Genomic DNA, 288,358 nt, shown 5'->3' with positions numbered 1-288,358 from the left:
GTTCACAATATAGCATTTTCACTTTTTGTTATTGTTTGCTTGCATTTCTCATTTCTTTCCTTTTTGATCTGATTTTTTTGTGCAGCAAGATTACTGTATAAATATGTATGTGAATTTAACATATATTTTAACATGTTTAATGCATGAACTATTATTAAAGAAAGTGACCTTGGCAGATATATAGATATATAGATATAGATATATAGATATAGATATATCACAGAGACTCTTCTCATACTGTTCTTTACTTGACAAAATTCAAGAAAACAGAAATTCCTAACAGAATATGAAATTAATTTGGAGTTATATATTACTACTTTGATATGCTTTCAGTGAAGCATTTTCCAAGGGCACTATTTCCCAGGGAGCTTTTCAGGTCCCTGTGGCTCATAACTCACAAAGTCAAAGAGAAAAAAAAAAGGTTATCATTTGAATAATGTTAATTTCATTCCAAGGCTTTTGGATTATTCATCCCTATGAATGATCCAGTCTCATTAGATTCAGGCATTCCTTCTAAATGCTTGGCTAGAGTCCAAACAGTTATTTGTTCAACTCAATAATCTAAGTTTATTGTCTTAAATAAATCACACCTGACAAATAACTCATGCTTCAAAATGATCTTTAAAAGTGGGTGTTAAAGTAATGCCATCAGTTCCAATAAACTCAGGAGATTTTAAGTCTTTCAACCAAACAACTAAAAAGCTTGACATGTTAATTTATTGCTGTACCACTTCTTACAATAGTACTTTGATTGGTCTCCATTACTTACCAAACAGTACTTCCTTTCAACAGAAATGTAATTTACATATGGAAAAGAGGGTTATCCAAAGATCAGCTACCAGCACAACATATAGAGAGGTATTCTTGGAGAGCCAATCCTTTTCTTCTTCTAGTTTTGACATTTAAAAAAATATTAATATCAATTACAACCAAATAATTACAGAGGTTGTATTTATTTTCCTATAAGTAATAAAGAACAAATCTTATAAAATAATGATATGTTTCACGTGTGTGCCTTGGGGATATCATTTCATCATGTTAAACAAGGAAGCATAATAGAAAAGGACACTTCCCAAAGTACATTATAAAAATGAAAAAATATGCTAATAATATAATCTAATATATTGTAAAGAATGGACCTTGCAAGCCATGTTGGGAAGAAATGAAATAATGCAATAATAACTAAGGATGTGATTTAATCTGTATGATGTATTAATAGTTTAAAATAGTGAATAACTCAAACATTTATATTTTAGAATGTTTTTGTACTTACATTTAAAGTTTATTCATTCATTCAACAACAAACATTTATCACTCAGTAACAAGTTTTGGTAACTTTGCATAACTCACAGGAATTATTTAAAACAAACTTCTGTGATAAGATGCCCATCACTAAACAACATACAATCTCAAAAGAACAGATACATAGGAGCAGAAATGACTTCATAGAATGTCATCACCACTGAGATATATACTAAAATATCATAAACACTGTGAATTCAATTCTATTCATCAAACATTTATTAAATGCTGATTGTATACAAGATACCATAACATGGTATCAGCTAACAGTTGATGGGAGCAGAAAGCTGTCCCTTGGTTTCAAGGAGCTTCCATTTTATGGATGGAAATATCACCTATACAGATATGAGTAAATACCAAAACATTTTATGCAGAAGAGAGTACTGTTCATTGACAGCATCAAACATCATTGACAAGCTTCATAGAGGAGGCTAAGTCAAAGGAGATGAAAGATTCTAAGAAACAGAGCTTAAGACAAAGCATAAGACAAGGAGGAGAAACTACATATTCAATGAGATCAGAAATGGAACACTGAATTTGAAGACGTGCTAGGAGGCTAGCCTGAGTAGAGCATTTTAAACTGTCATGAAATGTAAGTAGCAATCAAATTGTCAAGGATTTAAAATGCCAGACTAAGGAATTTGTATTTCATCCTAAAGGGAATAGGAAACCATCTTATATAACTTTAGCATGAGAATAATATGGTCAGGGCCATGTTTTAGAAATATTAATTTGGTTAGCATAGGGAGAACATATTAGAGAAAAAAAAATAAAAGATTGAAAATTAGATTGACCATGGACTATAAGCAGATACCTAGGGATAATTTATATAAAAGCACTTTACATAACATAAAGATCACATAAATACCAGCTATTATTATTGATATTATGGGGAACAAAGATCTAGTATATAAACCCCAAACTCTTTTCTCCAAAAGTTAAATAAGCAAAACAACACAAAACAATCGCAAAAGGAAAGAAACCTGAAAAGTTGGAAGCCTCCCAGAGTTTTGCCTGGCCTTTATTTAACATTCTTTAATTAACATATTCATTGCCCCAGGAACTTCACAAAAGATGGATTATTTTTCACCTGCATGAAATACAGCTTGAATTCTTCTTGGAAAAAGTGGGCTAGATAGGAGTGGCACCTCAGAATCTTATATCTAGTGCTTGAGCTCAGTTGAATTCTTAGACAGGACCCCATCTCTACTTGTTGCTAATAATATTAGCTGAAAGATTTTTCCAGATTCTAGCATACTATTATCCATATAATTTAATAATTAGAGTAATTGATTTTAAAAATATTTTTGTTGATATTATTTGGTTTTAAATTGCTTGAATTTCTCTCTAAATCACTTCCTTACAAAAATACTTTCCCAAAAAGTTCTTCTTCAGAATATTTTAAGGAAAGAAATAAAAGGTCAAATTAAACAAAACCAATAATTTAAAAAAAAAATCTATCATTATAGAGAATATTCTGCATTAATAGACCCTTACTTCTACAAAGAAGCAGGTAGTGGTGTCTTTTATCTCTTTTTGTAGTCAAGCTTAATTTTTACTATTGTGCTGGATATTCTTTCCATTTACTTTGTAGCAATCATTGTGTAAATGGGCATGATGTATTATATATTTCCTAGGTCTGCTCACTTCAATTTTTATCTGTTCTTATACTGTTTTTCCATTCCTCTCTATATTCATGTTCATCATTTTTTATAATAAAGTGATATTCTATTACATGTGGGTATTACAATTCTCAATCAGTGGGAATCTACTCTATTACAATAACTCAACCATCTTTGCCATAGATTCCCTAGGCTTTTGGTAGAGGAGAATTGCAAACAACATTACTACAATGAGGTTATCCAATTCAAACTGTTATGGAAATTTCATATCATATTGCATTAATGTATTAATTATTAATTAATATATAATTAATTAAAATACTAATAAGCTGACACTCAGACCCACATTTTGCAAGGGGATCAGAGTTGACCTTTTTTTCTTATATTCAATGAAACTCACTTTTAATTTATGTCCCTACTCAATTTGCTTGACATTTCACCAAAAAAGATAAATTCCTTGAGTACAAAGACTAGCTTATTTTGAATTCTGTTGTTTTCTTGGTAAGGGTTTGGAGGTTGTTTTGTTTGTTTGTTTATTTTAAGGTTTTTTTTTTTTTTTGTTGTTTTACTTGTACTTATTAATTCGTCCATTAAATGAATTCATTCATTTAACTTCATTCATTAAAATGAATCTGAAATAAGGAAACACTGATATTCCTATATTGGCTTTTGAAGCAAGAACTAAAGAGAAATTGTTTGGGATTATTTGTTTGTTTTTTTTTGGGGGGGGGGGTTGTTTAGGGGGTGGGGTTTGCAAGTCAATTGATGTTAAATGATTTGCCCAAAGTCACACACACACACAGCTAGGGTCAAGTGTCTAAGGCCAGATTTGAATTCAGGTCCTTTTAACTCCAAGGCCATGCTATATGCACTATAACACCCAGTTACCCTGAGAAATAATGTTTTTAAGCCTGAAAACAAAATGGACCAATTCTCACTATTTCTCCTTCCATTAGTCCCTAAATTTTTTCAGATGTGATCCTAGAATAGCCATCTACAATAAACCAACAAACTTCATCATTGACCACCTAATTTATTAATTTAACTAAAGCAAAATTTATTTATTCTAGGAGAGAGAGAGAGAGAGAGGTGGGGAGAGGGAGGGAAGGAGAGAAGGAGAAAAGAGAGTATGTGTATATATGTAAAAGAGAGCCCTTTTGCAAACTGGTGAAGCCTGTGGATCCTTTTTTAAAATAAATATTTTCAAATACATGGAATAAAGTAATTACAATGAAATAGACTTATATTAAAATTAAAATGTAATTATTCCAATTTGTTCTTCATGGACATGGTGAAATCTATCCATGGATTACTCTGGTGGTCTGTGGACTCCAGGTTAAGAGACCCTAAATGAAAGAGATAATGGAAATAGATATTATCATTTCCATAGGAGCAGAGAGAGATGGGAGGGAAGAATACAAATATCTCCATCACCTGAACCATTGATTAATAATCCTCCACTCTCTGGGAAACACAGAAGAGCTCTACCGTAGACAAGAGATTTGTAACCATCACACCTGAGCAAAATATCTCAATAAAAATGTATAATCAAATGCTAAACAATTGAAAATGACTGGGCTAAACAGTTGAAAATGACTGGGAAGGTGGGACTACACATTCACCACACGCATACTCAAGAACAACTCAGAACACTGTGTAGCAAACAGAAGAGACAAGAACTAGCTCAAAAAGCAAGAAAAAAATAATATTCTGATTGCTTATGAAACTTGCTGCTATATTTTAGTAGATTACTATTGCTTTTGATCTGCTCACGTCACTCTTGGTTGGCTACCGCCCTTCAAGCCAGCATCAGCAGATATATCTGTGATTTTCATGTAGTTAACAAGAAGGAAAATACATTGGCAACAGGGAGTTAAACATGGAGACTTACTGAACAAATTAGCTAGAGCAGTGCCAAAGGCAATTTGCTGTTATGATCCTTAGGGTATACTCAGAGCCTTAGATTTCCGTGAGCTTTGTTAAAAAAAAAAAATGACCTGTTGACTGGACACTAGCATGAAGGGGCATAAGTTAAAAGTAGTCAGCTCAGCAATCATTCTTCTCAAGTGCTTCTTGAGAGCAGAGAATGACAAGGAATATTTATTTGCCTGGTCTCTACTGGCTGATCAAAGTCTGAAGTAACAAGAAAAGACCATGTGAATCATTGAAGCTTCTCTGCACAGTGGTTTGGAGGACTTCTCAACTGTTCTTTAGTGCAAACCACAGCAATTTAAAAACAGCATGGGGGATAACCATTCAATGGACCTTCATTAAAAACTGTCAGCAGAAATGACTTTACAAAATTTAGAACTTGGGCCATTTTAAATTTAGAACAATTCTGACTTTGTTGTTAATAGCTCCATTTGGGCTAAAACCTGATTTTATAATTTAAAGAAAATGAGAATTACAAGGCTGCAAAGGGACTAAAATTTTATCTAGGAAATCAAATATTTCTAAATATAAATATAAGGTGACTTGGTAAATATAAGACAGCTGTCATAAATTATGCAGCTTGCATGAATTAAAGAGATTCTTCACAAATACAAAATGAGAATACGGTTGCTGCAACAAGAATACTGGGCTTTTCTCCCAATTTTAATATGTAAATTTTAAGTCCTAGTGTTTAATCATTTTTCTTCCATTATTTTTTCCTTGGCTTATAGAAAATGAATCAGTCTTTGGATCCACCCTTTGTCTTTTATCATTTTGCTATGGTATATTTACCTAGTTTCTGTTTTCCCATAAAATAATTTATACAAAACTATTTCAAGTAAGTGGAATATGATAGTTGTCTTAAAGTATTGGAAGACGTGTTTTGAAAGAGGAATTAAACTTTGTTCTGAAAAAAAGAATAAAAGAAAGAAAAAAGAAAACCAATGCCTCAGGAGATTGTTTTTCTATGCCTAGTTTTTACTGTATTTGTCTCCCTATTAGAATTTCTACCATTTGAGGGCCAGAAGTATTTCTGTAATTCACCAGACATTGTATACACCAGTAGATACTGTACCTACAATAGAAAGTCAGAATATATGCTAATGGATTCAATTTTATTAATTCAGGTCCTTTCTGCTACAATATAGATAGCTTAAATATGTCTTTCCAACTTATGACAGTCTTTGTCAGCTCTTTCTACAAATTTATTATAGGAGGAACCAGCCAACAATTTGAAGGCCTTCATTTAATTTCTTTGATATTGTATAGAGAGACACAAAACTATCACTGGCTTTGCTATCTACTTCTTATTTCTACTTAAATTTGCTTCCTCATTTTTCCAAATATTAATTTCTCTGATGATTACTTCTTCCTTATGACTACTTTTGTAAGATATAATAGCCTGCTCATGCCCATCATACACACTTGGAGTGGTTCTAAACTTATTCTTCAAAGACCATCTTATTCCACGGCTCATTTCCAAATAGCATCACTGGAAGAACATCAATGTTAAAAAGATGAGCCTCTATTTCACAGAAAAGCTTAGAGTCATAAAAATGCTTATGAAATTCTCCAAAAGCAATCAAGTCTACCATTCTCCCCCTCCAGTCCAATTCTGGATTCTGCCCATTGATCATTTGCACACCAAGATACAAGTACTGGTAGACAAGCCTTATGGGTGCACTGCATACAACATTGGGCACATTGTATATTGCAGGAGAAAAAAACAAATACCTATGTTTATATCAGCAACAATACCTTTTCTTTATCATTTCTGTAATATTTTACTTGAAGTTATCTTTCCAGTGGACTGCAATATCCTTCAGGGCAAGTTCCATTTTGTTTTGTCTTTAAATCTCCAACATCTAGCACAGCGTCTGGAACATCAGGAAATACTTAATAAATATTTGTTGAATTGAATTTGCTTTGTGGGTTGTATAATGGCTTAAGATTTGGTATCTAATTCATAGAAGTACAAAGATCAGTTCTAACTGAATAAAACTTCTCTGTGTGTTATCAACCTGACTAGTTCAATAAGCCTTTGGAATGAGAAAAGATAATGAGTTAACGTTTCTGTCTTCTGCCTCCAGATAGACAATTGCAATTGCTTTCCAAACGTCTTCATAGACCCAGCATCAGAAACTTTGACCCTCTGGTCACCTAAAGGTTTTATTCATTCCTTAAATGAAAAAGCACTTCTCTAAAATGTAGCTGTAATGTTTCCCCTATAATTCTCATTTTTGCTTTATGATCTCTAGTATATTTAATGAAGATATTATCAATTTAATCCATGCCTTCTCTTAGAATGCCTTACTTTATTTCTAAATGTAGGTGTTATATATGTGAATGTTATAATGCCAAAACAAATACATTTGAAAGAAACTAGGGAAATAGAGCACAGTATCTTCTTGTCTACCATTAGATTTATGTAATCAACAAACACCACTTTCTAAATTCAAATTTAACCCCATTATCCTTTTTGTTCTCTATAAAATATTAAATGCTTAACTCAGCGCATCAATACAAGTGAGTTTACATCCTATAACTCGAGAGACACAAATGGTTGCTGTTGATTTCAATATGAAGTTTCGAAGAAGAATCTCTTTGAGTTTCCTAAGTAGTAAGGTGAGCATATACAAGAATGGAATAGCCTGCTCCGTAAATTAAAATATATATATATATATATATATATATAGAGAGAGAGAGAGAGAGAGAGAGAGAGAGAGAGAGAGTGAGTTAGTTGAGTGTATTTGGGTTTTAACAGAATCTTAGCCATAGCCATAATATGTTAAATGGTCCCCTAGTGGCCTGTGTGAGTCAAATGTACTTCCCCAAACACCAAACTTATTAGCAGGAAGGGACCTGAGCACTGGGGAGGCTCTGCCACTGGTATTTATGTTACTCAGTAACACATTCATAACTTTGGGGCCTTACTATATGGTTATCCTATGTGAAAATAGCTCCACTTAAATTCCAGTTGGGTGGCACAGTTTATTTTGGAATCTTTATTTTCCTAATATACTCAGGCACTTTTTTCTGTTGGTTTGATCTGAGACTGATTGCACTATAATAACAATAAAAAGATAAGAAGGATGATTTTACCTTAATTAAAAAATTATCTTTAACAAAAAAAAAGGATAGGTTAGAATAGCATTCCAGTCCTTCTATATATCCTCAATCCCTTAATACAGTATCTAGCTCAAGTATGACTTAATTAATAAGTGCTTGTTGAATAACTGTTAGAAAGAACTTTCTGACAACTAAAAAGTTATCTAAGCATGGTAACTGTCCCAGGAATGAGTGGATTTTCATTACTAGAAATCAAATATATGCACACACACACATCTATACTTCCATATTTTATAACTTTGATCAAGATCCCAAAAAAAGAATCAAATCAATGTATTTTTGTTTAGCATTTATGCAATTATTTATTTTGCCAGTAATAAAGCACAAGAACAAGGACACAAGTAACATAAAAATACATGGCAAGGGTATATGAAATAAGCACATGATTTCATTAATAAAATAATAAAGAAATTCCCTCTACCAATATAGGTTTCCTTTGTAACTTATCATCTTAGAAGCTGGCTAGAGTTTGAGAAATTGAGTGACTTGCTCAGGATCACAGAGGATGACAGGATCTGAATCTAGGCCTCCCTGTCTCCAAGGCTGGTTCTCTATCCACTATACCACACTGTCTCTTACGAGGACACATGGTTCCAGAAAGTGAGGTAGATAGGTATTTTCACATAAATGAGGGATAACAGATGAACAGTCCACTTGTTACACTAATATACATGAAAATTTAAAAAAAAAAAAAAACTTAAAGCTTCTGGTGTATTGGTAAAAGTTTCTATAGAAGATTTATAAAAAAAAATATTGAAATGGACAATACAGCTAAAGGAATCATATTTAGGTAGAGAGGTAGTAAAATAGAGATAGTTCTGGGCTGGAGTCAGAAAGATCTGAACTTAAATTTGAATCAGACTCTTACTAGCTATACACTTAGCATAATGCCTTGCATATAGTATATGCTACATAAACGCTTATTCTTTCCCCCACTCTCCACCCATTCCCCAACCTGCTCTGGTAGAAAAGTACTTATTCAGGTGAGATTCTGTACCCACAAGTAATAAAGTTAAAGAAATCCAAATTTATCCCTAATAAGAAATCTCTTTACTATATTTTCTTCACACTGAAGTCAACACACACAAAAAAAAAGAATGGGTTTAAGTTACTAATAGATGCATTTAGCTTTAACAGTAGCAAAGACTTCCTGTCAATAAGAATGCTGATACTCTAGAGATAAATCCTAATTGGATAATTTAACAAAGTTATTACCAGTCATTAACACTTTATCACCTACCATTTTATTCTGTTGGGCAACAAAAAGTAGAACCTGGAAAAATAGAATATAGAAGGGGTTCAAAGTTTAAAGCAGAAGGAGATTTGTGAAAGATCAAATGCTTAGAAGCATTTCCTAAGGAGGGTAATTCTAGATATAATGCCATAATGGGTTTTGTAGAAAGTCAGGGTGCACCATAAGGAAAATGATCCATCATTCAATATACATTTATTAAGTACTTACTATGCACCAGGCATAGCTGAGTGCTCAACTTATAAAAATAGCTTATGTTCTAGCTGGTGAGAAAACACAGAAATGACTTATGTTGCTTTGAAGATGTAATGGTTAATGATTTTAAGTATCTTGATTTTCTTGAACTCCCTTACTATCCAGAGGAGACCAGATTGACCTGGCAATCAAAATCAACTAAAAAGGAAGTGGTCTGAGCATCCTTTAAGCTTGACATAGCAAAGATCCTTTGCAGTGTTCACCTGCTTAACCTGGAACTCCCTCTGCTCCTCCAGAGCTGGCTTAAATTAGCTCCTGTCAATTCCTAATGAACTAAAGAGCCCCTAGGGAGTTTCTGATATGGTCCAATTCCCTGTATCCAGAGGATGTTTTATACTCTCTCAGCCCAGTGGCTAAATCCCATTAAGATATGATGAGATCACCAATCATACACACACACACACACACACACACACACACACACACTCTTGCAGTTTCTGTCTTTATAACCCCTGCATGTCCAGTCACCTGAGAGAAAAAAAAAAGCACACATAGAACTTAATTCTTTGTCTTTTTTCTGAACTCTGAAACTGGCGTTGTTCAGTCGTGTCCAACTTTTCATGGTCCCATTAGGGTTGCCCATTAGGGCAAAAATACTGTAGTGATATGTAATTTTCTTCTTCAGCTCACATTAATCAAATAATTAAGTGACTTGCCCAGGATCACACAACTAATAGGTGTTGAATTCAAATTTTAACTCAGGTCTTTTTGACTATAGGCCTGGCACTCTATCTACTTTGTCATCTAGCTCCACATTGGATAGTGGATAAAAAATAGGTTTCAGAATCAGCAAGACTTAGATCCAAGCCCTACCTCTAACACCATACTGTTCCTAAGCAGGTCATTGAATCTCTCAGGTAATTTTTTCAAAACCAAAAACTGCAAAGCAAATAAAGGTTTCACTTGATAAAGTTTGCATGAATTTTGTCATCATGATTGAAAAATTTAACATCGGCCATCAATTCAACCAAATAAACTTACTTAGGAACTCTTTATCTTTTAATCAGAATTTCAATATGGAAATCATAATTGTAATCACTCAAGTCCTCTCAAGGAATTTGTTCAATCTCTTTCACTTTTCCTCTTATATGGATCATATTAGTATGTATTCTATTCTTTTGATTCTGCTTTTTTGTTTATATTATTTCATAAATTTCTTTTTTACTACTTAGTCAATTGCATTTATGGTTAAAATTTTGTAATTACAGTAATGTAATTTACTATTGTATTTATGTTATGTTTTATACATTTATGTATAAATGTTTTCCATTTCTCTAAAATCATTACGGCCCCCAAAACCAGTAAATGGATGTGATATGGTTAGAAAGCATTTATAAATTTACAATTTAACTATTGTATTACTATTGGAAATACATGTTTAAAACTTTTATTCTTTTTTTAAATTTTGTTATAATAACAAAAAATGCTACTATGAAAATTTTTCAACAACTCTACCATCAGGCCAAAGAGTATGATTATTTTTATAATATTATTTTATACTGTCAGCATGTTCCCTAAAGAGATATTCTATTTGTCATTCTATCAGCAATAAATGAGTATACTTGATCTTCCTTCTATAATTTCAACAGCAAAAGGTTTTATAACCTTTAATTATTTTCACCAATTTGATTCAGGTGAGTCAGTGACAAAGTAATTTTAATCTACATATTTGATTACTAGGGGTATTGAGCATTTTTTTCAAATGATTAACAATTTGCATTTCCTCTTTTGGAAAATTTTTATTGACAGTATGCCCATCATGGTAGACTTGGAACTACCAGTAACAGTTCTGCAAATATTGAAGATATCCCATTTTTATATAATACTTACCATAATATTTTCCCAAGATATTATTTTTTCTTAATTATATTTTTTCATTTTTATGGTTACTTTTTATCATCTACACATTTTTTAAAAATGTGTACTTTTCCCAATGACATGTCAAGACAATTTTTTAGCATTCATTTTTATAAGATTTTAAGATGAAATTTTTCTCCATCCTTCCCTTAAAATGTTAGGCAAAGGGAAAAACCATGGGAGAGGAAAAAAAAGAAAAAAGAAGTGAACAAAGCATGTATTGATTTACATTCATTCTCCATAATTCTTTTTCTGGATGTACATGGCAATTTCTGTCAATCTATTCCTCTATGAATCTACTTAGTCCTGTAATATCCCAAGTTCTATGACATTCAGACTAAAACATTTCTCCCTAGCTACTATATATTTAATTATCTTCCTCAATAAAAATTTAACTTCTTCCAGAATAGGTACCATCTTCATTTTGCTATTTGTAATGCAAATGCTTAGTATAGTTTGGCCCAATATAAACACAGAATAAATCCCTTTTTGTTCATTTATTCATGCACTTCACTAGGGTAATGGGTACATATCCTTCTCTTCAGCTTTTTTCTACTAATTTATTGTTTTCCATTTCTCTAAAATCATTACAGCCCCCAAAACCAGTAAATGGATGTGATATGGTTAGAAAGCATTTATAAACCTTTAAGTACTATATAAATGAATATTGTTTTGATTATTAATTCAATGCATGATCAGAAGTAGAGAAGGAGACAGTAGGGAGTCAATATAGTAAAATAGAAAAAAAATTTTTGATTTGGTTTCAGAGTATTCATATTTTGGTCAGTCATGTAACTAGGCCTAAGCCTGGTTCTAAGCCTAAGTCTCTCATTCATATGATAAAAATGGCAATATTTATACTATCCACCTCATGGGTGAATGGGACTGATTGGATGAAGTTTTCTCAGTTTATGAGATTAGGCCTAAGTCACATGATCCTCATACCCAGAGCAGGTAGATGAGTTCTTGGGCCTCAGGTTTCAGGAAGTCACATGATCTCTGGGCCAAGCAAGGTCAGACCCAAATCAGTGACTTGACCCATAGGAAACAGACAATATTGGTGACGATTGATCATGAATGGTTACTTCCTTTTAATTTATCCAATGAAAAGGCTTGAATTTTTTCCTATCTAACTAGGTGTTCTACTTCCTGCTGGTCAGGTTGAGCACATGGCAGGAGCTGGGATTCCTGCAGGGATTAAATAAATGCTTTCTCTTTGTACCTGAAGATGTCTCTGATTGGTTAATTCGGGAAAGGGTGCTGTAGGGATCACATGAGGCAACATGTGTAATTGCAAATCCTAGATAAATATATGACTGCTGGCTATAATTGATTATAATTGAGTTCCCTGGTACCTTGTGAGAAAGGAGGCCAGTTTACAATTGATTTTCATTTGTCTAAACTCTAAATTATCACTTAACTCTCAGAGGCTATTCATGCTTTTTTATCTTTCTTAATATTTTTGTCCATTGTATTGTCTTTTCAAAGATTTTTCAAAGATTCTCTACTACTATTCTTAGAAGAAATGTTTGAAAGGCCTATAATATGTGTAAAAGTGATTTCCTCCCATGAGACTATGATCACCTTTTCCCATAAGTCTATGAACACCTTTTGCTACATAAGTTTACCAGTTGTAAACTATTTTTACTCCTGACAGTGTGTAGGCTTGCACTATTTTGCCAGGAGTTCCTTAATGAAAGATGTATTTTCCTGGATACTTTAAATATTTTCTCTTTGACCTTGAAGCCTAAGCTTGGTCACCATATTTCTAGGTGAGTTAAAGCTAACCTTTCTCTATTATGGCATATTGTAGAGTCCATTAATTGACACTCTTTCATTTCATTCCTGTGATTCCTGCAAATTTATGTAATTTTCTCCTATAAAGTCAGAGGGATAATTTCATCTTTTAGGGAAAACTCAAAGATTCTCAAATTCTTTCTTTGTGCCATTTTTTCCAAATTAATTCTTTTTCTAAATATCTATAATTTTCTTCTGTAAAGGGCTGAAACTATGAAAAGGTGTACTTGAATCAGACAACCTAGCACTTAAGGCTAATTACCAATTCGTTATGAGAATGACTATTAGCATATGTTTGGAAAAATGGCTCTTCTTACTGTTTAGTGCTTACTCAATGTAATGTTTGTTCTTAAGATAATTGTAGGAGTAGGATTAGAGGGTTGGGTGAGACAAGCCAGAGTCACTTTGAGGCAGGACAAGGAGGAGAAAGGTAGAGATTCTGGACTCCAGAATTGAGAAGAGATTTTTGGCAAAACTCCTGGCAGTTTGCCTACTTCTCCCCCTAAAGACCAAGGACTTTTACTTACCCTGATTCTGGCTGATCCTGAGGCCTCCAAGGAACTAGCCTGGACTTTACATTCTTCCAGTTTCGGTATCATTTGAATTTAATAATCCATGTTGTTGTCATTCAATTTTGAACTACAATTACTTCACTATTTTTCCAAGGTTTCACTAATTTACTAAGATTATGCAGCTATTGTGCTAAGCCTTATATTCTGTTTATGAGGTTTTTTGTTGTTGTTGTTTTTTTGTTTTATTAAAAGCTTAAATTTCACTCTCAACCTTTTCCTTCACTTCTTTTATTTGGTTTTTCTAACCAAAGCTAGGTTAGTCAAATTTAGCCTAATCATTTAGGCTCTTCAGACCATTCCACGTTCTAACTAAAGTTACAATGGAATGCTTCTTTTTATCTAGCTTTACTTAACAATACCTTATTGTACAATATTTCTTTAGGAAATAAAAATAACTTGGATTACTTAGATTAGGATTTTTTATTGATTTTTTTTTTGTTTTGCTGTCTTTTTATATGAAAATTTCTTTACCCCCCCATCCCCTTATTTTAGTTATTCTTATTCACTTAGTTTATTTGGTAACTTGCTAATTGTTTTGAAATGATGAGTGTGAATTAGGTTTATGCAAAATTGCTTACTCAGATAACTTGCTAGAAGTCTCCAGAGCTACAGATAAAGCCTACCCTTATCTGTTGGCAAGGGAGGAGGAGGGAAAAGCAGCCAAGCAAATATTTAAATAGTATAGAAAGGCTTTGCCACTTGAAAATCTTTTTCCTCAGTTATGCTACAATGCTTCATTGTATTAACAGGAATGCCTTGTTAAAATTCAAAGAGAATAGCACCTTGCCCTTTAATGCTTTAGCACTGATTAGCTTATCAGTAATATTGCTAGTTAGCTAGCTATCATCATACTGAAATCAAAGAATGAGGCCCTGAGAGAAAAAGACATAGGGCAGATAAGTTCTGATGAAAATAATATTTTATATTGATATTGCATTAACAAAACAACTTAATTTGATTAAGGAAATACATGGTAATATTGTGAAACATTATGATAATTAACAGAAACTCTGCAATATTTTCAGAATAAGCATAACTTGTGATCACTCCCACATCAATCCTTAAAGTAGAGTTCAGTAAATAGCTTATAATAAACCTCCTGTTTCACATGTTTTAGGAAGGAAAAGATTATTATTGTCAGTTATATTTCATATGGCTTATTTCAAGACTAGAGTTCATTAAATAAATTTTAATGAATTTTTAAAGCCCAGGATCACATCTATTCAGACTACTTCTTACCATAAAATTATTCTTGCCCATGGAAATAGGGTGTTTGGTTTGATTTGGTTTAGTCAGATCAACATGAATATTTTGTGTTGGAATACACGGGAGTTGTTGGAATACATGGGAGCCCCCTGACAGGTTGGGGGTGAGGACCATAAATTCCAGATAAGTTGGGAGAAAGTTGGTAGTCAACCAAGGGATATGAAGTCTAGAATAAGAGATAAAATATGCCAGCTAGGTATCTGAGATGAGCCATCTGCTTTTATAGAATGCTAATGATCAGGGCTCCCAGCCTTAATTTATATCACTTCTAATGGTCAGGAAGGGTGGTTTCAACCAAGGGGACTGAAGCAGAACAATTCAAGGAACTGAGGCAGAACAATTTAAAGAAACTGAGGCAGAATAATTAAAGGAAACTGTGGCATAACATTTACAACTTATATCATCTCTTCCATCCAGCAACACCAGCTGCCTTGGTATTTCTCAACAGAAATGTCCATCTTCCCAATTCATTTGTTTTCTCTGGTTGACACCTGTTTCTAGAATGCTCTCTCATCTTTGTATCCCAATAATAATTCTACCTTAATATATGATCCTATAATATTATAATTCTAGCCTTTATCAATGATCTTTAGTTGTAACTTATCCCAAAGATATCAAAGAAAGAGTATATTTATCAGCTCCTTTTGTTAGTCAAGCTATAACATTTATTATTTATTATTATTATTAGTTATTAAGCAATAACATTTCAGACATTGTGTTCCATGTTGGTGATACAAGAAAAAAAAAGACAAAAGACAATTTTTCCCTATAGAGGGCCACAGATACTGGGGGAATTCTGGGTAAGGTATAAGACCCTTCAGCCCAGAGGAAATCTGATAATAATATCTGGTTTGGCTTCCCATTTCCCTTTGGTATTCTCACCTCCTTTCCTGAGAAGTCAGGGAGGTTATGACCACCTGTGTTCTACTTGCATGAAGCAACAGATACTTACAGCAGGGTGCTTATAATTAGGACTTACTCAGTGTGATTGATGAGATAATAGTTCCCTAGTTCACACATATTTAGTGTGCTGTAGTGATATAATCATACTGAGGTATTTAAAGGCTGAGAAGACTGACCATGCTGGTAGCTCTCTTGCCTCCTTCACTCCTCCACTAAAGACCAAGGCTGGTCCTGAGATCCTCTAGAGAGCTAGTCCAGACATTACATTTTGGCGTCCAAACAGGGACTTCCAGAAGGAAGGAAATGTGGAGCCAAAGCAGATATTGTTACCAAGTTTCCTCTGGCTGAAGGGTCTTATACCTTACCCAGAGTTCCCCCACTATCTGCGGCCCTCTACTTTTGCCCTTAAGGAACATTCTCAGATATAACATGTAAATGACTATAAAAACAAAATATTTAAAGAATAAATTGAAAAGCAATCAGAAGAGGAATAAATTCATGTCATCACAGAAAGTTAAAGTCAATAGCTTGGTCCAGCCATCTTGGAAAACAATTTGGAATTATATCTTAAAAGTCACCAAAATCTGCATATTCTTTGAGCTAGGAATATTATAACTAGACATATCTCAAATATATCAAAGAAGGAGGAAAAGGACTATATGAACAAAAATATTTTAGCAATTCTTTCTATTGTGACAAATAACTGGTTAACAATAGTGTAGAGGCAAAAATTTAAGAAATTTGATCAATGTAGGATCACTTATGATTCCACTGTAATAGTAATGAACTATGTTATTCACTTCCAAATGGAAATAAAATAAAGATACATTTTAGGATAAGGCCAGTCTGAGAGTTTGCTTTATTGAACTATACATATGTGTTACAAAGTTTTCTATTAAAAAAGAAATTCCCACTGGAAGGTAAGGAAGAAAGAAAGAAGAAAAGAGACAAAATAAAAAGTTATTAATTGGAACAAAGTAAAATATAAACTGCATTTTTTAAAAAAACTGAAGTTTTGTGGAAGCATTATGTAGGACATTCCATATTTAACCTCTACCCTTCTTCCCCAAAAGTATGATTGTCTCCCCTGCCAAGATTAGAATATTGCCCTAGGACTTCCATCTTTTGGTTCCTCCTCTCCTCTAAAAACATACAACATTCAGAGGATACCAAAATACTTTGACTTTACCATACTAACACTGAAGGAGAACAGGTATTGAAAGAAATTCTCTTGTATTAAACACTGCCTAAATCAATTGAGGTGATCAAATTTTTTCTAAATTATAATTTACTGTGATAAAAAAGAAACCAGCAAGAATTCTATGGGAAAGAGTATAAATCAAGTGATAGTCACATTGGAAAGTACACTAACTTTGATAAGATAATGACTTCACAGCCAAAGAGACAAGAAAAGATGAACTTTAATTACTATTAAATTTTGTAATTGTATTGATTTATAAGGTATAATGACCTCATTTTTTTTCTATAATTAAATATATCTAATTAAAATAAACTACTCTTAAAAAATAAAATAGAGAGTTGCTTTGATCTCAGGAAAAAAACCTTTTTTTTCCTTCTTCCTGGCTCATCTAAGAGGTCAAAGCTCTCTCAAATACTTCTTTCTAGAAAGAACCCTTCCAACCACATCATAATATAGTTGAAAGAGCCTGGGATTATGAGTCACAGCACTTGAATTCTAACATCAACTTTGCTATTTACTACTTGAATTTGCGCACTTACACACTAGAATTTGTGGCTCAGGAGAGCATGGAACCCTAGAACTGTTCCATAGTGGGAAAGATTACTTAGGAGCACTCACAGACCAAAGCACAGGCCAGGATAGTTATCACTATGCCTCTCCTTAGATCATACTACCTTGGAAAAGCAAAATTTACTGACTCTCAGAACTGGTATGACAGCAGTAGGGAAAAAAAAAAAAAAAAAAAAAAGCTTGAGAGTTGGGGCAGTGTGTCCTCCACCCCAGGAGCAAAGCCCTACTTTAACAAAGAGTTAGAAATCAAGAAATAGGCCGAGGAAATTAACAAGCAAAAACAAGCAAAAAAGGACTTGAGCACAGAAAATAACTGTTGTGTATCCTGTACCAAGATAAGGTCAAAATGGATTCATAATTTAGACACAAGGGGGACTGCAATAAGCAAATTAGGAGAACTCAAATCTATGGAAAAGGAAGGAATTTATGGCCAAAAAAAGAATGGAGAACATTATGAAATTCAAAATGGATAATTTTTATTACATTAAATTTAAAAAGTTTTGCACAAACAAAACCAATGCACCCAAGATTAAAAAAAAAAGGAAAGAAAAAAAAAGATAGTCAATGTTTTTGATAAAGACCTCATTTCTAAAATATATAGAGAACTGACTCAAATTTGTAAGAATACAAGCCATTATTTAATTGATAAGTGGTCAAAAATGTGAATAGACAATTTTCAGATAAAAAAATTAAAGCCATTTATAGTCATGAAAAAAATGCTCTAATCAGTATTGGTTAGAGACATGCAAATTAAGACAAGTCTGAGGTACCATTTCACACTTCTCAGATAGACTAAGATGACAGGGGAAAAAATGATACATATTTGAGGGGATGTGGGGAAACAGGGACACTAATGCATCGTTGGTGGAGTTGTGAAATGATACAATCATTCTGGAGAGCAATTTGGAACTATGCTCAAAGAGCTATAAAACTGTGCATACCCTTTGAACCAGCAATGTCTCTACTGGATCTACATCCCAAAAAGATAAAAGAGGAAAAAGGACCAACATGTGCAAAAATATTTGTAGCAGTTCTTTTTTTAGTGGCAATGAAGTAGAAGTTGAGTGGATGCCCATCAGTTGGAGAATGGCTGAATAAGTAATGGTATATGAATGTTATGGAAAATTAGTGTTCTGTAAGAAATGACATGCAGGCTGATTTTAGAAAAGCCTGGAAAGACTAACATGAACTGTTGCTAAACGATGTGAACTGAACCAAGAGAACATTGTACACAATATCAACAAGATTATGTGATGATCAGCTGTGATAGTCTTGGCTCTTTTCATCAATGAAGTGATTCAAGGCAATTCCAATAGACCAATGGAAAGCGCCATCCACATCTGGAGAGAGAACTACGGAGCCTCAATATGGATGAAAGCATAGTATTTTCACTTTTTTGTTGCTATTATTGTTGTTTGTTAGCTTTTTTCCCCCCTTGATCTGATTTTTCTTGTGCAGCATGACAAATATGTTTAAAAGACTTGCCCATACCTCTCTTGGATTGCTCAGTGTCTTGGAAATGAGACAGGGAAAACAGAAAAAGAAATTGGAACATAAAGTTTTGCAAAGGTGGATGTAGACAATTATCTTTGCATGTATTTGGGAAAATAAAATGCTAATATAAATTCTTGAAGTTGAGATTCTGATATCTTTGGCTCAAGTCCAAAAAGAATTCCTAGAAGAATTCAAAAAGGATCTTCAAAAATCAAATAAGCAAAGGAAAGGGAAAACTAAGAAAAGAAATGATACCCTAAAAAATCATGGGAAATTTCTCTAATGAATATAAATGCAAAAATTTTAAATAAAATACTAGCAAAGAGATTTCATCACTTTTCAGTAGGATAATATCAGGAAAGTAGGGCTAGTTCAATATCAGAATATTTGGTAAAGAACATGATGAGAGAACATGATGCAAGGGCAGAGAGCTGTCTTTCTAGTCAGAAAGCCACCAATTAAAATGCTTCTCTTGCTTCATATGTGACCATGGATAAGTCATTTAACCTCTCAATTTTCTTAGGCAACTTTTTCAGTACTATAAATTACAGAAGAGTTGCTGATCTACATTGGTGAATGATTTCCATATATTTCCAGACTGATCCAATTTCTCAAAAAACCTAATAATTTTGTTAGATTTTAAGATAGAAACCAAAATCTATCCAATAGATCAATTAATAAGCATTTATTAGAAACTGCTAGATAATAGAGATACAAAAGCATAAATGAAACAGTCCCTGCTATAAAAGAGCTTAGATTTGATAATGAGAGACAAGATGTACATATGTAAAATTTCTCAGGTTAGTTTGTAATTTATTCCAACAATTCATAAGTTTTTGGTTATTCTTTAAGCTTAAATATTAACATAAACATATATATGGATGTGTATACATATATACATCCATATATATAAATATATATGTATATATATATATATAAATATGTATATGCACACAGATGTGCATTTGTTACAGCTCATAGACTCTTATGGGGCTTTTAAAACTTATTAACTAATCAAGAGTTGTGCTAGATCTTGAAGTTGCCTAATAAAACAGACCTCCTCGAAGTTTGTTCACAAGCTGTTTTGGATCAATTGTCCTTTGTCGGTTTCAGCAATCTAGACTTTGTCCAAGACTCATTTATTATCTAAATCTATACATTAAAGTTTAATGTGTAAAAGGGTAGACATACCTATCACAAAATTCTCTTAAATTCTGTTTCTACAGGACGGTAGGCATTTAAAAATTAATCTCTGAAACTATAAAAAGAAACCCAGGAGCACATGAAGCTACCATTTAAATACAAGAGAACTATCCAACATTAAAGAACCCAATGTATTTTAAATTATGCCTTCTTACAATTTGATAATAATCTGTTTATTCTGAATGTTGAAAATCTCAAAGACATTTAACTTTTCTTTCATTATAAGAAGACTTTTACTTTCAGAAGGAATGCCATTTTATCTCTACTATTTGACAATCTGCACTTTAAAAACTTGGTAAAAGCTTAGGCCCAATGGAATAGCTCAACTTGAATAAACTAAATTTGATCGAACTTGACTTAAGCTGTCCTTAACTATCTTTCCAAATCTTGGGAAGATTCCCAGAGACATAAAATATTTTTATTGACCTGGAAAGAGTACAAATACACTTTTGCTAATCTAGAAAGACTCAGTAAGACCAAGACGAGATTCTCACTGACCTGGAAAGACTGCCTTTGCATCCTTGGCAGTCTAACTGAGAGACAATCCTTCCACAGCATTGACTTTCTGCAAATGTGTTGTTTCCACTTGGAAAGCTATATAGCTTTACCCACAAAGCTTTGCTCTTAAACTGCTTTTTTTAAGGGAAAGTTTCCTGGCAGATAATGAGTAAAATCCTATGTTATCATAACCATTAATGGATGATGTTCATGATAGCAGATTGCATTCATATATTGCCTTTAAGGTTTGGTAAGCATTTTATATATGTTGATATACTGAATCCTCTCAACAACTCTGTGAGGAGTGCTATTATTATCCCTATTTTCAAATTGGGAAATTGAGAAAAAAGAAAAATTAAATGACTTACCCAATATCATATCTTTAATACATGGATACAGACTTACATATAAATAGAGCTATATATATTAACACATAGGGAACTAGGTAGTTTAGTGGATAGAATGCTGGACCTGGAGTCAGGAAGACTGGGCCTTCAAGCTACTTAACCCTGTTTGCCTCAGTTTTCTCATCTGTAAAATGAGCTGGAAGAGGAAATGGCAAACTACTCTAGTATTTTTGCCAAGAAAACCCCAAATAGAGTCATGAAGAGTCATACACAATTGAAATGGCTGAATAGCAACAAAGTACATGTATATATGTTGATGTCAATATACAATGATTGTATGGTTTTATGCATATACACACAGATATGCATATGTAAATATGTATTTAAATACATATCCCTACATGGATATATATGTAGGGCATATATTCTAAAGACAAAGATTGTACTCTTTAAACTACATCGTGGAGTTTCTGTGTTCATGCCTTCTTGAAAAAATCCAACTAGATACAATCCAATTAGGGAGGATCATACAAATAATCAGAAAACAGGAAAATTAATTCAAAGATCCAACCAAATCCATAGGAAAGAATATTTTCTTTACTATTTATATTCCCAAAAATGTATAAATGTATATGCACTAATGTGTTTATATAATTTCAGTATATAATCAATAAATTTTTATCGAATGCCTTTTAATTAGAGTACACTGTGGTGAATAGAAAAGTCATTCTCCATAAGGAACTGACGATCTCATTCATGCCTAAACCAAGAGCATGCAGTGGTAAGAGTGCTGAACTGGGACTTGGGGGACTTTAGTTTAAAATTCAGTCATGCTACTTAATCACCTTTGTGACCTTGAACAAGTTATCTATTTACAGAATTAGAAGGCTGAATTTGCAGATTCTAAGGTCCTTTTCAGTTCTAAATCTGTCATTTAGTTTAGTTTTACCAGTCAACAAACATCAAGTGCTCACTCTGTGCTAGAGAATTCAAGTCAATTCATTATAATAAAAGTTTATTTATTGCCTAAGATGCATGCAAACTACGAGGTTAGGGTTTAAGAGAAAAAGAGAGAGAATACTACTAACTGGGGAATCAGTAGGCCTTCTTCAGACCCGAGATAAACCACAGACTTCAATTGTGAGGTTCCAAGGAGAAATTGAGGATAATATCAGAGTACTTGGAATGTCATTATCCTGAGTCCAAGAGCTTAGCATTCAACTTTTTCTCTAACCTAATTCCTGATTCCTGTTAATTTTTGGCCCAATTTACCCAGTTGACATCCAATTGTTCAGTAGGAGGCCTGACTGCAAAACTCAGGGACTGAGAGTTCAGATCCCAGAGACTTCCAGTCTTTCACCCTCCTGGCTCTATCATTAACCTCTGTTGCTTATCTCAATGGCCTTCTTTCTCTCTTACTTTTTTCCTTCTGTCCTTTCTTTCTGGCAACCCTTTTACTAATCAGGCTTCCATTCAATGTTCCTCCCAAGTATAAACCAAAAAAAAAAAAGTTTTGTAAAAAATAATACAATCAATAAAACAATCTATATTGGTCATGTCCAAAACTCTATGTCTCTTGGTATACTTGGAATCTATCACCTCTCTTTTAGAAGGTGAGTGACATACTCCATCAGAGTACTCCTAGACTCGAGGATATGAATTACTCTGATCAGAATTTTTAAGTCTTTTAGAGTTTTGTTTGTTTTAACACAATGTTATTGTCATTATATAAATTGTTCTTCTGATTCTAATCATTTTACTCTGCATCATTTCCTACTTCCCAGGAGTCTCTCAAATTGTCTTTTTCATCATTACTTTTAGCACAATGATACTCAATCATATTCAGATACCATGATTTATTCAGCCATTCTCCAACTGTTTTAATCTCCCCCACTCTCTTAAATCTCCCTCAGGATTAGAAAGTTTGTTTTAATTTTGATTATTGTTTCCTTGGTATGATCCTCACCTTAAGCCCAACCCTCCTATTCCCACTTATTTTCTTATGTGTATTCAACCTTGCTTTGTCTGGTTCAGACAAGAGTGACATTCATGTGATATCTACTTCACACATTTTTTTACTCAATGTTTGCTTATTCTTTTTGGTCCCAAGTCTTGAGAAATGGCACCATTCTACCCCCTATTTTTCCTTCTTGCACTCGAAAATTCCTTTTACCCAACATTCTTTTCCCCTCTTTCAAACACTTAAAACTGAATAAGTCCAGCTTTGAATTGCTTGCTGTATTCAGTACCTTTAACAATCTGAATCAAATCTTCATTTCTAACCTTGTTTTATTCTGCTCCTTTTGACTCGCTTTCCATTCCTTACAAATTGAACTGTTCTTGTTCAATCTCATCTTCTGTTCTTCTCTGTGCTTCCAAACAGAGGTAGATGGCACCATATTACATAGAGTGCTGAGCCTGTATTCTGGAAGATTTGAAATCAAATCAGATCTCAGATATTTGATTAGCTGTGTGATCTTGAGCAAAACACTTAATCTCTGTTCACCTCAGTTTCCTCACTCCAAATGGGGATAAAAAAAAAATAGCAACAATCTTCTAAAGTTGTTGTGAGAATCAAATGAGATAATATTTATAAAGTGCTTAGCACAATATAGCTTGGCATATAGTAGTCACTACATAAATGTTCATCCCATTCCCCCTCCATGTCTCAAAACACTCCATATTCAAATTTGGATAAGCAACAATATTTCTGTTTATGAATATTCTTTTCCTCCTCCATGGTGTGGCTCAGATATCACCTTTTCCATGACATTTTCCCATTCTGATGAACCAAAAATCATTCCTCTCTCCTTAGACTTTCAAATGAAAGTCTAAGCATTTAACAAAGAGCCCTGTGTATGGGAGATGCTGAGTATGTCTTTTGAATTAAGTAGAATAGTTCTATATCATCAAAATATGTCAATTGGATCCATTATAAATTTATGTTATTTAGAATTCCCTAACCTCAAATTGGTCCCTCCTGCCTCAAAGCAGACATTCTATATCTCCCTAATCAAGTCACAATACCAGTGGTTGCTCAAATCCTTCTCAGTTCTATTCATGTCTGCCTTTACCCTCTAAGCTATGGAACTGCCTTATACTTCCCTGCAAAAAAAAAAAAAAAAAAAGAGAGAGAGAGAGAGAGAGAGAGAGAGAGAGAGAGAGAGAGATTCACCAATAGCTCCTTTTCACCTCCTCATCTCATATCATTCAGACAATTTTTTCCTTAACTTTATTCTTCTTTACTCCAGTCCCACCTGAATAAATAATATCTCCTTTCCAAAGGCAATCTATCTAGATGTACATTTAATCCAGCAGACTAACTTCTCTTTCCCCCCTAACATCTAATCTCTTTCTTGTAATTCCTTATCTGCTAGCTACAAACAAGTTTGTTTCTCCTTTAAAAATCCTTATTAGATTTTTCTATCCAGACTAGCTATTGCCTTCCTTCTATAACTAAATCGCCTGAGAAAATTGCAATCTTTTTTCTGTTCTTTTACTCGATTCTAACTTTTCTATAATCTTGATTCCAACCTCATCAGTCAACTGAAATTGTGTTCTCCACAGTTGTCCAGATTCTCTTAATTGATCTACTCATTCAACCTGAAATTTCTGGACCCCTCTGCATCATTCCATACTATTCATCATCTTTTAATCCTGTGAATTCTCTTCTAACTGTGAACATTGTTTAGCCTAAATATTTCTTAGGTAAATTTTATTCTACAGAATCTGTTTTTCATATTTGCCTTAGAATGACAAGGAAAGGAGTTTGAAAAATATATTTTTTGCCCATTCAAAGAGCATATAAAACATTATTATCAGGGAAGATTTGGTTTTCACATTGCACCATTAATTATACATGATGCCCAAAGGACCATTATGAAAACGATTGCAATTTATGTAGCATCGGTTGTTCATGATGAAATGGTAGAGAAAGTCTATGAAAACATTATAAAAGACTCTAAGTCAAATCAGCATATACTCTGACATCTGGTGACTTCGATGCTACTTGGAAAAAGATAATGGCAGTGACAAATATTATAGGAAAACATCACTTAGGAAGAAGCAAGCAGGGCCAAAGATTTATAAATTAAAATCTCATTCATCTATATTTCAAATATCTTCTGTGAGAGAAGAATTCTTTTGCACAAAAATAGTGACCAAAAATAACATCAAAAAGAATGGAATATGTTATATATTAGAAGAAGAAAAACACTTGTTATTTATATAACAATTTAAATTTTTGATTCTGGAGGAATTTGAGGAATGGACTGAACCACACTGACTGTATCTTGTTACTCAGGTCCATGGCTGGCTCAGTTCACCTTCTATTCAATTATGGATCTATTCCAATTTCTGTCTTATAAGAAGACTGTATTCAATTATGGGGATTGTAAGAAAAATTTTATTGCATTATTTAAACCTAGTTCTGCATGGCTAAAATGGTGAACCACCTCTGCCTGTTGCTTGAAGAAACATAAAAGGATGTAGGTTTTACTGACCAGAAACTCAATCAGATAAAGACTGATATAAAACATTTTCTCATAATTATATATCCCAAGCAACTCACATGTCTTATCTGAAAATGGCCCCATACTGATAAATCAGTTATTATTTCCATGTTCCTTTGATCACATACAAACACTTGGGGGGGAGATAGAATGCCTCTTTTTTTTTTTTTTTTTTTTTTTTTGGATTTCAGGGAATTATACTTGTTTTCTTTGTCCTCAATTTGGAAAGTCTCTAATCTTTCCTCCAATTGGAAATCTTATACTTTTATATCCTGATTTGTACCCTGTTTATTGTTTTCTTTTAATCAATTGATCTTATTTGATTAATTGATATAAAAGCAAAAATAATGTCTCCTCCTGTATTCTATATTCATTGTCAAAGCAGAAGAGGTCTGGTCCCATTTGTTATTTAATTGGCATGTATCACTTAAGTTGATGTTCTCAGAAGCTCAAAGCTTTGTTTCTTCATTCATTTCATCTTTCACCTGTCACAGTTCACAAATATATCAACCACATTTTCAAACTGACCAGAATTAGTACATATAAAATAACAATTGTTATTGTCACATTATATTACATTAGAATCAACTTCATTCTGAACTATTTAAACAAGTAACAACACCAAAAATGGGAAATGGACAAAAGAAATGCCATTGATACTGCCTGTAATAATTATATTCAGCAATTAAACTATCATAAATTAATTACAATAAAAAGAACATAAAAATATTCTTATTCAGCAAACAACTAACTTGCTGTCAAATAAAAAGAAAGGGATAGTTGAATTTATCCAACATAATCTATACTAAGTTAGATCATAAATGATTAGTAAAATTTTATAAATAAGTAGTTTAATGTTCTTTTTCTTGGTTCGGGTTTTCTTGGGGTCCCTGGGAGCAACCTTCCTTTCAATTCAGAGTTATCACCACAAAAATAGCTAGATATTAAAGTCTAAATCCTTTATTATCTCTTTTGAAGTCTTGTCTCCTTTCCTGGGGGGTTAGCTTATTAATAGCTAATTAATTTAGCTTTCTTAGAGTCTGGATCCTTTATTGTGCCTGGTGCTGGGCAGCTTTCTGGAGAGCCCTTCAGTCTGGCCTTGGTTTTAGTGGGGAAAGTGTAGGAGTCCAAGCCAGCCACCAGGAACATTGAAGATCAAATTGAATTTCTCCCCTTGGTTCTGAGAGCTTAAGCTCCTGCCGCCAGTCCTTTGCCTTCTCTCTGAATGTCCATCCTGGCTAAGACTCTTAGCTCATATGTTTCACACTGAGTATACACCAATCATTATATCACTAGGAAACCATTATTTGTTGTATGATTAAATCAATGCTAAACTAAATTTAACCATTATCTCCTCAATTCCACTTAATACCTTGTAAGCATCCTTTGTTTCAAGTTCAGAGTTCTGGCCCATAGTCTCCTCAATTCCACTTAGTACCTTGTTTCAAGTTCTGACCCAAAAGAAAGGAGAATGGACAATTATGAACAGTATTATCTCATAAAGCAGAGAGAATCATGTCTACCCTCACAATGTTAGGAAAGTTCAAAAAGGGCTGAAATTCATTGAATGGAATCCTTGAAGTAAATTTTTAGGAGGATATGTTTATAGTCCTACAGGGTAAGTAAAGATAGATATGTTAAAATCTGCCTTGTTTGAGGGAGTTTCCAAATTAATAAGATCACTAATACATTTAAATATGATGATTTATGTCTAAGTTTGGAACTATACTGAAAAAAACTGAAAAAAAAAGTTATATTATCTTCCAACCATATTTTGGGTTTTACCTTTTTGTGCAATTAAATACATGGCCAGCTGCTCACTTTCCAAAAATAGTTTATGCTAAGGCATCTGTGAAAAACACATATTTTGACTTTTATTATTGTGATCAGTGTTTTCAAAAAGGCTAATTGAGATATAACATCCTATACTGGAGACCTCAGAGAGGCTAGTTCCCTTGTCTAGTCAACATTCTTCCCCAAATAAAAATATAAGGCAGTTGTACAAGGAGACACCTAAGATTTATCTCTTCTAAAACTAAAACATTATATAATTCTGTATGTGTTTTTGTTTTTCCTTGATGGACTGGAAGTTGGAATTTATTTTATGACTGTATTTATAGTATTGGAGATTTGAAGTCTGATTTTAGCTTCATTATCTGTAACTAGTCACCAGGCACAAAATACTACTTCATGAGGTTATGATGGAAATTTGCTAATAAATAAATAAATAAAAGAACCACAGTTAAAGCAGATTAGTAGCTTCTTATTCAATTTGCTGCAAAATTACTTTTCTATCAGTAATGTGGTTCTATCTACTAGGATTCAAATCCAAGGTTAAAAAATTTTCCTTCCCTTAAGCTTCCAGAGAATGGGACATCTATGAAATTGCATGTTTTTAGGTCCATATAATTCCTTAGACAGGTAATCTGTCATCAAATCATATAATGCATGTAAACTGATTTGCAAACTTTAAAATGCCATATTAGCATTACCAGTTACTGCTTTGTTCTGAAGGGATAGTGATGGCGATACTAGAAGGATGTAGAAGAGAAGAAAATGATAAAAGAAGATAGAGAAATACAAATGTGGCAGTGGTAAGAAGGTAGCAGTGAGAAAGAGGAAGAGAAATAAGAACACAGAGGAGTGAGGAAGGAGGTAATGAGAAAGAAGAGAGAAATGGTGGATACATTAAATGGTAAACTTGCAATCAGGAAGAACTGAATTCAGAGGAAGGGAGGGAAGGAAGGAAGAAGAAAAGGAAGGAGGAAGAGAGGAAGTAAAGGAGGAAGAGAGGGAGGAAGAAAAGAAAGGAAAGAGGAAGGAAGGAAGGAAGGAAGGAAGAAAGGAAGGAAAGGACAGAGAGAGGAAGGGAGGGAGGGAAAAGATAATAGCTAAAGCTTTTTTAAAGTCAAATCTGTTTAGTAAGGAGTTATATGTTTGTTCCATTTCACTAAAATATATTTTGTAAGGAGTTTTCTTCAGATAATTTCTGTGTTTCCTTTTCCAAACCCTCTTGCAAAGTTCTCATTTCCTTTCCCCATTTTTCTTCTAACTCTCTTCTAAGATCCTTTTTGAATTCTTCCAAGATAGCCTTGTTATATGGAAACCAATTTCATATCACCTTTGGAGACTTCATCTGGAAGCTTCATCTTCATCTGGAAATGATTTGCTTTTAGTGTCCTCAGGGTTTGAAATCTGTTCTCTTTCTCCATAAAAACTCTCTATGGTGAGAGTTCTTTTTGTTTTTTGCTCAATTTTTAAAAGGTTGAGGTCTGCTTATAGAGCTACAGGGAGATTTTCCAAGCTTCCTCTACAGGAGAGAGTGGCTGTGTAGGGTCAATGTTGACCAATTTCAGGTACTGGGTGGGCATGGCCATGTCACAATATTTTGGAGCTTAGGGGCTCACTATTTGCCCACATGTTTATTTATTTATTAAAATTTTTATGCCATTTAATTTTTTTGCCATTAAATATTTATGGCAGCCCTTTTTGTAGTAGCAAGAAATTGGAAACTAAGTGGATAACCATCAGTTGGAGAATGACTGAATAAGTTATGATATATGAATGTTATGGAATATTATTGTTCTATAAGAAATGGTCAGCAGGATGATTTTTTATATGCCTGGAGAGACTTACAGGAACTGATGCTAAGTGAAATGAGCAGAATTAGGTCATTCTGAACTGCAATAGCAAGATTATATAATGATCAATTCTGATGGACATGGCTGTTCTCAACAATGAGATGACAGGCTTGTTCCAATGATATTGTGATGATGAGAGCCATTTACACCCAGAGATTGTATGTAGGAACTGAGTGTGGATCACAATATAGCATTTTCACTTCTTTTGTTGTTGTTTCCTTGAATTTGATTTTTCTCTTCATTTTTTCCTTTTTGATCTAATTTTTCTTATGCAGCAAGATAATTGTATAAATTATATGCCTATGTTAGATTTACATATATATTACTATGTAAAAATGATGGTAATGCCTAAGATGATGTTTTGAGATGGCTGGAGAAGCTTACATGATCTGATGCTAAGTGGAGTAGAATGAAGAGAACATTATACACAGCAACAACAACATTATGCTATGATCATGTGATAGATTTGGCCCTTTTCAACAATGAGGTGATTCAGGCTAATTCCAATGGACTTGTGATAGAGAGAGCTATCTTTATCCGCAGAGAAGTCTATGAGGACTGAATGTGGATCACAGCATAGTGTTTTTACCTTTTTGTTGTTGTTTGCTTGCTTTGTTTTTTCCTCATTTTTTTTCCTTTTTGATTCGATTTTTCTTATGCTTCATGATAAATGTGTAAATATATTTAGAAGAATTGCACATGTTTAAACTATATTAGATTAATTGCTGTCTAGAAAAGGAAGAGGTGGGGAGGGAAGGAGAAAAATTTGGAACCCAAAGTTTTGCAAGGATGAATGTTGAAAACTATCTTTGCATGTTTTATTTTTTTAAAAAGGAAACTGTCCTGATATTCTAAAATCAGAGTGTAAAATAGAAATTAAAAGAATCCACTGATTATCTGAACAAAAAATGTCCCAAAAGCAAAATTCCCAGGAATATTACAGCCAAATTCTGAAACTCCCAAATATTGCAAGCATCCAAAAATAATTCAAGAATAGTGAAGCCACAGTTAGGATAACATAAGATTTAGAAGCTTCCACATTAAAGAACCAGGGAGAATGGAATATGATATTTCATAGAGCAATGGAACTAGTATTATAACCAAGAATCACATACCTAGGAAAACTGAGTATCATCCTTGAAAGGAAAAGGTGGTCATTCAATGAAATAGAAGATTTTCAAGCATTTGTATTGAAAAGAACAGAGGTGAATGGAAAATATGATTTTCAAATATAGGACTCTAGAGAAGTATAAAGAGGTAATCAGGAAAAGTGATATCACAAGGATCTTAATTGTTTTTATCTATTTACATCCCTACGTGGGAAGATGATACTTATAACTTCTAAAAACTTTCTCATTATTATGGCAGTTATAAAGGGTATATAGAGACAAAGGGCATAGGTGTGTGTGTGTTGAATATGAAGGAATAATATCTAGAAAATTAAATAAAATCAAGGGATGAGAAAGGAAAGTACTGGGAGAAAGAGAAACAAAGAGTCAAAATGATGTAAATTATTTGTCATAAGAGTCAAGAAAAATATTTTACAATGGAGAAGATAGGGACAGGAGAGGAGATGAATTAACTTTATTCTCTTCAAAATTAGCTCAAAAAGGAAATAACATACACATCCAATGTGAGTATATAAATCTACCTTATCCTACAGGAAAATTGGAGGGGAAGGGAATACAAGAATGGGGGAAGGGTAATAGAATAGAAAGCCCTCTCGGGGAGGGACTGGTCAGAAGCAAAATACTTTTGAGGAGGGACAGAGTGAAAGGAAAGAGAGAATAGAATAAACAGAGGGGAAATATAGTTAGCAATAGTAATTATGAAAATAATTTTGAAGCAAGTTTCTCTGATAAAGGCCTCATTTCTCAAATGTATAGGGAACTGAGTCAAATTTATTAAAAAAAAAAAAAAAAGAGCGAGACATTGCCCAATTGATAAATGAGCAAAAGATATGATCTATGGTACAAAGGTTTATACAATCACACATATCCTTTTAACAATACCACTAATGGGCATGAATCCCAAAAGAGATTTTTTTAAAACCTATATGTATAAAAATATTTATAGCAGCTCTTTTCTCAGGGCAAGAAAATTGAAAATTGAGGCATGCTCATCAATTAGGCAATAGCTAAATAAATTATGCTATAAGATTATGAAGGAATATTATTTTCTACAAAATAGGATGAACAGAATGCTCTCCAAAAACCTGGAAAGTCCTCTATAAACTCAAGCAAAATGAAATGTACTGTGTAATAGCAAAGTTGTGTGAATGACCTTGCTATTCTCAGCAATTCAATAATCCAAGACCATTCTGAAGGACTTATGAAATATGCTATCCATATCCAGAGAAAAAACTGATTGTGTTTGAATACAGACTGAAACATACTTTTTTTAAAACTTAATTTTACTTGAGGGATTTTTTGGGGGTAGGGGAGATCTTTGCTTTCTTTTCCAACATGATTTTTATTGAAATGTTTTGCACAACTTCTCAAACTGGGGCCTTCTCAAACTGGGATGGAGGAAGGAGGAGAATCTGTAACTCGGAATTTTAAAAACAAATATAAAAATTGCTTTATATGCAACTGGAGAAAATAAAAAATATTTTTATAAGTTACCAGCCTCAGTTTTTCTCAGTAACAGGGATAAGAGATGTGAACCACCACTCCTGGCCAGACTTCCAGTCAAAAAATACATTAATTCTTTGATTCTACCAAATAATATGTACATAATTATTCATCTCAGATTCGAGTCACTCCATTATTTTGCCCCAATTTGTCTTCACAGTCTTATTCCCCTTTGCTCCTAAATGTACCCTATCCTTCAGTCACACTAGACCTCTATTTCTCATTCCCCATACTTTTATATTTTCACATTCTTTATCCATGTCATTCTCTCTGATAATTCCAGTCTCTGCCTTCTGAAATTCTACACATATTTCAAATTCTAATTCAAATGCTACCTTTACCACAAAAATTTCTCTGATCCTTCCAAACATAAGTAACCATTACCTTTGCTGTAAATTTTCTAATCCTTGTTATATCTCTTGTGGTATTTATCATATTTTAAAAATTAAAAATGATTATTGTATATACATATCTAAACGACTAGATAATAATTTCCTTGAGGGGAAATACCCCTTTATTCATCATTTTTATCTTCCTTAGAGCCCACTAAAAGAAGAGGCACTCAATAGATGTTTGTCAAGTGAATGAATTAATTACATAGCACATTCCAGGATCTGAATAGAATTCTCATTTGGAGGCATTCAAGAGAGACCTGGCAGTCACTAGGCTGGCAAAAAAATGGTTGCTGTAAGCCAAACAAAGAGGCTATGACCATCATGACAGAACCTACTAGCATGGATGCTCCACAGGGGAGAAGATAGAGAGAATTATCATCTAGCTCAAACAAGCAGATGGCTCAGCTGCCATGCAACCTAAGAATGTCATTTGCATGTTGAGAGACAGAAAACTGAAGACAATCAGCTTCCTAACAAGCAATAACACAGCATTTCTTGACCATTGTAGACTAAAAAGCTTTCTTATTCCTAAAATTTCCCTTATAAAATTATAGGATTTGAGAGCCAAGGAATTTCCTGAGCCCCTATTCTGAAGCAAGCTAGGAAAAAAAAATCACACTATCCAGCTGGTCTCTCATGAGAACTGCATTAACAGTTTATTAATTACAACAAGTGGGAGAAGGCTCCAACCTGGGGTGATTCCTAATTATATCATGCATCAAATCTAAACTCCTCAGCATTTGTTCATAGGACTTCCATTAATTACCCCCTTCTCTCCATCTGACTACCCTCATCTCCTGTACCATCTCAGCTTGGACTTCCATGACCTGCCAAGCAAACCTGCTAGCTGTCATTCCCCTGCCTAGAGTTTACTTGTTCCTACCTCTGAGTCTTGGGGTTTGCCACTCTCTCTTCCCAACCAAATCTTTCTCTCACTAAGCTTCAGCACCTGGATGACAATATTTCACTTCTAGCAGGTGGATAGTTCTTCAATTTGATGGCTTAAAACAGAATCAACAAGTTTTTTTTTTCTTTTCATATCAAGGTCAATGATCAACTGAGTAAAATAAAATTTTAAAATATCAGTCAAAATGTACATGAAAGTAAGAAGTTGCTTTTTCTGAAACATGGGGATAGGAGAATGAATCACTAAGATAAGATGAAGACTGAGGGAAAAGGATAACACAGTAGCAAGACCCCTTTTGTAGAGGGCTCCTATCTTGAGATCCCATGTCTGACACCTACTACTTGTGTGAGTTTGGTTGCTTTGGTTCACTTATATTCAGTTTGATAATCTAGAAAAATGAAAAAACTAGCATAAATGGTCTCTGAGATTGACTTGCTCAGACTCATATAGCTAGTGAGTGTCTGAGGCCAAATTTGAATTCAGGTCTTCCTGACCTTAGGCCCTTAGGTTCTGTCCACTGAACCACCAAGCTGTCTCTCTTGTTCTTACCCTACCCCTTTTCATTTGCAAGGATAACTCAAGAAATCTTGTGGAATAATACAGGATTTTAGAAACAGATGGCATTTTGCAATTTTTTGGAAGCCAGATGCTAAAATGATTTTAAATGGGTTCAAACTGGATATCAGGAATTGAAGAAAGTTTTTTTTTAAAAGCTTTCTAACATTAAGTAGAATTTTAGTACGGAAATACTGCTCCTAGAAAGTCAGAAAAAAATTAAGTTCAAAGACAGATTGAATGCTTTCAAGTTTATTCCAAATAAGTTTGGTCCTTGAAGGCTTCAGAAAAGAGAAACTATTCATGAATAAAACTCTGGGAACTGGCAGCTTCTTCTTTTTCTAGAGAACACTTGTTTTTTGTCACTGTGGTTGTTTTGTTTTGTTTTCTATTTTGATGATCAGAAGTATGTTGGGCCTTTCTTTTTCACCAAAAGAAGTACATCTTAAGCCTCAGGGCTCTAAACTAAAAGAGAAATCAGACACCTTATTCTCCTTCTTATGGAGAAAAAGTAGTATCACAGATAAGAATCCAATTGAAACTAGGAAGCCAGAAACAGGAAGAAGTTTCACCAAAAAAAAAAAAAAAAATCCAATGGAGCTACATCCCCAAAGCAATTGGAGCATCATTTAGCAATGACCACATGAGACCAACAGTTTGCTGCACATGCAGCAGCAATATTATGTTATATCTAGTGTAGATAATTAAAAGATATTGACAACTCTGGCATCAGAGACATAAGTTGTCTCTCCAGCAATGTGCCCTGGACACACTCTATGTGTGCTCTTCCATATATGTGCTTTAGTCAAGGGAGTTTGCCATACTGGGATTCTCCATGCATATTTCCTGAGCATATTACTTCTTTGGCACAGATAATATTCTTGAGAGAATGTGTCCAGGTTCATAGGAGAAATGTACCATTGTTACTTTTCCTACTATATTATTTCATTCAATATCTTTGATGTGGACTAATTGTGTCTTCCAAATTGGCTACTAAAAATAAACACATTTGGGGGAGTTTATTAGCCATAGTTTTGAGTGAAACAGATTGCTTTGTATGTAAGATAATTTGTCGTGAGAGCCATATACAAGTGAGGGTACTTCCAGAACATTATTCATCAAGCCTAGAACTGGCAGATGATAATCCAAGAGCACTATTACCTCTCTCATAGAATGTCTGCTATGAGAACAGTGAAACTCACATGATCAGTTTAAGATTCCATCCCCAGAAGGATCCCATGCTTTTTTTGATCAACTTAGAGTTGAGAAGGCTATCTGGCTTGAGGACCTATATCACAATTGGCTACAGAGGATCAGAATGAGTTGGAGAATTGAAAGGATCAGGTCAGCAGGGGATGAGCAACAGAGAATACCAAACGCTACATCCCTTGAGTAATTATAAATATATTATATTAATATAAGTGTGATTTGTTATAGATGTCTTCAGCTAGTACAATTCTATTGAAAATTTAAGGAAAATCACAGGTAGAGAAGCTACAAAATGTTAGGGTTATTTGTAAAGGGCTGAGAAGGTGCACTGGAATCAGACAACTAAGGCTAATTATCAATTGGCTAATAATCTATTAGCATATGTTTGGGAAATGGTTCTTCCCACTATTCTGTGCTGGCTCAATCTTTTGATGTATACAGATAATTGTAAAAGGGATTGGGGGGGTGGAGTAAAACAAGCCAGAGTCTCTTTGGCAGTGGATGAGAAGGGAGGTCATGGAGAGCTTGTGCCCATTCCTTTCACTTCTCTCCTTAAAGACCAAGGATTTTTGCTTATCCTGACTCCAGCTGATTCTAAGGTATCCAGGGTGCTAACCCGGACTTCACAGTTATTAGAAAAGTTATTCAGTTTAATAAATGATAGTAAATCACCTATTTACTGATAGACCTCAGAGATCATCTGGCCTGAGACAGGCATTTGAGAGTTGAGGAAACTGGAACCTAGAAGGGTAACTAGCCAATATTGCCTAATCCATTGCCTAAATTGTTGAGCTTAGATTCAGGATTCTAGTCCTGGCTCTACTGCTTTTTATGATCCTAACTCTAAATCAATAATGTTATGAAGTACCCATCCCAAACTCTGTTCAGGTTTTTGTTTCCATCAACTTCCTGCCACTGAATTGAAAACAGGAGGAGAGTACTGCAAAGAATGGACTTCCACTAAATATTTACATGATGAATGAAATAGATATCAAATATTATGCAGAGATAGAGCTATTTACTGTATCATTTGTAAATATTCTAGAATAAAGAATAATATTGCACTATTCTCAAGAGACTGTGGCTGAAGTAACTTGTCTTAATTACCTATTGTGAGGGAATAAAGAATGTAATTCTTTAATGTATCTCTTGCACAAATTATCAGAAAACACAAAGTGCATTCTCCACCATGGTTTAGCATTGCTCAGATTTTCCTTTTGTCTATCTCAGTGTCGGCATTCTTTTTCATTATATCAGTCTGCTTTAAATATTGTTTATCACTAAGGCACTGAAGCATTTCATATATGTCAATAAATGAAAGGAAATAATAATGGGTTTATTAGATTTTTTACAGCTCTGATCCCTTATATCCCACTGTGATATAGGTTCTCAAGCCAGGTGGAATGTTTGATTATATGATTGTCACTCTTCTAATAGCAGACATTCAACAGAAGAGAAGTAACAGTGCCCTGGGATTATCCTCCATTAGTTCCAGGTTTGAAGAATAATGATCTGGGGGTACCCTTACTTGTACATGGATCTCAAGGTAAATTATCTTACATTTTAGGCACTCTGTCTCATTCAAAACCATGGTGAATAAACCCCTTCTAATGTGTTTACTTTTACTAGCCATCTGGAAGACATAATTTTACTTGTGTAGGTAACTCCCAATGAGGAAATGCTCTGGGTGTCTACTCTGCAACTTATTTCCTTAGTGAGTTTCTTGGCCATTGAAAGATTAAGGGACCTGCCCAAAGTCATATGTTTAATACATGTGCAAAGAAGGACTTGAATTGAGGTCTTCCTGTCTCCAAGGCCAACTATCTACCCCTCATAGTATGCTGTCTTCTGCATTCAAAAGAGCACTTACTTCATTTGTTCAAGAATATATGATTTTGTCAATGAGGATACTTCTACTGACTTGGCTTTCAATTTTTTTTTTTTTTTTACAGTCTACTAGATAGTGTTTTAGAATCATAGTGAACAAAAAAATCTATAATCCTGAATCTCTCAATCATAGATGGACTAGACCAAAGACCATAGATTATTAAATTACAGAATTTGAGATTTGAGGGGATCTCAATTACCATCTAGACTAAAATGAATCTGAAAGGAATGTTTACTCTAAGGTTCCTGACAAGTAATTATCCATCTACTGATTGAAGCCTTCCACTAAAGATGACTACTTCCTATTTCTACAGTTGTACAGCTCCAATTTGTCAGAAAAATAATTTGTTTTTTTTTTTACCGACATAAAAATCAAAATTTTCCTCTTTGCAATGTTCACTCATTACATTTGTTTCTATTCTCTAGAGCTAAACAGAACAAATCTAATCCCTGTTTATATGCCAGTCATTCAAAACTTGAAGAGTGAAAATATTTCCTATGAAAATAAACTAATCATCCCTAGTTCCTTGAATGAATTCATGTATGACATGGACTCAAGGTATATTAATATCATGTCCATCCCATGTCTAGACTTTTCATATTATTAATAAGGGTGAGAATTAAATTACCTTATTTTAGCTCTGATATTTTAACTAGATAAGAATGCTTCTATGATTCAATCAGCTAATCATAACTGATAATGAACAGTTTCCTTGAATGAATTCATGGATGACATGGACTCAAGGTATATTAATATCATGCTTACTGTCCATCCCATATCTAGACTGTCCATATTACTAATAAGGGTGAGAATTAAACTACTTCATTTTAGCTCTGATATTTTAACTAGATAAGAATACTTCTATGATTCAATCAGTCAATCATAACTGATAATGAACAGTTTTCTTGAACCAATCAAAATTTCTCTGAGAGAGACTTGGTCATAGATTTATATAAAAATAAGTTATCCCAGATCCAGAAGGAAAATCTGAGGGTCCCCAGAGTTTGGAGCAAGATAGCACTTCAGTTCACCTTTAAGCAACAAAGGGAGAATTGAGTTATGACAGAGAAGGGAAATATAAAGAAGGGAATCATTGGCTTCATAGATATCTCAGATTAAAAGATACAGGATGGGGAAAGTCTCAAGAAAAGATCAGTTATTTCTTCAATTACCCCTCTTGATGTTAAAAAGTCAACCACTTTCCCACTGGGCAACATAGTCCATATTTGCCCTTCAATATTGTAGTTCTGCCTTTTCCTTTTCTTTCAGTTTTAAGGCCATATGTTGTTGTTTTTTACTTCTCTCTATGAGGTATTTCTCACTAGCTCCTCTTTTTCTCTCTAAAAGGCTGAATCCAATCATTCTCACTACTCCTTCATAAGTCTTATTCCAGGGATACTTGCCACCTTACTTCCCCCCCACCTTGTCATCTTTGAAGTACAAAAAGATTTCATCATTTCCTCTCCATGGATACCATATAAAAGGAGAGAGATTCCCTAAAGAGGGCTATGTGGATTAGCTGAGTCCTCCTTGCCAAGGGACTCAAATTCATACTCAGATCTTTCTGTCCTTGCTTTAATTATGCTGATGTCTCTAAATTCTGGCAGCTGCATCTATTCTCTATTATAAGGCAAAGTTTTAAGGTCTAACTTATAACTAGAATAGTCCTGACCCAATAAATAATCCCTAAATATGAAGAGAAGATTAATCTTTTAAATAAAATTGATATGTATCAACAAGTACCGAGATAAAGAACAAAAACAAAAACAAAGAAAAAAACCTCCTCACTCCAAAGACAATCATGATAGTTTTGGGTTTGTTTCATATCATGCATTACTTGGAATTAGAGTTATTCATTTATAGTCTTTTACCTCTAACAGTTGGTGTGTTTTCTTAGGGCAGAGGTATTATTTTATCTAAACTGTGTATAAAGAAAGAGACACAAAGACATAGAGACAGATTAATTAATTAACTTGTGACAATAGACAATCACTTCATATTTCTATACTTTATTTCCCTCATTTTACAAAATGAGGGGATTGACAATACAACTAATTCACCCTAAACTCAGATCAAAGAAGAAGGGATTCTATGAGGACAAAATTTTTGGTCAATGGATATAAACAAGTAGTTTTCAGACAAAATCATCAAAAGCTATCTATAGTTATATGGGGAAAATGATTTAAATCACTATTAATGAGAAACAATCCAATAAACCACATACCCATCAGAATGGATAACATAACCAAAAAGGAAAATGGCAACTATTGGAAGGGATACTAGAAAATTAAAATACTAATGTACTGTTGGTGAAGTCGTATACTGAACCAGCCATTCTAGAGAGCATTTTGGAACTATGCCCAAAAGATTATAAAATTACATATATCCTATGGCCAAGCAATAAGTATTAAAAACTTGGTCTATATCCCAAAGAAATAAAAACAAAAAGGAAAATGACTTATGTGTACAAATATATTCATAGCAGGTCTTTTAGTGGCAGCAAAGATTGGAAATTGAGGGGACATCCAACAATTGGGGAATAGCTGGACAAGTTTTTGCATAAAATTGTGATGAAATACTATTGTGCTTTCAGAAATGATGAGCAGGATACTTTCAGAAATAAGTGGAATGGCTTACATGAACTGGTAAAAAGAGCAGAACCAGGTAAACATTGCACACAATAACAGCAATATTGTATAATGATTTACTATGAATAATTTAGCTATTTTCAGCAATACAAGGCTCTAAGGCAGTTCTGTAGGCCTTATAATGAAAGATGCTGTCCATTTTTGGAGAAATAACTAGTAGAGTATGAATACAGATCAAAAACATTTTTTTCTTTATTTTTCTTGGGGGGGGGGTTGTCTGTATTTTCTTTTGAATAAATTACACGAATGTGTTTTGCATGACTAAACATGTATAACCAAAGTCAATTCTCTTGCTTTCTCAATGGGGAAAGGGAAGGAGGAAAAGAATTTGGAACTCAAAATTGGGGGAAAATGTTAAAATTGTTTTTACATATAATTGGGAAAAACAAAATATGAAATAAAATTTTTAAAGTACTGGAGGCTTTCTTAAAAAAAAAAAAACAAAAAAAAAACCTCAACTACAAACTGGAAAATCAAAAATCTAAACATTCTTACATCTTAAGAAAGCTGGGGCATGGAAGGAGACAGAGACATTCACAGCAAATACACCTAAATTCCTTGAAATTTAATTTTACTTGTATCTTTTCTTGTAACAAGTTAGTTGTGAACTTTGAGCTAACTTTAACTAGAGTACAACTCAATACAGTAGCCAATCTATTAATCACCAGATAACAAAAAAATAATTATGCATTATGTGTGCATATGTACAGAAAGAGAAGTATTACATATATATTGAATGATATGCTTTTTTTCAAAAGATAAAAAAAGAAACCCAAAAGTAGTATGTTTTTATATTATATCAGCTGAATGGCTAAACCAATGCTTGAACAAACATTTGTGTTGTAATCCAACAGTACCTAATTCACTTAATAGTTTCCCAATCCCGCAACTAAGTAGCCCAATACTCAATGAACTTGTTTCTTGAACAAGTTCCTTGAAGTCAGGAAGACCACATTCAAATTTGGACTTGGATACTTACTAGCTTTGTGACCTTTCACAAGTCACAATATCTGTCCAGGTCAGTTTCATCTATTGTGAAAAAGGAATAATAATACCTTACCTCCAAAAGCTATTGTAATAATTGTATGAATAAAATGCTTAGCACAGTGCCTGGCACATAGTAGGCAGTTCATAAATAGTTTTCCTTCCATCCAGTCAAACAAATACAAAGGCAAGGATCATTTCTTTTTAAGTTGTAACATTCACTTCCCATGCATGTGTGACACACATACAAAAGACTATATCCTTTTTTTGTACTGGGAGCTATAAATTCTTTAAACCATGAATTAACAAAACAGTAGGTCTTTAAAAGGGTAAAAATTAGTCTAACATTGCCAGCACACACAATATTTGAAAATAGTGAGATATGTCCAAATATAAAAACCTTAAACAAAACAAAACACTTTCTCAGTTCTCCCCTAAAAAATATATCAGTGCTTGCCACAGCACTTTTAGGCATATGTAAAATATACTGCCTGCTTTTATTCACTGTAAGTGACTGGGATATAATTCACTATGAAGTTGTTATAACAGGAAGGAATGAGGATAGATTAACCTTTCAATGTTACCTGGTCTCAGGATTTCCCAATGTGTTAATGAATTTCAGAAGGTGGGAGCTTCAGACCCACTGACAGTATATTAATCTGAGGAAGTAGAATATAATACAGTCTTCTAAACTCAAAGGTGAGTGGATCAATTTAGAAAATGTTAAATCAAATCTAAGTCTGGAAGATAATCCAAACCTGCAAAATTCAAATGAGTTGGGGAAAGTGTCCCTCCCCTTTTGGAGCAAAACAAAGAAGAAAGATATGAGTAATTAGTTCCAAAGGCTATTCTCTCTCACCTCTTTCTCTGGAATCAGTAAACAAGAGTGTGTTACTTGTTTTACCTTGGACCTCCTCCAGAAATGAAGACATATGAAAATGGCCTTTTGGGAGTGACAAGATAATACCTCTTTAGTCTACTATGTCATCGACTACCATGTCCTCAATATACACATCAGTTTCTTTGAATTTAAAGGGCTGATAACAAAGAAGTATACAGGTCAAAAAATAAATAAATAAATTTGCTGTCATGCATAGAGACAGACAACCTGGAATAGTGGGTAAAAGGCTAGTCTCAGAGTTAAGAAAACTTGAGTTCAAGGCCTGTCTGATATATATTGGCAATAGAATTATGAACAAGTCATGCAAGTATTCACATGTACAGGTAATTCTCTTAAAAGTCAATAAATATTAAGTAAACATGCAACATGCCAGGCACTGTGCAAAGTACTGGAGACATAATAAAAAGATATTCTTCATTGCCTAGAATCTTGCAGTTTAATAGATGATAGTAAGACACAAAAAGAAACTAAAAAATAGGAGGGGACCATCAGAATACTTATTTGGTGAGAGAGTAAGAAGGGGAAATGATGTCCATAGAGTCAAAATCAAGAAAAACAGTTAATGGAAAATGACAAGTTTAAATAGAAAGTTCAGAGCCATCTATAAAAAACTTTAGAAAGAGTTTACTCTATCCTCCAGCCCTCCAGTCACAGGGATGCGGGAGAGTTGGGGATGAGGAAGAAATTGAAGGTGCTGAATTGTTGAATATCTAAATTAGATGAACCCAAGATACAGCTTAAATGCGAAACTGTGTTAATAGAGAGAGTTCCAACCCTAGAACTTCTTGACATGAATGAAATCATAGATCTGGATCAACTCTATACCAATATAAATGCTGTCTTTAATTTATTTTTTAATCCCTAGAGCCTAGCATAGGGCTTAGAACATAATTAATAAATATCTGTTGAGTGACCATTTTCTAGGAAATAACATCAAGCAACTAAGAAAGACGGGACTATAACTAGTAAATTCACAATATAACATTTCCACAAAAATAATCCTGGGTCACTAAAGCTAAAGCAATGAATAATAGCAGATAAGGGAAATACCAGGAGATCTTAATCCTCTTCTTCTTCTTCTTCACTCTCTCTCTTTCATCATATATATATACACACAGTTATATATGTATACACATATACATACATACAGAGATATATATGTATACATATACATATGTTTACTACCTTGAACATTTCCAACAAAGGAAAATAGAAAAAAATAATGCTAATGGAATGCCTTTCAATTTATGTCTGAATACACATATTCTTTTGATTTGATTCTATTTAAAAATTAAAAGCAAAAATAAAAATAGGATGGTAGTCAGCGCTAGTTCGTGTTCTTGATTATCAATCAGAGGAAGCAAGTTGATCACTTTCCATTTTCCTCCATCCCCATTGCATAGTATATCTCTAGTTTTGTCTGTGTTTGATTAAAGAACCATAGAAGCTGCAAAGCAATTGAAATCAAGGGATTTGTCCAGGGTCACACAGCTAGTAAGTATTAAATGTCTGAGGTCAAATTTGAATTCAGGTCCTCCTGACTACAGGGCTGTTACTCTATACCCATTGTACCATCTACTGCCTCCAGAAACATAGAATTTTAAAGCTAAAAAAGACTTGAAAAAAAAATCTAGTCTAATTAATCTTAACAATTTGCCATATATGTAAGAAAGTGTAGAAAGAAATTGTCCCACAACTAGCCATACTTAGGACCTATGGTATACTGATAACTGTTCAACAACATTTAGAATCATACAGTTAATTAGTGTCAGAATCTAGACTTGAACTGAGGTTTTCCTGACTTCTGGTTAAATGTTCTATACACTCTTCCACCTAGTATTATAACTTACTAACAACTTCAAAAATCTGTGGTAATTAAACCACATTGAGGATTCACCTAATACCATTCAAATTGCCAAAGAAGATAAAAGATGGTAATAATCAATGTTGGAAAGTTTATAGGAAAATTGGTAAAAAGATATACTATTCTTTGGTCCAGTGAAGTGAGCACACCATTCTGGATTCCAATATGAAATTATCACTCAATAAACAACTGTTTACTAAGTGACAAATACATGCTGATACTATGGTAAATACTAAAATATAAATAATGAAATAATTATGAAAAAATGGACAAGTTATACATATTATTTGACCCAGGAATCTTATTCTGTCACTTACCTGGTCCCCTCCATTAGGATTCACATCTAAGATTTTTTCCTCCATACAGTTCAAATGTTCTAATAGCTATGTTTCTATTTTACCTACCATTTTTCATTATTAAATGCTTTTCTTACTTAAATTTTGAGAACACAAAGACATGCAACTGTCTAGTAATTACATTTGGAAAACAAATTATATGTAATTTCCATGACAATCACCTTTTAGCAAACCAATAAAAGAGAGAGCTTATGGAGCAGAATAATAATTAATACTTATGATAATAATCATTACATTTTACATTTGGTTATGTCATCAATTCACATGAACTCAGTCTTACTTATTCTTCATAATTTCTCTAAGACAACAGAGTAAGTTATTTCACCAACAGACATTAATTAATTTTATTTTTTCTTAATGATTTAATTTTCTAAAACATTTTAAATTTCTCAAATGTAAAAATAATTTTTCTTCTTTAATAAAATTTTAGAATAATATACTTGTAAATCAATCAGATAGGCCAGAAAAAAATGGCTTTCCTAAAATAATTTATAGCCTATAGGGTCTTAGGTTTAGAGCTGCAAAAGACAACGGAGAAGAGAATAAGGGATTTTAATTTTCTCTTTTACTTTTTCTCTGATATTTAATTTGTTTTATGGGTGAGAAAAATGATGCAGAAATGATCTGTAGCAGGTTCAGAATTATATGGGTTAGAAGCATCTGAGTGATACAATGGATAGAACACTAGGCCTAAAGTCAGAAGGATCTGAATTCAAATGTGGCACTTGCAAGTAAAGGCATTATTGTCTTTAAAGATGTCATTGGTCCCCTTTGAGAATGAAGGGCCAACAACAACAACATCACACATAAACAATTCTGTAGTTTTGAGGATTTCTTGCTCAAATAATGAAATTAAAGCCATACTTCATAATTTCCATAAACATTTGCCCTAGATAAATTAGATTTCTATTGGGAAAACATGTGTTAGTAACTCTGATACTCAGAGACAAGCACCATAATATGTACTCAGAGAACTGGGGGTGAGGAGTTAGAATTCATTTGAAACAAGGTAAGAGGAAAGATCTCCGATGTTAGGACATAAGGCCCAAAGTGGGTGCGATGAGAGCAAGGAGAACAGCTAGAGACACCCAGATATTATAAAGTCATTGTTGGAGAACAGGGAAAGGTGGGGCAGACTGGGAAGGAGTTCCTTGGGTCTACAGTTATCCCTTTCACATCACAGCTTTCCCAATCATGATCTGTATACGAAATTAATGGAAATTTGGGTGGAGCTTTGTAGAAGCTGCAGATGGCCAGCAGATGACACCGAAAACATTCAGAAATACATAAAATATATGTATATTATTGTTTGATATCAGCATATTTTATCTTTGAATATCATTATAATTAAGATTTCTTCTCTGGTATGAAGCAAGGGTCAAAAAATTTTTAAGAATTTTCCAGATTGTGGGGGCACCATCCCCCTAATCCCCATAACATTGATTCAATTTGATGTAAAAGTGCTATTGATGTAAATTGTGACTCCTTTAATCTTTTATTTTGGGGGGGAGGGGTGATGTAAAAATGTGTCTCCTTTAATCTAGGGGGAAGGGTCCAAAAGGAACCTTTAGGGGAAGGGTATTCCTGGGTCTCAAACCTTCTGGCCTCTGGGAGGGGCCATACTCATTCTTAAGGGAAACTCCCAAGATAAGTAATCTCATTCACTTGAAAATCTCTGTTTGAGGTATAACCAAGGCCCTCTACTGAGTTGAAGATTAGTCCCTGGAACTGCTCCCGGCTCAGGGCCAGGGCAAACCCCATATAACCATAAACTTGTCAATCTATTGCAGCTAATTCCTAATTAAGAGTTTACCTGCTAAGAAAGCTGTCTTCTTAATGTAAATAAATCCATTCTTGCCACAAACCTCTAACCTCTATTTATTGGGGTTTGTCAATTATTTCACAAAGCCTGCCCCAAGGCTAGGGGGATCCTGTTGCTGTCAGGAGATCTTTTGGCCCTCAGCTCTCACACCTCATCACTATCAGAATCCTCTACATTTAAGCACCTTGAAAAATTTGATTCTTGATCATAATTAAGACTGACTCTGGACCTCAGTTTCCAATTCAGTGAAATGAAGATGTAAAACAAGATGATTTTGAAAGTTTCCTCCAGCAGTAAATTTTTCTGATTCCATATTTTTTATGTCAATAAACTAGAAGTTTAGAATAATTTTAAGAGTCATACTGATGAGGTTTAGATATGGGGTACCTAAATGAAATTAGGACTTAATTAAGGTCTAATGGAAGGTTTGGGGTAACAACTCAAGAGTCCCATGTAAAGGAATTTACAGGCCCGAAAAGCTAGATTGATAAAAGAGGTTTATTATGGGGTTTGGAAAGTGAAAGTATAGTTAAGGAAATAGGTGAAGGTAGAGATAAGAGGACACTGGAAACAGAGTTCCAATGGACCGAGGGTCCTTGGGGTGCCAAGCATGGTGATGACATGTTTTAACCCTCTGCAAAGAGGAGGTTCCAAGCTTGACTTTTTTATAAGGAGAGATTTAGCGAAAGGGGCCTCTGGGTAGAATCTCAAGTTGGAACCCTTTTGGCTTTCAGTGGGGGCTTGAGTTTGCTTGGTGGGAGTTGGGAAACCTGAGCAGATCATTAGAATGGGGGCTGGAACAGCCCAAGTTGGCTCAGATCTGATGCGGGCTGGGAGAGCCCAGATCTCCTATTGGAATTCAAAGGGGTGCTTTTGGCCAGGATTTGTGAATCAAAGGTCCTAGCTTCCTGGATTGACAATGCGTCAGCTAGGAGGGGTTGGACATCAGAAAGGAATAAATCAATCTAGTTTCTTAAAGGGACCACAACCCACATCAATACCAAAATTTAAAAATAGTTGATTGCCCTGAAGAAAGGTCATATTTGAATTCATATCATGAAAAGAGTCCTATAATTATGAAAACATCACAGTAACATTATCTTATTTATTAGTAGGCCAATATTCTTTACTAGTTCCTGTTCATAACCTTTTCATTAAGATTCAATTAGTCAATGCTGGATTAACACATTTTTTAACATCATAATTTATTTTTGAGTGTATGAAATCATATCTTATCTTATAACACAAGGAAAACCAAGAGTGAGAAATTGAGATAATTGTCTAAATCACAAAATATTTTCAAATGATAAAATAGAAACATGTATGGTTTCAATTCTTGAAATATTAAGATATATAGATATATAGATACACACAAATTTTTATATGTATGTGTTCAGTGTCTTCATTTTATTTTGTTGTTTAATTGTTACAGGCATATCTGATTCTTTGTGACCCTATTTGGAGTTTTCCTGGAAAAAATATTCGAGCGCTTCACCATTTCCTTCTCCAGATCATTTTATAGACAAGGAAACTGAGAAAACAGAGTTAAGTGACTTGCCCAGGATTACATAGCTATTAAGTGTCTGAGGTCACATTTGAACCCATAAAGATGAGTCTTCCTAACTGCAAGCCCAGAGCTCTATCTATTGTGTTATTTCCCCAACTACTAAGTAGGACCTAGCTAAAATGTGACCTGTCTTACTTGCCACATTCCCCTGCCCATCTATATATACTGCACATATGCCTAACTAAGAGATGTATTTCCTTTCTGTCTCATTATCTTCATTCTGACACGATGCTGTATGGCCCAAAAATAACTTATTTTTATGATTTAGGAACTATAGTCCCTTTTTTGCCTAATTCCTACATTTAAATTATAGAATATCAAAGCTGAGAGAAATGTGAGAGATATCCAGTCCAAACTGTACCTCAACAGAAACTCTTTCCTCCAATCTCAAGCTTGTTCCTAACTAGTGACCGTCCAGTTTTGCTTGAAGACTTCCAGTTTAGTGGGGAGATAATTGTTTTCCTAAAGCAACTCATTTCACATTGGAGTAGCTGTAGAAGTTAGGAGATTATTACTTAGATTGAGGCTAAATTTACTTCACTCCGACTTCCAACCATTCTTCCTCACACAAAATTGCCCCTGAGTAAAATATTTAAAGAAATAGAAATTACAAAAATCAATTTGCTATGGGCAGTTAAGTGGCACAGTTGAGAGAGTACCAGGTCTGGAGTCAAGAAAATTCATATTTCTGAATTCATATCTGACTTTAGATACTTACTAACTTCCTGTGTGACCCCAGGCAAGTCACTTAACCTTGTTTGCCTCAGTTTCTCATTTCTAAAATGAGCTAGAGAAGGAAAGGGCAAAACTCTCTAGTATCTTTGCCAAAAAAAAAAAAAAAACACAATTAAGGTCACAAGGAGTTGACAATGAATGAAACAACTGAATAACAGCAAATTGCCATAAAGAAGTTGGGACAGTATGAGGAGAAAGTCATAGAAGGTTGCTTACTCTACTTACTTCTCAGAAAATTCACAGAATCTCTGGGATAAAACAGTCTATAGTAAAGAAAAGACGATAAGGGAAGATGTAATAACTTTAAGTTGAAGGAATGAAGGCTTGAAAGAGAATGCCAGTGTAAGAATAATGGAAGTCTCCTGCCATTGACCATCAAATATGATTCACAGCCCTTTCTTCTTGAAGGTCTTGAGGGTTTGACTGTTTGGTTGCAGACACAAACTTGCAATGCTTTTATTCATATAAAACAGACAGACAGGCAGACAGAGATAGATAGATGGATGGATGGATGGATGGGTGCTTCTCTAGTGGATTTTTCCTTTTATTTATTTCCTTTCATCCTCACTTTCACACACTTCTCACAAGCCCAAAATCTCTACTTCTAAAATCTACAAGTAACACTTTTTTGGACTCTGTGGGTTTTCTTTTTATCCTTACTCCAGATAATATCCCCTGATCCTCATATTTTTGCCATGAGCAAAGGACTGTTGAATTTACTGCCTTAAATAAAAGTAGAGATTGCTTTCTTCTAGAAATGGATTCATCAACTTAATACATTATGTAAATTGTATGTCATTTCATTAGATAAATCTGATACCACGGGCCTTTCTATGGAAATATATACCTGGGGCAATATATATACATACATACATACATATATATATATATATATATATATATATACATACATATATATATATATATATATACATATCTCTATATATCACCTTGTAGCAATCAAAATTTTAGCTCTTCTATCTAAAAAAATCAAAGAAACCAAGATCTTTCCCCATCATTCTCTTCTCATTTTTCATGAATTCAAATTTCATCCTCACTAAACTATATCTATCTTATTTTTCTGTATTCTTACTAAAAGGAGATAGCAAAGGTTGAAAAGTAAGAATGGTAAATTTCTACCTAAGAGTCTGTGTCTGATTTTTTACAAAGTATTAGGCTACAAGTGAAAGGTAAGAATGTCTTGTCATTTGACCATAGAACTAAAGGGCCTTTGATTCCAATTTTGGCTTTTGATTCCCCATCTAACTGGTCTAAATACATTCAACTTTCCAGTATTTCTGTTCAACAAAACTTGACAATTTGTAAACTTGTAAAATTTGCAAACATGTAAAAATAACATCTCTGTCACACTTAAAACAAAATGTTCTCCTAATGAAGTAGCAGGGAACTATGCCCCTTCTGGATCAGGAATCCACAGAAATCAAGGGAGACAGAGTTTCCTTAAAAATAATTACTGGGTGTCTCTTCCTTGCTTCTATCAAGAGTATAAAATCAAAAGTTTTCAGAGCCTTTTTCTGCATCATTCCCTCAAATTCCCAAATAAAAGAATCTATTTTACGTTCAGTGCTCATATGATATGAACCTATATTTCAACAAACATTTCATCTTTAAAGCCTTTCTAACAATACTAGCCCATAGCTCTTTTTTCTCTAAGACTATAAAGCAACTTCCTACAGCATAGTGGCTTGTGTGGTCCTGTCCATTATTGGACAAGAGAGCCTTGTAAGGATCCAGTGCAGCTACTGAATGACTGCCCAATACAGCAGAAAACTGGCCCAGTCAGTCAATACATTGTACCCTAGGTTGGAGAAGACAAGCTGAACCAACTGTTCTGTAGATATCATTCCCTATGAGTTAGGGAATCACACACAGTTGAAGTGTCAAGTGACTGAAAGATCCTCTAGAGATAGCAACATTGAGACCTGAAATTCCAGAATTGTATTGTCCCTTGGCCATGTTTCCTCTAATACCTCACTACAATTGTTCCTGAATTTTGTGTCCTCTTTTCCTCCATCCTGGATTCTGGACATATGTGTGTATATACACGCATATGTATATATACACATATATGTATGTGTTTACATATGGATACATATATACATACATAGATATAGATATAGATATAGATGGATGGATTTAGAGAAACTGTACCCTAGTGTTAAGGGAAATTATTTATATTCTTCTTGTTATATCATAAATAAATGCCTTTGCTAAAGAACTTAGTCTACTGGATAGTTAAAGGAAAACTCATCTGTGGGGGCTCAAAAACTAATATTTTATAGGATAACCATCAATATGGTTGTCCCTAAAACTCTGGAAATAGTAGTAGTCATTCCTCTGGGGATCTCACTGGTGAAATAAACTGAATAACCCTTAAAGGGGATATTGCAACCTATTATTTTTTGGTTCAGACCTGTGATTTTTTTTCAGTGTAAAGAACTTTGTGAGAAAAATCTCTCTAGTAATATAGATTGTTATCTGCTCTGTTCTGTAATTGAGAGTCTTATATAGTTGCCTGGGGTACTAAAAAGTGAAGTGATTCACCAAGGATCACACAATCAGTATATAACAGAGACTTGAACATAGGCCATACAGACTCTGAGGTCTATTTTCTATCCATTAAGCCACAGGTGTCACTCAGTGCTCACCATATGATTCTCTATTATCTTTTGGATGGCCCAGACCTTCAATTTTTTTCAAAATTACCTTCTTTTTATTAAAGTTTTTTTATTTATAAAACATATGCATGGGTAATTTTTCAACATTGATCTTTGCAAAGCTTTCAGTTCCAAATTATCCCCTCCTCCCCACCACCCTCCCCAAGATGGCAGGTAGTCCAATACATGTTAAATATGTTAAAATATATGTTGAAACCTACATGTATATATATATATATATATATATATATATATGTATATATATATATACACATATTTATACAGTTATCTTGCTACGCAAGAAAAATCAGATCAAGAAGAAAACAAAACTGAGAAAGAAAACACAATGTAAGCAAACAACAATAGAAAGAATGAGAATGCTATGTTGTGGTCCATACTCAGTTCCCATGGTCCTCTCTCTGGATGTAGATGGCTCTCTTCATCACTGAACAATTGGGATTGGTTTGAATCATCTCATTGTTGAAGAGAGCCATGTCCATCAGAGTTTATCATCATATAGTCTTGTTGTTGCCATATATAATGATCTCCAGGTTCTGCTCATTTCACAGCATCAGTTCATGTAAGTTTCTCCAGGCCTCTCTGAAATCATCCTGTTGGTCATTTCTTAGAGTACAATAATATTCCATAACATTCATATACCATAATTTATTCTACCATTCTCTAATTGTTGGGCATCCATTTAGTTTCCAGTTTCTTGCCACTACAAGGAGGCCGGCCACAAACATTTTTTGCACGTGTGGTTCCCCTTCCCTTCTTTAAGATATCTTTGGTATATAAAAACACTGCTGGATCAAAGAGAATGGACAGTTTTATAACTTTTGATCATAGTTCCAAATTGCTCTTAGAATGGTTGAATCTGTTCACAACTCCACCAACAATGTGTTAGTGTCCCAGTTTTCCCACATCCCTTCCAACATTTGTCATTATCTTTTCCTATCATCTTAGACAATCTGAGAGGTGTGTAGTGGTATTTCATAGTTGTTTTAATTTGCATTTCTTTGATCAACAGTGATTTGGAGCATCTTTTTATATGATTACAAATAGTTTCAATGTCTTCATCTTAAAACTGTCTGTTCATAACATTTGACCATTTATCAATTGGAGAATGGCTTGAATTCTTATGAGTTAATTCTCTATATATTTTAGAAATGAGGCCTTAATCAAAACCTTTGAATGTAAAAATGTTTTCCCAGTTTATTGCTTCCCTTATAATCTTGTCTGCATTAGTTTTGTTTGTACAAAACCTTTTTAACTTAATATAATCAGAATTATCTATTTTGTGATCAATAATGATCTCTAGTTATTCTTTGGTCACAAATTCCTACCTCCTCCATAGATCTGAGAAGTAAGCTATCCTATGTTCTTCTAATTTGTTTATAATATCATTTTTTATGTCTAACTCATGAACCCATTTCAACCTTATCTTGGTATTTGGTGTTAGGTGTGAGTCTATGCCTGGTTTCTGCCATACTAATTTCCAATTATCCCAGCAATTTTTGTCAAATAGTGAATTCTTATCCCAAAAGCTGGAGTCTTTGGATTTGTCAAACACTAGATTGCTATAGTCATTGACTATTTTGTTCTGTGAACCTAATGTATTTTACTGATCAACTGCTCTATTAGCCAGTACCAAATGGTTTTGATGACTGCTATTTTATAATATAGTTTTAGATCTGGTACAGCTAGGCCACCTTCATTTGCTTTTTTTTAAAAAATTAATTCCCTTGAAATTCTTAACCTTTTGTTCTTCCAGATAAATTTTGTTGTTATTATTTCTAGGTCAGTAAAATAGTTTCTTGGTAGTTTGATTGGCATAGCACTAAATAAAAAGATTAGGGAATATTGTCATCTTTATTCTATTTGTTCAACCTAAGAGCACTTGATATTTTTCCAGTTGGTTAGATCTGACTTTATTTATGTGGAAAGTGTTTTGTAGTTTTGGTAATATAGTTCCTGACTTTCCCTTGACAGATAGATTCCCAAACATTTTATACTATCAACAGTTATTTTAAATGGAATTTCTCTTTGTATCTCTTGCTGTTGGATTTTGTTAATAATGCATAAAAATGCTGATGATTTATGTGGATTTATTTTGTACCCTGCAGACCTTCAATCCTTTAAAGATTTTTGGATTCCATGATTCACAACCACAGCATCGTTCAAAGAATATTCTTTTTTTTTAATAATAGCTTTTTATTTACAAGTTATATGCATGGGTAATTTTACAACATTGACAATTGCCAAACCTCTTGTTCCAATTTTTCCTCTCCTTCCCCCCACCCCCTCCCCCAGATGGCAGGATGATCAGTAGATGTTAAATATATTAAAATATAAATTAGATACACAATAAGTATACATGACCAAACCGTTATTTTGCTGTACAAAAAGAATCAGACTCTGAAATATTGTACAATTAGCTTGTGAAGGAAATCAAAAATGCAGGTGTGCATAAATATAGGGATTGGGAATTCAATGTAATGGTTTTTAGTCATCTCCCAGAATTCTTTCGCTGGGCATAGCTAGTTCAGTTCATTACTGCTCCATTGGAACTGATTTGGTTCATCTCATTGCTGAGGATGGCCAGGTCCATCAGAATTGGTCATCATATAGTATTGTTGTTGAAGTATATTATGATCTCTTGGCCCTGCTCATTTCATTCAGCATCAGTTCGTGTAAGTCTCTCCAGGCCTTTCTGAAATCATCCTGTTGGTCATTTCTTACAGAACAATAATATTCCATAATATTCATATACCACAATTTATTCATCCATTCTCCAACTGATGGGCATCTACTCAGCTTCCAGTTTCCGGCCACTACAAAGAAGGCTGCCAAAGAACATTCTTAATAAAAAAAAGATACTTAAAAAAAAAGCTTAATGTCATTAAAAACAGTACACATTTTCTCCAGTACAATTCATCCCTCAATTTGAATAATTCAATTAAACAGATGCCTTTATAAAACAAAACCTACATGCCATATTTGACACTGGATATTCAAAGACAAATAAATAATCTCTGCCTTCTAAGATCTGACATTCTACTAAAGGTAATAACACATATGCAGATATTAAAATACAAAGAATTTTTGGGTGGAATATCTACCTGATATAGTGACAAATTTTTGAATCCCATATTATTGGTACAAATAAATACATGAGAGGGAAAGATCCCCTTGGAAGGAAACTAAGGAATGTTTCATGGAAGTGGTAGCATCCAGCTTAACCTAATCTCTTAGGTACTATTTTTATAGGCAAGGATTAGGATAAGTATTCCAGATAGAGGAGAAGGGTTAGTAGGTGTCACAGTAGACAGAGTACTAGTCCTGAAGTCAGGAGAACTAGAGTCCAAAACCAACCTCAGAGGCTTAATACTCCCTAGTTCTGTGACCTTGAACAAGTCACTTAACTCCAGATTGCCTTGGGGAAAAGAAAGACAGAGGAGAAAAAAAATACACAAATGGGAAGCATAAAATAGGTTTGAGAGAGGTCAAATAGACCACTTTGGCCAAAGTAAAGAATATAACTATGTTACTATAATGATTAATAATAGCTCAGATTCATATAGTCCTTAAAAGTTTACCAAGAAAAAATATTTACATTTACAATGTTTTCTCATTTGAGCCTCACTTAAATAAGGTAGATGCCATTATTATCCTTTACACATGAGGAAACTGATCTAAGAATTGTTGTTATTTGTCCAGAGTCATATAGATTGTCTGAAGTAAACTACAAACTCCTAACCAGTCCAGCACTATATCCATTTTTCCAGCCAACTACCTTCATATAAAGACAATAATAACATGTATATGTGGAGGGATGTATATATAAATATTCAGAATAAGCATTTTGTAGCAGTACTAAGCTCTTTAAAATTATTACTCATTTGATCCTCACAGCAATCCTGGGTAGGGTGCAGCTAGATGGTGCAGTAGATAGAGTACCTGCCCTGGAGTCAGGAGAACCTGAGTTCAGATTCTTACTATCCGTGTGACTTTCTATAAATCTCTTTACCCCGATTATCTAAAAAGAAATCTGTGGAAGATAGATCTTACAAGATCTTCATTTCACAAATGAGGAAAACCAGGCAAATAGAGATTATATGCCCAGAATCACACAGCTACTCTGTGTCTGAGACTAGATTTGAACTCAAGGTCTTCCTGACTACAGACTCAGGGGTCTATCTATTAATCCAGCTAGTTGCCCCATATATAAGGAAATAGTAGAAAATATATCAATAAAATTAAATTGGGTTCAGATTATAAAGGACCTTTAGTGCAAGACTTAAGAGTTTGCACCTTACTCTATATGCAATGGGGAGTCAATTTGGAGTAGATGAGCTTCATGATCATCAATTAGGAAGCCATCAGCTGAGTCTGCAAGGATCTTGTATCTGGATTTTCTTCCACAAAACAGGAACCTGCTATATGAGTCTACTAGCTACTTTCCCTGCTCTTAGGGAGTGTAGAAGGAGATGATCTTTTAAAACAAGAAGGAAAAACTATTATCTAGCACAAGGTGAAGAGCCCTGTGACACCACTTGAGGTGAATTGTAGTAGCATTCAGCAGGAACATGATCGAACTCTCTCCAGAGAAGAGCACTGTGCCCTAGGGAATAGAGACAACTGTACAGCTGTGTAGATGAACTTGTTCCTTTTATTTAGTGGCAAAACGTCAGATGCTCCTTCTCTGAAGATACAAGCATAATCCTTGGCTCAGAATTATACAGCTACTGAGGAGACGAATGCCATGTTTTGTAGTTATTCCTGGCAGGAAGAACAGGTGTTGGTTTTCCGCAATTTTGGGGTAATGTCTTATTAACTATGTATACATCCCTATGTAGTCTCATATAGAAGCTTCCTCAAGATAGGGCTAGATTTCTATTTGCCTTATATCAGACATGGTCACATATAAGATCAAATAAACATTAATTGGTAAAAAATAATGTTACCTGAGATCATGTAGAAAAAAATCAAAGCAAAATAAAAGAATATGGAATGTAAAATCTACCTGGTTTCAAAAACTATTTTTTCAAAAAAGAAGAAAAAAAAGAAAGGCGGGGTGAGAGTATCCTATACATATAATTATTGGTCAAAAGTAAATAGAAGATTCTCAACAAATGGTCAATCCCAAACACCAAGTCAAAGTTTCCTCTATTGTATATTCATTTCATTTTGATAAACTTTTTAAAAAATTATATTGATGTTTTTTATTTTTACATGCTTGTATACAGATATATCTCTTTTCCTTTCCTATACATGGAGACCGATCATTTGTAACAAATGATATTTGTTAGAGGGAAAAATTAACAACACACAGTTCAGCAAAACTTATCAATATTATCCAATTTCAATATCAAATTTAATATATCATATCCATTGCCTCCTGCTACCACCAAACTCAGTAAAGAAGAAAGGAAGGTATATCAATCATATATCGTCCTTGGAGCCAAACTTGGTAATTATAATTTTAGAGCATTCAATTTCATTGGCTTTGTTGTTTTTTATTCTTTCCAATTACATTATTTGAATTATTGTGCATGTTTTCATTTTTCTTTTTAAATCATGCTACATCAGTTCATAATGATCTCATAATTCTGTATTCAGCACATTCATTATTTCTTATTGCTCAGTAATATTCTTTTACATTCATGTACCACAATTTGTTTAGTCATTCCCCAATGACCTTCCACTGTATTTTCAGGTTTTTGCTATTACAAAAAATGCTGTTAAAAATATTTTGGAGACTGTTTTTTATATTTTTGTCTGTATCTTTTTATCATTGACCTCCTTATCATATAGGACTATATAATAGACCTCTGGGTCATAGTATATGAATGTTTAGAATAGTTGAAGAAGTTTCAAGTTCTATCAATAGTTCATTAGTATGTTTGTCTTTCTTTTTTGTCTTTCCTTAAACCTTCCATCATGGACTATTTCAATCTTTGCAGATCTGTTGGTTTTAAAAGGAAAGCGCAATGTTCTTTATAGTTACATCACTTCTTATTTGTGTTTTGGAGAATTCTTTTATATAATTTAATAGTTTGATGCTCTCTTGAGAAGCATTTGTTCATATCTTTTGACCACTTATCTATTATTGATCTTCTTTATTTATGTGTACTTCCTGGGTTTTTTTTTTTATTTCAATCATCATTAAAGTTATTTGATGTAGTTGATTCAATCAACTATTTCCCTTACCAAATGTGGCAAGCATGTTAGTATCACATGGGGAAAAGAAAACATTACATTAAAAATAAATAGGAAATGACTTTGTACTAATGTGACAATTATTCCTGAGTCAGCTATCTGTGGCTTGTCAACTATCCACTTAGAATAAAGATGAAAATGAATGCCAAGCTAGAAGAATAAATATAAGGAAAAGATATGGCATACAATGAAAGTAATTTCAGCGTGACCAGTTTAAACAAGTTGGTTCTGCCAAAATTTTTAAATGGGAAAAGGAAAGATGTAAAACATCACTACTGATTACAATAATTTTATAATGCAGTTTAAACAATGAAAACTAATTGTTATAATGAGATCAAAGGAATCTAAAGATTATTTTACTTGACTAAAATGTGATTTAATTGTAAAACAAAAAGACTTGGCTTCCAAGGGCAACACTGGTTTAGAATATAAACTTGCTTTTAAAATTTTTAGTAAATGATGGTGGAAGATTATAAACAATATTGCCAAATAAAACTGAGAAGTGGAAGACAAAAATAGTTTAAAGAAAGTTTGGCCCAAGACCAAGTTGAACAAAGTCATACCAAGGATATTTAAGAATGAAGCTGGAAAAGCAGCAAAAAAGGGACAAATGTTGGGGAAAAATCTCTGCAAAAATGTTTATAATAAACTCTTTTAACCATAAAAGGCAGTGGCATCAATGCACTCAGTGTACAACATGAGAGTGCCAAATGTTCTTAGGAAGGAGATATAAATGACATTAAAGGGAACAAAGATGTAAAAAGAAAATGGACTAGATCAAATATATACAAATTAGGACCATGCTAGAGATAATATGATTGCTGGAAAAATTGTCAAGGAATTTGAAGGAAAGGGAGAGGGGGTATGGGGATTTCATATTGTTATATAGAAAGTAGGCTAAAGAATTTTAATTATGTATATATTCTTATATCTATCTTATATCTTATATCTATCCCCCTCCACATACTCTGAGATCAACACTCCGCCTGACTCCATGCCCCTAATCGACCCTTATGCTCTCTTCCTCCTCATCTCTACTCCTTGCATTTCATGACTTTCCTGAAGTCTCAGCTAAAGTCTTACCCTCTGGAAAAAGCCATCTCTAGTCTTCCCTCTTTAATTTTAACACTGGCCCCCTAAGTTTATTTTCAATTTATCTTTAGATATCTTGTTTGTAAATAATTGTTGATATGTTATCTCTCTCATTACACCAGGACTTCTTAAACATTTTCCACTTATGACAACTTCTCACCTGACACATTTTTATATGACCACAATATATAGGTATATAAAATGGTTGTACAAATAAGACATTTACTGATAATAAAGAATAATTTCATAATCCCCCCATTCAGTTATGTGAGGACCTTATATGGAATCATGAGTAAGAAACTAGGCATTAAACTAGGAGACCCTTGAAAATTGAGATTTTTTTTTTACCATCCCTTATATCCTCAGAGCTTAGCATATTTGGCACATAGAAGGCCTTAACAAATATTCTTTGAATGACAGATGGGGATTGAATATCTTCATCTATATAAAAAATTTATGTAAATAATCGACACATTATTATTAATGTTTGATGAGCATACTAGAAAGAAGCAAGTAGGATACTCATAAGCAGTATTTTACAGTCATAGGTCATACCATTATAGACTTGACTGAAAAATAAAATGAGTAAGAGACACAATTTTGCCAAATGTTTATTGACTATAAAATAAATTTGATTTGATAGAGGAAAATAGTGTCAAATTTTCTCCTCCAATATGGTTAGTATATAAATATCAGAATTTCATAAGAGTCCATAAAAACACAACAGAAATAACATTATTCACTAACAAATTGACCATCCATATCAGATAAGAAATTACATGACATTTATTCATTAAAAGAGTTTATCATTTTCAAGGAGGAGATCTAGAATAAAGTTAAAATTAATAAAGTTCTTCTAAGTGGGAAGGTCTTCCAAATGCTCTTCTTTATAAAGGATATAGCAGATTGGATTAAACACTGTACATTATTGAGTCTCCTCTTTAATGAGATCCATAAGCTCTGGGTTTGTATTAACTATAAATTCAGAAAAAAAACAAGTAGATGGAAAATGTCTAATATCTGGACTACAATATACAGTTTGGATAAACAACTACTGCTCATCCATTGATATGTATAAATTGTGTAGATAGACAAAATAGAAAAAAAAAGACTATAAGCTGAGCCCAAAACAGAGTAAAATAAGGGAGATGATGATGGACTACCCTGCATTAGAGAAAAGCAAAGCTTTTTTAATGATCTCAAACTTCTTTTTAAAATCAATGTTGATAATCTTTTAGGATTTAGTGATTTTGTCAGATATAGTTCTAGACTATGAGTAGACAAATGAAAATTTTTTCAAGTTTGTGCCCATGCTTATATTTTACGAGATGAGATAAGATGTTCAAAATATCTACCAGATAAATACAAGTTATATCTTCAGAGGACAAGCACAGGTGGAGCAATGAGGGAAATTTCATGTAAAGTTTCATGTAGAAGGTGTCTAATCTTAAGAGGATCTTAAGAGGCAATGGCAAGGTGGCAGTCTTCCAGGTGAGTAGCGCAGAAACTACAAAAGAACAGAGATAAGACATTCAGAGTCATGTCCTCAGAGACATGAGGAATATCAAGAAAACTAGATTAGCCTTAGCATAAAGTATTGGATGAGAAGTAATGTACAAAGAGTTTGGAAAGAAACCTGAAAATTAAGTTGTGTGGGCTATTAAAATTAGAAAGGAGTTTATATTTGACCCTATAGACAATATAAATAGGAAGCCATTGGAATATATTTGCCAAGAAAATAAAAACTTAAACTTACACTTTAGGAAAATCACCTTAATAGCTATTATCAAAAGATGAATCAGAATGGGAATCTACTTGTGGCAGTGAGAGCAATTAAGAAGCCCATGTATTTAGAGAGAAAGGAGAAGTATAGAACTATGAGAATTCTGTCCTTTAATACCAATATTCTGAATGCTGGATGGTGTCAGCGCATAAAACACTAAAGTTTCTGAAGAACTGAAAGTGAGGATTATCAGGACTGCTGAGGGTAGAGCCAAGATAGCAGAATGAAGCCAGGAAGCTGTTCATACTCTCCCATTTCCTGCTGAAAATTACACGAACTAAGCCTCTGAAAATGAGGAATGAAACTACTTTTCAGTTCAAGATAGATTGGAAAAATTTCTAGAAAGGTCAGTCTCACTGGGATGAAAGGGATGTTCATCCCAGCTGAAACAGTCTGGGAAAGCCAGTGAGAGGGTCTCAGTCACAGCAGATCAGCAACTGAAACTCTTGGTCCCAGCTCAATAGCAGAGCAAACCAATAGGGCAGCCCCCAATTCCACCTCAGAAGGCAAATTCTGAGAAACCATGGTGCTTCCTGGAACTAGTATATAAAGCTAGCCCCTGCAAACAAAAGAGGCCCCTGTGCTCAAAGCCAAAGCACAGAGCTGCACAGGAACTTGGAACAATGGCCAGTTTACCCTAGGAGCAGAGCTCAAACATAAAAGTTAAAAAAAAAAAAAGGTGGGGGGAAGAAAATGAGCAATAAATGGATAAAAACCTTGACTGCAAAAGCTACTGTGGTGACAGAGCAGACCAAAATACCAACTGAGACAAGGACAAAATATCCATGGAGAAAGATTGAGATGAATTGGTCTCAAGACCAAAGAGGGGCTTCTTGCAAATGCTCATTAAAGATTTTACAAAGCAAATAAAAGAGGTAGAAAAAAATGGGAAAAAATGAGAGTTGTGTAAAAGAAAGTCAACAGAAAAGGAATACAATTCCTTAAAAATACATTTGGCCAAATGCAAAAAAAAAAAAAAAAAAAAAAAAAAAAAAAAAAGTCCACTGAAGAAAATACCATCAAAAGTAGAATTAATCAAATTGAAAAAGAGATACAAATACTAACTAAAGAAAATCACACAATAAAAACTAGACTGGAACTAATGGAAGCTAGTGACTCCATGAGACATCAAGAATCAAACTAAAAAGTGAAAAAAAATGGAAGAAAATGTAAAATACCTCATTGGAAAAAAGCCAAACTGAAAAACAGATCCAGAAGAAACATTTTAAAAATTATTGGCCTACCTAAAATCCATGGCCAAAAAAGAGCCTGGATAGCATTCTTCAAGAGATCATCAAGGAAAACCAGCCTGATGTTCTAGAAACAGAAGAGGAAATAGTCATTGAAAGAATCTGTCTATCACCTTCAGAATGAAATCTCACATAAAAACCTCAGAATCAAATGCAGACTATAAACTGTCTCAAAGGAAAAGTAGAAAGTACTATGTAAGGTCCAAGGAAGAAAGGAATAGTGTAGATATATGGAAATGTGTTACAATTCCTTATTTTACAATGTCGTAGTGGAATGAACACTACAATCACTTTAAAAGAACTGAGTTTTAGCCATGGTCCTATCAGCTAAGTTGATGGGAGATTTTAGGCCACTTATAACCTCACTCTTGGTTGTGCTTTATTTATTTGTGAAATGAGTGGATTGGACTGAATGATGTTAAAGATATCTTATAAAATACAGTGAAGAAGACATTTCCAGTAGAAAAAAATTGTTAACATTAACTAATTAGCTAATTGTTAAATCATTCAATCTGTGTCAAGGTGAGAATGGAAAGGTAAATGGCATGGACATTTGCTAGATGTATGGCCCTGGTCATGATACTTAATCTTTTCTATTTCAATTGCCTATGTGTAAGATGGGGGTGAGACTAATCCTACCTCCACGTTTGTTGTGAGAGGTAGTTGAAATAGTGCATGTAAATTGCTTTGCAAACCTTAAAGCCTTATCTAAATGTTATAATTAGAAATTAGAAAAGCCAGTTTTCATAGAAAAATGAACACCTACAAAAGTGAGGTCCTAGGATCATGGAATTTCTGAGTTGAAAGGGACTTTATTTGCTCTCTAGTTGAATTCACAATGTACTTAACAAAGGACAGCACATCTATCTATAATGAAGGTGGGATGGGGAACCTACCACAAGTGAGAGAACCCATTGACTTTTGGGTAGATTTAATAGTTGGTTTTGTTTTTTGTTTTGTTTTCCTGAAGGCAAGCCAAAATTTGCCTTCTTGCAACTTCTATTTATTGCTTCAGGTTTTCCCCTTTAGGGGTAAACCATGCTCCAAATAATATCCTTTCAAATACTTTGTCAAAAAAAAAAAAAAAAAGAATCAAATGCAGAAAGCCAGAAATAGTAAATGCTTCGTTTTTGAACCATGAAGCAATAAAAAAATTATATTCAATAAAGGGCCTGGAAAAGATAGACTAAAAAAAATCAATTGGAAATTAAATAATCTAACTAAAGAATGTGTGGATCAAACAACAAATCACAGAAACAATCCATAATTTCATCCAAGAGAATGACAATAATGAGACAACATATCAAAACCTATAACATGCCGCCAAAGCAATTCGAAGGGGAAATTTTATATCTCTGAATAGCTACATTAATAAAATAGAGAAAGAGGAGATCAATGAATTGGACATACAATTTTAAAAACTAGAAAAAGAACAAATTCAAAACCCCCAACTAAATACTAAATTAGAAATTCTGAAACTCAAAGGATAGATTAATAAAATTGAAATTAAGAAGCTATTTAACTAATTAGTAGAACTAAGAGTTGGTTTTCATGAAAAAAATCAATAAAATAAATAAACCTTTGTTAATTTTATTAGAAAAAGGAAAGAAAAAAGCCAAATCACTAGCATCAAAAGAAAAAGGGATGAATGTACCACTAATGAAAAAGAAATTACAGCAATAATTAGAAACAATTTTAATCAACTCTATGGCAGTAAGTCTGACAATCTAACTGAAACAGATGAATATTTATAAAAATACAAATTGCCCAGGTTAACAGAAGAAGAAATAAAATACTTAAATAGTTCCATTTTAGAAAAAGGAATTGAACAAGGCATTAATGAACTCCCAAAGAAAAAATCTCCAGGGCCAGATGGATTCACAAGTGAATTCTACCAAACATTTAAAGAATAATTAATTCTAATACTATGCAAACTATTTAGAAAAAGAGATAAAGAAGAAATCCTGCCAAATTCTTTCTATGATACAAATATGGCACTGATACCTAAACTAAGAAGGACCAAAACAAAGAAAATTACAGACTAATCTCCTTAATGAATATTGATGACAAAATTTTAAATAAAATATTGCCAAAGAGATTACACCAACTTATCAAAAGGATCATACATTATTACCAAATGGGATTTATACCAGTAATTCAGGGCTTGTCCAATATCAGGAAAACTATTACCATAATCAACAATATCAATAACAAAATCAACAGAAATCATATGATAATCTGAACGGATGCAGAAAAAGCTTTTGATAAAATACAACACCCTTTCCTATTAAAAATACTAGAGAGCATAAGGATAAAAGGAACTTTCCTTAAAATAATAAGCAGTATTTATCTAAAACCAAGAGCAAGCATTATTTGTAATGGAGAGAAGCTGGACACATTCCCAATAAGATCAGGAATGAAACAAGGATGTCAATTATCAGCACTATTATTCAACATTGTATTAGAAATGTTGACTTTAGCAATAAGAAAAGGAGAAATTAAAGAAATTAGAATAGGTAGTAAGGAAATAAAACTATCCACTTTTTGCACAGTATACTTAAAGAATCCTATAAAATCATCCAAAAACCTAGTGGAAACAATTCACAACTTTAGCAAAGTTGCAGGATATAAAATAAACCCACACAAATCACCAGTATTTCTATATTACTGACAAAGCCCATGAGCAAGAGATTGAAAGTGAAATTCCATTTAAAATAATTGTAGACAAATAAAATACCTGCCAAGAGAAACCCAAGAACTATATGAACATAATTAAAAACAGTTCTCACACAAATAGTCAGATCTAAAGAAGTGAAAAAAATATAAACTTCTCATGAGTAAGCTAAGCTAATATACTAAAAATGACAATTCTGCTTAAGTTGGTCTACTTGTTCAGAGCCATACCAAACAAACTGCCAAAAATTATTTTGTAGACCTAGAAAAAAATAATAACAAAATGCAGCTGGAAGAATAAAAGGTCAAGAATATTATGGGAATTAATGAAAAAATGCAAAGTAGGATGTCCTGGTCATACCAGACCTAAAACTATTATAAATCAGCAATCATCAAAATCATTTGGTACTGGCTAAGAAACTGAGTGGTAGATCAGTGGAATAGAATAGATGCACATGTCACAATAATCAAGGCTTAGAGTAATCTATTATTTGATAAACCCCCGAACTCCATTTTCTGAGATAAGAACTCACTATCTGACAAATATTGCTAGGAAAATGGAAAATAATATGTCAGAAACTCGGCATAGACCTATATCTCATACCTCATACCAAAATAAAGTCAAAATGAGATTTGGGCATAAATGGTGATACCATAAGCAAATTAGAAGAGCAAGGTTTCATTTACCTATCAGATCTTTGGAGAAGGGAGGAATTTATGACGAAAGAACTAGAGAACATTATAAATGGCAATATGGACAACTTTGATTACATTAAATTAAAAAGGTTTTGCACAAATAAAACTAACAGAAATAAGAATAAACTGCAAGTACAAAGCTGGGGGGGAGGGAAATTTACAGCCAGTTTTTCTGATAAAGGTCTCATTTCTAAAATATATAAAGAAGGTGTCAAACTTAATAAGAATACAAATTATTCTTTAATTGACAGATGGTCAAAAATATGAATAGACAATTTTCAAGTGATGAAATTAAAGCCATCTATAGTCATATAAAAAAGTCCTCAAAATCACTATTGATTACAGAAATACAAATTAAAACTACTGAGTTATCATCTCACACTTCCCAGATTGGCTAAAATGACAGGCAAAGATAATAATAAATGTTGGAGAGGATGAGGGAAAGACTGGGACACTAAGCATTGTTGGTGAAGTTGTGAAATGATCCAATCATTCTGGAGAGCAATGTGGAACTATGACCAAAGAGCAATCAAATTGCACATACTCTTTGACCTAGCAATGCCATTACTGGGTCTATAACCTAATGAAATCATAAAGGAGGTAAATGGACCCACATTTGCAAAAATGTTTGTAGCAGCTCTTTTTTGTGTAGCAGCAAAGTACTGGAAATAAGTAGATGCCCATCAATTGAGGAATGGCTGAACAACTTGTGTGGTACATGAAGTAATGGAATATTATTGTTCTATTTAAAAAATGACAAACAAGCTGACTTTAGAAAAGCCTGGAAAGATTTACATGAATTGAACTGATGCTGAGTGAAACAAGCAGAACCAGGAGATCATTATACACAATAACAGCAAGAATGCATTATGATTAATTAATGGAAGATTTTTTTTTCTTTTCAGTGATTGAGCAATTCGAGGTAATCCCAATAGAATTTGGATAGAAAATGTCATTTGCATTCAGAAAAAAGAACTATAGAGATTGAAAGTATAACAACACTTCACTTCTTTTTTCTGTTTTTTTTTTTTCCTCTCATGGTTTTTCCCTTTTGTTCTGATTTTTCTCTCCTATTGTGATTCAGAAAGCAATGTGCATCAAAAAAATAAATAATTAAAAAAAGAATATGAGGATCATCAAGAAGACAATGGAAAGTTGAATTGTAGGTGTAAGCTGCAGTGTATTATAAAGAGAACAAGGAAACTAAAAGAAACAGCTAGATGGTACAGTGTATATAGAGAGCAGCAGGCTTGAAGGAGTATGGCCCTGGGGAAGTCACTTAAGCTATCTGCTTCACTTTTCTCAACTGCAAAATGGAGACCATAACCGAATTTAACAACCAGAATTGTTGAGAGGATCAAATGAGACATATTTGTAAAGTGTATAGCACAATGGTTGGAACATAATAGATTTTTGATTACAATTGTGTTCCTTCTAATTATAGTACCAAAGAGACATATGAGCAAAATTAAGATGGGCTAGTCATATGGTAGAAGCATGGGATAACTTATGGAAAATCCATGGACTCTGAGATCTCAAAAAGAAATGAGGAAAGGCCAAGTAAATGGTGAAATTATGAATGGACATGGAACAAAGGAGAAATCAGAGAAGAAAATGTTGGGCAAGCATAAAGAGCCTGCAACATAATTTTAGAACATTCCTACATGGAAGAAATCACAGATCCATATGCATATCATTTATACAAACACACATTTATATATTTATGTATATATATATATATATATATATATATATATATATATGTATAGAGAGGCAGTATTGTATGTGGATAGAAAGCCAGTCTTAGACCTTAGAAGATTTACATTCAAATCCTATATTCAACACAAATTTATGTTATGATGCTGGGCACATCATCTCACACATCATCTCACCCTTTTCTGCCACAATTTCTTCATTCTTAACATAAAGATAATAATACCATCTATCTTCAAAGGATTCTTATGAAGAAACCTAAAAAGTGGTTCACAACTCCCATACATATGTATATGAATGCTAGTTGTTAATAATAATAATAATAAACAAAAGTGTGGGAGAAAAGAGAAAATACAACTTAAGTGTTACTTTTCTTCAAAAGACCTCAGTAGCTGCCTATTAAATAAAAAGTTCAACCTTCTGCTTGGCATTCAAAGTCCTCCACAACTTGATACCTCCCTATCTTTTCAGCTTTTATCTCATGTTATTCCCCTATATTAACTCCATTCTCCAGTCTATGCTGTCTACTTACTACCTCCATTTTTTATCCCTCCCAAAAAGACCTGTGTTATTCTCCCTTTGCTTGTCTTATTCTCTATATCTAAATTTATGATAATAGCAATAATCATAAAAATCAGTATAGTGATATCTGAGATATCAAAAAAAATATTATTATTTTTAGAGAGCTGGCCTCTGAGGCAGGAAGATTTGGTTTTACATCCTAGTTGCATGACTCTGAGCACATGGTTTAATTTCTCACTGTTACACAGAGCAGCTAGATGACACAGTATATAGAGTACCAGACCTGGAGTTAGGAAAACTATGTTTTATGAACTCAAATTTGGCCTCAGACATTACTGGCTTTGTGACTGTAAGTCATATAACCCTGTTGCCTCAATTTCCTTATCTGTAAAATAAGATGGAAAAGGAAATGACAAAACAATCCAGTATTTTTGCCCAAAAAACAAAACAAAACAAAACAAAAAAAACCTCTAAATGGGGTCACAAAGAGTCAGGCATAATTGAACTAGGAAATTCTCTGAAACTTTAAGTTTCAAAACAGGTGTTAACCTACATTGGAAGAAGGTATTTAATATCCAAAAGTTCCCTACACCAGTGAAATTATAGGACTGAGCCTTATCCTTTTCTAATAGTATATATAATATGTATATATATATATATATATATATATATACACACACACACACACACACACACACACACACATATATATATATATATATATATATATATCCCATCCCATCCTATTTACCTGTTCAGTTCCAAATGCTACCTGCTCCATGAAGTCTCCAGTCACCCCTTCTCCCAAGAGGTCACATAGCACACTATTTTATAATTTCCTAATGCACTGACTTTGCCCTACAGTATATTATAGTTATCTATTCACACAACCCTCCCCCCCATCCCCACCAAGGCAGAAAGTATGCCTTATATCAATCTTGTGTCTGTCCCCAACACCTTGCATAGTATTCTTCCCATAGTAGGTTTTTAATAAATAACAAAAAGATAAATTATAATCCTCATTTTACAGACCAAAAACAAACAAATAAATAAACTGAGTCAACCCAACGAAGTGCTAAAAGCCCTTGTCCAATCCAACGAACAAGGAAGTGACAGAGTGGAAGCTCTGATAAAACCTGATAGTTTTAGACACTGCCTCAGAAACCTCAGCACCCCCTCAGCCAGTTGTGGGGTACGTGAGGAGGTGCCAGCTTCTAAGGCCAAACCTCTATTATGTGTGCCTCATTACACAAGCACACAAAGGAGAAATCATCATGAGGAGAAGCTGCTCTCTAATGAAGTGAAAAGCTGTTGGGAGGAAGGGAGCCTCTAGAAGGGCAGCTGCAATAGCTCTGGGTTTCCCTAAAGAGATAGGCTTTATGTGCTCTTGGACTGCCTCTAGCCCTGCTGGAAAAAAGGACAAATCAACAGTCTCAAAGAGGTGCCTCCCATTTACCAGTAAATCAAATTCCTCTTCCATCCTTTGAGCTCTGAAAAAAGCTGCACCAGGACTGGGTTTATGTCTGTCTCCTGCATTTCCCAAATATTTGGCTAGATGCTGATAGAAGTAAGTGCTGTGTATTGACCACTTAACTGCTTTAATTCCTACTCTGTTAAAATAACAGCGCTCTAGGGGACAGCTCACAAAGGCACTCCCTTCCTCCATTAGCCTCACCAGTCAGACAAGGATGTTCTCAGGTAGCCAGCCTTTAAACCTTTACCTCAGAATAATATAACTGACTTTTCTGCACTGTGCACCTCCCAAATTCTCTTAATTTTCTTTCTTTTTCCCCCGATTAATTCACATTATAAAAACATTGTTCGAGTTTAGTCAGATTTTTCCCTCTCTGCTTCATTAGGCAGCAGTTTGTGCTTTTTTTTTTTACCCTCCCCCACTCCTGCAATGAGCACACACCGCCTCCCTTCCAGTCTCTCTCTGCTTTTAGCAATAATTTGCACATAATGGAACAGCCAGAGGGGGGTTTGATCAATGACCTCTGTCTCAGAGATGCTGTTCCAAGGGAAACACATCTGCCAACATAAAGTATTGGAGCAATCATAGCTCAGTGAGCGCCGTAATAAGCAACTGTTACACTGGAACCATCAGTCATGTTCAGTTACAGACCTGAAAGGATACGGCACCTCAGGGAGCAATGTCCTTCCATAAATTTGGGCAGCAATGAAGAATGATTTGCAATCAAGTAATAAAAGGCCTAAAAAAGGTCCACCATGCATACTAACATCCAGTACAGCTGACAAAGGAAATAAAAAACCTTGGCATTGTTTGCTCGTTATGTAAACTACACAGCTGTCCAAGCAATTAAGATATGATTTTGGGAATTCTCTCGTAAAAATTTGCTAACAGTGCTTCCACTTGTGAAAGTGACATTCTTCTTTATCAGTAAAGTGCATTTCATTAAGGTAATGCAATTTCATCTAGCTTAATAGTAGGAATTGCTTAACCTTATGGCAAGAGTACGTAAACAACATAAAATTAATGTCACTCCCTGCACTGTGGGAATAGATTTGCATTAGTGACAGGGTTGATCAAGGAATAAAGAAAGCCCAACACCTTCAATTCTGGGTGCTATGGAAGAGCTGTCTACTCTTTAAAACAAATGTTATTGGTTTCATTCCAAAAATATAACAGTTAAATGTTAACATCCATGGAAAACATTGCAAACACCAAATCCTAAGGAAATAACAAATCTAGCCAAAAAGACAATAGCTGTGAAAATGACGAGATCTTATCCTTTCTGGGGGGAAAAAAAGGTAGAAGGTATTTTCATAAAAAAATAAAATGACCCAATCTTATCATAGATTGACCTGACCCATAAATAAAAATGGAATTTGGACAAAAGGGTCAAACCCCACCCCCAATCTTCCTAAAATAGTCAAGGAAAATCCTCCTTTCTGGAGGAAACAATTATACATGCATGTAGTCTATACAAGGAAAAATCTTGTAGTCATATTTCTTCCAGAAGCCTATTCCCACATTAAAACAAGCTAGGTTATCCTGCAAAAACTTAGTCTATCCCTAAACTTGGAAACCACAAAATTAGGACATTTATTCTTGGATTATTTAAACCATAGGATCTTTTGATAAAATGAATTTTTAAATGATTCGCAGATTATGTCATCAATGAAAGCTTCACACTCTCCTCAACTTCTAGGGTCAATTTTCTCTTCTTCTAATCCTCTTCTTTTGGAGAAAGGGCAACTCTGTATTCAACGCTGACAAGCATTTCTTAAGCACTGATCATAAGCAAGGAAAATGCTTAAACACTTAAACTTTAAAAAATAGGATTCCAAATCTTTCTGAAACTATTTTGAGAATAAGGAATGACTTGTTTAGTAGATGCCATCATACACAAAACTACTGCTGATCTTCTGGGCCAAACTTCTACCCCCAAACCACCAAATGTTCTGTTTATAATGGTAAAAATCTGGCACATGACACTCCTTTGAACCCACTGCTTTGGGGAGCATGCTCACAAATGATATGCATGAAGAAAAGTCCACTCAAACCTCACATCTGCCCTGAAACCCAAGTCCTACTTGTCTCCTTTCAGGTTCCTCCAATAGTCTTAAGTTTCTGCCCAAGCAGTGTCACAAGAGATAATCTCACATACACCATAAGTGTTTAAAATGGTGCTTCTCCCTATTTTTTTATATGCTGGCTACAAGCAGTTCCAGTGAAAGAAACAAGTAGATGAACTCCTCAGGGCTATTAACTACAGCTGTCACCTTGCTGCCCACATGGTTCAGCTGACCCATCTTCCTGGCTATGCTGTTGTTGAAGCAGATAAAATCAGTTCCCTCATTTCAAGACCAAGAATTTAGAAAAAAACAGAACAATTTAAGTCCAACTAGCATTTTCCCCACAGTCAGCCTCTCTCTTCTATAGATAGATAGACAGACAACTAGATAATAGACAGATATATATTCAAAGAGATAGATAGACAAATATATGTACATAGACAAATAGATATAAAAACAGAGAGAGAGAAAGAGAGAGAGAGAGAGAGAGAGAGAGAGAGAGAGAGAGAGAGAGAGAGAGAGAGAGAGAAATGGGTGTCCAGACACATTTCATCAATATGGTGAACTCTTAGTCTAGATGGAGATTAGATTAGAGGATAGAGCATGAAGATTGATAGCTTGCATATAACTTATAGCCTTAGAGAGTTGCTGAAGATATGTAAGGTATTTTGTAGCAAAAGCAGTATCTGTACAAATGTACAAAATCAATTATTAAAGTTCCATGGTCTCTATGCCCAGTAGGTTGTACTGAATGTACTATTTTCTTCAAATGGTACCCAGGCCAGATTGGTTTCCTTTATATTGACCATGACTTAAAACGAGTATACCCTTCTCAGGTTCACTCTTTCAGACCATTCCTTCAAGTCCACAAAGAGGATGTATGTAGAAGTTTTTATTCCAATTCTCAGCATTCAGTTGTCTCACATAACTCATACATGTTAAATTCTCTTGGCAAAGGGTCTTCCTTCTAAAGGGAAATAAATAACTTCTAGTTGATTATTTCATAAGTTAATATCTATCTACATTCATTCTTCATGAATTTCAGAAGTAATACAGGGATTTGAATTTCCTCTGTCAGAATATCCGTCAGTTGCTATGTTATACATTTTTCCTTCTCTTTAATTTGGGTGAAGATTTCAGCTTTGTTTAAAAAAATTAAACTAGAACATGAAGTAACTGGACCATCCATTTCTATTTAGAGGTATATGTAGGGCATCAGCAGATAATTTATTATAAACAAGGGATAATATAAACAAGGATAAACAAAGATAAACAAGGATAATAAACAAGGGAAGTGTTAAAAGAATTGTGTAAAATGAGAGGAAGATGAATAAGAAGGGGGAAAGGCAGGAGATGTAGTGAGAATGAGTAGTCACCAAGTACATTCCACTGGTGTCCTCACAATAACATACCCAGAGGAAGTCCCCTCCCTCATACATTGGATTACCTCTTTCCCTGTGGTTAATGTATGAAAGCATATATAGACAAAGGTCACATAAGATGGGTAACCATGAATGGGAAACCATCAGTATTAAGAAAACCCACAACCATTAAAACACAGATGTACTTAATATATCATAAATTCCTCACTCTCACCATTCAATTCCATCTATAACCAAAATCTGTCAATTTTACCATCATAATATTTCTCACATCTGCCCCCTTCTCTCCTCTGAAACTAAAATCACCCTGGTGCAGGCTCTCATCACCTCAAGCCTAGAGCACTGCAATAACTTCATGGCTGTCCTCCCTGCCTCAAATCTCTCCCTACTACAATCCATCCTCCACTTAGTTGCCAAATTAATCTTCCTAAAGTGCAAGTCTGACTATGACTCAATAAACTTCAGTACCTCCCTTTTCCCTCTAAGATCAAATATAAATTCTCTGTTTGGCTTTTAAAGTATTTCACAACCATCCTTCTCATCCTGCTTCCCTCTTTGTATTTCTCAATTCTATACATATTCACTGTTATTCATCCTTTGAATGCTTTCTATCTATATCTTCATTTCCTTGCTTCCTTCAAGTTTTATGTAAATTCCCCACTTTCTACCGGAAGCCTTTCCAGATCTCTTATTGGTAGTGACTTCTCTCTGAGTAATCTCAGATTTAAATAAATCTCCAATTTATCCTGTAAATACATCTTGTTTGTATATAACTATTGACATGTGGTCTTATTTAATAGACTGTGTTGGAAAAGAAATTGTTCTTGTCTTTCTTTCTTTGTATCCCCAGTGTTTAGCAAAGTTTTTGATACACTAATAGACACTTAATAAATGTTTGGTGACTTGCTTGGTGACTTCACCTTTCCAACCTGGGAATGTTGATTAAGACTCTGAGAATATTCTCGACTCAATAAATGATCAGTCACAACAACAAATAAGTGTTAAACAAAATGCTTTCTTAACCTAAACTCAATTGCCAGGTTCCTTAGACTATGGCCACCTGCAACAAGCCTTAATAAGGAACCATATATATATTGCTATTTTCAAAGAGTTCATAGACTTTCATGGTCTCTCTCCCACTATCTCATCACCACCACAACTTTTTGCAGGAATGAGAAAAAATTAAAATCCTGAATATAAATCAAAATATAACTGAATCAAGTGGACTTTCTTAAAATCACTTAGCATTGCTATGATTTACAATTCATATGCAGATAAATATATATATACAAATAAATGTGTATACATAGACACATACATATATATTACATGCACATATACATACATTCACATGTGAATGTATATGTGTGTATGAATAAATTGCCTATGCATCTTTCTGTATCTCTCCCTCTCTTTGTGTCCCTGCATCTTTCTCTCTCTCTCTCTCTCTCTCTCTCTCTCTCTCTTGCTCTGTGTGTGTGTGTGTGTGTGTGTGTATATATATATATGTATACATATATATATATATATATATATATATACACATCTTTCCTTGGTTTTCCTGGATTTATTAAGCTTCCTGACACCATCCTTGATAAGTCACTCTCCCACGATTTCTGAAAGAGTGAAGAATTAAGAGTTGAAAATGTCTTTTTCTTTCCATATCCTTGGCTTAAACCACTGTTTTCAAGTTAGAAATTTTCAAATCTTCTCATGGGTTTTAAGAACAATTGTGGAAAACTCTTTCACTTAATCCAACAGAAAAAAACAGTCAGAAGAGCTGAATTAGAGTCCCAGCTGTGTTATTAAATGGTTTGGTGGACAATTTACTTCACCTCCCTATGCTAAAAATTTTCACCTGGAAAATTCAATAAAACCCATTCCTCCCACTATAGACAGATCACAAAAACAGATCTTCCAGGACTTGTGGAACGATGAATGATTTTGATTCTCGGTAGTAAATGGGGGAATTCTCTCAGTACCATCACCAGATGAAGGAGATCAATACTGTGTAACATCAGATTGTTCATATATTTCCTGAAGCTATGATTTCTGGGAAAGGAAAGAACCATATGATTACAAATTTAGACAATGAAGAGTCCTTAGAGATCATTCAGTTCAACTTCTACATTTTCAAAAGAAGTAACTAAAGCACACAGAGGTTAAGTTACTCATAAAAGGTCACAGTAGTAGTAAGAGCTGGAGATTGAGCTGTTATCTGAAAGCAGGTCTTTTTTTTTTCCCAAATCGAGCATTCTCTCTCCTATACCAATGTTATCAAATTCAAATAGAAATGGGGGTCATTAAACCATACATAAGGATTCCTTATGCCTGCATATTGACTTAGAAAAGCACAGATTGTGTGTGTTGTGTGTGTGTGTGTGTAGATAATATATAGTGATATCTCAGCACTTGTCAATCTGTCATACATATACATATATATATATATATATATACATTTGTGTTTGAATATGTTATACATATATATATTATACACACACACACACATACACACACAAACACACACGCATTTTGGAAATTTTACAGTGAGGCCTTCTGTCTCTTTTTCACTCTACAGCTATGCAATTTGGGCTCTTAGAACTAGATTTAAGTTGAAACTTCACCTGAGATATGCTTTCTATGAAGAAGGCAACATATACAGAAAACCATAGCTGCATTATTGATAAGAAACAGGGTAGCTGAAATTAGAAGGAGAAAAAGTAAGACATATTGTAATGCCTTGCCCAGAGGAAATATGTGATGATGGACACTTTTTAACAAAATTTTAAATAAATGCACATATCTTTAATACTAGAAAATTGCACTCACCATGGCACACATTTATTATGTGATAAATTGTTACATGTTTTACAGGAAAGACCCAGACACTCTGATTGACAGCAAAGCATCAGAAAAGCAATTTTCAGACCTTATTTAGGGTATTTAAAATGCCTTCTCCTGGCTCTCTAAGCAGATAAAAGCAAAATCCATCAGAACATGGGTAAGCACAAGAGTCCAAGTTATTCTATTCAATCTGGAGGGTAGGAAACAAAAAAATTTCTATCTTGCTCAGAGGAAATCTCAGGTCTCATGGTCATCCTTGGCCTTGCTATATCATCCAGATATTTTTTAGGATCCTACCTCATTTCCTTCTAATCTGTGGGTACAAGTCTCTTAAGGAATATTTTTAAAGAGGTCCAAGAATCCATAAATAATGTATTATTATTTTTCAAACATATGATGCTTTGTGATTAATAAAATCCTAATTCATTTCAAAACCATACTGAATTCCTCATTTGAAATCAGTTAAATATAGCATGGTATAATGTATAGAATCCTGGATATGAATTCAAATTCTAACTTAGATGCTTACTAACTGAGATTCTGAGCAAACTTAGCAGCTTTCATGCTCTGAAAACAGTCTCCCAAAACCTCCCATTCACACAGGAATTTTCAGAGTATGTTGCTCTCCTGAGGATATCTTTCTAATGCTGTAGCTTATGAGCCTGACTCATGTGTTTCCTCATGATTACTGGTTGCTGTCAATTAGCCAACCAGAGTTAATTAGCTCTTACCTTATTGCTGTTCTACTTATGACAAAACTAGATAAAGTAAGAATGTCACCAATGAAATTGCTTTAAATTGTGGCTCTAATGTGTTGGTTCATTTGGTATAACAATGTTCCCCTAATTAAAATAAAAATTTAAAAAGAAATCCCAAATGATATGCAATTAGGTAGCATAATAGATAAAGCACCACACCTAGAATCAGGAAGACCTGAATTCAAATCTAATCTCATTTATTTACTAGCTGTGTGATCCTGAACCAGTCACTTAATCCTGTTTGCCTCAATTTCCTTTTCTGTAAAATGAGCCAGAAAAAGAAATGGCAAATCACTCTAATATCTTTACCAAGAAAACCCCAATGAAGTCTTGAAGAAGTAGACAGAACCAAAGAACAAAATGTATTTTACACATTTTAAACCAAGCATATTCAAAATATAATTCATTTCTCCCAAAAATTTTATCCTCTTCCAGTTTTCTCTAATACTGTTAAGAGCTGAGGTCACATTTGAACTCAGGTCCTCCTGACTTCAGGGCTAGTGCTCTATCCACAGAGCCACCTAGCTACCCCTGAAAAATGACTTTTTCAAAAAGCATCTTTCTTAAGATGTTATATTTTGTTGGTTTTAAAAGTATTAATCTTTCTGATATTACCCCAAAAGCTTTTTTACTATAATCTTATGTTTAGGATCTATCATTGTAGTAAAGACTACACAACTTCTTAAAAGTAAATTCTGAATCATTGTATAATTTAACTTTTCAGCACTTCACACTACATCAGAGAATCAAATTTGTGTGTGAGCATGCATATATATGCACGCATGCTTAAGAAACTAAAGCTAAATGTATATCTGTACTAGCTTTCATGAGTTCTACCAAAAATTGATTAAACAAATTATTAGATTCCCCCCATTTATAGTATTATAATTTTTTTCTCTCAAAAACCTTATTTTGCTACAGAACAGAATTGAAACCAGCTTCTAAGTCACTTGACCTGTTCATAATGTACATTTGGATCATTAGTAATAATTCTCCAGAGGCTTTTCCATTGTGCTTCTGCTTGTGGGTTTTTTAAAACGAATTTGGCAATAACAGAAATTGTAGCAGGGTTCCAGAACTATTTTACCTAAAACAAAACAACCGCAGCTTAAATAGGAAAACTCTTTTGTTATAACCACAACATACATTTCAAGTTTGCTGGAACTCTGAATATATCCTATGATCTGCTATTAGTTGCTCTTCCTGAGTGCAGACAGACCTCCAAGGAAGCATAAACACTCTTGAAATTCAATACTTTTAAACCATTCAGCCGCTGCCACAAAATATGAACACCACCAATGTCCATAAACAAGAGAATTCGACCTATGATGAAGGGAAGCTAAAGAAAATGAATGGAAAAGTTTGGGAGAAAGGGCTTTGGGGACTCTCAAATTGTGTGGTTAAGAAAAAAAAAAAAAACACAATTAATACATCAGAGATTTCTGTCGAGCTTTTATAGCATTACAGGATTTCTCAGCTATAAAGAAACATATTGAAGCTTTAGAGTACAGCCCATTCTTCACTGCTTCAGTTGTCTCCTTTTGTTTACAAGTCTCTGCCATCCTTCTTTGTGAATTGAATGCTAAACTATCTCTGGAGAGATGTTATATTGCTTACAGAATGCTTCAGCAGATGGTGTTTCCTGTTGCAACAGAAGGCTGTGATTATACCTGAATTCTTCAAGAACTCGAAAACACAGAAAACAAGATAAATGAAAGTCTTAAAAAGTTTTTCTCTCCTTTCTTTCCCAGGCATTCCTTCTCCCAACTACCTCTTTCTGCCTTCTCCCCACTCCCAAATCTTATTTGATCTCATCCCCTCCCCCTTTTTTTTCCACAACAGATGGAACAATAAAAACAACCAAGGGGTGCAAATCATCTTCCACCAAACTAAAGAAACTCTTTTTGGAAATGACTAAGATATACCATCAGTGGGGTTTACTTAAGAATTACTGTAAACTCTGCTGTTTCTGATACCTGGTCACTGCACAGTCTTCCTATTCCCACTACCCACTGTAAACAATAAAGATAAGAGAATAGGTCTTCATCAGGACGTGTCTATAAAAATTGAACTGTGGAGAAGGCACCTGGTGCCCAAAGTTCAAAGCTATAAAAAACTTCACTTCTAAAGAACTTTCAGAAAAATTGTGCTTTTCAAAAGACTCTTATATGCAACCTTAGCAGGATTTGGTTCATCTTTAACACTGAATAGCCCTTATCCCTAAATCTAGAGGATCTCATTCTTATCTCTGAAGTTCTTTTCCACTTTTATCTCCCTAAATGTCTGTCATGAATGTCTTGCCACAATTCCATTTAGTTTCCTGCCCTATTCACCTCCTCTATGGACAGAAATAAAGTATAAACACACACACACACACACACACACACACACACACACACACATCCCCAAGCTGAATGTTACCATAGGAGATAAAGTTTTAAAATTGGATTTTTGTTTTCTGGACTCTTCAATCCACACCCGTCCCCTTGAATCTTCCCACTTCTATTAAGTGTCCTGGAAGCTAAGAGTCTGAATTTAGGAACATTATCCCATACTACTAACTTTAATGTCTTCATTCAAAACTAACCCAATCTCTCTTCTATTCCCACAGTTTTCCTACTACATTAATCAGATAAATTATTTCTATTACTCTGTAAATTTGCCAGTATTTTATAAGATTGTACTAGAGAGTCTCTACTATTATTTTCATTTGCAGACTAAATAAAGGAAATCATTATTTTTTAAAATATATAGCTATTGTTTTTGAATTACCTTCATTTTCATACTTTTCTTCACCCTTCCAAATGAAGAACGATCTCTTGTAACAGAGAAAGAGAGAGACAGGAAAACAGGGAGAAAGAGACAGAGACAGGAAAAGGGAGACAGAAACAGAGACAGAGGGAGACAGAAAAAAAGGCAGAAACAGACAAAGATAGAGGCAGAGAGATAGAGACAGGAAGAAGGAGCAAGGGAGGAGAGGAAAAGGGAGACAGAGACAGAGAGAAAGATGGAGAGAAGGAAAGGGATAAGAAGGAGAGAGAGACAGACAAAAACAAAAAAGAGAGAGAGACAAGAGAAGATAGGGACAGAGATACAGAGGAGCTATTGAGCAAACCTGACACATCAATCAAGTCCAAAATTGTATGTAAACTCTACACCTGCAGTCTACCCCGAACACGCATACCTCAGCAATTCTACAAAAGGAGGGAGGTGTATATTCTCTCTTCGTCAGAGCCAGGCTTGATCACATCAGAATTCAGTCTTCCTAAAATTTCCTGTCTACATTTGTCCCTTCATAAAACCAGAGTATGTTGATTCATGAAAAGGGACTCAGTGGTCATCTAGTTCAGCCCTCTCCCATTTTATAATGAGCATTGATTTAGAAATTGATTGATGGATCAATATATTTGTTGCTACAGATATAAGATTTCACAAGTAGAAAGGACTAGCTTACAAGGACAGTGAGAGGCAAGTTGTTTAACACACTATTGTCATCACTTTACAGAGGAAAAAAAATTGACACTGGACATTTTCATGCAATTAGAAGAAGGTAGCAGATTTTCCCCATTTTACAGATGATTGAAATCAGACTGAGAGAGGTCAAGTGATTTGACCATAGAAAACTAGTAGTTAGCAAATAAACAAGGGAAGCAGAACTTAGTCTGGACTTCCTGAGTTCCAGGTCTAGTGTATTATCCACTGCACCATGCTACCTCTTTTGATGATTAGTGGAAGATGTGGGTCACCTCCTTCTATTATACAATGAAGCTTTGGTTTCATCTTATTTCAAAATTTCCCCAGCCCTTTTGGGATTGGGAAAGCATAAGTGGTTTGGACAAATGAGGCTTGAACAGCATTTTCCAAATTGTGTTCCAAGAAACCATGATGTCATTCCAATTGGCAGGAAGAAATTTTTCATAATAAAATGTCAGTGTTTATGATATTTCCACTTTAAAATATTAAATATGAAATAGAATATCAAAATTATTTATTTCATGCAATTTTTCACTGTAAAAATACTTGATTTCTCCTTTTCTCTAAATTTTCCCTGCCCTATTCCATATTTAGGAGTATCCCATTTCCCTAGCTCTCAGATGCCTACTACCATCAACAAAATGTTTGAATTCCTTCAAAATATTTTAAGTTCAGGCACTCTCTGTGGTCAACTTAGTTTAATAATAAAACACTAAGATAAACTATTTTAAAGGACCTATCAACAGCATGAATAGAAGAAACACTATATCATAGGTAGAGAAAAATAATAACTGTTATTTAAGAATTTTTATTCTGATAGGACCATAGATTTACAGATAACATAAATCTTAGTTGTCAATGAGTCTAATTCTTCCATTTTACATATGAGGAAACTGAGCTCCAGAAAGGTTAATATGTATACCATAACTAGTAAATAGGATTGCAGGTGTGATTTGAACCCTCCAATCTAATACTATCAATTACTATACACTACTTTTAAAGATATAAAGGAGTCTCTCTACCTATCAGCCATAGATTCTGTGGGTTGATATATCAATGTTTTCACTTTTCAGTTTCAAAAACAGTGTCTTTCAAGGATCTAGAAGTCTTAAAAAAAAATCTGGCTTTGGGTCTTTTATACCATCATAGTTCTAAGTGCAATAGGAGACAGGAAAAGCAGGAACCACCCAGGGTGATGGCCAATATAAACCATTAAAGCTGCAAAAGAGTCATCTTTCACAGTTAACACAAAGAAAAGCAATGTGTGACTTTTTGAAACCCCAATTGGTCACTCCCCCCCCCCCCCCCCCCCCCCGCCCCTTTCAAGCCCACAAAAGCCTGAGGGTAGGGCCATGCCCCTTCCCACATATACAACTCTAAGGGAATTCAAATTAGGGACAAAAGGATTGTGGGTGGTGGTTTGTGGGGAGGGAGGTATCCCTGGGACAAACAGTTCTGCTTTACTTTCCAGGTTACCTACATAAAATAAAATAGAGAACGGGGATAGGGAGGGTTGGAAGTAAGTAGAAAGAGGAGGAAGATGTATGAAAAATAGAAATGACTTGCAAAGAGATTTGGAAATGGAAAATGTTAAGATCACCTTAGGTGATAATAAATCACAATTCCAGTGACACAAACTAGATGATCTAAAGGATAGATTGGAGTGAAGAAGGACAATTTCAAAGAATTTTTGGTTAATCTACTACATGGGCACAAAAATCAAAGAAAGCACCTCCTAAAATTCAATCCAACAGCAGAGATATCAACCCATAGTAAAAGTTGATAGTTGATAATAACTCTTTTTAATGTACCTTTATTAATAATAATTTTATTATTGCTTATTATTCCACAGATTTTAGTAATATTTTTTTCAAAACAGATTAATACCTAAAGGTAATATACTGCCTGGTATATAGTGTTGTATTATAATAAAATAATATGTTACATGATTATAATATTGAATGGTATTAATATAACATATACTATACTAAATGCATTCAGGAATTCAATCATTTATCAGTATACAAAAAAGGAATCCCCCATCATTTCTATTGTTTCAATAGACTAAAAAGTCTTTTTACATTTTCACTGTTATTGCCATAATTATGCCTAACTTTTCATGATCCCATGGACCATAACATTTCAGTGCATTCTGTCCTTCACTATCTTTTGAAGTCTGTCCAAGTTCATGTTGTTTCCATGACACTATCTGTTCTTCCCATCCTGCCATTCTCTTTTCTTTTTCCCTTCAATCTTTCCCAACATCAGGATCTTTTCTAATGAATCCTATCTTCCCATTACATAGCCAAAGGATTTAAGCTTCAGCTTCAGTTTTTGACCTTCCAGGGAATAGTCTGAATTAATTTCTTTAAGTATTAAGTAATTTAACCTCCTTGTTGTCCAAGAGACTTGCAAAAGTCTTCTCCAGCACTATTATCAGAAAACAATGAATTTGTAGCACTCAGATTTTCTTATAGTTCAGTTCTCACAGATATACATCACTACTGAAAAAAACAAAAAACAAACAAACATACTTTGACTACATGATTCTTTGTTGGCATTCCAGAAAAAAAAAATGCATAGTTTTGATTATATGGACCTTTGTTAACAAGGCAATGTCTCTGCTTTTTAGTACATTGTCTGGATTTGCCATAGCTTTCCTTCTAATGAACAAAAGTAAATGGATCACAATATCAATTAATTCACAGGATTAGAGATCTAGAATGGACAGCAGCTTTGGAGGATCACAGCTGAAACTCAAATCTATTTTTTTGCTTCAACATCCTATATACTCTCCACTGAACCATATGGACTCTTAAAATTTCTAACATTTAGGCTTTTCCTCCCTGTAAACTTTTAAAAGTGCTTTCAAGTATATTCTGATACACCAGGTGAAAGTGAATTTTATTCATCGCAAAAGGTACCATGTCAGATTAGAGACCTAAAATGAGTATAAGATGTAGAAACCAGGCAACATCTTTGTGGATCATTTGGAAGAATGCCTCCATGTGTCTACAAGTTTGTCATTTTCAGTTGGGAAGAAAGTTAACCATTTCTACCTGTTATTCACACATTAAAAATGAGGGAAGGAATCAGAAACAAAATCATCTGGATTCACCAAACCTGTTGTACTCTAGTTGTTAATGTGGACAGTGGGGAAAGATTAAAGCTAAAGGGCAATAAGTTTTAAAACAAAAATCAGAATGATATAAAGAAACAGGAGAGACAGCAAAATCCCTGACTCTGGAATAAAAAGGATAAGTTTAGAAAGATAACCATATCTGTCTCTCATTGAGCTATTCAATCCAATTTGTTGGTGATTTTTAATAAGTAATCAAAGCAGCTGAAAACTTGGTAGTTTTCAGTAGGGAGTTTCTTTACCTTCCCCTTCTCATTCCCCTATTGTTTTTTTTTTTTTAAATTTTTATTCATTTATTTATATTCAGTTATATTTTATACATATATTTAAATTGATAGAGGTATGTATAGAATAATTTTATACACATACATGTATTACATAAGTAGCCATCTTGGGGGCAAAGGGAAGAAAAAGAAGAAATTTATACATTAACTTTATTGTATATTTAAAATGAACAGCAAGTTGTGCATGGTGGATTTGTGTTTCCATATGCAATCATCTTTTTTGTTCTGTAATGTTCCAAAAGTGTTCGTTTTTTTTTCCACGAATTAAGAAAAAAATAATTTTTTAAAAGAAAGAAAATTTTTTTTGCCGGGCTTTAGGTTCATCACCATAAATCTCAATTATCATTTTATTTGGGAATTACCAGTTGAGATTTCCAGTTGATATAATACAGGAAAAACTCATTTGTCTTTTTAAAAACTGAATTTACAAATAAAAAGGGAGAACTTTCCCCAAAAAGAGTTACATTCCACCATTTAAAAATATGACAATTAATCAGTGGGGAGCTTTATCTATTTTATCTTCAGTGAACAACATAGGCAGTGGTTATCATTAGATCTAGAAATAAAATACTGGAGCAGTCATCTTACAAATGAAGCCATTTTATTGATGAAGAATGGAGGCCCAAGGAAATAAGGGACTGGCTAAAGACCACACAGGGTGGTGTATTAAATGTGGGAGTATAAACCCTGGTCATCTGCTCCTGAAGCTAGCAAGGGTTCCTTCTGCTTTACCGTAGCAGAGAATATATTTTACTATTCTATGTCTGGACCAGACACCATTACTACAGCATATGCAAAAACACCTAGTAAAGATTATAAGCATTAGCTGTTGAGTGAGCTCACATTTGTGAGCCTGAAATCAGAATAATCACAGAGCCCATGAAAGCCAGACATGTACAATCACAGTCACCAATATAACTCCAAGGTTCCTTTCCAGACAAGAAGGGGAAAGAGGCAGGTTAGAAGTCTAGAAAGCAGGCCTGTGGCAGCTACTTAAGAGGCTCAGAAAGAAAAAGCTACACAAATCACACCAGGGAACTTTTAAAGTACTTTCTTTTTCTTGGTGTGTCATTTTGGACTTTGGGACACAGAGCTAATCAAAAAGAAACCAGAAAGATTTTGTGATTTGAGCACATCGAGTCCAAAGCCTTTTTCTTTCTTTCTTTCTCTTTTTTTTTTTTTTAACATTTTTGAAAAATTTATCCAAGCAATTGCTTTCTTGATGGAGACATGAATTATGCCCCTTGAATAATGATGAGAATATGTGAAAGGGTTTTGGGTTGAATGGATGAATACTTAGAAGTTCAGTTTCTTTTCCCTATCTGTTCCACATAATTCTATCCTCCTAAACCATTAAAATCAGGCTGGGGAGCCTGCAAAAAAAAAAAAAAGACTTGCATAAAATATATTCATTTCTCCAGTACAATTCTGGTTAGACTAGAGATATTACAAAAGCAGTATCCTCCACTGGATAATATAGTCTCATTCATTCAGACAATAAAAGATCAAAGAGGTAAAGATAAAGGAAAACAATTCAAATGAGCCAAATTTAGATAATCCATTTTTGTTCATTTTTAATGATATATTTAGTCTGCTAAGAAATAACAATACTCTGACTTGACATATAATAGCATTGAGAATAAAATAACAATACTGTTTTGCTTGATACAACTTACAATTTACTATATGTGCACTTTTTTTAAAAATTCAGATACAATCAAGAGATGGAGAGAACAAAGAAAATGAAAAAAGAAAATAATGTTTTAACATCAGTTGAATCATTCAGCCCAATGGACATGCACTTCTAACTTTCCATGCCTATGACATACAAGGACTTGACTGTTGCCTCCAGCCAGCCTCAGGAGGAAAAAAAAAAAAAAAAACATACTTTGATCTCCTTTGACATGAGTCTTTTTTTTCTGCCAATGTGCATCTATATCTATTTTGCATCTATCCTATGCCCAGTTATGCTACAGTCTATAAAAAGGCAGGGTCCTAATTTACTAGAGTGAGAATACTATACAAATTCAACTTCTTTTCCTTACATATATTATCATATCATTTCCTTTTATCTCATCCTTCCAGAACTCTAACATGCTTTAGGTTCCATTTAAATTAAAAGGCTGATTATGAAAAGGTGAATGCTATTTTGTACATTACAGGCTGGACTCTACTCAGAAAAAAAAAAAAAAGAAAAAAACATGATTTAGAGAATAGGGACCAAATTAAGTAGGCATTACACACTTCATGGGGTTTATTTGGTTTCATTATGTAGTATCTACAGTTAGTCACACTGAGAAAAAGGAATAAAGAGAGAGTTTGCAAGTATGAGTTAGGTGTTCACATTTGTTCAAGTATTGCAGTAACGACTTCCTCAATCAGAAAAAAAAAAGTACAGTAAAACACTGTACTGATAGCCCAGCATGCCCCATTAGTCACTGTGGGAATAGTAGAGTGCTTTAATTCCTTCTAGACATCAAGAAAGCAAATAGGAAGGAAGCTGCAAAAATCTTTGTCAAAGATAAGATTTAATGATAAGATAAGTTAATCTTTTCTTTTACATTTATTGAATGCTTCCTGCATACCTTGCTATGTGAGAGAGAAATTTTAGAAAGTCTTCAGATAGATGTAATTAATCTAAGAGGAGGGAAAGTAGAGGTGGGGCAACATGACACTAATGCAATGTACATATACTCATGTACTGTGAGTGGCTGTAAAACAAATAATATTATGAGGAGGAAAACTTATTTACTCACTAGAAAGAACTGGGAAGGCTTTATGGATGCAGAGGTACCTGATTTGGGCTGCCTAACAGATGGAGAAGGAGAGGGATATTACAAGCATTGTCATACCAATAGGGACGCAAAGGTTAAAAATTTTATCCTTCTCTAGTTATCAATTAATCTCCCTTTCCTTTCACTACTTGGTTCCTCAGATAATTTGTCAGTAGACATTCTCTTTACTTCTTTACCATCCATCTATCCCTAACTCCCTGTAATTTGAAAAGCCACCCATATTCTCTCAGATGATTAATGATCTCAATCAAAGTTTCTAAATCCAATGGTCTCTTCTTGGTTCTTGTTCCCTAAAGCTAGGTGATGCAACTAGCATGGTTGGCAAATTCTCTGTCTTTGAAACACTCTTATAGAGCCAGATGGAGACAAAGTGGATAGAAAGTTGACTGTTGAGTTGAGAAGAAATGATTTCACGTATGATCTCAGATACTTACTAGCTGTATAACTCTGGGGAAGTCATTTCAATTCTGTTTGTCTCAGTTTTTTGAACTATAAAATGAAGAAATAATAGTAAAGCTCTCTCTTGTGAGAATCAGATGGAATTATATTTATATAAGCAATCAGCACAATGCTTGGCACATAGTAAGTTCTATAGAAATATTGATTCCCTTCCTCCATACACTGGTCTCAATGACATTGTACCTTTCTCACAATTCCTTCTGATTTCCTTTTGCTGTCTCCCTTTCGTTCTATCATTGCCTAAGTGTGGTCAGACTTTTGTCCTTTCCTCTGCTTTTTGTACACTCTCCCTCTGAGACGTCATCTCTCCCATGGATTTAATGATCACTCTTACAACTATTCACCTTCCACTAGATTCCTCCTTCCCTGCCTCATCATAGAATCATGTTGAGGTTCTTAAGCTGTGCCACAAATGATAAAGTCAGGTTTGACCAAGCTAGAAAACTTTTGCATCTAGGCACAGTGTGACAAAATGTTGACACTTATTACCAGAAAGTGACAATTGAGTGATAAAATTTGTTGGCCACAGCAACCTATGAAAAAGAAAAAAAAGTTCTAAAATGCCCTCAGATTCTTATGACAACTTTTCTCTTTCCAGAGATGGTAGCAAAATGTCACAAAAGATAACAGAATGCTAGGAAGCATCCTTCTTAGTGCATCTATAAACATTTAATAGCTGGCCCTTTCAATTATATAGGCTTTATTCATCAAGCAAATAAGTGATGAAGGGGATAGAGATCCTGACATGGAATCAGGAGTTTAGACACAAGTTTAAATCCTACCTCAGACACTTCATATGTGATTCTGGAAAAATCAATTAATTATTTTCAGCCTCCATTTCTTCATTTGTAAAATGGGAAATAAATAATAGTACTAAATTTCTAAGATTATTGAGAGGGTCAAATGAAGAAACATGTAAAGCACTTTGTAAACCTTATAGTGTTGTATAAGTGTGAGTTGTTTTCATTATTATTACCAGTCAACAAAACCATATGGTAAAAGGTAAATATAAAAAGGTAAAATAAACCACAGACATATTACTGCACAAAACCAGGATACATAAAAAGATAGAGCTAAGTTGAAACAAATAAAGGAGTTGGCAGAGTTACCTTTTTCATGTACCCAAAGGCAAGAAGAAAAAATTTCATGGGATGCTTGCTCATCTTACCTTACAGTACACACAATGAGTATAAGTGAACATTTTTCCAAAAAGGTGACAATAATTTATAGGCTAACCCCTCTATACAAGATAAAAAACAAAAGGGATTTTAAGAGGAACCTGCCAAAATATACCAAAATCAGGGATCATAATATAAAATGGGGCACAGAGGAGGAAAGTGAAAAATATGTTAGAAAAACATGACTTAAGATTAAGAAATGAGAGAAGCTAAAACCTGAGAGGCTCCTCAGAAGTCTTATGCCTAACCAAGGCAGGTACCACTGATGGACACTACTGAATCCATAATTGAATAGGATCGTGGAGTTAAAGCTGAAAAGTAATTGACATGTTACCAAGTTTCTCCTTTTGCAGAGACAGAAAAGAGAATGAGAGAGAATATAAATGACTTACCTGCCTTTATCTCAACACTTCTCACATGGAAGAACATCCCCTGGATTTGACCTCCAAAAGTCATGCCCCCAGAGCCTGGGGATTTTAATTCACTCAGTTTAAGGACTCCTATCATGTCTTGATTGCTAAGTAATTGGATGCAAATTTGTCTAGCTCATTACATACATCATTCCTAGACAAGAATATGCTACACAATCCATTTGATCATCCCCAGGGGCTATCTAGCTATATTACTATCAACTCTGGAACCTCCCTCTCCTTCTTGCTTTCCACCTTTTGTTCCAGAAACAGTAATTAAATCAATAATACCATAGATTCTGAATAGAACATGTCAATTAATTGTTCTATAGATCAACTTAGCATCCCTAAAATTCCCCAGATCAAAAGTCTCTTCCCTGTTTACTACTCTACTCTATGTGCTACCTCTTCCTATTAGAATCTAAATTCTTTGAGTGTAGGGACTATTTCATTTTTGTATTTGTATACCCTGTCCTTATCACAATACCTGATATACAGAAAGTACTTTACTGTTTTTGCTCCATCCATTGATTCAATCTTTCATTCATTTATGGTCCAAGGTGACATAGCCATTAAATGACACAATTATTACTTAAACATGTCTTCTGACTCTAAAATAAATGTTCTTTCCACTGTGCCCAATATGATGAGTTGAAATTATATGGTATTTGGAAAATTAGTGTTAAGTGCATGGTACTCTCAATAATCCCAAACTGAACTTTATTTTAATATGGTGAGAACTAAAACTTGCAATTACTTAAAACAATAATAATAAATTATTATGTTAATAAGAAGAATCATAGAACAATAATTTTATAAGTATTGTCTATAAATGGTCAGGTGGCTACAATAAAAGCCAAAGTTAACACCAAATTAGAAAAAAAGATAAAGAAAAAATTTGCTGTTTGTGAATATAGCAGTGCAAGACCAACTAGCTTAAAGAAATGGCTAAATAAAAATTAAAGGGGAAAAGGGAATATAAAGAAGAATGATTTTGAAGTATTCAAAAATTAAGAAAATATTTGTATGAAGGAGATAGAACAAAGACCCAAAGAACAATATACCTACTGGCTAAAACCATATAAAAAACATTAAATTCAGAACAAAATTCAGTTTAAATACAATGAATGACATTGGTATTGCTGGTTCAAGACAAAGCCTACCTCCACCCCTCTGCCATTTTCTATAACAGAATGGCCTGCTCTCACTCTAAAATACTCTCTTTTGTATATGTTGTCTGTGTTGTTTTTGTTAATACATTTCAGAGAGTGTACTTTAGTTGTGTTTTTTAGACTAAGCAATGTCTGACCATGTCACTCCCTGTTTTAAGAAGTTTCACGAGCAGGGTCAAGAGATCATTATATACTTCAACAACAATACTATATGATGATCAATTCCGATGGACCTGGCCATCCTCAGCAACGAGATCAACCAAATCAGTTCCAATGGAGCAGTAATGAACTGAACCAGCTACACCCAGTGAAAGAATTCTGGGAGATGACTGAAAACCATTACATTGAATTCCCAATCCCTATATTTATGCCCACCTGCATTTTTGATTTCCTTCACAGGTGAATTGTACAATATTTCAGAGTCCGATTCTTTTTGTACAGAAAAATAATGGTTTGATCATGTATACTTATTGTGTATCTAATTTATATTTTAATATATTTAACATCTACTGGTCATCCTGACACCTGGGGGAGGGGGTGGAAGGAAGGAGGGGAAAAATTGGAACAAGAGGTTTGGCAATTGTCAATGCTGTAAAATTACCGATATATACAACCTGTAAATAAAAGGCTATTAAATTTAAAAAAAAAAAGAAGAAGAAGTTTCATGGTCCTGTTTGTCGTTTAATCTGACTCCAGCCTATTCCTCTAGGCTGGTTATACATTCTTCCTACCACCCTATCCCAGGCCAAACTAGCCTACACTCTATTTCCTGCACACAATATTTTATCTCCCACTTCTGGTTTTTTAATTATACTGCCTCTCATGCCTAAAATGCTCTTTCTCCTCCTCTCTACCACTAAAAATATCCAGCTCCCTTCTAGGCTCAGTTGTAGGAATCTTTCCTTGATTTCTCCAGTTATTAATGTTGCCCCCAAATTTTGTATTTATTTTACATATCTATGCATGTGTAAATAAAAAAGAAAGAAGGAAGGAGAGGGAAGAAGGCAGAATATGAGATGAAGAGATAGAAAGAATTAAAGAGAGCGAGAGATAGAGAGATTGAGAGGCAAATAAAGAGAAGTAAAGGAAGGGGAAGAAGCTGAAGAAGAGGGAAGGAGAGAAAGATAGAAAGAAAGAGGGAACAAGACTACCTGTGATATTCTCAACTGTTAGATGAAATATTTTGTGTGCTCTAACATAAGGAACTTTGTTCATGTATCCCTAGTCCTGTCACAGAATGCATAAGTACTCATTGATTGACTTTCTTAAAGCACAATTTATCAATATTTTACAATGGGAAATGAACAAAAATAAAGATATGCTTCTCAATATTCATATAAAGTTAACATCTACAAGAACATGGCATAAAAAGGCTCAGAAAACACTGCAGTCAGAAAAGTTAATCAGCATTCTCTTAAAGGGATGCAGTGTATGGATGCTGGGCTGAGTCCATCTTCCTGGGTTCAAATCCAATCTCAGACACTAACTGTATGATCCTGGGCAAGTCACATAAGCCTGTTTACCTCAGTTTCCTCATTAGTAAATTGAACTGGAGAAGAAAATGGCAAACCATTCCAGTATCTTTGCCAAGAAAACCATAAAGTCAGTCAGATACAACTGAACAAGAACAATCATCTTAATGATACTTTATAATGACAAATCATTGGATAAAGATAGAAAGAGTAGTTAAATAAAAATAATAATAACAATAAAGTCTGCATCCTTAGTCCTGACTTTTCTCATAGCAGAGCAAAAAGAGACCTGACACCTTGCCAAATAATTGAGAAATTTTGGGAAATGAATTAAGTAAACTCACATAATTACCAGCTAAATCAGGACTTAAAATGGGTTTTAAGAGATTTCACTATATTGTGTTGCCTCTAATTCCAGTTCTATTTTCCCAGATGTTTGTTGAATATTTCCATTTGAATGTGGCCCCATCATTTCAAATTAGGCCACAAACTAAACACTTCACCACCCTCCATCCCCTGTCTACACATATATAGATATCGACCCCTATGTCTAACTCCTCTCTTTCTTCCAATTGCACCATCATTTCTCAACCACACAACTCTAAAATCTTATAGTAATCTGTTCTGCCTTCCTCTTCTTTAATTTCTTCCTGCAATTGGTCATATTTTTTGATAATTCCCTATTCTCTTATAAATTCTTTCGTCTCTTCTTTTCTATACTCCCTTTATCCCTTATTCCAATTATATAGATTATTGTAAGAAAATGCTATTGTCTCTACTTCCTCTCTATTCCTTTTTCTCATCCATCTAACATATTGTTTCATTTTGTTTTTTACCAAACCTATGAAATCATCTGTGTATAACGGTCTGTGATCAAAGGCTGATAAAACAGGCACTTAAGGTTTTCTTCTGGGCACTTCTAATACGATTCTTTGTAGCCTTCCCAATACCTATCACAGAACTGTCCATATGGTGGTGTTCAGCAGATGTCCTGATTGATTAAATCAATGAGAAAATAAGTATAAAGAGCCCATAAATTTCAATGTGTTCCAAGAGAAACTTGAACTCAATTCTTCACAATACTGAAGCAAGTTCTTCTATTCACTTTACCATGATGTCTCTAATACTAGAATAATATTACTTTAAAACTATTTTAATATGCTCTCCCCTTCTGCATCTAAAATTTTAAAAATCTGGCATTCAAGGCTTTCTTTAAGCTGAGCCCAATTCTGCCCCAAATGAACTTCTAGCCTAGAAATAATTATAAAGTCACTGTCCTACAAATATTCTTTGCTTATTCAAATGTGTTTTGACTACTGGACTTCTTCCAAACAAATAGCCTCTCCATATTCCCAACTATCCAAACCCTACCCACTTTGCAAATGTCAATTCAATTTCCACTTCTTTTAGGTGGCAAGTCAGTCAACAATTTAGTTTCCATTACACTTATTATCTGCCTCTCTCATTTGGCACTTATCAAATACTGTCTTGTGTTATTTTAAATTTTAATGTAGGTATATCTTTTCTCCAACTAGATTGCATCTCCTCTAGAGTATAAAGCATATGTTTTACAAAGTGCTTTCCTCACCACAATCCTCTGAGGTGGGTAGTGAAAATATCATTACCTCCATTTTATGGATGAGGAAACAGGCTTAGAGTAATTGACTTTCCTTAGATCACACAACTTGTCAAAGATACAACTCAAGCCCAATCTTCTGACTCCAAATCATTTTAATTTTATTTTCAACTAATGAAGTTCATTTTTTAAATAGCCATCCAAGGTTTCCAATACAAGATCAAAAGAAGTGTGGGTTTTCTTCTAGGCACTTCTAATGTGATTCTCTTTAGCCTGCCCAGTATCTAGCACAGTACTGTCCATATGGTGGTTTTTGGTAGATGTCCTGATTGATTGAATCAGTGAGAAAATGAGCCCAAAGGCCTATAAATGCTCTTCACTAAATATTTCTAGGCAAAGAAAGAAATTCTTCATTCAAAGAAAGAAAAGTTGTTTAATTTTTAAAGGTACAAAGATTTGTAGCATAATCACTTGTAGGTGGAATCACTCAACTCTATCTATGTAGAAATATATATATATATATAATAAATTTGTAATATAATAAAGCACACAATTATATATATGGATATATCTTTATCTCTCTATATATGTAGAATATATATACATATGTATAAGGTTGAATCATTCAACTCTATCTATGTATATTTATATAGATAGAGTTGAGTGATTCAATCAAGTTATCCTACTCCATTTAAAGTAAATATTAACATTTCCTGATACCTCAGCAATTCTCAATCAACCAATCCCATTCTTCAGATTGTGCAAAATGCTTTTGGATAAAAGAATGCCATTGGGAGGAAGAATGTTCAGATTTTAAAACTTAGTCATATGAATATGGAAATATGTTTAAAAGAATTGCACATGTTTAACCTATATCAGATTACTTGCTGTACAGATGGAGGAAGAGGAAGAAAAGAGAGGAAGAAAAATTTGGAACACAAGGTTTTATAAAGGAGAATGTTAAACAATCTTTGCATGCATTTGGAAAAATGAAATACTGTTTTTAAAAATTTAGTCATGTCCTATGGATCATCAGTAAAGCAGATCATTTTAGAACCCAAGTGATTTAAACATCTAGAAGAAAGTCAGATTCTGTCAAGAAAAAAGCATTCCAATTCAACTCCCTGAGAATTTGTTTGGAGAGACAGGAGTACTTCTAGATTCAATTTTGTTCTCCTCTTCCTCATATTCATGTGGTGAAAGAGCTTGCATCTTCAAAGAGCAGAAGGATTTTGGACTTCTTATTTTACCACCTGCCTCCTAACATCATTCGCTGGGACAATCACAGGTACTGGCAATGTCTATATCAAGAACCCAGGATAGACTAGAGTCACACTTACAACTCTATAAAGAACAATGCAAAGAACCTACAAAATACTAAAAAGAGACAGCCAGCAACCAGGAGCTTTGCTATTTGTGATTTTTAAGCATGAATCCACTTTCCCTTGAATTGTAAATTTGTACTGTGTTCAGTGTTTTGGGGGGCATTCTTTTATATCAACTTTTGTCACTGTAAAACCTTAGTAAATAATCCCTTTCTAAAAGCTATTTAGGACTATGTCACTAAATTGATAATCTGACAATTATGGCAGGAAGCATACCAATGGGAGCTCATTGAACTTGAAACATATCTCCAAGCCAGAATTATGACTTGTTCCTAGGAGAAGTATGAAAATAATTACCAGGCTTTATAGTCTTCTCTAAATAGTTAAACTCTTGTGATTTGCATAAAATAGCAAACATAATGGGAGGTTGGTTGAAAGCAATATCTTAATCTGTTTCACCCAGATCTTCTGTTTAAACAAGCAAAGCCTTAATATTACTTGCTCCAGAAAAATGGTAAGAAAAAATCCTAAAATTGATTTCTTTAAGTCAGAAAACAGATAATGGATCCATAAGAGGGCTAAAGAATGCAAATAAAAGGCATGATCATAGTTCATTCATCTGCTATTTTCTATGGCTAGCACATTGTTGTTATTCATTTGTGTCCAATTCTTTGACCTATTTGGAGTTTTCTTACCAAAAGTACTGGGGTGGTTTGTCATTTCCTTCTCCAGCTCCTTTTACAGATGAGGAAACTGAGGCAAACAGAATTAAATGACTTGGCCAAGGTCACATAGCTAGTAAGTGTCTGAGGTCATATTTGAACTAAGGAAGATTGAGTCTTCCTGACTCCAAGCCCAGAACTCTATTAACTATACCACCTAACTGCCCATGACCAGCACAGGTGAGGAGAAATAATTATGTTTCTGGATGTTACTGGATGAAGAATTTATAATCCTTCCAACCTAGGAGGGAAAACAATAAGCACAGCACCGTTCAATGGATCATAAACAGAATCTAAATTAACCCTAAAATTATCATTCAGCAGAAGTGAGGCTTAGCCAGCAGATAAAAGGGCTGAATGAAAATAATAGCTGACTTTCCTTCCACAAGGAAGAGGCTTACTAACTTTAACATCTCCCTGTAGGTAACAGAATATTAGGTGGCTTTGAAAATAGTCAAATACTTCAAGAACAAATGAAAAAAATGTGACTAGCAGCATATGATGAACAGGAGGGTATCAGAAGATAATTGGTACCTAGGGGAAAGCAACAGAATTGTGAAACCCATCATGCAGCACGCCCAGCAGAATGCAACATAATGATATAACCAGAAAATGTCAATAGTTCTACATGAAATAGGAGTTTACCCTTTTCACATAAGCATCCTGGTCAAATCTTTTCTGGTGTGCATTCCTCTATCTGGGTGTCCTGACCACACATATTCCTCTCATTCCATATGGATAGAAGTTATGTTGTTTCTTTTATTATATTGTGCTATTTTTTTAAATTGTCCTTATTTTTGAACTGTCCCCTGTGGGTTGACTAGTCTTAGGGGCTGGGTGTTGAAAAGAACCCTTTATATATATATATATATATATATATATATATATATATATATATATATATATAAACTGGGATATCTTTTGGAAACCTACAGTTTAGATGATATAACTACAACATATGGGGTTTATCCACATTATACCAAATACTCAGATAAAACCAAAAAGATCACTCAAAGAAAACTAGGTATTTGGTGTACATGAATGATATGGAAGACAATTGAGTTTAGCAGATAGATAAAAACTCTTTGAAAAAAAAATAAAGATCACACAGGATAGCTACAGTGAGCAGAAAATAAAGTTATATTTCTTGTTTTACCTGATAAAAGAATACATTATCTATGAAATGGTACAGTATATAAGAAGCACATAACTATTATCATAAAATATTTATTAAGCACTACAATATGCTGTAGGTATTATATAGAACCTAGAGGAACAAAGAAACATATTTTTAAGAGAAGGTGCTTCAGTGGCTCATGGGATAAAATCTCCAGTTGTTAGGTGAAGAAATAATGTTATGGTTTGATTCTAAAAAGAGCTTTTCTTTGGGGTGGTTCTTGGTTTTGCCAGGGCATTTCTTGATATTTCCATTAAGCCAGAGTCTCTATATCAAGACAGTAGAGAACTGATTTAAACACATAGACCTAAGCGTGTTTAGCAGGTATTACGTTCCTGTTAGAAATCACACATGGAGGTAATCAATTGCATTATAAGTTATGTATCCCAAGCTGTGACCAAGGGGAATAGTGATAGCAGCAAGGTCAACTGCCTTAGCATGGGATTTGGAGGTAGGGACTGGTTTGGGGAGAAGGGAGAAAAAATGCATCTGAAATTATAACACAATAACTGAAAATTAACTAGGCATTTTTGATATTTTAAAAATAGGAATCATTTTAAAATTGTATCTGATAACAGTACTGTAAGCACCATCTTCTCTAAAAGCTGGGAATCCTCAGGAAAGGAATTTAACAAGGTAATATAATGTCTCAGTACAGAAAGCTATTCAAGCTTTACATTTTAAAAAGACTATTCCATGTTATTTGGTATCAGGTCCATATGTATAAAAGTGCAACTGTAAGCTCTTTTTTTAAGCTATCTGAAACAAAAATTCCAAACCCCTAAAAAGAGAAGTTAACAAAAGAAAAGAATTTTAGGTCTGGACGTCTTGTTTATTAGACGTTAAGCATATAAATATGTTCAATGACAATACAATTGAATGAAACCAAACAGGAAATAAATGGAAGAAAGGAGGGAGAGAATAAGAAATATGTAAACACAGTATCAAAGGTTTGAAACACTCTTTTCTTTCCATTCCCTTGTTATTCAGACTTTCATTCAGTAGAAATTCACACAGTGACACCTAGTGCAATTGAAATGGTTATGACATCCTGGCAAACTAAGACAACCTTCCCTGAAAATGCCATTTTAATTTCAGCTAAAATAAGCTAATTCAATCATGGTGAAAGGCTCCCATTTCATTTCAGACCCCAATCTGCATGCATATTCTAATTATCATTTGAATCTATTTAAAAATGTATCATGCTTGTGGATCATAATTTTAATACAGTTCATCTCCTAACAGTCAGAATTGTTGGATCATTAATATCCATAATGAGGTAGAACTGCAATTAAAAGTCTCAATGAAATATTCCTTTTCTTTTCAGTGGCTTGCTAGGATGGGCCAACACATTTTATTTTCCCATCTTCCTCTTGGCTCCCAAGTCTGGTGTAAGAACTCTAGGGCCTAAAATGAATTCTATTTAAAATAAGTTTTAAGACAGCTTTAAAACCTGTAAGCAGAAAAAATATTCCTAGTCTCATTAATTTATTCTTCTCTTTATTTTCCACAATGAACTCCTCTAATTAAATAACAATTTTATAGAGTCTGTGAGTTATATTCTACATATAGTAACAGCTTTGCCTTCCATCTTTCATAGAGCAAAGTTAGCTATATATCCCACCCCCTTCAGGGGAACTTTGAGAGATATAAATGCTTTATTATACTGCTACTGGCCCAAGCCCCCATTCAGCTATGGTCCCCTTACTGTTAATGATCCCTATCATGATTAGCATCTCATATCCATTTTACCAATTAAAATCTACTAATCCTGACATGGGGATACTTACTATGAAACATTAGCAAAAACTTAAATACAAATAATCATTTCCTAACGTTTGGGAGTCTCACTCTTTCTCATACTATAGTGGTCCTTGTGGAGAGTGGGTTTAGACTTAATATAGTTTGAACATAAAATTTACCCTACCAGGTTCACTTCCAAATGTGATATGATTAAAAGATCAATGAACATCATCACTGCTACTGCTGGGATCAGGATGCTGGACTGAGCAATACCTAGATTTTCCTCAACATCTAGATTTTAAATCCAGGCATAAATTCCACTTCCACACTGTTCACCTGACTTTCAAAACTTCTAAGTTCATATTAGCCTCTAATCTCCTGTACAATAAATTCAAAGAAGCAAATTTTAGAGATCTGTACTACCAGTTCATATTAGCCTTAGATAAAAGAATCTGATGATAAAATCCTAGATAGCTGGTACAGTTGGCAGAGAGGAATTGGAGCACTGATGGAATTACTCCCTAAATCAGGCAGGGAAAAGGTTCTGATAGAGTTTCAGTTTAGCTCAGTGGTTCCACTTTCTGAGAGGTTCCCCACCCCAACTTCATGGGTGGCCCTAAAAAAAATCTAGTTTAGTCAAGAAATCCATATTATCCTAAGGCTCAGTCTGTGGGCATCATGGAAAGCATCCCCTTACTGTGGTCCTGTAAGAAATCCTAGTCATGTCCCTGAGGTTAAATCTTCTCTATAAATCTGCTTATGACCCATACCACCTTTGCTGAACTTTTTGGGGTCAGTCTTCCTTACCTTTCCTCCATGTCATGGTATCTCTTTTTTGATCCTTCCATCATGCTTCATGGTGTCTTTACTTTTATACACCCACTATGCCCTGTGGTGTTTTTCTCCTTCCCATAGTAAAACTCTTTTAGGGTACTAAATCCTTTTTAGGATTTAGCCTGCCAGCTAAGGGCACACTCCAATCAAATGGGTTATTTCCTTTCTCTTGGTTAATGGCAAGTTCCACTAGGGAATGAGGGATTTTTAAGCTTGAGTCCACTTTCCCCTGAACTGTAAATTTGTACTGGTTGGAAAATGTGTCACATCATTAATTATTAAAACCCCTTTCCTTGCTATGTGTTCTCCTACTCTATTTCATAGTTACCATTTCTGGTATCTATTGTACCTCTTTATTTTTCTGCAGCCTCTTCTCCTAAATAAACTTATATTTTGCCAAAGAGAATAGTCATTGTAAATTCTTTTTCATGACTGAACCCCGACATTGGGTGCTTTTCCTACAGCATATCATCTGGTGCCTACAAACTACATCATCTGGTGCTATATCAGCCCCATCAGTGAGATAGGAAAAACTCTCCCCTTTCAATATTATTTTTCAACTACAAAAATACTTCACTCATGTTTCATACAAAAGAGGTAGCTCTTCTCTTTGTCAAAACAAACCTATCTGTATGCACAAATGACCCCAATACATCATTTCTCCAGCAATTGCCCTCTCTATCATCCCCACTCCATCACTAATCTTCAATCTCTCCCTATCTACTGTCTACAAATGTCCCTATGACTCCCCTATCAAAAGACCCTCACTTATTCCATCCATCCCTGCTTGTTGTCCTCTCTCTCTCTCCTCCCTGTTCTGGCTAAACTCCTTGAAAAGTCTACAAGTACCTCCATTTCTTTTCCTCTCACTTTCTTCTTAACTTTTTGTGATTTGACATATAACCTAATCATTTAACTGAAAATACCCTCTAGACTCACAAAATATCTCTTAATTGCCAAATATCATGGCTTTTATTCAAATCTTATTCTTCTAGATCTCTTTAAAGTTTTTCATACTGTAAATCACTCTCTTCTTACTATTACCCTCTCTCAAGACTTTTGTGAAACTACTCCTTCTGACCATTCCTATCTGACCACTCTGTTTTTGTCTCCTTTTCTGTCCATATTATGCCTGCTAATAGAGCATTTCATGGCATACATATCTATCTATCTATCTATTTATCTATATATCTATCTAATCTGTTCCTCCCAGTATCAACTCCCTCCTAGCTGATCAAATAAAACTAAAATAAAAAATTAAATTGCTGGGTCTTTTCCTGAAATAGCATTCTGAAACAGTCATGAATTAGAAGAATAGTAATCCAGGCAGAAGTATTTTTAGGGCAGATTAGGAATCAGGAATCAATAGGTTTGATATCATTGTGGATATTTGCTTATAGTTCCTGCTAGTCCTTGAGTCAATTAAAAACTAAACATTTGAGAACTCCTTTTTTTTAACCACTTATCTCGAAGAGTTTCATTTACATTCTTTTACACTCTAGCTTTCCTTTCTGCTAAAGACAATTGCAAAATGTTATTTAGCATTAGCTAGGTGAAGCCAGAGAGGACATGGCACTAGAAATCACAAAGATGAGTTCTCCTGGGGACTCATACACTTATTAACTATGTGACCTTGGACAAGCCATTTAACCTCCATCTGCCTCAGTTTATACAATTGTAAAATGAGTGTAAGGTGCTATTATTATCCTCATTCTACAGTTGTGTAAATTGTAATAGCACCTAATTCCCAGGGTTGTTGTGAGACTCAAAAAAGATATTTGAAAAGCAATTAATATAGTGTCTGATTCATAGTAGGGGATTAATAAGTAAAAAATAAATATTACAGTTTTGTGAAACTTGAAAAAGGAAATAGAAATAAGTTTTGCTTTCTCAATTCTCCCCTTGAAATAATTCTTTGCTGAAAAGCTTTTTCTATTCTATCAAGAAACTTTAAGGGTCTTTCCTTCCCAGATTGATATTTTGTGATGGCAAATTAAGCCATCTGTTCTTCACCTACTGAATGGATGTTGCCTCAGACAAACTGTGGCAGACTTTTTTTTATATATATATAATGGTCATTATCTGCATCCTAGACCATTGCTAGTTGTCTTAACTAGCTTTCAATGACTGGTGGAGACAGTAGAACTGAAGCTGTCTCTCACTTAAATACAATTCATGCACATTTTAAGATATCACCCTCATGATGTTATTGCCCTCTTTGAGAATGAAGGACAGACAACAATAATAGGGCTGAAAAAACCTATTTATCAAGTTTGAAACAAGACAGTATGTTTCTTCTGTGTCTTCAAATATTTTCAGCGCTTGGTCTTTGTATATTTGTAAAAAGAAACAATCACTTGTGCCCAAATTTATCTCAAGCTATACATAAACTAGACTTTTATTGTATTTCATTTGGCCTCAAACTTGCCAGAACCAGGTTCTATGTAAGTCACATTGCCTGTTGAATAAAACAAATATTTTTATTTTATGTATTCAAACTAGAGACTAGTCATGCACTAAGACACAGAAATTTTCTCCCCGATTGTCCCCTAGAATAAAGAAAGTGCGTATATGTAATTCATATAGAAATTTCCCTTCCCATTTAATATGGATGTATGCTTACTGGATATTTTGACAATAGCTAGGACAGAAGTCTACAGTGGATAAAAAGATTCAAATCTTTCTGGTTCAAATCCTGAAATGCATTATTCTTTTTTTTTTCATTTTGTTTTCCAAATCTTAATAAATAAATATTTGTTTTATGTATATATGTATATATCTTACATATATATTATATATAGTATATGCTGTGTATGTTACCATTATTCATATATTAATATAATTCATGTAGAATATACTGCATATATATTATACTTATAATGTGTGTGTGTATAACATACATATCATTTCTCCTGTTAGAATGCAAAATCCTTGACAAAAGAGATTGTCTCCTTTTTTGTAATTGTAACCTCAGAATCTAACAGAATATTTAACATTAATATTGGTTGGCAGATATTTGGAAAATGAAGTAAAAAAATAGTATACTTAAGTATTTGAATCAAAGTCTGTATGAATCCATATCTAATACTCTATGTAATATACCAGGCTACCTTCCATCCTATCTGTTGTTAGAGTGTCTAGTGAGCATACATTCTTATTAGGAAGGAAGGGAAATATCTATATGAATTAAATGAGTACTTTCTTCATACTAGGGAGTCATGGAGAGAAAATGTCTGCATCTGTGTTCTCTGTCTTTCCACATATACATTCATTATATGCATATATGTATATATGTATATGCAAATATACATATATGCAAGAATAATAGACATATGTACATACACACATCTGTGTATACTGATGTAAATCCAGTTTTTTTTCTGTTCTTTCCAGTTTGATACATTTTACATTTTGTTTTTTTATGTATATATAAGTATGTGTGTAGATTGCATATATTTTATATATGGGAGCATGTTCATCTATATGTGTTATATATAATCTGACAAATGGTACTAAAATACATACATGACATATAAAAGCACGAATTCATGATATATATAGAAACTCCTTTTGGTGAGCAGTCCATTATAAACAAATGAGATAATACATCATCATCATCTTTTTGCTACTTTTTCAATATTCAGTCATAGAATGTGCAGCTATCGTGGCACAGGGCAGCTTATTCCTAAAATCATTTCTGTTGAGAATTATGAGATAGCAGGAATGAGTTTAGGAAGGAGTCTACCTAAGGCATAGCCCTCCTTCGAAAATGAAATCTTCAAGTCTATGATATTGATCCTTAATTTAAGGCACCACTTTGAATTTGAGTGTAACCTCTCCTCTCCCTCCATTTTCATAACATGGTCAAAAGAGTTTTTCTGTCATCTGTAATTAACTTCACTGTCATGTCAATGAGTTTCAGTACTGGCTGACAGAAATTCCACAGTAAGGTGCCTAGGTCGGGGGGGGGGGGGATCCCTTTTCAATCAAAAGGAATATCATAACATTCATTTATCAGATTTACTCAGGCCTAATTTTTTGCTTGTTTATAATTAATGCCATTCCTGCTCTTTAATTTCCTGATGTTTGCCACAAGTCATCTAAGTCAAAAAGGTCAATGGTGCTGAGAATCATTCTGTCACCAAGGGAGAGCTTGGACTCCAAAGCTTCCTTTCTGCCAGTTTTTGCTCTCCCACCAACATTATATAGCAGCAAAAATTACTGTCAATGTCAGAGAATATAGTATCAGCAATTAGAAAGAAACAAGCTTAAAACAGCCTCTCAGGTTTGGTTTAGGAAGAGTTTCCAAATTCTTGGGTTCTTTATTCATTTTTCAACCAAAATCCAATATGTATCTTTACTAAGTAATAATAATAATAGAGGCAGCAACTATCACTTACATAGAGCTTCAAGGTTTCCAACATGCTTTCCATATATTTACATGTGGATTGTCACAAAAACCCTGGGGGGTATGTGCTGTTATATTCCCTGTTTTACCACTGAGGAAACAGGCAGAGATTAAATGACTTGCCCAGGGTCATACAGGTAGTGAGTGTCTAAGGCATAATTAGAACTCCAAATTAAGTATCCATTGTGACACCTTGTTGTAAAAATTCAGTGATCTGCTCCATAATTATAATCAAACCAATGTTGGAATCCTAGTGTCAACTCCTTGTTGTTCAGATTTAATTGTATTTATATGTGATATATAAAAATCATCTCAAACTATTAGTTTACAACTATAGGGAACATGACTTTTGCATTTCTAATATAGAAATTGATTCTTAATAATAAATGATGAGAAGTTTTCACTTCAAATGCAATTCTTTTTTATCTTATTTATATCCTGCTGTTTACATCTCATTTACTCCCAGATATAGTAATCCTACTCGTCACCAAATGAGCCATCCCTTGTAGACAAGGAAAAAAAGAAACGGACAAAATCAAAATTAAAATCTCACAACAGACCTAATAATGGTATGTATAGGGTTTCCTTATCTCTTATCTGGAACTAAGGATGGCATTTAAATCATGAGTATTTGCTTTATTTATTGTTCTTTTATTTACATTATTTTAGTCTTCTATATTGTTCTCCTAGTTCTGTTTATTTTTACACACCCAGCTCATACAATCCTCATAATTTCAGAGACATTTCAAAGTGTTCTCAAGGACTAAAGATTGTAGCCAATTCTGAAAAGAACATAAAGAGAACTAGATAAGGTTTTTCAAAAGAAAAACCTTATCTAGTTCTCTTTATGTTCTTCCCTTCTGCTGTTTTTGTCATCACTGTCAACAATGTTGAAAATTAAGTATGACAATTCTTCATGCCAAAATTTCCCTTTAGTGTCTCAGTTATTTGATTTTTTTTAGAGAGTGTACTATTCCATGACATACTCAATTCATCTCTCAAAAAAAAAAAAAAAAAAAAAAAAAAAGCAGTGATGTAGACAGACTGGATCTGTAATTTTCTTGCCTTAAATTCTCAGAAAGGAAATTTCCTCTACTAAATTTAGGTCACCATCTTTTCTGCAATGTATAGTCTTAGAAGACAGCCTGCAGCATTTAGAAATTGAGTGAATTTTCCAGGATCACACAACCACTATATATTTAGAAGTAGGAGTTGAACCCAGATTTTTATTCACCATGCCATGGTATTCCAGAAGGATCCTGGTCTTAAAACAACATTTGGGAAGTAGACAGTGATCATAGAAAGCATTGTTCAAATCTCCAAATATGGTTTAATCCTATCCTTTCCACTCCTAGGTCCAACTCATTCTTCAAATGAGATCATATATATATATATATATATATCACCTTGCTAATCTTAGACCACTATATAAATATGAATATTACTACATAAATATAAATATTACTGTCTACGTGAGATAAATATACCAGCTCTATAAGTTCCCATCCAACTTGATATTAAAATTTGGATAATAGGAATTTTTCATCATTTTTCATCCATTTTTATTTCCTCAAATGGATAGAATGTTCTCTTTAAATCTTCAGGAATCTCATTGATAAGAATCTACATAGTCTCTAAATGAAAATCTAGAGACATTAATGGTAGATTTAAATAGGTTGCTACATATTCCCAAAGAATAACATGCAAATATCATAAAAAGATATAATTAAGGAACTATGTTTAAAAGAAGATCATATAATCACATAATGATCAGAGTAGGGAGGTCATACAAAAGGAGAACCAGAAATTCTGTCACCCTGAATGTTTCTAGTTGACAAGGACTTGGGCCAGTAATAGTCTACTGGAATTCAAACCAAGGATAAGACTATACCTGCATCACAGAGACCCAAACTAGAATGAAGAACTTTCAAATATCAGATCAAGAGGACAACAACCTGGTTTCCCCTGAGATCAAAATGCTTGGATTAAGTGAAAGGTTGCAGGTTCCCTGTCCTAAGTTGCCCTTGAGATCTTTGAAGAGTACAGCCCTCAGTCTCCAATAAAAGAAGCAGCAGGACCCAAAGAACACAAAGCTGGACAAAACAAGTGCCAGACATTTTCTCCAGAAGAAAACCCTCGTTCAGAAAGTAAAGCAGGAAATATAAGTAAATTAAACAAGGATTCCCACCAAGAAGAGCAATTATGACAGTGATGATCCCAAACAGAAATCCAGAAAATGAGGTTTCTAAAACATTCTAACAAAGAAAAGCCTCAGTAAAAAACCCAGTTTAGATGCAAAGTCAAGGAGTATTCCTAAAAGAAATGAAGCAAGAGATTTTAATAATTTTAAAATCACTGTATAAATGAAATGAGAGTGCTAGAGGAAAAAAAAAAGAAAAATATTTGAGAACTTTAGAAGAAAGATTTGCATAAAATACAAAACTTTACTCAAGCAACAGACTCCTTGAAAATTAGAATTGGGCCAAACTTTATGTTAATGACTCCATGAGATAACAATAAAAATTAAAATGTAGTCAAAAGATTAATATGATAGAAAAATATAAGCTATATCTGTTTTTAAGTGACCTGGAAAACAAATGAGATTTAGGATTGTTTCAAGCATTTTGCTTTAAAGAAGGCAGTTGGTAGTACTATGGGTAAGCAGAAAACTAAGTCTAGAGTCAAAAGACCAGAATTCAAATCCAGAAACCGGAGACAAGTCACTTAACTAGCTTGCCTCAGTTTTCTTTACTGTAAAATGGAGAATAACAGCACCTACCTCAAAAGATTGATACTATGATCAAAAGAGATATTTGTTAAATTGTCTAATAGAGTCCCTGACACATAATAGGTGCTATATAAAAATACTTATCATTTTCTCTCTTTTTCAAACCTTAAAGCACTAGATACATGTTACTATTTTTATTAAAGAATTCCCTAACTCACAGGGTTGTTAGAATCCAAGGAGGTGATGGAGACTTATCTGTTTTCTAACAAGAACTACATAAATGTAATTAAGATTATCCCTTTTATATCTCAACCATGGTTTCCCTTGGTTCTTTTTTCTTCCTGAGAGACACCTTGCAGCTATTTGACTGAACTTTAATCTCTTCTGTAAAGATAAAGAGCCCAAATTTAACCAGCCAAATCCAGTTTCCTTTAACTACTTTGGTAAGAGATTTGGGGTTGAAGAAAAGAAGAAAAAAAAAAACTGGAGGAACTGCCAGTATTCAGGATTTCAATTATCCATGCCCTTCATTAACTCAGATAATTGAGTATTTGTGGTATAGATAGCTGCACTAATTTCCACTGATGCTGTATTTAAAATCCCATCAAAAAGCAGACCGGGGAATCCAAAGGTGACATATTTACACTTCAGAAAGTGGCTTCTTGCTTTAGAAAACTTTAGCTATCACTTCAAAGTCAATGTAACCTCTCCTAACAGGCAGGTCTTCACTTCTTTGTCACAGCTACTGTACAGCTCAGACTAAGACTTTCTTCCGAGCATCCTTCCTCCTCCCTTTCTGTTGAAGGAAGTGGGGGTGGGGGTGGAGAGGGGGTTGTGTTTGTTTCTTGGTCTTTTCTGCAACTCAGCCCATGTTCAAACAAAAAAGATTTCCTTCCGATTTTTTTCCCCTTTCCTCTGAAATCCCTGTACCCATCATTTGACCCGCAGGCAAATGAAGCCATTCAAATATTTGCTTATCATGTCATCTGTTCTCATCAGACCTTGCAATTCCTGTCATGCCCCACATGTCAGTTTAAAACATAACGTCATTAATACCTCCAGTGCACTAATGGATGCTTCACACATGAACGCATTAATGAAATGTGTTATTGTTTTCCCTCACAGGACATTAACAATCTCGCTCACGCTGAGCCCCCGCAGCCCTGCGGTGCTGCCGAAAACCACTAGCTATCAAACGAACCCTCAGTTCCGCCTCAGTGACTTTTAAGTTCAAGTTTATCACTGAAGCGTCACTCATGTGAGAAGAAGATACAAGCCTCTGAGGTCTTTTGGGCCCAGCTTCAATTACCATAAAGAGTAACAGGAAGCAATAGCTGCTAGTTGGAGAGAGAGTGAGGGGGATAGAAGGGGGGGGGGGGCGCAGAGAGTGCGAAAAGGAAGCGCGGAAGCTGGAAACTAAACCTTGTCAAGATGAAATAGGAAAGATCTGGGTGTCACCAGAGTGATTTGCTTCCTCCTTCTCCCCTTTGTCTATGGGCTGCTGGTTTGAATAATGAAGACAGGATTGGTTTTCTCCTCCAGTATACAAGCCCGGGTGGTCTAGTTTTCTGATAGAGCAGCTGACATATTAAGAGGGATTAAAGTTTCTGTACACAAGCAATGTTTAAATTAGCTTCCTTGAGCCTAAGAGAAATCTTTCCAGCTGATATGCAAAATGAACCACTGCTGAGTTTTGCAGCCATCCTGCCCAGGTTGCCTAAACAGAGCTGAATTGTCTTATTTGGGCAGCTGCTTTTTAATTTTTTGTTTTGTTTTTAAAGAAGGTTTTGGCGAAAGGGAAGGAAAGGTTATTCCCTTTCACCGCAGACTCCGGCCAACATTTCTTCTGTAATTAAATCTGAAAGCTTTCCCCAACAGGTTCTCAGAGGGTCTCCTGGAGAAACATATTTATCTTTCCCTGCATAATTAAGCACAAATTGCAAGGTGTACAGCTTTACCATACAAGAGTGATGAATGATGAAAAGGTGTTCTCTGTCCCAGGCTGAGGAGAGCTTTATTCTGTTTTCTTATGTTCTTTTCTCTGCTAGGAAATACTAATTGTTATTCTCTTTCCACTGGGCTCTAATCCCCACAGTGCTGGAAATTTGTAGGGATGGGGTCTAAAAGGTTAAAAGAGAAATACAACAGAAAGCAGCAAACAGAACTATTCTCATCATCAACTTCAGAATGACAAGGAGAAAGCTATTTCCACAGTGCAAGCAGAACATTGCTTCAACAAATGACTGAAATGCTTTTATTCTCATCCTTGAAATGTCAAATATCTTAAAAGTAATCACCAAATAAATGTCTCATATGCAGAACAAAATTTTCCAATCTCAATTAAGCATCTAATTTTTAAAATCCTTAGGAACATATATAATAGCTTGATTTTTTTTTCTGGGTACTCTACAATATGCATATCTTTTTTATTCCCTAGCACCCTCAAACCTATGCCCACATAGAGACAAAATTAGGAATTTTTATGCATGAATCAAGTACCAAACATTTATCTAGAAGTGTTAACAATGCATGCCCTTAATTGTGGAAACAAGCAGGATATTTATCTATTAAAGAAGAAGAGACTGAGAAATCTTGGAATGTTGATATAAGGCTTTAAAGAAAAGGGAAAGAGAAAGGAGAAAAATCCGTGCCAGCTTCCTAGTTTAGCTGATTATCCTTGCTAACTGGGTGCTAAGCTTTGTTCTTCCTACTTTCCTAAAGGGAGACAACATACTATAGGGTCAATAATACTTGATTTTGAGACTAAGGACCCAAGTTCAAACTTCAGATCTACTATTTACTGACCTGTGACATTAGGCACAAGATCACTTTCCTGGGTCTGGATTTAATTAGAAGTAAAAAGGGAAAAATGAATGAACTCTAAAGTGTCTTCTAGCATTAGATCTTTAATTTTACTTTCACTTTAATTACCTGCAGGTCTTCTGTTCTCAGTATTATGGGTCATGCCCTAGTTTTAGCTTTGTTTACATGCTTCTAAAGTAGCTCTGTGTTTGAAATGACAGATTTTGTAATGGCAATATCTCATAGCTATTAGAGTAACAATGGACAAAAATAATAAAAACAAAAAAAATCTAGCAACAAATTCACCATCTTTGCACTAAAACCTATATGAAAGCCTTTTTTTTTAAAAGACTGCCATGAAAATGCTATGCTATCAAAAGAGCATTTTAAACAAAGAAATAGTGTTTTAGGGGAACTTTTAAAACTACCACATCCTATGCAACACTCTATTTTGGGAATTCTGATTCCTAGAAGGGAGTGTTCTCTACTTTTGAATTTCTTCATCTTGAGACAGAGAGCTGGGTTGAAATCATAGTGGTTGGTAAGAATTTTTTTGGGGCTTTTTTCCCATCACTATACATTAGATCTTCTTCTTTCCAGTCTTTGATGGATCACAGCTCCTGTTTCATCTATTGCCCTCATCAGTAACATCTTCCTTTTATTATTAGCTAATCAATATGCCCCATAAACCCATCACCCCCACTGCCTACAGTGCATATTATTGGATTCAACTGGCTAACATTTTCAGTCAATCATTTTCATTATCTCTTCAAATTCTCTTGTTTATCACAGGATCAGCATGCGTGACAAAGAAATGCTGTGAAGTGGCTAGAGACTGCATTCCACAACATCATATGCATACTGTGTCCAGCACAAGTACCTTGGTGTTTTAAATCTATTCTTCCTTATTCAGCAGAGTTTTCTATGGAATACACTATGCTACTGAAAAACACTTGCACAAATAAAGGAATGAAAGAACATTTTATCCCAATTTGTGTTGTGTTTCCTTCTCAGCCAACTTCAAGCCCATAAACTTCTCAGACATTTGGAGTGCTGAACAAATAGATTTTGCAGTTCATTTCTTCTTCTTTAGAAATAAGCTCCAAGGTTATAGAAAGAAGAAAATTTCTTTGATTGAATGAGAAAAAATATGAGGAAGAAATGAGAGGGGGAAATGAAAGCTTAAGCCTTGGTATTTGAAATTGGAATATGAGAAACTTGGATAGATAGGTTCATATTCCATCCAATAAAACTGTAATATTAACACTGATCAATACTATTTTTGACATTGATAATGTTTTCAAAGTTACACAACCCATGTTATTTTTAAAGTGTTTTCTAATCACTCATTCATTATGTTAAAATATCTTAGGAGTTTCCCTTCATTCCCCAGAGTCAACATGGTCAGCATTTGGACCAAGACTTAGAAGAAAGAAGCATAAATCATCATTGACGAGTACTGCAACCACCTGGACAATGACTTCCATACCAATATGTATGGAAAGAGCATGTCATCATTCTCAGCAAAAAAGGTCCACAACAAGATTGCAGGGTATGGTACCCAACTGATGAAGTGACTCTAGAGAAGTCTTGTGGGAGGTATCCCCATAAAATAGCAGAAAGAAGAAAGAGAAAGGAGAGATAATTGTGTTTCTGAGGTCTCTGCTTTGAATCAGGAGATCATGGAAGTGGCCCCTGATACCAAAAAATGTTGAAACCTCCTATTGAAACTCCTTGCAGTTTGTCCAACCTGCAAGTTACCCAGCCAACAGTTGGAGTGAATTTCAAAACACCAGGAGAAGCTGTTTAATATTTACTTTTGCCTTCTTTCCAATAAACTTGGAAAGTTTTGGGGGTTTTCCAACCACCCCCAAAAATACTATAGGAGTTATATGAATAAACTGCATCAATTTCCAAGGGGTAAAAATTGTACAAAGGAAGTCATAAGGGACGATGTCAGAAACATCAATGGTTTTGTAGTAAGAGAAAGATGTAAATGATGGCTGGACCTTACTCTATGGGTATATAAGTGACATCAAGGGATCTAGAGGAAAAGTATGGCAGATTTCATATATAGAATTTGGGAGAGAACAGAGACAAAAGGATAAGAAGAGATGACATGTTAGGGTTGCAAGATGGATCATTGGAGGGAATGACCACTTCAATGAAACTTTGCTATCAAAATTTCAAAGAGATATTAGAATAAAATTGGGGGGAAGACTAAGATTTAGGAATATGTCAATTCTGCTAAGGAATTCCCTAACTCCTGATAATATTTGGGTTTTTTTCATTTTTTAAGAAAGAGGTAGGTAATTCCTGACTTAACATTGAAACAAATCATAATATTAAAAACAAAAAGCATTTATTTTCTAAACAAATGTAGAATTTTTTATCCAATTTACATGAAAATAATATTTTATCAGGCTCTAAAGCCAAAACTCCTGCTACTCCATTTTCATTGTATTGTATCTCAAGAAAAAGATAAGAGAAAGTAAAATCTAGTCCTGCTATGTAGCCATGATTCCTTTTTGTCTGCACTTTCTATTAAAGTTGGTGATAGTTTGTCTACATGCCCCAAGTATTGCTGAATGGAACAGAGTCAGTCAGTCAGTTCATAAACATTTAAGTCCCTGCTATCTGCTAGGCACTGTACTAAGCACTGAGAGATATAAAGAAAGGTAAAAGACAATCTCTTCTTTCAGGGAGCTCTGTCTTTCACAGTAAAGGCAACCTTGCTGAATCAAAAATTTCATTATTCATTCCCTTGATCAATGCCTGTTCCCACTCTAACCTCATCACTTTGCTGCTGCTGCTGCTGCTGCCTCTATGCTTGTCTTAACACTTTTCAGAGAACTGTGTTACTCCCAAAGTGCCACTTTGCTGGTTCTGCCTCCTCCATTTTTATTTTAATACTTCTCAGAGCACTGTTACTCCCAAAGTGTCTAGCATAGTCCTATGCACAGTAAATATTTATAAAATGTTTAGATTTGGAGAGAATCTCAAGAATTTATCTAGTTGAGATAATATGGTTGCCTTGCTTAATTAACAGGTTTCTTGAGGGGATGAGATGAACTCTATGAAAGACCTACTGTTGGGACAGAATGGGCAGAAAGAAGATGCCTATCTGGTTCCTTGGCTATATGGACACTCTAATAACTCATTTACAACTCTAATATAAAGAGTATCCAAAAAGATGCAAATAAGTGATGAGACTTCAGTACTGGATTAGATTATAGATTATAAAACTAGAAGGAAAGAACAAATTAAAAATCCCCAATTAAATACTAATAGAAATACTGAAAATGGAAGGAGAGATCAATAAAATTATGAGCTAGTTTTATGAAAAAAATGAAATAAATTAGTTAATTTGATTTCACAAAAAAGAAAAAGATAAATTAGAAGTATCAAAAATGAAAAGGGTAAATATACTATCAATGAAGATGAAATTAAATTAATTATTAAGAGTTATTTTGCCCAAATATATGCCAATAAAACTGACTGTCTAGAAGAAATGGATGAATATTTGCAAAAATATACACTGCCCAGATTAACAGAAGAGGAAAAAAGAAAGCTTTATCTTAGAAAAATAAATTGAACATGTCAAAAATGAGCTCCCTAAGAAAAAAAAAACAGAACTAAGAGATTTACAAGTATATGCTGTCAAACATTTAAAGAACAATTAATCACAATATTATATAAGTTGTTTGAAAAATAGTAGGTAAATTCCTTTTATGACAGAAATGTGGTTTTAATGCCTAAATCAGGGAGAATAAAATCAGAAAGAAAACTATAAATTTCTTTAATGAATATTGCTATAAATTTTTAAATATAATTAAAGGAGAATACATCAATATATTACAACGTTCATACACTATGACCAAGACGGATTTATAGTGGGGGGGAAGCATTAAAGCCCTCTATATTTATATGAAAAGATGCTCTAAATCACTATTGATTAGAGAAATACAAATTAAAATAACTCTGACATACTACTTCAAATCTCTCAGATTGGCTCAGATGACAGAAAAAGATAGTAATAAATGTTAGAGAGGATGTGGGGAAATTGGGACACTAATGCATTGTTGGTAAAGTTGTGAAATGATCCAACCATTCTGGAGAGCAATCTGGAACTCTGCCCTGTTATAAAACTGTGTATACTCTTTGACCGTGCACTGCCATTACTGAGTCTATATCCCAAGGGAATCATAAAGGAGGGAAAAGAATCCAAATGTGCAAAAATGTAGCAGCTCTTTTTATGGTAGCAAAGAAGTGGAAAATTTGTACATGCCCATCAATTGGGGAATGGCTGAATGAGTTGTGATATATGAAGGTATATGATTGTTCTATAAAAAATGATGAACAAGCTGACTTTAGAAAGACCTGGAAAGATTTACATGAACTGATACATAGTGAAACAAGCAGAATCAGGAATATATTGTATATAATAACAAGAATGTGTGAAAGACTTAGTTCTTCTCAGTGGTTCAGTGACCCAAGCAATCCCAATAGACTTTGAACAAAAAATATCATCTGGACCCAGAAAAAGAACAAAGGAGACTGAATATAAATCAACACATGCTATGTTCACTTCTTTTTTTTTTATCTCTCCCATGCTTTTTCACTTTTGCTCTGATTTTTCTCTCCCAACATGATTCATAAAGCAATTTGTTTAAAAAAAATTTTAAGGCAAAAAAAGAAGAAATAAAAGCAGGGCTCATTCAATAACAGGTTGAACCTATGAGCATAATTGGCTATATCAATAACAAAAACAACAGAAATCATAGGATTTTATGAATAGATGCAAAAAGGCCTCTAATACAATATAATACCCATTTCTACTTTAAAAGAAAACAGAAAACATAGGAATAAATCTATTTTTCTTAAAATAAGTAGTATCTATCTAAAACAAAGGGTAAACATTGTAATGGAGAAGTCTTCTCAATAAGATCAAGGGTGAAGCAAGAATATCTGTTATTGCCACTATTATTCAGTATTGTAATAGAAATGCTAGCTATGGAAATGAAACAAAAAAAACACAAAATTAAAGGAATACAAATAAGCAACGAAGAAACAAAACTATCATTCTTTGCAAATAATATGATAGCATCTTCAGAGGACCCTAAAGGGAAAAAAAAAACTCAGAATCTAGTTGAAACAATTAACAACTCCATCAAAGTTAAAGTATATAAAATAAACCCACAGAAATCATCAACATTTCTATATAGTACCAACAAAACCCATTAGGAAAACACAGGAAGAGAAATTCCATTTAAAATAACTGCACAAAATATAAAATGCTTGGGAGACTAAGTGTGGATACAAATACCAGGAACTATATGAATATAATTACAAAACATTTTTCATGCAAATGACGACACATCTAAACAATTAGAAAAATATTAATTGCTTGTGAGTAGGTTGAGCTAATATAATAAAAATTACAGTTCTACCTAAGTCAATTTATTTATTCAATGCCATGCCAATCAAATTACCAAAACTTTTTTCAACAAGCTAGGAAAGAAAAACAGAATTCATTTGGAAAAACAGGCAAGAATATCAAGGGAATCAATGAAAAAATGTGAAAGAAAATAGCCTACTATTTCCAGATTTCAAACTATATTACAAAATAGTAATCATAGAAAATAATCTGGTATTAGCTAAGAAATAAAGTGCTAGATTAGTGGAACAGATTAGGTTCACAACACACAGTAGTAAATTACCATAGTAATCCAGTGTTTGATAAGCTCAAAGATCCAAGTTTTTAGTGTAAGAACTCAAAACTGGACAAAAATTGATAGGAAATTTGGAAAACAATTTGCAGAAAAAAGATATAGAACAACATTTCACAATGTATACCAAGACAAGGTGAAAATGGATAAATAATTTAGACATAAAGGATGGATAAGTAAATAAATTAGGTGAATATGGAACAAATGTGCCTAATCTGTGAATAAGGGAAAAGTTTATCCCCAAACAAAGAATAGAATCACAAGAAATAATTTAATTGCAAGAAATTAAAAAGTTTTTTTCACAAACAAAACTAATATAGCCAACATTAGCAGCAAAAGAGAAAACTAGAAAAGATTGTTATAGAAAATTTTCCTGATAAAGGCCTCATTTCTCAAATACATAGACAAATGATTCAAATATATAAAAAATAAGAGCCATTCCCCTAGTTTATAAATGGGCAAAGGTCATAAATAGGCAGTTTTCAGAACAAAAAATCAAAAGAATCAATAGTTACATGAAAAAATACTCTAAAACACCGTTTAGAGAAATGCAAATTAAAACAACTCTGAGATACTATCTCACATCAATGAAATTGATTAACATGACAGAAAATAAAAGACAGATGCTAGAAAGGATGTAGAAAAATTAGAAAATTAATACCCAATTAATTGGAATGGAGTTGTGAATTAATCCAACCATTTAAGAAAACAATTTGGAACTAGATCCAAAGAGTTATAAAATTGTACATACCTTTTGATTCAACATACCACTACAAGGTCTGTATTCCAAATGGGGGGAAGGGAGAAGCAGACGGATAAACTTATTTGAACAAAAATTTTTTTAGTGTCTCTTTTTGTGGCAGCAAGGAATGAGAAATTGAAGGAATGCCCATCAATTGAAGATTGGTTGAACAAGTTGTAATAAATAATTATGATAGAATACTATTTTGCTATAAGAAATGAGCAAGGTAATTTCAGAAAAATGTAGGAAGATTTATATGAATTCACACAAAGTGAAATGAGCAGAGCCAGGAGAAGTTTGTACACATTAGCAACAATACTATAAAGTTGATCAACTATGAAAGACAGTTACTCTGATCAAGACAATGATTCAAGAAAATTCCAAAATTTTCATCATCCTATGATGAAAAATGTTATCCACCTCCACAGAGAAAAATGGTAAATTTTGAATGCAGATAGAAGCATACTTTTTTGAAATTTACTTTATTTTTATTGTTTTACCTTTTTCCCTGGGTTTTCTTTTGCACCATGACTATTACAGAAGTATGTTTTGCATAACTTCACATGTATAATTTATATCAAATTGCTTGCCTTCTTGGGAGAGGATTTTAAACAAAATGTTTAAAAATGATTATTAAAATATACACACACACAATACATTTACATATATATATAATATATGTATGTATGTAAAAGTAGAACAAAAAATCCTCTATGGTAGGAGTCTTTAATGTTTTTACTGTGTATCATTGGTCACTATGTAAGTCCAATAAAATTTTTGGACCCTTCCCAAAATAACATTTAACATGCACAAATTATTACCAAAAAATACAAATAAAGTAATTATACTGAAATTGTTACTAAAATATTTTTAAAACAACTTCAAGTAACCCAGATAAGAATTGTTCTTTTGGATCATAAAAAAGGGAAAAGGATTCACGCATACAAAAAACATTATGGAAGCTCTCTGTGCTGACAAAGAATTGGAAATTGAAGGGATACTTATCAGCTGGGGAATGACTAAAACTAATGAATAGTATTATTGTTCTATAAGAAAAGATGAACAGGCAGAATTCAGAAAAATTTGGGAAGACTTACACAAACTGATGCTGAGTGAAGCAAGCAGAATCAGTAGAACACTATACATAGCAACAATACGTGAATGATCAACTTTGATAAACTTTGCTCATCTCAGCAATATAATAATCTAAGACAATTCCAAAAGATTCATGATGAAAAATGCCATTTACATCCAGAGAAAGAATTATAGAGTTTGGATGAATATCAAAGCACACCATTTTTACATTTTTTTTGTTTTTTTCTTTCTCTTGGTTTTTCCCTTCTCTTCAAATTTTTCTTTTGCAACATCACTAATGTGAAAATGTTTAATACAATTGTACATGCATAACATATCAGATTGCTTGCCCTCTTGGGAAGAGGGAGGGGAAGGAGGGAGGGGGAAAATGGAAATCAAAATGTTGGAAACTCTATATGTAATTGAAAAAAATACTAGTAAGTGGGGGGGGGGCTGAGAATTATTCTCTTATTCTCCCAATTTAGTACTTAAACTATCCATGTGGTAAATCTATTCCTTCAGTAGGATTAGAGGCTGTATCCTGTGTATTTCATTACTTTAAGCCTTGGTTTTCCCATCAAAGAAATGGAAAAAATACCAACCATATGTTAAGTCACCCATATATTTTACTGGAATGTGAATAGGTAAGTTTATTTAAGCAGTATTGGTAATGTGTGTTGGACTCTTTGGGGTAAAAAACTATTTAAATGAAGGCCATCCATATTTCAAGTTAAAGCATTATTATAAGGGACTTTTTTTTTAACATACACAATTGTACAAATGTTGATCAATAGTCTGAGTCCTCACTTGGAAAATGGCTGCCTGCATTTGTATTTCTTTTTTTTTTCTCTCAAGTTCATGTGAATTAACACCTCCAACCTATATTTTCCTTTCCCAAGGACACACAGCTGGTCTAGCAGGCAAGCAATTGGAAAAGTGAATGGGAGTGGTTCATTTTATCCAGTACTGACTGATTACAGTTAAACAGTTTCCAATATTATTTTCCAAGGAAGCATCCAGCCAACATTTTTATTGGACCTATGCCCAGATGTGCTCCATTAATTCAGGAAACTACCTTTGTTGGAGAGCTTCAGGCATTATTACCCATGAACCCTGCAGAGCACTAATCTATATCTAGAAACTAAGATTTCTTTTTTACTAGATATGACTTTAAAGAACCATAATATGTAATTTCTTCAAAAGAAAGTAGACAACATGAGATATCTATATCTTTTTTAGTCCTCTAAATTTGATTGAGTATATTATTTTCTTCCACATATAATAATCTGTATATATTGTATATATAACATCTTCCACATAAAATTCTTCTACATATATTATTCAAAAATATTTGGTTCATTGGTCACATTAACACCATAATAAAGAATTGAAAATTACACATGCTGTTCAAATCTATAATGAATATCTAATAATGTAATTGAAATTAGTTCATTTTTCCTTCTACTTTTATCTTACTCTGCTACAACAGTTTATGCTCAAATTTATAAACCATTTTTGTCTGTGTACATTGTGTGAAGTTACATAACAAGGACAACCTATTTCAGAAATTCAGAACCTGTCCATTATGATAAGTATCATCATTGTAAATAAAGTTATCATAGTCATATTCATTTGTCTTTTTTCCAAGAAATCATCAAGAACTTCAAATGTCTGTTACACATTATACCATATTTTGGTTTTGATATATTTGCTGTCAAACAAAATCATTTACTTTGTAGATAATATTTTTCATATTCAACGGATTATTTTGAATTTACACAATGTTTGCTGAAAATCTTTTAGAAATTATCTTCATTGTAGAATAAGATATTTCACGTAGACATATTCCAAAGCACAAATGTCTTAAATGCTATTTTAAACTGAGACAGATGAACTCAACATATCTTCAATGTATCTTCAAAGATCTGTTTAAATCTATTCTTAGTTATTCCCTAAACCTAAGCTTCTAACTTCATTGCCTCAGTTGCAGGGTACATGCCCATAACTATCTCCTTCTACACTTTCATTCCTATACTAATTAATCCTACCCCTCCCAGGACCCATTCTCTTAAATTCATCTGTCTCCTACATTTTGCTATACTCTTTATAATCACCAACCTATGAAACTATAAAAATGATAAGAGTAATAACAATGTCTTTTCAAAATGTGTCTTTTCCATAATTTATCAATGTTCTATATAGAGTCAGCATTTAAAAACTGTTTGTTGAATATATATTATATGAGCCTGAATTAATAAATAAGATTGATAAAAGGGAAATAAGTCTTTTTTATGAAGGAAGAGAGAGGAGCCACAATGTAGCATGAGACCTAGTAGAGAATAAGAGCTTGGGATTCTGCAGGCTAGGGATCTGTAGTATTTTTGTGCTGGGGAAAATATAGATGTGAAAAATATTAGGTTAGCACATAGGCTGGAAGAGGATTACCTGGACTACATGACAAGATGCAAGAAGAATGGTTATCACCAGGAGGGACAGTCATATCAACTCTCTAGGTCAAAGCCTACATTGTCCTGTATTAATCAAGGCTTTTCTAGAGAATCTTGTTTTTATTTCAATTCTGCTTCTAAGTGAAAAATCTGAATAAGCCTCCTTATCTTGTGTTTATTCTCTCTCTCCCTCTCTCCTTCTCTCTCTCTCTCTCTCTCTCTCTCTCTCTCTTTCTCTCTCTCTCTCTCTGTCTCTCTCTCTCTCTCAGAAAAGTTGGTGATTTGCCTATATCACCAATATCCTGAAAGAATTAGATGAAGCACCTAGTTTTTAAAGAAAATAAAATTAATGATCATAATCATAATATCTAGCATTTATACTTTTTAAGGTTTGCAAAGTACTTCATATATACATTCTCATTTTGTATTCACAACAATCCTATAATGTGGACATATAGCTATCTCCATTTTACCGATGAAGAAATTTCAGTTTGAGATGTTGAAAGATGAAGTTATTTGCTCAGGATCACGCAGGTAGTAAGCATCAAGATAGGATTTGAATTCAGGTCTTTTTAATTCCAGGTGAAACTTTTAATGCATTCACTGCCTAACTGCAATAAGAATACAAAAAAAGAAATCACTAGATTCATTAATCTCTATGCATAACAGTAACAGTTGAGCTAGAAGGAAGTAGAGTAAGAAGCCATTTATGACTTGCAGAAAAATCTGTCTCGGGAGGTTCAAGGCTGGTGATTTTCTATAAATGGTTTGCCCCCATGAACTAGCAAACATCTCCAACTAGTAGGATGGATAATTTTGCTCAAAAAGAAGTATTCATAAGAAGCCGAGAATTCTAGGGCTCAATAATGCATCTAGTCCATTTTCCTTCATTCAGGCAAGCTGTTACACCACCTTAGAGAAAGCAGAAAGTAACATTCAGCAAAAAGGCATTTTTAACCCCTTTAAGAAATGCATTCTGCCATTTAACAACACTCCTTTTATATAACTTTTTTTCCACCTTAAATCTCTCATGCTGCAATTTAAATACATTTCCCACTCTTCTAGCTTGAGCAATGATGGAGAGCTACTCTGTATATGAAAATGCCCCCTACTTCTTCTCCACTGCACAGGAAAAGCAGTAGACAAGCTTTTTGCTGGCATGGTTTTCATATGTGACTTTATTAGTTTTTTGTATAATGATCACAGAGAATTCCACCAAATAAAAATATCCACCTTTAAGGTCACAGTATCACAGACATAGAATTGAAAGTCACCTGTAAGGTCTTCTATACTAGCTCAGTATTTTACAGCTGAGGAAATTGAGACCCAGAGAGAATCAATGACTTAGTGACTAAGTTAAAAAATGGCAGAGGAAAAATTCAAGCCCAGTCCTCTAATCTAATCTGGGAGAGAAAAACCTTTGGTTTCTGGTCAGAACAGAAACAGTTGCTATTTCCCACTAAATCTGTCAAAAGACAGACCCTGACCTCAAGTAGCTCACAACCTAATGAGAGACAATAGAATAATTGAATATAATAAATTATAAAAGTTTAAATACAGAATATATAATGGGCAAACTGTTTCTGAAAAACCATGTTAAACTATGGCTGAGCTGAGACGATTTCTTCTTCTGTAAAAATAGCATAATCCAAGATTTACTAAAACGAAAAAGCTATAAATTAACTTAAAAATTTGCTGATGGAAACTTGCATGTACAGATCCTGAAAAGATCTTCTGTTTGTGATTTTAAAATAAATCTTATTGATATCTTTTATGGGATTTTTTAATATCTCCAAAATTCAATATCTATTTCTAACGGTACAAAAACAGACTTGGATAGGTACATTCAAGATGGTTTGGAGTCATAATCACTACCCCTGTTTTTTATATATTTAAAAGGAATAGCAAATTGTACATAAAAGATTTATAGTTTCATGGGCAATCATCTTTTTATTATACTACATTAGAGAAATGTTTGTTTTAGCCCATAAATTAAAAATAAAATAATGTTTTTAAAAGATGATTTGCAGGAGACATTGTACACAATAAAAAAAACATTGTGTGATGATCACCTATGATAGACTTAGCTCTTCTGAGAATACAGTGATCAAAAACAATTGCAAAATACTCATCCTGGAAAATGCTATCCACATCCAGAGAAAGAACTATATAGAGTCTGAATGAAGCATGTTTTTGTTGTTTTTTCTTTTTCTTTCTCATTTTTTTCTTTTTTGTTCTGAATCTTCTTTCACAACATAATTAATATGGAAATATATTTACCGCGACTGTGTATGCATAACCTCTATCAGATTGCTTGCTGTCTTAAGGAAAGAAGGCAGAAGACAAAGAAAAATTTGAACCTCAAAATCTTATAAAAATTAATGTTGCTGGAAAAAATAAAATAGTAATACCAGGGATAAAGAGGTTTAAAGGAAAAAAGACTATCTTACTCTAGATTGACTTTTGTGGGTCACTGACAGGATGATTTAATTATAAATTAAAAGTACTTTAGCCTCTCCTCACTAGGGAAAGGTTTATAAGAAACTGTAAGAAAATGCTGGCAAATAGTGACCCCAAACTGTATGTGATTCTGAAGATTAGTTTGTGGTAATAGAAGGAATCTTAGTGAACAGAAAACAGTGGAGATATTATACTCAGCTGAGATTTCATGGCACCTATTAGAAAGCAGCAGAATACTTGGATAACATGGCCAGATGTTGGTGTATGTACAAAGTCAGAAGTGCTCTATGAATTAGTCCAGTTACATATTTACACTAGCCATACTATGCATGTATCTGGCCATGTATGGGACTTTGCTTTTGTGGTGTGAAAACCTATGAGAGAACGTATCCCAAGGGTATACATGAGATCAGTTTCATTTTCAGAGGGTTTTTTGGTCAGAATTTGTATTGTTGAATTAAATGTGCACTCTGGACTTGCAAAAATAGTTATTCAATGGGTACCCAAAAGTTATAGTTCCAATGGGTATTGCTCCTTAAAGTAGTTTGCCCTTGGGGAAATTTCCTACATCCCATGTGTGAGGGAGGCTACAGATCTTCCTGCCTATGTTTGTATACAGGAAGGAAAAAAAACATACAAAATATATAAAATACTGATTTGACTGTTGTGTTTGAAAAGAACTAATTTTGTGTTTAATAAACACAGCTAGAGACTTATTTGGCTCTCTCTTTTATGAGCTTGAAATGATGCCTTGTGTGTCAGGAGGGGCAGATGAAGAATAGTTTGCTTTTTGAGTCTGTGTTCATACAACAGTGTGGGGGACCTAGAAGGGGAACAGGGGAAAGAGATAAAAGAAGGAATATGAAAGTACTGGTAAGCAAAGATTTTTTTAAAGGCATTTTTTGGAATACAACCATCAAAATGATAAGAATGATAATAGATTCTAATCAAATGTTTATGTACTATATAAAAAGTGCTAGCATGCTGTCAAAATATGGTCACACAGCTAGTACGTATCAGAGGCCAGATCTGAATTTGGATTTCCCTGATTCCAGGCCTGGGGCTATAGTCACTGTACTACCAGCTGCCTTATTAACTTTGAATAGTTTCTTATTTCACAGAAGCAAAGGACTGGATTAAATCTCAAAAAAAAAAAAATTCTAACTTCCTGCTACTGGGAAAGATCATGTTCAAATCATCATAGAAAACTATCTGCCTATTCCAGGATTAATAATTGCTCCAAAAGAGAATTTTCCAGTCTTCCTTAGAAATGTATTCTATCATCTAATAATGCACAATCAGGAAAGTGTTCTTGATATTTATCCTTATTCTTAAAAAAACACACACCTTTATGATTCATAAATGAAATCTATAATTATTAGTCAGATTTACATATATATACACATACATGTATGTCTTATTCACACACACAAACACATATACCGTTAGCCCTGACCAAACTGGATGAATCAACTTTACTGTATAATATTTTCCCAATTGCTTACTATTCAACTTTATGTCTCAATATAACCTAATTATGGGACAAATATTGTGCTACTACGGTGATTTCCATTTAGTTGTTAAGGAATTCCTTGGGGGTTCTCAATGATGGTTCAAGAAGTCTGAAATAAAAATTATTTACTAGCACCTTAAGCAGTAAATGATTACAGAATATTATGAGTAGTATATTAAATTTCCCTAGGGGTTCACAATACTTTTTGTTCTTCTTGAAAAAGTTCATGGAACATTTTTTAAAATTTTGAACCACTATGCTTTTGAACTTCAACACATTGTTATCATCATACTCATATCATATACATCATAATCAATTGTTAGATTATATTTTAGTACAGAATTATATAATTTTTCATTCTTTTGGATGATAGCTTATGCCCAATACCTCTGATGCTTTAGGAGGAATCATGATAGCTGATTTTAATCCTATTATGAACAAAAAAATCAAAGAACCTACAAAAATCATAAGAAAAACATCAAAACACCTTTGGCACTTCCATTGTGTTTGTGTTAATTAAGATGATTGTGATCTGTTCAGAGATTTCAGATCCTCAGTGACTCTGACTGGTCTTCAACCCCATATTGTATTGCATAAGGAAATAAGTTGCAGATAATTAATTGATCACAAGCCATTTTGGTGTGGATGGCAATTATTTTAAATAACATATATTGAAAATAATATATATATATACATGCATATATGTATTCCTTTGAGGACCTAGTGTATTTTTAGATTGCAGATGCCAATGAATCAACAGATATTTATTGAGTAAGAAGGAAAAGTAGCAAATTCTCTAGAGAAGTAAAAGAAAATATTGGAGAAAAGATAGTAAATTGTTTTTTGATAGAAGCAAGAAGATCTTAGTTCAAGTCTTGCTTCTGGCACAAAAAAACAACTGTGGGATTTCAGGAACAAGTTTTTTAAACCATAGTTCCTGGCACATATTGTATTAGGAACTTAAGAAATGTTTGCTGAATTGAAGTCTCTTTATAACTCAGGCTTCAAATAACTCTGACTATAAATTCATATGACTTGATCTGAATCCCTAGAGGGAAATTACCCACATTGGTGAAATAATAAGTAGACAATAAATATATGGAGTGTGTATTGCCCATACATGTAATATTTATGTCCATATGTGATTCATAGGAAGGCTTTAATAGATATCCTAAAAATCTTTTCTAACTCTTATAACTTTATAACTTCTCTTCAAGGAAGACTTTGCTTTGATTTGTTTTCTTAAGGGAAACTTTGATAATTGCCTAGAGAGGAAAAGAGGGGGCCACAGGTTAGTCATTCTACTCTCTTTAGAGAAATAGTACTGGACTAGATTACAACAAATAGAGAAAGTGAACTCACACAGAGGTCACAAGAGCCATTTCAAGGATATTCTCAAGGTCTATCTGAAGAACTAAAGAAATTAATTGTGAGACATGGAAAAAACTGGCTCAGAACCACCCATCATGGTATTACCTAATCAAAGAAAGCATGTGCTCCATAAGCAAAGCAAACCTGCAATATCTCAAAAGAAACATGAGATGCACAAATTTAAAGACTCTCCAAATGTTCATATGAACTATTTGTGCTCAATTTATGGTGGAGTCTCCTCAATTGTATTGGTCTGATCGGCCAAGGTCTGACAGACTGTATCTTATCCCCAACACAGAGGTCATTTTAGTCCTCTTCAAGCATGAAGGACAGCAAACTGAACTAGAATTATAATTCATCCCTTCCCCATCAAATATTGTTTGCCTACAGGGATTTTCAAAAATTTTTGCTTTGTTGGTTCAAGATACTTTCTTGGGAACTTTTCCTTCAATCCAATCCAAATCAATCCAATAAACAAGTAATAGGATTCTACCTTTTGCTAGGCACTGTGCTAAATGCTGGAAAAACAATTAATAAAAAGAAAGAGATTCTGCCCTCAAGAAGCTCAGAATCTGATGAGAATGGGGAAGACAATGCACAAAATAAGTCAGGAAAGAAAACCCAAAAATAGGAGTAAGAGGGAATGAGAGGCAACCCAGTATGGCAATATTTTATTCTATGGAGTTGAAACTAAGTATGACAGAAGATACAGACAAGAGCTGAAAAGCTCTTTATAAAGGAAGGCATTGAGAGGAGTTTCCTACTCCATCTTCCAGGCCTCTACTGAGAAGGGAGAGAAAGCTGAAGGAAGTGTCATCAGTCAAAGCTTGAGTTAGCAGATGGTATTGAGATTAGAAGTGGTGAGTTTAAACTGAGAGAGGCATCTTGTTCCTGCAGAGTTGAGACCAGTAGGAAGCAGAGGCGGAGGGGAGTAAGTATTCCTTCTTTAAAGAGGAAGGGGGTGCTCCAAGTTTATATCCAGAAGTTTAACCTCTTTCAACAAAATTATAGTTATACAAAAGACCATCACAAATAAAGAATAGAGAATAAATCCATTTATTCAGATAGATAGTGAGCAGAAATCAGATAAATTCTATGGATTCGAAATCAGATAAATTCTATAGATTAGTATATTCCTCATTAAACTCAAAGTTGAATGAGCTCTTCCACTGGAAATAAGATATCTCAGCCCAGAGAAAGAAGCCTTGATCATACCAACTGGGAAATTTCCTGAAGCTTCTAAAAAGGCCACCTAGAAATTGTTCCCTATAGCTCTGTCATCCAAAACATAAAGACAAGAGGGCAAAAAGAAAGAAAAGGGAAACAAAGAAAGAGAGAAAGGAGAGACAGAGAGAAGGGAAAGAGACAAAGGAGATATATTCAGAGATAAAGATATGGAAATAGAAAGACACAAAGAGACAGAGTGTAAGAGACAAGGAGAGCTCTCCAGAAACAAGGAAAAAGAGCATCTCTCTACTCCAAAGGTCTCTCACTGTTCCTCACAATCTCACAGAGTTTAGTTATCATCTTATCCATCAATGAGAAGAGACTTCTACAAATATTCTAGGTTTGAAGTCAGGGAGGGGTAGATTTTGTGTGTGTGTGTGTGAGTGTGTGTGTGTATGTGTGTGTGTGTGTATCTCACACACAGAGAGAGATAAAAATTAGAGATCCCATAAAAGAACAAGGATTAATTTTTTCTCATGCTACATTCTTACTAATCATCATTTTTAAGTACATGACACAATCTCTTAATACAGGAAGATTAATTTCCCATACCCACAAATTCTGATGGCAATTTATAGTTTAACCTAACTAATCCACAATTTAAAAAAAAAAAAATCTAATTTAATTATGGTCATTGGGTTACTGGGAAAGATAGTAAAAAGAGGAAGACAATCAGAAAATAATAAGCTCCCCATGGTTATTATAGGCAATAATCTGTATATTCATCAGATAATATTCACACAATCATATTTTATTACTCTATTGACCACAGAAATTAGAAAATAAGAATCTTGCTTTGCTTCTACCTCCTTTCTTTATTGGATCTCATGTTACACATAGAAAGTTAGAGAGTAAAGTCTCTTACTTGCCTTGTTTGAATATTCTTGATGGAATGAGATTATCTAGGAGCAAGACAATGTGGAATTTGCATGTTTTATAAATTTAGAATACTAAGTAATTTTAGGAGAGCACTACTTAACTTTTAATTGTGTTTCTTCTGAGGCTCTTGCTGACTCATTGAAATATTGAAATTTCTACTACTACTGATGATGTGATACAACAAGAAAGCCTTTTAGTTCTATGAAATTTCTACTTGCAAAAAAAAATACACTTGTATTTGGGTACAAGTTTGGACTAAAGATTGGCAAACAGAACACAAAAGATGGACTGACTCTCAAAGGCACACTTCCTACAGATATATATCACAGCACACTTCTGATCTTTTCACCTTTTCTTTCCCAAGAGTGGGATTCTAGAATGACCATGTAATAAAAGGAAATCAGACACTTATCCTACTGAGAAAGAAAAATGTTTCCTTATAACCTAAGATATCTTGTGATTATGATTTCTTTTACTATTAGCAATGGGTTTCCCCAGTTTTCTTAAGACTCTGGTAATATGTGGAAAACTAAGCCAATTCTCTTCTCAATTAATATGTCTTTTCCGGTTCTATGCTTTTTAAGCAAGTCATTTAGATATACAATAAGAGGATCATAGGTTCATAAATTTATAACCAAAAGGGTCTAAAAAGGTCATAGAAATTAACCACTTCATTTTACAGACAAGGAACTGAGACCTAGAGACACTTATCCAAAACATTGTCCAACACAGGTGTTGTCATAGCAAAAATTTGAATCCAAATCTGTAGATTCCATATTTATCACTTTTTCTACTACATTTTCTACTACTTTAAGGACTTACTTCAGAATAAGGAAAATATGGGTTCAAGTCTTGTCTTTGACATGTATTAATCATATAACCTACAAGCAATTATTTATTTACCCTCCCAATACAAGTTTTGCTGCTGTTTCTCATTTTCAGTTGTGCCCAAATCTATTTGATTCCATTTGGGGTTTTCTTATCAAAGATATTAGAAGGATTTTCCATTTCCTTTTCCAACTCACTTTTACAGAGAAAGAAACTGAGGCATACAGAGTTAAGCAACTTGCCCAGGGACACACAACTAGCAAGTGTCAGGCCAGATTTGAACTTAAGAAAATGAGTCTTCCTTATTCTAGGCTCAACAATTGATCATCTGAGCCATCTAGTTGTCTTACTAGTAACTAAAATTATAAATTACAGAGAAGTTTGCTTTGGATTTGACAGGAAGAGTTCCCATTTAAAGATTTCTCTAGATTACAGATTTAGAACAATGAATAACTAGATAAGTTGGGACAAGGAATACCCACACAATAAAATTCAGACTTTTAAAAATTTGTACCTTTCTTTCTCTACTTTGCTAAAAAAAAAAATTGGAGTTGTTTAAAGTCCAAGTAATTGTTAGATATCACTCATATGTACCTATGACATATATATATATATATATATACATATATATATATATACTAAATATACATGCATACACAATGTGGTATTCCAAAAAACTTAATGCAATTAAAAGCTATTCTAAGGTTAAAATGCTAATTTAGCCTTTAAATTTTTTATTGGTTTTTAAAAATATTTTAATTTTGATTTTAATCTAAACGTTGCTTAAAACTGCACAGAGATTCTTGGAACATTCTATGTAGTTAATTGAAAAGAATGCCAGATCTAAAGTCAAAAGATTTCCTTTGTTCATATCTCAGTTCCACCACCCAAGTCACCTTAGGGAAATCATTTAACTCCACCATTTTAGTTTCCTCTCCTTTAAAATGAAGGCAGTATACTCCGTGACCTCAATAGTACCTTTCAGCTTAAGACTATATTATAAAAGCACAGATTGGAGTAGATGGCCACTCATATCCCTTCCACCTCTGAAACACCATCAATCATGGATATGCTCTGGATGGAGGTAGTGTCCCAATCCTTCTGCCTCAGTAAAAGAATGCTGTTTATTCATCCCATCCCAAACATCCACCAGAAAGCAAAGGATGGAACTATGGCAAAACTACTTTTTAATAGTCAACAATGGCAAAGTCACTTTTTAAAAATTCTTCTTTCCTGAAGTAATTCTCTCCTTAAATCAATAGATCATCATTATTTTATCATAATTCTCAAATATGATAGAAAGTACAAAGCTCACCTTAAAATTTTGTCAAAAGAGGAAGTATTATGTAAAAAGGACTTTACTCAAGAGTCAGAAATATAGATGTAATGGAAAGAGCTGTGGGCCTTGGAGTCAGGAAGATCTAAATGCAAATCCAGCCTCAGATATTTACTACATGGTGAGATATGAACTGGGCAAACAAGTAATCTCTACCTCAGTTTCCTAATCTGTAAAATGGGGATAAAAATAGGGCTTTCTTCCTAGGGTTGTTGATAGGATAAAATGAAATAATAGTTGTAAATAATTTGTAAAGTGCTTAGTACAATGTTTGGCACATAAGTGGTTTTCTTTCTTTGGTTCACAAAGTAATTTTCAGTGAATCATTTGATATTTCTAAGATTTTCATCTTTCTTAGAAAGAGATTCAAAATGTCTTTACTCTCTTGCTATTCATAAAGCTTATTATAAGGATTAATGACAGCAAGTCTGCAAAGTACTTTGAGCCTTTCTCCAAAATGGGGCCTTAGACACAGCAAGGATATCACTAGTATGTTTATATAATATACTTTGGTTTTTCTTCATATAAACTTTTTCTAAAGGACAGAAGGCTTTCAGCTTGTATTTAATTGGCTGATTAAACTGTCTTTCTAGAGTTCCCTGCCAAGTTTTAGGGAGGAGTTTTCTTGGAAAACCTATTTTCCAAACTTTCTCCAGCTATGCAGTTTAATTATATCTAGCAAAATGACAACAGAGCGCATAATTAACCTAGAGATTAATTACAGCTGCAGCAATCCAAACACCACAGCTACCAAATTCAACACAGATGTTCAGGTGGAGAGAAAAGTGCTTCCTTAAAGTCAACAGAAAGTAGGGGTGGAAAAGATATGCTTTAGAGATCTGAGTTCTAATGCCAGATATGTTACTAACTGGGTGACTTTGAGCAAGTCAACTGTCTACCCTAGACTTCCTTTTTTCTACCTTAAAAATAAGAGAATAGGATAGCAACTCTAAAGTTTTAAGATTATGAGTTGTTGGAATTTTACCCCTTCCCTTTTGCTAAAATAAAGCTGCTAATGGAAATATTTGATGTATTTACATTCAAGACATTCCTTAATATTTGAATAAATCAAATGAGAAAAAATGTACCATTCACCATCCACAATTTTAAAAACCACAAGGATGAGAAGGAACTATTTACTAATATAAAATTATTTAGATGTCCACTTCTCCCCTTATTTCTAGTCTTTTTTTCTCCCTACCCCACTTCACCCATTATTCTCCATATTTCCTCTAGCCATCAAATATTATGCCTAGACCAGACTAGATGAAAAAGTTTATTTTTAAAAAGCAAAATTATACACACAATTCATCTGCAATCTCTCCTCAAGTTTGTGGTTAAGGAAATTAGGAATACAGACCAATGGTAAAGAATAACAGTCTTTGTCCTTTTCATCTTAAAAATTATTGCGAACTTCTATGATAGCCTCCATAAGTCAAAGAAAAGTTTACAAGGTACCTCCCAGATCTTAAAAATCAGGAGACAGAATATAACAGATTCCTTTTAATAGTCCCCTGCTGTCCCCATTAAGGAGTTATTTACAGCTCTGCCCATTCATGTCCCAGCCTAATGGGAATGTGTCAGGTGCATCCAATCCAAAATTTGAGGAAACACTGGAACAAGAGGGCAAATGGCAAGAAGAGAAAGGAAAGAGAAGATTCTTGGAGTATGATCAAGAGGGATAACGTTCACTCCTAACTATATTGTCATTTCATTCCACTGTTAGCCGAAATGTCCGAAAAGTAATTCAGCAAGTGTGGAAAACAGGTTAAGGCAAATAATAGTGGATAAAGGGGTGGGGAGAAAACAGAATACAGAGATTAAAACAGATGAGAAGGAAAGCTGGAAAGGAGAAATTGCAATCGGCTCTACTCTAATAAGGTTAAAGATATTGATAGTAATCAGATCTTTTATTCGTATTCAAGGATCAAAAATAATATAAAATGTCCCCAAAGATGAAAGAAAATAGATAAGCTCCTACAAAGGATGGAACTTTGAGGAGAGTGGGGGAAGTTTTGAGGGAGAGAGATTTGATTTTCAAGTTTGAACTTGAGTAAAAGGAATGAGCTGGGTCCTGGAAGAGCTAACACATGGAAAAGGTGGAGGGAATCCAAGCTAGAGAAGCCTTGGTGAAAAATTATTTAAATAATCAAAATGAATTCAAATCCATAGGCCTGGGTGCTTGCATCCTAGGGCACTAGGAAAATTGAGTGAAAGTCATTGCAAGACCATTTGCTTGCACACGACTGGAGGGGAGAGTACATGGCTGCCAGGAGAGGAATGTTGTTAGACCTACTTCAAAATGAGCTCAGCCCTGCTCTTCCAAAGCTGCTGAGGCCAAACTACTGTGCAGACAGCCGTGTCACCATCTGCCCATGGCTGCCATCCCTGTGCTGGGCCAAGCCTCTGTTTGGGGTCACATCCCTAAGGAAGCTCTCGTGCAGAGAGAGTCAGTCAGCTCTGTTACCTGAAGAGAGCTCCCTTCCCTTGCCCCCCATAACAGAAAGTCATCCTGGCCCAATCTGTGGTCCCTCACCTTTGGTGGGAAGAAAGTCAACCTCAACACAAATACAACAGCCTCCAGCCTGACATAATTCAAATGAGGATCTGCACAAAATCACTCAGACAACTAATACTCTTCAGAATGGCCAGAAGTAGTATGGAGAGGTACGGAATTCTAGCCACTGGATCAAACCACAGTCTTCTAAAATTATACTCACTGATCCAAATTAAAGTGTGGTAGCAGATAAATTAGGTAGCGTTTGCCCCTGTACAAGTCTCTATATACTTGACAATGGGACTAACTGGAAATTATACGAGCCAATTAATTGATTTCCTGGCTTAGCATTAATGCCCACTTAGCATTTTATCTATAGAAGTCAGAAAACAGGCACTTCAGGGCACAGGTTCACACACACACACACACACACACACACACACACACCAAAACAAAACAAAATAAAAGAAACTTGGCTATGTTGTTGGTAGACAACAATAGGCAGTTCAGTGATTTAATTACCTCTCCTGGCCCAGGATTTCCCTTATCATGTACCTTCTGCCAAATGCTGGGCCACATAAGCCAAGACCATACCAGTATAATAGATTATTCCCTCTATGTAGTGACAACTATGTAACCCGAGGGATTTCCCTTTTTGCTGTAGCTACCAGGATGCTGAAATAAAGTCGATGTTCAATGGCATTTTCTAAGTTGTCCCAGGTGCTTGCTACTTCTATATCTCGGTTCCTTTGAACAGGAGTTTATTAGATTTTTTTATTATCTGGCTTGTGTCTTAATTTTGTGAATTATGTCACATCTTGTTTAATAATAATAATACTTAACTTTTATATAGTATTTTAAGATTTGCAAAGTTCTTTATATATATATATATATTATTATTATCTGGGAAGCAAGTAAGGTATAAATGAAATGATGAGTAGGAGGAAGGAAGAAAGAAGGAGAGGAGGGAGGAAAGAAGAAAGGAACAGGGAAGGAAGTAGGAAAAGTTTGAAAGAAGAAAGGAAGGAGGAAAAGAGGAAGGAAGGAAGATGACTAATAGATAATAAGTAATAAAAATTTCAAACTTTACAATGTTATATAAATCTTAAATAATATAATCATAAATTGTTATCTCCCCTATCTCCATTCTTCTTTCACTCTTCATTGTTAGCATGAACTGAAAAAGACAGGCAGAGCAACAGGGTACTCTAAGACAATAATTTTTTTTAAAAAATTATTTTTTAGATTTGGATTTAGGTTTGTAATTTTTCTAGATTTAGAGTAATTAGAAAGAAGAAACAGAGAAATGTCTTTTTCCCCTCTGAGGCAATTGGGGTCACACAATTATGAAGTGTTAAGTATCTGAGATCAAATCTGAATTCAGCTCTTCCTGACTTCAGGGCTGGTGTTCTATCCACTTCGACATCTAGCTGCCCCAAGAAATAGGTCTTTTCTTAGAAGTGTGAAGATGCACTGAAATTATCTAGGAGAAGGATTGAATGTTGACTCAAGTAAAGTATGATTCCTTTCAGTGTCACTAATCTAAAGTATAATTAAATTGATTTCTTTAAAATGTAACCTATTTTAAAATGTAACCTATAATTATATTAGATGCATTCAACCTAGTATCACAATAAAGAAAAGTTAGCCTGTGATTTCTAAAAAGATATCCTATTAATGCTTGTTTATGTACTGATACTAGTATTATTATATGAAAATATCAAATCAAAGTTTCTCTAAATAATATTTTGAAGAAGAATTGCTTCTTTTTTAAGTGTCCAAAATTTATATGGCTATTTTTTTCTAAAAGTATTTTGAAAAGTACTCCATTGAAGCTTTTCACATGAATAGTTCTCTTTATTGAACTCTAGATAATTGTCCATTAATATCACTGGCACAATTAATTGAAGTTAGATTCCTGCTCTACAATCATGTGGTTTAGCGATAGACAAGACCTTAAAACTGAGTTAGTCCAGTACCTTCTTTGTATAGATGATAAAAATGAAACCCGCAAAGTCTAGATGTTTTACCCAAGATAATATAATATAGGTAATAAGTTGTAGAACCAAGATTTCATTCCAAATGGCTCAAATCTTCATAATATCCCAAAAGTCTTAATGTAGTTTAAAAGTTTTAATTTAGAAGTATAAAGTATAACTTTCTCTTAAAAAAAGCACAACTTGAAAAGTTTATTTAAATTTCCTATGTACTTATTTAATTTGGAGAATTTTGAATAGCAAATGTTTCATTTTTATTTTGATGATACCCTATCATTATGTATTGCATTTGCCACTGTATGACACTTTCTCACATTGGTAGATCAGTCAATAGAGTTTGGCCACCCCTTCCATCACCTGATCGATCTCCATTAGACTTTTTTCTTGTAGAGTCACATCAAAACCATCATGTATGCATCAAAAGCTCATTCTTTCAATAATCTTTAAGCTAGGATGATAAATGCAATGCTTTCAGTCACTGAGAAGAGCTAATGAAAGTTATTACAAAGTTTGAAAATTGACTAGTGAGATGAATAGCCTGAGAAGATGGTTATATTAAATAAAAAACATCAATATTTTGAAAAAATATAAGTAATTACCCTTTCTAATATTGTTTTTATAAGTATGTAGCATATATACTTTTGAAGTTATTAAAGCTTTAAATTGCACAAAAACTTTTACAATACCCTGTCAATATCTTCAAGAAAATAGATTTCTGGAATGGAAGATGAAAAATGATGTTTTAAATTCTACAAATAAACTCAAACTCAACAAACATTTATGAAATGCCTTTGTACAAAACATGGTCCTAGGGCAATGAAAAGTAAAAAGTTAAATATAAAGCAAGCAGTTCCTTAAAATATAGGATGCTATCAGGAGAGACAGCAACTACACTAGAGTCAGGAAAAGAGGTGGTACCAAAGCTTAAATGTGAAGAAAATTAGGGCTTTTGTGAGGAGGCAATAAGGAGAAAGGGCCTCCTACTATTGGATGAAAAGGCTGAAAGGGAGGAGGGAAAAAAAGAAAAGAAAAGAAAGAAAGGAGGAAATAAATTAAGGAAGGGAGAGAGGGAGAGAAGGAGAGAGGGAAAGAGGAAGGAAGGAAGGAAAGAAGGAAAATATTAAGGGAGGGAAAAAGGGAGGGAAGGAGAAAGGGAGAAAGAAAGGGAGAGAAGGAAGGAGGAAGAGAGGGAGGGAGAGATGGAGAAAAAGAGGGAGAGAGGGAGGGAGGGAGGAAGAGAGGAATAAGAAATTCCAAGTTCAGGAATCAGTTAGAGTTGGAGTGTCCTATTTGTGAGAAGGACTACCATAAAATGAATCTGGAATGGTCAGTAGAAATCTAATTGAGGCATGATTGAAATCTATTATTAGGATGAATTTGAATATTATGGGAACCACTGATGATTTTTAAGCAGGAGACTTTATGGTCAAAGTTATATTTTAAGAATATTAATTTGATTGGGAACTGATCCAACCATTCTAGAGACCAAAGAGCTATAAAATCGTGTCTACCCTTTGATCTAGCAACACCATCACTAGGACTGTATGGCAAAGAGAGACAAAAAATGGGGAGGGGGTGGACAAAAATATTTATAGCAGCTTTTTTGTAGTGGCTAAGAATTAGAAAGTGAAGAGATGCCCATCAATTGGGAAATGGCTGAATAAGCTGTGGCATGTGATTGCAATGGAGTACTATTTATTATGCAATACAAAAAGACAAGCAGGACAATTTGAGAAAAATTGTAAAGACATGAACTGATCCAAAGTGAAGTGAACAAAACCAAGAAAACATTGTACACAGTAGTAGCAATAGTGCATGAGGAAAAAGTGTGAATGACTTAGCTATTATCTGCAATACAATGATCCAAGACAATTTCAAAGGATTCAAGATGAAAAATGATTTCAAACTCTAGACTCCAGATCATCTGAAATCAGACCAAAACACACTATTTTTTCTCTTCTTTCTTTTTTCTTCACTTTTTCTTTCTTTTCCTTCCTTCTTTCCTTCTCCATTTCTTCCTTCCTTCCTTTCTTTCTTTTTTGTTTTGAATTTTCTTGCACAAAATGACTAATATGGATATGTTCTACAAGATTCCACAAGTATAACCCATATCAAATTGCTTACCATTTCAGGGAGAAAAAAGGGAGGGAGAGATAAAATTTGGAACTCAAAATATTTTGAAAATGTTAAAAATTGTTTTTACATATAATTTGGGGGGTAAGTAAAATAAAATATTATTTTAAGATAAAACATAACATTTTTAAAAGATTATTAATTTGATAGCTATGTGGAAGACGGGTTGGAGACAGGGTGGGGTGAGGGGAACTGGAAGCAAGGAGACCAATTAGGAAGTTATTTCAGTATAGCAGGAGAGAAGTTGAAGAAAATAGTGATCTGTATCTAGAAAGAAGACAAAGCAAGAAAAATGAATTTCCCTTTCCTCTTAAAGAAATCATTTAAGCATCTTTTCCTTCTCATATATGTCGAGTAATGATATACTGTCCTTTGAGCATAAAAGTGAATTCATTTAATTCCCATCAGTATTTATGTGTTTTTTTCCTAATCAGAATAATGAATTATCACTAAACCATACACACTAAATAAGAAATATTTTATAGTTGAGATTAAGGATACATATCAAAGACATTTCAGATTGAATACATAATTCATTGTAGAGAGGGCAGTTGGATAGGATATATAAGTAACTGTCCTACAAAAGTAGGACTAAAGCACCTCAACTCACGTAGGATAGAAGCTCTGAAAAGGCCTATTCTATTTCTCCATTTTTTTCTTCCTATATAATAGATTAGAGACAAAATATGGGGAAACAGAAAAGCTCATATATGTTGAGTAATACCCAAAAAAGTTCTTATTATGACAGTTCTTTATCAGAATCAGATTCTCTGACTTCCTTTCAAATATACCTCAAAGGCCACCTCTTCCAGGAAGCCTTTTTTGTCCAAGTCTTTTCCCATTCCCCCACTTCTCACTCCCCACATACAGCTTTCTTCTTTCAAAGCAAAAATATATGTTAACGTGACCACAAATTAATTGTAAAAGATAAGTCCTTGCATCAACTCTGTATTTTCTTCCATGCGCCAATTTTTGTATATAAATCTCCCCAATAAAATATAAATTCCTTGTGGGAAAGAATTTTAAAAAAAATTTTTCTCTTTATCCTCAGTACTCATTATTGTACTCAGCATATTCTAAGCACTTAATAAACGCCTGTTTATTGATTGATTGATTGATTTTGCACACACTTGTATTTCTATTCCATGCCTACAAAGGTTTTAATAACAGGGAAATTTGACAATGATTTATATTACTGACCTAGCCTTCCTTTCATAAAACTACAGAACACTTGCCATACTTATGCTGAACTACTCCATTTCCCACCACACACCTCAAAAATGCCATAGCCACAGTTTCTAATCACTTTTTCTTTCATTACCGATTCACAACATGCCACAATCTATAATGAGTCTCCCAGGAACAACTGTGAATTAAGAAATTCTACTGTACTTCTGTCTAGAGTGTTCAATGGCAGACAAAGCATCAGCTAATTAAAAACTCAAAGGCCTTTTCAAATATCCTTGTTCTGAAAGCTTAGTACTTTCACATTCATCGTGGGCCAAATTCAACAGCAAGGTCAGCCTGCTGGACTGGCTGTTATTTTACTAAGCTTTGGAACATTAAAAGATTCCTAGCATTTCAGAAATCATCTAGAAAACCCTTCATGTTTGAGGAAAGAAAACCCATAAAATACTAATAATGTTATTTATATATTATATATTTACATATTCATATGGTTTTATATAAATATGCATTTATATATTAAGTTGAGGGCAGCTAGATAGGGTAGAATATAAATTACTAGGCCTAGAGTCAGGAAGACTTGAATTCAAATGTGATCTTAGTAGCTGTGTGACCTGGGCAAGTCACTTAACCCTGTTTGCCTCAGTTTCTTCATCTATAAAATGAGCTAGAGAAGGAAATGGCAAACCACTCCAGTATCTCTGCTAAGAAAATCCCAAATGGAGTCACAAAGAATCTGAGACAACTGAAAAATGACTAAACAGCAACATTTATTAGCTTAAGTTTTGCAAAGCCAATGAGACATTTATTCAGTCTTTCAAGGTACAGCTGAGATTCTGAGAGTTGGAAGGATAATAGGATCATAAATTTAGAGCTAAAAGGCCCTTTAGAATTGGTGAAGTCTAACACCCTCATCTTACAGATAATTTAATTGACTTTCCTAGGATCACATAGACAATGAGGATCTGAAGCAGGATTCAAATCCACATCTTTCTGATCCTAATCCAATTCCCTACCCACAAAGAGATTTAAAGAGCCACCTAATTCAAATTCAACCTAAACAAAAAACACCCTCAAAATGGTCAACCCAGTTTTTGTTTTTGTTTTTACACTTCTGGGAGAAGGTACTTCCATATTACAGTCCTTTGGGCAATTGAAGACAATTCTCATGTTTTTCCTCATGAAATAAAATGGGACAGAGCATAGCAGAAGCATCAGCTCCCTTGTACAAGGTTACTACTATGCCTTTCTTTTAAAAAAAATTTTATTCTGGGGACAGCTAGATGTCACAGTGGATAGAGTACTGGCCCTGGAGTAAGGAGGACCTGAGTTCAAATTTGACTTCAGAAACTTAACAGTTTCTAGCTGGGATTCTGGGCAAGTGACTTAATCCCAATTGCCTTGCTCCCTTCCCCCAAAAAGAGTATTTTTATTTAATTTTATCTTCTTTGAGATTTTCTTTTTATAGAATTATAAACTTAACAAAATCACGTGATCCTTCCCATGCCCCCTCCCCAGAAAGAAGAGAAAAGGAGAATTATATGTGTAATCTTTATTATGTGAACTAATCTGTGCTTTTTAAATATGTATCAAATTCAATGTTGTACTTTCAAAATTATTTTGCCTCTTTCTCCCACTGCCTTCCTTCTGATGGCTTCTGTACTATTTTTAAAATGTCTCATTGATGATCTTGTCCTTTTTTCCCCCATCATCTTTTCATTATCTTTACTATGCCCATTCCCCAAGGGAAAAAAATCTCTCCCTTGCAACAAATAATCAAAATAGATCTACACATTATCCTTTTCTGAAAATGTAGATTTCATTCTGTAGCACTAGTCAATCACCTCTCTGTGAAGACATGGAAAGCATGACTCACCATTAATCTTTTGTAGGTGTGATTAGTCATTACATTGATTAGGGTTCTTAAGGCTTTCAAAGTTATTTTCCATTATGGTGCTATAGTTAGTGTACAAATTATTCTTCTAGTTGTGTTCAATTCACTATATTTATATAAGTCCTCCCAAGTTCCTCTTAATCCATGCCTTTGGACATCCTTATGGTATAATTATCTTCCTAAAATAATGAATAAAATAATTTTCAGAAATAATGATGATATATCAATAACAAAAACATTTATTTAGTGCTTGAAGTTTATAAACATTTTACAAATATTATCAACATAAGCATCCTCTGAGATAGATAGACAGATGTCATATACATGAATATATATGCATATATATATAATATGTTATGCTATGTTTTTTTGTTATTATAGATCACATATTATCATTTGTTCATGAATTCTGCAAAGGATCAATACTTCCCTGGTTTCCTGTTCTTTTCTAAAACAAAAAGTGCTGCTATAAATAACTTTGTACATATAGTTCCTTTAACTCTTTCTTTGTTCTCTTTAGGAGTATATGCCCAATCATACTATCACTGGATTAAAGAGTAGGGAGAGTTTCATGACTTTCTGGTTACAAATTACTTTCAGAATGGCTGAATCAGCTGACTACTACATTAATATGCATCAGTGTGTCTGTCCTCCCAAATGTCCTGCAACAATTGCCATTTTCCTTTTTGAATATTTTTATCAGTCTTATTGATGTAAGGTAGAACCAGAGCATGGATGTGAATTGCATGAGTATAATTATAAAATGCTCGTGTTTTAATCTGCATTTCTCATATTACTAATGATTTAAAACATTTTATTATATTATTGATAACTTAAGCTTCTTCTTTTGAGAAATGCTTTTTCACCTTTGACAATTTTTTTATTGAGGAATTGCTATATATTATAATTAATTTTATATATATATATATTTATATATATATATACATACACACACATATATTTGATAACAAATTTTTTTCAAAGAAGTTTGATAAAGATTTTTTCTACCTTGATGCTCTTTTTTTTCTTTTTTTTTTTCTGAGGCAATTGGGGTTAAGTGACTTTGCCCAGGGTCACACAGCTAGGACGTGTTAAGTGTCTGAGACCACATTTGAACTCAGGTCCTCCTGACTTCAGGGCTGGTGTTCTATGCACTGGGCCACCTTGCTGCCCCTTTCATGCTCTTTTTAATTAAGAACTTTCCTCCCAATCTATATTTATAAAAGATATTTCCTTTTCTGATCCCTTAATTCATTTTTGATATGATTGTTAATATCTAGTCCATCTATCTATTTGGATTTTATTGTGTTATATGATGATATCATAGTTTAAACTTAATTCCTCCTACTTTGCTTTACAATTTTCCTAGTCGTTTTGTCAACTAGTGAATCATAACTGCAATAATTGAAATCCTTGGGTTGATTAAATAGGATGTTACTATGTTCATTTATTTCTGGATCTTATATCTTCAATCCTTTCCACTGAACAACATTTCTATTTTAATTAGTATCAAATAGTTTGATGATTATTGCTTTTTTAATTCAATTTCAAGATCTGCTGCCACAAGGCTTCCTTCTTTCATTTTTTAAACCATTATCCTTGAGAGTCTTGACCTTTTTTCATATTAATTGTTAATATTTTTCCTAATGCTATAAAGTAACCCATTGGTAGTTTGATTGATAAGATATTGAATCAGTAAATTAAGTGGTACTGTCATATAATACATATTGTTATATAAAGTTACATATAATATGGATTGTTATATGTAATGTTTTATATTAGCCTATCCCAATAATAATAATCAATAAATGTCAATTGTTGGTGTGTATTTTTAATAGAGTATTTTGTCATTTTAGTTAAATAATTCATGTCATGTCTTATTAAATGGATTCCCAAATGCTTTATAATTTCTGTAGCAATTTTAAATATAATTTTTTATCTTTTGGAATAATTTTCTTTGATTATATACAAAAAGGCTGATGATTCTATATCTTTGTTCTATGTACTCGGATTTTACTAAAATTGTTTTAATTTTAGTTAAATCTCTAGGCTTAAGTAAAGCTCATAAGAGGGAGAAGGGGAGAGAGAGAAAGAGAGAGAGAGAGAGAGAGAGAAAGAGAGATGATTTTGTTTCTTTTATCCCTGTGTCCTTTTCATTATTATTTTCTTGGCATTGTATAACTAGCAATTTTAGAACTACATCAATTAATAATGATTATCATGGGTAGCTTTGTTTTAACCCTGATCTTATTAGGCAGGCCTTTAGTGTTTCTCCATTTTAGATAATACTAACTCTTAGTTTCAGATAAAAAGTATTTGCTATATCAAAGAAAGATACATTCATTCCTAGGGTTTAAAAAAATTAACATACAAAGATTTTTCTGTATATATTGATATAATCATATTTTTGTTTTGTTATTAATATGGCCTTTTATGTTTATAATTTTCCTAAAATTGATGGACCAGCATTCCTGATATAAATTCAATGTAGACATAAATCCAATGTAGGTAGCTAGATGGCACAGTGGATAAAGTAGAGAAATTGGAGAAGGAAAGACAAACCATTCTACTATCTCTTCCAAGACGATCGCAAAACAGAGTCAAGAAAAGTTGGAGGTGACTAAAAAATTACTGAAAAAAATATATAATAGCCTTATTGCTTATATTTTACCCAGTTTTTACATCAATACTTATTATGGATATTGCTATATAATTTCATTTATCCATATTGAATTTAATTTTGCATTGTTTCATATGCATTCTGGTTATGTCTATCCCAGTCCCCAGAAATGGGAACTCCTAGAGGGCAGGGACAATTTCTTAGTTCTATATCACTATCACCAACCTGAGCAGCTTGTATATAATATTATGTTCTTAATAAATGTTTGTTTAATCGAATCAGATTAAAAATCAATCAAATTGACTCAAAGTGACAAATGTGACAGAGCCAGGATTTAAGCCATTTGGTTTCTCCAGCATTCTAACCATTACATCATGATGCTTTTATCTTTTCTATCAGAATATCTATAACATGTGTTTTCTGTTGCAACAATAAGACATATAATCATATATTGACTTCCAATGTTGTTCTTCAGTTGTTTCTATTATGTTCAACTCTGTGATCTCATTTGGGGTTTTCTTGGCAAAGATACTGAAATAGTTCACTATTTACTTCTGCAGCTCATTTTATAGATGAAGAACCTGAGGCAAACTGGCTTAAGTGATTTGCCCAGAGTTTTCTGAGGTCAGATTTGAACTCAGACATTCCTGACTCCTAGCCCAGCACTATAGCTATAGCACCATCCACTTGTTCTTAACAATTGCATTATTTATTATCAAAGGATTACATTGTTACTTAAATGTTTGGTGTGTCTTAAGAAGAATGAAAGCCCATTTGAAGTCAGGGATTATATATTATGCTCCTTTATATTACATCGCAGGACCTAATAAAGTACCTAATACAGACTTAATACAGTCTTCTCAATATATTTTCTTTGACTATATACTTGAATCTATGTGATAATCTTCCATAAGTCTCACTTCCTCCTGTTGCAGATTTCTTGTGATTTGTAGAACTTTACAGATTGACCTTCATAGAATTTATGCTGACATAAGCTCCATAGAGTTACTACAATTTAGTATATTACAGTATAATACAATACAATAAATTAAGTGCTGATGGTAGGATAGGCACTGTGCTAAGCATTGGGGATAAAAATAAGAAAAATAAAGACAGTCCCTGCCCTGAAGAACTTTATAAAAATGAAGTTGAAGAGGCATGATGGTGATGATGGTAATGGAATGGAAACCAAGCAGAGTTGCTGGTGGCAAAAGAAGAGATTATAAAATAATAAGTGTTGAACATCTATGTATCATACAGTGTTTACATTCTGAGAGTCAGTGTGGTATAGTGCAAGGAGGTACCACTTCTTGTTTTATGGGTCATGAATCCATTGGGGATTCATGACAATGGCCATGTGGTTCATGCTAAAAATTACTTAATGAAACCTGGAGCAATACATAATTATAGAATGTTATGATTAATTTACTAAGTTGCCTGTATTCATAATGAATTTGTTGTTATTTTGCTGTTGCTGCTGCTGTTCTTGTTCTTGTTCTGGTTGAAAGGGGTTCATGAAACAGAAAATAATAGGTAACACAAGTATAGTGGGAAAAAGTACTTTCCCAAAATTCTAATCTGGCTGCCCATATTAATTTATTGCATGATCTTGCCCTCATCATTTAACCTCTGTATACTTTAGTTTTCTCCCTTGTAAAATAAGGGGATTTAAAATAATCCTTAAGGTTCCTTCTAGTTATAACACCCCGTGATTTATCTAACATAATTTCAATCTATGAACAAAGATAATTTAAAGCAAAATGTTCTTATCCCCTAAAACTTTATGATTTAAGGTAGAATAATAGCATGCTCCCAGATAATTCTCTCTCATAGGACTGTGACAACTTGGAAGAAAACTTAAAAGTCAGGCATCTCATTTTACAGCTGAAAAAATAAAGGTGCAGAAGAGCTAAGGAACACAACTTGTTAATGGCAGAATCAGAACTAATACCTGTCTCCTGATATACTCTTACCACTGCATAATTTGCTTAAATATTTCAAATTTAGTTAGTAGAAAAACATTATTTCAAATCAACAAATATTTATCTAGTGCCTACTATATACACATTTCCTAAAGTTTTTGTTTGAGTTAAGCTTGCAAATCACAGTGAAAATCTCCAACCCAACACAACTTTCTATTATCAGACCGTGCAAGAGCCATAGAAGTTATTACATAATAGATTTGCAATTTCATAAGCAGTCATCTTTTTTTCTATTCTGATATGATAAAGAAATGCTTGTTTTATTTCTTAACTTCAAAATAAAATAAAATTTTAAAAGTTAAATATCAAAGATATTTAATTAAATCATGAAATAAATCTAAATAAGGAAGAAATCAAGTATTAGTATCACTTGCCCTATGCATAAATGGATATAGTTTCAATACCTCTACAAATAAAAAGACACGATAGAATTCTTCCAGGATCACTCACCAAAGCATTGTGAAATTGTACCTCATCCCATGAGTAAAAAAGGTGAAGAAACTCTACCAGACCTATCTCCTTACCATGTGACCAGCTTGGAGATCAAATTTTTTTTTCTGGCAAATTGGAATTAAATTAATAGGTTCCAGGATTCTACCCAGATATATATATCTATCTGTCTGCCTCTGTCTCTCTGTCTTTTTGGACAGATATATTTGCTCTGGGACACATAGGTTAAAGAACTCATAATAAGTTATCCTCTTCAGAACTTAAGAACTATAAGACATAAAGTCTAATACAGAAAGATTAGGTTTAAGTGCCACATGGAATTGAAAACAGGGTTAAGATTTGTTATGTTATGGTCATTATACCACTCCATTAACAACAAATAAATATAAATAAAAACTAAAAATTCTTAGGTCAAAAAGATTTTTATTAAACCATTCATTTTTCACATGCTGATTTTTTTTTTGGCATCTGCCACAGGCAGGTTAGTAACTGATGGGCTGTCATTATAATCAGTTCTCTTCCTTACTTTTTAAATTACATGGAGCATCCATCTCAGGCACCTTCACCTTCAGAGTGAAGACTCTTCATCTGGAAGCTAAATTCAGACCTAGAGCCAAATCTGCATTTTTAATGGAAAAAAAACTAACTACATCAACTCTTCAAGGTATTGATCAAACTTTGATACTCTCATATGTCTTGAATTGAACCAAAGAACATTGTGCTTCAGTCACTTTCTAATGAAGTCTATCAATTGCTTATTAAGCAAAGGAGACATAAAGAACGATGTGCCATTTTCTTCCCATGTAATTATCATTGAAATGACAGAGATATTATAATACTTTCTACCTACCACCGGGATCCACAGACCAAAGTTCAAGAGGGCAATGAACAATGAAGCAGGCAGGTGGGGAGAGATGTTTTTGTGTACATATACATATCTGTATATATGTATGTATATGCATACATATACACACACACACAAAGTAGTATGACTCAATACAAACATGCCAGTTAGGAACAACTCCAAGAAAATGGTCAGAATAATAAGGGTCTCCAGTTTAATAAACAGGTAGGAGATTTCAGTTGAATTTTGTGAGCAATCCCAGAAAGGCAAAATGGAGAGAGGTACAGAATAAGTCATAACTTTAAAAGTGTGTATTGAGAAGGAGGAATGGTATCATGTATTATAGGGTTTTTTTGACCATTAAAGAAGAAATAGGTTATCATAAGAATACTATCTTTGCCCACAAGAGAGAAAAAGGAAGGAAAAAAGTTTTTCTTCTTTCATATGGATACTGAAATTAGTATGTGGACACATATAAGAAATTGCATTCAACATGTGATTTGCCTTGTTACTGATGATTTTTTTTGTTTCTTTTTGGTCTGTATCTCTGATTTTATTCTTGTGGGGATTTCCTGCTGTGGAAATGCCTTCCACTGATGCAGACCAGTAATTTAGAGAGTTGACTGAGGCACTAAAAAGTCAAATGACTTGCCCAGCATCATATAGCTAGTATGTATCAAGAAAATAATTTTAAAACAACCTTCTTGATTGTAAGACAAAGTTTCTAGCCACTAACAAAACTTTTTTTTACTTTAAGTTAAAGATTTCCATTAAGAGGAAGCATACTCTTTTTCTTCTTACATTAATTCGGCAGAACATGTTTATTCACCCTGAATGAATGGGGGGGATATTGTGTGGAAGTGATAACTAGAAATCTTTTCTTCTCCACACAAAGGAAAAGTCCTACTAAATGTTGTCCTCTAACTCAAAAAAGAAACAGAACTCTTGAAGGGTACGTGATCTACTTAAAGAAGAAATATGCCTTAATGCAGAAAATGCAAATATTTGTGAAGTTTGCAAGTCAAATCAAATTAACTGACAAATATTCTTAAAGGTTTACTATGCACTCAATGGGCTAGGTAGAAGACAGGGTACCTGCACTCACAGTGATTTATGAGCTTGCTAATCTATCTTGATAATATAGAAGCAAGGTCCTTTTAATTATGTTATATGAGCCAGTCACTAGCTAGTTCAAACATACACCTGGGGAATGGAGCAGAAATTGACCGTGCAATTTTCAGAGAAATATCTTCTGCTTATTTCAGTATTCTGCCAGCAAATTGTCTGCATCTCTCCATTACTAGCTCATCATGAGATTACATGATCACAACACAGCAGTTCTTAAAAGGGGGCAATTTCAATTATTATGGAAGGCTCAAAACATTATCATTAAGATAAAAACATAGTAGGTGGCAAAATCATAGACTAAATGTTCATATGAAGCAACTAATTATTATCTGCAAGGTCCATATTTTCCTAATTATAACATCATGATCAGTAAAGTTAAGGTTTTGTCAGCTGTCTTTTAGAAACTCAGCTTGGAAAGCTTATGTAACTGTAAAAGTGAACCTGAATAATCATAATGGATATGTCTTATGAGGAATGGTTGCTACGAAAACTGAATAAAACAGTACATGGAATTTCTTCTTTTTTTAATATATGTTCATTGAAAAGTAGTTGATTTTAGAGCTCATGCAAAAAAGCATAATGAAAAAGAAAATTAAATGCAAATTATTAAGTCAATAGAGAAATCTGGATCTTGTCTCATTGGGACAAAATTTTGGACTTTAAGAAGGGTCCATCTTTTTCCAACCATGAGATAACTGATGCCAGTTCCAATGATCTTGTGATAAAGAGAGTCATCTACACCCAGAGAGAGGACTGTGGGAACTGAATGTGAATCACATGATAACATTCTTACTCTTTTTGAAACTGTTCATTTGCATTTTGTTTTCTTACTCATTTACTTTCCTTTTTAATCTGATTTTTCTTATGCAGCAAGAAAATTGTATAAATATGTTTACACATATTGGATTTAACATATATTTTAACATGTATAACATCTATTAGATTGCCTGCTATCTAGGGTAGGAGATGGGGGGAAGGTGAGGAAAATCTGAAACACAAAGCTATGTAAGGGTCAATGTTGAAAAATTATTTGTGCATATGTTTTGAAAATAAAAAGCTTTAAAAATAAATAAATATAAAAACACCAGATCTCAGTGTCATCATCTATGAAGAAGAGATGCTGTACTATGTGGCTTTTAACATTCATTATGGCTTTACATCTATGTTTTTATTGTAGCACTTACTCTGGAGCTATTCTCCCCAAACCTAGTCATACTGGCAAACTAGGACACCAGAGTACATAAGCTACTTACATTTCTCCTCAAGATTCTATAGTTTACATTAAAGATTTAAGATATCTTTTCTGAGCCCTAACCAGTGTTTTCCCTTCCATGAATATCAATTGATATTAATAAGTCACCATATATTAGTTTTTGTCTTTTAAATAAAGACATGTGGTGGTATAGTTGGAATAAACTATTTGTCTCCAAAACCTTTGACACCCTCTTTTGCCAGTACATACAGAGAAGTTTGGGAGAAATGTAATAAAGCTTGATAACATGTAACAAAAGGAAAACCCACAGTTCCTAGAAGTCTTTTTGTTGGACTTCAAAATATTACCCTTAGGTATGGTATATCTTTTTTTCTGAGCGCCACAAAGGCTGTGAATCAGCCTTTCTTTAAAACACCCAATCTGTCCTTGACTCATTATGAGATAATGCTATCAGCCATTGCTATCCCTTGACACTATTAGGATATTGATGAAAAAGTCCAAATCCTCAAATCCACTGAAGTTCTTGAAATCTTCTTCTGCCCAACATAGGGGGCCAGATGGGAAAAAAAGCCATGTTCATGTCCACGATTAAGGTAATACTCTTTCCTTCTTCATATTTTTTTTTCATGATTTGACTCAAAGGTTTTCACTCTGTCCTACCACATGCTCAAATTATGGGATTCTTAAATAGCTTGTTCTTTTGTAAATAATTCACAGAACCTAACCAAGTTTCCTTTACAAATCTAAACACACTTCCTATTCAATATCACTTAAGTTCATTCAGTGGCTTTCAAGGACATATAAATTGATCAAGGACTTTTTCACACAGTCTAAAGCCTATTATTGAGTCATTCAAACAAGAAGTGTTCTTACCTAGCTAAGGTATCAAGGCATAGTGTCTTTACACATTAAGTTGAGTTGAGTGATTTGACTGATGATCTCAACTATATACTATCCTTACACTGTGATCTACTCCTGAAATTACTTTCATACTTATAAGAAGTAGGTCTTTTGCTAATAATTAAATAACACATTAGCAAGAAAATCAGATGCAATGAAAATTTGAGGGAAGGGAATGTTTATTTATATGGGTCATTATCAGATATATTAAGTGGCATGTAATCATGCCTCTTAAACTAAGATAAACCATAACATAAACCAGATATTTTAAACCTGAATTCTGTGAATTTAAAAAAATTGATTTCAATTTATGCAATTAAAAACATTACTCTGGGAAAGATTCACTGGAATGGCAAAAGAATGCATGACAAAAGGGCTTACAAACAATTTACATAAACAAAATGTATTTGTATTTTTCCAAATTTTCATTTCCTAAGAAATAAAGAAATCTAATTTTTAAAAAACTGAAAAACAATAAGGATAATTTACATTTAAATAGTACTTAAAGTTTGCAAAGTACTTTGTAACATAACAACTTCATGTTATAAAATGTATTAGTATTATCTTATTCATTTTACAAATGAGAATTAAACAAAGAGTTTAAAATGATTACTATTATGACATAGCTAGTAAGAGTTAGAGACAGAATTTGGAAATCTCTCTCCTAAACCCTCATCCAATAAGTTTTCTTCTTTACCACTTTTCTATTATAATGAGCCAAATTTAACTGTGCAGAGTAGTAACCCTTAAGAATGACCAACTCTAGAGAAAATGTTCTATAATGAATGAATAAATGAGGATAGGAAAAAGATCTCTTTTCCTACTTCTTCTTAGAGACTTAGTCATCTAAAACTCCCTATATGCCTCCATTCTCTGTTTGGGAAGTGAAGGAGAAACACCAGTGAAAAACTTCTAGCCAAAGTGTAATTAAGGAGCCAGTCTGACAAAACAGAACAAAGACTAGCCTGAAAGTTAACAGATCTGGATTCTAGTCTCACCTCTGATTCTCAATTGCAAGATTCCTTTTTGTAAAATATAAATTGCAGCACCTGTGCTTCCTACCTTTCTAGAATTTCTTGAAGGTCAGAGGTGATAAGTTATGAAAGTTCCTTGAACAATATAAAAAGTTATGTAAATATCATTATGATTAATAATAAAAAAGGAGATGTACTGACCTCTATTCTTATATCCATTTATAAGCTTTGTTTTGAATGTAACTTATACTAATCACACTATGGGTGGTAAAAGATAGAAAGAGATGGAAGCTGCAGGGAATCATGATTCACATGTGTCCATTCCCTTTGAGAACAAGAAACAAAACTGATTTAATGAGAATTGAATCCACAAACATGTCCCTCCCTCTCTCTCCTTCCCTTTGTATGGCCACAGACTGACCATGTGATGCTCCATCAATTCTAACCAATCTTCTATGTTCTGCTAGGTTAAGACAGCTTTAGTGTTTAGAAGGCCTCCCTAAATTTCCAAACCACATGTCTGTGGTAGCTATTAGCAACTCCCCTTACAGGATGACATTACAATTGGCAAAGTACACAAGAAAGCAGATTAGTATGTGCTTTTATTTTTTAATGAGCAAAAGAAGAAAATAAACATTTGCTAACTGGAAAACATAATCTGTTTAAAAATTAAACATTAAAGCTTTAAATGTTCACATTACATCTTGATGTAAATTACTTAGAAGTTCTGTATTTCATAATTAAGCATCCCTCTACCATCTCCACCCCTAGAAATCTTCTTTTAATAAAAAAAAAAAACAAAAGTTACTTTCATTTTCCAATTTTTAAAGAATTAAGCTTTGCCATTCCTAAAAGGATTTAACTGTCTTTCTTTGGTTTCTGCGCGCTTCCTTTGAATATGCAGAAGTGACTAAAAACTTCTTTCTTGAAAATCACATATATAAATTATATGATCATAAAGTCAGAATGCACCTTAGAGGTCAATTAATCCAACCCCATTTTGTATATGAGGAAGCTAAGTCCCAGAGAAATGAAGGGACAGAAGATGGGATAAGTACCCTTTCCACGGATCCTCAGTCTAGGACTAATTAGGATATTGAGAATGTTATTGGAATAAAAGAGGTGACCAGACATTTTAAATTAGGTGAAGTAATCTTATATTTTACTTCCTAATATTCTTATTAAGGACCAATTGCCTAAAATGTTTGGCATTGACAATTTATTTACTAATATTCTTCCTTCTCTTTACTTGTCCTGTTTCTATCTTTCCCTTTTTTTCTTTCCCCCTCTTCTCCTTCTCATCTTTTCATGACTGTAGCTACCAATCATATTTCCATAAAGCAACACTTAATTTACTTCATCATTTATGAAGCTCCAATCTTGCTCAGGGTTCTGAGCTAGTCACAGATCAAATAGTGACATGTACAACATGGTCTCAGTGACTTTAACATCTAATGTTGCACTATAACAGGAAACATTGGGGTTTCACAAAAGGAGATGTTGCAGCCAAGATGGAAAAATGTTTTATTTCTGTTTTAATATCCTCCAATCCTAGCTGCCTCCCAGAGCAAATACATTCAATATTTATTCCTCCTTTTATACCACTTTCACAAAAATGAATGAAACATGGAATTAATATGAAATAATTATTGTTTAAAAATAGAAAATAATATGAATGGAAAATGTGACCATACTAGAAAAACAAAAAAACAGTAAAATATATCAAAAATTAGCTGTGAATAATACACTTATGAATCCAAAATGAACAATGTGCCCAGCTATTTCTGGGTTTTATGAGAACCTAGGTCTAGTCCTAAGACCTAATGATTCATTAAAAAGAAAATATTAGAATCAGAATACCTGGTTTTGAATCTCAAATTTATTTGCTACTTATATAGAGATGTATATTGTAGATGTAGATGTAGATGTAGATGGGCTAGGTACTTGGATAAGATGAGTTACACTCATCTATAAAATAAGCAAGTTAGATTTTGTACCCCCAAATCCTCTTTTTTCTCTAGATATGTATCAAATATCTGTAATATATCTATCTCAAAAATATAAAATTGTCTTCAGTGAATGATTTGAATATTTGCCTTCAATAGTTCAAATGATACAATATTCCAAAGGGGAATTATTTTTTTGAAAACAAATAGATTTCTAAAGTACTTCTATTTACCAAATAATAAAACAAAAGATATTCCTATCAAATGTATTACTAATGACTATCTCAGGCAAAATGTCACTCAAAACAAAAGACCAATCATGCATTGTTGAGAGTACACTTTCAATATCAATTTCCTCAAGTGTTTCTTAACAATTTATTTTAGGAAAAAGACATTAGAAATTTTAAAAGAGTAACTGCGCAGTCATCTATTTCTTTATTTTTTCATGACCCTGATCATTTTGGATGGCTATTATGCTATATTTCTCATTAGATCCAGAAATAGCTGGGATAATTGAAAAATAACACCTGTTTTTGAGCCCGTGGATAAGTTAGAGAGGCTGAAAGTGAGAGATAGCCATGATTCTAAGGATTTCTCTACCTTTTTTCCTGGTCATTTGTTGTTTTGGTTTTCTCTTGTTTTCATATGATCCCAATTTAGTTTAATTTTTAGCATTTTAAACCCAGACTCCTTTGACATTTAAGAGAAGGTTAGAGTTCACTTTTTTCCTCCCTTTACATTTACCTGGAATTTTCTTTACCTGAAATATAGTAATATTACCTCGTCTGTTGAAAATGATAGAATTTCTTTTTTGGTCATTTTCACATTTTCACCATATTATACCTGTGTTCTTTTTTTTTTATCAAAAGGTTTATTTGATCAAAGAAATTATGTACATTGTTCATGCTAACCTATTAGCCATAGCATGTGTGTAGTTTGAGAGCTTATAAAATTTGACCATTTTCTCATCTCAAAAAATAGTAGCATGTTTAACTAATATTGGATTATTTGCTGTCTAGGGTAGGAAGGAAGAAAAATTTGGAATACAAGGTTTTTTAAGGGTGAATGTTAAAAACTATCTTTAATTGTATTTTGAAAATAAAAAGCTATTGTTATTTTTTTTAAATAGTGGGAAAGTGAGTTCTATTGTGAAGTTTGGTGTTTTTTAACATTTATATCACTTGGTCCCCTTTCCAATTTGGTCAACCCAGCAAATTGCCTATCTTATGTCATTAAAGATTTTTTAATTGTCCTGAAGAGACAATACCAAAAAAAAATCCCTACCTCTTATTTGGTAGCCCATATAAAAGTCTTTCTGTACACATTCACATATTTAACTGAAAGAAATAAAGTTACATTTCAATGCAATATTAAGATTTTCATTAGGTTAATCTAAAGTTTTAGAATGACCTGGGAAATCAGTTTAGATTTCAAATGATATCTTCATGAAACACTGTTATACAGAATAATGAAACCAAAGAGAAAGCACTCATTTCTATTTCATATTATTGTCTAAGAAGCAATATGGCATCGTAAATTAATAACTAGGTGTGATGCCAGGAATACTTGAGTTCCTATCTGTACAATTAGTGGCTGTGTGATCTTAGACAAGTCACTTTACTCTTTTACTCCTTCTAAATTAGAGATGTCAAACTCACTTCCAGGAAGGGTATGGGGAGAAGGAAATTAGATGAAAATGCAATTGAGAAATAATATAAGAAGTAAAAATTCAACATATCTCATCTTTACTTGTGGTTTTCTAAGTCCACAGAATGCAATCCACAGAAATACATTTCTTTTTGAGTTTCATATTCTAAACAAATCTAAAAATTGCAAAGTGTAACTCTGAAGTGTTAAAGAGAGTAGCCTCACATGGGAATTCTCTACACTCATGAACACTACACTCTCTATGTTCTCATACTGTTATTTAGCATAATACATCTAAGAAGCTGTCTAATGAGCTTTCCCATATTTCACTTATTGCCTCAGTTAAATTGAGACCTGTCAAAGACCTTAACTTAAAAAGGCCAAAGTCTCCCATTGCATCCAGGGCATCTCCAGGCATCCTGATCCTGATGGCTCAGGAGGGGAAAGTAAGACAGATAACCTTGCACAGCCCTCCCTCATAAATCAAATCACCTATCTGATGCCATGGTCCTCTTGAGAATGAAGTAGAAAATGCAACAACCTTGTTTCACCTAAGAAAAACAATAACAGCAACAAACTCTTTGATCTCACTATGAGGGCAAAAATAATCATTCTAAATGCCTTCTTAAAGTGGTATATTTTTTATTACCCTCCAATTGCAGATATTATAGACAGAGAAGGGATTTTGCTTTTTATATGTGTTGTTTTTCTAATATGGGGATTTTTAGCAAAAGAATAATTATTTGTTTTTACCTATTTAAGCATGTTCTTTGGCATCTTGAATTCCTTGGCATCTCTCTATGCAGGGAACTGATATTTTTAAACATGCTCTGCTCTCAACATTTTGTTCTTGATACAGAGAGATAGAATACAATCTTGTGATAAAACAGAATTGAGAGTCTGTCTCTGTTATTAACAATTCTGCTACCAATCCCATGTGTGACTCTGGAGAAGCCACTTAACCTCCTAATGCCCTGATTTTCCATCTGGAAAATGGAGAAGCAATAATAAGAGAGACCTCTGTCACAGGGCAGCAATGAAGTTTCATTATTTAAACTTTTCCCCTCCTCACAACCAAAGTTTGAATAATAGGACTTTAAACTTGGAAAGGATCTTTAAGAGCATCTCATCAAACAAACCTTTTCATAAAACAGGTGAGGAAATAAGGCTAGAAGGGTGAAGCAATGTATCCAGGTCTCCCTGCTGGTTTGGAGAAAAACCAGGAATCAGAATTTGGATTCCTGACACCTAATATGTCAAATTTTACAGACCTATGATCAGCACCTAGGTGATGCCATAGTGGGTCAAGTACAGGACTTGAAGTTAGGAAAACTCATCTTCCTACGGTCAACTCTGACTTCAGGCATTATCTATGAGACTAGGCAACTTTTAACCCTTTTGCCTCAGTTTCTTTATCTATAAAATGACCTACAGAAGGAAATGGCAAATCCACTATCTCTGCCAATAAAACCTCCATTGGGGTCCCACAATTGAAAAATAACAAATAATCCACAACTAAGAGATCATTTAGAATTTTTACCTCAAATAATCAGTTTGAGTGGATAGATCTGACTTATCCAAAAAAATCAACAATATAGAAATAGATATATTTTAGTATTTTCAACCTGTACTAAAGTCAATTTTCTTTGCTCTTTTTAAAGTTCAAAGTGGAGAGAATGTGGGTCAAGTAAGCTTTCTTTCCATCAACAGAAATAGAAAATACTTTGGTTTAATCTTACAGTACAGTTAACGGCAACCTCCTCCCCAGCCTGAACGCATCATGTAAACCTAAATGTCTTCTCTTTGCACTGAGGTAAGATCTTTAAAATGTAATTTATTATTAAGATATCTTTAGGTGAAAGGATAAGCTCAAGTATCTGTACACATAATCTGGAAGGCCCAATCACTCACATTTCAAACAGTGCAACAACTACTTCTTGATGCAAAGGGAGGGGGTTTTCAATCATACAGTACATTTATTCTACATTTGTTAAAGCTTAATTAGCCCTTTGTCTCAACCCGATCTCTTTTTAAAAAATGTTTGCTATCTTTGCTTGCTATAAATATTCATTTCAATACATAAAATATACTAAGCAGCTTTTTGTCTGAATTCTATCAAACATAACCACTGAAGCGTGAGGACTATATAAGCAGTGGAGCAGAAGACCATGCTATTACATGGATAAATGCTTTAGAGTTACTGAGGCAACACAAAAACAATCATAGGAACATGGCAACTGTGTTTGAGGGAGGAGGGGAGGAGGGGGAAGCTCATAAATAGAACCAAGTAAATCCCTATAATATTCTATAAAACTGATATAGTATATTCAGCTTGATTGAAATGATTTAAATGAATCATTCTGCTTTATGTATGAGATCCTTTTAAAAATGTACAAGGAAATGGGGGGAATTTAGCAATTGCCTGCATCTGAAAGTTGTTGTGGAATGGTTCTCCTTGGTTTCAAACTAAAATCGAACAATGGTGGTTGACTTGCTTCACTAATAATATAAATCATGTTGGGGGGGAGGGAAGAGGAGTTTGCCCCTGGGAAAAGTAAAGCCACATATCCTATAGTCTGTTCATTGAAATGCGCACAATATTGCCCAGCCCAAAATGTATATTTAATGTAAAAGCCTCCCTCAGTAAAATAAATACTTAGGATAATGGTTTCAGAGCTGGAAGATATCTTAGAGGCCATACTCCAACCATTCCCTCCTCATTTTAGACATGAGGAACTTTGTTGTTATTGTTTAGTCATTTTCAGTCAAGTCTTACTCTACATGATCCCATTTTGAATTTTCTGGGCAAAGATACTGCAGTGATTTTGCCATTTCCTTCTCCAGTTCATTTTACAGATGAGGAAACTGAGGCAGAGTTAAGTGTCTTGCCCAGGGTCACACAGCTAATAAGAGTCTGGGGCTAGATTTGAACTCAGGAACATGAATATTCCTGACCTCAGGCCAGCCCTACGGTACTGACTAGCTGTCATTAGACATGAACAAAAATATTAAGTGACGTCCAAGAAAGGCTTTAGAATGAGCACACTTTCCACTTTCCCAAAATACCAAAGTGCCCAATTTTCTTCTTTTTTTTTTAAACTTTTTTTTTATTTAATAGCCTTTTATTTACAAGTTATATGTATGGGTAACTTTACAGCATTAACAATTGCCAAACCTCTTGTTCCAATTTTTCCCCTCCTTCCCCCCACCCTCTTCCCCAGATGGCAGGATAACCAGTAGATGTTAAATATATTAAAATATAAATTAGATACACAATAAGTATACATGACCAAACCATTATTTTGCTGTACAAAAAGAATCTGACTCTGAAATATTGTACAATTAGCCTGTGAAGGAAATCAAAAATGCAAGTGGGCAAAAATATAGAGATTGGGAATTCAATGTAATGGTTGCTGGTTCAGTTCATTACTGCTCCATTGGAACTGATTTGGTTGATTTCATTGCTGAGGATGGCCAGGTCTATCAGAATTGGTCATCATATAGTGCCCAATTTTCTTCTTAATTGGATCCATCCTTATCAAAATTTGTAGGACTAACAAGGTGAGGTGCTCACAGTTAATCACATGCTTGCCACTTGGTCACTAAGCAAACACATCTGATCTTCTAGTAGGCAAATGCTGCAGATGTTTTTATAAACCAAATCTGAGTTATTACAAGGCACTTTAGCCGGTGGAGTAAATACTGAACTGTCAATATGGAGATCCATGTCCTCTGCTATAATTACCATGTGATCTTGGCCAAGTCATCTCAACAACTTCTTCACCAATAAAATGAAGAAAATGGATGAAATTACTTTTTCCATCCTTAATTTTTTTCATTCTCTATTAGTTTGATTTTTGATCCATTATTTAGAGCTTCACATTTTAAAATAAAAAGTGTCAAAACCTCTAGTTTAACCCCAAAGAAGGTGAATCAACAGTCTCATAAATTAAACATCCCATGAATCCCATGAACTGGGGTTCTCTTGAAATGCATTGCTAAGCTGATGAGGTCTTTCTTCTTAATAATCACTTATTTAATAAAGCCAATTCTACCAAAAACAGTTAGATTGGTAGAAGATTTTGCAAAGATTTTCACAAGTATTCAAAATAAAACAATAGAAGCACAGAATTTTACAGGTAGAGGGGACAATGAATATTCTCTAATACCCTTGTTGACAGATAAGAAAATTGAAGCCACAGAAGGGAGAAAACAAATGTGAAATTGTCTAAATTATTTACTCTGTATTGAACATCAGTTTCACATGAGTTAATCCATATTTGATACAAGCAGGTTTTTTTTTATTAAATATAGATCATTTTATGTGGAACTGATGTTCAATACAGGTGACACAGAGAATAGACCCCCAGATCTGGCATCCAGAAGACCTGAGTTCAAACCCAGTCTCAGAAATCTACTGGCTTTGTGTCCCTGGACAAGTCACTTAATCTGGTTTGCCTCGATTTCCTCATGTGTAAAATGAGCTGCAGAAGGAAATGGCAAACCACTCCAGTATTTTTGCCAAGAAAACCCTAAATGGGATCACAAAGGGTTAGATATGATTGAAAAATGATTGAACAACAGCAAAGCATTTATTAAGCATCTACCATGTACCAGTCCCTTTGCTAGGCTCTGGAAATACAAAAGGGAAAGGAAAAGGAAAAAGGAAAAAAGAAAGGAGAAAGAGAAGGGGTAGGGGCAGGGGAAGGGGAACAGCAAGGATAAAGGGAAGGAGAATTGAAGAGTGAAGGGGAAGAAAAGAAAGAATAGTAAGAATCTAGACTGAAAGAGACCTGAGAAATCATCCAGCCACACTATATTATGTTATAGTCAAGAAAACTGAGATCCAGCAAGGTTGAATTGCTGGCCACCATCACACAAGTAGTAAATATCAGAAATGAAATTTAAATCCAGGGCCTCTGACACATAAGCAGCATTCAATAAACCCATGATCAACTGGTCCAGGGCTAATGCTCTCTCCATTGTACCACATCGACTCAAAGACATAATATTTTCCTAGAGAAAACATTACATGTTCCTTGATACATAAGAAATGTTCATAAATAGGGACTCAGTTATTTAAATGGCATAGGGTACTAATAGGTGGAGAAAATTTCTCTACCATGTAGGTTATATACTTTTTATACTTTCTACAGTTAGGTAAATATAAAATATGCAAAGTAAATAAAAAAGTAATTTGGGGATAGAGGGACAGAACTAACTGGAAGAATAGAGAGAGAATTAAGAAAGACCTATTAGAGTTCAGGACTCAAAAAAATGTAATCCTGAGGCAGGCCAGAAGGCTGCAATGTTCCATTGGGTCATGCATAACTCATTTTTATCAGGTCAAGACAGTTTTGAAGTGTCTCTAGCTACAAAAACCTATATTTGCTTCTTTGTACTGCACTTTCTAATAGCTCCAACCTATTGAAACCAAATAAAGGAGAAACAAATTGGCTTTAAGGTGGAGACCCTAATATGTCAGTTTTCACCTAAAGTACATTTTCACAGCTGAGTGGTAAATTCCTCTAAAAAGAAAAAAAGAAGAGGAAAAAAAAAAGACAAAATCCTAATGGAAAGCTGACAGACCTTTAACTGAAGCCACATGAATGAGGCACTATAATAACCTCCTTCTTGTGATTGCACTTATTTTTTAATGATTATTTTCCCTTCCTGCCTACCTAACCCATTCTCCTACAGCCAGAGGGGGAGGGGACAGGGTGCTAAATTTATCCAACTATTCTCTTGGCCTTGGCTGCCATCTGGAGGTGTGAAGGCAGTATTATTTCATGGCAAGACAAAACAGGCAGATGAACATCTGTTTGGCTTGCTAGGAAACTTTACCCCATCAAGAATCCTTTGAGGGTATAATTTCATTAAAAAGGGAATGGAAAAGCTTCCTTCACCCTAATACCTAAAATATCTTAATACCCTAAAATATGATTTAATGGAAAAATTTTAAGAAGAAAAGCAATATATGTTCAAAGTAAATTATTATTGTTCCCTTACTAAACAAAAGTGACCTTAAATAAAGATGAACCATAAGGCATTGTTGAGATTTTTCTAAAAACAGGGCCTATGGAGGCTCCTTGGAGAGACATAAGTATTCTATTCTTTCCACATAGTTCTTTTCATTACAAAGGTTAGATTTGATTTGTAGCCTGAATTGCAATGACAGAAAATCATTTAGAATTGATCGTTATAAAAGACTGAACAGCTCCATATGGTATGATATCTGATTTGATTGTAAAAATAAAACATGTTCCAAAATGAGTCTGGCTCGGCTTAGAAGACAGTCGAGGTAGGAAGTCCTGATGGGGGAGGGTGGGCAGGAAAAAACAGAGGACAGTGTCCTACAAGGCTGCTCACTTGCTGAGTTCTGCAAAAGACAAAATGTGACAGAATCTGCGGGTAACTATTGTCACTGTTTTGAGGGAAGCCACTTACAAAAGTGTCTTTCTTGACAAGGTCTTTCTTTGTCTGATTTGCAGTCAAGGCCAAATGATTCATGAAAGCAAAATAAACCAATTTAAATGAACATGAGCGACAGGTTATGGGGAGACTGGAGCTTTCTAAATTTTATATAAATGGGAGACATTTAGTATGGTGGTAAAAGATAATTTTGACTTTTGAGAAAGTAATGATGTATTTAACACGGATAATGATCATTCAGATTAAAGATAGGTAGACAAGATGAGAAAGAAAAATAAACTCTAATTCTCAGGAAGGAAGGAAATAAGCATGTTTATTCAGAACCTACTATGTGCCAAATGCATAACAAACATTATTTCATTTGATCCTCAAAACAATCCTAAGAGATAAGTGCTACTATTACCATCATTCTATAGTTGAAGAAACTAAAGCAAACAGAGATGAAGTGATTTTCCACATAGATTGCAAATAGCTGAGATCACAAAGCTAGCAATGTCTGTGACAAGATTTGAATTCAGGTTTTCCTGATTCTAGCCAAGGGCTCTATTCACTGTGCCACTTATATGCCTCAAGAAAACCCATCTGCCATTTTGTCAGGAAGAAATAAAAATATTTTCTATTATTTCTATTAGCTTCTCCAATGTCCAGTATTGGCAGGCTATGATCCATAGGAATCACAGAGTCCACTACTAGTAAACAACAATAACAAGGCAACCTACTATGTACTGGGCACTGTACTAAGTACTTTTACAAGTATATCATAGGGGAGGATTCTGGGAAGATGGCAGAATAAATTGGTGAATTTCTAGTTCTCCATATTTCTCCCACAATTAGAACAAATCTGCACCTCAAGGTGAACACAGACTGGAAAAAAGTCAAAATGACTTGGGTCAGAACAGGGGTCTTCCAGGTACAACCCAAGAAGATCTGAAGAAAGACCCCAGGACCAGGGCTTAACTTGTGTGAAGTGCAAACACCTCTGGGCTAGCTTCAAAAAAATACCAAGTGGGGAGCCCTGGAGCTACCTGGGTAAAGCAGGAGCATCACCAGGAACCACAGAAACCTTCACCTGCCAGACAATGTGCCTAGTGGAGGTCTGTGTCCAGAAAGACTGAGTGAACCTCAGCTGATTAGACTCAGCTGTGCTTCCCGAAGATGACACTGGATAAGAAGGAACCAGCATTCAGTGAGTGCAGAAGCAGTGAGGCAGGGGCAGGGAAGTTGCAGGGTAAAAGCACTTGCAGGAGGATGGACCTCTTGGTTTGGGGTTCCAGGTCAGAGGGGAAAGCTGAAGTGAAGCTAGAGGTACCATCCCTCCCCACCCCATGATGAGAGGTATAAGAATTAATAGTTCTTTTTTAATGAACTGGAAAAGAAGACAGAATCCCACCATAAAAACTTATTATGGAAACAGAGAAGAACAGGGTTCATCTTCACAGGAGGAAACTGAAGAACTGAAGAACTTCTTCTATCCCAAAGAGTAATGTGAAATGGCTCTTTGCTCAGAAAGAATTGATAGAATTCAAATTTTTTTTTAAATCAAGTGTGAAACATTGAGGAAAAACTAAAAGTAAAATCTATCTAAGAAAAACAAGAAGATTATGAAAAAAAAGTTAGCAAACTAGAAAACAGTCTCAAAGATGAAAATAACTCTTTGAAAATTAATATTGGGTAAGGGGATGCCAGTGAAACTATGAGAGACCAAGAAACAACAAAACAGATTCTGAAGAATGAAAAAATAAAACGTAAGACATCTTATAAGAAAAATTATTTTTCTTGATCTGGGGAACAGATCAAGAAGAGAAAGATAAAAGAATAATTGGACTGGCTGAAAATTGTGACCAAAAGAAGAATCTTGACACTAATGCAAGAAACAATCTCGGAGGCCTAGATATTGGAGAAAAGGCAGGAATTTGCCCAACCTCTCCCCCAAACTGCTCTAAACTCTTTTAAGTATTGACTCTAAAGAAATTTTAGTGCATCAGAAGATCCAAAAGAACAGAGTAGAGAAAGGCAATTTAGAAATCGAGCAGAAAAGGTCTATGACACCAGAGTGGGAATCCAACATAACAATCTTGGTGCAGGGCACACCAACATAGGCTTGGCCCAGGTCTGACCTCTGAATCATCCTCAGTACTGGTAACTTACATCCCAGAGATATTGAAGAGGACCTGGAAGGTCAGCAAAAAAGGCCTGTGGAACCAAATTGGGACCCCAGTACACAACCCCAGTGCAGGCCTGGTCCTGGCCCCAACTCCAGCTCAGAATCCAGCTTCAGCTATGCAGGACCTCTGAAACAGCAGCGGTACTGGAGGCTTCTGGATCTTAGAAGATCAGTGGAAAGAGTCTGTGCAATGGGGTAGGGATCTGGTATGCAGTCCCAATGAAGCCCTAGTCAGGGCAACCCCAGTCCTGACTAGCTCTTACAGCTACAGTGCAGTGGAGACACTCCTAAGAGTTCCAAGACAGAAAAGAATGCTTCTGGTCAGATTCCTAGAAGAATTTCTGAAAACAGCTACACAAAACCCCTGAAGGTTGGGACAGAGCATCCTTCACCCTGAAAACAGAGCCCTACTTTAACAAAGAGTTAAAAGCAGAGTAATAGGCTGGGAATATGAGCAGAAAACAAATAAAAAAAAGTTTCTGATTATTGAAAGTTGTTATGATAACAAAACACACACTCAAAAGATTTTTTTTCAAATGTAGATATGTATCTACATATAAAACCTCCAAGAAAAATAAGAATTGGGCTCAGATGGAAGAGCTCAAAATGGACTTTTAAAATCAAAATTAAAAACTTGAAAATTTTATTTTCAAGTATAGGACTCTGGAGAAGCATAAAGAGACTTAGAGGGAAAATTAGGAAAAGAATTGAGAGAGGGCCAAAGGAAATTCAAAAAGCTAATGAGGAGAAGAATGCCTTAAAAAGCAAAATCATCCAATAGGAAAAGGAGATACAAAATTTTCCTTTAATTCCTTTAAAAATAGGAATATAATTCCTTTAAAAATAGAATTGAGTATATGGAAGTTATTGACTTTATGAGAAATCAAAAAACAATAAAAACAAACCCCCCAAAATGAGAAAAAATAGAAAATAAAGTGAAATATTTTATTGGAAAAACAACTGACCTGGAAAATAGATCTAGGAGAGATAATTTAAAAATTATTGGTTATTGATCTACTTGAAAGTCATAGTCAAAAAAAAAAGAGCCTGAACATCACCTTTCAAAAAATTATCAGGGAAAACTGTTCTGATATTCTAGAATCGAGAGTAAAATAGAAATTGAAAGAATCTACCAATAATCTCCTGAAAGAGATCTCAAAATAAAAACTTCCAGGAATATCATAGCCAAGTTTCAGAACTCCCAGGTCAAGAAGAAAATATTGCAAGCATCCAGAAAGAAACAATTCAAGTTTAGTGGAGCCACAGTCAGGATAATACAAGATTTAGCAGTTTCTACATTAGAGGAGTGGAGGTTTGGAATATGATATTCCAGAGAGCAATGGAACTAAGATTGTAACCAAGAATGTCCTACCCAGGAAAACTAAGTATAATCCTTCAGAGGAAAAGGTAGTCATTCAATGAAATAGAAGATTTTCAAGCATTTGTGATGAAAAGACCAGAGCTGAATGGAAAATTTTATTTTCAAGTACAGGACTCTGGAGAAGCATAAGGAGATAATCAGGAAAAAGATATCATAAAGGAATGAATAAGATTTATCTGTTTACATTTCTACACGAGAGGATGATACTTGTAACTCATTACAATGTTCTCATTATTATGGCGGTTATAAGGAGTTTATATAGACAAAGGGCAACAGTGTGAATTGAATATAAAAGGATAATATCTTTTTTAATAATGAAATTAAGGGGTGACAGAGGAATGTACTGGGAAAAAGGAAAAAGGATAAGTGGATAGTGCAAATTATCTGCCATAAAAAAGAGGCAAGAAAAATATTTTACAGTGAAGGGGAAGAGGGAGAGGAGAGGGTAGCTGAGTGAACTTTACTCTCCTCAGAATTGGCTCAAATAAGAAATAATATGCATATTCAATTGAGGTATAGAAACCTAACTTATCCTGCAGGAAAATAGGCGTGGAATGGGATATTGGAAGGGAGGGAGGGTGATAAAAGAGAGGGCATATTGAGGCAGTGAGTGGTCAGTAAGAAAACACTTTTGAAGAGGACATAGTAAAAGAAGACAGAGAATAAATGTGGAAATGCAATTAGCAATAGTAATTATAAAAAAAATTTCAAAGTAAGTTTCTCTCATGAAATATTATTGTTCTTTGTGAAATGATGAGTAGTATGCTCTCAGAGGGAAAAGAACCTGGGAAGTCCTCCATGAACAAACTGAATATACTGTGTACAAAGTAATAGCATTGTTCTAGGATGACTAGATGTAAATGACTTGGTTATTTTCAGTAGTACAACTGAAGAGGGGACCCCAAAACTCTGAACATCCTTGAAGGAGAAAATCTCCTTCAACTCTGCCTCAGTGAGGGACCCTGCCCTGAGGGACAAACAGTTTCATCCTTGTTATCTGGGTGAAACTCATTGAATTCAATTCAAATTCTAGCTCAAGCTGAAACCCAGTGAGGAGCCAACTTGGGACTCCACTCATGGGCCCCCTTCAGCTAAATCTCTCGTTATAAAAAGAACCAGACTAAAACCCTCTCTTTGCAGAGGTTCCAAACATGCAAAGCTCCATGCTTGGCATGTCAAGGGTCTCTGTCCACTGGAATAATCTTTCCAGTGCCATCCTCTCTTTACCCTCACCTATTTCCCTAACCAGACTTTATGCCTCTCTGTCAGGATTTCTAACCTTACTTCCTTTTTTTTTATGGCTTTTTATTTACAAGATATATTCATGGGTAATTTTTCAGTATTGATAATTGCGAAATCTTTTGTTCCAGTTTTTTCCCTTCCTCCCCCTACCCCCTCCCCAGATGGCAGGTTGACCAATACATGTAAAATATGTCAAAGTATAAATGAAATACAACATGTGTATACATGTCCATATAGTTATTTTGCTGCACAAAAAGAATAGGACTCTGAAATATTGTACAATTAACCTGTGAAGGAAATCAAAAATTCAGGTGGACAAAAATAGAGGGATTGGGAATTCTATGTAGTGGTTCATAGTCATCTCCTGGAGTCATTTCACTGGGTGTAGCTGGTTCAATTCATTATAGCTCTATTGGAACTGATTTGGTTCATCACATTGTTGAAGAGAGCCACGTCCATCAGAATTGATCATCATACAGTATTGTTGTTGAAGTATATAATGATCTCCTGGTCCTGCTCATTTCACTCACCATCAGTTCATGTAAGTCTCTCCAGGCCTTTCTGACAATATCATGATGGTCATTTCTTACAGAACAATAATATTCCATAATATTCATATACCACAATTTATTCAGCCATTCCTCTAACCTTACTTCCAATCCCCATAATAAACCTCTTTTATCAATCTAGGTTTTTGGGTCTGTAAATTCTTTTACAGAGAATCTCTGTGCCACCAGAAGGGAGTCCCCAAAACTCCCTATCCTTATGCTGAATCTCAAGGGGTTGCAGGGGAGCCAAACCTCTCCATTTGGTTCCTTGAACCCCAAACCTGCCACTAGACCTTATCATTTAACTCCCTGACCACCAGAACCCCTAATTTCATTTGATTCTCTAAATCTAAACCTCATCACAATTACTCTAAAGGACTTATGATGAACATGTTATCCATACCCAGAGACAGAACTGATTAATTCTATATACAGATCAAATCATTCTTTCTTTTTCTATTTATCTTTCTCTTTATTTTAAACAATTTTTCTTGAGAATTTTTATTTTCATTAGGGTGGGAAATCTGTTGTCTTTTACAACTTGACTTTTATGGAAATGTTTTACATAACTTCAGATGTGGTTTCTTAATAGTGGGTAGGGATAAGGGAGAGAACTTAGAATTCAAAGTTCTTAAAAAATCTTAAAAACAAATGTAAAAAAATTGTTTTTGAATTTAACTGGAGGAAATTCATTAATTAATTATTTGAATAAAAAAAATGACAGAAACAGTAGTGTTTTTCCTCTTCCTACTTATGTGGTTTTCATTAAGATTGTCAAAGTATATTATTATATTTATTATCCTCAAAAGATATAAGTAAATATAAATCCAAACTTTAAAAAAAATAAAGAATCCCAGAAAATTTTCCTGGAGTAATAGAACATTAGGGGAAAGGGGAAACAAACAAACAAACAAAAATCCACCAATCACTCCCTCAATGAGATTCCTTGTGGAAAACACATAGGAATATTATTGCCAAATTTCAAAACCCACAAATCAAAGAAAAAATATTGCAAGAAACAAGAAAAAAAATCAATTCAAATATGATGGAGCTACTATTAGAATTATATAAGACTTACTCAGAAGCCACAATAAAAGACTGCAGGTCCTGGAATCATATCTACTGACAATTAAAAGAACTAGGCCTGTGGCCAAAAATATCATACCTAGCAAAATTATCTATAATAATGAACAAGAAAAAAATAGACATTCAACAAACTTGTAGGTTTTAGTGCTTTCTAACAACCAAAACTGAACTTGATAGAAAATTTAACATGTAAGAGCTAATATCAAAGACCAATTTTGAGGAACACAACATAGACACATTGTTTGTCTTCTTAACATAATACATGCATACTATATGTTTAATATTTGCATTAAAAATAGGGTACCTCAAAAGAAAGATTGGAGGAGAGTTAAGGTAACAATAATCACTATGTTATACAAAGGAGGTACAGAGGAAAAGTAGACAGAAAGGCATTAGAGGAGGGAGGAGGGGCTCTTAGTTCTGAAAAACTACTCATATCAGGAATGGGTTAAATAGACAAAACTGCATACATACCATGAAGGGTATAGCACCCTCTAAAATATATAAAGAAATAAGTAAGGAGAGATGAGATGGGTGGACAGGGAATCAAAGAGTATGGGAAGAAGACAAGGAAGGGATCCATGGGTAGGGAAGAGGTTAATTAATAGTAAGGCAAGTTAAGGAGCAGAATTAAAGCAAAGAGTCAGCAGGGATAGGAAAAATATATGTGTGAGTATGTGGTGTGTGTGTCTGTGTGTGTGTATATCTATTTATGTGTGTATAAACTATGTATCTATACATAAATTTATCTTTTCTTAACCATAGCCTGCTTGGAGGTGGTAGAAGAATGAAAGGCAGGGAAGAATAAAGTCAAAAAGTTGTGCAGTGGAGAACAAAACAACAATTTACAAGGAAGCAAAGAAAAGATGGACACTCATGAATATAATTTCTTCTACTAATGTATATATATGATTTCTTGAACTGGTAATTTGTTGTTATATATTTTGAATCCTCCCTGATCTATTGGGGACATGTTCTCTTTTGCTTTGTTTTATTTTGTTTTGTATTCTTTTTCTATTTTTCTTTTTTTCTTATTGTGTTTTTTAAATAAAAAAAAATTTAAAAATATATATTATATCATTGGATCTTCTTAACAACCCTCTGAGGTAAGTGCTGTTATTATCTTTATTGAATAGTTGAGGAAATTGGAACAAATAGATTAAGTGATTTACACCTAGCAGGTAAGTCTTCCTGACTTCAGACCCAGTTCTCTAGAAGTTAAAAATTAAATCAAGGCAGAATTTAATAATCCTTGTTAATTGAATTTGTTGTTTCTGTAAGGATAATGCTTTCATAAGTGACTTAAATGTGCCAAAGGAAAAAATTACAGTATTTCCTTTTAGGCAGAAAGCAAGACTATATGGAAGCTAATACCAGAAAAGGAAAACTTATACTTAAACATAGTTTGATGCATAAGCAAAACAGAGGTCAGATTGAAGATAGGAAAGATCCCATGGCTTATTTTTTTTAATTCTTAATATCTGGTTTTTATATCACTGCCATTTCTGAATATTTCACATGGTTTTTAATAGTTTTAAGTTGTGTCTGGAAATAGGAAGGAAGGAAGGAAAGAAGGAAGGAAGGAAGGAAGGAAGGAAGGAAGGAAGGAAGGAAGGAAGGAAAGAAGGAAAGAAGAAGGAAGGGAGGGAGGGAGGGAAGGAGGAAGGGAGAGAGGAAAGAAAAAAGGGACGGAGGGAGGGAGGAAAGAGAGGGAAGGTGGGAAAGAGAAAGGAGGAAAGAGGGAAGGGAGAAAAAATAGAAGGAAAGGAGGAAGGGAAGGAGGAAAGAAGGAGGGAAAAAGGAAGGAAAGAAGAAAAGAAAGAAGGAAGGAAGGGAATAAAAGAAATGAAGGAAGGGAGTGAGGAAAAGAGGGAAGGAAGGGAGAAAGGAAGGGGAAAAAATAATTTATTAAGTGATTAAGTGCTTACTTTATGCCAGGCACTATATTAAATGCAAACATATAAAGAAAAGCAAAACAGTCCTTTCTCAAGGACATCAGTCTAATAAGGAAGATAACGTGAAAATACTATAATTTGCATTAATATTAATTTTCATTATCTCATCAATATTTTAGAGCAATCTTTCACATGGTTGTTAATAGTTTAAATTTCTTTTGAGAGTTTTCATATCCTTTGACTATTTATTTGACACTAAAAAATGGCTTTGATTACTCTATTTGTGTTAGCTGCTCTCTCAGTAAGTCAATAAATTAATAGACATTAATTAAGCATCAAAAATACAAATGCAAAAAAAATAGTCCATAGCCACAATCAAAATGGGGAAGACAATAATAAAATAAAGCTGAAAAGGTGAAGTAATACCCAATAAAAGAATATGGCTGAAAAATCAGAGAAATCTTATTGTACAGTCAGAAAAGAGATGTTTGTGTGTGTGTGTACAAGATAGATGATATGGGTAGATATAGATAAATAGAAATCTTGACTATCAAACCTTTATTGGATATCATAGGATTCTTAAATGATTATGGATTTAGGTTTTACTAGTCACTGAATCTATCCTCCCATTAAATAAATGAGGAAGTTGAAGTACAGAGAGGTTAAGCAGCTTACCCAGTTTCACAAGTAGCTAAGCATGATTGAAACTCTGATTTTCCTAATGAAGAATAACACCCCATATCCATTATATCACAATGAAAATATTTTTCCCTCAATTGATAGCTTCTCTTCTTGTCCAAGTAACATTCATTAAATTATCTGCTTTATCATTTGTGATTTCCTTTATCCTTTGTTTTATTAAAAACTCTTCCTTAGATCCATGAAAAAATTTTGTAACAATAGTCAGCCTAAGAAAGAGGTGATTCTCTCAAAAATAACATTCTGAAAATATAAATACAAGTAATCCAAATGAGGAAAAAAAATTAGAGCTATATAAAGAAACCAACATCTATGTAAAGATGGGAAACTCACACATTTCAAAAATGCATGCAAAGAAGGTGGAAAACTAAAGAGGTAAAATTATTTGACTGGGGTCACACAAGCTATTAAATGTCTAAGGCTGGATTTGAACTCACATCCTCCAGATTCCAAATCTCATGCTCTATCAAATTAAGCGTCAGCTTGAGCAAAAGCCAGTGTTGAGGGCATGGTTTTGTTTTAGGTTTTTTTGTTTTGTTTTTCTTAGAAATGACATTGGCAGGTTGGAGCATATCCAGAGAAAAGGGAAGAAGGAACCAACATTTATTAAATGAATACTATGTAGGGAGCAGAGCCAAGATGGTGGAGTGGAGACATGGCTTTTTCTGAGCTCCTCCCATGATCGTCACACTAACAGCAAATCCAGCCTTTGAACTGGTTTTGGAGTGACAGAATCCATGAATATTGAGAATGTAATAAATTACCAGCAGAAGATAATTTTGAAGATCTCCAGAAGAGGTCTGTTTCAATCGGGCATGGAGAAAGGCAGGCCAAGCACAAGCAGACTCCAGATGCAGGCAGTGCATAGTCCTAGCGTGTGGTGGGCTCCACAGGCCAGAGAATCTATCATGGGGAATCTATTCTTCCCTGGCTGCAAGCCAGTAGATCAACAGACTAGTTACAAGACCTCTAACACAGATACAAAAAGCAAATAATGAACCCCCAAACTGTCACACTGTTAGATCAAATGGTATACACAGTTTGATAGCCCTTTGGGCATAGTTCCAAATTGCTCTAAAGAATGGTTGAGCTATAAAACCAAGCACACCCTTTGATCTAGCAATACCAGTACTAGGTCTGTATCCAAAGAGATAAAAAAAAAGGAATAGCAACTATATATGCAAAAATATTTTTAAAAGCTCTTTTTTTGGTGTCAAAGATTTAGAAATTGAGGGAATGCCTATCAAGGGATGGCTGAACAAATTGTACTAAGTGGTTGTAATGGAATACTATTATGCTATAAGAAATGAAAAGCAGATGCTCTCAAAAAAAAACTGGAATTACATGAGTTGATGTCTACAAAGTAACAATAATATTATAAAGTGATCAGCTGTGAATGTTTTAGCTATTCTCAGCAATGCAGTGATTTAAGAAATTTGGAAGGACTTTAGAATGAAAAACGATCTCCATCCCCAGAAAAAGAATTGAAGGTATCAATACAGATTGAAGGATACTTTTTTAAACTCTATTTTTATTGAGTTTTTTTTGTCCTATTTTTTTCACAATATGACTAATATGGAAGTGTGTTCTGCATGACTTGCACATGTATTACCTATATTAAATTGCTTGCCTTCTCAATGAAGGAATTGGGGAGGGAGAAAAAATCTGGAACTGAAAGTTTTTAAAATGAATATTAAAAATTTATTTACATGTAACTAAGAAAAATACTTTAAAAAAGAAAATAATAACAGAAAATTGAGACTCTCCATTACAATTAAGGACATTATTTCACTATACAATATGTCCAATTTTCAGAGATTTAATAGTGAATCAAAACATCCATTATCAAAGAATGTGCCCTAAATTTTCCACCATAATGTTGTTCTATCTTTTCTCAGTATTCAGGGTATGACGTATATACCAAATGATTCATGTGTTTATGCAATTTTGCATGCATTTCTGTATTGGAATCATTACAATATATGGCCATTTTCAAATTTATACTGTGATTATACTACCATTTAGATAGATTTTTCCCCTGGATTACCTTTTTCTTTGAAGAAAGAAACAAAGGATTGTATAATATGACTTGCAGAATGGGAGCAAGGAGAGGGTATGATAAGCAGTCAAACCTCAGGCTAGAGCTTTTGAGATCCCTGTTATAACTCTGTGAAGAATTGATAATTCCCTCTTTCTTCTCTATGGAAAACAAAGAGCCAGCCCATGGGGATGTTTTTAGTCCTTCTCTTAAGGATGCTAGAGAGAATTCCTAGACCTTTAAAGCAAGGTCCTCTGCTTTAACTGCCTGAAAGGCTTCCTCCCTATTTAGAGGGTGAGGTCTTCCAGGATACCATCTAAATGTAAATATAGAGCTCAACACAATCTGAAGTGACACCAACACCTCCCTGTCATTGCAGTTCAGTGAATACAAGACAATGGGAAATACAAATATTTCATACAGTTTGGCAGATGTACATCATGTATAGGAAATCTTAGACCATTTTCCCTCCATTGTCTTAAGGCTGAATACATGAAGAGATCCTAAATATATAGAAAAGAATAAGGGGTAGTGAGAAAAAGAGGGAGATAGAAAAAGAGGGAGGGAAAGACAGAGAGACAGAAACAGAGACACAAAGAGTCATAGAGAGACAGAGAGGTCTGCATGTTTCATAATATTTATGCTTTCAATCCTGCAAAATACAGAAAAGAGCTACCTTACTTGTTATTTCATGAAAATACTGACACTGGCTAGAAATGACATCTTCAGCCATATATAAAAAAATGTATGTTTCATTTACTTACTCAAGTACTTGTATCATGTTTGCCTACTTTTATATGCAACATCTAAACATTCCAGAATAATCTGTCACAGGATGTAGACTCTCCAAAAGACTGGATCTATTTAATTTAGTCAAAGTAATTTTCATTATAATCACATATAAGCTTAGTAGTCAAATAATTAAAATTGGATAGCATATTGAAGGTCATCCAGATAACAACTTGATCATTGACAGTCATACATGAGCACATACCTTTCATCAGGTCCCGAATTTAAAACACACCCTGCACAGTTGGAAGACATTTGGAATTCTTTTCAATTTCCCATAAAAGGAAGGTCCCATATCTTTTGTCTTCCTGACCAGTACCTAGTATCAGGTTGTCCTCAACAGTATAAGTGCTTTATGAATGTGCACTTGACTATATCAAGTCAAACTCTCTATCAAAGGTTTGGACAATTAGATATACACATTGTTTAAAATAAGATAGGGTTCAAGAAATACCTCAACACACACACAACAATCAAGTGAACATGCCTAACCAGTTTGGATGCCTACTCATCCTATCCTTCATAAATGACTTAAAAATAAAAATATTAGTGAGTAAAGTTTGGTTTATCTTTTAAATATTTTATGGTTTTCTTTTAATTATCTCAATATTGTAATAACTACCCCTTCCCAAAAAGATAGAGCAGAAAAATATCTAACTCTATGTAAAAGAAAATAAGCAACAGCATACATAAAGTTAGATTGTCCTGTTAGCTTTTTAACATGCACATTAAAAGACTTCGCATGAAAATAACTCAGAAAAATAATTGTTTTTAAAGATAGAAAAAACATTGAACATGAGTGATAACATGTTATGAGCCAGACCTTGAAACAAGGTGATAACTCAATGGAATTGATAGAAACAATGCTAAGTTAACACCTTTGAGAGTTCACACATTAGCTAACACGTTTGGGAGATTTCAGGGTTCAGTAAGAGATATCCAAATTCACACCTCCCATAATCTCACTCTCAGAGGAGGAGTCAATCTTTGAGTTTACACCTCTAAAAGAGCATAAAAAGAGCTTTAGTCAGTCAGTCAGTTAGTCAGTTCAGAAAATTGCCAGGAGTCGGAGTTGAGCTAAAGGCAGAAGCTGGCAGAAGCAAAGGACAAGCTGCAAGAACTCTTGGAATCAAGGAAGAAGAAAATAAACGTTTGGATTTTATCATCTGGCTGTATTTGAGGTGATTATTACTCTGAGCCGAAACTAAGGCTACCTCCAGAAAACCTCCCCAAGAAACCTGCACCCAGAGAACCATAATATATTATAGAAAAAGAAGAGAACACCACAATAACATAAGAAAATAGAGTCACAGCCAAGATTCTTTGCAAATGCCACAAACTAAGTCAAGGCTGTATGAATTACTTAGGGTGAATAAGTATAGAAGAGAAAGGAGAGTAAATAATGGAAGGAGCTCACCATCACCACCTGGTAGCTTTGTTTTTCTAAGTAGACTAGGGTTTAAACTTGTGATTTCATTGGTTTCACTAAGTCCAAATTAAGGAAATTCTCTCTTTTGCAGAAAATCAGCATCTTTTCTAAAGTTTGGTAGTCTTAGAAAGTTGCCTAAGCTACTGAGTAATTCAGTGATTTCTCCAGTCACCAGCCAGTATATATCGTAGGTGAGAACTCAGGTTTTCCTGATTTTGCAGCAAGTATTTTATTCAATGCTATATCAGGCTATTTTTCAAAAAGTCTATAGGAAAGTACTTTCCCTATTTTAATTAATTCATTTTGGTAATAAGGTGGCCATAGGTTCTAGGCTTATTAAGGGATCACAAGTGATGAAAGTACCCTCTAAATTTAGTATTGTGAGGCAAAGTACTAGTGACACCACCCAAGTTAAAGCTCTTTGGGAAAACTCTCCATTGTAACTATACCCTGATAAATAAATAGGAAAAAAACTTAAATCTTAAATTGAGAAATGTTGTGGCTCAATTTTTCATTAGCTCTGGATATCGGCTGAAAGAATGTCAAAGCATTTGAAATAATGCTAGCTTTAGAATTCCAAATTTAAGCTAGAAGCTGTGGTATAAGCTTACAAGGGTCAGAGTAAACAGAGTTCTGTCCATTTTAAGTCATTTCTATCCTCTCGTACTTCCAATCCTACCAAAGAAAACTCCCAAATGAAACTATCAAAATTTATGTATTCTTTCTTGCAGCAATAGGGGCTACAGGTTAGCACTTAACCTTCAACCTAGTTGAGCTAGCAAAGAGTCAACTAGAACTATAGCTGTGCTAACCACTTGGATTCCACTCTCCCATCAGACATCTTTGAGCTACATATAACAACAATTATTGTGTTATCCCCATAGTATTTGACAGGAAGAAGAATGTCACAGAACATGGTGTCATATTATACAGCACTGACAATAATGTGGTTCCCATAAATGAGACATAGCAAATGCCACATAGCAAAAAGGATGCATGGCAACAGAGGTAATAGGCCTAACTACACATTTTCACTGTTTCAACTACCCATAATGCTGACCTGTGCCAACTATTCCACTCACAATAAATCTTACCCCACCCTATGCTGTCTTACTGATCTAATTACATATTTTTTTGGTTTCTCCCCTACACAAAAGGTGAATAATAAACCAGGCTGGCATTAATTAAAATTGTAATTAATGTCTGTGTTCAGATCTTTGAACTCTCTGATTTTGGTGGCATAGTAAGGAGTGTCCTAGATCAAATCACTTCTCCCAAGCTTAGTTTCTTTCTTTCTTTCTTTTTCCTGAGGCAATTGGGGTTAAGTAACTTGCCCAAGGTCACATAGATGTTAAGTGTCTGAGACCAGATTTGAATTTAGTTCCTCCTGACTTCAGGGCTAGTGCTCTTTCCACTGTACCACCTAGCTGCCCCTAAGCCTAGTTCCTTTATGTGCAAAAAGGTAATAATAACACCTACCTCAAAGAACTTGTATAAGGAACAAAGGAGTGAACCAGACATGTTTTACACATTTTGAAAATAGATGCATGTTAGCTATTATTATTATGGCTTGTCCTTCATCTTCATTATTTTCCTCTTTCCTTGCCCCTCAGCAGTATATTTCTTATTTAAGAGTTTTGCTTGTGCATGGATGTATAAGCATTATATTTAAATTTTTTTAGTTTTATTTTTTATTGAAGCATTTTATTTTTTTTTTGGTTTAGTTATTTTTATTTAAAAAGCTTTTTATTTTCAAAACATGTGCATGGATAATTTTCAACATTAACCTTTGCAAAACCTTTTGTTCCAATTTCCCCTCCTTTTCCACCTCTTCCCCAGATGGCAAGTAATCCAATATATGTTAAACATGGCAAAATATATGTTAAATCAAATATATGCATATATTTTATACAGTTATCTTGCTGCACAAGAAAAATCAAATCAAACAGGAAAAATTGAGAAAGAAAATAAAATGCAAGCAAACAACAAAAAGAGTGAAAATGCTATGTTGTAATCCATACTCAGTTCCCACTTTCTTTCTGGGTGTAGATGGCTCACTTCATCACAAGATCATTGGAACAGTTCTGAAACATCTCATTGCTGAAGAGAGTCACATTCATCAGAATCGATCATTATATAATCTTGTTATTGCCATGTACAATGATCTCCTGGTTCTGCTCAATTTACTCAGCATCAGTTCATATAAGTCTCTCCAGGTCTTTCATCTTACTGATCATTTCCTATAGAACAATCATATTCTATAGCATTCATATACAATAACTTATTCAGTCATTCTCCAACTGATGGGCAGCCATTCAATTTCCAGTTTCTTGCCACTACAAAAAATTCTGCCACAAATATTTTTGCACATATAGGTCCCTTTCCCTCTTTTATGATCTCTTTGGGATATAAAGCCAGTAGAAGCACTGCTGAATCAAAGGGAATGAACAGTTTGATAACCCTTTGGGCATAGTTCCAAATTGTTCTCCAGAATGGGTGGATCCATTCACAGTTCCACAATGTATTAGTGTCCCAGTTTTCCCACATCCACACCAACATTCATCAGTATCTTTTACCATCATCTTAGCCAATCTGAAAGGTATCTTAATTTGCATTTCTCTGATTAATAGTGATTTAGTTTACTGGTTTCACTTTCATCTGAAAATTGTCTGTTCATATCCTTTGACTTTGGAGAATGGCTTGAGTTCTTATAAATTTGAGTCAATTCTCTATATGTTTTAGAAATGAGGCCTTTATCAGAACTTTTGAATATAAAAATATTTTCCCAGTTTATTGCTTCCTTTCTGGCATTGTCTGCATTACTTTTGGTTGTACAAAAACTTTTTAACTTAATATAATCAAATTTATCTATTTTGTGTTTAATAATGAGCTCCAGTTCTTCTTTGGTCACAAATTCCTGCCTTATCCACAAATCTGAGAGGTAAATTATCCTGTGTTCTTCTAATTTTCTTATAATGTAACTCTTTATATATAGATCATGAATGCATTTTGACCTTATCTTGCTATATGGTGTTAGATGTAGGCTGATCCCAAGTTTCTGCCATAGTTTCCAATTTCCCCAGCAACTTTTGTCAAATAGTTAATTCTTATCCTAGATTACTATAGTCATCGACTATTTTGTCCTGTGAGCCTAACCTATTTCAGTGATCAACTACTCTATTTCTTAGCCAGTACCAAATGTTTCTGATGACTGAGCAGCACTATATTTTAAATAACATTAGGAGAAACTATTAGATTCTACCTATAATACTGAGTTCCATTTTAGATAGCATATTTTGAGGGACATAAGGCATATCTATAAAAGGATGACTAAGAGGGAATTTTCACCACAGCATGGTAAAAAAAAAAACAAAACAAAACAAAACAAAAAAAAAACTAGTTATTATTTTACTGGAAGATGAAATTATTAAGAAAAGCATTATTATGTTAAAGAAGGAGTAGAGGGGCAGCTAGGTGGTACAGTGGATGGAGCACTAGTCCTGAAGTCAGGAAGACTTAAGGTCAAATCTGGCCTTAGACACTTAATACTTCCTAGCTGTGTGACCCTGGGCAAGTCACTTATCCCCAATTATCTCAGAGAAAAAAAAAAAAAAAGGACTACAGCTTTGCCCTACTCCACAAGGAAGAGAGAACTATTGGTGGAAAGAAATGTCCAACTCAACATAGGAAAGGATTTTTTCAAACTAACAATGGGCCAATCATGGAATAGTGTATGACTTAGAATGTGTAAGTCCATCTAATTCAATCTCCTCATTTTACAAATGAGAAAATAGAGAACCAGAGAAATGAATTAATTTGTACATGGTTAAACTAATTGGATTGCTTGTTATCTGGGGAGTGGGGAAAGGGAGAAAGAAAAAATTTTGGAACAGAAGGTTTTACAAATGTGAATATTGAAAACTATCTTTGCATGTATTTAGAAAAATAAAATACTATTAAAAATTAATTAACAAGCCTTGACACACACATTTGCAAGTAACAAAATCAGGCTTCAAAGTTAGGTCTTCTGATTTCAAATTTAGCATTCTTTTCAAGACATCAAGCTAACTCTTTTTATATAGGGTGGGAAGTTGGATTAAATAACATCAAATATCATTTCTAATTCTAAACTCTATAATTCTTAGAAGGAAAAAAATGATTTGATCACATAAAACAAACAAAATGCAGTCAGTTCTACAAGCAGCTTGCTCCCTTCTAATTATCATGTTGTATAATGATTATGCATATAATTAAATGTGCATGAGATTTTGTTTTATTTTGCAATGGTATTTTATCATATCCATGCTACAGAGATTTGGTTTATTATACAAAATGTATGTACTTGTATATATAGTCTTTTGGCAGTTACAATATTTTCCCCTTCAACAATCATGTCATGCATGTAATATAATTATTATTATTCCCCTTTTACAGAAGAGGAAACTGAAAAGGAATATGACTTTCCATAGTTAACAAAACTGGCAAATATCTAAGCCAAGATTTAGAGCCAGTTCTTATAATTTCAATTCCACTGCTGATAACTGTTCTTCATTCTTTTAGTTATTCAAAAATTTGATGGATCTGAATTTCACCAATGTATGCCTCCTTTCAGCAATGCAGAACATAATCCATCCATGCCTTTCTATCCTACATGATAGTTATTCATATCCTGCATTAAAAAAGGACAATTTAAACCCATCTCAACTTGCCAGGGTCATCCTCGAGTCCTTCCATAGATGCCAAAGGTTCACAAGAGCTACCCATTGATTATCCTAGTTCTCAAAACATAACCCATGTCTTCTGGCCCTACAGATCCTTTCCATAATCAAGTATATTCTTCGGTTGCCGAGTGCCATCTCCTAGCTGTCAGTTATTACTTATGACACTTCCTCTAGAGAGAACTGACTCTACAGAATAGATGCTATAAAAGTTGAGGCACAAGGGTCTTGATCAATATAACCAAGTCTTCGTAGTGGTAATTGCTCACCAAATTGATATGATATTGTTCTTGATGACAACAGTCTGTTCAAGTAGATTATTTGAACCCAGGAACAAATATGGATAAAGGATCTCTAGTCCTGGTCTCATAGTTTGGCTAAAAGAAATGAACACTCTTTTCAAAGTGTACTTATGAAGTATTTTCATATAGGGCTCTTTCTAGAATTAAAAGACCACTAATACAACCAGGGGGGCAAAGCAGAAGAGAATATTCCAAAAAGCTAATTAAAGCACATTTTATTAAATTTGAAATATATACAACACATCTGTGGCTCCACAGAGATAAGAAATGATATAAAAGTATACTTTATGGCATAATTATGAATGTTTGAGGAAAAGTAAAAATGAAGGAAGGTCAATCCACACCTTAAAAATATAAACCACAGAAACCAGAAACATAAAATTATTACTCCACACTCTGAGACTTACTTCATATAGACATAAGATATTTGTTACATACATATGTACACTCATATATAAAATATAGTCATTACTAAAGCTGATCACTGTACAAATATGAAAATAAGTCTTTTATTTTAAACTTTATTTGCAAAAGTAAGGCTGGGAATTGGGTTGATACAAATCACATTAAGTATTAAATGAGAAGAAAAATGCATTTTGTGAAAAAATAAAGTAAAAATGATGGAAAAATGACTCCTTATAAGGCATTTTCCTATTCAAATGCCAGGATTCATGATTTTAAAAAAGGATATAGTATAACATTGATGTGAAGTATACACATTCAGGTATGTATTTGCAAAAAGAACTAAAGAGATAAGGATAAGTTTATTAAGTGCAACTTTATGTCTTATATTTAAAGCCTTGAACAAATATGTCATTAGGTGTAAAAACAACTTAAGTTCATTTACTTCTGGTCAAATCTACATCCTTATACTGATCCCCACATTTGTGGAAACAGGATTGTTGGTAGATTTGTCATATTTCAACAGAATTAACTTCTAGATGTTGTTTCACAATCCGATCATGTTATTAGAATTTTTCATCTAACTCCTCTTTGAATCAAGTTGTTCATTTAGCCCTGTGGCCATATTTTACTTTTGCTAATAATGAATGAGTAAGATGACTTTACAAAAAAACAAGAGAGTAAATATTTCTAATAAATACAATCTTATTTACAGACTATTAGACAAATATGAAGAGACATTCCCTTGGAAATAAATAGGCGCTATAAAATAAGGTGTATTACATCACACAGCTTGGGATGATGAACATCCCAATGATATGCAAAAATTTTAGGTCATTTTATTTACATCACCTGCATTCCATCAGTAGTTCAACATTGTCAAAAATAAGTCATACCATTGGAGGGCAAAAGAATAGCAGCTACATCTTGGCTTGTCTAGACTAGTGAAAAATAAAATCAAAAAAACTAAGACATTTATACATAAATTAAAGACAATATGACACAGATAAGACATCTTATTTGACCAAAAATTTGCTCTTATGCTGATGCACCATTTTCAAAAGTAGACTCATTTCTTAAGAACTAAATCCATAACAGCACATTAAAATTAAAAATAAAAAATAATCTTATACTGCATCAGAGTTAAATCAGAGCTTATTATTATCTCTTAGTTAATATACCAAATTTCTTGTTAATGATAACAGTTTTCTTTTTAATTTTCTCCACAAGCCTTGACTCTACTTAAGTCAAGATCTTTCTATAAATAAGTAAATTCAGCTCTATATAATAAATAACAGATGAAGATCTAGTTTCCCTTTTTTAATATCCAAGTTGAACTCTATAGATAGATGAGTCCTATAAATGTAAGGATTTTTCAAATCAATTGTAAAGAAAATCCTAAAATCACCTTATTCAACCATATTTACCATAAGATTGGATGTGTTTTCTCCACCACACCATGGTTCACATATTGAGAGTTGTCCTATTTCCTCTCATAAACATCAAAAAAAACCCAAAAAACCCGAAAGCTATATTCATTTCTAAAGAAAGGACATGTGCTCTTATGGTTTTCTAGAGTGGAAATGAGAATTATTACAATTCATATATACTCATAATGACAAAAGGATTTTTAGCCACCTCTCTATATTTTAAAATAAGACATACTGTTATGAACCAATTTTAAAACCCTGAAAAAATTTAGATAATATCTTTAAATATCTATTGTATCTAATATGATGAATATAAATAATACTAAAATTGGGGTATTTAAATTTTCATGAGGGATTTTTATGAAACTATTGAAAGTTTCTAATAAGCTAAGTATAAGTTCAATCTACCAACACAGTTTTTTTTTCTATAACACTTTCAATTTTTAAAGTGCAGAGTGACATGTCCAGAAAATCACACTTTTTTTAGAAGTTTGCTATTTGAAATATTTCCCATTAAAAATTTATGATTTTACTTACTATACATAGTATTTTCTAATATAGTAAGGTATTTTTCTTCCTCTACAGAAATAGTTCACATGAATAAAAATGTTTTCTCTTTTTAAAAAAATCCATTGCTTTTTAAAAAAATATTGATATTTCAATTAATAGCATAGCCTGAGACTGATATATCAATCACTTTTAACTTTTAATAAATACTTCTCTTTATTCTTAACAGTGAGAAAATAATACTCTTGCTATATCAAAATAATGAGTTGCTGGAACCCTTTGTAATATAACTAGAAGCTATAATATTTCTAAAGGATATAGGTATGATAAATCTTTCTTTACTTCAAATCATGACATCACAGGTATATGGAGTTGGAGATAATTTAGACCAGCACTGTCATTTCTTTTTTACTAAATGAGGAAACTGAGGCACCAACACATTAAGTAACAGATAAGTGTCTTAAAGGTAGTAGCAGGATCACAAATCTGATTCCCAGACCAGGGTTATTTCCACTACTTCAGCTATTTAAATATGCCAAAATATTGTTGGAAGTGATGGAAAAAATTTTTATATTAAAAATATATTTAAATAATTTCTTTGCTAGTTCTGATAGGAGAGTAATGCTACGTAGTCTTTTCTGAAAAATAGTTAATCTAGTAAAATTGTATTAGAACTTGACTACAGAATGCCTGCTGGCCAAAAAAAACGTAAATAGAAATCAATTTTTGAATTCCCATAATCACATGAGAAAAAGGGGCAGAGTGAGCAGAGGCTCCACAATGAGATGAAATACACCACTGTATAGGACCTATATTATATTCTAGTTGTCAGCTATATATGCCATGCCATTGCTCATGATAACAATGATGTTGAAAAATAAAATTTCTTAGGTCCAAAATTTTCTGATTTAACCATTACAGCAATTCTTCATCTGTGTTGACTTTTTTGCACTTGGACCACTCAAGTTGGTAACTGATTTGCTGTCATCATCATCATCAGCTCTTTTTCTCACTTCCCTTAAAAAAAAATCACAGAAAATCTAAATTAACAGAATTCACTTTTATTTATCTAAGGGTGCAAATAACAATGAAAATCTAATATCCAAAGCAAAGGTAAGTTTATCTGTAATTTAGTGTTTCTTTTATATTTTTTCAAAAGCACTACATAACTTGTAGACTGTACAACATGTTATTTAACATTCATCTTCCAGAATCTCCCTACAAGAGAAATAGTCCCTATGTGCTAATCATACATACATATATGTGTGTATATATATGTGTATATAGATACATTTACATGTATATAAATGAAATGGGTGTATATGCACAATCTAACTCAAAGTCTTTATTTTACAGATGAGAAAGTGTACCCTCTATCTAAAAATAACAGGTTACATTTCAATGGTATATTTAAAGTTTATAAAGTATTTCCCTTTGCAACAATTCTATGAGTATTTAGTGCAAATAGTATTATCCTAATCTCAGAGTTTAAAACATTCATTTATGGCTATACACCTTATTGTATTTCAAACACATGCCTTTTTGATGCCAGTTTCTGAGCCTTTTGGAGCTTCATGACACTAAGTCTCCATCTCCCAGACAATTACCAAATACTACTGCTTCATTTTTTTCTTCTCCTATAAAACCTTTGTCTGTGAAAAACATGGCATTCACCACATCACTTTGCTGCTCAAAAAGTTGCTATAGATTCTTCCATTTCACTCTCTGGGATCTAGCAACTATTTCATATCCTGAGCCCTTAAGACTCTCTCATTAACTTGGACAGACATGTTTATATGACTTCACATTCTACAACTCAAAAAAATCTTCTGTTTTAATTAGACCAGGCTCCTTCCAGTCCTACAAACATAATATGTTCATTCCTCAACTCCTTTACTCATTCTATTTATTATATGGAATGCTTTCACTATCCCTTCTCTCTGGATACCCAAAGCTTTCAAATCTTCTAAGACATAACTTATCCCATACCTCTTCCATAAGCTTTTGCCAACTAGCTTAACTCTCATTATTCTCTATTCTCTGTCATCTTGTGATATTTACAGTATATAATTTCTAACATGTAATCATATATAGATATTGTTTTCCAACTGTTTTACCTTCCTCATTAAAATTTTAAATAAATTATATGTCAATCAATGAAAAAAGCACCTTTAAGTGCTTACTATAACTTAAGCACTATGTCAGGCATTGGAAATACAAAGAAAAATTCACATATTTCCCTGCCCTCAAACAGCTTATATTCTACTAGGAAGATATACAGTTATCCCTTCCACATCACAACTTTCCTCACTGTGGTTCTGATATATTTCAGGTCAGCATAAAAAATTAAATGGGAATTTTTTAGGAGTTTTGCAGAAGTCACAAATGACATGTGAAAGCCAAGAAATGACACAGAGTTTTTGACCAAATACTTAATCCAAATTTTACTGTAAGGTACTGTTAAAACAGCCCATGAAAGTAAAAGAAAAAAATTCTGACACTTCTGATATGAAGGGAGAACAAAAAAATTTTACATATATTTACAGATCTCTATAGTGTCATACCTTTAGCCACCATGTGGAAAGGATAACTCTAAAATGTTCACAAGTGAAAAAATATGGTGTATATGGAAAATAAATACACAGAGATGAGAAGGACAGGAGACTAACAACTGGGAAGATTATGAAATATCACATGCTGAAGCAATTGAGTTGAAAGTAGAAGGGAGTTCCAACTCTTGGAGATAATAAAAGAGTATTCAATGAATGTGATGGCCAAGAAAAAGCATGGAGATAGAAAATGGAATATTATAGAAAACATCAACTGGGCCAGTTTGGCTAAAGTATAAAGTGTGTGAGGGATAGAGACGCATAATTACTCCAGAAAAGAAGACTAGAGCCATATTAGTCAAGTACTTTTACAAAGGAGATTGAGAAGAATTGGTCAAACAGTAAGGAAGACAACCCTGGCAGGGAAATAGATAGTATCTGGGGAAGCTAGGTTATGCAGTTGATAAAGTTCTGGAACTAGCGTCAGGAAGACATCCTTTTGAGTTCAAATTCAGCCTTAGACACTGAATAACTATGGGATCCTAGGCAAATCACTTAATCTTGTTTGTTTCAGTTCTCATCTGTAAAATGTGGTATAGAAGGAAATGGCAAATTTTTCTAATATCTTCATTAAGAAACCTCAAATGAGTTCATGAAGAGTCAAACACTACAGAAAAACAACTCAACAACAAGATAGTATCCACATACTTTAGAGACTTAACTCTTTATCAGTTAAGACTGAGAAAAGGCTACAGAATCAGAAAGAGCAATTTTAGCCTAGCTCAGGAATAGAAAGTATACTAAGAGATGTTACAAAGTGAGGTGAAAAACTGGAAGCAACAAATATAGGTAAGACTTTTTCTCAGAACTTAGCTAAGGAAAAAAAGGAGAACTAGGGGAGAACTATTATGAGTGCACAATCCAATGAATGGTTTTTGTAAAATAGAGATTTGAGTGTGTCGAAGATCATTATATTTCTCTTTGGCATCCAATCAGAACTCAGCATATAATAAATACTTTTTAAATTGAAGGTCACTGTTCACACTTAAAAAAATAGAGATGTGTGACTTTTGCTTTATTTCCCTCAGTACAATTAAATAAAGGTATACTTAATTTTAAAGACACGATATTTTAAAAATTCAAACAAAATAGCTAAATCAGATTATTAGAATATATTTTATAAGAGAATTCCCTTTAAGCTCTATTGCAACATTTAAAAAGATTCAAACTTTAAAATGTTTATTTGTTCATAATCCTTCAAAGAACATATTATAAAAGGCAAAGCCCAAATTTTGAATATTTTACTTATACAAAGATGTAAATATGTAGGATTTGAACACTAGAATTTTCCTAGAATTCTCCACATCCAAATTTCAACAATATTCTGGCAATAACAACATTGCCAGTAAATGAGCTAATGGTTAAGGAAAATGTTCTACCAAACATCTAAAGAAAGACCATTTCTTGGAGATTGTAGTTTTTAGAATATGATGTTTCCAAAAACAAATATTGTAAAATAAATTACAGCTTCAATAAGTCATTCCTGGAGTTTCTTGCAAAACAAATCCAAAATCTCAAATGTTCCAAGGCCTCAATAGCAAACAGATTGTAAAGTAAATTTCATGAAACATCTTGTAAGAATTAGAGTAGTACATTCCATGGCTGTGGAGTTGAAAATTATCTGAATGATTCATTTGGTGGTCCATAAAATGAGAGTTTGTCATAAATTATGAATAGGAACCATCTAAAAACTATAAGTCATTTTCAAACCCAGATTATATCTCTACTTTATGGCACCTGCCTCTTTAAGTCTAGTTATTTTGACAAGCACATGTTTAGGGCACAGATTATCAAGTGGAATCATGCCCAATGTCACTGGTTACTATTGCAGGAGGTTTTTTTTTCCCCTTCACTCCATCTCAACAAAAGAATCCACATAAACATGTTTTAGTATGCAACCAGAACAACTCAGACCGAAGGACTTTAAATCAATAGAATATGAAAATGGTGGGTGGAGGTAGGAAATCTCTAATACATGAATCACAAGTAAGTTTTCTGTCTCTTTGAGTTGTCTAAGAGTTTTAATTGTCAGTGTTATTGTCATTTGGCCATGAAATGATGGAAATAAAAGATGTCTTGTGATACATTAGTTAGCAAAACATCTATGAATACCAGGTGTTTTAAAGCAAATAAATATAAGCTAGTTTCCAAGCTGTAAAAAGTCATTGCAGGAACTGATTAAATATGCTATATCTATTAGTAAATAGCCAAGAAGGAATCGGTCTTTCCTATCTTTATGGTATAAAAGAAAATAAATGCTGTTCTCTGGATGTGACTAGGACACTTTTGGAAGTCTCTTACCTTTAGCAGGATCCCAGAATAAATTTTTGCATATTATTTTACTACTCATTCAATGATCTCTACTGTATTCCTTCAATAAAGTCCTCCTCTGATATGTCATGTTGGCTTGGAAGTGATACTCAAAAATTATGTCAAGGAATTACAAACAGGTCCTAGACCAAACTTGTAAAAGAATTCCTCCACAGGAATAGTCTAAATTCAAATAATATGTCCGTCACAGAGCTGTGAACACTCCAATAAAATAATAAAAAAATTAAAAAGTAACTTGAGAGGGAGGGGTTTTATCTTTTTGAAGTTTTATCCAGGGCAACTAACTCATGGAATTATCTACTAAAACACAGAAAGCTTGCAATTTACTTAAGCAGGAGTCCAAAAAAGCATTAATATTCTTAACTGTTGAGTACCTAAAGTATTAGTATCTAAAGTATTACCTAAAGACATCAACAAAAGTAGACATAAAGCCTTCAGCTATTAAGTGTGTTCTCTAAGACAGTTTCTTCATTTGAGAATTTCCTAGATCATTGGAATCATAATTCCAATTTTTTTCTCCTCTAATTCTGTCACACAATAAAGCACTCTGGAAACTGTCATTTGTTAATTAAGCATAGCCCTAAAGTAAAGTTACTTCTTTCAAATCCTTAAAGCACAATGGTACCAAAATGACTAGAAATAGTAAGCCATTTCTCTAAAGAATAGCTCCAGGATAAACTAGAATCACAGTTGTTTTTTTTCCCCTTGGTGGGATACAGTAAACATTTAATTCCTGCTGACTTGACCTTAGATGTCAGTACAATCCACAGATGAGGAAGCATCCACAGAGATTAAGTGTCCAAGGTCATTCAATTACTTAGTGACAAAGATGGACTAGATCTAAAATCTACATTTCCCATACCACATCATACATTTGTGCCCTAATGTATATAACATAGTACAAAGGAACAATCCATTCTCCATTGAATCAGTGAAGTGTTTTTCCTAAAATGCAGATATTATCATATCACTCCCCTTACCCAATGAACTCCAGTGGTTTCCTATGGTCTTCAGGAGCATATATGCCCTGGCATTCAAAGCCCTTCCTAATCAATCCCTCTCCTACCTTTCCAGGCTTCTTAACCTACTCCCTTGAGAAGTACTCTTCAATGACTGTCTCCTGGTTGTTCTACAACAATATCTTCCATTTCTTAGCTCTGGGGATTTTCTCTGACTATCCCCCTCTCCCATGCCTAGAATACTCTCCCTTCTCCACTTCAACTACTGATATCATTGACTTCATTTGAGTCCAAATTAAAATGCAACCCTGTACAGGAAGGCTTATCTAGCCCATGTCAATTCCAAGGCTTTCACTCTTTTAATCATTCCATATATATCCCATATAAAGTTTGTTTTACATATATATATATATATATATATATAGATATCTATATATCTATATCTATATACATATATGTAGATATTTGCATGTCTCCCCAAAATGTTGTAAACTTTTTGACAGAAGAAACTATCTTTTACATTCTTTTTTAAAATCCCAGAACATATTTAACAGAGTGCCTAACACATATTAGGCATCTAATATTTTTTTTTCTTTTTTATTGTAGTAAGTTTATCAATAAATGTTTATCCAATTGAACTAAAAATGTACTCTCTTTGGGGAGCATGGAATAGTTTACCTGTCAGATCTATGGATAAAGAAAGGATTCATGATCAAATAAAAGAAAGATAGGATTATAGATTGTAAAATGGGAAATTTGATTAAATTAAATTAAAAGGAGTTTCTACAAACAAAATCAGTACATCCAACATTTGAAGAAAAGTAGAGGGTTGGGAGGAGAGAACCTTCGCCATAAATTTCTCTGAATGAAGCTGCATTTCTTAAAAAAAAAAAACTGAAATTGATGAGAATACAAGTTATTCTTCAAGTGATAAATGGTGAAAGGATATAGTGGACAATTCCGGGAGTTAGTTGCCCTAGACAAAACTTAAAATAAAATAAAATGCAGATTTTTGGCAAAAAAAAAAATCAAAGCTATCTATAGTCATAAAAAATGCTCTGTTATTATTAAGTAGAGAAATGCAAATTAAAACAACTATAAAGTATCACCTTACATCTATCAGATTGGCTAATATGACAGAAAAGGAAAACGATTAATGGTGGAGGGGATATGAGAAAATGGGCACAGTAAAACATTAGTGGTGGAGTTGTAAACTAATGCAACTATTCTGAAAAGCAATTTAGAACTCTACTGAAAAGGCAATAAAACTGTCCTTTAACCCAACTTTATCATTAATGGATCTGCATGAGAGTGAGAGTAAAAGAGACGGGGGTAGGGGGAGAGGGAGAGACGGGAGAAAGGGAGGAAGGAAAGGAGAGAAAGAGGGGAGGGAGGGAGAGGATAGAGGGAAGAAGGGAGGGAGAGAGAGGAAAAAAGGAGGGGGTGAGGGGTAGAGGCAGAGAGGAAAGGAGGAAAGGGAGGGGGCAGGAAGGAAAGGTAGAAGGAGAAGGAGGACAGGGAGGGAGGAAATGGAAGCCTAACTCCGAAAAATATCAAATGGCTCAGCTACCCTCTCCAGTCAGTTTTGGTTGTGACTTTTTTTCAAGTCCTCTACTCTTTTCAGGTTTTCCCCTTCATTAACTAGTTATATAGGAGGAAGAAGTTTTATAATCTCTATTCCCCATTTTTACTTTCAGACTCTTTCCCTTTGCTCCTACTCTGGTCTTCTTGATGTTTCTCAAACAAGATACTCCAACTTCTGATTTGAAGAGTTTTCATTGGCTGGACCCCATGCCTAGAATGTTCCCCCCCTCCTCATTTTTACCTCCTGGCTTCCTTCAACCCAAGGTAAAAATGTCATCTTCTGCAGGAAACCTTAATTTTTTAAAGAACCTCCTTAATTTTAGTTCCTTCTTCTGTGCATAATTTCTTATTTAGTCTGCATATAGCTTATTAGTCATAGTTATTTGCATACTTTTTCCCAAAAAATATTGTGATTTCCTAGAGGACAGGAACCACCTTTTGAATTTCTTTGCATCTCCAGTGCTTAGAATTGTGTCTGGCACATAATAGGCCCTTAGTAAGTATTTATTGATAAGTATTTATTGACTTACTTCTGACTGTTCTGTCTTCTTTTAAAGGTTCATTCCATACATCTCTATCACCTTGTACAGATCCTTGTTGTTACAACTGATTAGCCTTCAGGTCACTCCCTTTTCCTTTCTCCAGTTTATTTTTTATATTGATTTCTAATTAAGAAAATCTATTTTTTCTCCCTTCAAACTCTTACTGCATTGGGAAAAAAGGAAAAACACATTCCTTGTAATAAAAATACATATATAAGTAAAATGAATTCCCTTATTAGCTAAGTTCAAAATTTATGTTTTATTCTATACCCTGAATCCATTATCTCTCTGTCACAAGGTAAATGGGATACTTCATCACACATCCTCTGAAAACATGGATGATGCTGCATTATTCAGCATCAGGCTCAGTTTTCTTCTCTTCCCCAAACCCCACCCCCATACCACTCATACTTGATATTTGAATAGACATGCGAGTCTCCCCTTGAACTCCCTGTTCTCAAGGCCTATTACTTTCAATTCCTATCTTTACCACATCTTAGTCAATGACAGGGTAATCATATTTAATTCTATCCATCACCTGTAATTTTCTACTTCCATGACCCTGAACTTTAAAATTACCTACTTTGATAATCATTTCTTATTCTTTCATCTTTCCCTTTTTTCTCACTTTTTCTAAATCTATCATCTTCATCACAATTGTTAGTCCCAATTCCTCTCTTAGATTGACATTCCTGTTCTTTCCTCTCCCTATGGAACCTTAAATCTGTGTTTAACCAATTCAAACCATATACTCTCTTTTTACCAGAGATACTGATCCTCCCTGAAAACCCCATATACTACTAAATAACAAATGTTTATTGACTGGCTATTAAAGAAGATACTGTTTTCTTTAATCTGGTGTAAAAGCTTGTGCTAACAAGGACACATTCTTTCCTTTGCAACAATTTAAGCATCCTCCTTTATTATAATGTTCCCCTATATGTGCAACACTTGCTCTTGACAAAACCTCTTTGCAAGAAACACATCTTTATCTTCTCTTTTTAATCTCTGAAGAGGAGAATGTATCTGAATGTCAATATATTTTGTAACATATATACATGTATATGTGTGTATGAATGTAACATACATATACCATATGTGTATACATTATGTTATGTGTGAGTTTTATCTGTTGATGTCACACACATAAGTCCATCATCTACTCATGGTGTTTGACACACTTTTGAGCAGAAACAAACTGCAATTTACCTGTCTGATTTCATTAGACGTATGTGAGTAGTAACAGAACCCTGAAAATTCTAGCAACATTTCCCTTTCATTTTTAAATTCCTAGAAATAATCACTACACGTGCTACTTCCACATCTACTCAAATGCTTGCAAAGAGGCTTCTGACACCATCCCTTGGCAAAATTGCTTTCTCCAACAAGACTAACAATATCAACTACTTAAAAAATGGCTTTTTTTTTACTCTTCATATTCTTTGACTTTTCCAAAATTTTTATGTTGTTGACAAGCCCCCTTTTTTATATATGCTTCTCTACCTTTGCCTTCTTCTCTGCACTTCTCCCATCCAGTTCTCCTATCTGTTAAATATTAAGGGTTTTTTTCAGTTTCCAAAGCTTTTTGCTTTTCTCTCACTCTCAACATTTCCCTTGGTTACCTCATTGTATCAACATGGTTTCAACTATCTCCACACAGGTAGTCTACATTTAGCTAATGGTAATGTCCCTCCTGAATTTTAATTCTTCATCAGAGATTGTCAGCTAGACATCTCTAATAGGCTCTAATTCCTATCAATACTTCAAATTAAATATATCAATAATAGAAATTTATTTTTCTCTAAAACTTACTACATTTTGTATACATTCTATTTATATATCTACTGTGTTGTCTCTCCCATCAGAATGTAAACTCATAGAGGGCAGGAACTGTTATGCATTGTCTTTGTATTTCCAGCACTTACCATGCTTTTCCCCAAGGAAACCTGGACTCTGCCCCTGTTACCCTGATCTCTGATAGGTGAGCTTTTTATCATAACTGAACAAGAAACAAGCGTCCATTTCATTTCCCAGGCATTCCAAACCATGCCAATTCACACATGCCCCATCCTCTTTGAGTATTATCTTTCTCTATTAGAATGGAAGCTCCTTGAGGACACAGACTGTCTGGATATATATCCCAAATGCTTAGTCTAGTGTCTGGCACATAACAAATACATAATAAATAATTTTCCATACATGTGTAGACCTGGCACATATTTTTATTGGTGCTATTTAGCTCAGTCCTGTCTGACTCTTTATGACCCCAACTGGGTTTTTCTTGGCAAGGGTACTATACTGGTTTGTAATTTCCTTCCTCCAGATTTTACAGATGAGGAAATTGAGGCAAAGAGGGATAAGTGACTTACTTAGGGTTACACAGGCAAGAAGTGTCTGAGACTGCATTTGAACTCAAATCTTCCTGATTCTAGTTCCAACACTCTATCCATTCCACCTAGTTACCTAGTAAACACTTAAAAGATATTGATTGATGGATAGATTGATCTTGAATATCTCCATTTCGTTGAGGCCACTCCCATCCTTCTAACCATCACAGCCTTGACTCTTCAGACTTACTCCATATATCTATAATCAGTTTTTAACCCATCATTTCTATATACATAAAAGCTCCAAATTCCATTCCTCCATATCAGTAGTGAAGATTCTCATCAGCATCTATCTGGCTTACTGCAACAGCCTAATAGTTTATCTCTCTGCTTCAAGACTCCTTTCTCTGATCTATCCTGCATTTAGGTACTAATATAATTTTCCAAAGACAGAGATTTACGCATATCATGATTCTGCTCAAACTGCTTAAGCTAAAGCTTACAGATAAACTCCACCTTTTGGCATTTAGTACCCTTCCCAATCTAGTTCTCCAACTTAGAGCCTCATTGTACATTAATCCCCTTCACACAGGCTATAGTCAAAACTGACCTAATAATTTATTATACTCAATATTCCATTTCTCATTTCTGTGCCAGGACACATTATCCCCAGGCATAGAACACAGTTCTTCCTCACTGCTATCTCCTAGTCTCTTTTAAAGCTTAGCCAGACAACAACTTCTATTGGGACATCCCTAGACTCCCTAGCTACCCCCAAAATTATCTTATATGCTAATGTACTGGTGTTCTATATACATTATTGTGTACTCCTACAGAATATATAACTAGCTAGAATTCACAGTGGATAGAAATGGCCAGATTTGAAATTAAGAATTGAGTTCAAATCTGGCTTCAGATATTTACTAGCTATATGACCTTGGCCAATTCGCTTAACTTGCCTTGGTTTTCTCATCTGTAGTATGAACTGAAGAAGGAAATGACACACTGCTCCAGTATCTTTCCTAAGAAAACTCCAAATGAGGTCATGAAGAGTCAAACGTGTCTGAAACAGCTGAACAACAGTAGAATATATGCTCAACAACAACAACAACAACAACAAAACTCTTTTTTTTGCCTTTGTATAATCATAATTAGTAAAAACTTAAGAAGTAAAAATTTATTGATCGATTCCTTCTACTTGGATCTAGCCAGGTTATTAAAAAAAAAGGAAATTATATTTTTAAAAATGTCATGAGACATAAAATGTCATATTCATCAGATCTTTTAAAACTCAACAGTATCAAAGAGAACTATGTAATCTAGTGGAAATAACATTATTAGGATTGAAGAAACCTAATTTCTAACCCCAATTCTTTCTTTAACAAATAGAAGTCACTAATTCCTTTAGGCCTCAGTTTTCTCATTTTTAAAATGGAGGGAGTAGATTTAGTGATGAAAAAGCTTTCTTCCATGAATCTTTAAAGGTCTGTGACCAGCATTTTAAATAGTAAATACCTAGAATTAAGTGGCTACTTACATTAAATTACCAGCTTAAAATAGGTTAACTTGTTCGAATTGTGAATATATTACCAGCAGAAATTTTTAATCAAAGAAAAGATAATGTCTCTGAAAATCTACAAAGCATCTTCAGTACTGAACTTATATCTTGCTAAGTCTACCATTTAAAAACAATAGTCCTGATCTCATTTTTATCTATATTTTAATTTTAAAATATTTAAATTCTTGAGAGTTGCTCATAGACCAAATTTCCTCTCCATAATGGTTCTCTTCATTAAGTAATGTCTCCCCAAAACTAAGTTGAATTTGATATGGGTAAAAGTATTGAAACTAACAGTTAATCCTGTTATCTCCCCAGATTTTCCAGAAGAATTAAAATGCTTAAACTCAAACCTATTAAATTTAACAATGACACTTTTATTATAACAGATCAAAATTAATATCACTTTCACAGATTAATAATTACTCAGAAACAGTTTTGACAAAGTAGCTTCAAAGTGGCAAATCAGTAAGACAAAATGTGGGGTAACAAAAGGAACATTGGCCTAGAATCTAGCAGACTTAACAATCTAATCCTAACTGGTTAACAATCTGTGTGACTTCAAGCAAATCACTTCTCTGGTGATTTTAATTTCCTCACTGGTAAAATGTGAAATAAGAAAGAACTTTTAAGGGCTTCTCTCCCTCCCCCGATCTAGCATGTTCTCTGAAAACTGCTGTTTTTTTTTTATTTTTGGAATACTAAAATATGTCATAATGGTTGGTTGTATTCATAATGGACTGTTGTATTCAAAATCAGGTTCCTGGAAATGAGTCACAGAAGTCAACAATTAGCTTTACAGTGACATTTTAAAGAAATGTCAACTGTACCTCTGATGCACCTGTTTTGCTTGGCACTGAAAGTTATTTTTTAATGCTACCTATTCTCATGAAATACATGTTTATTTACTCCTTTCCTGCGATCACAAGAGTTTTCTAATTGATATTATAATAGATGGTTTAGGTCAGGAAGTTTGACCTAAATACAGTTAAAAACAAAATCAACCAAGCATTTGTTTTTCAAAAACAAGGTAGATATTTACCGTGCCAGATGAAGAACAGCTTCCACAACATTGGAACCTTCTTTAGCACTTGTTTCACAGAATAAGGCACCATAGGTCTAGAGAGAAGAAATACATTAAACAGTTATATGGAAGGCCATGTCTTTCTAGGAATTTTAGCATTTTAATCAAATAAATGCTTAGAGTAACTAACATTATTTGAATACATAGTCATAACTTTCTTATTTCAGTTTTTAAGAGATGAGTCATAATTTTCCAAAGATTTTCTAAGACTCTGAATGTATGAGAGAAGACACAGTTAATATATGGACTATGTGCTGGAATTAAGTCTGAGTGCTGGAATAAAGTTTGAGAAGAAATAAGTACAAATCCAGACTTAAAAAACTTAACAACCATGTGACCTAAACAAGTTATTTAACTTTACTTGGTCTCAGTTTTCTTCATCTATAAAATGAAGATAATTGTACCTATCTTTTAGGTTATTGTTAAGGATCAACTAAGATTATGAGTGTAAAATGTTTTGCAAACATTAAAATTATATATTTGTTATTATCAATATTAAAACCTTTATTATTGATGATAATGATGTTTACAAGAAACCAATGATCTTTTCTTGGACTTTAAAATTCTCCATCCTAGCATTCTCATATTTGAAACCTCAGGATTACTTCAGACCCATTCTCTTACTGTCATGCCATATACCTCAGCAACTGAGAAGTACACTCAAAAATACTTCCACAACATCTCTTGCATTCATTTCCTCTTCTTAATGCCTACTGTCAAGATGCTATTATATATAGTCTCTCATCTGAATTACTGAAATAGCTTCAACATATTTGTTTACTCTCTCCCCAGCTCTCCCCATACACTCTCCCCAACATCCCTCCTCATTATCAGAAGCAAAACAATATTTCAATAAATAATTAATAAGAATTTATTAGCACCTATGTGCCAGGCACTGTGCTAAGTGCTCTTTCACAGAATCTGGAAGTTTGAAGAGACTGACTTATGCAGGAAAAGAAAAGCCAACAATAGCATGTGACACTGACCATCCAATATCTATCTGTAGACTTCCAAGGAAGGAGAATCCAGCACTTCTGAAAGCAACCCCATTGTACTCTTGTATCCCAATACCTAGTACAGTATCAAGCACACATCAGGTTCTTAATAAGTCCTAATTAGTTGATTAGAATAGCTTTAATTGTTAAGAAGTTTGGTATTTGGTTTTGTTTTTAAATATTACATCAAGCCTCAATTTGCCTCTTAGCAATTTCCATCAATTGTTCCTGGATCTGGAGCCAAAGAGAATGTGACAAAGGTATTTCAGTGATCAATGTCTGTTCTTTGCTCCCCAAGTCCAAGGCAATACATCTCTAAATGTATCTTTCGTAATGCCTCTGCCATAATGAAGTCTGTCAATACCTGAGCCTTATCTTCTGGTCAAATACTATGAGATCTTTCAGCTAAGACTCATTTGACGTGGAATCCAGGTCCTTCCCCATCTGGCAATTTTTATCTGAAAACTCTCTGGCTTACCATTGTCTTAAATTGTGCTACCCAGAACTGAATGCAGTACTCTAGATGAGGTCTGACTGGGACAGAATAGAGCTCTCATGTCTTAATTCCTGGAAGTTTAAGATGGCATTATGCTTTCTTATGCACAGGTCTCATCATATCACTACATTTTTTTTCACTGATTACCTTCTACCTATCAAATAAAGCTTAAATTATTTTCTTATCATTCAGGGTCTTCCACAAACTAGCCTTATCTCATATAACTGTCCTTTAGGTACTCTTTGTTTTGGACAATTTCTCTCTGCTGAGCAAATAGGAGATGTTCTCCTTGTTTTGGTTCATGATGATCCCTTTTCCTGAAATATCAATTATCTGTTTGAGTAGTGCATAAAATATAAAATACTAGACTCAAAATCATGAAGATCCATGTTCAATTCCTTACTCAAATAATTACTAGCTTATAATCTTAGGTAGAATCATTTAATTTCTCTCAGGCCTCAATCTTATCATCTATAAAAAGGGGATAAGAATAGGTGGCCCATGTGGTTGCTGTGGAGTTCAAATCAAATGAGATAGCATACACAAAAGTGTTTTATAGACATAACACTAAAAGTGTTGGCTATCATTACTGATATTGTTGTTGATGTTTTTGTTGATCTGTTGCTGTTGTTGAATTTCAAGGCATTCTTTAAAGCTCAGATCAAATGTTTTCTCTTTGCATAACACCTCTTATTCTGCTTTCCATTTGGCAACACCCTCATCCCAAATAGACTTCTCATACACAGCATTTGGATAATTTTTAGTAGTCTTAAAGACACTTTTTTTGTTGGTGGAGTTCTGATTTCATATCGTTAGCATCAAGCAAAAGGTCTTAGACTAGCTGGTGCTTAATACCTGGTACCCCAAGAACTTGGTACTGTTTTAAGCAATGAACTCCTAAAACTGCACTGACTTTTAAGACAAAACATTTTTAATTCTCCAGCAAACTACATATCACATAAATCTGGGTGGAAGATGATGACTTATGTTTATGTTCCCTGCTTCTCTTCTCCCCTAAATGCTATTTCACTTCAACTCATAGTTTAAAGTACTTTTCTTACCACAATCCTTCTGAGGTAATTAACAGAAGGCTCATTTTATAGGTGAGGAAGCTGAATAAAGCTCATAGAAAGGGAGTTGTCTTATTTAAGGTGCCATGACTAGTACAAAGCAGAGCCACAACTTCAGCCAAGACTTTTAGACTCCATACTGGACTTTCTACAGTGGAGCTCTGGCCCAGCAATAAAACCTCATAGTAGGCAGATATGTAACCAGGAGGAAACAGCTGCTGTCCAGGGACTGACTGCCCTAGGATTTCTTTATTCTTCATAGTTATATCCCCTTATGCATGGCACACAGTACGTGCTTAATAGATGTTTATAAATTACTATTCAGTGAATCTCAGGAGGGCTAAATAAAGAAGGAGCAAGGATTCATTTTTTTGTTCCTTTGAATTATTTCCCTTTATAATTTTCAATCAGACTACTATACTTTCTCCCCCATATAATCTCTCCCTGGACCTTTCCTACTGTTTATGTCCTTCAAGGGTAACTAGGATACAGTGGATAGGCTATCAGGCCTGAAGTGAGAAGGATCTAAGTTCAAATTCAGACTCAGATACTTACTAGCTATGTGATTCTGGGCAAGTCACTTAATTGTTTGTCTCAGTTTCCTCAATTGTACAATGAGCTAGAGAAGGAAATGGTAACCCATTCCAGCATCTTTGCCAATAAAATCTCAAATGGGTCCATGAAGAGTTGGACACAACTAACAAAAAGACAACAATTAATGTTGCTGATTATTGTTTCTATGTTATCACGCAATCTGAATTACTAACTTTTCTTTCTCTCATGCTGAACACATAGGGTGCCATGTGTCTACTATGATTATTGGTCAGGAATTTATCAAGCCACTCAGGTTCTTCATATCCTCATTTGTAAAGTGAATTAAGTGACATGCCAAGGCCACTTCCTCCTTATCACCCTATGATTAAATAGACAAAAGGATACCAAAGAGATCAAGCAATGAACAAGCATTTACTAAGCAAGTACCATGTGCCAGGCACTGTGCACAAAAAGATTCAAACAATTCCTCCTCACAATAAGCTTATGTTCTAATGGATAAGTCTAGAAGACTGATTCAAAACTGCTTTATCTACAAAATAAAGCTCTGCACATAGTGAACAAAACAGAAAGCTTATCAAGAAAGACAGGAAATCTGACTCAAAGTATAGCAGTGTAGATCCATTACAGGCTGAAATGACATCCACATATGTACATACTGATTTCAACATCTTGTTGACACTCGAAGCAGTCACAGTTGTATTCAGTGTGCTTAGGCCATTGTGTGCCTAACCATGACTTAAATGGGTAAGATAATCTATACTTTTGCATCTAGAGTTAAGATCTCTCCTAATTTGTATTCAGCTGTCAATCTTACCATGGCCAGTTTTTCTCCAAAATGTTTTGGCACACACTTCTGTCCCTGGGCCAAAGCTGTTTCCCAAAGATCTGCCTTATTTCCCACCATCATAATTGGAATTGTATCATGGGCTGCATCCTGCAAAAGAGAGAGACAGACAGACAGAGACAGAGACAGAGAAAGAGAGGAAGATCAACAAGAAAAATAGAGAGAAAAAGGAGTCAGAAGATCTGTTTATATACAAACTTCTGCTTTTTAAGTTAATAATAAAGGTGACAGGCATTAGCATAATTGCAGGTTTACAGATTAAAAATCTAACTTCTTATTTTAAACACAAAGGAAACAGAAAGCAAGGACTGAATCAAAGAAGATCCCTTCATTTAAATATTAAATTAGGCTGTGATTCACATTGTAACTACCTGGAACTACAGATTGAAACAATAGTAAGTAGATGGCAACTTCCATTAACAGCCAATACATAATACACAGTCAATCTAGTAATTACCTTGTGACATCAATGGAACTGGAGTTTGATACTTACTACCATCCGGTTCATGGAGGGAGCGGGGAAGAGGAGGAGAGAAAGAAACACAACAAAAAACAGGGGCCTAATAGTCATATTTGTTTTTACATAGAAACCACTATTCAGGGTAATGGGTTGAGATAATGTACAAAAAACTTTTCTTCCAAACCTTAAAGCACTTTATATAACATTTTCTATTATCATACAATCCTCAAATCACAGGACATATGAATTAAATGCATTTACCACTAGTCCCACTTCTATTACAAGCTACGGTTATATATATAGTGTGTTTCAAAAGTCCTGATATAGTTTTAAGCTTTACTAGGTTAGATCTTCACATGTTGTATTATATAGGTGTGCACACACAAATATATTCACTCTCTTTGTCTCTATCTCTGTCTCTGTCTATCTGTCTATTTGTCTTTCTCTCTCTTTCACACACACATACACACACAATTTGGATTTTTTGTGCATGGTTCCTACTAAACTATCCAATGGCAGAAATCATTTAGGGTGCTATGTATCTAGGAAACCAGAGTTAGAAGGGGGCAGGGGTAGTAGTATTGTATCTCTCAAATGTGTCAATCCTCTCTACTTGAAGTCTCTCAATATTTGTCTATAACTTCATTTGGACAATAATATGTAAAAAAAATCTTAAATGGTTTTCCCATTCTATTTCTTTCAAAGACTCACTAATAGATAAATCCTTTTTGTACTAGAATATCCTCACTCTGTGAAATCCCACAAACCCAGAAGTAGTCAACTTCTATCATGTTTAGAACAATCTAAGAATTCTAAACTCAGGTATGTAAGAAAGGAAAACAACATAATAAAGTCATCCCAGCTGGACTGCAGGTTGCATCGAACTGGGTTCATATTTGGTCTTCAGAGTAGGCTGAAGTTCAGTGTAGGGGAATTTGAAATTTCATGCAGTTCAGTACAAGTTTAAATACAGGCCCAAGGCCACAAATCATATACATCATTCAGGAAGCCATAAAGAACAAACAGAAGGCAGAAGATTCCAGATAAGACAACTACCATCACACTTAATCACTATCTCCCTACAGACTGTGATACAAACAGACCCAACCTAAACCTAAGAGCATGAGGAAAAAATGATATCTCTCAACACCAGAACTGCTTCCAGCTAAGGCTCCTACAACCCCCATAGCCATCACTGAAGGAAGAGAACATTGTGGAGAAAGGGCCCAGCTTTCTTATCAACTCCTGCAATTGTTGACCAAATGCCACCAATAAGCTGGTAAGGAAAGGAGCCTTGAAAGTGACAGTACCTCATTTCCCATAAGGCCACCATTCCTACTTCCAGGACAGTCCTCACAGACATCATTTGAGGAATCAACTACTGGAAAAAGCCATCTATACTGACCAACAACCAACTAACTTCAGGCAAGCCAGCCAAATTGAAGCAGTGAGTTGCCCAGAGAGAGAAAGAAGGCAGCAGGTGTCAAGCAAATCAACCCACCACCATCCTGATCATCATCTTCCTTCAGACCCAGACAGAGCCAGCCCAGGACTCTAAACTCAATAGTCTTGAGAATAGCAATGTTTCCAGTGTCTGCAGATATCATTCTGGGAAGCAATATCTAAGGAGATACAATCCAGAAAGTGCTCTTTCAAGGTATTAGTCATGGCTACTGAAGATCCAGGAAAGAAAGATTTTGCCACCAAAATCCTAGACACTATCAAATGGTTCAACACCAGAAATGGATTAATTAATTTAATAGAATTACATTATCAATGGAAATGACATTAAAGAACAGGTATCATTACCATTCACTTTGCACCTGTATCCTAAGGGATCATGGGACCTTTCATTCTTCACTTATAGTTTAAATCTCCTTTATATATGTTTTTTTTCCATTTGAATGTGAGAACCTTGGGAGCTAAGACATTTTTACTTTTACATTTATGTCTCCAAAGTGTAGCAAGCTGTTTTGTACATTGTAAGCACTTAATTAAGGCATCATTTATTCACTTATTCATTCATTCATAATTTCCTATTATTGATAAGAGCCACTATCAAATATGGCCCCAACTAACTTTTATGTTTTATTTTCCACTGATCTATTGAATAAAATCTTTTTCTTTAACAATGATTTACTCATTTCCTTGAAGAGGTTATATTTATCCTTTTCTACAGCTTTGCTCAGTGTACGTTCTATCTTTAATATTCTTACAACCAGCTTTCTAAATCCCAAACAAACTTCAAGGTCTACACCAAATGTTCTCTCTTCTGTCAAGACTTCTGTCACCAACTGGTCCTCTAGGAACCTTTTTTTCTTCTATGAATCTGAAAGATAGATTGGTGTACTGGAAAGAACACTAAACTTGGAATGACTTAAGTCATCCCAAAAATGAGTAAGAAAACATGGGTCCTAATCATAGTACTATCATTTTAATGCTTAAAATCTCTGAACTTTTGTTCTCTTATCTATACAATAAAGATGATACAGATGCCTATACTGCATACTTAAAAGGATTTATTCTGAATATCAACTAAGAATGCATAGAAATCCCTGTATTAATATTAGTTGGCAATGCTATTTGCTATTCCTTTAGTATTTATTGCATTTTTATATTATTTTTTACACAAAAGAATTGTCTTTCTAAATGAAAGATTGTATATGCCTTTTACATCTTTGGATCCCATGTGACTCTCTACCTCAGCTTGGTACTCCATAAATATTTAATTCACTAATAAGTCATCAGATAAATAAATGGTTCCAAAAGCAAATTAGGATCTGAAATTTGATTTAAGATTTTACAACACAAAGGCTACTTCCTATCAACAATAATAAAGCCTACTTTCTATCAACACCCAATGAAGTTCTTATTAATTTATATAGACTAATCAAAAACAATATGTATATTACATTACATTCTTTACCCCTTTTCAGTATATCAACATACCAAATTCTATCTTCACCTAAGTCATTCAGGTTGTATAAAGAAAGAAATAATGCTTTTAAGTTGGGAAATCATAAGACAAAAGTATGGCTCATCAAGTCAATCATTTTTCTGATACATAAATCAGATGTGAGATTGTATATGATTTCATCCCTGGCTACAAATTCAGGCAGTAATCTCTAATCAAAAGTTATCCCCTTTCGATTCTGGTCACAGCCAGGGGAAACAATAGTGCTGCCAATTTGGTAACCTACTTAAAATGTGTAAATATTTAACAATGATGGCAGCTTAGATTCGGGAAACTTCAGCCATTTAGCGTCTGGACTATTTTAAATACTACAGTTGACCTCAACCACTTTGCATGTGTTTAATCACAATCCAAACAACTACTAGGTAAGAAATTTCTTTCACAGTTTTGTTTGCCTTGTGTGGTCCCTCAAGTTATGGCATTTTACTATTTACAACACATTCATAACTTGGTGGGCACATATTATCAATACTTTATCATAACACTATTCTATCCTAATTTATCCAGGCCTTCCTTTTCTATATGACTTTTACCCATGTCTTTCCATGAACATTTAATCTAGAATCTTTCCAATACATGCCTAAGTCTGCCTCTGGGTCTCTCATTACTCACTGAACACAATGAACTCAAGCTATCTATATGCTGTTTCCTATTCTCACTGCGTGACAGGTCTACCTCTTTTTCTGAACATAAATGTACCTGATGACATCTATTATACTACTCCTTGCATATGAATCATTCCAGGTAATATATTGAAGCTTGCTTACAAGAATAATAAGTGTAACTTCCATTGTTCTTTAAGTCACTTGGAAGTTTTATTCTTCTAAGAATATATTTCATAAACCATGGAAGAATAAATATAGGAGACATTAAAATTGGCATTAAAAAGATGACCTTTTGCAAAGGTGGATAATTTCAGGTCCCTTACTGGCATCAATTTCTCAAATATGATCTAGCCTAATATCTTTCTTGTATTCAACTCAGACCATAGCTCACTGATATAAACTGATGTATTTTTTACTATAGACCAAAATTGGCACTAGCGACCAAAAATAATTTCTAATCTACCTTTTGTCTCTGTGTCTTTTATAGGTTGCATTGTCTTGCCTGGGATATACTGCATTCCTCACCTCCCTCTCTGACGTTCTCTGGTTTCCTTCAAAACTCAGCTCAAATCTTAAAGAAAAGAAAGGGACATGTATGTGCAAAAATGTTTGTGGCAGCCCTTTTTGTAGTGCCAAGAAACTGGAAAGTGAGTAGATGCCCATCAATTGGAGAATGGCTGAATAAATTGTGGTATATGAATATTATGGAATATTATTGTTCTGAAAGAAATGACCAGCAGGATGATTTCAGAAAGGCCTGAAGAGATTTACATGAACTGATGCTGAGTGAAATGAGCAAGACCAGGAAATCATTATATACTTCAACAACAATTCTATATGATGTTCAATTCTGATGGATGTGGCTCTCTTCAACAATGAGATAAACCAAATCAGTTCCATTTGTTCAATAATGAAGAGAACCAGCTATACCCAGTGAAAGAACTATAGGGAATGACTATGAATGACAACATAGCATTTCTACTCCCTCTGTTTTTGTCCGCTTGTATTTTTGATTTCCTTCTCAAGTTATTTTTATCTTATTTCTAAGTTTGATTTTTCTTGTGCAGCAAAATAACTGTATGTATATGTATGTATGTATATATATATATGTATATATATATATATATATATTGTATTTAACATGTATTAGTCTACCTGCCATCTAGGGGAAGGGGTGGGAGGAAGGAGGGAAAAAGTTGGAACAGAAGGTTTTGCAATTGTCAATGCTGAAAAATTACCTATGCACATGTTTTGTAAATTAAAAGCTATGATAATTAAAAAAACTCAACTCAAGAACTAGATTCTACATAAGGACTTTCCTAAATCATCTTCACTCTAATTTTCCAGTGGTACTTCTGGGTAATTGTATTTTTTCCACATATATTTTGCTTTTATGTGGACGCATACTTGTCATTTCCCTCAATAATATACAATGGTGATGATTCTTGATGATAGGGGATATTTAATTTTTTTTTCCTTTTTATCCCCAGAATTTATTATAGTCCTCGGCACAAAGCAGATATGTAATAAAAAGCTCATTAATCCACTGGAATCATGAATGGCCAATGTATTCATCATAATATCTACAACTTTTAAAATTGTCTTTACAATATTTTAATTGCATAAATTTCTCTTGGTTCCATTTATTTTATTTTTCATAAGCTTTTAAAAAGTCTTCAGGATTGTTCATTTTTATCATTTTGATGTTCTGTTTCTTTTTTATTTCACTCTATGTCATTTCATATGCCTTTCAATGTCTCTTTGAAATCATCAATTTCCTCACTTCTTAAAGCATATTCGTAGCCTCAATTTATTTAGCCATTCCTTAACTGCTGAGAAACTCCTTAGTTTCTAGGGGGTTTTGCTACTATAAAAAAAAAGCAAGTGCTATAAATACTTTTGGGCATAAAGGACTTTATCATCTTTGCCAATCTAATGGACATGGGATTGAATCTCAGAATTATATTAATTTGCATTTTGCTAGTAGTGGTTTGAAACATTCTTTTAGGTTTCAGCCTTTGAGAAATGCCTGTTCATATACTTTGACCATTTATCAAGAGGTGATTGTTATTCTTATAAATACAAATAAATTATGGAACATAAATAATTATCTTGGAAATAAAGCATTTATCATAGAAATTTACTACATGGATATTTCACAGTTAAATTGTTTCCTTTTTAATCTTAGATTTATTAAATTAGTTTGGGGAAATTTTTTTTATTTTTATGTAATCAAAATTAGACATTTTATCTTCTGTCACCCTCTTTATCTCTTGTTTGGTCTTGAACTTTTCTTCTATCCAAATATCTGAAAATAATGTGCAATTGACTATTAACACAAAGATGATAAATTTACAGTTCAGAATGAGGCAATTTGTGAATGTAGCCAATAGGGTTCATTTTGCTTGATAAAGCAAACTTGTTACAAGGAATTCATTTTTTTCCTCTTCTTTTCAGTGGGGCTACAAAGGAGAGAAACCAGATTTTTAATTTAAAAAAAAAAACTTAAAAAGAGAAGTTGGGTATCTACAGGTAAGAAATGTAGCATATACTTTCAGATGAATTCATTGAATTGTCTAATCATTTAACTTTGTCACAAGACTGTTGGGGGAGGGGGAAATCTGGAAATGATTGTACTGTACAGAAAGATCTATAAAATTTTAATAGCTTACTAATTAAATTGCTTGCTAACATTTAGAATTAAGTTATTACTCACCAATAAGAGCCAATAGTTTAAGACTGTAATTCAGAAGACAGGATCATCAACTATGAGAGGCTGTACAGGTCACAGCTTCATTTCCATCCTCATATACAGAATGGAATTATCAATGCCATTCCCATTTAACTTCAAGATAATAGGAAAATAAAAGGAAAGCAGTTTGAAAGTAAAAGCACCACATCAATTCAAAGAATGATACTATTATTTTCATTGAGTTTTTTTTTTCTTTTTGATATTCCATTGTAACAAAAAGAGATGATTTATGTTCATGGACAAATAAGAGATAGAGAAGATCACAGAAGATAAAATGGATATGTAATATAATTATATTACATATACATGCAGTATAATTATATTATACTATATGTACTATATATTATTAATATGCAATATGTAGTTATATTACATATTATATTAATAATTATATTATGATAATTTATTTTAATTGTGGCTTCCTACCCCCATGTCTGAAATACCTCTCACCAAACTTTACTTTTAATTCCTTTACATTCTTCAATGCTGTTCAATCATGCTTGACTTTTTGTGGTCTCATTTAGGGCTTTATTGGCAAAGATGCTAGGGTTGTTTGCCATTTCCTTGTTCCTCGTTTTACATATGAGGAAAATGGGACATAGAGAGTTAAGTTACTTGTCCAGGATCACATATCTTGTAAGTGTTTGAGGCCAGAACTGAATTCAGGAAGATAAGCCTTCCTGTCTCTAGATCACTTGCTCTATTGTATCATGTAGCTGCTCCCAAGACTCAATCCAAATCCCATCCTCTGGAAAAGGCTTTGTCCAGTCTCTAAAATAACCAGTTCTTTTTCCTCTAAGATTACCATACATCTATTATAGGTTTATAGGTAAATATTCTAACTATCCTGTTATTTACATGTTGTGTTCAAGAACAGGGAATATTTTTGCTTTTCTTTGTATCCCTAGCATTTAGCACAGTACCTGACAAATTTAGTACTTCATAAATGTTTGACTGCCAGCTTTGAAACCTCTACCCACATACCCAAATTCTTTGACATTTATTAAAAACTATAGCATACTTATCATTCAAATAACTTTCATTTTGTTTCATACTGTTTGAACAAAAAATGGGACTTGAAGTATATCTTCTGATATAATTTTAATGGTGTATCTAAACTAGTCATAAAAAGTCATCTCCTTCAAATGCTGGGATTTTTTTTTAATTTTAGAATTAAAAAAATAAGGAAGGAAAAAAATGCCAAGTTTACAAGTTGAAATAGGGATTCTAGTTCACTCAAAAAAATAAAACCACTGAAGACAATTGTTATTCACAAAGATAAAAACAGCTGGAAAGACCAGTGTGTGGCTTAAATATTCTTTCTAAATTGCTGAGAAAAAAGGTAGTCTTTTGGTTTGAGACTTCTATCATAGGTTAACCTAAGACTATTTTTCATAGGTCAACCTAAGACTATTTTTCAAGTATTTTTTTTTCAGACATTCATTCACTAGTCTTAAAGATAACCAATATTTGTAGCCCTTTTCTGATATGGAATTAGCAAGAAATAATATTGAATTCCATCTCTAATCTCACCCTTTTGACATATTGTAAAGGGTGTATATCCTTCAAAACTCAGAATTATTCTCAGAAACTCCCAACATTCTGGTTTATTAAGAATCGTATTGTGGGTAGATCAACCCCAATAAATGTCATTTGAAAGTCCTGATATTCAGATTGATCCTCTATCTCACAAGATCATTTGGTAGCTTTTCATCCATGACATTTTAGGAGAGGAGCCTAATAATTAAATTTCTCAAGGTTTTATCTTTGATGTTGCCTTTTTGTAAATAGGTTTCCATGATATGTTTAATATATATGATATACATCTATTTATTTGTCTCTACTCACATGGTTCTACCATTCCATTTTAGGAACTCATCAGTTGATTGGTTCTGATCGAAATGTTCATAGGAACCACTTGTGCCCAACTTATGGTAGAATGTTCTGAGAGTGTATTGGCTGATCAGTCATAGTCAACATTGTATATCTCAATTCCATCTGCCATTTTGGTACTCTTTGAGAATTAAGGACAACAACCAAGACATTATTACATATTACTGAAATGCCTGGTTCAGTCTTCCTACCTCAAGTTTCTCCTTTTCCTAATCTAACTTACACTCAACTGCCAAAATAATTGTCCTTAAGCTTGAGTCTGACCCTATACTTCCCAGCTTGAAGAAATTCCAGTGGCTTCCTGTAAACTTTAGAATCAAACACTATATTTAGCATTTAAAGCCCCTCATAATTTGGCTCAAATCTACCTTTTTAAGCTTTGTATGTGTGTGTATGTGTATACATACACATATATTCACACACACACGCACACACACACACGTTGTTATTTATCCTTTGTTCTAGAAGACAATCAAAAACATCAGGAGGGTGATGTCTTGATTTGAGTGTGTGTGTGTGTGTGTGTGTGTGTAAAAAAGTTCTACTCAAGCACTATATAATTAAGCCAAACTGGCCTCTTTGCTATTCCTCACCTGTGAAATTTCATCTTCTGTCTATGCTTTTTAACAGAACACCTGGATACCAGAAAGTACTCCCTCCCTACTTCTACTAAAAAAAAATCTTAACTTCCTTCAAAGCTCATCTAAAGCACTATTTCTTAAATTATCACATTCCTAATCCCTTTTAGTGCCTGGTGGTTGCCCTCCCAAAATTACCTTTTGTTTATTTTGTTCTTGCTTACACAGGCTATCCCAATTTAAGCTAATTAAAGCCTAAAACTACACTGAGATTTTTGGGACAGCTTGAATGTACATGATGTCTCTCTGACTACAAGAAGATGGATTTCTTGAGGGCAGACTACTTTTTTAAAACTTTGTATCCACCATATCTAGATGGAGCCTAGGCCACAACAATTATTTGAAAAACATTTGTTGACTGACTCATCTTACCTGGATAGTATCTACCCATTCTCGTACATTTAGGAAACTTTGCTCACAGGTCACATCATATAACAGCAGCACACCATCTGCTTTTCTAAAGTAGGATTTTGCTATACTTCGGAATCTTAAGAGAAAAAAAAATGTATGTAAGCAATGGGTTCTGGTAAGTTAATTGAATGCTCTCATTTCCCACTGACCTGTCTACTTCTTTTATGTCAAAGAAAGTTTTCTTCACTGTACAGTTCTGCACACATATATTGTATCTAGGATATACTATAACATATTTAACATGTATAAGGCTGCCTGCCATCTAGGGGAGGGGGTGGAGGAAAGGAAGGGAAAAGTCAGAACAGAAGTGAGTGCAAGGGACAATGTTGTAAAAATCACCAATGCATATGTTCTGTCAATAAAAAGTTATAATAAGAAAGAAATGTCTCTTCCTCATAGAAATAATTTTTTAAAGCATACAATCTGAAAAATAGCCTCTAGTGCTGTTCTTCTCAATGTCCAAATAAGCCAGGACACAGGTATGGTCATTCTAGTGGAAGTCATAAGTACAACTGTTGTTCTGTCAGAGTTTTAGTACCCTGTACTCCTATGCACTAAACCTGATGCAACAGGAATATAGCAAATGGGTTTGAGACAGAAAAAGTTAGAGGGTGTTAAGGATTAAAAAGAATGAGAAGGTTAGCAAGGGGTGGTAGGGAGAGATAGCTCATAAGTGGCATGTCTTAGATATACTTATATATGTGATGCTGTCAGAATTTCATGCAGATTTGGCACAAGTGACATTTGAAAGACTACCTAAGTTATACATCTTTTAGCTGAAATACTAAAAGGCTCACTTTGTCCTTCAGATAAAACTGATAAATTCTATTCCCAGAGAACTAGACAGGAGAAGGAGCTACTGCCTTTTAGTCAATGGCAATGAACATACAAACAATCCTATAGAAATAGGTCTGTGCTAATCAGAACCTCTGCCCTTGTACAGAGAAGAGCTGAATTTCTTGAAGTGAAGTGAAGTCAGAATCCTCACTGTGTCATGGCAAATACATAATTTTAAATCTTTCACAGGTTAAGAGCTGCCCACATTAGCATTTCATTAAAAAAAAAAAGACACTCTGGAGCCTTCTTAAACAAATAAATTTAAGGGTTGCTAAAAAAAAAAAAAACCTCTTTGCCTACCAGATTAAAAAATGAAGAGGCAGAAGAGTAGAGAAGAAAGAGAAAGGAGGATTGGAACATGAAGAAAACAGTAGTCAGACTTTAAATGAAATTGAAATATATATATATATTATAAGAGAGAGAGAAAGAGCAAACAATCCAGTAAGCATTTGTCATTCCATTATCACATATCTCTATATAACTATGAAGTCTGTGAATAGCACTTGCCTCTCTTGACCAGCTGTATCCCAGAGCTGTAATACTGTAGGTTCTCCATCCACAATAAGTGTCTTCATTTGAAAATCAACTCCTTTAAAAGAAGCATAAGATCCCAGGATAAGAATTCAATATTTCCATTTTTTATTTTAAAGACTACTTCAAGATATGACAGATACCTATATAACACTCCAGCACTGTGTAACAGTAAAATGACAAGTCATTCATAAACACAACTCCATTGACTTAATCACCATGGAATACTTTTGAGGTTTATTTCCAATAGTGATGATGGATAATTAGTGAGCTATACATACATACAGTCTTACCTCATTTCCCATTCTAGTTTAAGACTAATTTGGGCATGGAAATAATCTATGGCCATGGGACAAAAAAAAAATTTTGTTTAGTAAGTTTGGAGTTAGACTTTTAGACTTGTTTCCACTAACAAAGCATACTGCAATGACCAGAATTAAATATCAAAATAGCATTAAGAATTAAATTTTTTAATTAATTAATTAAATTTTATTTTTTTATTTTCCCTCTCCTCTACATTTTATTATTATTATAACTTTTTATTGACAGAACCCATGCCTGGGTAATTTTTTTTTACAACATTATCCCTTGCACTCACTTCTGTTCCGACTTTTCCCCTCTCTCCCTTGCCCCCTTCCCCCAGAGGGCAAGCAATCCTATACATGTTAAATATGTCACAGTATATTCTAGATATAATATATGTATACAGAACCAAACAGTTCTCTTGTTGCACAGAAAGAATTGGATTCAGAAGGTAAAAATAACCCAGAAAGAAAAACAAAAATACAAACAGTTTACATTCATTTCCCAGTGTTCTTTCTTTGGGTATAACTGCTTCTGTCCATCCTTGATCAATTGAAACTGAGTTAAATCTCTTTGTTGAAAAAATCCACTTCCACCAGAATACATTCTCATACAGTATTGCTGTTGAGGTACATAATGATCTCCTAGTTCTGCTCATTTCACTTAACATCAGTTCATGTAAGTCTCACCAAGCCTCTCTGTATTCATCCTGTTGGTCATTTCTTACTGAACAATAATATTCCATAACATTCATATACCAAATTTACCTAACCATTCTCCAATTGATGGGCATCCATTCATTTTCCAGTTTCTAGCCACTACAAACAGGGCTGCCACAAACATTTTGGCACATACAGGTCCCTTTCCCTTCTTTAGTATCTCTTTGGGGTATAAGACCATTAGAAACACTGCTGGATCAAAGGAAGAATTAAATTTAAATGTCATTTTAACCTTGTGCACTGGAAGAAACAATTTATATTATCCTGTCAAATAAAATATAAATAGATTGATAGACAAAGTCAGAAAGAGGGACAAATTTAGAAGAAAAAAAGCTCAGTCTGGGACATACAGAATTTGAGGAAATAGTGGAACTATTTTACAGTCATTTAAAGGTGAAAGTATGGAGCTAAAAGTGAAGGGCTAATAAGTTTGGGAGTCATCTGTACATAAATAATAGTTAAAGTCATGATAATGTAGAAGATGGCTGAGTATCAGTAGAGACATAGAAAAAAGAAAGAATATTTATGTTAGAAAAATGATAAAACCAATGAACCGAAAGAGGTGGAGACAAAAAGAAAATGAGAAGATGTCAAGAGTGAAGAAAGTATTTAGAAGATAGAACAGAGCAAAACCATGAAATGCCACAGAGAGGTTATGATGAAAGCCTTAGGATACAATTGAATTTGGTGACACTGAGAAGAACAATTTTAAAATTTAATAACAGATATTGTAAAAGACCAATTATAAAAGGTTAGGCAGAGAGTGATCAGGGGAAGCATAAAACAGAAAAGTTTTTGAAGAAGTTTAACAAAAGAGACAAGGAAAGAGAGAAGGAATAATAGCGAGATGAGTTAGGATTAGAAAACCTAATCAAATTTGTAAGCATGTAGCCTGAGAGGGATTGTGGAATAATAGATTTTTAGCTGGAAAATACTTTTGAAACCAAAAATTTCACATAGATAATGACTCTAAATCCATTGTTCTATTTTGGTATTGGAGCAAGGATCCAAGGAAAGCAGGATAGAACAGGATTCAAGGTTCTAATAGAGTAACCAACTTCATGGAACGGGGGATAATTCTTTGATGACCAGAAAGACAAGGGGTTATGATGCTAAGAAATTTTGAGGAATATGGAAGGACCTAAGGAAAAGTATCAATCTTCAAAAAGAAGGTGACAACTGATGAATTGCAATTAATTGAACATGCAGACATGCAGAAGTTTGGCTGAGACCAGAGAAATGAGAGAAAGGCTTGGAACAGTCAGTGGCAAATTGGATATTGAGTTTGTAAGAGCAGGGTATGATGAATAGTGAATAGCAGAAGTCTTACTAATGACACCAAAATTAATAATAGGTACAATCCATAGCAACACAAAAGTCCAGAAATAAAACTGGAAAAAGTATATATTAAGGGTTACCCAGAAAGGATCTCAGATGATGTGGCAAGTCAGATAGTAAGAAAGGAAGACAGAAACAAAATAAATGTTAATGAGTCCAACTGTGTAGTTAGTGTTGGATAAATGAAATGAAAGCAGACTGGGAGAACAGAGACCAATCAAGAGAATAAAGACCATCATTAGAAAAAACAATAGGCTACAAAATGAGAATCAGAAGAATAGGAAGCTGAGGTCAGGGAATAGAATTTTAAAGTTCAGGATGTTGAAGATACATTTCTGAGAAGTAATGAGGACCAATACATGATAGTGATAACATATACCGGAAGTACAATATACAAGGTCATTGTAATGGAGAAGATTAAAAAAAATTTTGTTTGGGGATATTAGAATATTTCAATATGAGAATATTAGATATTTCAATATGAATTCTAACGTCCTTCAAGCCTACTGCCAGGGAGTGGAGTACAGAGAAAGATCATAGGCCAGGAACTGAATTTATTGTGAAATATGGGGGAGTAACCAAGAAGTCTTTAGAAAAAGGAGTATAGCTGGGTAAAAGGTTACAGATGGTTGAAGAATGGAGGGAAAAGATAGTCTGAAAGTGATAGTGAACAGTAGAAAGTATGAAAACCCATTCTCTCTTCTGGCCATATGGATCTCTTGAGCTTTGGAGTTGAGCTTCAATAAGCTAAGCCAATGGGATATCTGCACTAAGTTTGGAATTAATAAGGTTCAATCTCAAGAAGAAGGGGTTGACCAGGTTATCAAAGAAGAATGAACAAGCCCAGGTAAAATCAAAGCAAATCAAAGCTCCCATATTATTTAGAAATGGACTGGGGTGTGAATCATCCCTGTATTTTCAGCCTGGGTGAAATAGAAACCCAATCTTAAAAAGAGAAATAAAAGAGAAGCATTTTATAAGGTAGAGGAATTTTTGGAGAACAGAAAGTGATTCCAAGGATTTCCTAATGCGTTAAAGTATTTTGTGTATGTGTGATTCCCCAAGAGAAGTTAGACAATAGGAGAAGGAAAGCATTCTTTTTCTTCAACAGTTAAAATAGGAAATATACCTAGAGTGGCCCCGGTGTTTCCTCGAAATTCATTCTTACAAAGCCTCATAAGAAAACTAGACTTCCCCACAGCAGCATCTCCAGCAAGAACAATTTTATATGCCTTTTCTGAGCTAGGATATTTATGGCTGTCATCAGCCAAGTTTGCCTAAAAGAAAAATCAGAATGAGAAAAATTTAATTATTTTTCCCCCTTACCTTTCTAGTTTGTATCAGGATATAGAAAATTACCAGAGGGCATAAAAAAAAGATATCCCACAAAAACAATATCTACCTGCGGTGAGAGAGCTGATATGGGCTTTCTTACAGAAGTACCAAAGTTCCCTTCAGCAACAGATTCTGAGGATTTCCAATCTAGTATTGTACTGTTATTGTCAGAACCATAAGCCTCTTCATCTCGTATCTCTGGAACCTGTCACCAAAATTAATGTTATTTTTAAAAAATAAAAAGACATATTTAAACAAAAAGATATATCATACAAACTACATTGGATGCCATCAATCAGCATTCTAATGAAGAAGATAAGGATCCTCAGTTGTGCCAATTCAATAAGGAAGACCTTCTGAAGTCAGGGTAGAAAAACTATATTGTTTTATTGATTCTGTTTAACATTTATAACTTCATTAAAAATCCTTTCGGTTTGAGTGAACTCGAGGCTAGTTAATTTCAAACAGGGGGTTAATTTTTCTTTTCATCAAAGGTCTTAGAAGATCAATGATTTCCAGGACTTACATCTGTATCAGACGCATCACCCCCAAAGCTCTCCTGTGTGCACTGTGACCTTTGAAAACTCCTTTGATGCTTGTCTTCCACCTCAAAATCATATTCATTAGCATCTCTCAAAGTCGACAAACCACTGTCAAAGCAGCTCTCAGGCAGGCTATCAACCTCACAGCTTATCCTTTGCATTGGATCGCAAAGCGCTAATGAATCACAATCCTCATCCACGTAGGAAGAACGTGATGACCTGATGATAAATAGGAAAGAGGATAAGTGGTATAATGAGGAGTTCAGAATGCTCAAAACAGATTAAGCAGTACCAAGAGTAATTTCAGGTTTGGAGATATAACTTCCCCTCTCCCTATTTTTCTTTTACAAAATAAGTTTTATTTTTTTAATAGCTTTTTATTTACAAGTTATATGCATGAGTAATTTTACAGCATTGATAATTGCCAAACCTTTTGTTCCAATTTTTCCCCTCTTTCCCCCTCCCCCCTCCCCTATATGGCAGGATGATCAATACATGTTAAATATGTTAAAGTATAAATTAAATACAAAATAAGTATACATCAAAATAAGTTTTCTTGATGCTTTTTCTTGGTGGTGGTGTTTTTTAGATCACTGTTGTTTCTGGGAACACTTCCTGCCCACCTCACCCCATTTCTACCACATACATTGAACTCCACTTTTTAAAAAAAGAACAATTTTTAAAATTTAAAACAAATACAAAAGTAGCCTTTTTTTTTTTGAAGTGGCAAGGAACTGGAAACTGAGTGGTTGCCCATCAGGTGGGGAATGGCTGATTTAGTTATGGTATATGAATGTCATGGAAAATTATTGTTCTATAAGAAACAATCAGGAGGATGATTTCAGCAAATTCTGTAAAGACTTACATGAACTGATACTAAGTGAAATGAGTAGAACCAAGAGAACACTGTACACAGTAGTAACAAGAGTATATGATGATCAAATGTGATGGATTTGCCTCTTTCAACAATGAGGTGATTCTGGGCAATTCTAAAAGCGTTGTGATAGGAAGAGCAATCTGCATTTAGAGAGAGGACTATAGAGACTAATGTGGATCACAACATAGTATTTTCACTTTTTTGTTGTTTGCTTGCTTGTTTATTTTTCTCATTTTTCCCCTTTTGATCTGACTTTTCTTATGCAGCATGATAAATATAGAAATATGTTTAGAAGAAATGCACTTTTAACCAAATTGTATTAGTTGCTGTCTGGGAGGTGGGATTTGTAATACAAGGTTTTGCAAGAGTGAATGTTGAAAATCCTCTTTGTATTTATTTTGAAAAATAAAAAGCTATTATTATAAAAATGAAAAAGAAAAAGAAAAAACACTGTCATGTGCACAGAATATATGAGAATTCAAAATACCTAACAAATTTCCATTTTAAGAAAGCATATATAATAATAAAACACATTGTATTCAAAACAGTCCATCTTTGCTTTCTTTTAGGTTTGGTTTTGTTCTCTGCTGTGCATTTTTTACTTTATTCATTTTGCCCCTTTTCTTCCCCCCAAACTTTTCCAAGCAGGCTATAATTAAGCATGAATATATTTATGTCTACAAAAAAGAAGACTCATTAAGCAAAAATATGGAATAGGGTAACCACTTCTGACATCAAAAATATATATAGCATTCTGTTCTATTCTTTCTGTCAAAAGAATCATCAAACATTTATTTAGTTCCTACTATGCTCTAAGTACAGAAACTTGGTTTCAGAGAGCAAATAATGAAGCATCTCTACTCTCAGCATTTAGCACTCTAAGTACAGTGCTAAATGCTGAGAGATGCTTCATTATTTGCTCTCTGAAACCAAGTTTTCAGTTGCTCAGTTAAGCTTGCTTTAGTGATCTTTCTATTTACCTCTCTGCCTTCACTATAGTTGGTGCTTAATAAATGCTTGTTGGATTGACTTGGCTTTTCAAGATTCCAGTGTTGCAGTGCTGGTCTTGGATCCCAAGTCTGATGTTCTTTTCAAAACAGCATGTTATCTCTCAATGAAACATCTGATTCAGGAACATTGAGATCATACTAAGCATGTAATTATACAGAAAGCCGTGAAAATCAGAACTTGCCATACAAACTCTAAACCTAAAAGGAATGCCAGATGATTTAATTAATGTCTTTTTTGCTGCTCTTCACAACTATTTTCCTTTCATCTAATTTTCCTGTCAGTCTGAGTTTAGAGGGAAAGTGAATCAAATAAAAACTGTTACCTTCTCCATTTCTTACTACCCCTATAATTTATGGAAAACAGAAATTGAGAGGAAACCATTTATGTGCTAGGTACTATGTTAAGAGTTTGACAAATATTATCTCAAGTGATCTTCACAATGAGCTCTTCTTATACCCATTTTATAGAAGAAGAAAGTGAAGAAGACAGAGGTTAAATGATTTGACCCGAAGACATATAGCTGGTAGATGTATAAGGCCAAATTTGAACTTAGTTATTCCAGACTCCAGGCCCAGAGCCCTATTAGTTAAGTCACCTAGCTACCTAGTAGAAGTTATCTTGGGGTAGAGAGAAAGGCCAGAAAAAAATGACAAAGATGCAAAAAAATTTTGTGAAGAGAAATCACTTTTTGTGAACCTAATGAATTTTTTAAAGCTACCTGGAAAGGTGATTTGGGAAATGACATCCTATCTAAATATGAAGTATAACTAAACCAACTGATTTTTAATGTGGTCAACATTTACTCCAGTGTTAAAGTTCAGTTTGAAATCTTTTTCTATCCAAAGTTTTCAATAACTGATGAATCCAGTGATGATATAGTTATCAAATGTGTGGATGGCACAAAATTAAAGAGATAAACCTATCAGCTAATGGACATACACATATGTATATGGAGAGAGAGAGAGATTATGGAAACATTCTATAATTTCAGGTGACAAAAAAATTTTTGTTCTAACTCCAGTTATGATTTCATTGGTATAGCAAGATCCTGATGAGAAAACTCCTTCTCAACAGTGTAGATCAGCACTTGCTTCTCTGAACTTTATAGTCTCAGTCTTGCCCAAGAGGAATGACAGCTGAAATGTCTTTCCCAGAGTAACATAGACAATAAGTTTCAGAAGCAAGACCTGAACCCAGGTCTATCTGAGCTCTATTGATCTCCTAAATCAATATCCACTTTCACTCTGTCTCCCTCAAATTAAATTTAATAGGAAAAAATACAAAGTTCTGGCTTTGATTCCTATCCTCTCTTACAAACAGAGAGAAAGGGGGCAAGGGAATTTGTGGCTAGAAAATAGCTAATTTAATTCCCCTCCCAAAATAGCTGTAGGGAATTTTTAGAGAACAAAGTCACTATGATTCCTCAATATGATGCATCCAATCAAAAAAGAAATAGTAACTTCATTGAATTTACGATACAATCAATCTAAGTATGTCCTTCAACATGTGATAAGAACACATATTCTTATCTTGTACAATTCTTGCCCATAACCTTCTATACAACTTTCATGGCGGACCTACCCTATGTGATGAAAGTCTTCATTTTATAGAAAAGTCAACTACATGAGCCTGTCCATTACATTCACATACTGTAATTTTCATGAAAGATATCCTGAAGCTGTGAGAAATTCTAATCATAAAGATGTACTTTTAAGAGAGTAGCTGATTATGGACCAATAGTACCTGGTATCTTCTTGCTTGCATTTTGGAGAGTAAAATTACCATATGAAATTTGTTTTCCTAATCCTTTGCCTTCTTCTCCTTATTGACATATTATGAAAACTAAATTTTCAGAAGTTTTTGTCTTTCAGAATTGTGAACAATTCCCATAGATTTGGGATGGAAAATGTCATCCACATCCAGAGAGATATCTATGGAGACTGCATGTGGATTGAAACATGGTATTTTCCCCTTTTTATGTTGTTGTTTGTTTTCTTTTCTCATGTTTTTTTTTCCTTCTGATCTGAGTTTTCTTGCACAACATGACAAATATGGAAGTATGTTTAAATGAATTGTATCAGATTGCATGCTGTCTTGGGGAGAAGAGAGGGAAGAGAGAGGGAAGGAATGGAGGATAAAAAATTTGGTGCACAAAGTTTAAAAAAAATGAGTGTTGAAAACTATCTTTACATATATTTGGAAAAATAAAATAGTATTTTAAAAATCCTACAAAATTGTGTCACCTCTAAAAATTTCTATATATTTAAAATAATGAAATGAGAAAATTGTAGAAACACTTAGAAATCTCTTTTCCATCTAGTTATCTTCTTTACAGCTTCATCTACAAAGTAACTTGGATTCTCCTCTTAGGTTAATATCCCTGTCCTCTACTCCTAAAAATGGATCAGATATAGCTTAGTGGTGAGAGTATTGGACTTGGAGTTAGAAATACTGGGTCCCGGTTATGACTTTTATTAGTTTGTATGACCATAGACAAGTTACTTACTATTACTTATCCTACTTTTTACCCATAAAAAGAAGAATTAATATCTACAGTACCCAACCATAGTTTTCAAATGAGATAATCACCTGAAAATCCCTGTAATCTGGTTTCTACTTATAGTAAACATTTCAGTTCTCAAAGTTTACCAGGGACTGTCTAATAAGAGATTCAATGGTCTTTATTCAGTTATATTTTTTCTCAACCTTTTTACAAGTCTGAATACTTCCTCAACCATCTTATTGGCTACTTTCATGTGGCTTTTGTGACACTGTATTCCCCTGTTCTTCCTTCTACCTCACTGCCTTCTCTTTCTACTGGCTCCTCAAAACTGTTTTGAACTCTATAAATGCAGGAACTCTCCAAAGGAATGTCACAGAAACCTATCTTTTATAAATATTCTATCCCTTGACAATCTCATTTACTTCCAACTTCATTTAAATGAGGGAAGCTAACTGACATAGTAGATAGAATGCTGGCCTTGAAGTCAGGAAGAGTTGCTTCATACACTTACTAGTTTTGTGACCCTGGGCAATTCATTTAAACTCCATTTGTTTTAGTTTTCCTCATCTGTAAAAAGGGGATAATAATAGCACCTACCTTGCAAGTATTGTTGCAAGTATTACATGAGATAATAAGATAAATCATAGTGCTTGGCACAGAGTGTTATTTAAATTTTAGCTATTTGCTATTATTGTAACATGTTATTATTATTTTCATTGTTAAATCCTTTTCTATATATGTTCTTCCAGATGGTCATAGAGACCCCTTCCCGAATGTCAGATGTTATTATTTTGGTAAAACCAAGGTTTCCAGTTCTGATCTAAGGACCTTACAACTCTAATGTAATATAACTCACTGCCCCCTCAAATTTAACAGATCTAAAAATAAGTTCAGTCCATCTCTTCCTCTATATCTGTTTTCTGCTTCTACTATTTATGCCTTTGATATTTTATCCATGTTCCCATGTTTGGATTGCTAGTTTTATCAATGATTCTCTCATTTCTCAATTCTCTTATCTGTTGAAGTCCTAAGTTTAATCAGTTCTATATCTTCAACATCTCTGGAATCCATCTTCTATTCTCTATTCCTACTACTACCACCCTAGTATAGGTCATCACATTAGTTATGTACAAGATTCTTTTGTCTTTGTAGGTAATTCCTCTTCTACTTTCTCCTTCCTTTCACTACACTCCCCCATCTATCATGTTAGTGCCAGAGTAATTACTTACATATAGATTTCATCATGTTCCTTCTTTGCTCAAATATTTTCAGCATCTCCCTTTTGGCAATCTTCCTAACATTCAGGGATGCCCTTCTTTCCTCCACTGAATTTTTATTCTTCCTTTTAAAGACTAAATTAAATGCTACATCTTCCAGGAATTCTTTCCTAATATTCCTATACTCTTCTCTCACCATTAATAACAATATACTCTCTCAGACCTCTCAAAGACCTTTTTCTTTCATAATTGTATGCATTATGGTTATTCGCCTAATATCTTCTATTACAGTCTAGTCTCTCTATAAGCAGAAGCTATGTCCTTGATGAACTTGACTTCTTCTCAGTACTTAGTACTATGTTCTCTAAATAATAGGTACTTAACAAATATTAATTATTTTGCTCTCTCTGTCTGTTCATCTGTCTATCTGTCTCTCTGTCTGTCTGTCTCTTATACACACACACACATACACACACACACACACACAAACACACATAAGCAAACAAACATTTGAATAAGTATTCCCCTCTAAACATTTTAGAAGAGAAAAAATTCTCTCCCAAGTTGAAGGGTATACATAGAAAAGTGATTAGAATGGCAAAGGGATTTTACGCTCCTGATATGACACCAAGGCACATATAGAACCATGTCCTCAAAAAACATTCTAGAAGTGGAAAATAGATACATTGTTCTCTATATTTAACAGGATTCCACATGAAAAGGAATTAAAAATTGAAGCAGTAATGGAAATCATTTTTTCTTTTCAAATTCCAGTAGGAATTCAAAGTAATATTTAATTCTCAAAATACCAGAGATACAATGTCAATTATTCACAAATTTTAAACTATTTTGTTTCATTATTTGATTAGAGATAAAAGCATCTCTAGACCACCTAGAAGGTTGAATAGCTAAAATGAAAGATAAATTTAAAATCCCTAGGAAGAATGCTATCAGAAACCATCTCTCTTGGCTTAAAACATATGAGAGCTAAAATTTTTTAAATTGGAGATTAAAATAAGAGCTTCAATATCATAAACTAAATATGCCAAGTGCCGAGGCTATTATCATACTGTTGTCATGTAACTGATCTGTAGGAACATTCAATCTATTCTTTCTGTAGATGGATTATAATACTGCTGGTATCCATACACCTTTTCTCGCTACATTCTAAGTAATCATCACATCAAACAATAATGCTCAAAGAACAAAAAAAAAAATTTTTCTCTCCATTTATCACTTACAAAAAAATGAACACAAATTGTTTTGGAAGGTTCAAACTTTAAAACTACAAATTTAAAAAGCTTAATTTATTTTCTTTCTATACCATTACTATTTAAGTTAGATGAGTCATTAGTTAAGCCAGTATGAAAAAAGGAAGAGGGGAATGAGTGTTGGAAGGGAAGGAGAGAGGGCAGGGAAAGAAAATAGCCAGAGAAGTCTTGCTGTATAGTTTTCTCTTCTGCAAAATGGGAAGTGTAACCATCCATGGTTGATTTTTGTCTTTCATGCTCAAAGAGGACCAAAATGAAATTACTATGTCAGGGTCAAGGTATATTGTGTCCAACTGTGGCTAATTAAACTAATATGAACTCAGAAGCTCTGCCACATGTCAAGCACAAATAAATCATATGAACATTTACAGTGGAGGTGTCCCTAAATTTGTACATCTCATGTTTCTTTTGAGCTACCACAGTTCTGCTTTGATCCTATTTCAGAAGCTTGGTGAGACAATTAGGTAATAGATGTGAAATACTTTAAACATTTCAAAGTTCTATATAAAGTCTAACTTGTATTAGCAGGAGATGGTATGTTGTAGTATGGGGATGTCAAACTCATGGCCCTTGTAAAAACCAGATTAAAATATAATTGGAAAGTGTTTAACAAAATAACAAGAAATATGATACAACACAGGTAATGTTCAGTTGTGTTTTTCTAAGTCAATTCATGGCCCACAGAGATCCATTTCTAATTGAGTTTAACATTACTACTGTAGTGGGCTAAAAGTTAGTTTTAGAATTAGGCAGAACTGAATTCAAGTCCTGACACATGCTAGTTTTGTGACCATGGGTAAATCACTTAATCATTTGGGAATCTCTCCAAGACTTAAAGTTAGGTCTACATCAAAGAAACTATTTCCACATGAGGATTTATCCAAACTAAGGAAATCAGAAGGCCAGACCCTCACCCCCAAATTTAATGTTATATACTCAACAAATCAATAAATGTTAAAAATATCAATAAATACATTAGTCAGAAATCTTTCAAAGGACAAAAAGAAATCCCAAATGCTTTCGGTTACTGTGCTTGTTACTTGTTACTTGTTAATGGCCAGTTTTAAGAAATGAGCCAGGTAAAATCTGAAGTTCTAGCCAAAATAATATTATCTTATTTTCATGGGATATGATGAAGAAAGACTAATAAAAATATTATCCTTCTATTTCTTACAAGAAATATTTTGCTTCTTTATGAAATTAGATACAAAATTCAAATGTAAAGATAGTATGTTAACCTACCGGTCATACCGCAAATTCTGAGGTGAATGGTTGCCATTAAATTTGAGACTGCCTCTAGAAAGTGTGCTTCCTGGTGATATATTATGGATACGCTGTAGGGAGGAAAGCTATTTATTAATCAGGCAATTAATCAGGCATTTTGAAAAATGTCAAAGAAAAATTTATGTGTTGGCTTGCTATTCTGTTTCCTTCTTGTTGTTCAGTTGTTTCAGTCATGTCCAACTGATCATGACTCTATTTGGGGTGCAGTAATTCCAAATAATCCAAATAGGATGATCTGCTTGTTATTGTCTTTTTTGGTATAAATGAATTTTAAATTTCATAGTTATATGTCTAGTCATATTCAGTTTTGAAATTTGACATAATCTTTGATTCTAACTTTTTAACTCCTTCCTTTTAGACCTTAATGGGTTTTGGAAAGGCCTTTTTTTCCAAAGCCCAAAATATAATATGTGGTAGAGAAAAGCTATTCTGGAGAAAAGATAGACTCAAAATGCTTTTCTATTAAAATTAATGCTTGATTTGACCTGATCAAGTAACAGTAAAAAATTTTCAATAACAGAATGCTAAAGCCCCAAAATCTTTGTGATCATAAAGTTTAACACAATCATTTTACCAGATGGCTAACTAAAGAGTCCTCAGTTACATGGCTAGTTAGACAATTGAGATCAGAAAATAATCTAGGATTATTTCTCAATCTCAAATGTTTGCTTGCTTTACACAATTCCAGAGAATGGCTCAAAAACAGAATTTCTCTCTATAATAAATATTAATTTATAGAGAATAAAAACTAACATCTGAAATATTAAATACACAGTAAGCAAGAAGACTTGGGCAGGCAGCTGGTACAGTGGATAGAGTGCCAGGGCTGGAGTGAGGAGGACCTGAATTCAAATCCAATCTTCAGACAGTTACTACTTGGGTTACCCTTGGCAAATAACTGTTTGCCTCAGTTTTCTTATCTGTAAAATGAGCTGGAGAAGGAAATATCTTTGCCTAGAAAATCCCAAATGGGATCAAGATTTCAACATGCCTGAAAATGAATGAACAACAACAAAAGAAAACAATGTCCAATAGTGTTGGCAAAAAAAAAGGACCCTTTTTAAAGGGCTAGCCTCTTTCTTTCTTTTGGTAAAATTAGATCACTGTTATATATTGGTAAAAATTAGAGTCTTCTCCTAAAAAGATAGGCCTTTAGAATACTGTATGCTAGACAAAGTGGAAAGTAGATTATAAAAATATAAAACATACCAAGGATCTGTTGTTGTATTTACTAAAGGTGTTTTCCAGTGCACTTCTTAATCCATCATTACTGTCGTGTAGTTTTCTGTTGGCTGTTCTACAGTTTTAAAAAATTAATTTAATTAATTTGATTTGATTAAATTAGAGTTAAAAAGGTCTAAAAGGAAAAGCTTGATTTGTCAAATAATGAAAGACAAAATAGGTCATGGTATTTCACAAACCCTCATTTTTCCTCATACTGAATCACTAAATATCAAGAGATAGAAGACATCTTAAAAGTATGTAGTTTAATCACATTATTTTAAAGAAAGAAAATGGAAGTGAGAAGCTAAATAGCTTTGCTAAAATCACAAAGTTTATGAGAGCCAGAGCTGGAATTCCAATTCAGTTCTCCAACTTTAAATCTAATGCCCTTTCAACTAGACCAGTACTTTAGGAAGATTCTAAATATTTCAGAAAGGGCTGGTATTCCCATTGTTATTGCTTATATAACTAGAACACTGACAGTGTTAAAACTGACATTCTCAGTGGCAAATCTAGCCTAAATTACCTCTGTTCATTAAGATTTAAATAGTTATTTTTGGAATAGCAAAACAACTAAATATCAGCCAAAGCCAAAAACTGTGACCAGAGGAACTCATTCAACTATGTCCCCTCTTTTCTATGTTTAGTTCCCCATTTAAATGAGGTGAGTATTGATAAATGATTCCAAAAGTAGATTGTCCTTACTGTCTTTAGATAAAAGTAATTATTAAAATCATTGGAAAAATAGAGATGCAGCCAAAAGAAATTCAACGAAAAACTCCCTATGATATACCTGTCTTAAGAGAGAGACATATATACTTCAACACATAGATAATCTAAATAATTGGCTATATGTTCTTCATAAACTATTCTTTGCTGTCTGATTTATGGAAACATGGAGAATGGTCACTATTTTTGGAGAAAAGGAATCAGAAGAGAATTCTTTAATAACCTTAAAGGTGCATTAATACTTTGGGGACACCCTATGTGTGCCCAGGAAGAAAAAAATCCCAAAATCACTTTTGGAAACCCACCCTCTGCTTATTGAAAAACCAATGCTTGATTTGCAATTCACTTATCTCAAGGAGCCAAGTGATTGTACTGAATAAAATGTAATGATGAGAAATACATATTTACCTGCATTTCCATTCTTAGGAGTCAGTCTATTGTTCTGCTGTACATACAACATAACATTTATGAAAAAAGAACAGTGAAAATTGCATATAATGAAGATAATTTATAGGTACTTACTGAAGCATTTCAATTTGCCTCTCAAGGCAATCTCTATCTTCAGTATATTCTCTGATTATTTCCAGGTCCCTGTAAAATTACATTCTGCATTTAAATGAGAATTTTTGGATAAGCTCTCAATTTCCAGTGATTTCCATTCTCTTCCCATAGGACTTTCTCCACCTCCTTCATGATTTCACTTCCTGCATCTATATTTTTCCTCCCTTTTTTCATCCTCATCAATTTCAAAAGCCAATTTCATCCACCATCCGATACCCTGACATCAGAGTGTTTTCTGTATTCTAGATTTGAAAGACCTTCATTTTCATTCCATATCTGACATCCATAAGTACAGCCAGATTTTGTAATTATCCTCTAGAATATAGAGATTTATATACATATAAAACTGTGAAAGATCTTAGAGGTCAGAATATAAAGGTTTAAGTGACCACTTCAAAGTCACATTGTTCATATAGTATCTCAAGTAGGGTTTGAATTCAGGTCTTTCTGCCACCAATCAAACCTAGCATTCTATCCACCAGACTACCAAGTTGCTTCTGTGTTTTCCAACTAAAATCTTTCCTAATACCCCCTTCATTCTCACAAACTCATTTACTTTGCTTCCCACACTCGTATTGAATGGAGAGGAAAAACATCTAACCTCTTCACCAGTTCCCATGAGCACTAATTGCCTCACAGCTACACTTGATGCAATAATCAATCTGTAATACATTACCAGTCAACATGGCTCTCACTCTACCTCTCTTCACCCTCTTAATTGTGTCCTTAACTGCAACAATTCCAAGTCTCATATTACACATTTCCTCCCAATCTACATTCTTTACCCTTGCTCCAAGGTCATAAAATATTGATAGAAGAAAGCATATTAAATAAACTGACTACAAAAATATGCTAATAGATTCACCCACATTTATCAGATTGGTTTTTGTTTTCTTTTTATATCCACAAATCTCCCAAATTTTCTCCATTATTTTCAAACATCACAGTCCTCTTTAATCTGTGTTAACATAATCAAATTCTCCTCCTACAGTCTGTGATACAGTTGATCAACATAAGCTCCTTTCTCATCCCTTCTTCCTATCTCTGTTTCTTCTCCTCTTCCCTCTATTCCTCATTTCTCCCTCTCTCTCTAGCTCTCCCCTTTCCTCACTCCACTTTACTTATCCTCAATTATGACTTTATATCCTCCAATCACAGAATAAAAACATTTCATTGCTTTCCCTAGACAGTTCCTCCAAATTTCTCAATCCTATGTCATCTTCCCTTCCTCTAAGACCTTCCTTCTTCCATAATCCCCCCCTCTCTTTAGCATCATTTGTTCTTTCTCCCAAGATTTGAAACAGATATCAGTCTACTTTATACAAAAGGGGGAAAAAACAAATTTTACATGATCCTGTTGATCTTTTGTGACATTTTTCCCTCCCTAATTTCCCCCTCTCCCACTCTATCCAAATTCTGCCGAGAGTCCTACAATGCTACTCAACACAAACATTTTAAGAACAATGTTATCATTAGGACTGATAATTTAATTTCATGTGGCAACCACTATATTGTGGTAACACTGATAGAGACCTGACTTCTGAATTAGGAAGATCTGGGTTCAGATCCCATCTATGACATGTAAGCACTAGCTGAGTGACCCTGAGTAAGTCATTTAAAGCATTTCAATGCCCCAGGATCTGCACTGGTAAGAGAGTTTACTCAACAGGAGCCCCTAAGTAATCACAATTTGAACTAAAAAATTGTTTCATAAAATTACAAAAAGTTATACTTTGAATGTAGTTATTATCTCTGCTCAAATCTTTTAATCTCCCTATAATTTAGTTTCCTTTTTTGTGCTGAGTTAATACATCCCGTGTTTAACTTGAAAAAAGGGGGGAAAAAAACAAAAATACAAAACACTGAATTTTTCAGAGAAAGTGCTTGACACATTGTTGCTTTGTGGAATGTAACTATCAACATGAACATAGCCTATTTTGTTTTTTTTCTAAATTTGATTCTTCAAAATAATTCTATTGAGAACTTTTTAATATAAAATTTATACCACTGTTAAGGTTCAGAATAGAAATAAATTAGCAACTATTTATTGAACTTCTTAACACCCATCCAGATAGGACATCATGCTGCCACTGTTACCACATTTGGCATGATTATCAGGAACTAAGCAGAAAGAAAGGCAACACTTGGATGGGAAGAACAAGGACATCCTGATCCTTTGGGAAATAGTGTTAGTAACTCAGATGGTGGCATTGTTACTCTTAAAGCAATTTCCATGAATTGTAGGGAAGATGAGCCAATTTATGTAGTATTTGAATATATGTAGCTAATAGCAACTAATCACAGGATAGAAGGAGAGAAATCACCGTGACTTATAAAAATTGGAGTTATATATTAACTAGTGATGTACATAATAAAATTCATGTAACAAATGTGATTTCCAAAAACTGTGTGCAAACCAATTTAGTAAGTTAAATTGTACTTTCTTAGTGAACCACATTACAATTTCAAGGAAAAAACTATCCTCAATTAAACAAAATATTTTTGAGCAGATAGAGATTAAGTAAAGTATTACATTAGCTGCTGAGGAAAGGAGAAGAAATGCAGAAATAATGTCCCTGCCTTCAAAGGAGCTGCAGTTTTAAAGAGCTAATATTTTATTCTATTTCTCAGCTGCTAGTTTATTATTAATCTGCTTTTTTAAAAATCAGACATATTATTGCATACATATCTAGAATTGCTGCTCCTGGGTAGGCTGAGGCTTAAGCCTTGGGAGTTCTAAACTGCAATGGGCTAAAGGCAATTGGAGGTCCTCTCCAAGTTTAGTACTAAAATGGTAAGGACTGGTTGGGGAGCAGGGTTATACCAGGCTGCCTAAGGCAGGACAAAACTGTCGCATTTCAAAAGCAAGCATTTCAAAAGCAAAACAGATCAAGGCTTCTGCCCTGACCTTCAAGGTGATCAAGTTCATGAAAGCCAGGTGTACTTCCAGCCTGGGCAAGACATAGTTTCAAAAAAAAAAAGAAACTCATACATGCTAAGGGCATAGTTATTTAAAGAGCTCTTTTTGTAAACTTAAGATTATTTTTGATTTTTTTTTAAAAAATCAAAAATGATTAGATTCCTTCTTAATTTTTTTTTTCCAGAGGCAATTGGGGTTAAGTGATTTGCTGAGGGTCACACAGCTAGGAAGCCATAAGTGTCTGAGACCACATTTAAACTCAGGTCATCCTGACTTCAGAGCTGGTGCTCTATCCACTGCACCATCTAGCTTCCCCCCCTTAATTGTTTTTAAATTATTTATTCTGCATTTTATTTCCTTAAAGGAATGGCAATGTTACAATTCTACCTAAATAGCCATTTATCAAGTCAGAAAGCAAAATATTTGCAGATATATTTAAATACATATATATCTATAGCAACACTAAAGTACATGCTAAATTTTCCCAATTAAAAAAAAATAACATGTGAAATTCCATACCTTTCTGAATTCAGACTTTGATCAGCATAGTCACTTTTCAAGGCATCTAATTCACTCTGAAGAAAGGCTATATTTGTTTGTGCTTCTAAGAGATCTTTTTTAACTTTCTGATTTTCCTAAAGTAAAAGAAAAGTTTGTTTGTGGCGATGCTCTTCAACCAAGGAAAAAATGGGGAAAAAACATCTCTGAAGAATCATGTAATACATTAAAGGAATATGGATGAAGGTCTTTTTTTAAATGCCCTTGTAAAAAACAAAATCTGAATTGTGTCATTACATAAATTTCAGACAATACAAACTCAAACGTACTATACAACTCAAATGTTTTAAACTATACAAATCCCAAATTTCTGAAGTGCCGTCTCCATTTCTATTCTCTTCATTGTTCCAGAGTTTTACACACACACACACACATGTGCACGCACGCACTCATACTCATATTGATACTGGTGGAAAGGAACAAACGGTATACTTTTTAAAAAATACTCCCTAGTAAAATGAAAATCTCCTATATAAATATAAATATATATATATATATATATATATATATATATATATATATATTTATATAAAATATATATATAATAAAAATATAAAATATATATATAAAATAAAAAATTGATCACTACCACTAAATATCCAATTAAGTATTTTAAAAACATAACTGCTACATAGATTATCCAGTCCTTGGAAATTCTTTAATTATTTATATTGAATATTATCACAATCAAGTGATTAGTGGTAACATTTTTATGAAAAAAGAAAAGCTATTATTAAGCAGATAGGCATCATGGCCTAGAGGGTGAAGACCTGTCTTTGAAATTAAGAAGATCTAGATTCACAGCCCACCTGTAATATATATGGACTTGGTGAGCCTGAGCAAGTCACTTATTAAACCTCTTAATGCTCTAGTCAACTTTTAAAGATGTAAGTCACAGAGAGAGTGCCTACCTAGAACAGTAGATGGTATTTCCTCATGCAGGGATTCCTCATAGCAAAGAAATTATAAATCTGGACCCCTTTTCCTATGAAGCATTTACTACTTCTCCCTAAAAGTGACTGTGGCAACGGAACCTCCTGACATAAAAAACACTTTTGTTCATAGGCACCTTGGAGCAATTTTTAAATGAGTGCTGTATGCATTTTAAGCCTGTATTCCTATAATCATGAAATAGCAGCAATGTTGTGTTTTGAAAAGGATCATCCCACATGAAATTTCCTTAAACAGGAAAGATAATTCTTACTGTTGACAAATCATAAATTCTTTTCTTTAATGCAGCCACATCTTCTTTTTGACTTAAGGTCTTTGATTGTTCTTCGAGCTGAAAGAAAAAATAAAATATATCTGTGGATCATCAACTGAGTTGAGGTTGAGTTATTTAAGGTTCACATCTCTGCATACAATGATGTCATTTCAGAATACAATACCATATAGGGGAATTTTTTTAAAAAATTAAGAATTCGTGGCTAATAATTGCTGAAATTTTGATTTTTATTCATACCCATGTCTACTACAACCAAGACTTTGTGTTATTTAGCTCAGTGATATGAGAAGCTATAGAAACTTGTTAGGGAGAAGAGGAAGAAGGAAGAGAGAAGAAAGAAAGAAGAAAATGAGGAAGAGAGAAGAAAAAATAAGCAGCAGATGTTAAAGCTTAAGGCAACACTAAGACCATTAGGGAAGCCTGTACATGTATTTGGTTGTTGTTGTGGTTCAATTTCAGTCATGCCCAACTCTTTGTGACCCCATTTTGGGGGTTTTCTTGACAAAGAAATGATTTGCCATTTCCTTTTCTAGCTCATTTTACAGGTGAGGAAACTGAGGCAAATAAGATTAAGTGATTTGCAGAGGGTCACACAGCTAGTTAAGTGTGTCTAAGGCTGAATTTGAACTAGTGATGATGAGTCTTTCTGATTCCCAGACCAGCGCCATCCCGCTGACCACATTTGGTTATACAGATATAAAAAATATTTATGGAGAATATAAATGTTATATAAATGTATATACACTTACAAAAGTATAGATAGATAGATAGATAGATAGACAGATAGATGTCAGTAGAGAGAAGTTCTACACATTCTGTATCTCAAGATGAAATCAGTAGATGGGCTTAATAACACACTTTGCCTTTGCCTCATGTTTTAAATTGTTTTAATGCTTGGTTCTACAAAGAGAAGTCTATATTCCCTCCAGGCAGATGTTCAGATTCACCATCACTGAGGAGAGTTAAAGAAAGTAAAGGTTGAAAGCTATGAAAATTTGGCTACTCACCTTTTTGAGTTTTTTGATGGTCACCTGAAGATCTCCTACTTCTGCTTCATACTGACGTTTGAGATCATTTAGTGCCTCTTCAGCTTTTCGTTTTTCCTAAAAGAAAAGGCATTTCATTATAAAATCAAATGTCCATTCATCCAAGAAACATTTAGTCAGCTCCTCCTCTAGAGGTGAAGGGGCTTATGTTAGATGCTGGGCAACATAAAAAAGCTTAGATAATAATAGCTAGCATTTGCAAAACATTAAGGTTTGTAGAACACAGTGCATGCATTATTTCATTTGATCCATATAGCCAAGCTGTGAGGTAGCATCCATTACTATTCTAGTATCCATTACTAATTTTACAGATGAGAAAATAGAGGCAGAGAAAAGGTAAGTAACTTTCCTAATAATTATCTGAAGAGAGATTTATGTCTTCCTGATTCAATGTTCATTATTTCTTAAAGTTCACTGCTTCAATAAGACATGATCACTGCCCTCATGTAACTTATAATCTAATGGAAGACAGAAACTACTAAAACATGACAATATTTTGGTTAAACAGGTACAAAATGAACTACTATGTGAGATCTAAAGGGAAGCTAAGTAGCATAATAGATAGTGTGTTCAAATGGTAATCCTGGACAATCACTTAGCCCTCTTTGCCTCAGTTTCCTCATTTGTAAAATAAACTGGAGAAGGAAATGGTAAACCATTCCAGCATCTATGCCAAGAAAATCTGAAATGGGGTCACAAAGAGTTGGACTTGACTGAAAAATAAATGAACAACAATGAAGTCCCCCACAGCTCTATATCTATAATATGATAGCTCCTGTGATATTTATATTCTTATCTTCTCTGATGGTTATAAAGATTTTTCTCCTTAGGACACTCCTTAAATTGGACAAGAACAAAAGGGCCATTATGACTTGAGCCATAGATAACCTCTTAAAGAAAAAAAAAATTTCCAATATCCAGCTTCTCCTGATTCTAATTACTTCAGTTATGTTTATTAAAAGAAAAACATCTTGCAAATGAGGCGGGGAGAGTCACATAGTCCTTAGCTGAGCTACAAATAATGAATCACAGTGGAATCCCAAAGAAAGCTATGTAATCACCTTCTTTGCAGGACTGACATATTTACATCCAAACAAAATTATGTATCCCAGTAGCCAGCACCTATCACCATGATAGCAAATCACTCTGAAGCCAAGTTGCTCTGACAAAGGCACTGTGTTACCATAAGCAATACAGCAGGGGAAGACATTTTTAAGAAATGTTAAATCCCAGTTGTTCTCAAATCAGAATTGTGGAACATGTCAGTTCAATGCAGAAGGAGTTGAATGTGAAGGTCAGGTTTGACAGACAAGAAGTGTGAACAAGTGAACCTAAATTACAGCAAAGGGGGAAAAAAGGCTGATGATGTGCAAAGTTTTAAAGGGCTCTCAAAATGAAAAGAAGTGAAATGTCAAGCAAGAGGGCAGCAAAGGAAGTGAGGAAGATTTGTGCACATCTAAGTAAAGTTGTTAAATTATATTTTAAAAATCTCTTAAGGCAGCCCATTAAATAATAAGCTATGACTTTGGAGAGCAATGAGCCATAAGTTCAGGCCATGTAACTGTGGAGTTCCCAGCACCCATTCTCTCTGACAAAACCTGAAAGTATTCTCCATATGATATTTTCATTTACTTAATTCTAATGTTTTCCTGACTCCTAATAGTATGCTGATGGCTAGGGATAGAAGAGAAGTTCATGCTTTACTGAAATTTACTCTTTATCTGATTTCAAATTTGTCTGCCAGGGTAGAGCCAGGTGGTATGGTGCATAAAGGATTAGACATGGAATCAAGCAAACTTCAGTTCAAACCTGACCTCAGACATTTTCTATGTAAGTGATTTTGAGACAATGACTTAACTTCTCTTCCTCAGTTTCCTCAACTGTCAAATGAAGACAAAAATAATAGCACCTTCCACCAAGTTGTAAGTAAGAGATGAAATAATATTTGTAAAGTACTTAGCACAATGTCCATGGTAGGTGTTTTGAATGCTTCTTTCCTTACTTCCTTTGTGATTCTGGGCAAATAACTTAATTTCTGCCTCCCTCAATTTCCTCTTTTATAAAATAAGGATAATAATGACATCTCTCTTTCAAGGTTGCTGTGAGTATGAAATAATAAATTATTTGTGAAGTACTTTGAGAATGTTAAAAGCAATATTATTGTTTGTGGTTATTAATGTTGTTGTTAGTTCTCCAAAACATTCTGTCAAAAGATCCTTTAGCTGCCCTCATTTCACTCCTTTCTCTTTTTGTAACTTGTGTAAACACAAGTACTTGCATTTATTAATTAGTAAAAAGAAAATTTCCTCCCAACTTCCCCCAAGTCACAGGAATTATGGGGATTTTATATCTAAAGCAAAAAGGAACCTCAGATCATTCAGTCCAATACCCTCAGTTTTACAGGTGGTGGAACTGAGTCTCAGGTTTATTTAAATGACTTCCTCATTGTCAAACAGGCAATACTCCAGTAGCAAGTTTTGAACTTGCATCTTCTGACACCAGAGTCCATACTATACTGTTTCCTTCCAAATAATATAATCAGGTTTTAAGAAAAAATAAAATAAGGAAAATCTTGAAAATTTAGCAAATTGTCTCTGCTTCTCACTTTCTACTCTATTAAAGAAAAGCAGGCCTTAATAAAAATACAGAGGATCACCCAGAATTTTTTCCCTTGAGCCCAGGTAGGTACCTCAACTGTGATTCCATTCTTGAGAAAGAATACTGTCTCTTTAATTATAGGATCTAGGTTCAAATTCTGGGCAGCTTTTTCAGTCACATTTCCTCAGTCAGTCTCAGTATTCTCTTTTCTTTCTTTTCTTCTCTCTGTCTCTATCTCTGTCTGTTTCTCTCTCTTTCTCCCTCTGCCCCTATCTGAGTGTGTATCTCTCTATCTCTCTATTTCTGTCTGTCTGTGTCTGTGTCTCTCTCTCTCTTTTTCTGTCTCTGTGTATATGGCTCTGTACATATCTCTCTCTCTTTCTCTTTCTCTGTCTCTCTCTCTCTCTCTCTCTCTCTCTCCCCTTCTCCCCCCCTCTGTCTCTGTCTCTCTGTCTGACTCTCTCTCTCTCCATATGTGTGTCAGTATGTGTTTGACTAAAGCAGGGATTATTAACTTTTTCTGTGTCACAGACCCCTTTGGGAATCTGGCAAAGCTCATGATCCCTTCTCAACAACTTTTTTTTTAATTTAAAAATTAAATTCATAATTGAAATCTTTGCTTTCAAAAGCAACATTAAAAGGTGAGAGTAAAAAGTTCCATAGGGTGAAGTTACTCCACTTATGTATCCTTTCATGGAAAGTGCTTAGTGGTTTTTTTTCAGTCATGTCTGACTCTTTGTGATTCCACTTGGGTTTTCTTGGCAGAGATACTGAAACAATTTTGTCAGTTCTTTCTCCAACTCTTTTTAAAGATGAGGAAGGAAGGGAAGGAAGAATAAGGGATTCACCCAGATTCTCTATCCACTGCACCACCTAGTAATCAGATTCCTTAGTACAAAGGAATATCATTATTATGATGTTTTTCTGAATAATGAACTTCCATAAAGCTATTTAATATTTGACTTTTTTTTGCATTCTTTCATCTGATTCTCAAAACAGACTCGAGGCACAGTATGTGCTTAATCATCTTTATAAATGGAGAAATGGAAGTTAACTGCCTCTGCTCACCCAGGTTCTCACCTGGGACATGTTTGTGCTGGGATTCAAATTCAGATCTCATAATTAACACTAAGGATAAGAAGAAACTTCATAACTCTAAACTTTTAAATATCATACCAAAAAGAATAATGTTATCAATCCCATTGGAAGGATTTCCTATAAACTAGGCTAATTCTTTCTTTTCCCTACTCCATAGTTACCATTAATTTAACACACTTGAGCTACAGTAGCTGCATAAAAAAATAGAAAGTTGAACTTAAAATAATCTGCAAGATGAAGACAAGAGTATCTACCTCCAGATAGCTGTCATGAAGATCAAATGCAATAGTATACCTAAAATACCTGATAAACTGTAAAGTGCTAGAGAAATATCAAGTATTTTATTATGACCTCCCATTTCTCCTGGTTTATTTTTAACCTATCAAGACATACTGAAATTTAAAAGAAAGTAAACTTTTATTTTTAAAAGAAAGTCTATTTCCCAGTTTTTCAGTTGATATGTCATGCAAGCATCTATAAAATAATTATGTTAATAAAGGGCAATGTAACCTAAGAATAATAAAATGATTTTTCATTTATATAACATTGATAGAACATTGGTCTTAGAATCAGAAATAACCAATTTCAAATCCTGCTTCTGTTACTTATCCTGGAGCAAGTCACTTTGTGGACCTCAGTTTCCTCATCTGAAAAGTTAAGGGGATGGACTCAGTAACCTTTTGCTCCAAATCTATGAGCTCATATTTTCTATTCATAGATCTCTTTCCATTTATTAAACTGCAACTGCAGCAAGCATCTGCTATGCATTCTAGAGCAGAGTGAAACTAAGGTATGTTAAGTAATGATTTCACCAAATCTCTTCAATAAACCAGTATCTTAAAGAGGCTTCTTCATTTCAAACGCAGTTTGGATCACTCATCCATAGCTACTTAATACATCACACATTTCACTGGGCATTAAAAAAATAAAAATACCTTTCAAATAATTCAAAAGGAGCAAATTATCCTAAATCTCTTAAGTGCTATGTTCACCAAGGTTAAGGATTTTACAGGGAATCACAGAATGCTCTTCCAAACATTAGTGCAATAGTCCCAAAGTAGATAATCTCCATAAAACTAAGACAATAAAAACCAATTATACTATTTCCCTCCAGAAACATTTTATTTTCTTTGTCCCCAAAGCAAAATCAGGACGGGGTTTCATCTTCCTTGCTGCTTGCCCAGAGAAAACAGCAACAGTAGGAGTCCTAAAGTCTAGGGCTAAGTGTATTGTGAAAAACAAACAGGCAATGGGGATACTGGGCACCAGTAATCAGCCATTAATTTCAATACTGAATTCTAAAGGCATATAAGGCATTGTTATCCACTATCAGAAATCTAAGTACAAGATGCTAAGTTCTTATATCACAGGAGGCAGTGAGGTGAGTTGTCTTCCACATTTACATTTGGAGGAGAAGGCAATGCTATACACTTACATCTTTCCTTGTTTTATGTTCTGTGGCTTGAATCCTCTGGTCCATCTCTTCTTCTAGCTCACTCAACTGGATGGCTGCTTTGTCCTGGGCTCTGAAAATTTTAAAGGCACACCATCTGATTCACTTTTGTTATTTGAAAACACAATAATAAAAGAGAATTTTTTTTATTTCCTTCACACACACACACACACACATTTTGAACTGTAACCATCCTTTAGAGATATTTCACCAAACAGATAAACATCAAACCACTGATGCTGGCAGTTAATTTTTACAATATTTGCTTCTTTAAATTATGTCACCACCAAAACTACCAATTGTGAAAAGCTCACATTTCATTGCCACTAAGATTTACAAGGCATTTCTCTTCATAATTAGCCTCTGAGTGACGCAAAAAGGTATTGTTATTCTCATTTAACAAAGGACAAACTGAGGCCTGAAGGGATGAAGTGATACGTTCAGTGTCACAAAGCTCATAAACATTTCATCTGGGATTCACACTCCAAGTCAAGCAAGTTTTGCTAGAAGGACACTGAACAGTAAAGGTAAGTGTTAAATACATAGCACCAACTACGTGCCAGTCTCCATGCCAAGTGTTTTACAAATATTATCTCGTTGGATCCTGACAGCAACCCTAGAAAGTAGATGCTGTTAGTATTTGGGTTTTACAATTGAAGAAACTGGAGTAAACAGAGGTTAACTGACTTTTGCCCAGGGTCACACAACTATCCAGATCTTACTAATTCCAGACCCAGAGACCTAACAACTGCACCATCTACCTGTAAAAGTGACCTATTTCAGAACCTAATAGCAGCAACCATACCAAGTAATCCAATCTGGCTCATGCTAATATTCCAGTTTTCTTACCATTTAATTTTCTCCATGTAGTCTATGATTCTACTATATTAGTCTTGTTACACAAGCATGCTGTTACGCAGCATGATCTCCAAGCCTTTGTACCTGCTAGCCACTATGCCTATAATGTTCCTCTTCCCTTCCCTTATCTTCTGATTCACTTTAAGTCTCAGCTCAGATACCTTCTTTTTCAGGAAGCCTTTCCTGGTTTCTTCTCAACACCGGTCTCCTGGCAGATACTTTTTCTCTGAAATTACCTTCCATTTATATTAGATCTATATTATCTATAAATATACTATATTTGTATGTTGTCTCCCCTATTAGAGGACTGCCTTCTCTCTTTATGTTCAGTGCTTAGGAGAATCTGGTACACATTGTGTTATTTTTGTTGTTCATCAGTGTTTGACTCTTTCTTGACCCCATACACCATAGCATACCAATACTGTCCTTGGGATTTTCTTGGTCAAGATACAGGAATGGTTTGCCATTTCCTTTTCCACTGAATTAAAGCAAATCGAAGTGACTTTTTCATTAACAAATAATTATTAAGTGTCAAATTTGAACTCAGGTTTTTCTGATTCCACACCCAATGTTCTATCCACTGAGCCACCAAGCTGCCTCTATCTAGTACAGAGTAGGCATTTAATAAATACTGACTAACTACAACATTTCTAACAAGTGGTCATGCAATCTGTAAAACTCCAGAAAGGGCTATCTTCAAAGGCAGCACAATTTCTCCCAGTTTAAATATGTCTAAACAACTGGTTTTAAATTTTAGGATCATCCATCCCTTGAGAAAGGACTAACAATTCAATGCAGGTCAAAGCATAGTATTACTCATTTTATTTTTTTCATGGGTTTTTTTTTTTTTTTTGGCCTGTGTTTTCTTTCACAACATGACTAAAACAGAAATGTTTTGCATGATTGTAAATGTATCTTATGTGAAATTTGTTGCTGTCACAGGAAGGGGAAAGAAGAAAGAGGGAGAAAATTTGCAACTCAGAATTTTAAAAAAAAAAACTAATGTTAAAAATTGTTTTTACATATAATTGGAAAAAATAAAATATTTTTTTAAAAAAATAAATTAGTTTTAGCATCTATTCTCAGCTGTCTTAATTGTAATTCAAAGTTACTTTTTCAAAGAATTGTGATTGTCAGTCTCATCTGCTGCTAATTTCCTTACCAGAACCACTTTCCTTAAAGTTTTTAAAGAGGTCTGAACCTGATTCTTTCTCCACAGTTTGAAAAAAGCCAATGGATTTAGAAGACCATTCATTTCTTCATAAGACCATTATGCTTTCAAAGTCATTATCGATCCTCACAACAATCGCATGAATTATGTAGGAAAGATATTAATCAACTAATCAATAAGCATTTATTAAACATCTACTACTTTCCTGGCATTGAGCTAGGATTCATTTCACAGATGAGGAAACAGGAAGTAAAAGCATTTCCCAGTCTTGTAATTAATAAGCAACAAAATGCAGATGACGAAACTGCAAAGGGGAATTCCTTTCATTAATATTCCACTAACAAAGTTTGCTTTAATTCAGAAATATAATTTTTTTAATAAAATAATGTTTTGAATAAAAGCAAGTGATATGTATTGCAATTTTAACATTATTTCAGAGAGGCAGAAGTTATGAATATGGGTTCCACAGACTCCAGTGGGAAGAAAAGCGGGCCTTAATATTTTTTCAGGTGATCAACAAAGTGAAAATTATTTTCACAATAATGCTAAGATATTTTCATTTCTAACATGGTAAATTTTAACAGAAATAAATCATATAAACAAAAACTCTCTGGGGTCTTTCATGATTTAAGACTGCAAGGGAAATCCTGAAATCCCAAAGTGTGAAAATTGCTGGCAAAGAAAATGGACAGCCAACTTGGGGATCAGGAAGACTTGAGTATAAATCTCATATATAACAGACATATACAAGCTGTGTGACCCTAGGCAAGTCACCAAGATCCCTCGACCAAGAAGTTATCTAAGACTTCAAATAAAAGAGCAGTTGCTAATATAAATTGGGTGAAAGGGTTTCCTGAGTGTTCAATGAAATTTGAGGGAATATATAGGAATATAAATACATACATATATAAGTATATATTATGTGTATATATGTACATCATACATATAATTTTTTTTCCACTACCTTTTCACTGCGATAGCCAGGTTTTCTATCTCAGTGCTCTGAAGTCTGATCTCTCGAATAAAGTTCTTGATAACATGTTCATAGGGTTGAATTAATCTCGGCTCCAAAATGTTGATGTTCTGATACAGAATGCTAACTTGTTCTTTTCTGCCAAAGGAAAAAAAAGAAAAAAAAAAATTGAGCGTCCATTTGCAGAAGTTTACCGAAAAAGGGAACAAAACATAAAAGTAGCAATGAAAGTGGCATATGAAACAGTAAAGGTGTCTATAATAGAGAGTAATAGGAAATATGATCCCGGGGAGGGCAGACCGAATTCTGGACAGTTTCCCTATTTGAATAGAGGTATTTACAGGGAAAGAATAAGATAGAATCAATGAATGTTTTCTTAATGGATTATACATATACATACATATGAGCAGAGCTAATACTTTTCATCTTTTTCCACATCTTTTTTTTCTTCATTAGCATATTATTTCATTTTTCTGTCTAGTACATCTAGTACTATTATGTTCAAAAAATGAATCATTTTTCTTTCTTTGATCCCTTACAGGAAACCAATCTTGATATTGTTTAACAATGTTAACTTATGATTCTACTTCCTACACTTTCTAAAATGAAAGATATTTTGTCATGGGAGGGGAAGGAGAAATTAGTTTTCCAGAAAAAAATTAACAAATTTAGGGCCTAAAATAACAAAAGTAAAATTCACTTCAAATAACGGTTACTTATCATAGAATTTCAAGTTGAATTTAGAGAAGATTTTAGCACAACCATTTCACCTTGAGGAGGTGAAAAATGAAAGTAACAAAAGAGAAGTAATTTCTAATAAAGCAATGAAGAGGAATGGAAGGAAATAGAGGAGGAAAAAATAGGAGGAGAGATAAGGAAGAGAAAGGCAAGAGGAGGAGGGAGAAGGAAAGAAAAGAGGAAGGAGGAAAGAATAAGTAGGATAAGAAAGTGTAATGGTCTGAAACTGAGCAGATGCACTTGGACAGCCTGGCACTTAAGGCTAATTACTTATTGGACAATACTCTATTAGCATATGCTTGGAAAATGGCTTGTCCCATTATCCTGTGCTGGCTCAATAATTGGTGTATGTAGGAGGGACTAGGGGGTGGAATAAGACTAGCTAGGGTCACTTCTGGGTGGGAGACAAAAAAGGCAGGTCGAGGAGATTCTGCTTCAATCCAATTCAATCCTTACCTCTAAAGACCAAGAATAAAGATCAAGGACTTTTGCTTATCCTGACTCTGGCTGATTCTAAGGTATCCAGGGTGCTCACAAGAAAGGAGTAAAGAGGAGGAGAGGAAGAGGGAGAGGCAAGGAAAGAGAAGGGTAAGGAAAAAAGGAGAGAAAGGGGGGGAAAGAGGAGAGGGAAAGGGGGAAAAGAGAAGGAAATTGTTTTAAGAATAAATTAGGGAAATATTTGTAAAGCACTTTAAAAATCTTAAGTTAAAACAGCATGAAATGCCAATTGTGATTTGTTTCCCCTGAGGCAATTGGGGTTAAGTGACTTTCCCAGGGTCACACAGCTAGGAAGTGTTAAGTGTCTGAGGCCACATTTGAACTCAGGGCCTCCTGACTTCAGGGCTGGTGTTCTATCCACTGTGTCACCTAGCTGCTTACTGTGATTTTTTAAAATAAAAATTTGTCATGCCTTAGAAGGTATTTTTTTCAGTGACACAGATACTGTGCCCAGACCTGAACATACTAGAAGTCCTTTATTTTCTATGACTGACTTACAGAAACAGACTTCTTGCCCTTTGTCACAATCTCTCATAAACTTTCAAGCTCTCCACTCCTGACATCTATCACTTTTTAATAATATTTCAAAACACTAGATGCTGTCCACTAGCATCAAAATGATGGTCCAAACTTCTTTCTGCATTCATATGGTGCCACACAAGCATTAATTCTGTGCCATGCTATCTGGCAGACTATACAGAACACAATAATTTATGAGATGTGGTTAATTGCTCCAGTCTTATGATGATTTCTACCTGGTTAATTTTCTAACTCCTATAACATTTTCTCCCGCATGAATTGTTCTAGGTTACTGAGACTGCATTTCACAGGTTCTGAGCAAACAGTATATTAGAAATCAAACCAACAATTCAGTTTCTGCTACACTGCAAGCACTGTAAGACATTTGAGATATAGACCATTGTATTTCCTCATACACTTTATATGTAGTAACAAGTTAAAGAATTCTAAAATAAGAGAAATACAGGACCCATCAAAAACTATCACTTCATTCATGAAATGGAGTGTTCCTCTATTGATACATAAGGTAGTCCATAAGGCTTAATACCACAAAACAACTTTTGGGACACTCTATCTGTGAACTGGATTAAGACCAGGAATATTTGTACATATTTGTTTGCTGTTTGGTTCCTCCATTAGACTGAAGTTCCATGAGGATGAGACTTTATTTTGCCAGTTTTTGTATCTCGAGCACATTGCTGTCATTCAGTTATGTCCAATTTTCATGACTTTTTGAACTACAGCCCAACAATACTGTCCATGGGTTTGTTTTTTTTTTTTTGTTTGTTTTTGGCAAAATGATTTGCCATTTTCTTCTTCAGCAAATTGTAGCAAATAGAATTAAGAGATTAAGTGACTTGCCCATGGTTATATGGTAAGTGTCTAAGGTCACATTTGAATTCAGGTCTTCCTGATGATCCACTGGGCTACTTAGCTGCCTCTGCCTGGCACATAGCAGATGATGTATATAGCAGATGATACATGTCTCTCTCTCTCTCTGTGTGTGTACATGTATGGGTGCACATGTATGTGTATATACATATACACATAAACACACACACACACACACACACATATATATATAAGACTCCATTGGGCTGGCCACATTGTTCAAATGACAAATGTACATTTGCCTAAAAGACTATTTCATGGAGAATTCTCACAGGGCAAGATCTCACAGAAAAAGCAATATAAGGATACTCAAGATCTCTCATAAACTTTAGAACTGATTTCTAAATCAATTTATTTTTTACACTGGCATAGGACTGCCCAGCACAACATAACCTCATCAGAATGGGTGCTGTGCTCTTTGAGCAAAGCAGAATTGAATCAGAAGAAATATGAAATGTTCAGAGTTAGAGAAGTCATCCCAAAGGGTCACAGGGACTATTTATGCCCAACGTGGCAGAGCACTCTGAGTTTGTCTTGGTCTAATCAGCCACAGTCAGACATGCTATAACTCAACTCTAACAATAGTGATGTCATTTTGGTCCTCTTCAAGAACTAAGGACAACCAACCAACCAGACGAGAGTTGAAACCATCTCTTCAATTTAAGACACTTTAAGAGCAGAAGTTTTGAACTTGTAGCCAGTGGACTTTAAAATTCCATCTGGAGCTTAATTAAATTAGATTAAAATTTAATTGGGAAATGTTTTAAAAAAAATGAAAAAAAAATATAATGCAACATACATAATGTTAACTTGAGATTTTCTAAATCAATATTCAGTGTACCAAGATCTGTTTCTTTTTGCCTTTAGCATCACTAATCTAGAGGCCCAGAGTTATAGAACCAGTATATATGATGAGCAGAATTTGAACCTATGTCTTCCTGGTTTTAATATCTATTCTCCAAGTCAGGTGCCTCCATGATATATAGGGTGCTTTCTTATATTCTACCAGATTTTATGAAGTTGAAAAAGCTTACAGCATCATTGTGTCTTCCATCAAAAGCACTTAGCTAAATTCAAAATTTGGCTATCAAGTGATGAATGTTTTGTAGCCCCAGTTTCTACTAAGCCCACCTTCTGAAGCCTAATAATCTCAGTCAAAATCAGAATCCACACTTAAATTAGTTATCTTCCAATTTATTGAATTACTAACCAACAGTGAGAAAAAGGAAAAATTCTGACCTAAGAACCCAGCCTCTCCTCCCTCTCTCTGTCTCTCTCTCCTCTCTCTGTCTCTGTCTCTCTCTCCTTTCTCTCTCTCTCTCTCTCTCTCTCTCTCTCTCTCTCTCTCTCTCTCACACACACACACACACACACACACACACACACACACACACAAACTTTTACACACAAAAGACAATCACTAAGGGAAATATCATAGGGTCATACATTTGGGAGTCACAGAATAACAGATTTAAAGCTGGGAGAAGCCTTAGTGACCACCTAGTCAAACCTTTTCAGACAAATTCAATGACTTGATTAAGTGTCAGAGGAAGAATCTGAACTCAAGTATTCCTGACTCCAAATCTAAGCACTATCCACTGGACCAAAAGATGATAGACCTGGAGACAGGGAATTCTGAAATAAGGAAATTCCCTCTAAATATAGTTCTACAATTGTAGCTTAATCTGGATATTCATAGGTCATTTCATGGCTGTGAATAAGACATTATTATTCAATCACTTTCAATCCTGTCTCACTGTTTCTGACCCATTTGGAGTTTTCATACTTAAGAGACAGGAAGAATTCACCATTTTCTTTTCTAGGTCTTTTTTACAGATGAGAAAACTGAGGCAAATAGGGCTTAAATGACTTGCCCAGGATCACATAATGAGTGTTTCAGGTCAAATTTGAATTCACTTCTTGACTTCAAGTCTAGCTCATTATCTATCCACTGTGCAACTTAGGTGCCTCCAAATAAGGTTCAATTCGTTTCAATTAATCAGTTCACCTTCTTTCTTCATCCAGCAATAGACCAAGATCTCCTCAGATCCCTGTTCTCCAATTCCCTTCTCATTGCTCAAATATCAACTTCAAACTCTATTTCTCCTCCTACAATCAAGCAGAACATGGTAATTCAAGATTCCCTTGATACTAAAATGTTGAGGGTAAATAGGTAGAAAAAGCCAACATTTTATAAAGATCCATCAGTTTGCATTAAATCATAAATGAAGCACACAGTTCAAATAGGAAATTAATCAAGGATGGCCCCGGGGTGTCCACATGGCTACAAACTCTGGCCAATTTCCTCATCTATAGAACCAACTTATTTTTGCCTGGGGCTAATCACCAAGTCAAATGAACTGCACAAATAAAGCATTTAAAAAAAATTAGTTGACTGAGGCGAATAATATCTTCAGGGCTACTTAACATAGGGAGCTCGAGCTCTTCCTATGAACTCTATTGCTCTTGGTAAAATACTAAGAGTTATTGTCACCAATACAAATCATATTTATAGATAGCAAAAGCAAACAACAACCCATATTCATAGATGTAGGAATCTTTACAAACTGTTAAGCCATTAGAGTTGACAGAGACAATAATTATCTAATTTAGCATGGTTCAATATGATTGATTTGATCTTAGAAGGAGATATTTTGGGCCAGAGCTTGAAACAAGGTACTAAGTACAACTGATAGAAATGATGCTTGTGTTCACACCTTTAGAGAGCTCATAGAAGCAAGAAATATTTAAGTACTCATTGGAGTTCACATGTTTGGGAGATTTCAGGGTTTAGAAAGAGATACCTGAATTCACACCACCCTTGAAGCTCTTGGGGCTAGAGAGCACACTGGGAGATATCCCACAATCCCACTCTCGGAGAAGCAGCATAAATACAGCTTCAGTGAGCTACTCAAGAGAGTTACTTGGGAACATTCCCAGGGGTAGGAGAGGAGCACTCTGGGAGGAAGCCCACAAGCCCTCGATCGGAGGCAAGAGAGATTTATTACAACTTTCACCTTGGTGCTGGCTGGAGGCTGAAGAAAGCAGAGGTAGAAGCAAAGGACAAAGCTGCAAGAGCTCTCAGAACCAAGCAGAGAAATAGGCCTCTGAGCTAACCGGGTTATATTGAAGGACACAATAAAAGATCTGAACTTTTATCAGTTGGCTGCAATTTTGGAGTAATTTTTTATTTGTAACTGAAACTAAGGCTGCCTCCAGAAAACCTCCCTGAGAAACCTGCTTTCTCCCAGAGAGAACTATTATTATTATTTTAAAGAAGAGAAAAACACCAACACATAGACTGCACTGACATTATCATTACTTTGTTATTTATCCTTTTTTTAATACCAACAACGTACCAAGCTTAGAAAGCTATCTGCCAAAGCTGTCCTTTCAGATAACATGACAAAAATCCTGTCTCCTATGTGAAGGGCCATCATGTGGAAGTAGTAGATTTGCTCTATTTGGAGCTAGAGAGCAGAATCAAGAGGCAAGGGGTAAAAAGCAACAAAAGAAGACAAATGTGGGGGCTTTATATCAAGGAAACACTTCCTAATAGTTATGATGACTGCCTCAAAATAGAATGGGTTACTTGGAGAGGTCAAAGGCTCCCTCTTATTAGAGATCTTTAAGCAGAGGATGAATAAGCACTAGTCAGTAGAGGGATTCCTTTTCTATCTGGGTTGATCACAGAGCCCTCCTTCCAACTCTCAAACTCTATTCAAAAAAAAAAAAAAAAAAAAAGAACAAGAAGAAATCCATTACTATTCAACTGACTGAAGGAATAATAGCTAATAGTTATCTCAAGAGCAATAAAATAGACAAAGGAGATCATAGTAATGATATAAATTTAAGGGAAAAGGGAAAATCCATTTGCTTTTTGTTCCTTTACTATGCAATTTAAAAATTATATTTTATTGTTTGTTGATAGCAACTTAGGAACACAAATAGCATAATTCTGAATTTATGGTATATTTTTCAACTCCCTTTACTCAAAGCAAAAGAAGAGAAACACACCATAAACACAAGATCTGGAAACATAAAAACAGAACCTGCTCTTGTTCTTACTTTCTCAAGGAAATCGCAATCTGGGTTCCACAGGTTCTACTACATGTCTCTTCATCTATTGACTTGCTCACTTATGGAAGAAATGAGTAGGGGAATTTAGACTGAAACTGAGGACTCCTGATTCCAATATAACATGCTGTGCTAGGAGAATTATTCTTCTCCTTATTAAAGGACTTTCCAGTTTAGGAAACAATTCACTACAAGATTTCCTTTAAAAGATCTATTACTTTGGTGCAATCAAATAAAATTTGAATTATAAAAATTGAGGGCTAAAAAATTCTTGTGTAAAATGAAGCACCCCAACATTGGCTTTTCTCAGTTATTTTATAGTTCACCTTCTTGATTCATCTATGAAATAAATGATGGAATGACTATTTGAGTGAACCTGAAGTCCACTTTAACTCCATGGAGCACTATAGAAATTTGAAGATCTTAGATTAGAAGTTTAAGAAATATGACCCTTCATGCATAAGATTCATATGTTCTGCCTATAAAAGTAGCTGTCCATCCCTTCCACACCCTCCTAAAAGTTTCAATTTAAGAACTAAGATACTGTGGAACGAATAGTGGGTCAGGATTCCAGATTTACAATCTCAGCTCCACTACACCCAACCTATGTTACTTTCCACCAGTCACTGAGATAATTAGTAGACTAGTAGGCAGAGTCAGAATTATGAAAGTCTGAGTTTAAATCACACCTCAAACACTTATTTACTTGTGACCTTTGGTAAGTAACATTCGCTGCCCCAGTCTCAATTTACTCATCCATAAAATAGGGATAACAATAACATCCCATGACTGTTGTTAAGATTGAGATAAATACATGTAAAGTGTTTTACCAACCTTAAAAGCATAATAGATATGTTAGCTATTAATGATGGCAATGTTTTCTGCACCTCATTTTCCTAATCTTTAGAAAGAGTTTTAGAATATACGACCTCTGAGAGTTTTCCTGTTCTGAATTATATCATTTCTTTGATAACTTAATGTAGGCAGGGAGAAGGGAGAAAAAGAGAGAATGCAAATGGAAGAATCCTTTTTGTTCTGTTTCCAAGAATGCTACAGTTACTGAATTCTCTTCTTGGTGTTTGTTTGTTTGGGGCTTTTTTCCTGACATCAAAGGTTAAACAAATAGACGCCAACATAACAACTGTACATACTGCTCTCTTTCTGTCTGTGCCCAATATAATTAAGTTCACATCAGAGTTAGAGGAATAGATGCCAGCCAAACTGATTGACCAAATAAGACACTTTATTATTTATCAATGCCCTGCCCTTGCTTCTTAATGACTAGACAACAAATATCCTTCTATCCTTTTGAAGGTCTAGTATGAGGTAAGATCAAGTCTCATAAGGCCAGACAGAAAAATCACCTCTATTAAATAAGACAGTGTTCACTTGGAAGAGAGATCTAAATTTGGACCTAAAACACATTTTTCATTGATTTTGCCATTAGTCTCCAAATTTCTAAAATATTTTGTCTACTCTAGAAGATGCTACAATTTTGGCAAAATATGTTAAGTATCCGATGGATTTCATATGTGTGTTCACATATACATTCACACATGAACAGTGAATTGCTGATTTCTATTAGTTGAGTTTCTTACACCAGGTATTCCCTACACTAATGAACTCATAGACCATAGACATTATCCCTACCTCCAAAAAAGAAAAGAAAGAAAGAAAAAGAGAAAAAGTAACTCCAAGTTCCTGTAAATTCAAACCAATAGTATGAGATTTCCATATCAGTTATCAGTGGAGATTATTGGTTACCACATCATCTTTAGAGTTTGAAGAAGTTAAAATATAAATCATATCAAACTAGGTGACACAATGGATAGAGTATCAGACTTGGAGTCAGGATGAACTGAGTTCAAATCCAGCTTCAGACACTTATTAGCCATATGACTTTAGGCAAGTCACTTACCCACTGTCTGCTTTATTTCCTCATTTGCAAACTGACAGGAGAAAGAAATGGCACAACACTCCAGTACCATTGCCAAGAAAACTCCAGATGGGATCATATAGATAGAACTGAAATTACTCATTCATAATGAATGTGGTATTTAACTGACTTGTATAATTATATTGTCATTAACAGACTATATAATTTGACTTACATAAAACATGTTAATATTGTGTCCCCAAAATGTATTCCTAATTTAAATGTTTTAATGGAATAAAAACAACTTAAAATAACTTTCACAACAGCCTTTCCTAAACTGTGCTACTAAGAACCTTGAGGTTTCATCTATGTGAATAAAGAATAGCGTTTTCAATGCTGAGAAAAACTGAGTAACAGTGTTTCACTGTGTTCTTGAGCATGTTTTCTTGCCCTAAATATAAGACATATGCTCCTTTAATAACACAATGCCCATTTCATCAAAGCTAGGTGGTGATGTGGATAGAACTCTAGGCATAGATTCTGAAAGGCCTGAATTTGAATCTGATTCTAAGGGACAGCTAAGTGGAGCATAGATAAAGTCCTGGGCTTGGAGTCAGGGAGACTTGAGTTCAAATTTGGAATTAGACATGACTGAACAAAAACAATAACAAATTGATTCTTATATATATGAGCATCTATCACAAAGAAAGAAGTAGTTAAATTCTACCCAAAAAAAAGAAAAAACAACAATTTGATAACAACCTCTAAACTACTTCTACATGAGCTTAAATACTAAATGACCCTAAGGCAGCGATACAAAGCATAAAGAAAAATGTTGAAAAGAGTTGTTAAAAAGAATGAGAAGAAATGAAGAAGACAAAGTTTGCTGACTTATCCCACCTACATGGGTAAATAAGTATGAAGCTTCTATATATATTTTATTCAAGAAGAACAGTAAGGCACTAGAGAGTAATCACTGAATAATACTCAGGGGAAAAAAAGAAATTGATTTGATTCTAACAGGAAACAAATATTTGGGAATCATTTCTAAAACAGTTTGTCCAACCTAAGGATAAAGAACAAAAATGAACTGACATCATGAAAATTAGGCAACTTAAATTTGATATATCTTAGCAAGCTGTTAATGGGCCAAACTGAGAACTGTGTAAATGAATACACATTGACAGAGATTAGCACAGTTTCTTTCTTTCTTTTTTTTTAATAGTTTTTTATTTACAAGTTATATGCATGGGTAATTTTACACCATTGACAATTGCCAAACCTTTTGTTCCAAATTTTCCCCTCCTTCCCCTCATCCCCTCCCCAGTAAGATGTCAAATATATTAAAGTATAAATTAAATACAAAATAAGTATATATGACCAAACTGTTATTTTGCTTTACAAAAAGAATCAGACTCTGAAATACTGTACAATTAGCCCGTGTAGGAAATCCAAAATGCCGGCAGGCAATAATATAAGGACTGGGAATTCTATATAATGGTTCTTAGTCATCTCCTAGAGTTCTTTCACTGGGCGTAGCTGGTTCAGTTCATTACTGCTCCATTGGAACTGTTTTGGTTCATCTCATTGCTGAAGAGGGCCAGGTCCATCAGAACTGATCATCACATAGTATTGTTGGTGAAGTATATAATGATCTCCTGGTTCTGCTCATTTCACTCAGCATCAGTTCGTCTAAGTCTCTCCAAGTCTTTCTGAAATCATCCTGTTGGTCATTTCTTGCCGAACAATAATATTCCATAACATTCATATATCACAATTTATTCAGCCATTCTCCAACTGATGGGCATCCACTCAGTTTCCAGTTTCTAGCCACTACAAAGAGGGCTGCCACAAACATTCATGCACACATGGGTCCCTTTCCCTTCTTTATGATCTCTTTGGGATTATAAGCCCAGTAGAAACACTGCTGGATCAAAGGGTATGCACAGTTTGATAACTTTTTGAGCATAATTCCAAATTGCTCTCCAGAATGGTTGGATGTAATTCCACCAACACCATTTCCACCAACAATGTATTAGTGTCCCTGTTTTCCCACATCTCCTTCAATATTCCACCTTATCTTTCCCTGTCATTCTAGCCAGTCTGACAGGTGTGTAGTGGTATCTCAGAGTTGTCTTAATTTGCATTTCAACGGAGATTAGCACAGTTTCTTAAGAACATTCTACCACAGCAAATCAGTTGCCAAGAAGGGGAAAGAAGACTAGCAATTTCCTTCGTCAGCAAACTCTTGGTCTGCCTGACAAGCAAAGGGATATGGCAAGAATCTAAATGTTTTTGTATGATATTTTAAAGGAATATGGGAAGATATGAGCAGCAATACTTCAAAAAGAGCAAAAAAGCAATACAGAGGAAATCAAGTTTGCAGAAAGCTTTATTTAAGTCAGACCATCCTGATATCATTTAAGGATAAAACTGAAAAGAAAAACAGAAGAAAAATAAAAAAAAAAAGATCTCCCAAGATTTCTTTAAGAAACCTTTTCTTTATCAATATCAATAGAATTGTATTCTAATATTACAGTTCCAATTTTCATAAAATGAGGTAAAAATAAAATTTAAAACAAAGTTAAGAACAACAACTGGACTAAAACAAATATACACAGAGGAAATCCATGCTGGACATGAAAAAATTCCAAAGGCACTGAAAGATCAATTCTCAAACAAATCAAGAGGAGGGAATGTTAAATGTTTGAAAAGGTTGGAAATCATGGACTAATATCAACAAAAGGCAAATAAAAGCTATTAACACCATGCACACTTATATTCCCCATGAAAATCTTTGAAGAATAATTTATATACATATCAAAGACCTCCACAAAATCATCTTCCAGTGATTCATTATGATATAGAGGTGACTCTAAGGTCACAAAATCTATATCAAGGAATCTGTCATTCTAAAAATTCTACCATGCTACAAATATTTTCAGGGATGGTTCTACTCATATAGCAAGTCTATTTTCTGATCACCTAATTAAGCTATGTACTAAGCTATGTGCTCCCTCTTGGGAGATGACTAATAGTTAGCCATTTAATAGTTATTTCCTTGACTGTGTCAATCCATCAAAAATATACAAAATGCTCCCCATTTTTGTGTGGCCATCCCCTTTTACTTTTTTAGTGATGGTGGCAGAATGAGAAGAAGAACATAGATGATATAAGAATCACAGTTTTATAGGCTATTGAATTAAATTATTGGTACTCTAAATGTAAAATCCTACTCCAATGACTAATGACCATATTGCTGGCAGAAGCAAATCATATCAATCTTGACATTCTTACTATAACCAAAACCCAAGATAAAAAGGAAACTACAAATAAAGAATGGAAATGGAAAATAACTGAGGGATTGACATTAGTTGCTAAGGATGAAAAGGTAAGGAAGTTCTTTGAAGAACTTGAGAGATAATTGAAATGAAATCAGCATACATTCTGATGACTTGGTGACTTCAATGCAAAGATAAGGAAAAGTGAGAATGTGAAGAAATAGTGAAAATCATTCAGGAAGAATGAAAGTTCAGATAATGTTGAAGGCATTAAAGATAACAATGATATTAATATCTTAAACATTTTCTTCAAAAAAGAAAAGAATTTGGAGGCAGATGATGTGGTAAGCCCCCCAAAATACTGCAATAAACAGAAAAAAAATTTTTGTTTTAACACAGGGAAAAGATTTAATATGTGAATCATCTATCTGTGTCTATCTATGAACATTTCAAAGCCAAAATGAGAATCAATAAAAAGCAAAGAGTAGGGAAAGCTAGATGGTGCAGTGGATAGAGCAGCAGCCCTGAAGTACCTAAGTTCAAATCTGGCCTCAGACACTTAACACTTCCTAGCTGTGTGACCCTGAGCAAATCACTTAACCCCTATTGCCTTAGCAAAAAAAAAAAAAAAAAAAAAAAAGCAAAGAGTAGTGTTGAAAAGATATAGTACCCACCTGCATTTTTGATTTCCTTCACAGGCTAGTTGTACATTATTTCAAAGTCCAACTCTTTTTATACAGCAAATTAACTGTTTGGACATGTACACATATATTGTATTAACTTAAACTTTAATATATTTAACATGTATTGGTCAACCTGCCATCTGGGGAAAGGGTTGGGGGGAAGAGGGAAAAAGTTGGAACAAAAGCATTTGCAACTGTCAATGCTAAAAAATTACCTATGCATATATCTTGTAAATAAAAAGCTATTAAAAAAAGATATAGTACAAAATTGAAAAAAGTTATTTATGTATTTAAACAAATAATGATAATCAAACAGAAATAATATCAATAATTTGTATTGATATAATTGCATAATGATTTCACTGTTTCACAATATATTAATTAACTGCTAAAGCAAAGAGAACAAGTAAATCCAGAAAATGACAGCATCAATAAATTTTTGACCTATTTGCCTAAGATTATATCAATTTAAAAATCTCATTTTCAAAATATTACAAAGCTGGATGATAAGACAATTATGTGCAGTGTTGCCTCATAAAGCAGAGAACAGAAAAGTAAAATCAATTAAATGAAAGTCTGGTGAGATAGCCAACTAAGCAAAGTCATGCAAAGGGCATTTAAGGACAAAACTGGAAAGAGAACAATATGCAGAAGAGGAACTTATTACATTTGAAGTGTACACAATTCAGGAAAATGCTTAAAAGGAAATCAGAAATGACACTGAAGAGAGGAAAAGCAGATCAAATGTAACAAGAGTATGTAGATCTATAAAGAAGATTACAACTGTATCGTCATTCAGGCATCAATATTCAAGGTATGTGAGGGGAAGCAAATTTTATTGCTGGAAAAAAATACAGTCCATCAGTAACTACTGGCCTATAATATGATAGAAAAGGAAAATTATAAGTGTTGGTGGGGATGGGGGAAAACTGAAACACTAATGTACAGTTGGTGGAGTTATAAAATAATCCAACTATTTTGGAGAACACTTTGGAACTATGCTCAAAGGGCTCTAAAATTGTTCAAAAGCACTTCTAGTTTTATATCCCAAATATTTTTTTAAGTGATGTAAGGGAAGGACTTATTTGCACAAAAATATTTATAGCAACTCTTGTAGTGGCTAAGAATTAGAAATTTGGGAGATGCCCATAAATACCCTCTCATCTATATAAAATCTTTATTAGTTATCTATATAATAATATCAATCACCAATGAAGACATCAGTAAAGATTAAGTAAGCTTTTTGCAAATGATATTAAACAATAGATCACAACATTACCATTTCACAATTAAAACAGATCAGATTTTTGTAGTCTCACAACTGAATGAAAAGGACAAAGAATATAAGAGCCTTCTTATGTTAGATGACAGTAAAAATTATTTCATTCAGCAGAATAAAATAAAGCCTTAAAAAGTAACTCTTCCAGAAGGGTATGTCTCTTGCCTATCAAAGTCATATGAGATAATTTGAAAGATATAATAATAGACATAATTGATTGATGACTTTCCAATTATTAATAATATTTTAAAACAGAGAGGTATACACTTGCCTAAGGTGCTTGCCACTGCCAGAGAAGAGTTCAAAAGAGGGAGTTCTCTATAAATGGTAAGGTTCTCCATTTGTCAAGGTCAACAAAGTATGGTCCACCTGGCTACAATGTGTTGCCTCCTGTTATACTGGTGACATAATCGCTCAAAAGATGTTAGCTTAACTATTTGTACAGGAAATGCCTATTATTTACAGATTATGATATGCAGCTGGATAAGGAGCTTATAGAACTGGTCCATTCATTTGTGTGTTTTTAGACAGGCACTACAAAAATCTAGTCTTCTCAACTTGTTTATTATGAAATGGTAAAATTATGATCCATTATTGAACATTACTTGCAAAGACAATAAGCTTGACCAAAAATTAAAGAGTTATAAAAGAATTTGAATTAAATTTGAAGAAATTGTTTAGGGTTTTAAATGACACCTAAAATCCCATTTTTTTATTCTTCGTGTTCAGTAGTATGCCTCAAGCAAAAAATGAGTACATTGAAAAAGTTTTCAAGGTCCTTTCCAGCTCTAGATCCTTAAAATTAACTCAAGGGATAGTTGGCTCCATTTTCACTTGTGATCCTCAAATGTGATGACTTTTAGAAGAAGCAGTAATTAAGAGTCTTGGTCATATAACAATTTAGCATACATAAATGTTTACATACACATACAAACACAATACACATATTAGTATATAAACTATATATGTATATATGTAAATATATACAAACATATGCATATATGTATATACACACATATATATGTGTATGTGTTCTCACATACACATATATAGTGCCTTCCTTTCAACATGCAGATATTTTGTCCTCTTTCATCTTCATTCCCACTGGAAATTGTTATTGTGGGAAAAGTTATCAATCTTAATTCTAATAATGGAATCCTCTCATTCATTTTCACAAGCTAGAGAAATTTTAGTTCTGCTAGCTAGATTTTTTTTTAAAGCATGCTAAAGTACACTCATTAATCTATCCAATCAGTCAGCACAACTTGAATTAAAATTAGACAAGGTAACTAAAAAAAAAAATTCTGTTCTGCTTTTCCAATACCAATACAGATAATGTTGACTAATACTCTAAGCCTTTTAGTGTACCCTTCGGGAACTAGACTTCTTGATTTAAGGGGTTTCAAAAAGCCCTTTGCTACCAGAAACTGTCCATTTCAGTTTGTCACTAGTCTGATTCTTCCACTTAGGGCCATTTGGGTTAATGGTCTTTTATTAAGTCAACATACCTTGAGCTAAGAAGTTTAAAAAAAAAAAAAAAACCATTACTCAATTATATGTTAATATTAAATGCATTTTTTTTTTGGCTGAGGCAATTGGAGTCAAATGACTTGCCCAGGGTCACACAGCTAGGAAGTGTTAAGTGTCTGAGGCCATGTTTGAACTCATGTCCTCCTATCTTCAGGGCTGGTGTTCTATCCTAAAATTTTGCTTCTGACATTCAACTTCCCTAGCCTTCAGCATCTTCAACTGTAAAATAATAAGGTTGGAATAAATGTTCTTTGAGGTCTTTCTGGTTCTAAGTCTATGATCCTATGATCTACTTTCTTTCAATTTTCTTTCTGCAAATTTCTGGATAATGTCAAACTTTGCCTAAGATTGCACAGGCAACTAGTAAAATGAGAAGCTGAACTGCTACTCTTATTGTAAATTTGGTTTCCTTCCCCCTATAATATATGTTCTTCATCATTGACTGCTTATAGCTGGCTTCCATATTTAACAAAAGTCAATTGTCTCTTTTCAGTTTTATTTCCCCTAAAACCTCTGAAAAATGTGATACTGATGAAGATCCCTCTCCTCCCATATATTTCACAATACTGTGCACTCCTATTTGTCTTCATACCACTCAGATATTGGAAGAGAGCTAAGGAAAGAGTTTAGCAAAATGCCTACATTTAGGCAAGGAGAGCAATATTGTCTACTTAAAAGTCTTCAATCATCATCATGATTTAGAAGATGCTAATCTCTCCATCTCTGCTTAGTTAATTTTTTCTTCTTTCCCAAAGCTGGGCTACCTTATTATGAAGACTTCCTGCATCTTGAAATTTTTTTTTCTATTATTCTCTTTGAGCCTCCTCTACACACTTATTCCATTTATTTGTGCATATTTAATCTTTGCTATTTAGTAGGATTATAAACTTCATAAAAGTTAAGCACCATGGATTATTTTGTCATTGTATACTTGGTATCTAATAAAATGCAATGAAGATTTAATGATGTCTTAAAAATTGTGCTGACTTGAGGTCCAGCTTGGGTCTTCTAATCATCTTAGTTTTGCTACTACACAAAAGTTTTTGTTGTACCTAAACATAATGAATTCTTATATTCTCTTCTGCTTCCAAACTCTTATCTTGTGACGCTAGGTAGCACAGTGGAGAGAGTGCCAACCTTGGAGTTAAAAAGTCCCAAGTTCAAATCAGGTCTCAGATACTTATTAGGTAGATGACCCTAAGCAAGTCAGTTTACCCCAACTGCCTCCACAACAGCAACAAAAGAAAAGAAAGAAAATAAGCCTCTATCTTTCTGATATATTTGATAATCTAAGATAATTACCTAAGTCCTGTTCTGTCTACTTCAACTCTGACATCTGAAATTCTCAAACAAGGATAGTTATTTTTAATTCTTGGAACCCCTTAATTCCTTAGTTTTGTTCTAGCCTTCTTTGTCTTGTTTATCATTAAGTTAGATGACTTGGAGACACAAAATGAGTATCAGTTCGGAATTGACTTTAGAAAAGGGGAAATTTAGCCTCAAGATCATAAGCCTAAAAGAGATCATGATAGTTATCAAAAGATTAGAAATTTAAATTTGGAAAGAGGCAAGTAGATGACACGGTAAATAGAACATTAGACTTGGAATCTGAGAGACCTGTGTTTAAATCCTGAATCAGCCACTTACTAACTGTGTAATATCAGGTAAATCCTTTAATTTCTCTGTCTCAACTTCCTCATCTTTAATTGTATTGTAGATATCTTACCAACAAAAATGATATTATAAATGAATATACAAAAATGACTCTTTTAAATCCAGCATCTTTGAGGAAAATTCTTTTTTTTTAAGAAGTCAGATCAGCAAATATCTATTAAACTATTAAACACCTACTGTGTGTGAAGCACCACATCAAGCACTATATCACTAATTTAAATGTAAAGTTAAATTTACCTTGTTAAAAAAAAAAAGTTTGATTTTAGGGGGAAAATGAAATTAAAAAGTATTTTATGATTCCTTGCCTTCTTAAGTAGCAGCGAAGACAATTTAACCTATCCTGAATAACTCAGTGTCTTTCTCCATATTATGCTTTTATAAAACATAGTTGTGTATATATTAAAACTTTCCTTTTTCTTCTTCACAACCTGACTGTTAATGCTCTTGTCCTTAGTAGTTCCCTTGACCCACATGCAATCTGCAGTTTCCAATCTGTTAGGAAATGAGGAATGAGATAACCAAACTTTTTAAGAACCATGGACTAAAAAAGATTTAGTAACACTCTGAGTAAGGGCTTAAGGGTCTCAGTATTATTATTGGAATTTTTAGGAGGGTTGTTCATTCCAAGTTCAAGGTTCTTTTCAAGAGAACTATAACTGTCAAGCAGATCCTTGATCCAGAAGACAAACTTTCTTTTATATATCTATCTCTCTATATACATATACATATTTATCTTCAATTTATATCTACATGTATTTATATCTGCAATATTTTTTACTTTTTTATTTACCAAAAAAAGAAAAACAAATATAAAGAAAAAATAAAACAAAACAAAATAAAACATTATGATGTATGCAGCAGAGAATCAAGGATTCAAAATATATACAATAAATTTCCTCAAGAAAACATATATATGAATATTATGGAATATTATTGTTCAGTAAGAAATGACTAGCAGGAGGATTTCAGAAAGGCCTGGAGGGACTTATATGAACTGATGCTGAGTGAAATGAGCAGGACCAGGAGATCATTCAACAACAATATTATATGATGATCAATTCTGATGGATGTGACCCTCTTTAACAATGAGATGAACTAAATCAGCTCCAATAGAGAAGTAATGAATTGAAACAGCTACACCCAGCGAAAGAACTCTGGGAGATGACTATGAACCATTACATAGAATTCCAAATCCCTCTATTTTTGACCACCTGCATTTTTGATTTCCTTCACAAGCTAATAGTTATTTCAAACTCCGATTCTTTTTGTACAGCAAAATAACTGTTAGGACATGTATACTTATTTTGTATTTAATTTATACCTTAACATACTTAACATTGTTGGCCAATTTTCCATGGGGGGGGGAGGGAGATGGGGAGAAGGAAGGAAAAAATTGGAACAAAAGGTTTGGCAATTGTCAATGCTGTAAAATTATCCATACATATAACTTGTAAATAAAAGGCTATAATAATTTTTTAAAAAAGAAAACATATATAATAGAAGACATTATATTCACAACTGTCCATTTTTTTCTTTGCTTTATTGTAGGTTATTATTTTATTCCACGCTGTGTACTTTTTACTCTACTCTTTTTTCCACTTTGAATTGAAAATTTGATATTTCTTCAAAAGGCAAATTATAAATTAACTAAGCTATGCGATCAGGTTCCTATTTTCCCCTGCCTTTCCTCCTTGGCAAATAGTGCCCAGGATATGGGGAGGGGGAGCAATTCTGGACGAGTGTAGAGCAGACTGATAGCCCTTATCTCTCATACCTTGAAAGCACATGTCTCAGGGTCAGTAACAAGAATGTCTTTGTTTAAATTTGAATCTATGTATTGTTTCCCCATTTGCTGTAATTTTCAAGCTTAGAATGTAAGGTCCCATTCTCAGGCAATGAGGATGAGCCAGATTGGGAGGACGGGTGGTTAATGTTGCATCAGGGAGCCTATATATTCTCCCTTCTGTCTGCACTCAGGGTCCTCACTTTCATCCCTCCAAGTGGTGAGAGTGACTGTCCACTCATGAGAACTGAATAAACCTTCTCCTTGCACCTTGAGAAATCTCTGAGATTTATTGGGTGAGTTGCATAATACACACTTTTCTTCCCCCAAGCAGACTACAATTAACCATGACAGACATAGACATACACACAAACACACACACACACACACACACACACCCCTATACAAATATCTATATACACAGACATATCCCTACATGCATACATATACACCTGAACACACACATATATACATCTATATAAACACATATGCATTTATACATAAACATGCATCTAAAACAATATTAATATTACTGAGATATAATGTAGATTTCTCTCTTTGACTTTGAGATTAATGATTACTAGTCCTACATTTTTAAAATAAATTTCAATCCTGATCCTCATTATTGTTTGTATATATCTATTATTTTCCATCCCTGCAAACTTTCTTTTAGTTCTGTCTGCTCCTTACTTAACTTGTCTTGGTATTACTTAACCTCCTGTTACCCATGGATCTCTTCCTTATCCTCCCCACACTTTTAAGATGAAAAGATGAAAGATATTGCACAATTCTAATTGTAAACTCCAGCATATCTGAATTGTTTGTTTTTTTTCTTTTGTTTCTTGTAAAATTTTCTCTTTGATCTTGGGATGGAAGACAAACTTTTAACTTAAGGAGAAAAACAATTCTTCAGCACTCTTAATTACCACATCCCGTAATTTTTATAGTTTACTTTTAGTGATAAAGTCATTTTGTTTTCCAAAGAAAAATTAAATATTTTCACCAAATCACCATATGATAAAGAGTACATAAGTCTTTACATTCAATTCATAGTATGGGGGTGGAGATGGGGGGAACTTTCCCTTTTTTTCCCAATTCCCAAAGGATTTCTTAAACTATACAACATTTTTAAGCTACAAAGTGGTGATGAGGAACAGAACTTTAAGCTGTCCATCCTGCCTCCATTTTCAGAACTTTCCCATTGCCACATAGAAAGACAGAACAACTCCAGAGACTCTCTTGATTAGTGTGCCTAAGACAAGACTCAATCATCTCATGCAGCTGCTCTTACCATGTAGCTGTTCACATAGCACCACCGAGTTTGTTTTTACTTGGTGCCTCCCTAACTCCCTAGACCTGCTTTTACTTCCCTCCCCTTCTTCCCTCCAACTTTAAAAAGGTAACTTCACCCAGAGCACCTTGCTTAATCATAATTTATTTAGCCCATGTCCCTTTGAAATCAATAAAAGATGCCCTTTATGATTGTGATAAATATCTGGTGAATTCTTCAATTGCAAATCCATCTCCCATCACCTGCAACCTAGATATTTTATTTAGCTGATATTTCTTTAGTAGATTTTAAGAATCTAAAGGGGGAAAAATATTTTCTGCGCAGGTAGAGGCAGTTAAGTCCTGCAGTTAAATGATTTTTTTTTTCCCAATGCGTAGATATTTTAAACATATGATAGACTTTAAAACATCAGTCATTGTTAGAGACTTTCCTTCAGAGAACTGCCATGTGTGCCATGTCAGCTGATGGGGTGGACCCAAGAGGTAGAAGGGGGCTTGGCCTCTGAGGCAGTAGGTTGTGTCTTACAGGTGTTAGATCTTTTCTTAGGACACAGCACTAACTCCAGGTGTCTCCCTTCTGGATCCACCTACAGTGCTGTGTGGACTAGGCACAGTAATCCCAGAGGAGAGTGGATATAAGTGGCCAGCTTTGAGTCCATTCACCAATGATGTGGAGTGATGTAGCGAGATTCAGGGATGTAGAGAGAGAAAGGAGCATAGACATACATACACTTGCTCTTGCTTCCTGCTAACTCCGGCTGAGATTACCAATAAAGAAAGGCTGTTTTGGCACCTTTACATGGGCTCATCTCCATGTCTATCGGGGACGATTGGTATGTATGGCCCTGGCAATCAGTAACCCCTCAGAGGTAGGAGGTTACAAGTCATTTCTTAAATGTCTAATATGTGCTAGATAAAAAAGGATCCTTGATCAAATTTGGCATTTTTTAGAATTGGCATTGTTCAGTAATAGCAACTAGATGCTAATATTGTCATACTAGCTCATTTTTAATTAGTTAATACTTAACTTGATATAGAATACTAGAGAAATTAGCAAAAAAAAAAATTATTGTACCCTATGTAATTCTTCTATAAATGTAGACAGGATGTCATCTTAAATGCCATGTTGTTAGAAGTGGAAAGTCCTATTCCATCCTCTTGACATCTGAGTTTTTTCCTGTCTGTAATTAAGGCCCTTTATAGAGGGTATAAGATCATAGACCTAAGTGTAGAAAGAACCTCAGCCACCATCTGTTCCAAATCTCTGAAACTGAGGTCACTCAGGTTAAATGAACCACCAAAATCAGAAGTGTCAAAGGCAAGATTTGAACCTTTCTCAATGAACAAAAACTGATTTCTTACATACTTTTACATACTCCCTCAACCACTGAAAAATAAAAGTGAAAACAAGTAACAAGTAACATAGTTGAACAAAATGAATTCCTGCATTGGTCATAAAAGGGACTGATTGGGTGAAGTTTTCGGAGCTTGAGACTAAGTCAGATGATCCCTCCTATTCCCAGAGTGGGAAGATCAGGTCTTGAACTCCGAGTTGCAAGGAGTCCCGTGGTCTCTAAAGGTCAGACCCACAGAAAGTGATGTGACCCACAAGAAGTGATGTGATCAGCAGACAACATTGGTCAAGGATGGTTCCGTCCTTTTTAGTCTATCCAATGAAAAGGCTTGGGTCTTTTGTTTTTTAAATCCCAGACAAGCCAGATGGTGGAAAGGTTCACGAGCACATGGTGGGAGCTGGTATGGCTCCTTCAGGTGTGTGCTGGGCCTCTCCCCTGCAGGGACTAAATAAATCTTGCTCTTTGTACCTGAAGATGTCTCTGATTAGTTGATTAGTTAATTTGGGAAAAGGGGTCTAGCACCTGTGCCACACAGTCATGTAGAAATACATATATATTACCTTCTGTATCTTGAGTCCATTACTTAGTCCAACAATTCCCCTTTTAGTCATTCTCCTCTTGAAGGAAAACACCACCAACATGAGAATGCCTCCAAAAAACTCTATACTAGATGAGACCATTCAGTATGTTCTGCAGCTCCTACAGATAATAAGAGTACTCTGCATAAAGCTGAAATATTCTTAAGGCTCCTGTAGAGTATCTTACCTATTTTTTCAGTGTCCAGTGACCTAAAGTGAATTATGTTTTTTATTTGGCTATAGCATCAAAGGGTGATTGGCTTTGATTAAAATGAGGTAAGAAGGCCAAAAAATCCCATTAAAATCTGATTTTGTGCATTATTCAGGGATCACTGGATTTGCAGGTTCATTATACAATAGCACATTGAGCATAGTAAAAGTAAAAACAGCAAACAATCCTCTGACTGGCAAACAATGTCTCCCAAAGCAACCTGAACCAGACCCTGGGGAGAAAGGTTAAAAGAAAAATCCTTCCTTTTTGAAAAGAGCCATCAATTCCATTCACAGGGCTCCCTTCATCCCAAGTAAAAGCAATTTCAGTGAAACCCTTTATTTGCATTTATCTCAATTTACATTTTCCCACAATTGATGTCCTTTTCCATATCTTTTATATTTCCTACCTTGTCAGTGCTCTGGTTCCTGTAATTTGCATTTCCCTAAATGTACACTCATTTCCCACAAAGGCTTGTTAAATAGCACCATTGTTTGCTAAGAAATTGGTCCTGAAAAGCACTTTAAGAGGCATAAATAAGGGCTTAAGACCTTCACAGATGCCTCTAGGGCTTATGCTCAAACTAACTAAAGGAGAAAGCTTTAAAATCTGTGCCTTAGGGGTAAAAACTGTTCTTCTGGTACAAAGAGAATCTGTCAAGGCCATCTTACTCAAAATTTACAAAACAGCTTTATTAAAATCCTATCCAAAGTATTCTCAACAATAAAACAAAAACGCAGTATATAAAATTTATTAATTTCTCTCCATTGATATTTCCCAAGTTCCTATACATTTGAACACTTTCAATAAGAAGAAAATAGAATGCAAATCATTTTCAGAACACTTAGGACATATCTTGGAAGAGATATAGAACATAGAGATTAACATTTTGCCCTTAAGTTTACATTTGCTGGAAGCAAAGAATAATTCAGTTAAATATGAATACTTATCTTATATGATAAAATCAATACATCAAAATTCAGAAGAGACAATTAGGATCAAATGAAGGTAAAATTGTGAAAAGACTTGACTCAAATCTCTAGAATCAATACCTCCTCCTGGATCCCTTTCACAAGTGGAAAGAAACTATTTCCCCTCAGGTAACAAGACTCCTTTCCTTTAAAGAGTATTCATTATTTGGCTAACACTATGGTTCAATTAATGTCAGTTATGTGGTGTGATTTTTCCCGGAGGCAACTAGATGAAATAGTGAATTGGGGTTTAGGAATGGGGAGACAGAGGGATGGATGGTCTAGGTGTCAGGAAGATCCAATTTAAATCCTGTCTCAGACACTTACTAGCTATGTGATCTTGATCAGAGTCTCTGGATTTCCTATCTGCAAAGTGGTCATAATATCACCTATTTCCCAAAGTTATCCTGAGGATCAAATTAGATAATTTATGTAAACTGCTTTGCAAAGTAACATTAACTTAAATGAGGCTCACAAAATTTGGAAAAACAATCAGCTGAACATACAAATTTTTAATATTTGAAATCAATGGGATTTTGGGGTGCCAAGGTGGTTCTAGGGGATTCTAGGGGAAAACATAACAGTGCTTTTCTCTAACAATCTATCCTTCAATGATTCTAAAGTCTTTTAGTCTTAGGATAGTACTACAAACACTGCTGACTATCAGATAATCTGCTGGTCAGTGATAACCAAATTCCTGAGACAGTAGTGAATAGATCACTCCTCAGTTCTACCTCCCTGTCATGAAATTAGCATACCAGTGACTGAAGAATTGGATAAAATTGTCTCCTTGCTTCAGGTCTTTTGGAACTTAGACAGCTCCAATTGATGTTACAATTAGAATAAACTTTGCCCATTGACTTGGAGATGAGTTCAAGCCAGCAAATTCTTTTGAGACACCTCAGACACCAGTCTGTGACCCTAATCTCTTGGGGTCTCCATCTGAACCTCAACAGTACAATGCATAGAGTGGCCAAATACGGTGCCCTGCCAAGAGTTAGGAAAAGGCCTTTTCTGGAGTTAAAATCTGGCCTCAGTCACTTCCTAACTGTGTGATCTGGGGCATGTCACTTCATCCTGTTTGCCTCAGTTTCCTCATCTATAAAATAAACTGGAGAAGGAAATGGCAAACCATTCTAGTATCTTAGTTAAGAATATGTCAAATGGGGTCACAAAGTGTTGAGACATAGCTGGAAATAACCAGAGAACAACAATGGGACTCTTTCTAGAGGATAATACCTTTGAATGGAAGCCTTTTCAAATCTCTTAAATCAAAGCTCCAAAGGCAACAATCTACTTGTAAAACCAGACTTGAGGCAACAATTAGCAGTTGGGTGAAGAGCTCTGATAACTTGATTAAAAAGTATTTGTTTTTATTCTAACTTCCCGTAGTCACTAATTGAAACTTTAGACTTTTTTGCACTGGCTCATTGATTTACTAACTAAAAAAAGTAGAGATCTGGAAAAGTTGCTTCCATATTACCTATTTCTATTTCTTTAAAGCCAAGCTTCTTTGAAGAGTTGTTAAACTATTTATGTGGCATTTCCCCCTTATTAACAATACATTTTAATATCTGCCTTTCTGATAAATATTTGGCCCATTTTTCCACAACTGCCTATAAGTACAACTTTAATCTACTGCAAACACTATTCATCATTTTATAGTCTCAATCTGGAGAATCTCTGAAAAGAAAGAATGAGAATATACAAGTTCTAAATCGTGGCATTTTATTTAGAGTAAAATCATGCCCTTCTTTCTAAGGCAGAAGTTGGCCAGTATAACCTGGAAGAACAATGGTAGCTGATGAAAAAAAAATTGTTTTATAGAGAATGTCATTCACACCAACCAGCAAAGATTTTTTTTTTAAGCTATTAGATCACTGTTATCAGTTCCACTTAGTTCAATATTTCAAGGATCTGTGATTTCAGTTCTGCCCTTAATGTAGTTGTTATACCTCAGGAGAAGGTCTTGATGAGTTACTAGACTTTAACCCATTCATCATCTGATGGGCAACCTTATGGTGATGAATCTCTCTAATTTAGCTAGGCTAGTCCTAGGATGATGAACATTCAGTGCCATCAATGAACCTATACATAGTTGAATCTTTTCCAGTTTTATAGGCTCCAAAAGCTTATGTTTTTTGGACCAGTCATCAATAATAACCTAAACTTATGTCTATACCCCAAACATCTAGATAGCTTAGTGGAAAAAATATAAAGCCTAGAGTCAGGAAAATTCATCTTCCAAAGTTCAAATCTGGCCTCAGACATTTACAAACTGGGCAACTCGGGGTAAGTCACTTAACCCTGTATGCCTCAGTTTTCTTATATGTAAAATGAGCAAAAAAAAGAAAAAAAAAACAAATCATGCCAGTATCTTTGCTAAATACAAACAAACAAAAAATCAAATGGGGTCACAGAGTTGGACATAATTGAAATGACTAAACAATATCTCTACACCACAATGAGAGATTGGAGGATATTGTTGCACTATGATTTCATAATTCTAGGCAAAGCTCATTAAAAGTATATATATATATATATATTTACAGACTAATAGCTTTAGAAGACTATTTAGAAGACTATTTACAAGCTCTGCATATCCTTTGATCCAACAGTGTTTCTACTGGGCTTGTATGTTAAAGAGATCTTAAAGGAGGGAAAGGGACCTACTTGTGCCAAAGTTTATGGCAGCCCTCTTTGTAGGGGCAAGAAATTGGAAATTGAGTGGGTGCCCATCAGTTGGAGAATGGTATATGAATGTTATAGAATACTATTGCCCTATAAGAAACAATCAGTAGCATGATTTCAAAGAGGCCTGGAGAGACTTACATGAATTAATGTTAAGTGAAATGAACAGAACCAGGAAATCATGGTACACGGCAACAAGAAGACTATATAGGATCAATTCTGATGAATGTGACTCTTTCCAACAATGAGATGCTTAATTAAGGCCAGTTCCAATGATCTTGAGATGAAGAGAGCCATCTACACTCAGAGAGAGAATTGTGGGAACTGAGTATGGACCACAACATAGCATTTTCACTCTTTTTGTTGTTGTTTACTTGCCTTTTGTTTTCTTTCTCATTTTTTTTCTTTTTGATCTGATTTTTTTTTTTTTTTTGTGAAACAAGATAATTGTGTATGTGTATATACATATATATACATACATACATTGGATTTAACATATTTTAACATGTTTAACATATATTGGATTACTTGCCATCTACAGCAGAAAGAAGGGGGAAGGAGGAGAAAATTTGGAACACAAGGATTTGCAAGGGTCAATGTTGAAAAATTATCCATGCATAAGTTTTGAAAATAAAAAGCTTTTAATTAAAGAAAGAAAGAAAGAAAGAAAACCATTTGGTTCATTCAATTCACTCTATTGGGTATGAGTAAATGTACAGAAACACAATCAATAAACCTGTCGTGTCAGGAACTGTTCTACGTCCTATAATACGTAACAATAGTAATAATTAATATTTATAGAGAGTTTTAAGGTTGCAAAGCACCTTTCTAATGCTATCTCATTCTAGCCTCTCAAGAGTCCTGAGCTGTACAGGATGATTTCAGAAAGGCCTGGAGAGACTTACATGAACTGATGCTGAGTGAAATCAGCAGGACCAGGAGATTATATACTTCAACAACAATACTATATGATGATCAAATCTCATGGACCTGGCCATCTTCAATAATGAGATGAACCAAATCAGTTCCAATAGAGCAGTAATGAATTGAACCAGCTACGCCTAGCGAAAGAACTCTAGGAGATGACTATGAACCACTACATAGAATTCCCAATCCCTCTATTTTTGTCCGCCTGCATTTTTTATTTTCTTCACAGACTAATTGTACACTATTTCAAAGTCTGATTCTTTTTGTATAGCAAAATAGCTGTGTGGACATGTATTGTGCTTGATATATACTTTAACATATTTAACATGTATTGGTCAATCTGCCATCTAGGGGAGGCAGTGGGGGGAAGGAGGGGAAAAATTGGAACAAAAGGTTTTGCAATTCTCAATGCTGAAAAATTAACCATGCATATATCTTCTAAATAAAAAGCTATAACATAAAAAAAAGAGTCCTGGGTTGTAGATGGTGTGATTATTTCAATTTTAAAGTGAAGAAACTGAAGCAGAAAATGCTTACATGACTTATGGTTACACACTTTTGAATTCAAGTCTTTCAAATCCCACATTCTATCTATAGTACCATATGTACAAAGAATGAAATAATTCTTACTTACAAGGAGCTCACATAGTAATCCAATAAATAAACCCTTCAAAAATAAGCATTTAATTTTAAAATGATCTGACCTCCATTCAATTATTTAGCCAGTATTTGTTTCTGATGTAAAAGAGTAGTCATGGTATATACTAGAATAAATCTATGGGTAATCCAGAGTTGATTGTGTCTGTAGACTGTTAAACTAGGTGCTACTTTTAGCAAGAAAAAAAAGGAAAAAAGGAGGGAGTACTATAGCACAATTCTTGCCTCTTTCCATAAATCTTCCTTACACAAATAATATATTAAAAACTAAATATATAAACAATTAGCACTTTACTTTTTGCAATTTTTTTTCCTGTCAACACTTCTGTGAGTCAAGTATTTGTTATTATCCCCATTTCATAGATAAAATATCGGAGAAGTTAGGCAATCAACCATAAATAAATTATATCATTAGGATTCATAATTTTCTTTAGGTTTGAAGCAAACATTCAAATTCACATCTTTTTAGTCAACTTCCAATGTTCTGTCTTTTTTATCTTCACTCCAAAATCACTGACTTTGGGTATATGCGTACCTTACTTAAAGGGCAGGTAGATGGTATAGACCTTACTGGGGATAAAATCAGGAAAACCTGAAGTCAAATCTTGCCTCAGATACTTATTGGCTGTGTAACTGAGCAAATCACTTTACCTCAATTTCTTCATCTGTAAAATGAGCTGGAGAAGGAAATGGCAAACCAGTCCAACATTTTTGCCAAGAAAACCCCAAATGGGGTTACAGAGAGTCAGATATGTCTTATAAATGACTGGAAATCTCCCTTTTTCATTCCCCCCAAAATGTCTTGCTTGATAACAATTCTAGAACATTAAAATAATCCACCCAAGAGCATTGGATATGGAAACAGAGATTCTAGGATCAAGTGTTAGGTTTTATCTACTTGGATGACTTTTAATAAAAATCACTTACTTTCTGTAGGGCTTCACCTCTTCATCTATAAAGTGACGTGTTTAGACAAAATGCTTCCTATAGTCTCTTCCTGATCTATAGCTATGAAATCACCCTTGGCAGTACAGTCAGCCAGACGAGATGATCCAATTTTATAGCCTGGTTGTAAATCCCCTTATCTTAGATATAGGTCATTCCATTCCACTTAGTGTTTGCAGAGAGTTTTATTCCCATGGCATCCACCTACTTGTCACATCAAAATTATTGGAGGGTATTGTAGGAAGAAGAAAACAAGGATGTATGAGAGAGGAATCCAAAATAAGTGATCCTTTTCATTGAAAACAATATTATTGCTGTTAAAGAAGGCATTTCTTTGATGGTTAAACATCATAAGAACAAAATGACAAAGATCTGTCCAAGGATATCTGTGTTGCCTACAACACAGATAATGTAGAACATACCAAAATCCAGAAACAAGAAACAATGCCCAAGGCAGCCAGGGAATCCACCCTGGAGTGAGGTCTCAAGTTCAAATCTAGTCTCAGACACTTACTACATATGTGATCCTGAAAAGGTCACTTAAGCTCACTACCTCCCTAGAAAACAAAGATTTATTGCCTTAGGCCAATGTATTATACAAACAAGCCTCAGTTTCCTTCTAATAGAGAAAGGAAATGAGCAGCAAGGTAAGAACTATGTCAGTGCTAAACCTTGCCTAGTAAAAAATGCTGCTAAAAATAATGATCTTTCTCACCCTGTGTCTATATTCAGCTTAGCAGGCCACAACATTTTGAAATGATGGCAAAACTAGATGAAAATGTAAATGGAATATATTTAACAAAAATATATAATAAAACAGAAAATATTAGTATGTGGCTTTCCAAGTCAATGTGTATTATGCAAGCTTCTTAGGTGCAATTTGGTGGCCCTGTTTCTGCTGAGTTGGACATCACTAGTGTAAGAGCTAAAGAGGTTTCCTCTGCTATGTAAAGAGGTACTACATATAATTTGTCATTGGGAAGATGCTTTAACCTACTTAAACCCATCCTTCAGGAGAGGAATTGAAGCTAAGAAATTTGTGATTAAATGATCTATGCAGTTACATAATTTATATCAGAGTAGAAATTTGAACACATACCTCCAAACTCAAAATACAATCCTCTCTACTGCATTATGTTCTTTTTATCTTGCTCTGCTCAGTCTTCTCTGCCTCCATTTTAAATTACCATTCTGTGTTTCTAAGACCTTTAATGCTAGACATAAGGGTAACTAAGTGATACAGTGGATCGATTGCTGATCTCAGAAAGATCAGAATTCAAATTCACCCTCAGGGTGCTATGTAATCCTGGACAAGTCACTTAACCCTGTTTGCTTCAGTTTTCTCACGTGTAAAATGAGCTGAAGAAGGAAATGGTAAACCACTCCAATATCTCTGCTAAGAAAACCCCAAGTGAGATCACAGAGAATCAGACATAACTGAAATGTCCTGCTTCTAAACAATTAACTCCATTACTTGGGAAGATGGACTAAGAGTAACATTAAAATGTCCAAGGAAAATTAGCACATGATGGTTCACATAGATACTCCTGATGTGATTGGGGATTCAGCACCAAATGATGAGATTGAGGAGAGCTACTGGCACCAAATGTTGGGGTTCATCCATGTGAAGAATTCATAATGGCCATTCTCTTTGGCAAAAGATAGGTTTATTTATGAAAAGAGGTTACAAACAAAATGAAGACACAATAGACACCAGGAATGGTAAATATGAAATAGAAGTGGGAGTGTGCAGTTAGTAAAGAAAGGGGTTTTAACAATTAACAATGGAAAGGACAAGTTTCCCAGGGGAACTCACAATTAACCTGGAAAAAGGAAATATTCTTTCCTAAGAGCCTGAGGTGTGAGTGTGCCTTTAGTTATTATGCTCAATCCATGGAGGAGTTGAGCACCCTAAAAGAGTTAGTTAAGGAGAAAGACACCATGGTGATGAGAAGAAAGATACTAGGAGGCAGAACTCCCTGGTGGGCTAACTAGAAAGACTAACCCATGGATGGGCCATGGACAGATTTATAGGGGAAATTTAAACCTTGGGGTTTGATCTAACTTGGTTTCTGATTGGATCTGGTAAGGTAGGTTACCCAAACCTTTCACAGGTGTATGTGACTATAAGGTTGAGCAGATCACCATCAGTGCCCTTCCCTGCTTGCCTCAGGAAATAATTTTTCAGTACTTTAGGCTTTCTTCATCTACCCTACTTAGTGCCCTCAGGACCTCATCACTTCCACAGGTACAGGTTTTAGGATAATCATACTTAATCATTCTTTACAATTCTTGTTCACATCATTCCATAAATTCTGTAGCAAGCACTGAATTTGAAATTATGGAAAATTAGTTCAAATCCCAGTTTCAATATTTACTTAGTATTTGTGTAGCTTTGGATAAATCAGTTAGCCTTTCTGGGTCATACTTTCTTTGGTTGGTTGGTTGTTGTTCTTCCTTCTTGAAGAGAACCAAAATGCCATCATGGTATTAGAATCCAGTTACAATGTATCAGACCAATACAAGCTTGGAATGTCTGCCACAGATCAGAGACAAATAGTATCTATGAACATTTGGGGTGGATTCTCTAACTTTGCACATCTTACATTTCTTCTGAATTAATTCAATTCTGCTTTGCTCATAGAACATAGCACTTTCTCTGATGAGGGCCAGCCATGCAGACACGTGCCAGTGTCTCCTATGACACTTTATAAATAACACAAGGAGACTCTCTAAAGTCTCTCTTAGAAGAATTTTAAAATTAGTTGTATGAGAGGAGTGGACAAGATGGTGTCTGTGGCATCTTTCAGCTCTAAAAACATGGCCTCAGCCCTCTTTGTAGTGGCCAGAAACTGGAAACTGAGTGGAGGCCCATCAATTGGAGAACGGCTGAATAAATTGTGGTATATGAATATTATAGAATATTACTGTTCTGTAAGAAATGACCAACAGGATAATTTCAGAAAAGCCTGGAGAGACTTACACGAACTGATGCTGAATAAATGAGCAGGACCAGGAGATCATTATATACTTCAACAACAATACTATATGATGACCAATTCTGATGGACCTGGCCATCCACAGCAATGAGATGAACCAAATCAGTTCCAATGGAGCAGTAATGAACTGAACCAGCTACACCCAGTGAAAGAATTATGGGAGATGACTGAAAACTCTTACATTGAATTCCCAATTCCTATATTTTTACTCACCTGCATTTTTGATTTCCTTCATAGGCTAATTGTACAATATTTCAGAGTCTGATTCTATTTGTACAGCAAAATAACAGTTTGGTCATGTATACTTATTGTGTATCTAATTTATATTTTAATATATTTAACATCTACTGGTCATTCTGCCATCTGGGGAAGGGGGTGGGGGGAAGGAGGGGAAAAAAATTGGAACAAGAGGTTTGTCAATTGTCAATGCTGTAAAGTTACCCATGCATATAACCTGTAAATAAAAGGCTATTAAAAATAAATAAATAAAAATAAAACCATGGCCTCATCATCCATAAAGGAGCTGTTGACCTTGCTCTACTTACTGAATATTCTGTGAGTATCAGGAATCAAACTATGTATGAGGAATTTCCCTTCTCTTCTCTTCAGATTTCTCAGAAGATAAGTTCTGGCTAAATTTCAAGTTGCTATGATCTTATATTTAAACCAGACTTCATCAATGAAGCATATTTATATATTGTTAATATTACTTACACTTTAGCATTTTTAAAGCATTTTCTCATCCCTTATTCATATGATCCTGATACTAAATCACCAGAGCAGTTTTCTCATCCGATTTTACAGGTGAAAACAAGCCCAAAGAGAATTTATTTAATATTGTTGAATCACTTCAGTGTCCAATTCTTTGTGACCCCATTTGGGGTTTTCTTGCCAAAAAGACTAGAAGGAAATGGCTTTCCATTTCCTTCTGCATTTCATTTTACATACGAGTAAACAAACAGAATTAAATAACTGATCCACAATCACAAAACTACCAAGTATCTGAGATGGGATTTGAACTTGGGTTCTCTTGACTATAGGACTGGCACTCTATCCACTATAGCATCTAGCTACCCAGAGAGAGTTTAATATATTTTTATAAACTAATACAAAGAAAGAAGTAGGAGACTAATATACACAATGACAGTTAAAATCAAGAGTATTTAACCTGGAGTCAATGGGGACAATATGTGGATGTCAGGAGTCTCAATGAAACTGGATTTAATTTTTCTATATAATGTATTTTATGTACTTTAAAGACATTATTCTGAGATGGGGTCCATAAGCTTTACCAGATTGTCAAAGAAATCCTTCTCTCTCTCTCTCACACACACACACACACACCACACATACACACCCCCCACATATTAAAACCTCTAGTAAAAATGGAAATTGAATTAACTCTGTCTCAGTTTCTCCTGCTATAAAATGTGCTAGAGAAGGAAATGGCAAACCACTCAAGTTTCTTTGGCAAGGAAACCCCAAATGGAGTCACAAAGAATTGGATACAACTGAAAGAATAACTTCTTGACTGCAGGCCCAGTGTGATATCCATTATACTACTCTTAGCTCATTATTAGGAAACTAATAGAAACCATTTTACCCAGTTTTATGAAAAACAGCCTGACAATTTAAATGAAATTAATGAATGTCTACAAATAGATAAAATGTTACAATTAAAAGAACAAAAAATAGGGAATTTGAATAACATAATCTCAGAAACCAACCCCCAAAAGAAATATGAAAAAAGCAGATCCAGTCAAATTTATAAGTGAATTCTATATAATATTAAAAGAACAATTAATTCAAACTGTTTATAAGAATAAAAAAGAATCCTAACAAACTTTTTCTATGATATAAATATGCCACTGATACCTAAACTAAGGAGACAAAGCAAAGAAAAATATAAATAAAAATCCTTAATGATATTGACACAAAAATATTAAATAAAAAGTGAAAAAAGAGTTTTCTTATTTTAAAAATATTATAAATAATGACAAGGTTGGATCTATACCAGAAATACAGGATTGGTTCCAAACAAACAATAAATTATGTCAGCTGCAAGAGAGGTGGGGGGGGGGGTTGGGAATGAAAGAGGTTCATCTTTGACACATTCAGGGCTTTCCTGAATATTCTGGGTACAGTGTTTTTTGAAAAATAAGGCAACTCAAAAAGACAAGTTCAGAGGACTTCTTAAAAGCCCTTAATAACAGACGCCCAAAGGAAACAAACTAATACAATTGTAAAACATTTTTTACAAATTTTTTGGTAAAATTTTTACCAAAAAATTTACAAAATTTTACACCTAAATAATTGAAGAATAGTAATTGCTTATAATTGGGCTAAACAAACATATTTATTTATTCAGTGCCAAAACTAAACTGACAAAAATTACTTTAAAAGATTAAGGGGAAAACTAATGAAAGCCACATAGGATGGCTAGATAATAACAATCCAAAACACTAATTATAAGAGAAACTAATCCTTCATCTCATATTTATCAAATTAGTAAAGACCAAAAATAAAAAAAGAAATTACAATTATTGGAGGTACTAAAGGAAAACAGAAATATTGATGCATTATTGGGTTAACTTAATTTCCATTCCAGAAAACAATGTGTAATGTCCCCAAATTCCCTACACATTTAGATCAACAATACCATCATGAGATCCATAGCCCCAAAGACCACGGTTTTTTGTTTTGGTTTGGTTTGGTTTTTTTGGTTTTTTTGGCTGCCTTTTTCTGAATGCTTTAAACACTGGAGAAGATAATTGCAGATTGAACTCCGTCAAGTAAGCAATCAAAGTACAGAAAAGAGACAGTTACAAGTCTAGCAAAAGTTATATAAACCATTAGTTAATCTCTCTGGACATAAAAGTGCTAATAGTTCACTTTTATACATTGAACACACAGTATCAACTCAGTAAATATTTCTTGAATTTAAGTAACAAAGGCCATCTATTTAGGAATATGCCAGATACTTAAGATTTCACTAACAGCAGCATCAGGGTTAGGGATATTTCATATTGAAGTTATTGCCTTTGAAATTATTCTACTTCCTAAAAACATCAAGTTCTTTTGCCTGGAGAAAAGATATCTGATATTCATATCAATAATGATTTCTCATAGAAAGCATGGAAGATGTTCAGGATAAACATTCAGCCCTCATGTCTTTCTTTTGCATGTTCATTTAATACCTGAGTAAAGCATGAAGCATATTTTCTCTGGCCACAGTCTCCCCATTAGGAAACATTTTATTGGTCAACATTAGTAGCTTCACAGGGATGAAGGAAAGAAAGAAAGAGAAAGAGAGAGGGAAAGGGAAAGGGAAGAGAAAGGAGAAGGGGAAGGAGAGGGGAAAGAGAAGGGGGAGAGGAAGGAGGAGGGGAAGGGGAAAAAGGGAAGAGGAAGGGGAGGGGGAAAGGGAGGGGGAAGGAAAAAGAGAAGGGAGAGGACAAGGGGGAGGGGAAGGAGAAGGAGAAGGGAAGGGAAGGGATGGAGGAGGAAAACTTTTAAAATGCACAGATGGAAGGTTAAAAGAAAATAATGTACAAGCTTTGAAAGTTACATGTAGACTTTATTATGCATTTAGAAAGGGAAAGTAAGTAGTATATTAGAAAAAATACACCATTCTCTTTTTCTCTTCTAGTTTGAAAATTAAAATGTTCACTTAATATAGAATGTTTGAAAAGAATTCATGGGGGACAGCTAGATGGCGTAGTGGATAGATAGAGCACCAGCCCTTAAGTCAGGAGGACTTGAGTTCAAATTTGACCTCAGACACTTAATACTTCTTAGCTGTGTGAACCTGGGCAAGTCACTTAACCCCAATTGCCTCAGAAGGGGAAAAAAAGAACACATGAGAAGAGGGAGATATGAGGGAAAGTATAGGCCCTGACTCTGAGCCCTTAGCTCAATACAGGAACTATATTTATAGGAACAGAGAAAGCCACTAATGAGAGAAAATGACAGAGTAATGTTTGATGGAATGAGTGTCAGAAAAAAAAAAGATAAAAGAATTACTCAGTTGACCCAAAAATTTAAAGTTGAAAGAAATCATAAATATGGCACAGAACAAAATGACCTCATTTTGCAGATAAAAAAACTAAGACTCTGAGACTTTAGCTAAATCATCCAATATCACACCAGTAGCAATTGACTGAGGCAGGTTTTGATCAGATACTCAACTTCATAATCAGTGTTTTTTCCATGATGTGAATTAATGTTTACAGGAAGAAGGAACATTCCTTGAGAAAGGGAAGGCATGGCAAAAACAAAGAAATTTTGCCTCCTTTCTATTTGAACTCAACACCCCTAGCCACTCTTGAACTCAAGTCCAGGTCTTCTGCCTTCACATTCATCTTTCTTTCCTTCCTCTACAAGCCTCCTCCCCTCCTTCCCTACCCCATTATACCAAACTACCATCAAAAGTTCTTTCAATTCCATTCTCCTCCCATTTTCCTCTACCATCATTTTCCAGATTCCCATTATCCATTTATTATCTCATTATCCAAACAAGAGTCTAATTTGTCCTCCCATTGCTTATCTCTAGTTTTCAGAGCAGCTGAAACTCTACTATCAAATTAACCTTCAAGATATTTAGGCATAAGTGAGCAGAATCAGTAAAATCTTGTATGTAGTAACAAGATTACATGATGATCAGCTGGGATGGACTTGGCTTTTCTCAGCAATGTGATACTTCAAGATAATTCCAATAGAGAGAGAACAATGGTGACTGAATGTAGATCAAAGCATACTATTTTCACCTTTTTGCTTTGTTTTGTTTTGTTTTTGAGTTTGCTTTTTCTTTCTCATGTTTTTTTTCCCTTTTGGTCTGATTTTTCTTAAACAACAATGCAAATATGAAAATATGTTTAAAAGAATTATATGTGTTTAACCTTTATCAGATGACTTGCTTGCTGTCTTGGGGAGGTGGGGAGAGTGAAAAATTTGGAACACAAAATCTTACAAAAATGAATGTTGAAAACTATTTTATGTGTACTTAGAAAAATAAAATACTATTGAGAAAAAAAGAAGACATTCAGTCATGTTGATACTACTTCCCATATAATAACTTTCAGTAGCTCCCCACTGCTAACTAGATCAATTTAAGGTCAATGGATGTGGACTTTCAATCCTCCTGATTTTAAACAAGCTTACTTTATTTTATTTCATCTCCTGGATTCCCCATGTTCCCAACAAACTTAACTATTCATTATGCTCTATGCTCTGAATATTTCATATGCTTCTCTATATCTTTCCATGGCTTTAACCACTACTGGAAATTCTCTCACTCCCAATCTCTGCCTAATAAAATTTTACAAGTCCTTTAAGATCCACTAAAAAAAAAAATATTGTTTCCTCCTCTGAATTACCATAAGACATCATAGACTTGGTACGTCTTATGTAATTATCATATTGTACCTACATCTCATTTTTTTAAATAGCCCTTTATTTACAGGTTATATGTATGGGTAACTTTACAGCATTGACAATTGCCAAACCTCTTGTTCCAATTTTTCCCCTCCTTCCCTCCACCCACTCCCCCAGATGGCAGGATGACCAGTAGATGTTAAATATATTAAAATACAAATTAGTACATCTCATTTTTTATAGAATTGAAAGGTCCTTAAAGGCAGACCACATACCATCTATATCTGATAGTAATCAGCAGTAGGAGACATTAATAAGTAATAAAAAAGAATAATGGTAATAATAATCATAATAGTATTTATACAGTTCTTTAAGTTTTGCAAAATGCTTTATAAAAATTACCTTGTTTTTTCTTTGAAATAACCCTGGGACATAGATGTTCTTTATCATCCCCACTTTACAGATGAGGAACCTGAGGCCCAGAGGAGTTAAGTGTCTATCTCAGGATATATAATTAGTAAATGAATGTGACTAGATTTGGACTCAGGTCTTCCTTACTCTGGGTTCAACACTCTCCCTTACTGCTTAAATGAATGAAAAAATGAATATTGAATGAATCCATTTTGACAGGCCATAATTTTTAAATCACTGAGTGAACGAAGGGCAGAGAGGAGAAAAAGGCTATTGAGTAAAAATTCTATAGTTAAGTGGCATATATATTTTGCTTAAGCCCTCAAGGCAAAAACAATCTCTTCTATTAATGACTATGACTCTTAAAATTCCCTTTTTATAATGTACCTCACAAAGTCATTTCTATATAGAAAATCTAAGGACTAATGGAAAAAGAAAAGAACTAGTTTGTTTCAGGAAATCATTCTAAACTCTCTGCCATAGACACCTGGGGTAAACCAAACCACACTTGCCACTTCCCTTTGTCAAAGGGAATTTTTTTTGCAATCTGTAAGATAGGTATCATAGGAAGAAAGAAGACTTATGCTTACTACAATTGAAATGAGAAGATCTGGATCCAAGTCCCAGCTCTGTCTCTTACTAACTATGGATATTTGGATATTCACTTAACCCCTCCCAATCTCTATTTCAGTAGGAGGGAGAAGAGAGAATGTCATTCAGGCATCCAATAATCCTGGAGGGAGTGTACATTGTGTGCTCAGTTGTATGATAAAGTTAGATGACACATAGTCCTTCTCTACATTGAGTTTACAATTGAATACTTGTCCTGTGTGAACATAATCAAATGAGACACTGTGTTAAAATATTTTAAAATCATAAGATATAAAGTATTATTCTAATGTATGAGAGGCATCATGATGTATTGGGAAAAGTTTACAATCAAGGCACTGCCACTTATCCGTCAGATTCTGGGCAAATAAATTAAACCATGGGGCCTCAATCTTCCTACTATAAAATGGAAGAGAGTAAAGTTCACATTAAACTAACTCACTGAATTGAATAAAGTCCTTCTTAAATTACAGAAAGATACAGAAATATGAGCTATATTAAGATACTTAAGTCAGAAACCAAATCTCAGATCTTTGTGCCTAGTATAGTATCCAGCATTTGTTACATTGAATAATATAGGAATATTTATAATATTTATATATAAATTTTGCTATTGTTAATATTATCATAGTGTACTACTTTTCTTTCTACCATATATAATTCAAGTGCTACCTTAAATATGAAGTACCATTTGTGTGGGGGGGGGAGGGGAGGGGGGAAATGATACATAAACAAACAAACAAAAAAAAAATCCAGGAACCTTGGAATTGTACCAACTATACTTTGTCAATTCTAGAATAACTATGTTTTTCTCTAATGTGCACCTTCACAAGGCAAAACATTGTGCCTCATATTTTCTCTAACAATTATTATTGGTAATATTTTATAATTAATTATAATGAATATAATATTATTGTTTCCATTTTACACATTTAGAAAAAGGAAACCTGACAAAATTAAGTGAAGAAAGATTTACAGTTATTATTCCAGTATTGGTAAGTAAATTAAAACTTCTTCTAACACAAGAGGTGTTAGACTACATGTATACATCTGAAATTTTGTGATTTAAATTTTTATATCATAAATATGAACAGAATTAAGCTCAATTAATTAAAATGAATCAAATTTTACACTTCAGTACACAATTCATTAAGTACTTAGCACAGTACTTGGCACATAATAGGCATTTAATAAGTGTTTATTGGCTGACTACAGAAACCAGTTACACTTAATTTAGCTCATGTTACCAAGAAGTAAAGGGGGTTTTATCAGGAAGTGCTGTTCCATCTTCAGGTTTAGTAAGGAGAAAGAAAGCACCAGGAAATGAATTAGGTTTCCAATTTACCAAATACAATTGTTGGCTGCCATGGTTACAATCAGATGAAACAACTCAATTCAGTTCTTTTCCACTTGAACAAGTATAGGAAGGCAAATATTGTACTTGTTAATCTCAAGTCTGAAAGGGGTGGTGCTTAAAAGACAAACTCAAGCAGGTGACATTGGAGTCCATTAAAGTTAAGTTTGAAGTTTGTGGAAAGGCACAATTTCTGTTGGTACAATTATCATCCATAATAAGGATTGCTTTGGAAACAAATAATTACAAATTTTCTTACATAGATTTACTCATTTATTAATTTTAAAAGACATGAAAAATTTGAATAAAGGACACTCAGTAATCTGTAGCTTTTCAGAAATTTTAATATATTGATTTTTTAAATGATTTACAGATGTGATAAGAGTTCACTCTGTCATTATTAGGGTCTGTTCCCTTTATTTTATTTTTTTTAACTATTGTTTTCTCAACTAGCCAGGATCAAACTTAAGAAAGAGAAGAAACAATCCAAAGGAATGAGAAATAAAACCTCACCTTTTTTTAATACACCAGAGTCTTTTCCGGGTTTGGGATTTAAAAGTCAATCCCAGTTGTATCTCTGTTTTACAAGATCATCAAGACTTTAAGCTGGAAAGAACCTCAGAAATTTATTCAGTCCCCCTGCCTCAAACGAGGACTTAATTTTTAAAAGTAATAGAACAATTTCTTCCCCTACATTGACTAATTCTTGTAGTAAATCATTCCTTTAAAAAGTTACACTGAGAACCACATTGGATCTAGCAGGGTAAGGAAGGGGAAGAAGGAAATGGGATTTTCCCTTAAAGACAAATCTGAACCCTAGAACTTGGTGCCAAAGACAGAGCCCATTCATTCATTCATTACTTGCTTTGTTTCCTCCCAGGTATAGTTTCTTTTCACTGTTCTTTCAGACCATATATAATTGCGTCATGTGGTACATTTTTAGGGAGCATTTAACCAACCAAAATGCCATTCCACAATAAAGGAGAGAGATGGCTAATTCCATCTCACCAAACATCCGAACAAAAAAGCCGAAACGTTTGCATTTCAGAAATTAAAGATTAATGGAGACATCCCACAATTCCTTGGAAGAGATTAAATTCTGAAAATGTTAGTTAAAAGGGCTATACTGTATGGTTAGAGACCACTCAAAAAATTTCCTAAGAAAGGGGTTGTCCCCCCCCCAGAAAAATTGAAGAGTATTCTTGTCATACTCAACATGTTGTGCTTTAAAATGAGGGGAAAACACCACAGATAACATGGAAAAGGTTCGAGGGGAGTGGGGAAGTAGTCAAAAATTACTGACCTTGAAATTAAAATACCTGAATTTTAGACGCAGCTTCCACAACCTCCTTGAATCTTAGTTTCCTGATCCGTGAATTGGAAGTAATGGTTCCACTAAGTACCTCGCAGAGTGGGAATGTGCTTTGTCATTTTAAAAGGCAATATAAAGATGAGTTATTAAAGTTCACCTGTCTCTTCAGTGTAATTAGAATGCATCCTAATCAAAAGGATCAGACATTCTTATGCACAATTCTTATTCTTTGAGCTTGCTTTCTCAGCTCAGTTCTATCAAATGACTGAAAAACTGAAATGGAAAGGATCGGGGACAGTGATGAAACTTTTAGAGGGAAAAGGCACCTGAGACGTCGGGGGAAAGGTGGAAAAGATTGAAAGAAGAAAACCCAGAGGAAAAAAAGTTAACGCTTTCTCTACCCCCGTCCCTTACTTACCTAGGGATGAACTTGGCTTCCTCCCCGAGCCGGACTTGGAAATCTTGCCACGCTTGGCCCAAGCTCTCCATGCCCCAAGGAGCAGTCAGAACGGCTGCCTCTCCCTCCTCGTCTTCCTTGTCCGTGTCCACCGCAGGTGCAACCTGTGCCAGCTCCAGCTGCGGCGGCCGCTCGCCCCAGCTCTGCCGCCGCCGCCGCCGCCGGCTGGCCCCTTGGAAGCCCCTGGCGAACTCCTGGAAGGTAATCGCCCCGTCGCAGTCAGCGTCCAAGCGCTGAAAAATCGCTTCGGCCTCTTCGGGCTGGACCTTCAGCTCGGCACATAAGGCACTGAACTCTTCGCGTTCGATGCGTCCAGAGCGATTCGCATCGCAAGCGTAGAAGAGGGAACGAAGCCGATGGATCTCCTCTAACTGGCTGGCTGGTTCCATCACGCCACGGTTCGGTCCTGTTCTGTCCCAGGAGGCTAGGCAACTCCTGCAGGCAGCAGGCACCTACCGGGGCTCGTTGCCAATCCCGCCCCCTCCTCCCGCCCCCTGGTTGAGAGTCTGGCGGAAGATCTAGGGACACCTGCTGGGACTGCCGGCGAGTTTGGCTGGCCCGGCTAGTTGTGTTACTTGAGAAAAAGTCCCGTCAGGACAAAAGCGCTTCTGTAGCTGAACTTCCAATCAGAAACTCCTGCTAGTCGGTTACCCCCTTGGAGTGGGATTCTGCAGACCAGAATAGAACTACTCTTCTCTAACTCAGCAGACTCCCGAAATAATAGGAAGGAGATCCGCCCAGGCCTGGGCTCCCTAGCAGCACCAGCCCAACTGAGTGAGAGCGCAGCTGCTCCCAGGCCAACTTTCCCAAGAAGCGGCTCTGCAGCTCCTCCCCCGCTTAGGACTTCCCCAACGACTAGGGTGGAGTGTGGAGTCTCCCGTGCCCTAGCCACCCGAAGCTTTCTTGCGCGGCAGGGAGGGGCAGGAGGGACGGGGGAGGGAAGGACGGGGAATCCTCTCTTCTTATTTACTGCTAAGAATTGGGAGTGGGGAAGCGGCAGCAGCGAGATGGCAGATGTAGAAGGTCTGGGAGGAAGCAACTTCTCTCTGGGAGAGCCTCAGTTTCCTTTCGCCCCAGCTCTCAGCCAGCTGTGGGGCTGTAAGTCAGTGCGCACATTGTTATCCAAGCCAGCCAAGTGCTTCGCGTGCCAAGGCTCTCTGCTGGCTGGAGCGAGAGGAGAAATTGAGCCAGAAAGGAAAAGGAAGGGGGACAAAAATTACATCCTTATCAGCAATTTCGTCGGCCTAGTGACACTCAACTTTCTCTATCCCACATCTTATGATGCTACTTTGCCAGTCTTCCTGTTTCAGGTTTTTTATTGCTCTGCCTCACAGGAAAATTGGGGCAAAATCTTGCCTAATATCAGGCAATTTACAAATGCATGAGATGTTGCCAGATTATAGTATCTGAACAAATAGATTTATGGTTCTGTAGTATCAGTATTGGAAGTCCAATAATTTAAGTAGATAAGTATGTATTATATGGAAGGGAAAGAAGAAGGAAGAGAGGAAGGAAGGAAGGAAGGAGCAAAGAGGGAGGGAAGGAAGGATGGATTACTGTCCACAAGGTGCTTACATCAACATGATGACAAAATGAGAGATACTATAAGGTATAACATTCACCTTCTGAGTCTAAAAACCAAAAGAACAAAGGATACTCTTTTACCTAGGTTACTGGAATTTTAGTGATTATTTTCTATTGCATCCTTGTGGCCCAAAGGTGACCATGGGTGCTTGAAGAGAATGCCAGCAGGAGGGAATGAGAAATAGAAATAACCTTTATTCTGGAACAGCCCCCTTCTATTTCTGCAGGAAGAATGAGAAATAACAATAAACGGGTAGGAAGGTTATGATAAAGGCAGCTTTAAGGCCACGAAATAACAATAACTTAAATGTTGATACTCCAAATGTCGGATCATTGTCATATGATCATAGATTCTGAGCTAGAAAAATCTAATTCTCCCATTTCACAGCTGAGGAAACTAGGACTGAAGAAAGCTAAATGATTTGCCCATATATCTGGGCATGTATCTAATAAATATCTGAAGTTAGGTCTTCCTGATTCAAAGCTCAAAATTCTGTCAAGTTGCTTTTTCTGATTGAAATATTACTACAAATCTGAGATTTATGATTGCATTATATGGTTACTTTTTCTACTACAAAAGAATACAAGGGTGATAAGAAAGGTGTAGATAAATAGAAAGTGAGGTCACAGTTTCTCTTTGGAGAGACAAATAAAAAAGTTAGATATGTTGGTTTCCTTCTGTGTCTAAAGACAAAAAAAGAAAGAGCAAGTCCTTCCTTTCTTCCTCCCTCCCTCTCTCCCCCCTTTTCTTCCTTCTTCCCTCTCTCTCCATCCCTTCCTTTCTCCCTCCCTCCTTATAATACATACTTATCAAATTAAATTATTGGACTTCCAATACTTCCAAATGAAATGATTATCTATTTGGTGAGTTCAACCCAAAAGTGAGCAAAGAGAAAGACAGGAAAAAATGTTGAAAAATATGGCTTAGGTGGGATTATATCCCAAAGAGATTATAAAGAAGGGAAAGGGACCTGTATGTGCACGAATGTTTGTGGCAGCCCTTTTTGTAGTGGCTAAAAACTGGAAACTGAATGGATGTCCATTCAGTTGGAGAATGGTTGAATAAATTGTGGTATATGAAAATTATGGAATATTACTGTTCCGTAAGAAATGACCAACAGGATAATTTCAGAAAGGCCTGGAGAGACTTACATGAACTGATGCTGAGTGAAATGAGCAGGACCAGGAGATCATTATATACTTCAACAACAATACTATATGATGACCAGTTCTGATGGATCAGGCCATCCTCAGCAACGAGATCAACCAAATCATTTCTAATGGAGCAGTAATGAACTGAACTAGCTATGCCCAGAAAAAGAACTCTGGGAGATGACTAAAAACCATTACATTGAATTCCCAATCCCTATATTTATGCACACCTGCATTTTTGATTTCCTTCACAAGCTAATTGTACAATATTTCAGAGTCTGATTCTTTTTGTACAGCAAAATAACGTTTTGGTCATGTATACTTATTGTGTATCTAATTTATATTTTAATATATTTAACATCTACTGGTCATCCTGCCATCTAGGGGAGGGGTTGGGGGGGTAAGAGGTGAAAAATTGGAACAAGAGGTTTGGCAATTGTTAATGCTGTAAAGTTACCCATGTATATATCCTGTAAATAAAAGGCTATTAAATTAAAAAAAATATATGGCTTAGGATGAAGAAACAAAGTAGGCTAAAGAATGATCAATGATACAAAGTATAGCTTTGAATCTTTTTTTTAATATGAAGAATACTTCCTTTAAGAAGTCAGATAGGAAGAAGAAGAAAAAGAAGAAGAAGAAGAAGAAGAAGAAGAAGAAGAAGAAGAAGGAAGAAGAAGAAGAAGAAGAAGAAAGAAGAAGAAGAAGAAGAAGAAGAAGAAGAAGAAGAAGGAAGAAGAAGAAGAAGAAGAAGAAAGAAGAAGGAAGAAGAAGAAGAAGAAGAAAGATAAAGATGAAAATAATTGTACATAGTCTGACCTATTAAACTAATGATACTGAAAAAGAATGAATAAAGGGACTTAGAATGGCAAGGGTTATAAAACTTTCTTACTAAAGTATAACTAATATGAAGCACTCAAGGCTATAATGCCAAAGAATCCTTGAAACATTTTCAGCCAATAAAGTGTTGCTCTCCTTGCTAATCAAAAAGATGTGAAAGCCAACGGCAACAGTAGTTAGAATATAAACTAATTTATGAAACCTCAACTAGTATAATGGCTGAAGATTAAGAGCAGTGTGGCTTCATAAAACATTGAGAAGCACTGCAAAGAAAAATATATTTAGAGACACCTTGTCATGCATTTAAGGCAGAATTCCACTTAAGGTAGATCTTGATTTGATCATCTAAGGGTGAACCTAAAAGTAAGAAACAAAATAGTAAATGGGAAAGATCTGTCAATATCCTTGTAACAAACTGTTTTCTTTATCAATTCTATTGGAGCGACCATATTTATACTGCATCATTTCAGATACCTGTATGTTACATGAGAAAGCAGTAATAGTTTTAGAGAATATGAAGAAGAAAGGGCATTTGAGGTCCCATCTAGCTTTCAAATTCTGTGATTCTGTGAAATATAAACAGGGGAATTCTCTGTGGGAAATGAAACATTTTGAGAGTGTCAAAGAATCAGTTCAATTCACAATATCTGAAAGAGACAAAAATATCAAACACCTAGAAAAAATCACAACCAGTATTACTACTCAATAAATGTGATCAAAAGAATATCAATAATGTCATCCTATATACTCTATAAAAAGAAATTATAAAAATGATCTACACAGAAAACATTCTTACTAAAATTTGAAAGAAGAGGTAGACTTTTGCAAATAACATTCCACAACATAATACAACTTCCTTTAAGTAATAGAGTGACAGCAAATATAAAGTCCTACTATCTATTATTGACTGACTGTAAAAATCACTTGATTTAGAAGAGCAAAATGTAGGCACAAAGGGTCTTCAATAAGGTGTCAGTTATGTACATGTTAATATTCCTAATAGATGCAATTTTTTCTGATCATTCTCTTATTAAAAGCTAACCAAATAAATTTTCTACAATTATAGAGATAACCAGGTCAGAGTCCAAATAAAAGAGGCATAGATAGAGGCACTCCCTAAGGATAATAAAGTCCTCAATATGTTCTCTTTTACTGATGGTATTGTGCTGATTTCAAGCCCTAAAGAATTCAGCATAGCAATCTACATGGGAAAAAAACAAGTTAAAATAATAGACATTTTCAGAAAATGATAATAATTATAAAGCACTCTACAAATATTGTCTTGTTTTATCTCACTCTGAAAAATAGGTGCTGTTGTTATTCTGCTTTTCTGGATTTGTTTGTAAACTTTTTAGATCCCTAATGCATAGTCAGTTTTTGTGAAGGTACCATGTCCCACTGAGGTAAAGGTATATTCCTTTTATTCTCATTCAATTTTCTTCAGAGGTCTATCATCTCTAACTTTTCTCCTTGATTTCTTTTTTATTTCTTTTATGGTTAGATTTATCTAATTTTATTAGGAGAAAACTGAGGTCCCCCCTACTATATTTTATTGTTTATTTCCTCCTTTAATTTATTTAACTTTTCCTTTAAGAATCTGGATGGTATGACATTTGGTGCATATATCTTTAATACTGATATTACTTTATTGTTTTTGGTGTCGTTTAGGAAGATGTAGTTTCATTGTTTTCCCTTTTAATTAGGTTTATTTTTGCTTTTGTTTTGTCAGATCAAAATTGCTATCTCTGCCTCTTTTTTTTTTTTTTTTACTTCAACCAAAACATAGCCCCTTATTTTGCCTTTGGTTTTCAAATGTGTTTCTTTTAAATAATATATTATTGGATTTTGGTTTCTAAGCTATTCTACTATCAACTTCTATTTTATGGGTGAGTTCATCCTGTTCACATTCATGATTACTCTTTATTTTTCTTCTCATTTTTTTGTATCATTTGCTCTCTTTTTTAAACTATCACTCTCCAAAAGTCTTCTTTAATCTAACTTCCTTCTTATCATGAGCACTCTATTCTTTTATCCCCTTTCACTTCTACTTTCCTATTGGATGAGATTTTTTTTTTACTCAACTAAGTTGGGGGGGATTTTGGGGTGTGTGAATACATATATATATATATATATATATATATATATATATATATATATATATATATATATTCTTTTCTCTTTGAATCAAGTCATAGAAGGCTTAGATTTATGCATTGTCACCCCCTAGTCCCAAATCCCACCATTTTCCCTTTCACTCTAATAATTGTTCCTTGCAAACTTCTTATATGTGAGAAATTTTTTCTATTCTTCCTCTCCTTTCTCCCTTCTCCCATTGCTCTTCTTTTTCATGCCTTTAATAAAATTGCCTCATACCCATGTCCTCTGTCTGTTATTCTAACTGTCCTAATAATGACAAAGTTCTTTAGAGCTACATGTATCATCTTCCCATACAGGAATGTTCTTGTCTTTTCATAAAAAATGACTGAAAGTCCTCTACTTCATTATGTTATGCCACAGTTCTCTTTTATTGTCCTGCCTCAGTCTCCCTAATTATCCTGACCCAATCCTGATTCAGTTTCTCTGCTTCAGTTTATAATAATCAGCTCAAAGCTCAGTCCTGCAAAACCTCATCTTCCTCCTTATCAGAATATTTGATAAGGATAAAAGATCTTATGTTTTAGAATATCAGAATTTCTCTCCCCATCTCAAGCTACCATTATGTCAGATACTGTCTTATCAAGATGCCTCTCCCCATCTCTGGGGTTCCTCCCCCCCATTAGGTCATTGTAATGGGCTGAGGCTTGAGTTAATGCCCTGAGGTCCCAAGTACATGAGGCTAAATAGTAATTGGGCTATACTCTATTAATATACATGATTGGATAAAGAATGGTCCCTGCCCACTCTCTGTGCAAGTCCTGATGTGTTGTACAGGAAATGAAGATTTTGGTGGTTGGGGGCAGAGAGAGGAACAGGAAGAGAAGCTGGGAGAGATTGGGCCTGGGGTCCATTCTCCTGGCTGCTGGTCATGTGGCTGCGGGTCTAGCTAGCTTCTTGACTCAGCTGTACACATTGCTATTGCTGATTCTCTTCTGCCTCAGATCCTTCTTCACTGAGAATAAAGACTGACGATTTTCCCCTAGCCTGAACTCCAGACTCCTGCTGATTTTAAAAATACACGGTCTTCACATTTTGCGCCCAACGTGGGGCACCAAGGACTGAAGAAGTCTCCGGTGACCAGGAACTTGGGTGAGTATTGTTCTTAAAAACTAAACCAGTAATCTTTTTTTGGCTAAAATGGGACAAATGTTAGCTAAAAACTCTCCATCCCTGCCCCCAACCCTTCAACCCCTTCAACCCCTTCAACCCCTTCAACCCCACCCACTAGTGGTGCTATAGAAAGCATGCTGAAGCTGATAGAAGGACAAGGGCTACTTATAACTTGGGAACAGGTAGCTAGACTTCTGGGTACATTAAACCGCATCTCCCCTTGGTTCGTAGAGCAGGAACAGATCTCTCAAGAGAACTGGTCCCTGGTTGGACAAGAGATGTCCACATATTATAGTGAAAACGGTCCTCATTCAATTTCCATCTAGGCATTTTATTTATACAATATAATTCAGTTAGCACTAAGAAACCCTATCCCTAGAAGAAAGAAAACCCCTTGCTCCTGCTCCTTCTCAGAGTGCTAATATTAAGGGAGGAAGACAATGAAGAGATTAATGACCATACCCCACAGGGCATGGAGACTTAGAGCAAAGGGTGTGGTGACTTTCCACCAGGAGGCAGCTTCATCCCCATCAGGAGCAAGTGATTGAATTCCTCCATCCTCCCCCTTTCAGGATGGAGGGAGGAGGGGGGGGGATGAGGAACCACCAGCACTCCCCCAGCATCCCCAGTATCCAATTAAGGAGATTGAGGGCTTAATGAAGGCCAAAGAAAAGGCGGATGTCAGAGAGCCCAGCCATATCTTTCCTGTAATTTCCCAGTTTAACCCTTCAAAAAGTCGAAGATAGCTCTTTAACATAGAAATCATCAAAGACCTAAAAGGTTTAAATTTCATGGGGCTACATCAGCTTATGTTAAGATCAACAGAATTTGGCTTTTTAAATCTTGACCCTAATGACTGGAAATCTATACAAGAGTATGCCTAGAACCTGGACAAAATTACATGGGCTTTCGAAAATAGTGAGCTCCAGGATACAAGCCCAAGAAAATAGTCAAATGTGTTATGCTGGATCACCTATGACCTACTAAATAATCCATATGCAGATGTCACAGCACAGATTAATTATCCAGTAGCAGCATATGAGCAAATTGTTGCAATGCATCAAAGCGTGGACTTATTCACAATAAAAATGACAAAGGTGAGGCCTTCAAAAAATAACCAAGGGCCAAATGAACCCTTTGTGACTTTGTGGGACGTTTGCAGACTATCACAAGAACTAGGAAAAACATCAACAGATGTTTTAAAAGGCAACTTAAGGAAAAATGCTATTGAGGTGTGCAAAGAATTATACTAGGATCAGAGATGCTCCTTTAGAGGAGTTCAAAAGATGTGCCAGGGGGCACAAGTGCCTTTATAGCCAGACTATGATGCAGACTTCCAAGATCCCAACATTTAGAAGGGTCCCTTCTGGAAGGGACTTTAGAGAGAACGTCGCTTTGTGTGATAAAGTAGGGCATCTGGCTCAATGTTGGTATAGAGGCAGAGGAGAAAGCAAGGTGGGGAGAACAAGACCCATATCCCCATGTCCAAATTCCAACAGAGGCTCCTCAGAATGTGACAGGTTAGGGAATGGATGAGGGCCCCCCCAGGGTCCCAGGAAAACACTTAGGGGTCATAAATTGGGACCCAGAGAGGAAGACGGCCAATACCAGACATGACCAATCAAGGAAGCAACCTGATGGGAGAAAGGATTAAATTAGGAAAATAGAGTTGTATGCAGCTGAGACAACTGAGATACCGGAGAAGTGAAATCTGCCTCTCCAGCCTATGGATCCCTTGCCTCCAGGCACAGTAGGCTTGACCATTTCACCTCCTGAGAGTATATACAAAACAGTGTCCATCCACACACTGATGTGGAAACTTGGGAATGTGAGATAATATCCCAGTCACCAATAAGGCAGACAATGTGTGACTTATCACCCAGGGAGAAATAGTAGCATCAGGTTTACTCATACAGAATCCTAATAAGCAGCTTGGTGATAGTCACCAGATTCCATTCAGATCACAAAATCCAGCAATATATTGGACAGCAGTGTAATAACTGACTGACCTATGCTCACGATCTATATAAATGGCCTTCCATTGGAAGTATTGGTAGACACTGGTGCAGATCGACGGTCATTAGAGGTGCCAATTGGCCCAGTCACTGGCCAAAGATTAAAGCAGACACCTACATGTCTGGCGTAGGAGGATCAATAGCAGCTGAAATTAGTGCTGCCCCTATGAGATGGACTTTTGAAGGCAAAAGAGGAGTTTTTACTCCTTTTATAGTTGAAAAATCCCCATCCATCTGTGGGGAAGAGACATTTTACAGCAATTAGGGTTTAAAAATGAGTACTTTGGTTTTTTAAGCAGGGGTGTGCCACAAGCAATAAAAACAGACAATGGTCCTGCTTATACTTCGAAACATTTTGCACACTTTTGTGCACAGTATAAGATTTTACACACTACGGGCATACCTTTTAATCCTCAAGGACAGGCAATAGTGAGAGGAGAAATAGAGATATTAAGACCTCCTCCAAAAAAAAAGAAAAGGGAGCCACAGGTAATCCTAGAGAACTTCTAAATCTAGCTCTTTATACTATTAACTTCTTGATTTTTGACAAAGATGCACTGGCTCCGGCAGACAGGTTTTATAACCCACAGGAAGGTCAGTGTCCAGTGTGAGCAGCTCCACTCTCTTTAGATAATCGCCAGGTGATGTGGAGAGACCCAGAAAGTGGTGAATGGAAAGGACCAGATAGGCTAACTACTTTGGGAGAGGGTTTGCTTGTATCTCTACAGGTGGAGAAGGAATCAGATGGGTGCCAACGAGCCATATTCACATTGTCCATCGCAGAGAGATGGAGCCGACCCTTGAAACAAAGGAGACGACCCAAAAAATATCGGGTGGTTCTGTTGCTGATTGTGCTCACCATTGAAAGAGCGTGGCAGTTATGGCGTTTGACTCATGGACATCAAAGATTGTTGGACTTCAAAACCGTCAGGAATCATTGGATTCTCTGAGACATAAGATTGTTGTAGGACTTCAAAACCCTCAGGAATCATTGGATTTTCTGAGACATAGGATTTGAAAACCCTCAGGAATCATTGGATTCTCTGAGCCATAGGACTTGAAAATCCTAGAATCATTGATTCTTTGAGCCATAGGACTTGAAACTCTGGAATCATTGATCTCTGAGAAATGATAAGACTGTTACAGGACTTCAAAATTTGCTGGAATCATTGGATTCCCTAACACATAAAAGACTTTGCAGGATTCTCAAAAACTCAGGAGATCATTGATTCCTGACATGTGAAGCAATGGACAATAGATTGGTTTTGGACTATCTCTTGGCTGCTAAAGAAGGTGTATGTGTGACTGTTTACATACCCTCCTTCTAGGACTTCTGGTGATCTTTTCCAACACCATGTTGATTTATATTGTTTGCTATTCTGCTACTTGCATATACAATTCATATTTGTTAACACCACATCGAGCCTGCACTGACTGTGGGGAGAGTCATCCCTAATAGCCTCTGCATTATTGCTATGTGCTTGTGTAATACGTCCCATGCTGATGGGTTTGTGCATAATAAGACCCTTCAGCCCAGAAACCCGCTAGCAACCCCCACTTCCCTTTGGTGCTTTTATTCCTTCCTGAGAAGTCAGGGAGGCTGTGATCACCTCCTTTCGGTGCTTTCCTCCTTCCTGAGAAGTTAGGGAGGCTGTGATCACCTCCCCTTGGGGGCTCTGACCTCCCTGAGGAGTCGGGGATGGCATGACCACCTGTGTTCTAAAATAAAAGAAAGCGGGAGATGTAATGGGCTGAGGCTTGAGTTGATGCACTGAGGTCCCAAGTACATGAGGCTAAATAGTAATTGGCCTGTACTCTATTAATATACATGATTGGATAAAGAATGGTCCCTGCCCACTCTCTGTGCAAGTCCTGATGTGTTGTATAGGAAATGACGATTTTGGTGGGTGGGGGCAGAGAGAGGAACAGGAAGAGAAGCTGGGAGAGATTGGGCCTGGGTCCATTCTCCTGGCTGCTGGTCGTGTGGCTGCGGGTCTAGCTAGCTTCTTGACTCAGCTGCACACATTGCTATTGCCAATTCTCTTCTGCCTCCGATCCTTCTTCACTGAGAATAAAGACTGACGATTTTCCCCTAACCTGAACTCTGGACTCCTGCTGATTTTAAAAATACACGGTCTTCACAGGTCATTCCATCCCCCATGCCCTGTTAAAACTGGATTGTCAGAGTCCAATTCTTGCTCTCAGCACCCTGACTCCGCCCTGCCTCAATCTACCCCTTAGTCTGAGCCATGTGGATATAGGTCATTGAGAACTCACATTGTTTGCTAGATTCTTGGAGATGATAGTTTCATTCAGCTCTGGGACCAAACCATGGATCCATTTAGTCCCAGTAAATATCTCCCATTTAATAAATTATTAAATGCTCTCTAATCTCTATCTTGCCTCAGTTTCTCCGGCATTACAATTAAATATACATTCCTTCCTCCATCACCCCATCCTCTCACTACTACCCCTGCAAGTATTGTACTCATTTTTGCTGAGTTGTCCTTGATTGTAATCTTAGCTCCTTTGACTTCCCAGAACATCATATTACATGCATTCCTCTCTTTTAACAATGTAGCTGCTAAATCTGGTCTCTTTCTGGCAACTTGCACTATTTTCTCTTTGACCTGGAAGCTTTGAAACTGGACTATAACATATATTCCTTGGAGTTTATCCTTTGGGGATCTTTTTAGGGAGGTGACTGGTAGATTCTTTCCATTTCTTTTTTACCCTCTGGTTCTAAAATATTAGGTAAGTTTTTCTTTATAATTTTTTGATCATGGCTTTCATGTATTCCAATAATTCTTAAATTATCTCTCTTCAATCTATTTTCCAAGTTAATTGTTTTTCTAATGAGATATTTTACATTTTCTTCTATTTTTACCATTCTTTTTATTTTGTCTTATTGTTTTTGCTGAATCATGGAATCATTACCTTTTATTTTCCCAAATCCAATTTTTAGGGAATTATTTTCTTCAGAAATACATAGCCAAGCAAAATAACTGTATGGATATGTAAACATATATTATATTTAACATATACTTTAACATATTTAACATGTAGGGGTCTATCTGTCATCGAGGGGAGGGGGTGGGAGGAAGGAGTGGAAAAGTTGGAACAGAAGATTTTGCAAGGGTCAATGCTGAAAAATTACCCATGCATATATCTTGTCAATAAAAAGGTATAATTATAAAAAAAATGCCAAGAGCTGTAATATTTGGGAAAAGCAAATTAGCATCATTATAATTTTTATAAATTTGGATTTCAACACAATAGTGCTAATCACACAGGGCATATGACTATGGTTCTTTGTATTACTTCTGTTAAAAATACATGGATGTTAAATGATAGAGAGGATTAAATTTAACAAAAAAATAGATAGCCAATTCTAGTTGGTTTGTTTGTTTTTCTCAATAGTATTTTATTTTTCAAATATATGTAAAGATAGTTTTCAACATTCATTTTTGTAAGATTTTGTTTTCCAAATTCTTTACCCTCTGGCTTACTCTCCCCCCCCCTTCAATATTTCCATATTTATCAAGATATGCAAGAAAAATCAGACCAAAAGAGAAAAGAAACCATCAGAAAGAAAGAAAAAAAAAGAAACAAAAGTGAAAATACTATGCTTCAATCTACATTCAGTCTCCACAGTTCTCTCCCTGGATGCAGATGGCATTTTCCTTCCCAAGTCTATTGGAATTATCTTGAATCACCACATTGCAGAAAAGAGCCATGTCTATCACAATTGATCATAATATAATCTTGCTATTACTGTGTACAGTGAGTTCTTATGAATTCATTGAAATTATGAATTCAATGAAACTTATTCAGCCATTCCCCAACTGATGGGTACCTACTGAATTTCCAGTTTCTTGCTACTATAAAAAGAGCTGCCACAAGCATTTTTGCATATGTGGGTCCTTTTCTCTCTTTTTGATCTCTTTGGGATATAAGCTCAGTAGTATCACTGCTGGATCAAAGCACTGCTTTATAGCTTTTGGAGTATAGTGCCAAATTGCTCTCCAGAATGGTTGGATCATTTCACACCTCCACCAACAATGTATTAGTGTCCCATTTTTCCTACATTCCCCCCTCCAACATTTATCATTTTCTTTTCCTGTCATCTTCGTTAATCTGAGAGATGTGAATTGGTATCTCAGAGTTTTCCTAATTTGCATTGCTCTAAGTAATAGTGACAGAGCATTTTTTCATATAAGTGGCTTTAGTTTCTTCATCTGAATATTGTTCACATCCTTTGACCACTTATCAGTTGGGGAATGACATGTATTCATATAAATTTGACTCATTTCTCTATATATTTTTAAAATGAGGTCTCAATCAGAAACAGGAGCTGTAAAAATTGATTCCCATCTTTCTGCTTTCCTTCTAATCTTGAATGCATTGATTTTGTTTGGGCAAAGCCTTTTTAATTTGATGTAATCAAAATTTTCCATTTTGTATTTCATGATGTCTTTAGCTCTTCTTTGGCCATAAATTCCTCCCTTCTCTAAAGATCTGACAGGTAGACTAATCCTTGTTCTCCTAAATCATGAACCTAATCTTGGTATAGGGTGTGAGATGTTGGTCAATGCCTTGTTTCTACCATACTATTCTCCAATTTTCTCAGCAATTTTTTTGTAAAATAGAGTTCTTATTCCAGAAACTGAAGTCTTTGAGTTTATCAAACAATAGATTGCTATAGTCATAGATTGTTGGTGTCTTGTGTACCTAACCCATTCCACTGATCTCCTATTCCATCCCTTAGCCAATACCAAAAAGTTTTGATGACTTTAGCTTAAAAGACCAAGGTCTTCCATTTCATCCAGGGCTATCTCCAGTTATTTTGATCTATATCCTGCCACTGGACCCAAAAGACTCTAGAGAGGAAAATGAGGCAGGTGACTTTGCAGAGAC

At 34.3% G+C, this 288,358-nt stretch overlaps 1 protein-coding gene and 1 pseudogene across 1 annotated transcript; one reads left to right on the top strand and one right to left on the bottom strand.

Annotated features, from left to right (window-relative positions):
• Positions 1-108,067: 108,067 nt before the first annotated feature.
• Positions 108,068-108,477, top strand: LOC100928356 (annotated as a pseudogene).
• Positions 108,478-174,564: 66,087 nt separating this feature from the next.
• RASEF (RAS and EF-hand domain containing) lies at positions 174,565-275,678 on the bottom strand. The gene is made up of 17 exons (XM_031945482.1): positions 274,545-275,678; positions 233,606-233,752; positions 230,595-230,685; positions 225,425-225,520; positions 224,397-224,474; positions 223,154-223,269; positions 219,676-219,744; positions 218,410-218,497; positions 217,159-217,250; positions 209,022-209,256; positions 208,563-208,700; positions 208,290-208,437; positions 204,777-204,858; positions 203,394-203,508; positions 193,670-193,789; positions 189,698-189,774; positions 174,565-177,762 (listed from the first exon to the last, which is right to left on the bottom strand). Exons 1-17 carry the CDS (start codon positions 274,970-274,972, stop codon positions 177,654-177,656), a joined length of 2,229 nt encoding a protein of 742 aa, XP_031801342.1. The 5' UTR covers positions 274,973-275,678; the 3' UTR covers positions 174,565-177,653.
• Positions 275,679-288,358: the final 12,680 nt, after the last annotated feature.

Source organism: Sarcophilus harrisii, chromosome 1 (genome assembly GCF_902635505.1).
Source record: "Sarcophilus harrisii chromosome 1, mSarHar1.11, whole genome shotgun sequence".
Lineage (NCBI taxonomy): Eukaryota > Metazoa > Chordata > Mammalia > Dasyuromorphia > Dasyuridae > Sarcophilus > Sarcophilus harrisii.
This window is presented reverse-complemented; position numbering and strand designations above follow the sequence as displayed.

Bases quoted from the DNA above. Each gene is read 5' to 3' on its own strand.
- RASEF (XM_031945482.1), bottom strand. From the start codon at position 274,972: ATGGAACCAGCCAGCCAGTTAGAGGAGATCCATCGGCTTCGTTCCCTC. The intron at 219,745-223,153 runs GTATGGAATTTC...GTAATTTTACAG, and splicing joins CAAAGTCTGAATTCAGAAAG to GGACCTGGAAATAATCAGAG. The intron at 193,790-203,393 runs GTAAGATGAGTC...TCTCTTTTGCAG, and splicing joins AATGGGTAGATACTATCCAG to GATGCAGCCCATGATACAAT.